This window comes from Pezoporus flaviventris, unplaced genomic scaffold (genome assembly GCF_033815535.1).
Source record: "Pezoporus flaviventris isolate CSIRO_AGI_PZ_B2104156 unplaced genomic scaffold, CSIRO_AGI_Pfla_v1 ptg000213l, whole genome shotgun sequence".
Taxonomy (NCBI): Eukaryota; Metazoa; Chordata; class Aves; order Psittaciformes; family Psittacidae; genus Pezoporus; species Pezoporus flaviventris.
In genome coordinates this window covers 5,540,594-5,784,749 of record NW_026892761.1, presented here as the reverse complement: position 1 = coordinate 5,784,749, position 244,156 = coordinate 5,540,594, and the positions used below count along the sequence as shown (strand labels likewise).

General features: G+C 40.7%; 3 protein-coding genes and 1 long non-coding RNA gene across 20 annotated transcripts; 1 reads left to right on the top strand and 3 right to left on the bottom strand.

The window, feature by feature from the left end:
* Positions 1-673: 673 nt before the first annotated feature.
* On the bottom strand, positions 674-12,152 carry LOC133262416 (translocating chain-associated membrane protein 1-like 1). The gene is made up of 11 exons (XM_061441578.1): positions 11,738-12,152; positions 7,040-7,158; positions 5,986-6,102; positions 5,842-5,900; positions 4,960-5,044; positions 4,420-4,490; positions 4,235-4,339; positions 3,973-4,116; positions 2,968-3,128; positions 1,320-1,499; positions 674-928 (listed from the first exon to the last, which is right to left on the bottom strand). Exons 1-10 carry the CDS (start codon positions 11,775-11,777, stop codon positions 1,426-1,428), a joined length of 975 nt encoding a protein of 324 aa, XP_061297562.1. The 5' UTR covers positions 11,778-12,152; the 3' UTR covers positions 674-928; positions 1,320-1,425.
* Positions 10,573-177,256, bottom strand: EYA2 (EYA transcriptional coactivator and phosphatase 2). Of its 8 annotated transcripts, XM_061441577.1 has the most exons (17): positions 175,858-176,009; positions 137,658-137,776; positions 135,719-135,763; positions 134,387-134,435; positions 133,640-133,782; positions 130,761-130,877; positions 119,572-119,639; positions 117,507-117,684; positions 115,765-115,892; positions 115,178-115,261; positions 102,490-102,579; positions 97,816-97,874; positions 95,448-95,608; positions 94,369-94,483; positions 92,707-92,828; positions 91,760-91,860; positions 88,169-88,497 (listed from the first exon to the last, which is right to left on the bottom strand). In XM_061441577.1, exons 1-17 carry the CDS (start codon positions 175,920-175,922, stop codon positions 88,417-88,419), a joined length of 1,725 nt encoding a protein of 574 aa, XP_061297561.1. In that variant the 5' UTR covers positions 175,923-176,009; the 3' UTR covers positions 88,169-88,416. The 8 variants fall into 8 exon arrangements, with proteins under 8 accessions (XP_061297560.1, XP_061297561.1, XP_061297559.1 ...); XM_061441575.1 differs by lacking the exons at positions 135,719-135,763; positions 175,858-176,009 and adding an exon at positions 177,236-177,256; XM_061441571.1 differs by lacking the exons at positions 135,719-135,763; positions 175,858-176,009 and adding an exon at positions 176,276-176,476.
* LOC133262419 (uncharacterized) lies at positions 26,871-31,307 on the bottom strand. The gene is made up of 3 exons (XR_009741300.1): positions 31,054-31,307; positions 28,155-28,253; positions 26,871-27,731 (listed from the first exon to the last, which is right to left on the bottom strand). It is a non-coding gene; the product is annotated as an uncharacterized LOC133262419 (long non-coding RNA).
* On the top strand, positions 31,966-83,079 carry ZMYND8 (zinc finger MYND-type containing 8). Of its 10 annotated transcripts, none has more exons than XM_061441550.1 (22): positions 31,967-32,176; positions 42,114-42,184; positions 52,959-53,107; positions 57,565-57,783; positions 58,515-58,628; positions 60,309-60,401; positions 61,557-61,644; positions 63,034-63,089; positions 63,565-63,642; positions 64,255-64,370; positions 65,439-65,920; positions 68,135-68,275; positions 69,048-69,200; positions 69,991-70,494; positions 71,222-71,593; positions 73,622-73,812; positions 74,846-74,926; positions 75,876-75,954; positions 76,494-76,733; positions 76,888-77,045; positions 78,442-78,531; positions 81,663-83,079. In XM_061441550.1, the coding sequence occupies exons 1-22, from the start codon at positions 32,163-32,165 to the stop codon at positions 81,762-81,764; spliced, it is 3,591 nt and encodes a 1,196-aa protein (XP_061297534.1). In that variant the 5' UTR covers positions 31,967-32,162; the 3' UTR covers positions 81,765-83,079. The 10 variants fall into 10 exon arrangements, 9 of the variants coding, with proteins under 9 accessions (XP_061297540.1, XP_061297534.1, XP_061297542.1 ...); XM_061441558.1 differs by having other exon boundaries at positions 31,968-32,176; positions 80,469-83,079; XR_009741298.1 differs by having other exon boundaries at positions 31,971-32,176; positions 77,327-78,531; positions 80,469-83,079.
* Positions 177,257-244,156: the final 66,900 nt, after the last annotated feature.

The window sequence follows — 244,156 nt, the reverse complement described above, 5'->3', positions numbered from 1 at the left end:
CCATATGAATACAGACTGAGAATATTTGGGCTGTTCAGCCTGGAGAAGAGAAGCTAATGTGGAGACCTCATAGCAGCCTTCCAGTATCTGAAGGGGGCCTACAAGGATGCTGGAGGGCGACTCTTCATCAGGGACTGTAGCAATAGGAGAAGGGGTGATGGGCTTAAACTTAAACAGCGAAAGTTCAGGTTACATATAAGGAAGAAGTTCTTTACTGTGAGGGTGGTAAGGCAATGGAACAGGTTGTCCAAAGAATCGATGAATGCTCCATTCCTGGCAGCAGCTCAAGGCCAGGCTGGACAGAGCCTTGGATGGCATGGTCTAGTGTGAGGTGTCCCTGACCATGGCAAGGGCATTGGAACGAGATGATCTTAAGGTCTTTCCAACCAAAATCATTTTGTGATTCTGTGAAAACCCTTGAGTCAGTCTAAAGGAAATAATTATCTACAGGTTTTTCTTTCTTAAGAAAGAAAAGGTTTTTCTTTCTTAAGAAAGAAAAAAGGTTATGCTTGGTGAAACATTCTTTCCAATATGGTTTGAGTACCTCCCTTGAACATCTTCTGAATAGACTCAGAAGTTTAAAACATTAATTATAAACTTAAGGGGCGGGGGGGGGGGGGGACGGGGGACAAGCAGTTGAGGAAAAAATTTCTGGCACATCTAACTACAAGCATGAAACTGGCTCTTTAGAAATAGTTAGAAGTTTTGGCTTTTATTTCAAAAGGACTAAGATTATATTATAAATTATTCAGCTACTTTCCTTCCCCCCATCCCTGGCGAATACAAGACAGTACAATCCAGTGCAAAAGCCAACAGGCAGTCTAGTATTTTTCCTAAGGCACATGGTTTGCATCTTTACTGAAGATTAGTCTCACCTTCATACTGAAAGATTAGTGATGTCCTGTCAGAATTTGTCCTCTTTCTAAACCTGCAATTTTTAAAGAGAAATCAGGTATAGAACATGTTTCCTTTTTTACCAGGCTACTTCAGATATAACTGTTATTCCATGTAAGATGAAGAAAGAAAAAATTATTGGGAAGAGAAGGGGAGACAGACAGGCACAGTAAAATCTTTTTGGTACAGCATTCTCATTTTCTAAAAACAAACAAATAGACTTAAAAAAATAAACTTAGATTTACACAGCCTTCTGCAGCATCTGTAATGCAAATATTACAGAAATGTAATAACTTCCGATCACTGAACCAGAAGTTCATGCCAATTCAGCTGTTGTGAATCTTGGAGATGCCTACCAAGGTACCTCAGAGATGACTGTGTCATAAATGTAGAGTTATCAACAAACTTATTTAAAAAAATATAACCTGATAGTGTCCATTAAAATAATAAGACATCCAAGTAACAGCTCTGTGGTGTCAATTTTTTATGTCAAGTCTTCCATCAAATGTTTTCTGATACTAGCTTATATCCTCATACTGTTTTTGATTTTCTTGTTCTTGGTGATGCTCCGTCTTCTGGCTTTGCTGCTCCGCTGGCAAAGTTCGCTGTAATTTAAAGTACAGTAAACAAACTCAATTTTGCTTCACATGAAAAGATAAAGAAACTAGACCAGGGAAATAAAATACATTAAACAAGTGTATAGACACATTATCTGAATTCTCATCTTAAGAACTGCAGGACAAGAGGTGTCTACCTTCAAGTAGACTACAGAAATAACTTGCAGCTTTGGCTGCAACCAAAGTAGAACCCAAGCTTCAGTGGAAGCCAAGCTCTACTTCAGAGTATCTCTACAAGTGTGAATACTTTTGCAATTACAAATAATTAACTGATAAACAATGTACAACATCTTTCCACATATGCTGCCAGAGCTGTAACACCTGTGCAATTCTTTGGTTTGCTCAATGAAATCAAAATACAGTAAAACTTCTGCTATTCCAAAGCATAAACTGTCTTGGGAGCTTAATTGCAATGAAGTTATTTATCTGCAAAGAAGAGAAGAATCTTAAAGATTCTTCTGGAGGAAGAAAAGAAAAAAGAAATTCTCTGCAGGTACAGTCAGAACAGAAAGGCTGCTCTGGAATGATAAAGAAAACCCATGTTATGAGCACCACTATGGCCTAGAATCTACCAACTGGTTTCAGCTAATGCTGACTCAGCTAGTAATCTCGGAATGCAAAGAGCTTCAAGGCCTCTTAGTAGAAACTATTATATAAAGATCAACTTCACAGAGAGCCAGCCTGTGGTAAAATTCTCAAGAAATCGCATTTTTCAAAGCTCTACCCAAACCTCAGAAGTTATTCCCAATTCTTCATACATAATGCTATCCAGAGCTTTATATATATATATATGCTAACAAGAATATGCAATTTCACTCTACCAAGTCTTCACAAGTCCCATTTAACTAATTTAATTGATATAACATTGGCATTCAGAAATTATACAACATCATTCAATTAAAAGCCTTTCTCCATTAGTTCTCCTTTGCCAGACATTATGATGTTCCTTTTCAGAGGTTTGATGTTCTTTACATGACGTGTCTTTATACAGAAGAACTAACTTTATTTTAATGGTCTGAAACATAATAGAAGTAGAATTTATAAAATACAGAAGTGATTTCAGGTACTTCCCCCCCCCCCCCCCCCCCCCCGTGTTAAATCCAAAAAAAAATATTAGTGGCATTGGAAAAAGCTGATTTAAAATGGAAAGAAAACCCTGGAATAATTTAGGCCAGTTTCATGAAATACTACTTGCATTTTGATTAACAGAGAGTTCAGTGAATAAACCTGAAAGGTACCCTGGCCTAACGCTTAATACAACTAGCACTGTGTGCTGTCCTCTTAGCAATAGGGAATTTGAGAAGATGTCCTAACATTTGAAGAGACTATAATATTACCTATATTATCTGCATGTCAAAAGACAGATATTTTCCTGTTTTATAGAATGGAAAGATGTGATACATTTGGTATAAAAACATTTGGCCTAGAAGCGATCTAAAAAATCTACACCACTGACCTTTGCCTGGTTCCTTTTTTGTTCGTTTCTTCTTTGGGTTATTTGTTTTTTTCTCTGGAATCTGGTCCTTAATACACTCCCTCCATTTCTTCAGCTGAAAATGTACAAATTTCTGCATCATCCAGGCCTGTGTTAGACAAACAGCACCCAGGCAGCCAATCCTAGTAAGATTCGAGATTTTGGAGACACTTAGATGAAAGTTTCAGTTAACCATTAACAGACTATGAGTCTGTACTTATTTTATTTTTTTCTCCAACAGGCTAATATAAAAACAATGAAAATCTTCATACCACAAGAAAACAGACCTATCAGAAGGTTTTGCCCAAGACAAGATGCAGCACACAAGAAGTGAATGGGAATTGTATGCAAGCATATTACTAGAAGCAATTGGGTTTGTCAAGGAGCTATAGCCATAGGTTTCATTGGCTGACAGGAAATTGTGGCATTGAGGCCCCTTCTGCCAAGCAATCTATGAATGAGAAATCACATAGATTCAAAATTCCTCCCACTCCTTTGATTACAGGCATTAAGTTATAAGAGAGAATGTTGAAGTGATGAGCTTATGCTGAAAATGTAATAAAATTTTTAAATTAACAAGCAAAAAGAAAATATGCACAAAAAAATTTTAGGAAGGCACCAAACAAATAACTAGTTAAAAAATTATGGGTATTAATATCACCAAATGATACTATGTCCAGTACAGACATTGGGATGGGAAGGTTGGGGGGGGGGGGGGAGTTTAAAGAGATTATTATCCCAGGAAGTTTATTTTTAATTGTTTTTCATTTCCCTCCCTCTCTCCCTCCCCCACAAAAATTCTGTTCTACTTCTTTTGTGAAAAGGAGATAGAAAAAGAGAACAAAATTCCCCATCCCTTAAATACTCAAGAGGAAAACATCACCCAGGGAAATTATTCCAACACATTATCCTCCTATATTGCTTTATGAAAAGATTCTTTGAAATCCGCCATTATACACACATGAATGTCTACTAGCCTTGGTATACCTCACAGGGAGTGTATTGAAGTTTCCATCTGCTATGGAAAAACCTGGATTCTCTGCTCTTGCCAGACCAAATCCAAATGTGAGGACAGATAAAGTTACGGTTAAAAGACGCACCATTATGAAAAGTAAAGCCCAAATGATAAATCTGAAACAAAACAATGAAATTAATGTGATTTCTCCATATAATTTACATACATGCAAATCCATTTGTACACAATTAGTAGCAAAGTTCTGAATTTAAATTAATCGTATGCAAGATTTACCCTTTTTGCATGTTTTCATCAGGGAAGTAGAAGAGACGCAAGGCATGAAAAATGAATTCCACAAAATAGTGAGGTACCACCAGAATTAGCCCCAAATGCTGCAAACTATAAAACAGAAAAGTTAGAAATTTCAATGAAATTATGAAAATAATAGATCTATTCATAATAAACATGCAAATACTTACTTTAATATATAGGCACCAGAGATATGAGTAATGTAAAGGCAAATATAACATAGCTGCCTTGGTATATCTTCCTAAAATTGGAGAAATTATAATAAATACTGTTACAGTTTAACTGTATTTTCCAAAGGAAAAAATCTATTTATTCATTAGTTTTGGTTATTTTTTTTCACAGTGCTATATAAACTTCTGGAAGAAGTATCTGAATCAAAAACTACAGACCCCCTAGACTAAATATACATAAGTAACTGAAAACACAAATCACAGAATGGTTTGGGTTGGAAGGGACCTTAAAGCTTATCTAGTTCCACACCCCTGCCATGGATATGGACACCTTCCGCTAGACCAGGTTGCTCCAAGCCCTGCCCAACCAGGCCTTAAACACTGCCAGGGATGGGGCAACTTCTGCCTGTACCTCAACACCCTTGCAGTAAAAATACAAATATGTGGACGTTTATATAGTTAATATAAACAAAAGTATTAATACAAATAATTGGAAAGAATCGATATTTAGTTAACTGTACTGACAACTTCTCTCCATACCTTTTGGACCTTTTGGAAGTATAGCTCTGGCAGTGCATGAAGCCAATAGGCTATCTGGCATATATAGAAGAATTTTTCCTGAAAACTAAGCAATAATTCAGGTTAAGAAAACACAAGCTTTCAACATGAGACACAAGATTTTATTTTATTATCTTAGATTAATTCAGTCTGACTCATTATAGTTTATGATTTCTAAATCACAGTAACCACAAATACAAAACAACTCTGGTGACAGTTTTTTGAATCAGCATCCATTAACCTTCTTGATAGCACATTCTGAATCACCTTTTGAGACAGTAGGAAGGAAAAAAAAAACACACCAAAACATCTAACACACAGAAACAGTTAATCAATTGAGGAGTGGAACTCCCTAAAAATGCATATTAGCCCCCTTCCCTCCATCAGACTAACTGGAGAAAAACAGAACTGGGGGGGCAGACAAACAACACCGTTTTGTAAGTCATGTTACATAAAAATAAATACACCCCCCCCCCCAGCTATAAATCCTCTCTAATTTGAAGATCCATTCTCCAACAAATACATTTCTTAGCGTGAAACATTTCAGCAGTCCTGTTATATATCCCATCTTGCAAACACCTTCACTTTAACTGAGCTACCATGGTTAAGTTAAAGAAAGTTGAGAACACATGTTAAGTATCTCTTGGATTGATGTGCAGTTCATTAAAAATTACCTGTGGATAAAACAGCAATTTTCAAGCAGAACAAAGTACTTTCACCAAGTTGTCATTCTTATGCCTTATGTCATAAGAATGACATAATATCAGTCACTGCCTTATTAGTGGTTCCCTAAAATTTGGGGTGGTTAAATATTCAGTAATTGGAATAACCACAGTTTTTTCAAATTTAAAATAGAACACTTACAGCATACGAGAAAAGGGATAATCTTTCCAGAACGAGGTTAGGTTCATTGCGAATTCTTCCTAAAGAAAAGGGTCATTGATTTAAAGACCTTCTTAATATTTTAAGCCTATTTTTTAAGTAAAATCAGCAAACAGAGCTACTTACTGCATTCAAAATACTTGCTCCCCATATAAATGAAAACAAGTAGAACAATGCAAGCTGTCCTGATTCATTGAATTTGGTCTTCTCCTGTTCTGACAGCTGCAGATACCTATTAATTTTCTAGAAACAAAACGCAGATCAATAAATGTAATTTCCAAACCACAAAAGGTATTTTGGAGTTAGTGTTCACTCCCGATTCCTCATTCTGATCTTCCATTCCTCAATCAAAATACATAGTTCCCACCATTTAAGACTTTGATCAAAACTTTGTATGACAATTAGCTTCAATAAGACTCACCACTGTGGTAAAGTTCACATGGAAAATAGTCAGATAATGTATTAAGACTAATTTTTTTCACCCATAATCAGTCATAGCGCTAAATTTTTGCAATCTCTTTGCACATTTAAAAACCAGCTGAGCTTCTGTGGTACAGATGATCTATTTGATAAGACTTTCTAAGACTATTCAATAATAGATGGTTTTCACAATGGCTTTAACAAATTCATTTTACTTCGCAACTGAGTTGGTGTGAAAGAGCACACATTGAAGCCTCAGCCCTCTCTTTGAGGCAAAGCTCAGCTGACAACCAGAAATCCATCACTTCAATAATTTTTGGTTTTAATTGTTCTAATATATCTTATGAATCTAATGCAGACCTCATTCACAGGTATCTTGAGCACACCATGAACATTTAATGTCTGGTTTTACAGAAAAATGTAAGTTATATTGACTGAAAGTAAAATTAAGTGGTTTATACCATCAATAAATAGAAGAAATATCAGTTTAAAAATATCACAGTATCATTTAGACTGGAAAAGACCCTTAAGATCGCTGAGTCCAGCCATTAACCTAACACTACCAAACCCAAGTCCACCACTAAACCAAGATCTAGTTGCATTTTTGTCAAATAACAAAAGGATTGATCGTAACAGGGCTTCTAAATGCTAAACCATTTGTGTACCATGGCTTACACTTAAACTTGCAGACAAACTCTTAGCAACTGATGGCTAAAAATAACATGATTATAAGTAAATGACAGCCCAGTAATAAACTTACATCTAATATGCACTCCTGGATTACAGCATGCACTTTAATAGCTACAAGCATGTAGAAGCTGATTGTGGCAATGTCTCTTCGACCATAGTCGTAAAAATCAAATTGCCCAGTGTTGTCATCTAAAAAAAAAACAAAAAACAGAGAAAAAAGAAAAAGTGTGCATTTTTACATTCTCCTGAAGGAGTATCCTGTGCAACCACAAAGGGCAGCAGTGACCAATGTTCTTGGAAGTTGTAACTAGTGCCCTGTATCCATTTAACGTAAGTTTTACATTTTTGAAAATTACTTCCTATGCCCGATTAGTTAACCTGGAACTTCTTTTCCTTCAATACAATGATACCATTATAAAAGCCTAGAACAAACTGAGAGCACTTTACACTGACCTGTTGCTTCAATCCATTTCTTCCATTCTGGGCCATTAAAAAAAAAAAGAAAACAACACACCAGTAGCCTGTCCTCTGTAATTTGGCAGAGACCAAATGAGATTCCATCTTAAGAAGTAAGACCATATGTAGGAAAAAAGAAACTATATGGTGAGGATAGTATCCCTAGTAGTTCAACACATTGATAAGTAATAACTTCCTGTCCTGGGTTCAGCAGTAGCAGTCATGTTTTTTCCTTTGTGTTAACTGGTGCAGTGCTGTGTTTTGACTTCTAGTTTGAGAACAGTGTTGGTGAAGCCGATGTTGTCGGTTGTTGCTAAGTGATGTTTACCCTGACCAAGGACTCTGTGAGGCTCATGCTCTGCCAGGGAGGAGGGGAAGCTGTGAGGAAGCAGAGACGGGGCGCCTGACCCGGGCTAGCCGGGGAGGTATTCCATAACACAGCACGTCATGCCCGGGGTGGGGGGTAACTGGGAGTTACCCGGAAGGACAGGAGCTTCCGGGTGGAACTCGTTTTCTTGGCCGGTGGTATCGTATTCTCTTCCCTTGTTATTTTCCCTTATCATTGTTTTAGCTGATAGTAGCGGTGGTGATTTGTTGCTGGACTGTTCTTGTCTCAACCCATAGGAGTTGCACTCTCTCGATCCTCCTCCCCGTTCCTCCGGGAGCGGGGAAGGGAGGCGGAAGGGAGGCGGAAGGGAGGCGGAAGGGAGGCGGAAGGGAGGCGGAAGGGAGGCGGAAGGGAGGCGGAAGGGAGGCGGAAGGGAGGCGGAAGGGAGGCGGAAGGGAGGCGGAAGGGAGGCGGAAGGGAGGCGGAAGGGAGGCGGAAGGGAGGCGGAAGGGAGGCGGAAGGGAGGCGGAAGGGAGGCGGAAGGGAGGCGGAAGGGAGGCGGAAGGGAGGCGGAAGGGAGGCGGAAGGGAGGCGGAAGGGAGGCGGAAGGGAGGCGGAAGGGAGGCGGAAGGGAGGCGGAAGGGAGGCGGAAGGGAGGCGGAAGGGAGGCGGAAGGGAGGCGGAAGGGAGGCGGAAGGGAGGCGGAAGGGAGGCGGAAGGGAGGCGGAAGGGAGGCGGAAGGGAGGCGGAAGGGAGGCGGAAGGGAGGCGGAAGGGAGGCGGAAGGGAGGCGGAAGGGAGGCGGAAGGGAGGCGGAAGGGAGGCGGAAGGGAGGCGGAAGGGAGGCGGAAGGGAGGCGGAAGGGAGGCGGAAGGGAGGCGGAAGGGAGGCGGAAGGGAGGCGGAAGGGAGGCGGAAGGGAGGCGGAAGGGAGGCGGAAGGGAGGCGGAAGGGAGGCGGAAGGGAGGCGGAAGGGAGGCGGAAGGGAGGCGGAAGGGAGGCGGAAGGGAGGCGGAAGGGAGGCGGAAGGGAGGCGGAAGGGAGGCGGAAGGGAGGCGGAAGGGAGGCGGAAGGGAGGCGGAAGGGAGGCGGAAGGGAGGCGGAAGGGAGGCGGAAGGGAGGCGGAAGGGAGGCGGAAGGGAGGCGGAAGGGAGGCGGAAGGGAGGCGGAAGGGAGGCGGAAGGGAGGCGGAAGGGAGGCGGAAGGGAGGCGGAAGGGAGGCGGAAGGGAGGCGGAAGGGAGGCGGAAGGGAGGCGGAAGGGAGGCGGAAGGGAGGCGGAAGGGAGGCGGAAGGGAGGCGGAAGGGAGGCGGAAGGGAGGCGGAAGGGAGGCGGAAGGGAGGCGGAAGGGAGGCGGAAGGGAGGCGGAAGGGAGGCGGAAGGGAGGCGGAAGGGAGGCGGAAGGGAGGCGGAAGGGAGGCGGAAGGGAGGCGGAAGGGAGGCGGAAGGGAGGCGGAAGGGAGGCGGAAGGGAGGCGGAAGGGAGGCGGAAGGGAGGCGGAAGGGAGGCGGAAGGGAGGCGGAAGGGAGGCGGAAGGGAGGCGGAAGGGAGGCGGAAGGGAGGCGGAAGGGAGGCGGAAGGGAGGCGGAAGGGAGGCGGAAGGGAGGCGGAAGGGAGGCGGAAGGGAGGCGGAAGGGAGGCGGAAGGGAGGCGGAAGGGAGGCGGAAGGGAGGCGGAAGGGAGGCGGAAGGGAGGCGGAAGGGAGGCGGAAGGGAGGCGGAAGGGAGGCGGAAGGGAGGCGGAAGGGAGGCGGAAGGGAGGCGGAAGGGAGGCGGAAGGGAGGCGGAAGGGAGGCGGAAGGGAGGCGGAAGGGAGGCGGAAGGGAGGCGGAAGGGAGGCGGAAGGGAGGCGGAAGGGAGGCGGAAGGGAGGCGGAAGGGAGGCGGAAGGGAGGCGGAAGGGAGGCGGAAGGGAGGCGGAAGGGAGGCGGAAGGGAGGCGGAAGGGAGGCGGAAGGGAGGCGGAAGGGAGGCGGAAGGGAGGCGGAAGGGAGGCGGAAGGGAGGCGGAAGGGAGGCGGAAGGGAGGCGGAAGGGAGGCGGAAGGGAGGCGGAAGGGAGGCGGAAGGGAGGCGGAAGGGAGGCGGAAGGGAGGCGGAAGGGAGGCGGAAGGGAGGCGGAAGGGAGGCGGAAGGGAGGCGGAAGGGAGGCGGAAGGGAGGCGGAAGGGAGGCGGAAGGGAGGCGGAAGGGAGGCGGAAGGGAGGCGGAAGGGAGGCGGAAGGGAGGCGGAAGGGAGGCGGAAGGGAGGCGGAAGGGAGGCGGAAGGGAGGCGGAAGGGAGGCGGAAGGGAGGCGGAAGGGAGGCAAATAACATTCACACGTGTTACAAAAATACTTGAGATGTTCCTATTTACTAAGAGCGGGAAAACATACCAGTGAAATTCAATTCAATTCAATTTAAAAAGCATGTACCAGGAGCAGTAGATCTAAGAAAGCCGTATTTTGTAGAGGTGTCTGTCTTTTGACCCACAGGGACTCATAGCCACCTCACTTTTCTTTATACACCTGAGACACTGCAGTTGAAAAGAAAGAACTTGGACTAAAACTAATCAAGAGCCATGCTCATCCTGAGTTACAGGCTTGTATGTCTAACATTTCCATCTTTCAGTTTTCCCTTGAGAGGGCATTAATTTCGATGTCTCTTATCTATACAGTCACTTTTCATAAACATCAAGGAATTTTGTTACCTTTACGACCTTTACCCTTGTGAAACTGTTTGCCTTGTCCAAAAGCCAAAGTAGAGAAATACAGACATCAAACAACTTTTTCTTTTTTCTTTAAAGGAAACTCAGTGAGTTGTCAAGGAAGCAATTGCTGCTTCCTGTATCGTGAATGATACATTAAGGTCCTGATGCACAGGACATTCATACATCTCTAAGTGTCACATATCCTACTTCTACATTTGAAAGCGGCTTGTGGTATAATCAATGAACAAGTAATTGCATAGCAAATGCTATTGCTGCCTGGTCCCTAGCACTCCTTTTCAAAGTGGATCTTTACTAGCAGTATATTCATTGTTTTCGGAGGGCCCACACTGACGCCTCAAAACTGCTTGTGCAGAACTCCACACCTCCTATTAAAACTAAAGGAGGTTATACATCGTTCATTCCATTGTAGATATATACATACACATATATACGCACATATGTATGCAACAATGTCGTGGTTTAAGCCACTTCTTCATAGAAATCACACTGCAGGCATCTTGATAACTGACACATGGATTTGACTTTTGTCTCTGCTATTTTATTTCTATTTGATGCTGCTCAGTAAAACTCACTCTGTCCATCTCAAGTTTTCAACACTAAATATCGTGGGAAATATTTGCAAAATATGATAGATATTCATTCCTGCAAGCAAAGTTGATCAATGAATTATTTTGAGCATACTGAATGCAGTCAGGGTACTACATTATTTGAAGGGGCCACAGCACAGACATCTCAAGTTTGGAAGTCAAGATTAGAACAAAAGTCATATATTTTACTAATTTTGGGGGGAAAAAAATAGCTAGAAATGTCTCCCTTTGTTATTTAAAAGTATGATTGAAGCAACAACATCAGTTACTTGAGAATAATAATGTGATATTTTTTAAATATAAACCACAAAATCCATTACTAATGACACAAGAAATCATGAATAAAGAACAAATATATAGAAGAGTACAAAACTATCGTTACTTGATAACTCTTGTTGATTTTATCAAAAAATGGAAAGAATGCATGGTTTTCATATTAAATTTATATTAAAATGCATGTCAGTAGCAGTGTTAGCCATGGGAAAAATAACCCACTTATTCACAAGCAACAGAATGTATCACAAACACTAGAATGTATCAGTGAATATAGTATTAGTAAATCCAAAATTAGTCAGACAAATATGAGAATAATACTATATTATAAAAGTAAATTGAAGCAATGAAAGGAAAAATAAAGTAATTTTTAATAGTTCAGCTCTTGCATTACAAGAATAAATAGACATGATTTAATCTCACCAATGGTATAGGTGACATTGTACTGCAGAGCAACAAACATAATGGCATTCTTGGGTGGGACCTGAAATTAAAAAGAGAAGCAGAGAAAAAGTATCAGTGTTTTCAACAAGCTAGACTATAAACATCTAAAACTAGAAGGTTATGCCATCAGCTCCATCAAAATGTTCTTCTACATGATTTAAATCAAAGAGGTCCCAAGAGTATTATTCATCTCCACAATATGGAGGCTCGTCTTGTTACAAAACCTTTACCATTTACTGCATAGGGTCAGACGTTGAATTATGTCCCTTTACCTGACAACTGATTCTTTTACTAAATAACATTCTAAAGTGTTTAGAAGTGTAAATGGCTTTAATCTTTTTAAAAAGTTAAAAAACTCTTAAATTAAATCAGATGGAAGGTTTCACCTAACTTTGCAAGATACTAAAAAAGCAATGCTCTGGCTAAGTGTCCCATGAGTAAATAGATAATTCAAAACATCAGAGTAGAATTACAAGGTTAATCAATTTCTTGAATGATAAATCAAGCATTTTCTAAAAAATAACATTACAATAAAAGTAACCAATGTTATACTTTCATGTTACTTTTTCTCCAATGGCAAAACTAGTAAAAAATTAAAAGCCACCAAAAAAAAAACCCCAAAACCAAATATAACACTTTCAGCCATCCCCACCTCTTCAAAATATTTTGCCATTCCTATGCTGCAGTATATTTAGCCCTCATCTGTAGCAATGGAACTGTACATAAAGTGGATTACTGTAAGAAGTAAATGTGTTTGCTTGGTTTAGTTAAAAATTACATTATCTGGTTAGCACAACTTTAAAAACAAACATTTGTGCTGATATAACTGAAAGAGTCATAAGCTCTTGCAGGATACAAGTGGAAAATAAAAACAATCAAACGAGAAAACCCACCCCTGGTTCCTTTGCTGCAAAAAAATAAATCAATAAATTAAAAATGCAATACATCCTACACTGTCAAGAACAAATGCATTTATTATGTTTGTAAGCACTCAGTTATCCAGATCATAAATCAGAGAAGTACAACAGGCATAATCTTAAAACTGGTGTAAAAAAAAAACATTGTTGAGAGGTTGGTTTTTTTTGCACTTTCACTTCAGCTGATCTTCATAGCTATGACTTAAAACAGAGAAATAGAAACTGAAACCAGAAAGCTACTTTCGTCAGATGTTACATCATCGGACAGTGTAATTAAGAACATTCATGAGTATATGAAACAAGCACTAATTTATCCAGCTACAAAGTAAGCAAGAGGCACAACAATGCAGAATAATATATGTAGCAAAAAAAGGGAGGAAAAGGCGAATTGCTTCAGTATACTAGGAGAACACCTGTGAAATTAAGCAGTAGAAGAGTCATAAGACTGAAAAGTTCTGTTAAGAAGGAGCCTTATTAAGGAAAACGAAAGTACCAATCTTCCTGGCATACAAAATTGACTTTCAGACACTGCAGTTCTATGAGCAATCTAACCTTTTGTAAAAGTCAGCACTACTATCAAAAGGCGCAATTCTGCCTTTCTCTTTACTGCCAGTTGCTCCTTGTCTCTGTCCCACATTTATGTGATCAAAAGTAGTGGCATGGTGAACTGGACAGCAAAGTTATACAAGTTAAAATTGACCTAGCAAAACAGGAGAGAGAAAAACCCCTATTAATATTAACACATACATTTCTTAATATGCTGCACGTAAGTTACATATAGTTATTGAGATAACCATAAGTAACTTGTGTTATGCTTTTAGTGTTCTTGTTTGAATACATACTATTATACTTCTTATTGTGCAATTTAAACAACTGCATATTCTTTTTGATGCAGAAATCATTTGTTTGATCGAGATACCTCTCTGTTATGGGAGGAACAGGGGTGCTATGTTACAGGTTAGACCTCTGTATTGCAGCTTTGCCTCATTCACTGCAGAAAAGCAGGTGTATAGGAAAGCTGGAGAGGGGCTTTTGGCAAGGGCATGTAGGGACAGGACAAAAGAGAATGGCTTTAAACTGACAGAGAATTCCTCCCCCCCCCCCCCCCCGTACCTCAATTATGAACCCCATCAGGATGAGCATCGCCAGGAAGGACGCAATATCCTCGAGGTTCTGAACGATGACCTCATGGTTTATCACGGCCGGAGTCCTGTATTTCCTGCGGAGCCTCATAGCAATGACAAACCGCACCTCAGCGACCACCACCTCACGCACAGTAAAACACCGCCAGCACAAAGAACCCGCCCCGCTTCCGGGTTCGGGCGAATCAACCTTAAAGCTGCTTAGGATTGGCAAGTTCTGGCAACAAATCGTGAAGAGCGGTTTCTAAAGGAGGCGGTGTTTCTGAGGCCGCCGGCTCCCTGCCAATCCCACATGGACTGGGTTGTGCTCCCCTGCAAGGCCGCAGCGGACCATAGTGGGCGGGGTTTGGCTTGTGGCGGGTTCTGAGCTGAGGGGGTCCCGCCTGCAGCGCCTCAGTGGGGTGAGCGCCTTTGCCTCTCTTCGGTTCAACCCGGTGTGGCCTTTCCGGAGGCCGGGCTCGCCGCAGCTCCGGTGGTGGCCAAGTAGCTCTGTGCTCCGAAAGCCCTGCGATGCACGTTGGTCGGACTGCTATCCTCACGAGTCCAAGGGCTGTGGTGGTGGGAAGCGGCCCCTCATCACCCACCTCTGGAGTTGTGCTGTGCTCCCTCACCTGCGACTAGACAAAGACGTTGAAAAACTCTATTGTCTCTCCATTAAAATGAGAGAAAGAAGATTCAGAGTGCTTTGTGGAATTTAGGGGGAAAAAAACACACCAAGTTATCAAAAAACTACTGAAGGGAAGAGTGAAGGCTACAGGGTGGCATAGCATCCAGAGAACAGGGTTGGAAGAGGGAATAAGAATTAGGTCCATCTGGCAGCCGGATGTCCCCCCCCTGCTGTGCTGACTGGCCTCAGCTGAGTATAAGGTCTGCCTATATCCACGCAACAAATAGGACCTGAATTCAGTTCAGCTGTGAAGCATATTTGCTTCCTATCGATTATTTAAATAGGTGATGCTCACTGAAGCTAGTTTTTAGCGTGCCTGAGTTGCTTTGTTACATGTCCTGCTTAGTTGTTAAGTTTTGCTATGTTCTTACTGCTTTTTCCAGCCTCTTTTTTGAGTTTCAGGCTAATATATTCGGAAACTGGACTTGACATTTGAAATGAGGAGTTGCTACAGAGCACAGGTGTTACTTGGAGCATTCATTTGGGAAGCAACTGCCATGCATGTTCTTTTTCTCAGCTGAAAAGAGGAATTAAAACCAAAATACTTGTAACAAGTTGTTTACAAATCATGGGGGGTTTTATTAAAAAGAAACAATATAATTGAAAGTATTTTGTAATTGTTGAGCATAATTGCTGCTTCCTTTTTTCTAAACCTACAAAAATAATAATGACTGAGAATTAACTGTGATTCAAACCAGTTTCATTTCTTCTTGGGACATATCAGAGACAGGAGCAAGGAATGCTGAGTAGGAATGGGAAACAAGAAACAGGAACTTGGAACTTAATTTTGGAACCCAGAACATACTAATTTCATAGAATCATAGAATAGTTAGGGTTGGAAAGGACCTTAAGATCATCACAAGTTCCAACCCCCCTGCCATGGGCAGGGACACCTCACACTAAACCATATCACCCAAGGCCTCGTCCAACCTGGTCTTGAACACTGCCAGGGATGGAGCATTCACAGCCTCTCTGGGCAACCCATTCCAGTGCCTCACCACCCTAACAGGAAAGAATTTCTTCCTTATATCCAATCTAAACTTCCCCTGTTTAAGTTTTAACCCGTTATCGCTTGTCCTATCGCTACATTCCCTAATGAAGAGTCCCTTCCCAGCATCCCTATAGGCCCCCTTCAGATACTGGAAGGCTGCTATGAGGTCTCCACACAGCCTTCTCTTCTCAAGGCTGAACAGCCCCAACTTTCTCAGCCTGTCTTCATATGGGAGGTGCTTTATGCTGTTCTTTTCACTATATTAGAGTAAGCAAGCTCGTCAAGATTTTTATTGCAATATTAAGATGCCTACTGTAAGGCCTTGAAAAATGTTATTTAAGCTCTAAGTCCCAGGTATAAAGACCCAGAGGGTTTTTTATCTCTTTGTTTCCAGTGTTTCTCTGTTATATGTGGGCCCGTTTCACTTACAGCCCACTGTGTTGTTTCCATTGCCCTATCCTCTTAACAAACAAACTTAGCAAACGCAGCTATTCATATTTTCATGATTGTTTTTTCTGGTAAAAAAAGTAAGCAAAACAAAAAATCCCATGGCCTTTAGTTAAAAAAAAAATATTTCCACTTTTCTATTGTCATTTTATTTATTTAGTCAAGGAATTAAACAGAAAATTAGAAAGTTATGTCCCACCAGCCACCTAGGTTGAAAATAACTGCAATTATTTTCTTTATATAACTGCTTTAATAGTTACTCTGCTGTTAATATTTAATAACTGTTACTAACTGCTTTAATAGTTACTGCTGTTAAGTTTTATTGATTTGCTGTTCTTCTATATAGAAAGCAAAATGAAATTAATGTCTTTTACAGAATTGTAGAAATCAATTGGAGATCTGCTTTACCACACGGAAGTAGCTAAGAATGGCTCCTTTACTTTGTACTTCAGTTAAACAAGAAGACCTAATTCAGAATTTGAGTGGATCCAGAGAAGAAAAAAGATCCAGTTATTGTCATGGCGTAAGTAAACCTAGTTTACAAATCACAAGGCAGATTGGCTATATGATTTCTTCTGTGTGTTAAAAGACTATCCAAGATTGGGATTTTTTATTTATTCTTTTTTTTTTAATTTTATTGGGCACTGCTTAAACACAAGATAGCATAGAGACTCTCTAATGGAATTTAGGATTAAGCAAACAAGATAAATTCACTGTGGGGAATAATGGTACCCTGTAAGCCATACAGTGGTATCAAAACACGTTCACAGTGTTCTTTTGGGACTTTGAGATGAGGGAGGAGAAATAACTTAGGAAAGATAAGATGGGAAAACAGAAGAGACGGGGGACCTGTGTAAATCATTGAAGAAGTCAGCCTGGGGTGAATAGCTAAGTGTTTTGCCTGTTCACAGTCTTCCTAAAGCTCACTGAGTTCTAGTTTATGGCACATAAAGGGTTCTACCTTAATTTAAGAAGGATAATGCCAGATATGAAGCAAAACACAGTGTAAGCTATATATATAGAGAGAAAGTGATTATTAGGGATTAAAATTACAAGAGCCTATTAAGCATTGTCCATTTGGGGAATAAAGGAATTTAAAAAATGAGCTAAGAAGAGAGGTTTTTTGTCACACTATAAGTTTTCATATGAAGAAATAGTTTTGGGCTTTCCTTTAAAGTATATTGTCTAGTCATTTTTGCAGACGGGACTGTAGATGACTGATTGATATGTTTCTGCATGGTATTTCTTGCTTCTCTTTCCTCTTCATAAACCACTACCGATAGGCTTCTATTTTGTAAGAATTAAAACTCTGGACTTAGTCTTTGGGTAAATGTGTTCCCAGTTTTACAAAAATGAAACTGTGCAGAAAGGGAATAACATTTGTAGCATCAACTCTACAATACTGAATTCTGAAGCTTCTGTGCTGCAGTTTGAGAACCATCTGCCTATTTCTTGATATACTACTATCTCTGAAAAAAAGAAAACTGTGTTAAGAATGTGCAGGGTAAGTCATATAATTGGGACAGGGAGGTAAAGCAAGTGTGGATTTTTGCCTGTGTCATATAATTAATATCAAAAAAACATTCACAATTAAACAGCAGTTGAAATAATTTTACTATAATATGTAATTGGATGATAACTGTAGAGCCTTAAGAAAGGCAGGAAAGGATCAGGTACTATATTTTAGGTAGTATGTAAGAGTGAAAAGCTGTCTTGCTGTTCTATAAAAAACAAAAGTAGAAATCCAGTTCAATGTCTGCATCTGGTAAGCAATTACTGGCTGTTATGTTGTGCATAATGTGTGCAATTTCTGTGGGGACTGATTGCAACTTTTATTTAGAATCCATTAAGAAAATAAATATTCTACTTACAGAGCAGGTGGAACATCTGCTGCATACGTTAAACCAGCAGTCCATTCTGAAGAGATCATACATTGAATACAAACCCCTGTATCCATATGGTTTTATGAAACCTTTCCTTTCCTTTCATTCTGAGACTGGTTCTTCCTCTCAGGCTGAAAATCTGGTATCGTTTTGTTGGTTTGAAGGGTGTCTATTGGGTGATGAAGTCTAGTTTGCAAGACTATATTTAATATATTTAATGTTATATTGTCATAGTAATATGTGCTTTTTCTACAGCTTGGATTATGATAATAAGTGACCTCTTTTCAGGCTCTTACGTTTTTAGCCATGTGTGGGGCAGATTTAATTTCAAACAAAACTGTTTTAGGGAAAATTTAAACTAAAATACCCTCTTAAAACATTTCCATAAAACATTTCACGTTTGCATTTTTATTTTGTAAAAGTATTTGTCATCATTGGTATGTGTCTACCCTCATAATAACCATTTCCTTTTCCTCCCTGATGGGTTAATATAGCAGTAAAACAAACAAAAAATTGCACTTTTTACTTGTTTTCCCAATTTTTTAATGTCTGACTAATAGTGGAAGAATGAGCATAATATCTTCAAATGCAATGTATACACCTGGACACAGAGCAGGTTGAGAGTCTGGAATATTACTGATATGATATATGGAGACTGCACAATGATCCAATAACTGGTATTAATTCATGAATAACTTTTTTTCCTCTACATGTTTCCCTCCCAGAGAAAGTGAATTCTTTATTGTATTACATTCTTGCTGAATAACTAAAAGTGCCACCAAAACATAAATAAGAATGAAAGCACAGGTTAGAACTATTATTTCACTTCATAACTAGAAAAACCCATGAATGTTCCAGGCTTACTTTACCTGAACTTTAAGATTGTATTAGTAGACAAACAAAAATATATGCTGTTTTGCAGATTACAGAAATGGTTAGGCTGAAAGGGGCCTTAGGGAATCTCTAGGCCAACCTTCTACTCAAATCATGATCCACTTATGAGGTTAGACTAGGTTGCTCATTACTTTATTGAGTCTTTGAAAAACTCCAATGGAATATGATCTAAAAAAAAAAAAAAAAAAGATGCTAAGGCAGGAATGATGTTCAGCCAGGCCTTTAGAAATCAACTATAACAAGGAGTCATGACCATTCATTACTAGTCACCTCTGTTTACTTTTTCCAGACTGAAGACATATATGTGTGTCACAAACAAGTACCATCCAACCTGGTTTGTGAAGTTATGTTGTTACAACTCACAGCCAAGCTGATAGGGTTCCCAGAATGATTTAGAGTGCTGAACTCCCTATTAGCTTTACTTCCAAAGAAAACCTTGTCCCATCTTGGTGCAGTATTATTTTTGTGGCTGCAGAGTGCATGCCTGTATGCTTCAGGGATAATAGCACTACACAGAAGCAACATACATTGCTTGTTACAGAATGGACTTGGAAGCTGAAGTTCTGTCCCAGATCCCTCTCAAGCCTGTCAAATTCTAATACCTGATATTGCCTACCTTCTTTCTTTTTGTGTGTTTGTTTTTATGATGGCTTGAAGGTAGTAAGCATATAGTTAAACTAAGGAGTGAAAAGACTTGGGTTTTAAGGTCTTGTCTTACATCTTACAATTCACCAAGGGATAATGAAAAATGAGACCAGCTGAAGAAATAGCGAGCCATTTCCAGAGGCTTTCAGATGTTTGCACTCAAAAGGAAGAGAGAATGCACATCCTTTTCTCCATCCCAGTGTTCCCTTCTGTTACATTCCAAGCTGATCACTAAGGCCATAACACTGAATTCACCTTGTCATATGCAGGGAGGGAAAGTAATTTATTCTCCTTTTCATGTTTTTGCCATTTATTAAATGGGTAGAGTAATGCTTGTACGAAGTGTTTTGCATGAAAAAAAGCAAAGTATTTTTAGTTGCAAATTATTAACAGTAATACACAAAAACAGACTAATGAGAAATAAATTATTAGACAGTTGGAAAAACTGTTCCAGTTCCTCTCAATTTTCTGTCAACATTTCTATTAACTGTTATTGTTCACAACTTACTCAATAGACACAAGAAGGGCTTAGATACATTAGTAATTTTTAATTTGCTTACGAGATATTTTATTGTCCTTGAAAGACGATAATTTCCATGCATTGAAAAAACAGATGAATGTCCTGGGTGAAACTCTGGACTCACTGGATATTACAGGGCCTGGATGTCACCCTAGGGTTTTATGTAATAAGCTATTAATGTGACATTTAAATGGATAACCCTGCAATGCAAAGACTAATATTTCATTCATGCATTAATATGCTAAGCAGTCTGTCAAGGAAAAAAAACCTAATGACTAGAAAAGATTGAACTGAAAATAAACCTTTTTTTTTTTTAATCTGATATTTCTTTATCTTTTATCTGGGTGGATAAACCCTATGGATTGTTCTACCTAAGTCTAGTGAGAGACATCACTGCCCATGGCAGGGGGGTTGGAACTAGATGAACTTAAGGTCCTTTCCAACTCAAACCATTCTATGATTCTGTATTATGCTTTCTTGAAAATTTCCTGAGCTAGTGTCTCTGTAGTTGTGTGTCAGTGTATTACTCTGCTATGGCTTAGCTGTGGTATGACCTAGAAGCAAGTCTTCTAAAATGGGATAAAACAATTTTAAAAAGATTTAATCCACTGTTGAACTTCTTCACTCCTAAAAATGCAATACACCACCAAACTTTAAAAGGGAATTGAGAGGAGAATTTTTATTTTATCCTGGATTTATATCCTGACTATATTCGTATTACAAATTGAAAGTTTATGTGTGAATATTTCAAACCATGAGGTTGATATCACACACATGCAATTTGTCAGTCAAGCCTGGGCAGTGCAGATAATAATAGCTAAGTGCAGATACACAAAAACCCTGATATCCTTCTCAGGATTTTTTTCCCCCTATTAGCTTTTATCTTGTAACAGAGAATATTCATCACAGCTGTTGACCAATAATATGTTCTGTAGAAGCAGTTGTTCTTATTCTCCACAAATAATAGCATCATCTCTCTTCTGTACAAAGGTTACACCAATTAAGCATTAAAGAAAAATTGAAAATTAGTAAGTAGAAACTACAGAGAATTAGTGGTCTTGTGAATATAAATTTTATAACCTAAACCCACAAAAGGAAATATGGAAAAAATACTGAAGAATCTGTTTTTCACTTTTCTGTCCAGAACCAGGTCTCTTGCTACTGTAACAATATGAGAAAGCAAGACTGAACAGTTTAAACTTAGCCTTATTTCTCTTTTCTTCCTTTCTTTTTTTTCTCCCCCAAAATCTGTTATCAAATCAGTTTCTCACAGCTAAAACCTTACTCTGCTAAACAGCCAGTGAGATATTAATGTTGAGAAGAAATGCTTCCTGATCATGTGTATATACAAACAGTGAAAGGTGTAGTCTGTATTTCAGTGGCTGGAATAATGTAAGGTGTACACTTAGGACCGTTAAAGGAGAAATTAATCTATGTAGTGCTATTTCACTTTATGCTTCTGTGATTTAGTTGTCTGTACATTTAAAATGTATTAATTAGTGGAGTATGGTACAAGGTGTGTTCATCATGGCTTCCGCTGTATGTATGTATGTTAGAATTTTGTAAGGAGTTTTATAATGGTTTTAGTCACAGAGAAATGCTCTTCATCTGCTTTATCTTTCTTTCTTCCTTTGCTTACAGATTTGTAAGATTAGTCTGTTCATAAGATTTCTTCCTTTACTTATAGTTCATAAGATTAGTGTGTGCTGAAAAATATTGTTCTTTCCTGTTACATGGTAACCACATAGATCTATTTTACTAGTGAGATTAATGAGGCACTGATGAAGGAATCTGCTTGTAAGATGTATCCGGTCATAATTTGTGATGAAATTAGAGGTGTGTTTTGAAGGCCCATATGCTTTCCTTTTCTCCAGAAAGTGTTGTCTGGGGTGTGTTGAGCTTTTTTGAATGTGTGTTCTTTGGAATTATGTGTGTGTCTTCTGGTCATGGTTGCCACATGCATTCTATAGAGGGGTTCCAGTTGCCTTATTTTTTTCTCTGCTGCTATTACCATACAAGAACCATTTTGCTTCTAGCCTTTGTCCTTTTATCCATGCTTACTAAGATTTGTTTACAGAATACTAGACATTTAACTGTAAATTACATGGCAAAAGCATGTCTGGACTGAGACTTAGGAAGGATTTTGCATTTGCCTGTTTGTCTTCCTTGAATTGCATTTACACTTGAGGCATTTGATGTGGCTAGAAGAAGATAATGCTGTAACGTAATGAGAGGTATGAGAGTTCTTCTTTTCCATTGAAGCGTAGGACAGATTGTTCCATGATTGCCTCACTAAGAAAGCATCAAACACTACCGGGTAGGGTTCTGTTAGAGGCCCAGAAGGGTGACTGCTGATACAAGAGCCACGCAGGTCAGTATAGGATGGCTCATCCATAGTCTTGGTGTTGACACTAACCAGTTTAAACACACTCTGATTGCTTCTCTACATGCTGCTATGATAGAGAGATAGCTGTGCCCCTTGAGGAAAACTTTACCCTCAGGATTTTTTAATGGTTCTCAGGCAAATCAGTGAAGTGTCTTTGCTAAAATCTTGATGTGAAAATGAGTATTGAATCCTATAGTGAAAACTGTTCTGAATAGCATTTGCTAGAGGTGGGTGATTATTTGCCGGCATTTTTTTTCCCAGTGTCCTAACCTACAAATGAACGCTAGGGGATGCCACACTTCTACCAAAGTTACGGGACTGGGGACAGGGCGGGGGAACCTGCCAGATCTGTGAAATTATTGCCATTCCTTTCCACACACACAAAAAAAAAAGTAAGGAAAACAGCTTTTGGTCATTTGATGTAATAAGGGTATTTTATTGGAACGTGTCTGAGTGAGAAGAAATACATAATATTTTAATTCTTTACTAAATGTCTGGGGGAAACATCCTTATTAGGTAAGTATAAAGAAGTTAATTTTTCAATATCTATCCTCTAGAAACATCTGAATAAAGATCAGGATACCATCTGAATAGGTTACATGCAAAAGTACGTGAAGAACAGTCCAGATACTGTATACAAAGCCACATAGCTGTTTAGTCCAGTTTAGAAACTTTGACACCCTTTGACAATAAATACAGAACAGCTTAGGGGTTTGAAATTTGTTACAGGACAAGCCTGGCTGTTCCACACTAGAACTTGTTTTTCCTTTAAATAATTTACATTGATTTCAAGTGCTTGTAGAAACTATACAAAATAGAAATATTTAAATGTTGGACAATTACATAAACTTTCATCATTTTACCACTAAGAACAAAATCGTGTAAACATGTATGTAGATGACTTTTTTAATTAAACAAAAAAACAAGTAACTAAGGAGGAATTACAACCTTACCTTTCAAAGAAATTGCCTCTTACACCATTTGCTTTACAAATCTTTGCAAATAGAAGCAATATTAAAGGGAATTTGTAATTATTATGCATTAGTTGCATTGGATCACTTTTTTTAATATATTTTACATTATTCAGACAGCTGCACTTTTTGCCCTGTACAGCCATGCAGCTCAGCCCTTAAAAAGAAGGCATAGTATTTGTTCAGAAAAACATCAGTATGGGGTTTTGGGTGCAATTTGAAATGCTGGTGGTACTCTATGCTGTCCATCCATCAATGTCTAAGTTTTCCTAAACAAATGCATACATAAATGCAAGTGTTTGCTGCAAATATATTGTGGGTTTTGTGGCTTATGGTTTTGTTTTGGCTTTAATGTAAACTCTCAAGAGAGAAAAAAAAGAACAGGCTAAGTGCTAAAAGGTTCATTTTGCTCACAGGAATGCAAGGAACTAATCTTTGTCAAAACACTGTAGATCAGTGAGAAGCACTTTGAAGTTAAAACACAGGAAGTCCAGGGAACTGGTCAATATTTGTATATAGTTTTCTTTTTGTAGTGGTGACTTTGGGAAAATGGGGACATACAGACAATTTGAACAGATCAAATTGCCCCTCACTGTTGAAAGGGGTAATCTCCCTCCTTCCCTCCACTGCTTGTGGCTGCAGAGTCTAACCCCACCATTGCATCTACTTTTCTGCTGATTAAGCAAACTGAACGGGCTCACTGCAGGGTTCTACAAATAATGGAAGAAGTGGGAATATGTGGCTGGGAATGGGATTGGTAATAATAGTACCCCTTTCAGTAGCAGTGAAGTCTTATATAAAACTTAACCATCATGTTTAAATTCTAAGGACTTATTTGGGAGCTGAACTTGAAACATATGTGCTGATAGTGTCCCTGGTCTGGTAAAATCACAGTTTAGAAAGTATATTCTTTGTCTTTCTACATCAGTCCTTATCTCTATGTCAGCTTTACAGGCTTTATTTAAGTAATGAAAATTATTTTGATCTGCAGCCTAAAGTTAGAACAGCTTTTCCTTTTTTAAGTATTTTTCTGCATTATATAAAAACAAAGAAAAATGTGCTGTAAAACAGAATTATAACAACCAGATTTTTTTTTTTTTTTTTTGCCTCTGAATCATGTTTTTCTGCTGTGTTGAAATGTTTGCACAGTGCTACTGTCCAGGCTTGGTTGTTTTCCTAATTCTCATCCCCTGAAAGAATAACGAAAGTAATGAGTGGTGTCCCTCAGGGATTGGTGTTCGGTCTGGTCTTGTTCAACATCTTTGTCACTGACATGGGCAGTGAGATTGAGTGCACCCTCAGCAAGTTTGCTGATGACACCAAGCTGTGTGGTTCGGTTGATACACTGGAGGGAAGGGATGCTATCCAGAGGGACCTCGACACACTTGTGAGGCGGGCTGATGCCAACCTCATGAAGTTTAACCATGCCAAGTGCAAGGTCCTACACCTGGGTTGGAGCAATCCCAGGCACAGCTACAGGTTGGGCAGAGAAAAGATTCAGAGCAACCCTGCGGAGAAGGACTTGGGGGTGTTGGTCGATGAGAAAATGAGAATGAGCTGGCAGTGTGTGCTCGCAGCCCACAAAGCCAATGGTATCCTGGGCTGCATCAAAAGGAGCATGACCAGCAGGTCCAGGGAGGTGATCCTGCCTCTCTACTCTGCTCTCGTGAGACCTCACTTGGAGCATTGTGTGCAGTTCTGGTGTCCTCAAGATAAAAAGGACATGGAACTGTTGGAACCAGTCCAGAGGAAGCCACAAGGATGATCAGGGGGCTGGAGCACCTCCCGTATGAAGACAGGCTGAGGAAGTTGGGGCTGTTCAGCCTGGAGAAGAGAAGGCTGCGTGGAGACCTCAGAGCAGCCTTCCAGTATCTGAAGGGGGCCTATAGGGATGCTGGGGAGCAACTCTTCATTAGGGACTGTAGTAATAGGACAAAGGGTAACGGGTTCAAACTTAAACAGGGGAAGTTTAGGTTGGATATAAGGAAGAAATTCTTTACTGTGAGGGTGGTGAGGCACTGGAATGGGTTGCCCAGGGAGGTTGTGAATGCTCCATCCCTGGTGGTGTTCAAGGCCAGGTTGGACAGAGCCTTGGGTGGCATGATTTAGTGTGAGGTGTCCCTGCCCATGGCAGGGGCTTGGAACTTGATGATCTTAAAGTCCTTTCCAACCCTAACTATTCTATGATTCCATGATTCTATAATAAGCAGTTATCTGAATGCACAGAAGGAATTGAAAATGTGTAGGACTGGAATCTGAATGATTTTAAGAGAAATACAGCTGAGAGATCAAGAGAAAGACGGTAAACCAGGGGTTGCAGTACAAACTTTATCTTCTGCCTGGCAATAGATGTTTTGTATAGCTGCCTAAGAAATATTTGCAGGATTATTTTTCCTCTTCCTTGGTATTTCCTGAATTACTAATGACACTCTGAAGTGCAGAGTAACATCGCAACTGGTTTTCAATATGCATTGTAGTGCTTGGAATGGTTTATTCCAACATATCTTTAAAAAACAGGGTTAAGCAAGACAGATAAGGCAGAGTAATGCTTTGTAAATGGGTAAATTGACATTTGTACTGGAGGTTTTTTTGGGTCTGTAGTATCTTCAACACAAAAAAAATTATATTCCCTATACTTTTGTTGTGTTGCTCCTGATGTAGTTGAGATGTTGCACACAACTTCACTTTGAATCCCCTACCCTCTGACATTGGTCCACTCTAATGCCACATGGGAATATGGTGGCTTTAAAAAAAAGTAACAGTTCATTTAATAAAAAAGCTTGGAGACCAGTCATAGAGTTGACTTATTTGTGTATCTAATTAACACACACTTGGACTTTATTATGTTACTGACAAGTACAATAAATACAACAGGATTTGTTCTGCCCTTTCAGTATTATGTTTTTTGATGTGGGTATTGATTTCTCTGCAGTAAGCTTCCCTTGTGGAAACAACTTGACAGTGGCATTAGCTCAGGAGTGTCCTCTTGTCTGTCACCTGATAAGGAGGGCTTAGTAAACATAGTCTATAAGTCCCACAGTGCATGAAAAATAATAATATGTAAAGGTGCTAAAATGAATTCAACAGTTTATACAGATGTTAGTTAATTATGGGCAAGTCTTTCACCTGGTTTCAGCAGACGAGGCCACAGCTGGGAAACGTGTTGTTTCTTTTCAGAGACGCGATTATATTTCAAAGGCTTGCTTTCTTCCTGCCCTTACATAAGGTTGAAGAGGCAAGAAAGGATCTACAGTGTAATTTGTACTTTAAGAAAACATAGTTAATAACACAAATCTGGTGAAAACATGGATGTAGTGCTTGGTCACATAGTTTCACAAGAATTTCTTTTACTGTTAGTGATTAAGTTATCTCAAGCTGCTCATTCCTGCTCTCTTAGTCATACCACTGCCATTGCTATTGCAGGAGTGTCATGAACTATTGTGAATTGTTGCCTTTCCTGGGTTAAAGTTAACCCAGTAAATACCTGATTCACTGATCCTCTTCTCTGTGTAACCATACAGAGAGTTGTGCTAGAAGTGGAACTGAGCTGGGTGCTGTGGCTGGAAGGAGTGGTGAGATGCTTAAGATGGTGTGTCTGATTTAAAAAAATGTGAACACCCCCCCTGCCCCCCCCCACCTCGTTAAAACTGTGAGTTAAGCCTTTGTGAATGTGATTGTACTGCACGTTTGTGGTGAAAAAAGAAAGAAGGACTTAATGCTGGTGAGAGGCAAACCACAAAAATCAGATGAATATAGCAATCGGAATAGCAGATAGGGAAGAGAAAGGTGTGACTATGCAGAGCCTTAAAGCTAAAGCAAAACTGTATATATAGTGTGTGAAGGGGCAGGAAAGAGATCAAAAGTGAAAGTGACATAACCTAAATCTGCAGTGGGTTGTGATAAGACATAAGCCTAGGAGAGGGAAAACCATTGTAATAGCAGCATGTTTGTAATTCCATCACTTCACATGTTTGATATGAGCTTCAGCAGGTGGAATCTTCTGTGAGATAATCAGCTTTTTTTGAAAAAGAACCCAAACCAGCCAAAAAGTCACTTATCACAGTACTGTTAACCAAGTGATTCCTGAAAGTGACAAAATCAGAAGAGAAACTGCAGTAGTAAGATTAGCTTTTAGTGCTTCCTAGACCTTGTCCTGAATAATTTTTCCCTTAACACTAGTGACTTTCTTCTTGGGAAGGACCGTCATGTCCAAGTAAGTGCTACAGGCAGGATGTCTCACACCTGGGCATTCGAATCCTTTGGTGAAACACAAACTTCTTTCAGTACTTTGGACCTTGTTCTTATGCAGGGTATAGACATTCCCATGGCCACAGACCTTGCACGTGCAGTGAGTTGGACCCATTGCCATGTTATCGCACAGCAGGCAGGATAAATCCACTTGCTTCACTGGTGCTGTTCAGCTGCACAGTGGGGTATGGTTTAGGTCCGACATGCAGTATATCCGCATACGCCTCACAGCTGCTTTTCGGGTAACTGAGAATGTATTGGGCTGCATATGAAATATGAAATAAATTATATCTGTTAGGTTTTTAATATAGAACATATAATTTAAATATATAGTAATGAAAGTCCTATTTTATACAGGATATCCAACAGCCCAGCTGTGTTAAACTGTGGAGAGACTGGTTCAAACTGGGGGTGATAGGCATGAAATACATGAGGCATATGTCCTAAGAGAACATAGGCTGTAGCACCTCTTAAAAAGCTACAGCTGCTAAAGCAAAGGGCTCAAGGTGGCCTTTTTTTTCCTCCCTCCCCAGGTATTTTTGGCAGATGATTGGACATGAATGGAGATTTCCTTTAGAAGGAAATGTACATGAGGTAGTTGCACAGAATACTAAAAATAGCTGTAGAGAAACTTTATAATGCACCAGATATCCAGTGTATATTACAAACAAAATCAGCTTTTTACCTGTAGACAGTGACCATTGTGATCCAGAACAAGTAATGTAAATGAGAAGTATTCAAAGATGTTGTTCATGCATGCATCTGGCCACAAAGCCTTTTGAACCTCTGGGCAAATCAGGTACTTACTTGGTATAAACACATTTTCCATTAGTTTCTGATAATTTGCAAAATGACCAGCCTTCTTAGATCACTGATTTTTGCATCCATTCTACATTTAAAAACTCTAGAACTGCCTTATAGACCTTTATTGCTGGATTCTGTATCAGATGGCAGCCTTATCTTCTGGTCTCTAAGTGATTACTGATACTTGGGCAGACATAGGATAAAGGGAAAAGGTGGAAAAATTCTTGAAGGGAAAGGTGCTGAATTACAGTGTTTCATGTTCTTATTCTAGAAATTAGGGTTGTCAGTCAATGACTTGGAAATCAAGGACCAAGTTACATGACCATAATGCAACTTCTTTCCCGTTTTTTTTTTTTTTGCTGTTGTTTTGTTTTTAAATTCAGTATTATCCTTTGAAAGGATTACATTTCCCCTTTCATTTCATGTATCACTTCAAAATGTTATTTTTAAACCTCCATCTTTTGTCTGTCACCTAGTGTTCCCTCTTTGTCAATGATGATTCACTCCCTATATAGGGGTACATATCAAACCCCCTGTTTCTGTCACACAAAATCTTCCTCATGGGTTTCTGATTAATTTTGAGGCTTTCAGTATATATTAAATAGTCTAGTCCCTCATAACACTGTGGTGCTTGATGTGTGTGCTTTATGGAGATTCTGCACAGCAGGCAGAGATCTTTGCAAAGAAGTCTAAATATAGTAGGTTGCACTTCTAGCAGTATTGTCTTTTAATTTCCTTCTGACTGAACTCGTGCTTTCCATCTTTCCTTTGGTTTCTCTGTTTAGCCTTTTTTTTTTTTCTTGCCTCGCAGCCCTGTTTTCCCTTAACATCTCCAAAGCATTGAAAAGGACAAATACAAGCTAATCTAATCTCTCCGCCCTCTCTTCTGCTTTAACAAAGCATTTAGCTTCCCTGTCTCTTGCCTTTGTTTTCTTTACCTTTCTTTCCCTTCCCCCTCCAAAAAAATTCACCACTCCTGTGTAAAAGAATTGGCCAAGCTGCAGTAGGACATGCAACCATTTTGACTTTAGCAGACAAAACCTTCTAAATTTTCCAGATGTACCTGTATGTCATTATACCAGACTTGTCCCTGCTGTTGCAAAATATGCGTATGGACAAGAAAACGAAGATAAGTCAAGTTTTCCTTACTGAATCCTGACAGAATGCTTTTGTCTATTCCAGCAGAGTAGCCTGGTGGCTGAATATAAATGCTGTATTCTGTTTGATATGCTTTCTGGCTTTTTGTTCTTGGTAATGACTGAAGGTTTGTAGTTTTTTCCTTTACATTTATGCCACCATTTCCTTGAAGAGGACAGAACCTTAGGCCTTTTCTGAGGCTGCTTCTGCTTCTATCTGCTGCATGCTGATTCTCTCTGATGGTCCAAGTGTGTCAGCTTGGCAGTGTTCCCAGTCACCATCAGCGTTACTGCATTCCCAGAGCCGGATCTGGGTTAGCACAAAGCATTGACAAATCCAGTGTAATTAGTTTTGCTCCCTTGCTGTACTTCATAGGGATTAGGATTTTTTATTATTATTTTTATTTTAGGTAGAATAATATTTGAGTAGAGAAGTCAAACAATGAGCACACGTGTGAATGTCTGACAGTCCTCACATTTACTGCATGGAGGAATCGAACTTTGGATGTTTGTGTGCTGGGGAGGTGATACCCCTGAGTGACATAGGCCTTTAGGTATGCAATTAAAGAGAAACCTGCCTTGAATGGTTTGAACAGTTAACACTGATGCAAGTATGCACTTGAATGTCATGCATTTCCAGTGTGTTCTTGCTGCTGCAGTGGGCTGTATGATTCCCTTTATAGCAGCACTCTCTCCAGTTTCTGCTACATTCCTAAAACAGAACAAACTGCCAGTGTAATCCACGAGCCTTCCTGCTCCCTGCCCTGAAAAACGTTGCCAAAGCTAAAAAGGGAAAATGCTTCCAGCAGGGACTCCAGAATTACTTATGAGATCAGAATTTATACTCTGGGCTGGTAATCCACTGTTGCAGCCTAAATCGCAAGAACACAAAAAATGTAAGCACAGTGATAGGGTGGTTTGGCAGTTTTCCTGGGACAGTGATATCTCAAGAAATAATCTAGATGCAGTGTGGGACAGTGCAGACTAGGATTATTAATTTTACCAAGAGCTGCATAGTTATGACTCATTCGTTCGTGTGGTAAAGTAGTATCATGAAAGGTGCTGGCTGGAACTAAGGGGGGGTATTAGTTTTATTTGTGGTGGTGGTTTCTGGGATCATTAGCACTTGGGCAGAGGTGGAATGAAGTGCATATTGTGTTTCCAACTGTCCTTCATTTATGGAAGGGGGGTTTCTAAGTTGGTTTTGCACAATCTTACTCTTGCATGCTGTATGGAAGAATGTTTATTTTGCTTTGGTTATTTTAGTGTATTATCTAATATTTGTTATTTCAGCATTAAACCTCCCCTTCTGCAACTCCATTTGGTTTTCTTCTTTTTCCCTTTTTGTTTTAATAATAAATGATCTTTTGATAACATGAACATGCTTCAGAATCACCTTTTCATCTATGGTTTCCACTGTAATTTATTGGTGGTTATGGAATGATAATGCTGAGCTACCTAATACCTAAAATTTTGAACAAAAATGTACAGGCCTTTCTAAAGATTTAACCTTTAAAATCTTCATCTAGAGTTAAGGCTTCCTGCAATAAATCCTCCCACTTTCACTGCATTAGGGAAGAGAGCTGAATCACAGTTTTGAATCAAATGCTCGGGAACTGGCCCAAGATCAAACTCGTTACTTACATGCCGCTTTCTCATTTTGTTTCAATTGCAGAATTTTACTATAAGATAAAAGGTAAAGCAAAAACATCCCAGAAGCTGTTTTGGTAGACCAGACGGATAACTTGCCACATAGACAAATGTACGTCTTTTTTAGGGCCTGTATTGTATCTTAAAAAGAACCAAGTCCTACAGGGTTAACAGACAGGAAACTGCAGCTGCAGCCGGCTAACACGGAAGTCAGATTTTTGTGTAACAGGCAGCCTGAGCAGGCCGAAAGGTGGGGGCCGGGAGGGGGGGCCGGGGGAGGACAGTGTCTGCTCTGATACTGGTGGCTTTGGTTATGCTCTGCAGCGTTTTTATAAACAGGGAGGGCACGCACTGAATGGCAGCACCCTCTGTGATAATGCAGTTTCAATTCTATCCTAGTTTTTGCGGAAATGAGACATTAAGTTTTTCTTGCTTATGGTTTATCATAGTACCTAAAGAACTCACAGTGCTGGTGTGTGGTTGCTATGCTAGGTGTCCCGGTGTCTGAATTCCAGAACAGGAGAATGCTCTGTATTTTCAGTCAGTAATTTCAGCCCCTCCTGTGCATGCTCACTTTCGGTACGTTGTGGTCTCTTTCGGTGGCCTTGCTTTCTCCGTGCAGAGCACCAGCAAAGTGAGTTTAACTTTTTGTTTAGAAAGAACAGCTTTTGTGACCTGGGTGAACTCTTCCTCCCTCAGGTTTAAAATATCCAAATACCTTCAGTAAATGGCACGTTGAGACACGTTTGCTCAGGCAGGCTGTTCGCGATCGCTTCCCTCTGCTTGAAAATCTGTGTAATTTGTCCGGGGAGGGCACATTTGGGGTTTCTTTTCAAGTTTCTTTTGCTGAAACGGGCCTAGTTTAGCCTGTCTTTACGCACAGGATGGCTCCTGCTTGCCAGAGCTGCACAAAGATAATCGCTCAGGAAGTGTTTCAGCCAATCCCCTGAAGCTTTACATTCAGATTTACCAAAGCAGCCAATCCGGGATTAGCTTTTATTAGGAAGACAGATCATCAAGCTTAAGTGCCAAGCCCTTTCTGCCTGAGTACTGAGAGCCTGTCCTCCATGTTTTATAAGTATTGACATAACACTGTGTTAACAATGCATCCACAGAGGTAAGCCTTACTTTTTACATTTTTTTTTCTCTAAGACCTATGAGTTGTGGGTTGAGAGTGTGATTCTCTGTGATTTGTTGTGCAAAACTCACACCACAGCACTTTATTAAGTTGGAACTGTTTAAATTTGCTTTCTTGGGTCACATGGTTAGTAGCCATTAGCCACAGCTTTATTTTGCAGACTGGCAAAACCTTGGCATACCTACTTCTTCACAGGAGGATGGTGTTTTTAGAGTTTATCAAGATCCTGGTATTCCAAAGAAGCTTTCTCTCTCTGAGCAGTTTGCCAGCACTATTGTCTGTTGTGTCACATGCCTGCTGAAGAGAAAATGGAAGCTAGGGAGCAGATGCATTTAACTGCCCTACAGGGAGTCAAGCAGGGATAATGGCAGACAGAAGAACAGGCAAGTTTACCTTTCTAAACAGTGAATGGAATAGCTAAGATAAGTTATCTCTGAAAAAATATGGGATTTTTAAAAACCTAGACATCAGCAAAAAATGCTAATGGCAGATTGTAGATATTGGGCCTAGGTGGTGGTGTGCTGTTGCATCATGTTTTTTATGCAGCTTATCTTAATTTAAAATGATTATTGAACCTTTTTTCTTGCAGGAGTAATTAATACAACGTGTTTCTCTTTCTGAAGGACAATGTATGGTTAATATTTTGTTCCTTTAAAAGGGAGTTTTTATGCTGCAGGTTTTGGAAATGGGTTGCTGCTCAATAAAATGCTGCAGTATATTTGTTTACAAATCTGATTCTTTATGAAAAATGTTTTTGAACTGTTAGCTTTCTTCTTTTACATAGTTCAAATAAACTAATGTACCTTTTATCTGTGCCTTTTTGTTTTACACTGTGTCAGCCACAGTTCTGTGTTGTAGAGTCCAGAGGATATAAAATCATGTGTGGTTCATGACAGTAGTACATGTTGTTCGTTCTTGTTTTTTTTTCCTTTTTTTTTTTTTTTTAACTTTTGGTTTAATGCTACGTAATTATTTCAAGAAAATCCTTTTTGATCAATTCCCAAATCTGCCAGCCTGTTGTATCTTCTTAACTGGAAAATTGAAGTGGGTGCTTGAACAGTTGGTAAGTAAGCAGCATGCTACTTTCTGACCATTTTTAATAGTTTTCCAAACATTTTGTTTTTCCTGGGTCAGTTAGACCACTAGATGAAGTAATGTTAGTCATGCAAAATACCAGATTTGCTTAGCGTCCATTTTAAGAGACTTGGACATGTAAACTGTTCCAGTTTGAATGCACTGTATCTTTGATAATTTGCCTGTAAATTTTGAAGCTTATACTTCCTGTTTATCTCAGGCCAGTGAAAAATGCTCTACTTGCTGTTTGTTCATAGATCATTAATTACCATGTTTGCAGGGCAAAGCGCATTTTCGTTGTTCCTTAGGCTTTTGAGGTGTGATGAAAGTGCTAGTACTCAGCAATGAAGTGACCTTATGAAGTAAAGTAGATAATGCTTAATGAGCATATGCTTCTGATACTATACAAAGTATAATCTCAGACAGATTTGCTTGATATATACCTAGTTTAGGACAGTTTGTGCCCTTTATTAAGATTTTATTTGTAGCACTTGCATGCTTGTTTTAACAAGCTGTTTTTCAGTGATCACCAGTATTGTTACAAAAGCAGAGGAGGGGATGCTCTTTCGTGTCTTTAATGCCATTTTTGCACTTGTTTTAGCAGTTCACACACATTCACAATTTTAGGAAAGAACTTGGAGCTAAGCTAGCTTTGCAAATAACTGCACAGAGATACAGTTACATGCTGACTCTTACAGAGGGTTGCCATGTATTTGATAACGTTCCATAAGGTAGCAATTTACCTCTAGTTACTTGTTTGCCAATATGAGTATCTTTGAATATCTCGCTTTGCTTAACAGCTCACATCCTTACCCCCCCCCCTTCCTCCCCCCCCCCCCCCCCCCATTAGATTATAAGAATGTCTAGTTCACTTTGCAACCTGAAGCACTTCTGGGTTTATGATTGAGTTTCATGTGATAGCATTTTTAAATGCAATTTTAATGCATTTTTTTCAGTATACAAAGAAGAGCTAACACAGCTAAGAAGTTATTCTGGTTTTTTGTTCTTCAGCTGCTAAAACAGAAATTACATTTGGCCATAATTTTCCTATCATCAGTTTATACACATTAGCAGTTTACTTTCAGTCTTAAATAGTGCACAACATAATATTTGTTTAATATGAGGAAGCAGGAGTAAGTGATCTGCAATCAGAAAGCCTGTATTAAAATGGCTCCCACAGGTTTTGTTAAACTAGGATCTGTTTCAAATCTGCACCTCCAGACACACTGCTGACAGTGAAGCATATTTGTATAAGCTGCCCTTGTGCATGTAATGAAACATAGCATCATGAGTCTGTTAAAGTTCACTATTTTTAATCACTCAAATATAATTCTTTTATAGTTCACAAAAAATAAATGTCTGCATTGCAGCAAGATGTCTGAGGCAAGGTAGAGACAGCAGTGTTGTTTTACAGATCAGCCCAATCGCACTGCTCCATGGAGTACTGGAGCCAATAGAAGCAGAGGGTAGGTTAAAGATTGACAATTGCAGTGGCAAGACTGAGAAAGGCCTTCTGGAAATTTCTACCATCTTTGTTCCATCTAAGTAAAGCAAATTCAGCCAAGCTGAAGAATTTCATATATTTTTGGTGCTTTGTCAAGGTATGATGTTATCACTCACTTTCATAGATTGCATAATAAGAAGCACTCTGTGCTGTTTTTTTTCTGCTGTTCAGGACAGATGGAATGTGGGGTTTTGTTTAAGTGATAGATGCGGGGAAAAAGCACGTATTCTTTCTACCCAAGATGTTACAGGACTGGATCTTGTTAATATCACAGTTAGTCAGGACATCTATGAAGCAATGTAGCTGAGGTTTATTCAGCTTGTAGCAAATGGCCATTATTCTAATGTAACTAGTAGTTAATCGTATAATTGCACTTTAAGTTTTCTGGCTGCTAAAGAGTAATTTGAATTGCCCAGGATGAATATGATTAGCCATTATTATTTAGTGCCAACATCCAGTTACTTTTGTAATTAGCTGGACAAAGAATGCAGTGGGGGGAAAACAAAGGAGTGCTCTGGATTATAAATTATGATGAAAACAGTAGCTTTTTAAAAGCTACATGCCTCTTTCATTCTTTGCAGGCAGACTGTTTTAGTTGGAAGCTAAATAGTGCTGGGGAAAAAACTGAGTGATTTCTTTAAACAAATAACACTACTTAACATACTGAGAATGAAAAAAATGCAGAGCATAAACCACTCCAAATGTGACATTTCCCTCCCTTGCATCAGGCAGGAGTATTGAAATGTTGCAGAAAACCTACATAGCTACTAAGGAAGCAGGTAATAAAAGAAACTTCGTCTCAAAAATCATGAATAAGGTAGATTGCATTGCAGACTTAGCCCTTTGTATCAGTGTCCTCAAACTTTGATTGGCTCGTTTTCCTGAGCTGTCCTCCATTTTGTGATATCACTTTTTCTTGGCTGTTGTTTTATCTTTTTCATTTGTCTTTTTTCCTTTTTGCTTTGTTTTCAAGTGTACTGGACATGTGGATTCAGTAGCTAAGAAGTTGGTCATGGTCAGTTTTCCATAGTAATGGTGCCACTCCAACATAATTGGTTAAAGGGTGATAAATCTCAGTAAAAGCTCTCCTCTCCTCTGTGTGGGATTCAGGGTATTAATTTGAATCTCCTAAATATCTTGGAATTTGAACGTTGAACGTAACCTTTGTCCACGTAGAATGGAACAGACAGCAATTTTCAAATTTTAGTTTTTGTAGATCCCTAATATTTTTCCCATAGGCATGTGAATCCCATTACAATGAATTTAAGACTGATCGACTAGGTTTGATTTACTTAGATATTGTCTGTAAACCCCTTAGTACACTCTCTTTGAGGGGTCTGCAAAGCAGAAACTGAAGACTGTTGTAGTAGGCCATCAGTTTGGCCCTTTAAATTGTATTTAGAAATGATTTTAAATATATTTATTAATACACATCTTGTATTCATGGGTTAAAGTTCCATTTAGAAACAGCTACATTGGAACAGAGTTTTACTTTTATTTATTTGGTGGAAGTTGTCTGTCATTTTTATGTTAACCCTTTATTGCCAGTTGTCATAGCATGCGTTTCATACTGTGAGATTGAAACCATTCTGTAGCAGGATGTGAACATTCTTAATCTAGCCGCTATAAACCTTTACTTTCAAACATGATTGTTCTCTGAAACCTATAGCTATTCTGGATGCCTTGCTTGGGCCTCAGCTCTGTAGTTTATGCTCTTAAGGAAGACTGTATGACACCAAGGATCTCCCTCACTCCTTCCCTTGATTTTTTTCTTTTGTAGAGTTATTTTGGATGCACACTGTATAAGGTTTTAAAAAGAACCTAAATGCTCTTTGCATTAAAAAAATACATGTTTACTTTGCCTGTTATGAAAGGTAACTATCTTAAACAATACAGTATGTAGATATCTGAACATGCATTTGTGTTAAGCAATGTTAATTGCTTAATATAAATTGAGCCTTTTGCAGGCAATTCTGCAAAAGGAAATGTAAAATATGAGGTGCTCCAACTGGAGAATGAATCTAAAATTAAGTGATTTCCTTAGTAACCTGTGACTTCACAAAACCCCCTGTCTTGTGCCTTTTTAGTTAAACATTTGGATGTCAGGTGTCCTTTTGTCACACTTTACCATTTCTGATGTTTGGATGCTTGCTTCAAATATAGCACTGCTGTTTAAACAAGAGATAACTGATATTGAATAAACTGCTACCATTTTAGCTACAGTACAGGAATGAGGCAGTGCAGTGCTGTCAGACGCCATTTTAAGAATCCTGCATAAATAGCATAGCTACCGATGAGTAAGAGACTGTTATAGGTGAGTGCTTATACAAAGCTGCTATTTATTCAGCAATGGCATGCAAATATTTTTCTTTTTTTTTTAATTTTTATTGAATGCAGTTTTTTGAAATAATTCCTTAGAATTGCTACTCACAAATGTGATATAGGAGAGGTAGGAATGAAGGATGAAATTCAGTTTTAGTGCTTGTAGTCTTAAATCAGTCGGGTTTTTTTTTTGTATTTCTATTAATTAAAAGGAAAAATGAATTCCATAAATATATATAGGTTTTTATTTTAAACTAATGTATTTGTTCCCTAATGTAGATCTAGATTGTGTGTGTGGGCATTAGCTGTTTCGAGTGGTTTTCCATATCTGTCAGTTTTTCCTTGGTTAAATGTCAAGGTGCAGTAGTTCATCTGCAACTTTTAATTGCTCTTTGTAGTTAATATAGTTTAGAACAGCTTTATATATTTTTGTATATGTAGGGTTTTTTTTTAGGGAAGTACTACTACTGGAACAGGGAGGATTTTCCTAAACAGAAAAGTCAGTATTTATTTACTGGTTTGATATTTGAAAAACTGAATTTAGAAAACCTCACCCTCTCCTCAGTCTAATAGAGAACATATTTAAAAGTTAGGCAGCTGAGTTCTTCTTGCATTTTTACTGAAGTCAATAAATTTTGTATGTTTGCAATCTTTTTTTTTGTTTCCCTTCTGTCCCCAAAGGGATAACCTCCACCCCTTCTCCCTTCATTCAGACATGTTAAACTAATTTGTATGAAACAAATCAGCTTTTAAGTTTTGTCAATATGAGCAGGGAAGTTTGAAATGATGAATTGGTGTTCTGGTCAATTGACGGTGAACCTGGCAAAGCTTAGATTTCAGTTGTGTTCTTAAAATATATTCCTCTGTGTTCATTCACCTTAATGAAGAAATAAGAGTGGCTTTCAGAGTGACATAAGGTATTTATTGTATTCATCTAGGTACTTAATTGAGTATATACCAATATCATTTCTGATCTGCAGCCCCAGAGCATCACATTCATAGTACACATGCATGATAGTAATGTATGCTATCTGAAATAACAGCTCTAAGCCCTGCAGAAACGAATTCTCAAAATACAACTCTCTAGAACAGTCTACTCGATCACAGTTAGTGTTTCCATAGAACTAGATGCTTGTTTATAGTTATTTGGCTGCTAGTTTTAATTTTCTCTTTATTTTGTTGTGGGTAATAGTAGGGTACCTGTAATTAAGGACCTGTTTTTCTTGAATTATTTAATTGGAAATCTTTTGGTAATGAAGTTTCTGCATTTGGAAGTCTGTGTTTTATAAAGAGTATTGCTTATATTGATGAAAGGTGCAAAGGTGAAAAGGTGTCAGCTTCAGAAAAGTTACTGTAAACTTGCTGTGAATTGCTAGCATGTATTTAAAAACTTAAGTCTTAAAGATTACCACTACAATCACGACGACCACCATTCAAACAATGCTGAGTTGTGCAAGTCATAATACATTACAGCAAATAAAACAATGGGAGATGCTTCTGGAGAGCTTCTGGAGAGCTATGAATTTCAAGTATTTTTTTATAGCTCTCTCTGTTACACTTATTTAACCGTTCCCCCCCCTTTAGATTTTTTCAAATATCAAGAACAATATCAGTGATTTTCTTGCATACTTGAATGCTTGTGCCCTGAAAAGATGGAACAAGGTTAATTATAACAGAGAATATGGACATGCAATCTGGTTCTCTAAAGCTCAGTTTTCATGGTATAGCAGATAATTGCTGAATTTTTATTTTAGCTGTGGGTGACGTGTAGTGTGCATGTGTGTGTATAGGATATGTGCACCTCCCTTACTTAGAAAAATGAATGCAAGTGAACGCAATTCTTTTAACTGGTCATTTAGACTTCAAATATTTGTTGAAGTTGTCTCCAGCTATCTCTTATGTGATCTGTGAGAGATGTGTCAAGTCAAGGCACTTTGTTCATCTTGGAACTGCATATGAAGAACGTTTTTCTTGTCTCTATAGATCTACTGAAAGAACACTCAAAGAAGTGGTAGAGGAAACTGGCTGAATTTCCTGAATTAAGCTCATTAGATGGGAAAAGACAGATTTAGAACTGAAGAAACCTCATCTACTGTAACCAATGTGTAGGAGTCCTGACCTTTGACACCAAACTAATAGGTTTGGGCCCACAAGTGCAAAGCATCTTTGGTCAGCTTTGCAACTTCCCCTGCTACTTTGGTCAGGATGTAGGAGCAGTTTCCCACTATGGTGTTGCTGTAGTGAGCTGTCACCCCCACTTCTTAGCCAGGTTTAATGCACAACACTGTCTTTTAATACTGACTTGTAGCTTCTAACGTATCTTTCTTGCTGTATCATGTTCCCCTGAGGCTTTGCTTTGAACAAAATGTACCTGGTCGTAGAACCATAGAATAGTCAGGGTTGGAAAGGACCTTAAGATCATCAAGTTTCAACCCCCCTGCCGTGGGCAGGGACACATCACACTAAACCATATCACCCTAGGCCTCATCCAACCTGGTCTTGAAAAAGACCAGTTGCTTTGTATGAGTCTGGAATGTTATGATTGCTTTAATGTAACTTAAACATGAGCTGCTGGTGAAAGGATATTACCCCTTTTACCCCTTGCCCACATGTGGTATATTCCCATTTCCTCTTTTCTGCACATCCAGCTGCACAGGAAGCTTTATCACAGAACTGATTCACTTAAAATGAACACGATTTCTGGAACATGAAGTTAGGGATTGGGGAAACCATTCCTTTTAGTCACAACCTGTGTAAAATGATCTTAAGACTTTAGCCTGAGTCTCATAAAGACTTGTATGTCATAGTCTGTAGCTGAAACTGGATCTATCTTTTAAAAGCAGGTAATGTATACTGTCAAACTACTTTACTCTTGACAGAATTAGTGGGTATTATTACATGTTTACCTCTATGCATTAATCATATATACATAATGTTTTAAAAAATATGCTTTTTTTGTTACGGTTTGGTGATATTAAAATAGGATTTTATAAGGGGAGAGGGGGAGAAAAAAATAATGCAACATTGGAAGAGAACAATGAACCCATCCTGTGAGCCAAACCCTTCCCATTGCTTAAGGAAAGAGAATGGGCAGCGGCAAGTGGTGCGTGAAATGTTTTGGTGTCTGGAGCGCACTGCCAGCTCCTCTTTGCTGGAGGCCCTCTGAGAAAGGGTGTAACAAATGTGCAGTATAATCGATCTGCCCATGCATAGTAAATTGGTGAGCATTGTAGTATGGTCAACTATGTTATGCATTTAATCTGCCTATGCAAAATAAACCTGAGAAGCATTGTGCTACAGTCAACTGTGCTACACATTTACCATAATTCTGGTCACATGGGTACCTTTCCTTGCTGCAGAAAGTAGCAGCATAGTCTTCTCTTCACTGTTTTATGACTTTAAAGTGCTTAATTTATAAATTATTGCCTTATACAAATGACAAGCAAAGTATGATAATTTCTGGAGTTCATGGATCTTCTCAGCTTTGGGTCTTCCATACATTGAGCTCAGTAAATTTGTATTTAAAATTTTTGCTGACATAACTGTACTGTTTAGGAGTGTGAAAATAATTGCAACCCGACCTGCTAGTAGCTGATAGTTGATTAAAGTAGTTTTGGCAAATACCAGACTCAAAAGTCCTTCTGCTGGTAGGTTTTACTTTATTTAGGAAGCTGTTTTCACTTATACCAGAAACAAAACTCCTAGTATAAACTGTTTGTCAGGCTGAAGAGTTTCTCTGATATAAGCATAGCCAAGTCCTCAGTGTTGTTTCTGAGCTCTGATTAGCTGTCTCGAGCAGGTTTAGCCACAGTGGCTAAAAGCAAAGGTCTCTAACTGGCCTTTTAGCCTCTGTGGTACATATAGCTGTCCCCAGCGCTGGGATGGCTGAACAGAATCTCCGTCCACTCCGTACCAGTGGTAATTCACAGTCTGCCATATCAATGTAACTTGGTATCAGCAGCAACTTACATTAACAGACTAGACAGTCAATTGTTATTACAGAGGAAAAGATCTACATCCCATGTGGCTGTTGTGTCTGGTGGTATTAATGGACAATGGTCATACCTGCTTTAGGCACTATAACCTCATTTGTCTGTCATTTTGAATTCGGACTTGCTTCAGCATCAAATGTTTTCTTTTATCTTTCATCTACAATAGTCAGGTCTCCAAAACTGGTGTGTAATTCAATATTCAGTTTAGTTCTTTTTTTCCCCTCCTTTCCACCTTCCTTCCCCAAACTGACTTAACTAGGCAAATTCATTGAGTTATTTTCTTGAATGGCATCACTGCAAGAAAGTAGAACATCAGGAAGTCAGGTATAGTTTGTCATCTGTGAAATCATTTAATCCTGGCTGGAGTAAATTACAACTGTCTATGTAAGTTTGAATTGTTGAATAATAGCAATAACTCTGTTCTGTTTATTCTTTATTATAGTTAATAACTGGTGGAATTATATTGCTAATAAATTACAGATATTCAGTTTTCTGTTACATAGTCTAGTTTCAAAATCACAGAATCAGAGAATGGCTTGGGTTCCTTGAAATTATTTAATAGTTTTTAAAATTGCAGTTTACCTTCTAATTTTGCTAGTTGTTTTGTGTCACTAAATCTGTTAGTTCAGCTAATCTGTTCACTGATGCTGATGAGGGTTTAGATGTTAGCAGGCGTCTGTCCACACAGTTTATAGAAGCCTTAGATTAGGAGCTACAAGGAACAGAATTCCTATTTGTCACGTATAATTTATACATCCAGTGACATAGTCTTCATTACCTGTTGCAAGACTGTCATTACTATGAAAACGTTACCTTTGTAATTGGCATCATGCAGCATACAATGTGCACCTGGGTTGTTTCTCTACACGTTTTGGTCAATGCGTACTCTTGCAAACAGCAGGCCTTTCGTTTCTTTAGAAATTTGTGATATAGTTGTGTTTGACAGTGTTAGTCTATCCCTGAAGTTAGACATGGGAATAATGTGGTCCATAACTATTCTAATTCACCTTTTTGAATCCTGCAGCTTGGCTGAAGAGGAAATAAAGGCAGAGCAGGAGGTGGTGGAGGGGATGGATATCTCCACTCGATCCAAAGGTGAGTAAGAAGGAATATTTCATCTGTGCTCTACAATATACAAATATTTGTAAACCAGGATAGTGAAACTGATCTACCATGAAGCTGCTCTTGAGTGAAGCCTCAAGGCTTGTTGTACTTTTATAACATACTGTTGTATGTATTGTATGTATTACTTGGTTTTCATTGTATTTCAAACCTCCTGCCTATGCATACTCTATTATTATTTCTGGTTTATGAATAACAGATTATGAAAGAGCATCAGTGTCTTGTATCATCTCAGTTATCATGGCTTCCTCGCCGCTTCCTTTGCAGTATAGGAGAAAACACTAGTGATAGTAGTAATAAGGTAGTAGTGCCTACAGTAATGAATCCTAATTTTCTTGAATAAAGGACGGTACCATCTCTGTTTCCACAAAAACTGGTCCTCTGAGTAGTGTGTATTTCATGGATATTTACATATCCATTCCTGACATGAATTAAAATTGTTGGTGGAATTGCAGGTGACTGATGATTTCTGTCCTCATTTCTGGAGTTTTCCCTGTGAGTGAGTTACTACAGGGAAATGATGTTATCTGTCAATATAAGGAAAGCCAAACGTAACAATCCATATCAGTGTAAATATTCCCACTGTTGTTTGGAGTGGGGGCACAGAAATGCCCTTCAATCAGAATACTTGCACGTAATTGTTTACCTCAGTTCGTTGTAACTGACTGCCAGCTGCCTGTCCATCTCCTTTTGTACTTGCAGCTGACTTTGCAGCTCAGTTTACTTGAAAGCCCTTTCTGTAAAATGGTTATTGCCATCCTTTTTAAATTCTGGCACATACTCACTGACTCTTCACATTTCTACTGCAGGGGTCAGAAGTCTAGTTAACTCTGAATGTGCAGATGTAATTGTCTTATCAGTGTGGCACACATCATCTGCATTCCTTTGGTTTTTAATGAGGTAGCTTGGGTAGCTGTTCTGACTGTAAGCCATTTTGCTATGTTGTATTTCCAATCTGATCTATGAATTGGTGGTAGAACTCTAAGAGTTGAATGTATAGTTTTGTATAGAAAGTCAAAGTATCATAAATGTCATCTGCTAAGAGCTGGCCATGTTAGAGGCTTGCCAAAATGAGTCTTTCTGGACTCCTGTTATGTGGATTGAGGCAGGTTTCTCAGCTCAGTGCAGTGCTTGCACAGTAGAGAAGTCACAGACCAGAATCTTGAAACTGTTCCGCTCTGTGTTAAGGCAGAAGTTTCTAAACTGGTGGGATATTGGTAACCATGTTTCCACTTGTAACATTAATCTTGCCTAGTGTGTTTTAGAAAGGATGTAGATGAGGAAGTCAAACTTACATAGACCCTTCAGGGAAGCATGCAGCTGTTCTTGGTCTGTTTGGTTTTTTTGATGGTCTGAGAAGCTTGTGCAGGAGATCAATCAGTGGTATTGTATGACTTCACACTCCGCCTGGAGAAGCTTATATGCTGCAACTTTGTAACCTGACTTGCTCTGCTACAATTTCTACAGCTGGTGTGAGGCCAGGTCTGGAGAAAGTTGTGGGAAGGTAAATTGCTGTAGAAAAAAATTGGCCTGGTACAGATCTCTTCATGATCACTCTTGTTTTGTTATAAGCAGTTTAAATTTAATTGCAATAAATCAATTCCAGTTGAGTTTAAGCTAAACTGAAACATGCGTTGTTTAATCTGTAACAAGGATGTTAACATAGCCTTTGAATTGATTGCAGTAAGGTGGTGGTTTCAAAGCAGCCTAAGCTGGTCCAACTGCTCGGTGCAGCAGTTTTATCCACTTCCTTCCATACCTAAGCTGGCAGGAAACTAACTGAACCATAAAACATTAATAGTTTTCTACTGGCTTAGGGTTCTGAAATGGCTAGGTAGTGTGCCAGAACTTTAAGAGAGAGGGCAGGAATATGCCAGTTGGGTGCAGGAAGTATAGAGCTTTGTTTGCAAGTGTTAGGCTGTTAGAGCTTAAAACTGAGCTGAGATTTCTTGCTTATGCTTTACATTGTGATACGTAAGAGTGAGCCAATAGCTGTGGTCAGAGTTGTGCAGCTCTACATGCTCGTCTTCAGCTGCATTTTTCTACCCTTCTCAGGCTGCCACTGATACTTATGCTGTTGCATAGTAAGCTAGATCAAGCAGCTGATCTGGCACAAAAGTAATCAGTTTTGTAATATTAGTTTTTGCTTGAATCATGAACTGATTAATCCTACTATTACATACAAGTTCCTGCCTGCAAAAAGTTGTGGGGATTAAATTCTGGTGAGGTGCAAAAAGAAGAGCAGTAGCATTACTGTAGCAGTTACAAGATCTGCTTATAAACTGTGCACGTGAAGCTTTACTAAAGATGAGATTTTAAAATATACTTCCCTCTTGATCAGAACAAGAAGGCATAAGGCATCTAAGAACTGGAAATGGGAAATGACAGCTTAAAGAGACTACAAAAAGGCATAAATTGAAATCAACAGAAGATTGCTGTTTAGCTGAGGAGAAAAGCCATGGATTAGATGATATTTTGTCCTTTGCATGAGATACACTAAACATCTTGTTACATTTTCTGTTCCAGCCCTATGGTCTGCTTTTTAACCTTGTTTATTAAACCTTTCAAGATGGGGCTTGCAAGGCTTTCTGGAGGATTTTCTGAATATTTCCAGGTTGTGGTTCCAGAGCAGCAGAACAAACCTACTTGTATGGTGCAGTTCTCTCTTTGCTTGCACTTGTTCTCTTTGGAGTACAGTGAACTCTCCACTGGTGTTTTCATTCTATTAACCTGGAATATCTTTTTAGTATTTTTTTTTTTAGTTTCTCATGGTTTTTTTGCTGGTTTATCTTACTTAGCTGCTGACAGTAGTTAGCTGTGGTGGTGGATGGGCTTCCATTTAGGTTTCATGTATTTCAGCTGGTACTGTAACCATTGGCTTTTTAGTGACTGCTCAGAAGGAACTCTCTTCTTCCCATTCTCAGTCATACATCCCTTTTATTGCCTTTACATCTATGCTGGCTCTCAGCCAAGTCCTCCTCTGAGTCAGTTCAGGACTTGGGTATAAAAGTAGTTTTCTACTGCTTATCTCCCTGAACCAGATTACTAGGGCGATAGATGTCATTTCTAGCAGCAGACTTGCCCTCATCAGTGGCAACTAGTCCTTAGATGGTATTAGTTTGTCACAAAATTGTATACTGAGACACTATTGTTTAATGGTGAGAATTCTGACTTTTACAGCTTTTAGATTGCTGCAGGTTTGTGTTGAAGGTTTTGTGCTTAGGGGCTTCTCTCAGTGGTAAAAAGTTTGGATATTATGAACATAAATGCAAAATGGAATTTCCAGAATACCTTGCATATTTTGTAACGGTTTTTTAAGAGTACATTGTGTATCGACTTTCTTTGCAGTGATACCAAGTTTGTAATCACATAGAGATGAGATCTCGCTCCAATGTGAAATGTAATTTGAGAACCTTCCAGTGAACAGTAGTGAAGCCCCAGGCTTTCATCTGCAGTGCAGAGCCCTTTTTACTTATAATCAACAGGGTGTCTTCAGAAGTGCCTTGGGGCAGCAAGTCCCCCTACAGCCAGACTCCAGCTTATAAACAGATTACATCTCTTATATTGTAAGATGATGGGAAGCGATTCTTTATCTTCTGAAGTCTTACAATGAAGATACAAGTAACAGTGTCTTTGTGTACTTCTATAAAATCCTAGTGTAGTAGGAGTTCATCAGGATTTACACAACCAGGGCTAACCCCTGTTATTTAGTACATTAAGTGTCTGGATTGGGTTAATTGCATCAGTTGAAGGTTCTGGAATGTAAATAGGGCTTTAGTGGTTGATTGCAGCTGCATCATGTTTCAGAATTCTGGCATAAGATTAAAATGCCTCAGAGTTGAGTATAAGTTCTAACAGATTTATCCATTATTTTGTTAAGTGTTTTGAAGATAATTAAACTTGCTATAGTATTAAAGGTAATGGATTTGAAAAATCATAAATCCATTAGCAACCACTCAGAGTAGTAAATATAACAGGGAGACTTCTCAGTTCTGGAATCCATATAAATTATAAATTGAAGCCTGTTCTGTCAAATTGGACTGTAATGATACAGACAATGGAATTACTGTTGCTGCTTTTTCTCTCAGAATTCTCCATTGACTTCCCTCAACACCATTTAAAGTACTTACATACAGAGCTTTTGAGGAAGAGGAAAGAAGAGAGAATTGAGAGTCTGGGTGGAAGTCAGTTTTCTGGTTGTGCTCCTGTTCCTTCTAGAGGCAAAGTTACACATTTCTATGGGGTAATGGTAGCTTAAGCAGCCTTCCATCACCTTTGACTTCTTCCACCTTCCCTCATGCTGCCTTCTTTTTTAAGCCAGCCTAGCTGTAGTAGTCTAGCAGAAGTAGCCTTGGGCTGGCTCTGGTTAAGTAACAAGAGTGTAACTTACAGAAAACAATTGATAGGTATCTAATTGGAAACATTACTCAGAATTTTGCATATCTGACCAACTTGCATTGAGATATCAAATCCGTACTCACATCACAGAAAAACCTTATAGGTGTGACTGTCTCAGTTTATTGATACCTAGTACTGTTCCTGGAAGACTAAAATAATGCTCTCACTGAAAAATGCATTGCTGTTTCTGGCTTCTGGAAAACAAAAATAACTGCTATTTTTACCACATTTACCATAACTCATGCTGAAAAGCTGTTTAAACAAACATGTTTCTGAATTTTCCTCTTCTAACTTTCTGAAAGATTCCAGAATAGAAAAGTTTTGTTCTACAAGGAATAGATATTATCACTTTATAACAGCTCATTTTTCATAGAACATGTGTTCAAAATACAAGAAAATTAGGTACAGAATTTGAATAAATAACATGCTTTAAGGAAGTAGAGAAAGTTGATGTACTTAAGCTAAAGATTTTTTTCTATTCTGTGCTTAATTTTGAAATACAAAACTTTTCTTCCCCTCAGTGCCAGCTCAAAAAAAAAAAAGGGTGTAATTCTTTGCTGCAGTAGAAAGCTTTTATCCTGCAATTTCCACACTTTTGAGGAAAGCTCTTGTTTGCCTCACCTTTTTGTGAAGTTGAATTTGCAAATCATGGCGCATAGGAAGACTGAATTCTTCAGGTTTTTCTTAGTTGGCTTGCTCTCCTCTGCACTGGGATGCAACACCAGGGCCGTATGTGCTGACCGAAGCCAGCCCTGCCAGCCACATTGCCAGCCTTTTCCTTTATACCGGCACTGTCACCTTTGGGATAGGTTGGTATACTGGTGCAGCTGAAATGGATTTTTGAGGGTTTTGTTGGTTTGTTTTGGCCACATCAGTTGTCTATTCCATCTTGCTTCCTGGGCGAACAAGTAACAGTGCGAGAGAAACGAAAAGGGAAGCAGTATTGGTGGAAGGATACTGTGAAGCCTTGACTTTGATGTGGGTTTCAGCTCTCATTAAGGCCTTATTGCTAGAGAAAATAATGCAAGTGTAATAGATGCTTAGAAATACATATATACATACCCTTTAATTTTGGGTTTAGTCTGGATACTTCGCTAGCATTTAGCTTAAACAAGGTTTTAAATTAAATAAAAATAGGTATATGGGAAGGAAGGTATAAGGGGGCGTTAAGATGACACTTGGCAAGTCCTTGTTACTGAGCAGTTTATTCTGTGTTCTTACAGTAAGGCGTGTTGATGTTACTTGTTTTCAGGGAGAATTACATTTGGGTATCATGGGAAAACCAAGGAAAACAACATTTTTCTTTTACATATTTTCTGAGTTGGCACCTGCTTCCATTGAGAAAAATGAGACTTCTCAGTTGTTACTGCATGCTTACAGTGCAGCACTTGGCAATGTATACATCATGAAAGATGTGGTCTATGCTCCATACGCTGCAGCAAGATAAGATTGTTGGTATACAGTGATAATGTACTTTTGATTGGTTTTATATTTTTTCTAAACTAAACTGTATTAAGTCACTATCACAGTTTGCTTAAAAACTGCATTACCATCACATAAAATTGGACTTCTGAAATAGACATAAAGTATGAAATTAAGTTGCTTTAGGGTTTAAGTGTGCTTTAGTCTGTCTCCTGGGAACAGTACTTACTAATCCTTTAGTCACGTGATGGCATACTGAAACAAAGGTTTTAAACTTTAGGTGAAGCTCAGGTTAGCTTGTTGCTCCCCAACAGATGGTTTGTGAGAGCACTCATAGGTGCATATGTCAAGCTTGGCAACGTTGCAGAGCAATTAATAATAACCTGCTGATGTAAACCCAGGTAATTTTTAATGAGAATTAAAAAAGTTATTTCAGGTGTCCATTTTTTCACTAGTGCTGGAAGCACAATGTTGGAATAATGCTAAGAAAGCAAAATCACACGTTCAAAAATGAAGAAATAAGTGGAATAAGGTTGCTTGACAAATTAATTAGTACAATTGGTTTATCAATGAAATGTTTATTATTTTACAGTAATGCCTGTCATTTAGTTCATGAACATTTCATTTCTAATTAACCTTCTTGCTGGGTGCTCCTGAGTGCAAGTGATCTCAGCCTTTTCAGTTAGAAAAGGTGGGTGTGCCAGTTGATGCTGATTTGAAAAGTTCGGGTTGGGTTGACTTGTTCAGTACACGGTAGGAGTAGGGAGATTGCAGGGATATGTGCCAGCTGGTGCCTATCTGACATGGTGAGATACTCTCCAAAGTGACACCATTCTTGCTCATTAAACACCTTTATAAAAATATTTGCTTGACAGAGAAGAAATCACACAAATTCTCACTGTTCCTTTTTGGAACAGAAACTGGACTCCACCTCCCAAGTAACTGTCCTAGTCACCAAATAATTGCATAGTTTAAATTTGGTCTTTTTTGTTCTTTCCTCTTGGGTTTGTTTCACTTTGTTCAAGTACTAAATGTTAAGTTAAATTACACTGGAGAAGGGATCCAGGTTAAAAATTCACTTTCCTCCTGACAGGTTATTTTAACAGGGATCAGTTTCTCGATCTGGTTCACAGCTTAGCTATGCAAACTCTGCTAACACAGCAGAAAGAGCCAAGGAGGAAGAAGAGACAGTGTGTGCTGAATGGAACACTGCTGATGAAAGAAATTCACACAAAATGCAATTTGAGCATTTTCTGTCTTAATTAGAATTGGAAACTGTAACTCAGGCAATTTAAGTAGGTGCTACCATTTTTACTTTACATGAACTAAATTAGAAGGTTGTTCATATTATTAAGTCCCTCTTGGTTGGTAAGTTGGCAACATTCAGTGATAAAGACATTAGCCTGTTCCACTAGCACAAGTAAATCTGAGAGAAGATGCCTTTGCATTGCTGTTTTCATGTTTAGTCCTTAATTTTTCCAGTTATATCTTACATTGTTTCAAGAACATCTCTGGCATTTTAATAAGCTGCCAGTTGAAGAAGCAAAAAAAGCTGTATTTCTGGTCAGTTTCTATATGCTGTCTATGAGTCACCACTAGTTATTTAAAAATCCCCAGTATGCTCAGGCTTGAATCACAGGAGAAAACTGCACTACTTTAAGTAGTTTGTGAAATCACTTAACTAAGCATATATGTGTGTGATCATCTGGTTTCATCAGTATTGAATCAGTACCCTTTCTGTTGAAATGCAGTTTGGATTTGTCGGTGACTGAATTGTAATTCTGGTTTAGCTAATAACAGTTTAACACTTTTTCTGACGCTGACTCAGTTGCTTTTGGAAAAAAACAGCTTTTAAAGTGAGAAGCACCATATTATGGGGGCAGGCCTATGATGAGGAACTTTGCAGCCGATTTTCTTTTTTCACACTTGGAGCCAAGGCACAATGTGCAGTATCACAGGCAGCTTCTTGTCAATCCACACAATCTGAGGTGAAAGAGCTGAAAAGAAACTGGTGTGCTCCACTGGTGGCTCTTTTGTGCCTGGTAGTGAGAAATGGAAGCCAAAGGGCAGAAACTTTCATGGTACTCTCCTGGTTTAAGCTGTGCCTGCATATGTACAGTCTGGAAATAAAAGCCAAAATCTATTCAGTGAGTTGTGGTGAAGGCGTTATTTGCAGGTACTTTGAGGATGTTGTTTGCTCAAATGGCTGTTTTGGGAGGGACAATTCTGCTTATCTCTGCATTGGGAAAACAAAAGATAGGGCATGGTCAGCCCTTAACAGTAACATTAGTTTACTTATGACTGCCTTTACAAATGTACAGAAAGTCTCTGTTGAGAAGTGTGAATTAGAATAAAGAAACAAAGACTTATATTGTACATGCTCTTCTGAGCCATCTGATGATGGACAGATGAGAAGAAGTGTGGTATGATGCTGGTTTTGCTGATCCCTCTGAATGCAAACAGATCCCATGTTGAATAAATCCGTTTTACTTCAATGAAAACAATAGAATTCAGAGCTTGTTCTGGTTTTCGGTTTGATCGCTTTGGTTATGTTGTGGGTTTTGGTTTAGCTGACACTGATGCTGCAGTGTTTCTTCCAGACAGCTGTATTAGCTCAGATCTCTTGGGATATGCAAAGCATATGCCAGCCAAAGGAGTTCTTCTGCCACCTTCTGTGCGTAATTATCTGAACTGGGGAAAAACCCAAGCTAGTCTGTCAGTGGAGCTGTACCTGTATTGGGATTTTTATTGTTGTAATTGCCTGAGGAGGCAAACAGGCATGTTTTTTCACATGTTTAGGTGCCATACCTTACGTGGCAATTCTTGGTGTTGTCAAATCCATCTGAATTTTGGCCTAAATGGAGTGGGAGGCAGATTTGCTTGAATTGAAACAAGTCAAGTAACAATAATGGTCTTGGACATATTGTATTGGTTTAATTCGGCCTAGGCATGTCAGAATAGAACTGGTCCAAAATGCTGCCTGCAAGTTATAAAAGGGATGGGGGGGGGGGGGGGGGTGGAAAGGAAAAAAAAAATCACACTTCTTGATGTGAAAGAAAACTGAAAACATAGGAAGTTTTTGTTAATTTATGTAAAGCAGCTTCACTACGTTTTGCCAAAATTTTTAACTTATGTCAACAGAGAAATTTCTCTGAGAGTTAACATTCCATTTCTGCTTAGCAGCACTGCTAAAAGAGCTGTGCCTATGGAACTCCAGTAGCAGAACTTTTCTGGGGGTTACTGAAATTGCATGTAGTGTTATTCTTCTGCAGCTATTCTGGATCAATAAAACTCAGGATGGGCAATTGCTGTTATATTTCTCTTCCCTCCTCCGGTTATATCTTATTCCATCTATCTCTTATTATCTATTTTTCATATTATTTATAGTTTTCTTAGTTGTTATCTTGACACGTTACCAGGCTTTTGGTCAGTCAGAAGTCACCATATAGCGCCACATTGTTTTTGTATGCAGCCACAAAGCATTTACATTAGCACGTGAGAATGGGATTGAAGATATGGGAATGACTTTGGGGAGGGTTCAGTTGTTTCTCTGTGATATTGATGACTTCTGATCCCTATGTTTTTATCTGTCATTTTGTTCTGTGGCATGCATTAAAAGCTTAAGGAAAAATTAAACGTGTTAAACCAACTCTGAATTTTCACTGGTATTTTGTCAAGGTTGTTTCACTGTTCTATGATTACATATTACAGCTGATTGCATACTTGATCTTTGTAATAGAGCTGCACAGTCCATATTCATTAGGAATCATTTAAACTTTGTTCTGAGAAAATGAAGTTGCAAATGCTCTTTTTTTTTTTACTTGGGTATTTCTGATGAGTTTGTCAGTGATTTATTTTTTTTTTTGAAGTGTATTAACTCTTATCAAGGCTGTAAATATTTCCTTCTGAATATTATAAGAACACAAACCAGTGACCAAGTAAGCAAACAAACAAACAAAAAAAGGAATTAAAAACCTTTGAAGAATTAAAATACTTGAGCATAGTTAGAGGAGCAAAGCAGACATGAATGATTGTTGTAGTAGATGTTAATTTGGTAGAACAGTCTTTCAATTTCCTTCTAATGTTTTAAAGAATTTTGTGCATGTTTCATAAAATGCAGTTCAGAGCCACTGGCGCTGCTGAAGTTGCTGGTGTGATGAATTTACACTAAGATGACAATACATGACTTAGAGCAGCTGAGACACAGGCACGTGCTCCCTTGTGCCAGCTTTGTTACTTGGGACAGTAACCAGTCATAGAAAGGAACTGTAACTTATGAAATTACTCCCATAATTTGCTTGCTTGAATGTGAGAGCTCTGTTAACTCTCTGTTGACCGTGCCTGTTGCTCTATCTTGCTGTCAGAAGGTTATTACTTGACTGGTAGTGTTGTCTTAATTTTATCTTTTTACAGTCCAGTTTAGCAGGTACTTGCAAATGACTAAGTATTTAAAGTGGCATATTTATTTTTGCACTATAGGACAATTTAATTTTTTTCTATTGATGTATTTTATCAACTTTATTTAAATATGAGAGGTTAATAATGAGGACTGACTTTACTCTTACCGTGTTTTAACTTCTGTTGCTTGTGTTCCTAAATTACTTAAGCAGAGTTGTTAAAGTGTATACAGCATAGCACTCTTCTAAGCTACTACTAACAAATTGTTATACTCGAAAGATACTAGAATTTGAGATGAATGGCCTGAAAAGAAAAATTATGTAATGTTAATCTAAATGACTATATTGAGAATTCACTTAACAGTGGCATTGCTCAGCAAGTCTGTGTTTCCGGTTTTGTCAGTGACTGGATGGAAGACAATGAGAATTTTTATTCTGTTCAGTGAAGGAGTGTGAATGACAAACCACAGCCTTGCTGGAATGTTTTTCATCAATATGAACTCTTCAACCATATTGTCTATCTGTTGTAGATCCTGGCTCTGCTGAACGCGCAGCACAGAAAAGGAAATTTCCCAGCCCTCCACATTCCTCTAATGGCCACTCACCACAAGATGCATCCACAAGTCCTATAAAAAAGAAAAAGAAACCTGGTCTATTGAACAGTAATAATAAAGAGCAGGTAAGAGAAGTCATGGTCTTGTTGTGCTAGAATATGACACAATAAAGGATGTAGATGAAAGCTGATCAGGAGCTCTCTCCTCTATTAGGAAGCTCCATTCTTGTATTCTAAGAGGTAGATTTTCATTTTTGAATGCAGTGGGTGTAGGATTTGGCATTATAGGCTGGATTTGCACGTTCTCTTATTATTGTTTTACGTCTGTATGAGAAAGACAAGTTGTGTCCTGGTTTCTGATTTTACAAAGCTAATAAGATGTGTAAGCAATAAAGGCAATTTTTAACAAAAGTATTATGAAGGTATGTAATAACAATAATAACAGCGATAGCTGTTATTAATGAAAACCATTGGAAGGAAATGTTCAGTGGCATGATATCCGAGATTAAAAACGGTCTCATATCAACAGAAGTCCCTCATCTGGTTTTAGTCCTGCTGCCAATTATTAACAAAGGTCTAGCGCATTCCTTGATACTCTGCAGATTCCCACCCCTTCCTTTACGCTGCTGAGCAATATACCCTCCTACCAAGCTAGTTAAATCAAAGGGTCACACTGACAGTACTTTTCAGTCTTCATGATTGAAACCTTATTTTTGGTGTCTTCTTGTAGTTCTTAGAACTTAACTCCAGAAGACTCTGACAATTTCTGATTCATTGTAGGATGCAAGTAAAAGAATTGTATGAAGTCTGTGGAATAGCAAGTATCTGCATCGTCTTGGACAAGATTAGATGAAGGCAGTCTTTAGCATTAATGAAATTTCTCATCTAATTTAAAAATGACATGTCTTTATTTTTCAAAGTGCTTTTCTGTGCCAGCGTTTTTTTTTTTTTTGCCAGGATTAAATTCTGAGGGTTTAAGGCACCTTTTTCTGATGTAAAAGCATCCACATTACATATTGTCCTTGTACAATTACACTGGTTAAAAAAGAAAGTGAAATTCCTAATCACTGCAGTTGTCCTGGAATGAAGACTGAATGAATCAGGCTGTGCTAGCGAAGAGGTTTACAGCATCAAGCATATTTTACTTAAGGATAATTGGGAGGTTTAGAATTAGCATATGTAGGCATGTTTGCATTAGTTTAATGTGGTCAGTTTGGCCTTACTGAGCTTCACTTCAGGCTGTATAAATTCCTCCATATCCTGGACATTTCCTGGGGAGATGCTTTCCCACTGAAGTCTGAACTTCAACCTGTGCAGTGTAGAGACAATTTTACAGTAGAACTGAATCTTAGGGTATTAATTTCCTCTTCTATTCATGCATTTAAAAATATAAATGAAAACACAGTTGCAGTTGTTGAACTTGATACATTCTCCTCAGTAAATCCTGTTCTATTTTCCAGGTATCTCAGACCTGAAATATTACAGGGTAGAATAAAGTTGTATATCTAATGAAGAAAAGCAATCGGACTTGCTTATTTTGCAAACATGTTTAGTTTTGTTTAGCTTTTCTAAGTTGCTTTTAATATTATATTGCATGTCAAATTTGATACGGGCATGCCTGAAGATTAAAGTAGGTGAAAAAACTGCTCTATATGGTAGCAGGAGTTGTTGAAAGATTCTTTCACTGCTGAACAGATGTGCGCTAAGCATACCGTTACTTATTTTGCTCTCAGGCCAAGTTTCAAGCATAAAGTAGCTAATAGCTACGGTTCTGATTGGCTGATAAATGCATTTGGAGGTGTGACAGCATCACTGGAACCCTCTAACTTAAGTTTCTATGTTACAAAGTGTTCATAATATTTGACTATTTCAAGATACTATTACTAAAGTTGCATGAAGTTTCCTATTACATGTTGTGGATGCAGTAACAGATCTACTGTTCTGGTGCCAACAGGTATTTACAGTGTTGAAATACAAGCAAAGAATTATGGAATTGTAGAATGTAGCTAAGACAGGTTAAAAATCAGGAACTTTTTGACACTTAACTGGTCACTTATAACGTAATTGGAGTTATCATCTTGTTTTACCACTAGCTTCAATATTAATTTAAACAGAATATAAATAGTGAACTTCTTCTCCCCAAAACAGCACTAAAATACTGTTGGTTTTTCTTCAGTTTTCTATGTCATTCTACAGGTCTTAGTAACTTTATGAAAGACTTTAAAACAAACTACCACATATCTGAGCTTGAATTAGCTAGCTGTGAAACAGTTGAGGAAACAAAGCTTTTCTTTAATAACTGTTAAAAGATACACTCTTGAAACATTTTGCTCTGGATATAACAAGTGAAAAGGTCCTTTGATACAGTTGTATCATTCATATTCAGTCCTTTAGTTTTGTTGTTTGTGTACCTTTTGAGTCTCACGACCTTTTTTGTGAGGGAGTGGGGTGTTTCTAAACGTGGCTTAGATAAAACAAGGTGATAAACATCTACAAGAAGTAAGCATCCTTGAACAGACAATAAGTTCTTGTCATGCTCTAACAAAGACATCAGTTTGGGTGTTATGAGCTGATCTCTGTGTAATAGTTTCATAGCCTTTGTATTTGTCTTAAAGCAGTATCTTTCATTCTTAGGAAGTTAGTGTGGATATACTGCTTATATCCACTTCAAAGTCAGGATATGTATTAAATTATTCTGGTAATTTCCTTTATCTGGTAATTTCCTTTATTCCTTTATTTATTCAGTTGAGGAAATGCCCCACAGCTGCAACTCCATGTATATACACCGTTGACATTTTGTTTGGTCTCGCAGCTGTGGTGCATATAGCTGCAAACAAAATATGTTTGTGCACTGTGAATTGCAACTTTCCCTTCTTCACTCTGGGTTGCCATAACTTCTGTGTCTGTTTAAATGATTGTAGTAGTAATACATTTGAAATGTAGTTAAAGACTTACGCTGTCCCTCTTGTTCCACAGGATCTGATAGAACCTTCCTTCTGAGAGTCTTGTTATGTTATATGCTTGTATATATATTTACACAGAGAAAGTATAGAAAAAAAACATTTTTCCCATTTCCATGGTGGGAATAAAGTATTTTTTAGAAGCTATATAATCTGAAGATTAGAAAATAAAAAACACCAAAGCTAATAGAAAATCGAGTGAAATTTTAGGTAGCAGAGCTTTGGGAATGTTTGTGGGTAACGTCCTCTGGCAGATGATATCTCTTCTCTTTGAGATACAACATCTCCAGCTGGGTTGTCACTTCTGTGTCTCCTAACCTTGAAGTTGCTTTATTCATGCAAATAATATCGTTTATAACTGTAGAAATCTGGAAATATCACAATCCAAGCTGGTGGTTTGTGGTGACATTAGTTTATGCCCTGTGTGACTGATTTTGTAGAGGATGCTGCAAAGGCATGGAGCATGCAGATGGTTGCACTGTTCTATGAGTCGCGTGGGCATGTGACAGCTCAAGCATCTAAGAACTTGCAGATGTGTAAAAGGTGCCCAATTACACAGATTACCTGAGAACCTAACAAAATGGTTCTGCAAACTACCAGCATTTGGATAGTTATAAGTAATGTCATGAGCAAATGGTTTTACATCAAGCAAAAAAATCACAGTAAATAAACTGCCTAAAACTCAAGATTGCTTCTCTCCATGTTCTCCTCAGCAAACTACCCCTATAAGTAATACCAAATAGAAAACTTAAGTTTACTTGTCATGGATCAATTGAATGTAGCTTTTCAGTAAATGTCAGCAGCTCTTCAAAGCTGATCTAACAAACTTCAGGTTTCTGGGGACCCATTTTATCCTAGGCTATTTGCTGCTTGTGTTTTGGCATCAGCTGTGTCATCTTTGAGCTGTCTGGGGCTCAAGTGGAAGACTAGTTCATGCAGTTTACAAAGTTAACACTGTTTTCTAGTGCAGGCAAACCAGTGGAGATCGTGAGTCTTAAATTCTGATATGCATTTAAATGGTGGATTAAATCTCTCCCCGTGTTCCTGCTCCTATAGCAGAGTGGCTGTTCAGGATGTGAATTTGCTCCTTTGTCATCTTACTCTACAGTTTGCCTTATTAATCAAAATCAGCACTGGCTTGCTTCATTGTACAAAGCTGTGAACTGCTGCAATTTAGGACAGATTTGCATGGTGATCAACTTCTTATTTCAGGACTAACTTCTTCAGCTGTCCCAGGTTTAGCCATGACTAAATATCTCAGTATTTAGCTTGCACAGCCCCATGGAATTCTGTGTTTAGAGGACCTAATAGCTTCTATGGCAGTATTTCTTTCTCAAAGATAAAAGTGTTCACTGACTTTGGTTGGATTGCATGTCTTGCATTTGATGCCCTTACTTGCCACAAAGATTTATTTTCAGTCTTGAGTGCAAACTGGCATTTGACATCTGAATAAGCAGTAAACTTCTTTATGAATGATTTTGTGCAATTAATAAGATACTGTGCTTGCATAAATGTTAATCAAACTCTGTAAACTGCTGTTTGCTTATATATTATGAATACTATTATTTGAAAAAATGCAAATTTGTTTTGAAACCAAACCTGTTTTTCTTGCCTACATTTCAGTCAGAACTAAGACATGGTCCGTTTTACTATATGAAGCAGCCACTCACCACAGACCCTGTTGATGTTGTACCACAGGATGGACGGAATGATTTCTATTGCTGGGTTTGTCATCGGGAAGGCCAAGTCCTCTGCTGTGAACTCTGTCCTCGGGTTTATCATGCTAAGTGTCTGAAACTGACAGCGGAACCAGAGGGGGATTGGTTTTGCCCAGAATGTGAGGTTAGTTGATATAAGGAGTGGATTTCTTTATTGTTTGTGAGATGTAAGCAGGTGGTTTTGTGTTCTGAAATGTTGCTGGTTTATTCCTGTATTGCCTCTTGGTAAAGGTACCAGAGAAATTTGTGCAGTTTGAAGAGTGGTTTCTTCATCAGACACCTCTTATTTTGAAAACATTCTGCGGTTTTGACTAGCTCAACTTGTGCTTTTTCTAATGAGCTGATCAGCTCTGCAGCAGTGCAGAAAAAAATTGTACTCTAGGGTCAAACAAGTGGAGATTTTATTATTAGTTTTTTCTGCAGGCCTGGGGAAGAACTTAATCATTCCTTAGCATTGATGTATCTTTAACAAAAGGAAATTGGTTTATCGCATATTTTTCTTTGGTCACTTACTGTTTTACAGAGCAGGTGGCCTTCCCACTGGTTCATATTGCTGTGAACACTCATTGTATGTGGGAATTTACATTCATGATGGTTATTTTTCTGGTCTTTTCCTTTCCCTCTCTCCCTTTTCTCTCTCTTCCCCGTCTCCCCGCTTTTATTTTTTCTGTTTAACATACACAGAACAATAATCAAGTAAAACAAGCATCCAGAGTACTTATACTGTGCCATCAGAAATGTTTTATTTCTTATAAGATATTTGTTGTCTTCTATTTGAATGTTAGAATGTTTCAGTGGAGAAGAATTTTCCTAGGAATGTTTCCTGACCAAATGTTTTTTAATCTTAACTTCTAGAAAATCACAGTTGCAGAATGCATAGAAACACAGAGTAAAGCAATGACAATGCTCACCATTGAACAGCTATCATATTTACTGAAGTTTGCACTACAGAAAATGAAACAGCCAGGGGTAAGAAGGACTTTATTTTTTTATTTTTCTTTTTAATGCTTGGATTGAATGCTTGTCATAATTCTGCATTTTTCTTCCTTTTGTAGATTATGAACCTGGTTTGTTTTATCAGATTCTGTGGGACAGCTTTTATGCCGTCTTCCACCTGTCTAGTACAGGCAGGTTAGTTTAGGCTGTAAGAACTATTTTGTACTGTGTTTAAAATGTAGTTTCTTCATGTAACTTTCTGGATGTAGTTTCAGTAGGTGTGAAAATACAGTGTGAGACAGGGTGGATTTTTACTCTTTTGATAATGTCTCTGAGATACAAGGGGCATGAGGAGACATGATCTCTCACCAATACAGTTACATGGGCAGGACCCTTAGGTACAGGCACTGTTGTATTATTGATTATACCTGTTGAAAACCCGGCTGCTTTCTGTTAGTAGAAATTACCCCAAAAGTTAGTTGTAGCATATACTTTTAAAACGCTGAAGGAATCTTCCTCAGTGTGGTGAAAACCTGTGCTGTTCATTGTTATGCAATACGAGGCTGCTGTTCTCTCAATTTTTATCATGAAGGTAAAATTGATTTTCCTCCAATTTGTACCTAACTTCATGTGTCTGCCTTCAGACTCGCTTCTCAAAAACACCATGTCTCAAAATTTCAGCTATTCCAGTCACTCATCCCTGCTTCTAAGTTTCAACAATTCTTGCTACTTGTTCTTCACCATGTAAGCTTTGCCTAGCTTTCATGTGAAGTTTTGACTTCATCAGAATTCTATGTGATGAATTACCAATAACCCCTTTTTTCTTCTTGTTCCTGTAAATAAGTTAGAGGAGTGGGGAGGGTGTCTCTGTACCTGCGGTGTTACAGTAAAATAAGTTGAGAAAACCATATGTGCTGAATCATGGGCTGTCTGCAACTCTGATGTCTCTGTGATGTTTTAGTAGAACAATAGTGGCAATTTCTGGGAAGGTTACTCTTAAGCACTGACAGATTTTGGTTCTTGGAGTCCTTTTACTCTGGAGTGGTAAATACTATCCTGTTAGATGGAGAAGCTTGAAGTGCTGCATTTCAGTAACAAGGTATCAGTGTTTGTTTATGTTGAGTTCACAAAAGGTTTTCAAAAGGTGGTTAGAAAGCTTAATGGATCCTATTGAAATATTTTGCCCTAATGTTGACACATTTTACTTATCACCTATTGTTTTGGTACCTGAGTTCTTTAATCCGTTGAGTTTCACAAATTGCAGTAACCTCCACATTAGCAGATGCTAATATGTCCCATTGATGAAAGTTTGAATGTGTGTGTGTTACCAAGCCACCTTGATTTTGAAAGTTAAGATTCTAACAAGTCTGAGAAAGAGGTATTTGTGAGTCTGGTGTCTTTTTTCTGCTATAAACTGTCTGTTGAGCTTCATCTGATACTTCCAACAAAAAAATCCCAGTGTAAATAGTGACAGTACATTTTACAAAGCTCCTGACTTCTGCAATTCATTACTTCCAGCATATGAAAACCAGTTAATTGAGACCTTCTAGTTCCTCTTGTTCTGACAATACTTTATTACTTCACAAAATTTTATAATTACTTTTAAAGAATTTTCTGTCACATCACAGTTGGAATTAGTACTGGAAAACGAATGAGGATTGTGTCCTTAATGAAACTGTTTGGTATTAATAAGCACTGATTTCTTCCTTACAGACAGAGCCATTTCAAAAGCCAGTTTCACTGGATCAACACCCAGATTATGCAGAATATATCTTTCATCCAATGGACCTTTGTACATTAGAGAAGGTTTGTATGAAGCTAAAGGAGGAAGGTTCCTTGAGTTTGATTGCTGTCAATGGTATTTCTGGAGTGTTTGATGGGAGGAGAGATAGGCTGCTTGAAATTATTTTAATGCTTTTTTGTTGTTGTTGTTACAGTTTAAAAACAATCACGTGCCAACTGAACAAATCCAGTATTTTGTCCGATCTAGTAACACGTAAATGGTCAGGAAGAACACTGTGAAAAAGACAGGCTTACACTGATTGCTTCCTTCTGTATGAATTCATCTAATTCCAGGAATGATACTGTGGGAGACTTCATTAATCAGAGTTTGCATGTGATCATCATGTTTGTAACCTATGAATAGATCACTGGTCCATTAATTTGGGACCATTAGATGTAGATGTAGGGGTCATTCCAGACTGATTTTAGTGATCATTCAACAAACGCTGTAATCTCCACTGCACCTGAGGTATAAAAGAGAAAAGAAACAGTCAAGAGGTGGATAATATAATTTTAATTCTTAGTTCAATAATAAATTTCACATCATGAGGAAGTTCTCCATATTCCATTGCTTAATGAAGAGTGCAGTATTGCAGAGTTTTGTTCTGCTAGGACCTAGTGAAGACACAGCAAATTGTCATTCTCCATGTCCTTAAGTGGAGGTTGATGTCTTAATAGTATAAAGGTGTAACAAAACCATGTGACCGATTTTGTCTAATGGAAGTACTTTACCTAGTGGGTAGATTGAAATATCACATGTACTGTCTTATGTTTTATGAGCAACATTTTTTTCCTAGAACTTGTAAAAATTAAAAAATAAAAATGCTTTGGAGTGATAACATCAGTAGAAGAAATGAAGAGTTTAGTGTTCTGCGGACATCAAATGAAATACTGTTTCAGGAAATTAACACTTTTTAAATGTTGAAGATGCTGATCCAAATAATTCATTATTTAGAGTTAGACAGTTCATACATTTTCAGGGCAGTCAAAAGGCGCCCTGAATTTGACAGATTCTTAAGTATTTAGAATCGTGAGTCTTGCAGCATGTAAGTAGTCATTTTTACTAATTGTATGCTTGATAGGAAACAATGTCCAGGAAGAAGCCATCACTTTTTACTCACTTCTGAAATTTCAGGAAATTTTCTATTTCCTAATACATTCTGAATTTTCTCTTTGCAGAATGTTAAAAAGAAAATGTACGGTTGCACTGAAGCATTTTTGGCTGATGCCAAATGGATTTTGCACAACTGCATTATTTACAATGGGGGTAAGATATTAATACATACTTATGTCCTTAATTATGAAACTTTGAAACAGTTTCAGAAAGTGACAGAGCAATTTGTAGGCTTCTAGTTGGCAAATGCTGAAAGTATCTTCCTGTCATCGAGCATAGTGCCTAAACACAACAGATTTTTTTTTTAACTGGCATACATGAAACTGTAGGACCAAATACAGCCGGTGTTGTCACTTGCTCATTCCACCTTGAAAAAATTTCAAGTGAATTGGAATCATGGAATGGTTTGGGTTGGAAGAGACCTTAATGATAAGCTGGTTCCAACTCCCAAGTTGCTTTGTTTTGTATTATGCAGCACTTTATAAGAGGCCTAATTGAACTCAGACATCACGTCACAGAATCCCAAGGGTTGGAAGGGACCTCAAAAGATCATCTAGTCCAACCCCCCTGCAAGAGCAGGGTAACCTAGAGTACATCACACAGGAACTTGTCCAGGCGGGCCTTGAATATCTCCAACGTAGGAGACTCCACAACCCCCCTGGGCAACCTGTTCCAGTGCTCTCTCACTCTCACAGTAAAGAAATTTTCCTGATGTTCACATGGAACCTCCTATGCTCCAGTTTACACCCATTGCCCCTTGTCCTATCACTGGACATCACTGAAAAACACCTAGCTCCATCATCCTGACACTCACCCTTTACACATTTGTAAACATTGATGAGGTCACCCCTCAGTCTCCTCTTCTCCAAGCTAAAGAGACCCAGCTCCCTCAGCCTCCCCTCATAAGGGAGATGTTCCACTCCCTCAATCATCTTTGTGGCTCTGCGCTGGACTCTTCCAAGCAATTCCCTTCCTTCTTGAACTGAGGGGCCCAGAACTGGACACAATATTCCAGACGCGGCCTCATCAAGGTAGAGTACAGGGGGAGGAGAACCTCTCTTGACCTACTAACCACACCCTTTCTAATGCACCCTAGGATGCCATTGGCCTTCTTGGCCACAAGAGCACATTGCTGGCTCATGGTCATCCTCCTCTCCACCAGGACCCCCAGGTCCCTTTCCCCTTCACTACTGTCCAGCAGGTCAGCCCGCAACCTGTACTGGTACATGGGGTTGTTCTTCCCCATATGCAAGACTCTACACTTGCCCTTGTTGAATTTCATCATGGAAAGAGTGTAGCAGTGGTGGGCAGGCTGCAAGAGGTCTCAAAAAGGAACATTTAAAGATTGTTATGATGTTACGTGGGGAAGAAAAGCCTACCTACTTCTTTTGAAGCATGTAGTTGATACATACGTGTTTTACATCATCTCTTTAGATGTTCTCTTTTATCTTTAATGTGAACTTTAAAGTCTAAAACCTGTTGATTTTATCATAATTCTAGCATTACAATTTTCTTGGTTAAAGCATTTTATTGTTTCCTCAGGAAATCACAAATTGACACAAACAGCAAAAGTCATCATCAAGATCTGTGAGCATGAGGTATGAGTGCCCCAATCAACTTAATTTTTATGTAGGTTTTAAAGTGTTTCATGTATTTGTAAATGAAATAATAGTGTTTTCTAGTGTATGTGTTGCATAACTGTAATTTTTGCAGGCTTTCTTCTGTTTAGATATGCACATCCTTCAGGCCCTTCACCCACTTTGTTGCTGTTATTTGGGCATGCTCCAGCCCCTCAATGTCTCTCTTGTAGTGAGGGGCCCAGAACTGAACACAGTATGTGAGGTGCATCCTCACCCGTGCTAGGTACGAGGGAGTGATCACTGCCCTCATCTTGCTGGCCACACTGTTCCTGATATAGGCCAGGATGCTGTTGGCCACCTGGGAAACGTTGATTTATGACAGCAAATTTGTGGGAAAACGATGCTGGCAAACTAGACAGGCTAACATAATAACACTGATTACGCTTTGGACTCTGTTTAAGCTCTCAGATAACTGTTTGCTTTTTCTTTTCAGATGAATGAAATTGAAGTATGTCCGGAATGTTATTTAGCTGCTTGCCAAAAACGAGAAAATTGGTTTTGTGAGCCTTGTGTAAGTTAAGGATTATGGTAGTCTAGCTAATACACTAACCTGGTAATTCTCATTTGACTGTTATTTGTTATCTGTGCCCACACAGTTTTAAATGTGTGGTGGTTACTGACTCAAGGAAAGCTGCTGTAGTTTACCAGATAGTTTGTCGTTGCACATCATGCTTTTTCTGGAGTCAGACTATCTCAAGGTGTCAGCAAGCAGTTCATGAGGTTCTCTATCTTTAAATATAAGAGATCCCCTCCTGGGTTATCTGTGCTTGCATGTGGTGCTTGCACTCAGGACAAGATTTCTGAAATGTGAATGTCTCTCTTTTTGTAAGCGTGAATCTTGGAATTTACACTTGTTTTTCTTTCGTGACTAATTAATAAATTGTCTGTTTTCTGTTTTTGTTTAATACTGCACCAAACTTGGGAAAACTCCTTAAGACTATTAAGTATGGAACAGATCATTCTCTCTTGGGCCCAAGTGAAAATTAGAGAATTTGCAAGATTTGCCCTAACATATGCTACATATTTGGAGGGGACTAAAATAAATTAATAAAAAAGTGCAATTATTATGTGTTTAACTGAGATACTTGTGTTTCCTTACTGTGTATTTTGCCTCTTCCTCTAGAGCAATCCCCACCCATTGGTCTGGGCTAAACTCAAAGGTTTTCCATTCTGGCCTGCTAAAGCACTGAGGGATAAAGATGGGCAAGTTGATGCCCGTTTCTTCGGCCAACACGACAGGTGGGAATTCAACCAAACTATGTCTTTGACTGTACTTACAAAATTCTTGTTGTAACTTTGTGCTCTTGGATTCTGTCTTTTGAACCTTGATGCTAATAACTGATATAATACTGTAGTGTATTCAGTTTAGTTTCTTGCATGATGTCAATAGAATGCAAGTCACACATTCTTAAGTTTAATACATATATAATCTCAGTGAGTAGGCAAGTTAGTTTCTGTCTCTGGTTTTGTGCTGCAAAGAACTGTAGTTCTTAGAGGTGGAAGAGGGCAATCAAGTTGTTTGTTGTCTGTGGGAATAAACACACAATTTTAGATTTAAAAAATATAGAGAATATAATGTGTTGAAAATGCTGGTTTTGCTCTGAAAGGAGTTAAGTTTTCTGTACTTGTGAACTCTCTGCTTAGATGGAGAAAGCCACGATGAATATGAATTGATTTGTCATGAATTGAAAATAAAATCTATTCAGTTATAAAAACAGGTACTGTAAACACACCAACTGTATAGGGCCATGAAATAAGTAAGTAAAATTTCCTGGTATTTAAGAGTCTTGGAAGGCACAGTTTTCGAGTCTGCTTCATTTAATGATAAACAATACCTGTCCAATACTTGTTGATAGAACTTTTCCAGGCACTGAGGAGTTGGATCAATCTGACATGGGGTATAAAATGTTTTAAAAAATGTGGTTGTGAAGTCTTTTTTTTGTCTCTTTTTTTCCCTGATATGCTTTTTATGGTTTTCTGATAACTGTGACAGATGGAAAGACTGCTTAGCAATGGTCATCTTACAGTTACATAGGCTATTTTAATCAGGAATATTTTGTCATGCCTGACCAGTGTTTATTGATGTTTTATGTGTTATTAGGTAGAGTAAATGAGCTAGTGATAATTCAAGACATGCAATTCGCTTACCAAAACTAAGCTAACTGAACTATTAAAAGAAGAAGGTAGAGGTGGTCTGCTGAAATGATCTGTGTGCATAACTGTATGATTAGGCTAAAATAAAGTGGTATGTGCATGTCAATCCACAGTATGACATGTGGTTATATTATCTTTGTCTGTTTTATATAGGGCCTGGGTTCCTATAAATAATTGCTACCTCATGTCTAAAGAAATTCCTTTTTCTGTGAAAAAGACTAAAAGCATCTTCAATAGTGCAATGCAAGAAATGGAGGTTTATGTTGATAACATTCGTAGAAAATTTGGAGTATTTAATTATGCACCTTTCCGGACACCATATACCCCCAACAATCAATACCAAATGTTACTGGACCCTGCAAACCCAACTGCTGGAACTGCAAAGACAGACAAACAAGAGAAAATCAAACTGAACTTTGATATGACAGCATCGCCTAAGATTCTAATGAGCAAGTCTATGCTGAGCAGTAGTACTGGTCGTAGGATTTCACTGACAGATATGCCACGGTCACCAATGAGTACAAACTCATCAGTTCACACTGGATCTGATGTTGAGCAGGATGCGGAGAAAAAAGCAACTTCCAGTCATTTTAGTGCCAGTGAAGAATCCATGGACTTTATTGAGAAAAATACAGGTAAAAAAAGGGGGGACTAGAAGGGGGGACACAGGACTTTGCCTTTGGTTCGTGCTCTAGTTTTGTTCCATGTACTTTTCATAGACAGACTGTATTATGACTTATTTTATGCAGAAATTTTAGAAAAAGAGATGTATTTAACTTTCAGTATCACAGATAAGAAATAGCAGTCCTTTCTGTCACATTGGGAGGAATAAATCATCCCCAAAAGTGATCAAACCCCTTCAGTTTAAATATCAGGAAATAGTTGTAACTATCAGAATGAATGGGGAGTAGAAGTAAATACAGAAAGAGTTAGAATTGTCAGGATTAGGAGGTATTCTGTTTAAAATTTTGTAGCTCTTTTTCAAGGCAATGAGCTTAATTTATATTGTTCCCGAGAGAGCAGCTAAAATATGTTAAACTTACAGTTCCATTGGCAGAGTGGATAAAGAGAAAAAGGAGTGTAGAATACAGAATTTAGACTTCTCAGACTTCTGTGTAGTCAGATGTTAGCTAATTTTGTGTCACTCAGGCAAACTAATTTATCTTAATGTTTTTCATCCATAAGAGAAAGTTCATTGCTGTCTGAAAACAGTGATTAAGCAGTATATTAATGTGAGTGCTTTAAAACTTTAGTTTTGGTGAAAAGATGTCTTTGTGTAGAAAACTCAGTCAGTGTGTTCCATGCAATTTTTAGATAAAATGCTGTCTATTCATTTTTTAAATTATTAATTATAATGTTATTTCTAGCCAGTAAAGGATAGGCTGTGAAACTGTCTTTGAATACCAAGTGTCTTGTGATACGATCCTGTCTATCTTAAGAAGGTGATGACAAAGTGACTGTATGAATTTAAATGTATGAAAATACTTGGATTTTTTAGTAGGGTAATATGTCAGTTGTCAATATGTCAAGAGGTAAAATTAATTTTATACATAAATTATGTATATATATGTGTATAGCTTTTATATATAAGGTGCAGCTAACAGATATGCAGAGCTTTTAGTATACTATGTTATTATTTCTTTGTTGTAGCGGAGGTAATCGTGGAAAGCTATTTTGTGAATTAAAGATAACAGAAGATGACAGCTGTTATCCCATTACTCTGGATTCGTCATTATTAGCAATTCTGGCAAATTTTTCTAACTTCTCCTCAGGCCTTATTCTCCTGCATAGAAATATTGGATTGGACTTAACAGCAGTTAAACTAAAACATTCGGTTTCCTAGCTGGCATTTCTACCTTTATATATTGTTACAAATGCTAACTTTGTGATATCTACTTTATGTGTAAACTTAGCTGTCCTATTACTGGGATCTGTATGTTTCAATTAAAATGTAAAACATAATTCAAGTAATATGACTGCACTATCCTTGAACAAGAACATTTTTATTTGGGTACCCCGGCTGTGTATTTTGAGTGATGTGTAGAAGATAACTTGGAAACAGTTACTGAAACAGCAAATATTGCTACCATTTAAGAAGCTGAAAATGTATAGACAATCCCGGGTGTACCAAGGAAAAAAAAGTGACCACTACTGAGTTTAGGTTGACGCTTTCAGAGCATGAAATAGAGATTTAACAGACAGAAAGTGGTCCCCTGCTGATAAGAATTAATCATGTTTTTAGGTAATGGCCTGCAGATGCTTCCCTTTCTGGACTGGCTGTTTCCAGAAGTTTGGTTTTAAAGCATTATTTCATGGAGATCTTAAAGGCCCAGAGAACAGAATTTTGCTTAAATTAGAATATTCTTTTACCTTATCATAGACATTTGGTCAGTGTTTTCCCATTCGTTAAACTTATACTGATTTATAATGTTAATGTTAATTATCTCTGTTATTGTAGCTAGAAAATGTAGTAGGTTGGGGTTTCTATGTGTACTTGCATGCGTGAATTAAGATAGATAGTGATTCAGAGTGTCAGAAAGTAACATTTAAAATAACCAGGTCTTGAAAGGTAGAAGCTTTTTGTCACTGCAGAGTAGTTTTGAGATTAAACACGCATTTGGCCCAATTATATAGCTGCACTAAAATTATTTTCCTTAAAATCCATCTTTATTAAACTAAAATAAAAGGGATAGTTTTAACTTGCAAAGGAGGTATAACACCGTGTTGAGAACAGTAAACAAAAATCCTTTCCCTGCTTGTGTAGGTTTAAAAGCTGCTCTGTCCCCATGAATGTGGCTTTATTGTGATTATTTTAAAATCTGGTTTTATTAATTTTGTACTTTTCCCAGCTTCTCCAGCACCAACAAGAACGGGTCAAGCAGGGAGCTTGTCAGGCAGCCCCAAACCTTTCTCTCCTCAAGCATCAACACCAATTTCTGCTAAGCAAGAAAGAACTTCCACTCCAGGAAGCATTCTGAATCTGAATCTTGGTTAGTCTTGACCTTTGAAAACTTGATACTGTTATAACTGAATTAATTGTATGGTGTCAGTGCAAAATAATATGAACAAACTTTCTTGTATGTGGCTTTAAATGAACAAAGGGCTTTAAAATAAAGACTTTAGGGATGAGTACTTAAAATTCCTCCACAATGAGCTTGTCTTTTTACTAATACTTTGACATTAATGGGAGGGTGGAAATCCAGGTCAGGGACACCTCCCTGTAGATTAGATAGAGAAATTTGGATTGCAGGACTTTTCATATGTCTGAGTATGTAGGGTTCCTTGGAGAGGTATTACAGTGTCTTGTCTTCATCTTCCTCCATTCTCCATTTTTTCTTCTGTTTATATCCTTCCATGTAGTAAACTAAGGCTATGAAGGCCTTGAAACAAATGCTGTATTAAGGGTGATATAACTATTATGGCTATGGAATTAGTGTGGATTGGGTGGGGTGATACAGCCCAGGAAGATAAAACCTAATGTAGCAAACATTTTCAGCACAAGGAACACATTTTCCAAAAGTACTGACAGAGAAAATATCCACATAATTGATGCATGCACTTTGCCTGTGAAATATGTAGTATCAGAGAGGAAGAATCCATTGTTTGTTGTAAAGTCAGTTTGGAATTATTATTTAGCCTGTAATTCTAAAGGAAATGAAATGTGTTTCAGACCATCTGCATTGTTACTTGGTCAGATTTGTTTTATCTATATCTCTCTTCTTTTTGTAAAATATTTTTCTTTATTCCTTTTTCTTTTTCCAGATCGTAGCAAAGCTGAGATGGATCTGAAAGAGCTGAGTGAATCAGTCCAACAGCAGACCACTCCTGTGCAACTCATTTCACCCAAACGACAGATACGTAGTAGGTTCCAGCTTAATCTTGACAAGACAATAGAGAGTTGTAAAGCACAACTTGGTAAGTGTATCTCCAGGATACAGTGGACAGCTGAAGGATACACTTGAGGAAATGTTGAAGTTCAAAAGAATTTCTCATATAGTAAAACCTTAACTATTGTTTGCATTATAATAAGAGGATATTTGTATTCTTTGAGGCAAGTAGAATGCACTGGACTGTTGAAAAACAGTGAGACCTGATGTTTCAAATCTTTGGCAAAAGCTTTAATTTTTAATCTGTTTTTGTACCATTCTGATGTAGATAGAATGACAGAATTACATATTCTTACTATTTGCTTTTTAAACTGAAAAATTAGTACATCCGGTCACACAGGAGCTGAATTCTCTTAGAAACATTAGTGTTGTCTAGCACTTAAAGATGTTCTAGACACTAAAAAAATTAGAGATACTCCTCATAAACCTTACATAGTCTAAAACTGATTCTGCAAACGTGCATGTAAGTGACTTTAAGCAGGGGAAGTGTTACTGAATTTAAGGTGGCTTCTTGTGGATAAAAAGAATTCCTCTTTGTATTTGCCAGCATAGGGTCCTGAGATGAACAAAACAGCTTGCAGGTAGTGGAAAAAAACAGTGAAAGGAGGGCCACTGAATGAAATAAATATGGATTAGAATATGTGGAAGGTAATTCTTGCACATGCTGGCATTGAGATAATAGGGCACTATTATAGCGTAAGGACTGGCAGTTAAGATAATGGTATGTATATACTTTGTTCCAGTACATAGAGTATTTGTTTTGGTAATGTCAGTCAGTCTGATGTCAGCATGGAATGTACTTTCCTCCCCACAATTAGGAATAAATGAAATATCTGAAGCTGTTTATACTGCAGTAGAACACAGTGACTCTGAAGACTCTGAAAAATCCGACACCAGTGACAGTGAATATAGTGATGAGGATCAGAAATCAAAGAATGATCAAGAAGATGGAGAGGACAAGGAAGGTACAAGAAGTGACAAAGAATCATTGAGCTTGAAAAAAAAAACTAAGCCCCCAGCACAGAATGAAGACAAGGAGGAACTTAAAAGCACAAGTCCAGAAGTGGAGAAAACAGATGACCTGGTCAAAGAAAAGGCAATTTCAGACACTGAAAAAGAATTTTCTGAAAAGGGAAAAAGTTTACAGCATCCTGCAAAAGAAAAACTGAAAGGTAAAGATGAAATAGATTCCCCAACTGTGCATCTAGGACTGGACTCTGATTCAGAGAGTGAACTTGTCATCGATCTAGGAGATGATCATTGTGGCCGTGAAGGAAGGAAAACCAAGAAAGACCCTAAAGAAACTCCTCCTAAACAAGATGGTAGGCCAAAATTCTTTCCTTCCTCCTCTTCTCTAGAGCTGCTATCAAAGTCAGAGTTACCACCTTTATTTTTGCATTGACATAAAAATACATGTACCAAACCAATTTTTATGAATGATTTTTAAATCTTTATGACTATGAAAGAAGTTTTCAGTCCCCATTATAGTTTCTGCTTTAAATAAAACACATTTCTTTGAGTTTCCTTTCAGCTTACAACTATGAATATCGGTGACAGTTGTTCTGTGGCAAATGTAGAATTTATGTTGCAGTTTTTATGACTTTCAATTGAATCTTTAATTTCCATAGATGTCCCAAAATTACAGGTGTAGAAGTTGGAACTTATAAAACAAAGAAATCGCATACAGTCCCACTGAAGTCAGTGTCAGTGCTATTAGTAATAATGTTTTTCTTCTGAAAGAAACTGGGATGACAGGTAACCCAGAACCATCCTAACAAACACTAACCTCTCCTGTACTCCTATACCTTCTTCAGGAGATCAGGCTGTGTTTTGAACTTCTTTGTTTTGCTTAATGACTGGTGCTTCTGAATTGCCACCAACTTCAACTACACCAAAATGAGTTTACCTGTAGAATATCAATTACCTTATGAGGAAAATAATGTAAAGTAGGCCAGAAGGTTGCATGTCTGACTCCTGCAAAAATTAAATAGAAAACGATGAGTCCAATGTGTTGGTGAAAGGCTGGCATTACATTTTATGTTTGTTTAGTTGTAGGTAAAACTCCACCTTCCTCCAGTGCAAGCAGCCAGTCTCTACCAGAAACTCCAGTACTTACCCGCTCTGCAGCCCAGACTCCACCAGCTGGTGTGACAGCCACTACTAGTGCTTCTTCTACTGTTAACGCTCCATCTGCAGCCACTGGAAGCCCTGTGAAGAAGCAGAGGCCTCTGCTGCCGAAGGAAACAGCCCCTGCTGTGCAGCGTGTGGTGTGGAATTCTTCGAATAAATTTCAGACATCTTCTCAGAAATGGCACATGCAGAAGGTGCAGAGACAGCAGCAGCAGCAGAGCCAGCAGTCTCAATCACAGCAACCTCAGTCCTCTCAAGGGACAAGATATCAGACAAGACAAGCAGTTAAAGGTATACACTTTGTAACTCAATGTGCCTGTGATGCCATAATTCCCCAGTAGTGATCTCAGTGCTCCAAGGCTGCCCACCCAGGAATTCTTCTATATAAACAAAATCTCAAAGTGTGGTTCTACTCTGATAAGTGACTTTAAAATACAACAACTTACTCACCATACCTGCTCTTTCTGGTGTGTATTTAGAGTCATATCTCCTTATTTTAATGACAAAAAGTTTGTGTGTGTATCTGTATAAATATTTTTGCCATTCTTAGCCATCACAGATTTGGGAGAATGAACTGGTTTATTTTCTGGATTATATGATGAAACCATTAACTATTCCACTTGCATGATTACCATTATCACCTCCATATCCGCAAATTGGATCCACTTTTATCTGACACAGACAAAGAAGCTGAGCTGTTCAGTTTTTCACAGAGTATAATTTGACAACAATGAAATAACCCAGGCTACATTTGTCTTTGAAACCCCTGTTGCTTAACTCTTAACAATACTTTGATGCTATTTACTGAGCGAACAGTAACATTAGAATGTTTACACAACTGCTTTCTTACCATTCTGTTGCTGGAGGTTTCACTATTAGTAGGCACATGGTAGTATAAACCCATGCCTCTATTGCTTCACTTCACAAAACAGCAATTTAAATAAATCTAGCTTCATTTGTAATTCCAAGTTAATAAACAGTACTCTTTACTGGTGTGCCTGATGAATAGATGTTCTCTAGTCTGCTAACACTGCTGGCAAGCCAGTACTTTCAGACAGAACAAGGTGTAGGTAATGGGTCACATACAAACCTTTACCAGGGATACGTTCCTCTGGTCCCAAACCACTTTTGTGACTGTCATTTAAGAAGTGTTGAAGAAGTGTTATCTTTGTACAGGTAGACTGCCCAGATTTAATACAGAAAGAGTCAGTGAGAAAAATAAATGTGAAACCTGTGAAGCTGTTTTTTTAACAGACTCGTACATCAGTATAAAAGCTTGATAATATTGGCTGAAATTTTAACATTCAGCCTATGAATTTGTTTTAGCAATATATTTACTAATGAGCACATCATAGCAATGTTCCATCCTAAACATCATATTCTAGAAATATATCAAATGAAAATAGAAATTGTGGGGATTTCTTACATACTGAATTGGCATAAACAAAAACATGGTACGTAGGTATAAATGTAAATAACTTCCATTTCAGTAATTCCTGTTTTGAAGATATTGGTAATGAAGACGTCTTTTATAATATGAATCATTAAAAATAGATTGAAAAGTGTTGTCTGAAAAGGTATTTTTAAAAAATATTAAATTATGCACTGTTTATTTGAACTGTTGACCAGAGATGAGAAAATTTTTCTTATCCAATTTGAGTTAAATCTATGAATAACTTCTTTGCTTTAATGGGTTAATCTAAGCTGGCATTCCTTACTCTTTGGCCAAGCAAGGGCTAATGTTGATCTGGATATGTGTATACTAAACATGTTGCAACACTAATAATAATTAGTAGCATTAATAACAAAAGAATGGGAATAATGACAGGAAGTATTGTATTACTAAAGTAGGCTTTTTTTTTCAGCAGGGGCCTACTAAATCTTTTTTTCAAAGGAAAAAGAAAAGAAATTCAATAGTATGTTTCTAAAGGATGCCAGAAGAAAATGTCAATGTCTAACTTATACTCATACGTTCTAACTTATGCTCATGCGTATATTAGTTGGGAGTTCTCCAAATTGAGAGGTTGGGAAGTGGGATGGAAATGTCCCAAAATGGGAGGAATACAGATCTGTGGGAGACTTTTGTATTGGTCAGTCTAAAATAGTAAGTTTCAAAGATGTATTTCCTTCATTACCATTAAACCTTAAAATTATATATATGTTCAGTGGCTGGGCACTGTAAAATTGATTGATTAAATGTCACCATTCTATAGATAATGTCTTTCAACTGGTTAGGTGCACACATTAAAGTTAGAAGTTTGCCTATTGATTTTTAGAATTGTTTATGTTATTTATCTGCTGTATGTTCTCTTTTCTTAGCTGTGCAGCAAAAAGAGATCACCCAGAGCACTTCCACATCCACTATAACCTTGGTTACAAGTACTCAACCTATTTCTATGGTTACCAGTTCTGGATCTGCAAGTACACTTTCTTCCTCAGTTAATACAGACTTGCCAATTGCAACAGCTTCAGCTGATGTGGCTGCAGATATTGCTAAATACACTAGCAAAGTAAGTTCTTGAGCAAGGTTTTCATTGAAATTTTATTTTGAAGTGAACTGTCACATTTTTGACATTTCAGATTCTGAAATAATTATTCTCAGGTTGTCATATGTTGCAAGTTCATTCCACTAGATAGGAACAGCTAGATTTCAACACGAGTGCTGAACCATCTTTTTAGAGTTGGCTGAATGCTGCCCTTCCAAGCCAGAGCGTGTATAAGATAGGCTTCAACTGCTCAGACACTTCAGACCCTCTCCTTCTCACATTCTGCCACTGCTGCTGCTTATTTACATTGTATTGTGTTTTGGACAGGTACAGATACCTCCTCAGCATCATCTTCACAGTAAATGTTAATTTTTCCATTTGTGTCCAGTAATACATATACAAAAATGTACTTAAAACACTTGTTTTAAAACACTTCATCAGATGGTAACTTGTCATAAGTGTGTATTCATGTATTAAGAAGCTAAGTTGTTAAAGAGAAGATGTGGTGTAATACTTGTGTCATAATAGTGACAGGGAGGGATGGGACATTAGCTTTTCATATACTCTCTTAGATCTTTAAAAAATCAACATGAATGCTATATAAGGAAATAAAGTTGAGTAGCCGGGCATTAAAATCACCAGAATTAATCGTAACTGTCAACTTTCAGTATTCTCACTCAACCATATGGTGTTGGTGGGATTGTCAGTGGTCAGTAAATGCCTTTAATATTATTATTATTATTATTATTATTATAGTTTCCAAAACTCATGGTTGTATCTTTTTCTGTTTCTAAATTGCATCAATGCCAATTTCTTGCAAAAGAAGGTGGTGAAGCAGCTCACCAGTTGAGGACACTTAAAGATCAGAGTCCTGATCAAAAGTGTTGTGTTCCACCTTCTAAATATTTCTCTAAAAGTAGACCCAGATAAACAGCTATAGACATGGGGCATTGTTGATAGCAATATAAGCTCACATTAGAGTAGGAGAAAGGAAGTGAAAGTGGGTATCTATTTTAATAGATATATCAAAGAATTTATTTTTCATTTTGTCTTTCAGATGATGGATGCCATCAAAGGAACAATGACTGAAATATATAATGATCTGTCAAAAAATACTACTGGAAGTACAATAGCTGAGGTTAGTGTAAGACTGAAAACCAGTATTGCTTGTATGGTAACTTTAAAAGTTACAAAAAGTATTTTTCTATGTAAAAGTACCATATAACTGTACCTACAAAGCGTTAGATATTGGGACTGTGTAGAGATTCTGATTTCTATGCTGTTTCAGAAGTAACGATGGGCTCTGTCAGACAAGCAGGAAACCATTGGGCCCAGTTCCTTAAAGCCTCTGTTGAAGATTTGATTTTGTGTCACCTTGTTTAAAGTCAGAAATGAAGCAGGTTTTTGCAAGTATCGTTTCTTTAAACCATGTGTTTGTCTGCCAGAGGAAGATTTGAATTTGCTGCTAGTTCAGGCGCGTATTCCAGTGATGTGATTATGAGTACAGTATTTAATACTTTTTGGATTTTTAATGCAGTGTTATCCATTGCATTTAGTTCTCTCCAAAGGTATAACTTAATATCTTTTAAGTGTGTTCAGAGTTAAAAGTGTGACGATTTGTTTGCTTGCTATAATCAAAATCACAGTGTTGAGCAATGATATTTGTATTCCCAATCCACAGTGAATGAAAAACCTGCTTTCCTAAGCCTCATATAGTTAAAAAGAAAACTAATAATATTTATACTAATAAATGCAAACAAAATGGAGGAAGGAATAGGTTTCTGATTCCCGTCAGAGAAATTTGAGACTTAACTAATTTTAGAGCAAGTTTAACACAAGTGCTTTTTTGTTTTCCAACAATTCTGTACTGTGTATGGTAAGCAAATCACGCAAACAAATATTTTGAATGCTTTAGACTCTAGTTTGGGGTATGCTATGAATGGTTTTGTCCTCATGTTGATATGAAAGGGCCTTGATGTAAGTGATGATCAGGCTCTTTGCTTGGGGCATCTCTTTCTGTATAATGACTACTTACTATACACCGCACCCTGTCTGTTATTGCTAACTATTAATACTTTAATATTTAGATACGGCGTTTGAGGATTGAGATAGAAAAACTTCAATGGCTACATCAACAGGAGCTCTCAGAAATGAAGCATAATCTAGGTATGAAAATGGCAGCCCAAAATAGTGTGTCAGGTGTTGTCCTAAATAGAAGAAAATCCAAATGCTTGTAATATGTATTCATCATATGATACCTGCAAATTGTCCCAGGGAAGGACAGAAAACCTCACATAGTGTACTGTGCTGATGGTAGAGGACACCTTCTGAGTATGTAAACAAAGTTACCTTAGTTTCCATGTCTTTACCAAAGTATTTTAGCAGCAGCTGCATACATCCTTCTTGTGTTTATGTTGCACCTAGTACACCTGGATTGTGATCCATTGTGGGTCATCTAGAACTAAAGTGTTAAACAAATGGAAGATAAGGGTAAAAACCATGGTGCTGGAGTAAGAAAAGAAGATGGAAGACTTACATTTGTTGAGTCTCTGTTTTTATGAGAACAGGGAGATGCCCGAACTCAGGGAATAATTTGATTTAATTTCATTTTGTCTTTAAACTCATGAAAATTATTGTTTTGCGCCTTGCTCCTTGGGGTGGAAAATACTAAACTCCTCTTTCCTCTTTCTTTGCATTTTGAGTAGAACTGACAATGGCTGAAATGCGTCAGAGTCTAGAACAAGAACGGGATCGTTTGATCGCTGAAGTGAAGAAGCAGCTGGAATTGGAAAAACAGCAAGCAGTGGATGAAACTAAAAAGAAGCAGTGGTGCGCTAACTGCAAGAAAGAGGCCATTTTTTATTGCTGTTGGAATACTAGCTACTGTGACTATCCCTGCCAACAAGCTCACTGGCCTGAGCACATGAAATCTTGCACACAGTCAGGTAATCTTGCTCTGGGTTGCCTGTTCCACAGCGAAGGGTTAGGGTGGGTGCAACACATCGTGACTCAACATTCTTGACTTGCATGGATGCAACGTGGCTGTAGACTGGTACATGGGAGCTGTGGCTACTTTCTCTTTTTTTCCTTTATTTTTAGCTACTGCAACACAGCAAGAAACAGATACTGAAATTAGCACAGAAACATTAAATAAATCATCCCAGCCCAGTTCAAGTGCGCAGCCTACACCCACAGAAACAGCCAGCACCCCTAAGGAAAAAGAAGGTTCAGCTGATAAAAGCAAAGAGAGTGTTACAGTGAGTATCATTGTGGTCGCTTCCTTCAAAAGCAGTATGTAAGATTCCTCTGAAACCTGCCCCTAAAAGCCTCCCTAGTTCATGAATTAATGATCATTTTGCATATTTCAAAGACTGATTTGGGGAGTGAGATAGGAATTTGTGGGTTTTTTCTTCATCTTGGCAAAAGAAATCTCCTTCTGTCCTCTTTCCCCTTCACTCATTCCTGATAAAACCTTGTGTTGCCTTGACTCATCCTTCCAGCCAAAGGGGACTGGACCTCTTTCTCTCTCTCTCTCCAGGACCCATCAGTGTAGCTTCTGGTCTGGATCTTTCGATACAAGTTGCCTTCTGATAAGCAATACTGACTGCAGCACTTCCAAGCCCTTCTTGCCTGGGGGTTCAGAGGCCAAGCTCAAGACCTGCATTCAAATCAACTTACTTTATCACAACAGACTGCCACTAGGGTACCACAATGTTCCATAACACTGATACAACAATTCACCTGGATCTACAGTTAACGGAGCAGTTACGAAATCCTCCGTAGCATCTACTCTGATAGTATTCAGTAGGCAAGGATGAGCAAATGCTCTAATAAAAGGGACTTAACATTGCATATATAGAAAATGTTTATAGAGAAGATTCTGCTTTATAGGTAGGGCTTGACTATTAGCAATTTCAGCATCGTTTTTCTTCTGCCCTTGCAAGGTTTGTTACATGAAAAATTTGGGGGGGGTGGTGTAATCCTTCAAACCCTTACACATGATCCCCCACATCAGTAGGAGCCTTGTTGTATTTTAAAATATTAAAAGCAAACTAATTTTGTAGTATTGTGATTCCAGCATGATGTCTCATTGAGATAGTCCTATAGAATTGGGAAGCATAGTAAACTAGAGAGCTGTGTTCATTTCTTGACACTTTTGCTACTGTCTGGTGTTAGATCTCTGGGCTTGACATGTCATCTTAAGGGAGTAACCTGGGAAACAGATTTGTAGAGGGAAAAAGGATGTGCTGTTCCACTTGGATGCTTTGGTTAAGTTAAGCTCTGGCTCAGTCAGTGTTCGTACACGTTGTTTTGTTTGTGGCAGCACAACCTTTGTATTACTGGGGAAATAGGGGATGGGAGAAAATCAATTACCTAAAACACTTGCCAGGGAATATTCCAGTTACACATATCTGGAATTGCTTTCACGTAGATGTTCTACCTGAAACATCATGCTGTATGCATTGATCATGTTCATAATTCGAATTTTGTTTTATTAACAAAAGCAGTAACCTGTGAATTCATTAAGATGCAAATTTTTAACACAAACAAAAACATCCCACATAAATTTCATATTCTAATAATAATAACAACTAGGTGGAATTTATGTAAAAGCTGAGACTTCTACTGAGGTTGCCTGTGCTGTCTCTGCAGATAGCAACAGGTGTGACAAGCAACCAGCCTATAAAACTGGTCCAGGTACCGCAGACCACCACCTATATTCCAACTACTCAACCCACAATTGTAAGTACAATATCATCATTTCAAGTCTGCAGTAGTAGTGTTCCTGGCATTAAAATTGCTCAGTATTTCTGGGGGGTTGTCTCCGTCTGCTGTTCTATCAAGAGATGAATTCACTGGTATAGTCTCAACTTGCAGTGCAAAATGTCTTATTTTGCTGTGCAACATTCCACCCTTTCATTTCATCATTCATTATTACAAGGATTCAGAAATTGTCATTAAGTATAGTGAAGGCATTGAGGGCAGTCAGACTTCCTCTTTACAACATTATTATGTTGGTTATCTCTCTGTTTCATGTATATACTTGGCCACAACATCAGTGTAAATATATAGAATACATTTTAAATATCTTTTAAATATCTTTTTGTCTGTTGTATCCTAAAGAGATTTAATTATTTCTGAGCTATGCTTGATATTCCTGTGACATCTCAGTAACTCTGAAAGGAAACGTGCATTCATCAGTATCTCCCATGCAGCCTTGCACATTAGTGTTATGAAATCATGAGAAATAGCCTTGGAATCAGACTGGTTTTTCCATCAAAGATGTAACCAAGGAGACATGAACTCCCTGGTGTCTCCCCCAGGAGATGGGACACAAGTGATTTCCATTTTTGTCTTTTATGCATCAGAATATCCCATAATTTCAACTGGTCATGTTCTTCAGAGCTCACCTTGGAGTCAGCGTGGCAACTGAGCTGATATCCTTCTTACTAAGAGGCACATGCTGATACTGCCCCAGTAGCTGAACAGTATGCTCTGCCTCAGGGCTGGCGTCAGCAGAGAAGCCCACATGTAACTTCAGTTCCCTTTCTGACTAAAGTAAGGTGATTTATATAGCAACTGTGAACCACTGGAACAGTGTACCTTAATCACACTGTGACCGTGAGGCCTGGTTTGCAATGGAAGTTACTCTGTCTCTCCTTGTGCACACCCCACAGCTCCCCCACCGGCAGGATACATGCCTCTGTGTGTGTATGTATGCATACACGCACATGCACACACACAGTATTTCATAGCCATTAGAGTCCACACAAATGTTACTGCTCTTCGTGGGGATCATGACTTTTCACATTCCTAAGAGCATTTTAACTCAACTCCTTTTGTCTCAGCTGAGAGCACTGTGCACCTTTGCAGCATTGGCCTGAAGTTGTTTGGACTGAATTACTGTAACAACAAGGTTTCCTGTGTGTTTTAAATGCAAACATCAAAGACATTAGGCTTTTTTTTGTGAGTAGCTGAGAGGTTGTAAGATCATAAGGTGGTTTTGTGTAATACCCAGAAAAATGGCAGTTCCCTTCATTGGTTTTCTGTAATACCCAAGTGTATTGAGTTCTGTACAGCATAACTGGAGTGTCTGAAAGGTTTCAGCCTTTATTTGTGCATGTTTAAATCTTTGTACACATTTTGCATTAGTCTTGCACAGCTACAGACACCTCTGTATTCTAATGCCTGCACGTGCAATTTAAGTAATTTTAAACCTTAGTGCATGTTTAATATGTATGCAAAATGTACATATGTGTAAAACTGGCAGAGGTGGAAAATTTACCTCTCAGGGAATGATCTTAACACACTTAAGGAGTCTCGCACATTCCATGTCCCGATCGCTGTAAGAATGGAAACATTTTCATTGTGTAGTTGTGTATTTAAAAGGTGACTGTGGCAACCTGAATTTCCCCACCTGTAGTACTAACAGTAGCTTACACAGTGGCTTCTTTAGGGTTCAATTTGCACTTTGTGTCCAACTAGGAACTTCCTCCTCTGAACAACTTCCCGTGTATCTTCTGGGTACCATTTCCATTGAACCCTCTGTACACATCTGAAATCATTGCAAAATGGCAGTAATCTTTAATTTATTTAGCAAATTGGTTCCATGTTTGTGTGTTATTATTTCTGCAGTTAAAATAATGTAAAAATACAAATTCATCATGTTTGCATTCCAGGGAATGGGATGAGTAGGCTTCTGGAAGGCACAGACTGTCACAAAGGAGCTGATACGCACTCTAGGCTGCAACCCATCTCAGTAGGGATACTCACAGTCCCTGCTGAATACCATCAAGACACTAACGTGGTTTCTTAAAACAGTGTGGGCAAACACTGGGCTTCAGTGAACTTGTATTTCTTCTTCCGTGTTCTCTTTGGAATGTCACACTACCATCAGGGGGAAGATCTGTGCATCCCTTTCAGATTCCTCAGGATCTCACTTCCTGTCTCTTCCAACAACGTATTGTGAACTGAAACGGATGCAGTTGCGCAGCACTGGGATTGTGTCGAAACATACTTGCAGTTTGTATGGTACAGACACTTCTAGACTTTCTCACATTTTTGGAGGAAGGTTATGACACAGACTTGAGATCCAATAAATCCTTTTCCAGATCTTCCAGAGTGACGTGACCTTGACCAGATTGTTTAACATTCTCGTGCCTTTGTCTCTGCATCTGTAGAACCAGTTGCCACCTATAGAGATGTGCTGAAATGTCATTTGTCGAGATGTATAAATCATGATCTGTATGATGGCAGTGAAAAGTTTATTCTATATTAATATTTTTACAGGGTGTGTAAGACAGTTCCCAGTGATGCTGATGTTTTTGCTATTGATTTGTGCAAAAGTTAAGTACTTTTTTGTTCAGATGGATGTTCTTTGTTCACTTCTGTGTAGACTGAATGCATGGGGGAGTTCCTTTTGGGGAAAAATCTTTAAGTAATGTGTAACAAGAATATACTTATAAACGAGGGTATTTTTGTACTCCAGTTTGATTTGTCAGAACTTTTTCAAATGACAAAGGATTTTCTTAGCCCTTTTTCCTCTTCCCATGCATTAGTTTTGGGAAAACACAGAACTGGATGTAACTATGAAAACCGAACTCTCCAAGCACAGACAAAGTGTGTACAGTACCCGTAGGACCACCTGTCCCTGTAGTTATGTAGTAGTAATCCTAATACAGAAAAACTCCTGGCTGCAGGAAAGTAACACACTACTTCCTACCCTGGAATGAGGTAATGCTGCAGTAATAAAGGTATTAATTCATGCACACAATTGGAGCTTGTTCTGGATTTCCCCTGGAAAAGAAATCTCTCTGTGGTCATGTTTGTGACCTGTAACATAACAATGTGTTTCTCTTGGTTTTAATCCACAGACCATTCCTGTAGCGGTAAGTCCTTCTGCTGGGACAGTGGCAATGCGAACTGGAGTTCAGTATGTTCAGACCACAATGCCAGTCCAAGTACGAAGAGTCTAACTGCTAACAAGAAGTCCATACAATTGTTGGAATAAATAGATCTAATAGAAATGTGAAAAATAAACACAGTTCTTTGGATTAACCTCAAAGGTTCAGACTTTAGCTTTGTATATGTGTACAAAGCACTAACTACACTACATTAATGTAAAGCATTAGCGCTGGCTTAGAAAAGCTGAGGACAGGTAAGATCCCTATTAAATCTATGCTTCTTTTGTAAATAATGTACAATTTGTGGATGTCATTAGAGTACCATCTCCTTTTTATATTTGTATTGACTTTAACTTATAAAGAGTGTTTGGAGTTGGAAAAGGAAGGTTTAAAACAGCCGTATGACAAGCTGACGCTGAAAACTGGTCTTGGGAAACTGCCGTTACGCATCAAATAATATGATCATGAGAGCTGAACAATTTGATTTGCATTTGGATTGAAAACAATTTCTGCACTTTGAAACTCTTGTAGAATTTCTTTAAGTAACCAAGTGATGAAAAGAGTCTTTTTTCGGTTACTTGTATTGGGCAGATTACAACATTTCTAATCTGTGGACCTGAAATACATAAAGATTTACATTGTTTTTTACAATGAGCAGTCCAGTAAGATTTGTATTGTTTACAGATTAAGTTGAAATCTCATTCAGTCTAGTATCAGAAAAGTTGGAAGGTGTGATGATGCCAGCTGGGTGTAACGCAGTGTCTGATCATCGATAGCAAAGATTGAAAACTTTGTTCCTATGCTTCATAGTTCAGTTTTCTTTTTGTACAAATCCTCCCAAAGGACTTTGGACAAGAACCAGGGGCGGAGAAAAACATGGATGGGGAAAGGCAGGCAAAGGACTTTTGATGCTGGGCCAGAGCATGTATTATTTATATGATGGGATTTATGTTTTTATGTAAGCATGAAGCAGTACAGTATGAGAGAAAGTAACCCATGAAAATGCCGTCTGTTACACTTATACTGTAGTACCATTTTGTATGTTGTGTAAAACGAAAGCATTGAACAAAGCAAAGGTGATGTATGTATATGAGAAAATTAATTGTATGATATCATTCCAGTACATTCTGTTGTACATTTTAGTCATGTTGATTTCTCCCATTGTTTATAAAAGAATGCGGTTTGTACAGTCTCCAGCTAGAACCCACATTATAGGGAAAAAATATTAGAAGAAAACAAGCGAGAACAGACTGTTGGTGACTTGCAGTTGTGTCAGAAATAGCCTAGCTGGCCTTATTTGTGAAGCATAATTGCTTTTAGCATATGGAAGTATTTTTTCACATTTTCTTTGTATAAAATTTGTATTAAACTTAAATATCTTTTTTGACAGTTGTGTTTCTTTGTGACTCGGGCAGGTGGCACACACAATGCCCGCTGGGTTCCTCCCGCTTTCCAAGAAACGTCACCATTCCTTTATTAAACTGCTTTAGAAAACTGGTTTGTGTTCCAGCTCCGTTCCAGTCCGAGTGAATGTTCAGTTCTGCAGCCTGCAGATCCTCCATAGCTTCACTTGTGTTGGCACCTTTGAGCCTAAGCTGCATTGGGCAGTCAGTAAACAGAAGCCATTGATGTACAAACCTCAGTGACATCCATGTTCTGTCAGTTTTAACAGCTGCAAAAGGCCGGTGCTTGCTGTGTCACATCTGTTCACTCTCTGGTTGGAGTTGCACCAACACACGTTGTCTTGTCGGGTGTATTTGTGGGTTAGAAATGGGGATTTCGGTGGTGGGTATGGTTGTAGCCCTCTAAGAGGGCATGAGCTGGGTGAAGCTGTTGTGTGTGTCTGAATCATCTGCTGGAAGAAACAGGGACATAAGGAAATTGCTGACTTTAGAATCCTACTGTGAATGTTGTCCTCAGTTTCTGCTCCTGTAGTTACCTTGTTACATGCTCTTGTAAACCAGCTAATGTTCCAACAAAGAAAAGCCCAAATCTTGAAAGCTTGGAATGATGTCTTGGCCTTCCCTATGTAAAGTGAATCCTGGTATCAGTGAAACAAGCTCTTCTGTCAGGAGGAAAAAGGAAAGAGATGGCCAAGTCACAAATTGTTATAGGAAACCTCATGGCTTTTGGGAGCCTGTTCCAACCGGTTGGTTGCTTGGTTTTATGGGCATTGGTTTTTCTATAAAGAGTTGTTTTCTTTCCTTGTGTAAAATAACAGGTGAGCAAATCCTAGTAAAGATTTATATAAATATATAGTTATAATTCCCAACAAGAGTTACCAGGTCAAGATCCAAGGTACCATCTTGAACCTTGGGTGGCATGGTTTAGTGTGAGGTGACCGTGCCCATGGCAGGGGGTTGGAACTGGATGATCTTAAGGTCCTTTCCAACCCTAACTATTGTATGAGTCTATGTTCTGGTGACTGTAGTTTTTGTGTATTTTTGCTAGTCATGGTACAAAGTTAACTGTGGTTTTGAGGATTGTTTTTGTGTTAAGTGAAGGAAGAATGCATCTCTGGCTTGGACATCATGGGAGGAGATGACAGTGATGTGAATTTAAAAGATTGGCTGCAACTTTATTTAATATATGATTGAACACTTTGACTATGCATAAGCTGCATCCATCATTTGTGTCTAGAGTCTCCCTCTTCCCTGCGGAGTGTGTCCCTTGTTTATTTTGGAACCAAGTTTGGCAAAATACCCTGTGCTGGGGCTGGAATTTTTACCTCTGATGGTGCAGGTTCCTCAGTTGGGATACCAGGCTCAGTCCTGGGCTGTGAGTGGATGGTCGTCCTTTTGTTGTCTGGCTGCATGGAGGGATGCGGTGATGGGGTATGGAGTTGATCGGGGCAGGGGTAGCTCACTGTCCACAATTAAAAGCCCCTTTGGCCACATCCCATCCTGGGGAGACTTGTTTCCCCCCTTCAGTTGCAGGCACAGGATGTCCTTTGGGTTTGTATCCTCTATTATAACCACCTGAAAGGCATGTGGGTTATCACTGCTGATTGCTCTGGTTTTGGAGGCAGAATTAACTTGGAGTTTGAGCACAGAAATCTCTGTATTATTATCTTCCATTGTCATTCGAGCCTTCAGGAAGGAGGGCAGGTGGGTGCCGGTGTTCCTCATCTGGGCCCGTCAACTCCAAAGTTTTGCCAAACGGTGGCAGCATTTTCCCAGCTTTAGGGTAACTTGGGCAGGCAGGAACCCTGCAGCACTGGGGTGCTGTGAGGCTTAGCGTTAGCATCGAACGGTTTGCTCTGGATGGAGTTCACCACAGCAGCCTGGCGCTGGTGGAGGAGTTTGAGGAGCCAGGCAGAGATGGTCAGACCAGTGCAGGCACACGCGCTGCGGAGCGGCTGCTGCGCTCAGGTGGGAGCGCTGTGGCTGGTCTCTGCATGCAGGGTGAGCTGTGCTCTCACCTCTTGTGCTCACTGAATCAGCTGCTCAGTGCTTGAACCACAGAAATGGAAGTGGTTAAGTCGTAGAGGAGCACGGAGCAGCCAAGAGGAATGCAGTCCATCCGGAGCCACAGACTCCAAGTTCCTCCTCGGTGCAGGTCTGTCAGGGCAGAGGGGTGACATGGGTTCTAATGTGTGTGTTCAGCTGTACCCGGAATGTAGCACTTGATCCATTACAGAGGTGGAAATATGGGACTCAAGTCCCTCAGAACAGTTACCCTTTCTCTAGGAATCTGGAGTCTAGTTCATAAAACAGTTGTGGAGCTGCACCTCAACTCAAAGAGCTTTAGAAACACGGAGATTTTTTGCTCTCTTCCCTTTTAAAAGATGCATTTTACACAAACCACCACTCGGCTAGTTGCCCAGTGTTAGCGCTGCTGTGCTCACCTTGGCTGTCAGTGGTGCACCTCATAGGATAATGGCCAAATGTGGAGAATCTGGGGTGGTTTGGTCAGAGGGCTGTGACTGCAGGGTTTTGAAGTGCACCTCATGAACTACAGCTGGCTGGGGCAGGAAGGAGGCACTTGGGGCAGGAATGGGACAGCTGTATTCCTGCTTTGTGCAGCTTACAGTAGCCCTGCAGCCTCTGGGAGGTCAGGCAGGGGAGCCAGAGGGAAGACTCCCTATAGGAAATGGGCAAACCAGTGAGCCTGTGACATGTTCTTCCACCCTCAGTGATGGGTGTATTTTTGCCAACTGTTTCTCTGCAGTTTCCCGGCTGTGTTCTGTTGTTGCATCTGAACTGTTCAAAGCTGGGCTAGGGCAAAGGGGGATTTTTGTACAAGCTCTTTCCAGACACAGCCTCAGATCCAGGTTCTGGTTTAACACAGCAAATAGAAATTTGAAGACCAGACCCAAGAAACGTGTCCCTTTTGGAGCGTGTCATCTCAATGGCTTCTGCGATTGGTAAGAGCTACGTTTACTTTGTGTTGCACTCCATGACTTCCCAGGCAGTTGACAGCAGATGGGTGCAGAGACCCCAAGGGCAAGGTTAAGGTGGGGTGGGGTGTTTTGTTTCAGCCCTTCACCTGAGGGGGATGCTGGGATGAGCGGGGGTACGGTGTGACTCGGCATCAGGCTTTGGCCAGAGGAGCGGTTGTGCAGGCGCAGGGTGGCTCCCAGGAGGTAGGTGCAGGAGCTGCTGCTCGCACCCGCTGAGCTGTGAGACCTGGCAGAGCTTTTCACCAGACCCAAGCACTGGCAGAAGGGGAATCTGGTAACGAGCATGAACACAGCGTTGCAGAGTAAAAGAAATCAGCTTTTTAAAACTACCGGTTACTGAAAAAAAACATTCAACACATTCAGGAAAAGCTTCAGGGAAAAAATAAATCGGTACTCGGATAACTGACTCAAGGCAGGTGTCAAAACTGGAATTCCAAGGAGCAGCAATGAGGTGACTGACAGGGTGCTAACCACTGAAGTTGTGCTTTCTTAGGAGTCTCCATCCCTGGCATTTGTTCCTCTTTCAAAGGTTTTATTTAGCTGAGTGCTTATCTTGCAAGCATCAGTCAGTTCTGCATTGAGTTTGGTTTCCTGGACTTGTGTTAAAACTTCCCATTTGTGACAGTCCTACAGCTGGAAAACCTTGAAGGAAAAATTCTGCTCCATGTGCTTCTCAGCAAGCAGCACCTCTGCTAGAAACACCCCATTTTGGTTGGTACTCGGCCTGGCAAGCAGCTCTTTGCCAATGCCGCCAGAGCAGGTATGAGAGGATGGTTTTGGTCATGCCTGCTCCTGGCAAGTGCAGCTGACAAGTTTTATGGCTGCTACCTTGAGCCAAAGACTGAGATCAGATTATTTTGATTTTCTATTTTAGTTTGGCAGAAAATCCCCTCTGAGTTCTAGCAATGAATCTGTTTCTTGAGGTGAATGTTCTTTGGACGTTCAGAGCATCACTTGGGCTGTGTAACGCTTGTGTCACACTCGTGACTTGTGCAACCCCCCTTGTTTGATCTTGATTCACACATGAGAGAGAAGGGATTGTACTACTTGCCTCATCTCTCTCCAACACCTTGCTTCAGTGGGACTCAGATCCTTCCCCATCAAGCAAGGATGAGCAGTTTTGAAAGCGAATGAGATTCATCCAGGCCCACAGAATCGCAATGTTCTGACAGCAGAAGGAACTGGTCAGCTGAGCAGAAATCCTAAAGCTGAAGCTTACTTGTAGATGCATTTATTTACATAAAAATAAATATGCACAGCTGCATTATTTGTTTGCCCTTTACCTTCCTTTGCAGGACAAGTCAGATTCACCAAGTGGCCCATTCTCTCCTGCAGGCACAGTCACCGGCTCTCTTCAGTCTTTGCCCCACCAACAGATGAGAGTTGCTGGCCACAGACTCCAGTTTGCCCCCGAGGGGCTCTGTTCAGAGCCTACCCTCACCTTGCAACAGGGAGGATGTATCCTCCATACACCTCTAGGTCCAGGAGCGGCTGGAGAGAAGGGAAGGCAGGTAAGCTAGTCCCCCAAAATGTAAACATGTTTTTATTTAATGCCTTTCACTCATCACAAGGTACTTTTTTTCCCCTACCCCCAGCTCCCCAAACCGAGATGGCAGCATAAGGCACCGTGTAGACACATGCACAGTCCACATACCATCTATGTAAGATTTAAAAACACAGCTATAGTTCTTACCAAGGACCATGTGTCCTTATTATTCATGTACACAATATGATTCTCCCCAGAGTACGCTCTGGAGAAATGAACTATTAATTTAGAATGGTAAGACTTTCCCCACCCACCCACCCCAAAAAGCCAAATGAAAACCACAGGTACAGAGCTGAATACCAGAGTAATGAGATTAGTTCATAAATTAAAAAAATACAAAAAAAAAAAAGAGAAATCAACCATTTCACTCTTTTCAGAAGGTCCCATTGATGGATGTCCTGTGCAGAGACTCCTTTCTTGTGTCCTCTTCCCCCTTCAAAAGCAAGAAGACTGACAAGTAGACCCAAGTCTCACAGCGTTTGGTGCTGATGGTAAAACGGCAGTCACAGCTCTATGCATCCATTAACCATTCAACTGCAGGTTTCCCCCAGTGAGTTATCTGAAGGCTTTTCCTCTGTCCAAAGAAGAAGGACTTGATACAATGTTCTTTGGCTGCAAGTTCTCAAAGGCTTCCACTGAAAGGGTTCTCCTTCAAAAACCAGAACAACTGCAGTTGCTGTGGGATTTTTGTACTAGGAAAGTTTCGAGGAATAGGTGGAACCGATGCCATAGTTTGAGTGAAGCCCTCACAGTTCTAAGATGTTGGGGGGGGTCTGCTACAAATATTCAAGTTCCAAGGCGTGCCGCAGAGCTTCCAGGTCCGCGTGACAAGAGATTCTCCAGAATGGCATGTTGTGCTAGAGTGAAACCAAAAGAGGGCATTTTTTGGTTTCTGTTTAATACTGAGATCAAAGCAACTTTCTTAGTTTGCACACTCAGGAACAAGCTTAGTACTTGGGCCAGCGGCTTGTCAGGAAGGCAGGCAGGGGGAAGTCTCTATTTGGTGACGTACTTTCTATGCAGAGAGGAAGACAGACCCTCCACAATTTAGGAGTGCCCTGCTTCAGGGATGCTGGAGGATGCAGGGACTTTGTGACAGTACTAGCTACTAAACTTTACTCTCCTGTGCTTTTTTAACATGGATTAATTAGGAATGTTTCTAGAATTGCAGTAGTTCTAGAGGTTCAGGTGAGCATCACCAGAGAAAGCTGTTGTCAGTGTTTCACAGACTCAATGAGAAATATCATAAAAGGAAGTTATTAAATTTATAAAAATGTAAACAAAAGAATAAAATCCCACACAGCCAAAATGCTTCCTAAGAATTCCCTGTGCAAGTTAACTGGAAGAGCAGGTCATATCCCCTTTCTTGTAAATGTAGGAACTGGCATCATTGCTCAGATCAATTATTCATTGCTCAGAGAAAGGTGTGATAGGCAGGGACCTGAGGTGGGAAGTGTAATCTGGCAAGGTATGAACAACTCTTTGAAAGCATGATAACAACACAATTCTGCAGTCATTAGCAATGGATTAAACCCCTGTAATAGCTTGCAAAGAGATAACATGAAAATAATTAGAACTTGCTTTATGATGTTACATAAGACTTCTCTTGCAGTGTTCTGGTGAGCCTGGAGTTTGAGCTGGATTTGTTTCTTCTCCAAAATAGTTAAAGCAGTTTTACTTTAGATCAAAGACACAGCTCATTTCTGCACTTAGATCTTCTAACAGCATTTGAGATTGGGATTTTCTCACCTTCCTCCCAAAATACGCATCTCTGTACAGTCCGTGATGTGTGTGCAGTAACAGATGTACAGAAAGCTTTAACTGACAGAGCTTACTGCCCTTCCAGCATGGCAATAAAACTTCTGAGTATTTCATCGCTGTAAAAAATTCCACTGTAGATGTGCTGCTTCTGGATAAATACTCTGGACAAAGAATTAGAGAATATATACTTCCTAGCAAGTGATTCTGCTGATGGGAGCTGTGCCTTTCCCGTGGGTGCCCCTTTTGCCTGTGTGAAAACCTCCAGTGCTTCCAGAAGTTTATTTTAGTGTCTATTTACACTCCTCTAATGTTTAAATACAACTCAAGCTTCCCTTTGCTATGCTGCCTATCAGTAAACAAATGTTTCCTTCAAGCTATTGATCCGTGTGTAGACAGCAAGCAAACACATCTGAAGTGACTGGACTCCATTACTTTGCAATTTCACTTTATGGGGAAAAGTTATTTCCTTCTCCCTCTGGCTGCTCTGGTTGTTATTAAACCCCTTCCATTGCATTATCTTTTTCTTTCTTAACCAAGAAGAAGACTTGGCCTTTCAGCCCCTCCCGTTGTTCAGCATTTACAGATTTATCACTCATCAGACAGGTGAAGAAAAGCAACCCACTAAAATGGAGATATTATCAGTGCTGTCGGCAAAACAGTGAAAGGCTCTGCCTGCCCCCCCTTTTTGTGTGTGTGTAAAGCTCAGGTGTGTAGAAGCCTTGACTAATGATTGTCATCAATCAAAGGAGGTGACAGCCCAGCAAAGAATGTGCTCTGCTAATGGGAGAGCTGCTTAGGCCAGGAGACACAAGCAAGAGGGCTCTTGAAATCCTGGCATAGAGGATTGTTGAACCTTGCCACTTCTTCATAGAGCCAGAGTGCCCTCGAAGCCTTTGATGCAGTCATGTTCACTGACCCACTGCCTTTGAAGTATGGCGCTGGGCTGTCAAAAGCAGCAGGCTATTATCACTTCATTCATGCATTCTGGACTCTTCTCTGACAAGTCCTTAACCCTTCATGAACTAGAGAACCAGCTGCAGATTTAGCTAGCTTTACAAGGTGGGTACAGGTATTGTTGCTTCCATTGTGCCTATTAAAAATTAACTAGTTTGCTGCAGGTAGGACTCATGCAGTCAGTTCTTGCACCTCAACTCATGTGCAATGCTCCTGAAGCAAATGCAGCTCAATCCCATTTCTGCAGGCACATCAGGAGCGCAAGACCTAGGATGCACAAAGACATCTTGCAAATAATGCTTGCCATTAACAAATTGTATTCCTGTCCCTGTAAAACCAAATAAATGGAGATTTCAGGCAGGTTTCTGCTGGAAACAAAAACTTTGGCTGTCCAGTTCTAATGTTGTACAACCCAGCTGATGTACCTGACTGTTTTCCTTCAGGCCTTTGATTGTTGCTCTCCATGTTTCCAAGGCTCCTACACTGATACTCTGCATGTATGGCAGAAGGTACTCCTTGCTCTATCTCTGGCTATGACCCCCCAGTTACTGTAAGCAGACTGCAAGCTTTGGTGTTCTCAAATTTTGCTTTTATCTTTTCCAGGCTCTGGGGTTCCAGCTTTTCTCCTCTTACAGTCTACACAAAGCAAAGAAGCTTCAACTGGTATCTAAAACTCCAGTTCTCATTTCCCAATGACGGGATATTAATGACTCGAAGACTCAACTGGAAGCACAGGTTAGACCTTTTAATTCTTTCTAAGGCTATGAATGCCAGCAGGCCACATCTCTGCAGTGAGCATGAAATACTACTGAGGGCTTGTTACTGCTGACCATGCTGCTTTTGTAGTTTCTGTTCTACTTTGTATTCAGTACATCTTCCCAATCTCACTGTGCCTGTGAAATTAATCACATTGATCCACAGATCACTGATAAAGGCAGCAATGCAGTACTAGTTCTTTTGTTCACTCTAAAGATGTTACACCCTATGATCTCCATGAGTCATAAATATAAACACATGCATGTTAGAATTAGTAATTGAAAACTAATTCCAATGATTCGGAACTTACAGAAGCAACATATGTAGATCAGAAATTCGCCTGCTTGCGGATCTGAGATCACATATTGGAGTTTTCCTTCTCATACGTTTAAAGCCATCTTTATTAAGTAAAGAATGATTCCATGAACATGTGACACAGCAACTACGTGAGAAACAGCATCAGCTGCCAAAGTGGGGAGGATTTACTGTATGAAATTTCTCCTAAGGTTTTGAGTATTTTGCATATTAAAAACTGAGACCAATTGCAAACTGTTTCAAACGGAGGGAGCTTCACTAAATGCTTAAGTAAAGAAAGGGTCATTGAAATGAAAACTTGGAAGAATCCAGCATGACATCCACAAACTGTACCTTTTTTGCTCCCTGCTCCTCTTCAACACCATCTCCTATTACAATGTACACGGCTTTCCTTCCAAACCTTTGCATTATTCTTTCAAAACAGCTCTCTTTCCCTAAGTAACAGAAGAGAAGACATTTTTTATCTAAGCACATACAGCAGGGCTGTATTCATACATTCAGGTGCTGGAACTGCAGCTGTGACTTAACTAAACTTGTTGCTATTTTCCTTGCTTTCTTTTGGAATTAGAACCTAACTGAATCTCCATCTGAGAGGGACTGTCTATATCTCAAGGCAGTTACTAGCATTTTCTTTATCAGCCAAGGACTTTCAGGTGCTGCCAATTTTCTGTAAGCTGTGAGATTTTGATGCATTGCTTAGACCTGCAGTTGTTTGACTGATGTGACACTCAAGAGCCCTCTTCTCTTCATTCTGGTTGCAGTCAAAATCTGAAAATGCAAACCTCAGAGGTTCTAACACTTATACCAGAAAGAACAGAACGCAACAAAAGCCCCAAGCCAACCCTGCCAGTATTTCTTACTCGCACAGCTTCAAGCTCACCCAGCACACTTGACCCCTCTGCAAGAGTAAGAGGATCCAAACGGTGTTCCTGTATGTAACAGGTCCAAGCAGACTTCCTTCCTCCTAGCTGGGTGCAGTTGAACATCCCACACCACCCAGGGTGGTGGGTATTTTTCAGGCTCATTCCCCCATGGAAACTCTTTGGAAGACTTTGATTTTTTTTTTCCTTTTTGTTCTTTCCCCCCAAGTCTGTACTGGCTGAACTGTGGGCAATCAGGATGTGAATTATAAGTATATATTTAGCTCCATATATAAACATGGAGCTAGAAAAAAACCTCGTACATTGTTTGTTGCAATAGCGTTGGATGGAAGTTCCTCACTTGACTTAGGACAAAACCTCGGTATATTTTTGGTGAGGCCTACGTTAGTTTGCTCTTACCTGTTTTTGTTGCACTGTAAATGTTTTCAATGGGGAAGACAGTGCCCAGTCCATAGAGAAGCACTTTAGCAAGAGCTGGTATAAGCTGAGTTGTTGTGACCAACACATTCACACAGTTAGGCCTGGAAAACAAAAGTTAGTAGAAGTAGTATCACAGTATCACAGTATGCTAGAGATTGGAAGGGACCTCAAAAGATCATCTAGTCCAATCCCCCTGCTGGAGCAGGAACACCTAGATAATGTTACACAGGAATGTCTCCAGGGAAGGAGACTCCACAACCTCCCTGGGCAGCCTGTTCCAGTGTTCTGTCACCCTCACTAAGAAGAAGTTTCTTCTCAAGTTCAAGTGGAACCTCTTGTGTTCCAGTTTGTACCCATTACCCCTTGTCCTATCATTGTTTGCCACTGTTTGCCTGGCTCCATCCTCGTGACACTCCCCCTTTATATATTTATAGACACTTATAAGGTCACCCCTCAGTCTCCTCTTCTCCAAACTATAGAGACCCAGCCCCCTCAGTCTTTCCTCATAAGGGAGATGCTCCACTCCCTTAATCATCTTCGTTGCCCTGCGCTGGACTCTCTCCAGCAGCTCCCTGTCCTTCTTGAACTGAGAGGCCCAGAACTGGACACAATATTCCAGATGGGGTCTCACCAGGGCAGAGTAGAGGGGAAGGAGGACCTCTCTCGACCTACTAACCACCCCCCTTCTAATACACCCCAGGATGCCACTGGCCTTCTTAGCCACAAGGGCACAGTGTTGGCTCATGGTCATCCTGTTGTCCACTAGGACCCCCAGGTCCCTCTCCCCTACACTGCTCTCTAACAGGTCGTTCCCCAACCTATACTGGAACCTGGGGTTGTTCCTGCCCAGATGTAGGACTCTACACTTTCCCTTGTTATATTTCATCAAGTTATTCCCTGCCCAACTCTCCAGCCTGTCCAGGTCTCACTGGATGGCAGCACAGCCTTCTGGCGTGTCAGCCACTCCTCCCAGCTTAGTGTCATCAGCAAACTTGCTGATAGTACACTCAATTCCCTCACCTAAATCGTTGATGAATATTAGTACTTCCAGTACTTCCAGTCTGTGTTTCTCTCTTTTACTCTAGTCTGAAAGATGGTTGGAAGAAAATCTGTCTTGCCACTGGAAGTTCCCAAGCCGCTGGGAGATTATGCAGCTAGAGGCAGATAATGTGAGTACTGGTAATGTCTCTGAGCAGCTTAGTAGAATGAAAAAACATAAAACAAAGTAGTAGCAGTGATGCAGCCTTACTGCATGCATGCCAGGAGCTGTTTTGTGGGAATTTAAACACTATGTAGTAGCGCATGTAGTAGTGTCTGTGCTTTGAGTGAACATGTTCAGGGATAGAAAGACCCTTTTCTCCCTTTCCTACTCTTTTGTAAATGCTCATATGAAAAGTGTGCCACAGATGAGGCAGCCAAGGAAAGGCAATAAAAGAACTACCTCTTTTGCTCAGGTCACCATCTCAAGCTCATCCCAACCCTTTGTTATTCAGGTTTGCCAAACATACGTAGACAAGGCTTCCACAGATTTGGCCAGCAAAGTCACTATAAATGTGTCTTGATTTGTTTAGAGGGGGGAATAAAGGGAACTAAAGGAGATCCTGGATCAAGCCTGTAGGCAATTCTTTAAGTTGTTCTTACCGGGAATGTATCAAATTCAGCGCCTTCAGAGCATGTGTGAGCCAGAGATCAGTCAGCGCTTCCAGTTCTGCTCTTAACTGCAGCCAGGTTTCCCTCTTAGGAGCGCCTATTAAACCTGTAAGCAGGGAAAGCATCTTTGCAGAAGCACAGAAAGGGAGCTGCATAGCTTTGTATGTAGAATGCCAAGGGGCTTCTGTCCGAGTTCTGAACCCTCACTCTCCCACTGTCCTTCTCTTATCTCTGGTGCAGGCTGATCCCTTTGCCCACTGCCACACCACTCCAAGGCTGCCCTGAGGGACACAAAGCCTGACTGCAGCTCAGCTTCCTTCCTCTCCAGCAGAATGGTATCAGTCACCCACAGGCTGCAGGGCCTCATTAGAACTTCCATGGGAAGTGAGCAAGGGATGCAAGAGCTGTGTGCAGTAGGTAGTGGCCTGAGCTGAGAGGCACCTGAAGCCAGGATGGTTTTGTTTCTCCTGAAAAGCTACACAGCACTTCCAGTACATGTGGGTAGGCTTCTCCAACCAAAACAAGCCCCTGGCTGTGGCGACAGAGACCTGAGTTTTGCGTCCTTCTCTTTCTAGTCAGAGGCCTGGCACTGATGTCCTAAAAGGTAAGCAGAGCAGCCTATTGAGAGAACTGTCTGGAGAGGAAGGAAGATATCTGGTGCTATTGTTTTGGGGGAGTTGAAAACAAGTAGTTATGATACAAGAATGCCTTCAGACAGAGATCACCCACATGTTCTCTGAAAACAAAAGGCATATTTGATTTTGAACTGTTTGCTTGCTTACTAAGCTTTCTGGAAAATTGGAGGTCACTTTCCTGCCTAAGAAATTACAAAATAAAGCCCCACACTTCAACTTAAGTCCCTCTTGAACCACTAAACCAGGTATTTTAGCACATCTCCTGCAAATCCTATGCAGAACCTTCTTTAAGGATGACTGCTGAAACAGTTGCTCAGCTCTGTTAAATACTCTTATCAGGATGCTTGCTACACCTCCTCCAGAGATGTCCCTAGCAGGGTCAGAAGTATTTGAGGAGTTGAAAGGCAAACTTGCTGCCTGGCCAGAGACACTTACCCCCTACATTGTTTTTGTAGGTGTTGTACATCTCTTTGACCCGACGGTAGCGGAATGCTAATTTCCTCATCCAGTCAACTCCCCCATGCACACCGGAGCCCAGACACAGATTTGTGCTGGCAGCAGAACTGTGAAAGCCATCCGCAGAGAAGTTATATGTGCTAGGAAAGGAAGGAGGGAAGGGGAAAGGTCAGTACATTGCAGTCTATACAGTGCCAGCAGGGAGTGGAAGCAGTTGAAATGTCAAGACAAGCGGCAGCAGCAGCATGCTCAGGACACACTGTGCAGAACTGGAGTTCATCTCTAGCATGGTTACTAGCACAGATTAAAAGGTGTTCTGACTGTAAACACAGTGCAAGTTACTCAGCACTCCCTGCCAGTTCTCTGGACTACAAAACATCTGCATGTCCTCAGGTCACTGAACTTCCTCACCTGCCTCTTGCCCAGGCTGCTGAAGGAACTGCAGAAATACATCCTAAAGGAGAAAATCCTGGTGTTCCCTTTTACTACTTGGCTATATGGCTACACAGGCTCTGAACACAAATTAGACCAAGAAAACAGATTAAGAAATTAACTAAAGGAGCCTTAACTGCCTGCAATGTGTGAAGTTTTTGTTTGCTTTTGTTTTAAAGCTGAGTTAATGCTTCAAAGCAACTCTAGAGTAATTACCACAATGAACTGGGGCAAGTGTCAGTTCCACAAACACCTTAAACAGACAGTTTCTCTGAAGAAAGCAATCCTGCCTTCTGCCAGGCATTTGCTCCTGTCTTCAGACCTCCTTGATGTCCCTTTCTCTGTACCAGCACAGGCTGGTACAAAGATTTCTTCAGCACTGAGATGAATCAGATCAGGGAACTGTTCCAGTTAAAAGATAACAGAATTAAAAAAAAAAAAAAAAAAAGAAGTTGCTTTTCATCTGGATTCCCTGGTTTGGGAGTCGGGGCATGGAAAGAGCCAGTATGAGCTCATGTCATCTTCAAATGTTTGCTGGATGACAGCATCAGGACCGGTTTCATGGTCTGAGCAGGTCTCAGACTGAGCTGCGATGGAAGAGGGCAGTTGCAGCTCATGGGGGACAGTTAGTCAGATCAGGTCACAGACCCAGTGGATCTGGACAAACTCAACTTGAACCAGAGCAAAGGAAGGGACAGAAAGGCTGAGGGGGACAGACCTATCCTTCTCAGGTGCAGCCTGAAGTTAGCTCAGCTTAAAGTGCTTCTGACACCTCACTGGGGGAGCAGCCAGTGCTTGTACATTCACATCCTGATTTACTGCACAGTAATTTCCCCATCTAGAGAGCCCTGATGCCACTGTATTTCTGCATTAAAGCATCCAGATAGGAGTTATTATGCTTAAGATACTGAAGTCAGCTCAGCTTCATTTCCCACACAGACAAACCAGGAGCAGCTGAGAAGTATTTCTGAAACAACAGAAACCACTCAGGGAGGGCTTTTCACAGAATTCAAGATGTGTTGTTAGCATACGAATTTTTTTATTCACTCAAGGTAAGTGCACTGATTGAGATAAACCCCAAAGTAATGTTTTAATCAATGTCTGAGCAAGTATCTAGCCTCACCTGCTTACAGGCCACTGGAGGCAAAGGACCTAAATAAATATGTGCCACTTCAGTGCACTGCAGAGCACAAACTAGCAGTTCAGTTACTGCAAGAGATCTTTCAAGTGTTCTCTGCAGAAGAAAAAGTCTCTTCCCTAAAACACTTAATAGTTTTCCATGCTGTTTCTGCACCCATTTCTCATAATCACCAGCCAGAAAAACATAAAATATAAAGCTCTATATGAGCTCTTCCCATTTAATTCTTGCGCCAATTATCATGACTCTGCAGCCAATGCTTTAGTAAAGGTGATGTAATTCCTCAGAAGTATTTTTTAGGTACATGATAATCTAACTTAGATAATAATGTTTGGAGCAATTTTGATATAAGTTTCTACCAGTAACAGAACTCTGGCATGGCAAGGTCCATAAATCTCACTGCTGAGCCCATGTGTTACAGGTTAGGCAGTGGGAAATCTTTCGATATGGTTTTGAAGCATTTTGGCCATACCTGCACTAAGTGGCTGGCCAAATCACATCAGAAACTAGTGTAGACGGACTGGAGTTTAAGCTAATTTTAAGTATATTTCCCAGAATGGTTCAAAGCTCAGTACAGTCAGGGCCTGACAGTAGGCACATGCATATTAATGTGAGAAAGGGGATTCTGTGCTTCTGTGTGCTTAATGCAGACAGCATAGAGCCAGGAAAGGGAGGGGGTGCATGACTGAGAATGTTATTTTACAACACTGACCAGCCCCCTCCTATTTTCAAACAGGTGGGGACTACCTGACCTGCAACTTCCAGGAGATACCGTACCTTAGATCCTGACCGTTATCATCTGATGATACATCATCTATGTGGATCTGGTCACAGTCCTGAGAAGCGTATGGAAAAAAAATATAGCAGTAAGCAAATGCTTTGGAAAAAAACCCTGAAATAACATAATGAAAAACTGCATTAAATGTAATATTAAGAAGATAAAATCTTAGTATTGTCTGGCATAGTCTAGCCAGTTAATTGTTAGGAACAAGCATCACATAGCACTTGTACAAAATATGACTAGACAGAGAGCGTGTATGTGAAATCTGCCATTATCTAAGGGCAAAACAGTTCTTGAATACTACAGTAAGTGGAACTCTCTCCTATGCAACAGGAGGGAGAGAGATGCTTGGGTTTTTGCCAGGAAAACTGTGGTTTTTAAACTTTGTATGCAAGATAAGGCAGAGATTTGGCAGCCTGTGCCCCTTTGAGAATACTGCTTTCGACAGGAGGTGTATGCCCACATAATTACACAGGGAGATCTGTCCCAAAGAACTTTCCAGAGATGCCTGTCCTGCCAGTGTTTTCACTGTTTGTTCTGAGGGGGCTGAGCTTCCTTTGATGTACAGGGAACCTGGACAGAAGCACTGAAGGCGGCAGCCTTTCATAGCCCCAGCCACAGACAGAGTGAAGGAAGAATGTGTGTCAGTAATGAGGAAATCTATGCACAGGAAGTTTAACCAGAGTATATACTTGGAGCTCAGCCTGCATGAAGCATGTACTCTAGATCTTATCTTCCAAAATTCTTCATTGTTTGAATGGTGGAGGCCCTGCCTCAAAAATTTGAGAAATGTTATTTCTTTGGTCTCTTTCCTAGTCTTAGCATTAAGATTAAAAAGAGTTAAAAACAGGAAGCTTCTCCCACCACCTTCAATCTCCTTTCTCTATGACCCTTGCAGGTTAGAACAAGACAGAAAGCCTTCATTCAAGCTGATGAACTCTTATCCTTTGCTCTGGTTGATTTTTCAATAGAAGAAAAAAGTGCTTGGTACAACAGGATTCCAAAGTCAGAAGAATTGCAACTAACCAAGGTACAGTTAGTTTTCACCTCTACACTATTCTGTAAACCACAGAATTTATCTTACCTTCTTTATACAATTAGGAGTTTATGAGATACTTTAAACTAGCCCCTTTCAAAAAAAGAAAAACATCCTCAAACAATTAACCAAATTTGTTATCAGTGGTGAAATGGCACAGGTAGCTCTTGTTCATGATCATGAGATTTTCTGCAGCATTTGAGATAATGCTCAAAGACACAATTTTATCTTGTTCCTGTCCTCTTATCAACCTATAACTGGGGTGTGTATTTCTGTACATAACTGGAGCCAAGAGGCTGAATAGCAGATCTCTGCTGGCATCTCTTTCTCTCTCTCCCCTCTAGCCCATCATTTTTAAGCTCCCCTGCCAATGGCTGTTGTGAGCCATGCTGGGAAAATATTGATGCAGCCCACTGCACTTCAGTTGTATGATGCAGGGCATTAAGTCAGGGGAAAGGTATTTGCAGAGAGATCTGTTTTTCTCATTTGTGAATGAATTGTTCTGTACACTGAAGTGTGACAACAGTAGCTATCACATTTCTAACTTAATAAAATACCATGACACTTGGTGAGACGCTACCTCATAGTGCACCGGCTGAGCCTATCGTGTTACTGGGTGAAACTCAGGGAAGCTGGTTAAAGCAGAACATGGACCATGTTTTACTGCTTGGTTACAAGACTAATTTTTCATTCTTGCAGAATTTCTTTGAAATTTTAGTGAGCAGGGAATCAAGGCAGGATATCTGGGCTGCTGCAAAGGAGGACCAGATTGTTGGCGTGGATGTCTGCAGTGGGAACACATCCCAGTTTTCACATCTGCTGACTTTTTAAAATGATGCTCTAGGATCTCTGAGGGATATGATGTGTGGCACATACAGCCTGTAACAGAGTCAAACCTGTTGAGACCTCAGCCAACCCTCACAGCTCTGGGAACTGAACTGTTTTTATTGTTGTGGTATCTCTAGGTCAGTCTGTGCCAAGCAACCTGCCTCCACGTGGGACCAGACCCCTGCACCCACATGTGAAGGAGCCTGAGCTAATGCAGACTTGAAATAGTACTGCAGGCTTGGAGAAAGCCTCTGCTGCCTCCTTGTGAAACACAAGCTGTTCCTGAGGATGTGTAGAGAAGCGCCTTCTGTTATCGCTTATGCTCGTTCTGAATGCCGTTGAGGTATGTCTTGTGCACATATGAAAACAACTGATGAATGCACAGCTTGTCACTGTTTGCATATCAGGACTGTGTGAGAGATTTTTAAACATCTTATGGATTCGTTTATCAGCCAAGCTTGCATCCCTCATTAGGTGGGGAGTTAACAGTTCCCAGAACACAAACCCTCCAGGGATGGCTCTGAAAGGCAGTAACTTGTAAACACACTAATCCCCTTGTTTGTTAATTCCTCACCCCCTTGTCAGTCCTCCTGTCCTTAATACCTGTTTTCCAGAGTGCTAGACAACAATATCTCCAGAGGGACTGGAGGTAGAAGGTATTATTCTTTAGCCAGCATTGCACTGTGAACAAAAGGCATCTGGGAGAAAAAGCTCAACCCTGGAAAGCTCAGAGTTTGTATTTTAACTTCACTGTGATCTGTAACCTTGAGCAACTTCTTTTCTCCCCAGTGTCCCAAAAGGGGAGCAGAAAGTGAGAATACTTCCTTTCAACTGAATATTTCCTGATATATGCTGCAGTGTGATCACTGCACACAAGTACACAACCTCTTGTGTGGCCTATACTTATGCTTATATGCCGTATGAGAGGACAAATTAGTGTGGCAAACACACGCTTGTATGATTTCAACATGGGGCTCAGAAAACAGAGGCCTTGCTTGCCTGGGTTATGTTGCAAATAACCTCCTGAACAGAGCAATGCTTGTGTCACTGCATGCTCTGGAAGTGCAACGCACAGCCTGCCCTTGTCAAGGTTTGGTGCCTTGATCCTTTGTCTTGGGGCAGCACATCTCTAGTGTGCCCCATCATCCAGACAGCTGGGCAGCTACCCTGCTGCTTCTCTCACGCCGCCCCAACACAGAAGATGCTCCGAAAAGGGTTTGAGTGTTTTTAGCTTATTTTGTCCTGTACAGACCAGTGTTATACCACATGATGGTGCTAATGTATATGGTAATGTTCGTGGGTCTAGAACCGAATCAGCTTCTGTGCTTGTTTTTTACCAATTTCTTCTTTCTGTTCTAAGAACATAATTCATCTTTTTTTGTTTTGGTCCAAACCTTGCGCTTGGTGATGTATGATCCTTAAGATGACTTTCTGACTTTTCTTTTATTTATCATCCTAAATGAAGGAGTAGGGTGGTTAATGAACAGAGACAGATGACTATTGCTGCAATTTCTTCCACTGAAATTTGCTTCTATTTTTTCAAGCAGTCACAAAATAGCACTACTTACACAAATGGTTTTAGTTATCATCTTTGTATGCCCTCCTGTGTCGTCCCTCTTAATCGTACTTCACTTCATGTTTTAGAGCAGTAAGTAAAGCAAGGAAAAAACTTATTTTAAAATGATTTGCCAGCTTATATTTTTGCAAGAGTCTAGATAGGGAGAGGTTTTCCAGAGGGTGACTTTGTGCAGTACATGGAGCTAAGATTTGATGAGTGGAAAGTGCTGGCTGCATATTAAATATTATCACTCTTTATATAGTACCCTGCACTTCCAAACAGCAGCTTCCCCTTCCCCCTCCCGAAGGAGGACTTTTTCAGTTTGTACTTCTCATAACCTCATCACCAACTCCCTCTTTGAAAAGAGCTGAAAGAGGAAATATCTGTCAGTTCAGGTGTTGGCCACTGCTTGTCTTCAAAAGGAAATGAAAATTCTCAGCAAGTGAAACCTCAGATTGTAAGGAGACAGGTGGCAGGAAAGGTTGTACCTCCTGTAATGCTAAGGACCACAGTGCAATTAAGCAGTGAAGGAACTAGAAGTTCACACTGAACTCATCAGGCACACAAAAAGTTATCTCATTTCATCCAGCACAGAAAAAAATTCCTCCTTTTTCAAGTGAAAAAAAGACTGTAAAAGTCTACCCAGGGATGTTAGATTTTTTTTTTTATCATCATCTGCTAGCACCGCTTTGCTTGAATTTTACTGTATTCAAATGGATTTCTGCTTTGTATAAGGCACAGTCAGACCTAACCAAGCCACAAACAGGAAGGATTCTTCCTGTTGGTCTTTAATGTTGAAACTCCCATAGTTTCCATCCTGCAGTGTGCCTCAGCTTGAGCAGACCTCCTGCTCTGTGTGTGGAAGCAGAATATCCTCAAGAACAGAGACCATTTTTAAATCCTCTGCAGTGGCTCACAACTAATTGCTACCTGCCCCATAGGATCTTTGCTAATTTAGCTTAATAAAATTATTAAATAGCAAATTTCAGGAGAAGCAGCAGCAATGTCCTCATTATTAGATTTAGTAAAACTGCCAAAAGCCATCATTGTTACTGTGTATTTAGAAAAAAAATTCCTTAACAGAATGAAGATGTCAAAGGGACACAGTGAAGTATGCTTCCAATAAGACATCTAAGGCCCATTTCTTTGGGGTCAAAAATGAAAGTTTCTTGGCCAGAAAAACAAGTTTGTAGACCAGATGCAAATGATTAGAGAGAGAGATGTTAAATAAAATAAGCAGCTACATACCTCCAGGTCATTAAAGAACAGATGTGTATCTGCAAGGTTGAAGATCATTTCTTCCATCATAAGACCTATCCGCACAGACGTTGTAGTGTCCTGTGAGGGGAAATACAACCAGGTTTTTATCCATTCACTTTGATCTTTTTTTCTGGGAGGGGGAGGTAGGAGATTAGAGCAAACATAGGATCTACACAGTCCTGTTTCTGAAGATAGGCTCATTAAAGTGATTTTATTTCCCAAGTGTATCTTAAAATGGTTTTCCTATCCTTTCTTCTGCTTTCATAGATAATTAAATTCTGTTCTTTGAAAGATGTCTATGGCTTGCCTTGATCAGTAATAGCCCACATGCTTCAGATGATATAACAAGAACCTTTGAACACCTGACACTATATAAGAATTGCTTCAGTAGTTTAGACCAAGAATTGATTTCCAATAGTGTCATTAGGGAATGGCTAGGAGAGCGTTACAAGCAACAGAGTACACAGAGGGTGATCCTTTCTTGACTTTGTCCTTTAAACCAGCCCTAGAAGGTCAGCATTATTCTCTTTTAATGTCAAACAGCAATCTGGTGAGCAAAATCTGAAAACAGAATCCATAAATGCAGTCTCTTTCTATAGAGGGTGCAATCCATGTGTCTCAGCACATTTGGCTTAGGTCTTTACTACCATAACTTAGATGATCAGCACAGAACCAGACAGAAAGGCAGATGTGTTGTTCCCACATCAGAGTCCAGCACGATAACAGCATCTACTGTCTTCAGCAACAGGCATGCCCCCAGACAGGAGATACAAGAGCAGCCACACTGCTGCATGCGCCGCTCCGGTCTGCATGGGCTGGCTGACTGTGAAGGTTTGCTCATTCTGCCATTTCCTTGTGCCAGCAGCTCCTCACCTACCCAAGTGTGGGTCTCACTTGGCCCTTCCCTGAGAGGGTCCCAAACTGCTTCCCAAAAGGGAAGGACATGATGCAGAAGCTCTGGCTGCCTGCAGCACTTTTAAAACACTTTTTTAACGATGAAGAGAATGTGAAAACACACATGCCAGCAGCTCTAAAACGGCTTCTACATGTTCTTAAGCATGTGTGAACTTTCTCACATCCAGATCCTGCTCCTACCAACATCAGTGGCAAAACCTTAATTAAATTCCTCTGGAGAAGAACTACACTACCTGCAGCTCTACTTTAGTGTGTTTAGTTGATTTGGTTTAGAAAATTAGTGTTTTTCCCTGCCTGTTGTTACCCATCTGAGACAAAACCACCTGTGAGACGGCTGCCACTTCATTTCCCCACCAACTCAGTAACTGCAAACTTAAATTGTGTCAGGCTGACAGGGCTGACTCTGCTTAGCTGAAGAAGCCACCCACAGACAATCCTACATGGCAAAAACGACTTTTGGCTGGGCTACTTTCTCATCCTTTGGCTTGGAAGGCTACTTTAACAGCTGACTACATGTGCACAGCAGATCTACTTGGTCCTCCAAGCTGCCGCCTGGATGGGGATGGTGGCTGCAGGGCTCCTACAGCTCTTGGCTCACTGTTTCAAAGCTGCCCACTGGGCACTGGACACAGCCTACACGAATCTGTTACTCTGAAACACCACCAAGTGACCTGCTGTACCCAGCCTCATGCACTGCAGTATTAAATGAATCTCAGTAACTGTTCCATGTGTCTTGAGCATAAAGTCAACCATCCCTCCTGCCCCCGAACAACTAACTTTGTTCCTAAACCCACAGCAAAAGCACAGAAACACACTGATGCAAACAAGGTCGCCAGCAGAACATTTCCTTATTCATTAAATACTTCAAAAACACAAGCAAAAACTAATCTGTGGCTAATTTGATAAACACTCACAGCTCAAAAGCATCGTGTCTGTTCAAACTAAACAACAACAGACAACTTGGAAAAAATAGAGTATTCCCACACAGCCCTTTTTTTTTGGTAATTCATCTTCATTAGGACGGAGATCTCTCATCTTTATGTTTATGTGGGTGGTTTTCCTTCACTGAAGTTACATGCTAAACCAGGGCAGATCTATACGTAGTCTTTGCTCTAATTTTCTGCAGATTTCTGTGGAGTCATGTTATTGTATGACAGGATGGTAATGAATTAGTTGAGGAGCTCTAACAGGGAGCACAATGTTTGGAGGATGAGTACATTTCAATCAACCTTTGTGGCAGATGCTGTTGACATGGATGGTGTATTACACACTAACCTAATTATTACGCATTCTTGGTGTAGTTCTCTTTAATTAGAGCAGAATGGCTGTGGTTTCAGCCATGTGTGTGACTCACAAGCATTGTGCCCATCTAAAGAAAAACTCTGTCACTCATGTTTAAACATGCTTGTTGCTGTCCCAGAAAGAAGGGCACTTTCTCCTCTGGGCAAAAAGTAAACTTCAACAGACTTGCCTTGAACATGTCTCTAATTTTAAGCCCCAAACCTCCTCTCCTGATGAGGCACAGGGACACAGGCATGATCAGGACATTTGACTGCGGCCCCATATGAGCAGCACTGAATCAAATTTTACTACCCAGGTGTAGTTACACAGGGGAACTGTTTTGCAGAAAATATGCTGCTAGGAAGAAATTATTTTGTAAAATAGTTTTTAATGAAGCAATTTATTTTTATACATTTCAAGGATCATTAGCCTTTAAACCTCTTTCAGGAAATCTCACTGGTTGGTATCTGTCATTTATCCTCTGAGTTTTGTCTTCAACTTCATTGGTATTAATCACTAATGGGGAGAAGGAAACATTTCCACACTGCATGAAGTTACCTTCTCTTTAGTTAAACTATACAGAAATGTAGATGAGAGGGGGAGAAAAAAAAAGTAAAATCTTTCTCTTGAGATAGCGAATATGATGGAATGAAAATAAAACAGAAAAATGCACTTTACCACCCAGAGGGGAAGTCGTTTGGGGAAATGATTTGGCATCACTGCCTTCACAGTATGGACATTTCCTCTACAGCAAGGCACACTTCCAAGTCTTAAAGAGGCTGATAAAGTTAAAAGGCAAATCAGCACTCCCACTATAGGTGTCTAGAGGCACTAGGCCAGGGTTTCACTGGCAGTTAATTTATTTGCATTACTGTAGCATCTAGAAGCACTAGACCCAGACTTGAACCCTGCTGTGCTAGAGGTTGTACCCACACAGAAGAAAGACACAGTCAACGCAGCTTTCAATTCAAGTATGAATAAACAGAAAAATCAGACTGATGAGAAAGCACCAAAATGAGATTAGGTTTATCAATCATGTTGTCCAAATTCTGTGTATAGTGTGTAAATTGAACAAGAACTATGAAATTTACCTGAAGATGATGATGAAGAGCTTTTCTGAGGAAGGGAAATCCTGTACCACTAAAGGGTATCTGTGCTGCAGGAGATGCCCTGTGGGCTGCTAATGCTTATGTTAGAGCAGTGTAAGTTTGACAGAGCAACACAAAGTTACCACATTCATACCAATGATTCCTGCTAACATGTCCTTCCACGAGAAAACTGCACCCTGCAGCCCTGCAAACAAGCTTCTGGGTAACAGATCTAGTTTTCTGATGCATACGAGCCCAAGGAAGAATGGATCGCAGACAGCTTGAAATCAAATCTCCTCCAGGAACCACTTTTTACAGAGAAAACAGATTAATCTAAAAACTGAACCCATGGTGCTTGTTTAGTAACTTTAGAAAAGCAAGGTCCTACCCCTCTGCTAATCTAGGAGTCATGCTTTCACAAACAAGGACAATGAGAGGCAGGGATACAAAACAGGCAATGAACTCCTTTTGTAAACAAAACCTCCAGCACCACAGCATATCCCTATGTGCCTCACCTCTGCCAAGCACCACTGTTGGAGCTTCCTTTAGGGTCGCAATTAAACAGCTCCACAAATTACTTTAGTGTTAACCTCTGGTGCTCACACATGACAGTCCAGGCACTCCTGACCCTCCAATGCACAGCTTTAACAGGCTTCTTCCCATCGGCTGGGGGAAATAGGCACCAGTGGAGCAGTGGTCATTGTGAAGTATTCATTCTCAAAGAGACTGATATTCCTCCTCAATGCACTCTTCACTCCCACTTTTAACAAAGAGAAGTAGTAGTTTCATAGAATCATAGAATCAACCAGGTTGGAAAAGACCTTTAAAATCATCAAGTCCAACTGTTCCCCAGCACTGCCAAGGCCACCATGAAACCATGTCACTGAGAGCATCGTCTACATGATTTTTGAACACTTCCAGGGACAGTGACTCCACCACTGCCCTGGGCAGCCTGTTCTACTGCCTGAGCACCCTCTTGGTGGAGAAACTGCCCCTAATCTCCAGTCTGAACCTCCCCCGGTGCAGCTTGAGGCTGTTACCTGTTGTCCTATCGCTTGTTACTTGGGAGAAGAGACCAGCACCCACCTCACTTCAACCTCCTTTCAGGTAGTTTTAGAGATAAGGTCCCCCCTGAGCCTTCTCTTCTGAGGCTTTTTAGAGATAAGGTCCCCCCTGAGCCTTCTCTTCTCCAGACTGAACTACTACTAAAGGTACTGGAATTACCAACACAAAAGCCCATGTGCATTGCAGCCACACTTCACATTGCACTGTCAGGATCCTCCCAAATGGATCTGTATTAAAACCGTATCACTGCTCTCCCAAATCACTGAGATTGATTTTTCATAACCTGCTTATATTTGTCTTACAGTATGCATTAGAGACATGTATTAGTTAACACCTGCAGCTACTGCTAATCCAGTTGGCTGGATGTCCATAGCCAACTCTCCCCTCTTGCACACTGTAATTTTAAAAGGAAGAGAGAAAAAGACTTATCTCTGGCAATCTCTCAAGTGCAAGTCACTCTCGCCTCCAATCTTGGCTCCAAAGCCCATTCCAAGCCTCTGCCTTACAGGTACCTTGTTCAGACTTGCAGGCCATTAGCAAAGGGGCAAAGCTGGCTCCTTTGAGATGGATAACAAATCAGCTTCTTGTCTGACTCTGCTTCTATTTAGCAATGTGCCAATTATCCCGACATTCAGAATGTTAGGACAAAGTCATTCTGAGCATGGATCTTGGATTCAGACCTCCCCTCCATTTAAAAAATACCCAACAAAATAAAGCCCTAGTATTTAAAACTAATCAGTCTCTTTAAATCCCTGCCAAATACCTGTTTATGCCATGAGCAAATAATTACTTTTCTACAAGGAAGAAAGTATTAATTAAGAGTATTCATCAGACTCCTATTCTCTAGGGTTTATCTGCCACAGGTGTCAGCCAGAGGTGAGAGACGGATTAGTATACAATCAAGGGCTTTCCAAGTTAAATCTCCTCCTTGTGGTTAGCTCTTAATAATGAAGTTGTCACCAAAAGAAAGAATTTAATAGTTTTAATTGGGTTTAATTACTTGGAAACTCCTGAAAAATGGACCAGCTTGGTTGTTATATAAAATTAAAAATAATAATAAAAAAAGCAAAGATCCAAATGCTGGGCTACATGTTTGAACAGAAAGAGTCTGTGAGAATGATAATTCCTGTACTGTAACACTTTATACCTCGATCAGAATGAGACATGAACAAGGGTTTCCCATCATAGGACATGTGCATCAGCTCCAGTTCAAGTAAGTCCATGTCTTCTTGAGGAAGAGAACACATTTATCTCTTTTACTACACTTCAGTAGCTTAGATTGCAATTTTATCTTTTTAATAGATGCAGGCTACAGCCAGACCCAGGCTCTCAGAGTTTCCAATTGAGAGAGCAGGTATTTGTGAAAAACATTGCTTTAAATAACCAAAGTAGCTCAGAATCAAAACCCATTTTCAGAAGTGACTGAAGTAACTGCACTTCAGACTTCTTAAATAAGTGATTCAAATAGAATCACTCAGCTTTTCAGGCTCTAAACCTTTTTTCCCCAAAACAAAGACATTGTTTTACCTGAACATTGATATATCCAGGTTTATTAGACAATCTCCCAAATTTAAATGAATAGCATCTACAGTCAGCACAGTGCAAGCTTGTGAAAGGTCCATGCTAGATGGACAGCAAATACCATTTAATCGTTTTTCTTCAGATAGCTTTTCACAGTCACCCTTACTGTGACTTGAGAGATACTTCCAAATTATTGCTTATTACTTACTGAAGGACTAGCTTTTTACTGGCATGTAGCTGTTCAGAAATGGTTCGGGACTACACCTTGGAAATAAGCAAATGGGCATGTCAGTCACTAAATCCTTACATTCAAGATCACATGGAGGTTGAAAAGGTTCTCCTGCCACTTTAAATGAACTATGCTCAGGGACAAGCAGTAATGACTACACTAATTTACGCAGTGTCTGAATCTATGAGTTCTTAAATGGATTTTGGTCCGGTGGGAATACTGTACTTAAATACAGGTGAAAAGCTGGGCCATGATGCTTGAGAACAAATGTAAATTACTTCAATTTAGTAATGCAAAAGATTAAAAAAATCTACAGATTTTTTTTTTACTATACAGGTCATAAGAGGGAGTGAAATTGAAACCAAATACACCTTCATTCCTTCTCCTCAGCACTGCAAAATCACTCTATTTCTCTATGCAAGCCCTTGATAACTGTGAAAAATACAGAACTCCTGGAAAGCTTGGTGGAAACACATCACTGTGTGCAGTCCTCTGCACAACTATGTATTTCACACATGCAACTTCCTAACACAAGTTATGTTGTTCTGTTTTTCAAACTATTCTTCCCTTAAAATCAAGTCACGATTCAGTGATACTGGAAAGTAGGGTCCCTTCGCTCACGCTTGTTTGACAATCCAGCATTGTTTCTGATACATATTTTATGTCAAAATTAATCCTTTAATACTTCCAAATACCACATGTGCACTTTGCTTAGAAAACCCTCTGCTCTCCTAAGCTCTAGTACAAGAGGTTACATCTACATGAGCTCAGAGCATCTCCCGTGCCCACCATCTAAGCTGTTGTGGATCTGGTTTTGCTGTTTCTACTGCTGCTTCTCATCAAGACTACAGATGATAAACACAGATGTTTGCTCCTGAAATACACATTTGAAATAATCAAATGGCTGGAATTATTTACTCCCTTCTCTCCAATAATGAACTAATAATTGATATAGCAGCATGTCTAAAGTAACAGACTTCTTTATTACCTGCAGTGACTGAATGCTTTTTTAATTTAACTTAAAAAGGCATTAAACACAAGGTTTAGCCTCCAGTGGGTAAAAAAATCTCCAACTTCCTCAGAAAATCCTTTCCAAATTGTATTCATCTTGACTTAATCCATGATCTACTGAGTGAATTAGGCACTATTTGTTTTGAAAATCTATTTTATGGAGTTCCAAAGACTGTGTTTTCCTTAGGAAGGGCTTATTCTGCCTTTCTGACCAGGATGCCTGCTAGCAGCCCTCAGCATAGGCCTCTGCAGGTTTTTAACGTCCCAAGGTGCCCCACACATATGACTAACAAAATGTAAATAAACACAGCTGAGCCAGTAAGAAATTGGAAGGTTTTCTCATTAAAGAAATAAAATAAACAGATGTCCTTAAGCACTTTGGCTCATGTTTGTCAAAGGAATGGAAAACTCTCAGATGTCTGAACAGCAGTCGTGATATAAGGCCACATCTCAAGCGAGAGAAGAAGGAAAAAGGCGATGCCATGGCACTTAGAATTAACTAATAGTTCTCAAGGGAGGGCGCTTTTGATTTGAACCTTAGCAACTTCTACAAATAGTTTTTAACAGCCGAGCAATAAAATGGGGTTTTATTCCTTCTCAGTTTGTAAAGTAGTAAAGGACAGATTCAGCCATTAGAAGCATGAATCACCATCAGATTTGATTAAATCCCTATGGTGTTTCAATCAGGTCCTGGCTTTAGGGTCCTGTGAGAGAACAAGAGGGAAAAAGCACAAACTGCTTGAAGCATTCAATAAGAACAGGAATAAAAGAAGAAAAAAAAAGTCAACCCTAGGGTTTTACAGGGATCTCGAGTAGATCCAAGCAGGAACTTTTCAATGACCTTTTTTTTTTCTTTTAATTGGAAATCCTAATTCACTTTAAGGAAAACTTTTTGTAGGAATATGTAACTGCTGGTGAAACTTTTGAGCAATGAAGTTTCTTAGACCCAAACCATCATTTCTGGTGAGAACAACATAGTCCAGTTCACAGACAGCCAACACACAGCAGCTTGAAATGCTAGAAAATCATCTTTACCTCAACTGGGTCAAGCAGCGACTTTAGCTGCTCTGTCTAAAAGGTCTCGAGGCCTGGCTGTTGTTGGAGGACACTCTCCTAGTCCTTCACATACCTGTGCCTCTGCCAGTTCCTCAGCAGAGAGGCAGAGCCCATGTTCGCACAGGCTGGGAACTTGAGTGCATGTCCTGCTTCTATCTCACTGATACCTGTCTGCTCACAGCTCATCTTAGGTTGCCACTGCTGAAATGCAAAAGCAATAAAAAAATATGGCCATCATATCTACATCAACCAAACCTCTGTACCAATCAAGTGACTACAAGACAAACTGCGAGTACCCAATGAAAGCAGCCGCAGTGGCCACTCCAGGCAAAACAACCTTACAGTACAGGCTCTGGGACATGGTGTAATACAGGCAATCTAAACACCTTTCAGCAAAGGTGAACTAAAATCTGTGACATAATGTGCTTTGTTATTTTTTGCAGTATGTTTTTTCTCAATTCAAGCCAATTGAAGATGCTGAACAATCTCAGAAACTGCTATGCATCTTACAGGGAATTTTATAGATTGTAACTCCCAGGTATCAGCAGACATGGTCAGAGTACTGATAAAGGTCCAACACAACTCAAGAATTTAGACTGTTCTATGTATTCAATTCTTTAAGTCAGTGCTAAAATAAATCCTTTCCATTTGGTTCCAGAATTTCAGAGTAACTTGCACATAAAGATCAATTTTAACTCCAGATTTTACTTTACTCACAATTAATTTTGACACTAAAATCCCAAGGAGTGTACCAACACAGAACAAGAATTCTCACTAAGGAAAGGTATTAGCTTCACATCTACCCCTCAGCTAGGGAAAACAACACACCCAGGGCCCCCTTTTTCTTTGATACTAGTCCTCTGAAAAGCATATGAATGAATCTGCAATATAATACTTAACATTTCTCAGGCTGAAAGAGATGTAGATTTCTTTTCTTTAATGCTCTGACAGCACAGATTATGGAACAAGCAAATCTTAGTCAGGGCAAGGGGAATAGACCCATGATTTTCTTTTTGGCAAGGGAGTACATGCAATCTCTTTTTATTGTGTCTGAATTAATACCACCAGAAAGTCTGTCTGTTCTTTGCTTAGCTGCTTCAAACAAATGCACAAAGCCCCTTGACTTTTACCGAACTCATGTGAAACGCCAGCATCACTGTTATAGATTTTGACTCTTTTTTCCCATTATGTTTTGTCAGTGATTTGGTGGGCAGATCCTTGCAGACACAGTAAAGACTACAGCCCACCTCCTGTTGATTGGGAGCTCTATTATACATGCCTGAAGGGATTAAAAGAACTGGGTGGACAGTACATTAAGCTATAATGATGGTCTACATCTGTTATGGTCTCTAGGCACACGGTAAATATTCCTACACCCATACAGTGATCACAAGCCTGCAAAACAGGTTTCTAAACTCTCCTGAACATAATATCCAGGGTTAACTGCCTATGGAACTTTTTTTTTACCTTTTCTTGTCAGAGGGCCTCCTGCTGAGAAACCAAAGGGTGGAGAGATTTCCTTGGGTTTGACAGCTTTGCTGCCCCAATCACTTAGACCGTGACTCCGTCTGTTTGTGCAAGTATGCATCCATTCAACCATGGGCAGAAAGCAGAGGGAGATGTGAAGCTGCAGGCCACTCTGACTGCCACTATAAAGGTTATACTGAAGTGACCGTCTGGGGAAAACATTAAGACCAAATGTCTGACGACTGTAATCCATGGGATAGAGTAAAGAGTTTGGGTAGAGGAGACAAAAAAGGAGTAACATAGGCTGGCCTATTCATTCATGCTTCCATTGGTGGTTTAACTTCTATCAGTGATGTAAGCAAATTATTTTCTGAACACCTGAGATGAACTGTCCATGCTCTGAGGAGCCCATACCTATGGCAAAGACCATAGAGATTCCTCTCAGAAACCAAACAAAGACATTTCCCATGAAATTATGTCAGAAAACGTACATTGAGGCATTAATGATTAATAATATGACTACAACTGATAATCTTTTTTGTGATTTCTTCACTTTTCCCCAAATCAAGAGGTTTCTGGACAGTTCCTTATTGCTGCCATCACCAAGGGGCATTAAACAGAACCATTTGAGATTTTGTAGCTAAAGAATATAGGAGTTTAGATCCAAATCTCTGAAGCTATGGTTGATGTTCCTCCTCCCCTACTCCCAGATAAATCATCCCAGAAAGAGGTGCTATTCTTCAGCTTTATTGACGTTATAGACTAATTCTTTGAGTGCCTGCACAGCAGCTCTACCAATGCAACAGACAGGATGATACTGTTGCATTAATGTTGGTCAGGGGAATGGTGAAGATCATATAAACTGACACTTTTGGAGGAAGACATACAGAACCAAGACCTCCATGTGTGAGATTTAATTCAAAGCATGTGCCTGTCCAGTTACAGGCATATGAACGTTTTATAATGAATTATGGACAAAGCCTGAGATTTTTAGTCTTGATACTTAATTTGAAATTAACACTTCCTACATTTCTCAAGTAAGAGATTCTGAAACTCTATCAACCTCTTGCTCACTGCTTCACTTGTACTCGATAGTTCAGCTCAATTAAACATTTTTGAATTGTGTTACTATTTAATGGTTCCCAGGACAGCCTGTCAGAGTGTGCTGTATTTCCCTCTTGGTTTAAGGTCTGTTTCAAAGCCCACCAAAGCCTCCGGTTGTCTTTGGATCAAGCTGTTAGCCTATAATACTTTTATAACACAACCATTTCCCTTATAGGAAAGCCCTGAGGAATTTAATGCTGATGAAACAAATGAAGAACTACCAAAAAAAAAAAATCCTTCTAGAGAAGTTTCTCAAAGAGCCTCTTGTAACTTCATAGAAAAGGTGATTAATTACTTAAAAAAAAAAATCCTGTTTGTATCATTCTTTACATTTGTATAAAGGAAATGGTTCTCATGGCTGACAGAAACAGCTTGTGGAGACTGCTTTTGATAAATCCTTTCTGGCTCCACTCCCTGACCCCACTTCATCCCCACGCCAGCTCCTCTAGGGATGGCAGCTCCTGCCTTTGTGGCAGCACATCAGTGAGCTCGCAGGTACTGCAGGGGCAAGTACACCTCCATGGGTCCATCACACGCTTGGTCCACCATCTCCTGTCCCCATGCAGCAGATCCCAACTGTGTACCCTCTAAACTTGTGCAGGAGGCAGCAGATGAAGGCATCTGCTTCGGAGGTTTTATGCTAGGACAAAGTCAGCCCATTAAGGGAATTCTCCATATGTATACTGCAGCCCCTATCCAATGCAAAGCGTGATCACATAGCAGATCTACACGGCATAAGTTTATGTTTCCTGATCCTGCCTAATTCTTTCTGTTTTTTGCAAGCAGAAGGTTTGAGCTTACACAAGTATACCTCCTTCATTACGTCCGGGAAAAAGTAACTGCTTCAATTACCTTGTACAACATGGGTCTGAATAAATCCCTGCTTGGAAACACGTGCTTGGTTTTCAGAGGGTGCTGTTAGAAGTGTTAGCAGCATTCCAAGTGCTGCAGTAGACTTCCACACCACAAACACCATTTTATATCCTTTACAACTGTGCACATCTAACAGCGAACAATAAATCTATCTTACTAATTACACATTCAGCTTGTTATAACAATCGTAAAACAAGTACAGCTGGTAAAGCCATGAAATGATGTCAAATCATATTTCTGCTTTCTAGAGAGATGCTGGGTTATTTTCCAGTCTCCTGATGAAGCTGACTGTTCAAAGCCATGTGTGGAAACAGCTGCCAACTAGGTCATCCACCTTTAATTAGGTAATGATATTGTCTTTTTTTCTACCCATTTAAAAGTGTTTGATATTCTGTAATTCAAAGTGACTTAAGTGTTTATCATAAAAAGCTGCCTTAAGAAGAAATTGAAGCACCTGGTACTAAATCCAAGAGCCAGCATTTTCTCCTTAGCAGCCAAGTTCAGTCTGTTCAGCCACAGTTACCTCAAAAAAAAAAAAAAAAAAAAAAAGGAATTGCCTGCATTTCAAAGGGGGTATCTAAAGAATTGATAGCTAAAGATAGGGTTCCTAAATCCCCTTAAAACTGTGAGCTTCAGTAAGGAAGCAGAGCCAGTATTCTTCATGGCAGACTAGACTGACAAACACAAAATCTCTCTTACAAAGTTGTCTGAAATTCATATGGTCTAATAAAAAATGTGTTACCTCATTCAAATGAGAGTTAATGTTGTCTGGCTGCTAGATAGACTCTTTCTTGCAGAAGACAGACATTGAAAGAACATCCTGATGTCCCACCTAGCAGCAGCTGAACAATACAAGCCTTTGAAAAACAAGGGGCTACTTGCAACATGAAAGGGAGGTAAATTAAATTTTCGCATGTTAGAAGGAAATACCACAGGACATATTTATACAAATATGTCTGAATAAAATCAGCAGCATCTGCTTGCAAAGCTGTCTCATTAGCTGCCCCCACAGTTCCCGACACAAGTTGGCTGGACAAGCAGTAATGCTAAAAGAATTAAATTTTACCTTCCCATATCTGGATGCAAAGGTTCCCGTGAGTAAGGAGTGAAAAATAATTATCGTCTCATCCAAATCCCACACAAACACACGCTGTGATGACAGATGGGGTGGAAAAAAGAAATATAGTTACATATTAAGCAACTGCAAGAATTCGTTCAGTCAGGAAATATGTCCTGTTGGAATAGAGCTTTTTAAGATCACAAACTTATTTGGAGCACTGACTGTAGATGCTTTGTGAAAGCAGGCAAAATGAAACATGGGGAATTTTGGAACTCTGTGTGCTGGTCATCCTGAGCGTCTGCTCTGCTAACAACTATTGAAATCCCCTGTTGCACATCAAGTCAGGGGAACAAATCAGCAGACTTCTAAAAAGCCTAAAGGAAAAAATCAAAGAACATCTGAAGAATAGCTTGAGATCCTGATAATATAGACACTGAAGAATTATTTTGACTTCCGATGTATGTAGGCTCCAGTTGTATTACTCATTTTATTCTGGTTCTCACTACTCACTAGTCTGATGGTGGGATTTGCTAATAGATGTGACTGATTATTTTTGCTGGCTTTACTAAGGGAATGTAAATTAAAGTTATTACCTCAATCTCACTGTCAGCAGTAGGGGAAGGATCGTTGCTTCTTTTTGACCGGGCTCGTACCTTGCCATCCGACCCTCTGTGATGTCTGTCTGTTTCTACATCTTTTGCTGGTGTTGTTGAATATTCCCCTATTATAAGAAAAAAAAAATATCCATTGTAAACTTAAATTCTGCACTGTATCATTATAATTAGAGCATGAAAACTCTTAATGGAGACCACCAGAAGCATTCTGAAAACACCAGAAAATCTTACTCATTTCACGTCAACAGCTGACATTTTTAGAGAAGTAACTTTTAACTCGTCAGATTTGCTAAAACAATTTCAAAAATCACCAAGACTGTATGAATAAAATTTTAAAATGGATGTGTCACTTCAAAAACCTTATCACATTTTTCATTGAAAAAAAATACCTTTTTGAATTTTATTCCCCCCCCGAATTAGAAAGCAATGGAAAAGGACACCAAAACCAACTCAACTTCTAAAAAAAAAATTGGTTTTAGTTTTAAATTTGATGAATGTTTATGATTAAAAATACACTTTCAACATGAATTTTTGTTTAAAAATACAGAACTAGTCTCTTTAGACATATTCCGTTTCACAGAGGATAGCACTTGAGAAAAGACAGTCAAAGGTGAACTTCCCTTGTATAAAGTATCTGTTTTGATTGGCTTGAGTTTCACAAACCTGTCCGGATTTCACTTACCTTACATTACAAATCCTTTTCCAACATATTTTTCTTTTCACCTTGCTAAGTTGTGGCCTCTCCAGCTTCCTGGAATAATCGTATTCTTCTTCAGAGAAGCTTAGATTGTGCCTAACAAGCCTTTCTGAAATCACCCTTTCTCAAAAAGGCTAAGATAAGATCTAGAACAGAAAATCCTTCAACTGCTTTTAGAGCAATCTGCGATCACTTCTTTTTAAAAAACAATATTAGTTTATTTTTCTTTTAGAGCAACCACAGATGTTCAGATTTGTTTCATAAGTCAGCAGACCTGCAATGGGCGTAGACTGTGATCATCCACAAATTATGTGGTGTTTTATATAAATGTTATTGCATGCCAATGAAAACTTTAGTAGGCAAGTGATATGCGAAGATTGTACTTGAACAGCACATTGAGTATCATAATCTGTCAGTAATTCCATAAACCATTTAAGCTTTGAGAGTTTAAAAATTAAGCACTCAAAGAGAAGCCACAAATTTTGAAACCTTTATGTGTGGAATTCATCTTGAACTTCCAACTCAGACAAACAATTTGTGCTGATTTTTAAAAGGGGGACTTTCTCTTGTACTTACTTATTTATGAAAGCATTTATTACATGTTGTTGTAAGAGGGGAATATAAACCACAACACTGACAAGGGCTAAAAAATCATCAGACAATCAGGAAACTCTTTTTTTTTTTCTGAGGACTGCTGTTGGCTTTGAATTCTGTGCTACCCTCATTAGCCCTCAGACGTGATCTGGGTTCTGTATGTAATAGTTTTATCTTTCTGTACTACCTTTAGAAGAGATCAAATCTCACAAACTCATGAAAATGACACAAGATGGTTTTACAGAGTGTGGATGTTCTAATCTTTCCAAAACCCTGTGTTGCACCATGTAAGCAGAACTCTTAAACGCTAGGAAATCCGATTTATCCATGTAAAAATATGCATTCTAGTACATTCTAATGACAAGGTTACAGTGTTTATGTCTACAGGTGACTGAGACTGACAAACTGAAAACAGAAGAGATGCACCTACCAGACAGCGATTCTGTGCTCTGACTGGTGATATTGTGGGAAGACTCCTGAAGAGAGTAAGTGGAGGTTGGGATGGCTGAGGGGCTGATGCTGTTTGCAGACACATATGGAGAGTTGTAGGAGGAGCTGTAATACTGTGAGTACTGGCTTTGAGGAAAGCTTGGATATGATGAATATTCCTTTGAGGAAAAAAGAAACATCTGACATCAGCGTATCTGGATTTATTTTATAAATGAGTAAGACACCACAGAGGCGGTGTTATCTATGCATGCAGCAGGAATATTTCCCTAAAGAACCATGTCTCATTAGATTTCTGCTTCTCCCAAATATACTGCTGGCTTATTATGGTCAACTAATCAACAACTAATCTGCTTTTTCTGTAGGATTTTAGTTATCAGTGCTGACACATTTTGTGTAAGAGTTCAACAATTTTATGCAAAAGTAAAGTAGGGCAGCTTTTTGGAAAGACCCATGATGGAATACACATGTTCCCTGTAAGTAACAGATTACCTAAGAAATCAGAAGAACAGAATGAATAACTGGGTAAGAGAAGGAGCAAAAATGTCTGCGTTTTCCTATGATCAGCAACATTTCTTGATCAGACATTAGAATAGGTTACAAAAATGAAGAAAAAAAAAGTTGCAACTGTTTTGCAGCAATGTTCACAGTTGAGATTGTCCAACTATCTCAGCAATAACGAAATGCCTGAATGGTCTTTTCTACCTAAAGAAAAATAACTAAAACTACAAGGTGGAAGTGACCTTGGGGAGCTGAGGTATCACAGATCCCTCTGGCTTTATTTTAAGCCTCTCAAACAAACTTTAGTCCATCCTCATATAGATTATTTTTTTTTTTTAATGAGAAAAATAGATTAGAAACTCACTGGACAATTAAAACATAAAAAGTTTTACTTGTTTGGTTTTAACTGCGACTCTTGCTCTTGTCCACCTATTTGCTTTTTCAGATAGAGAACTGTGTTCGTTCTCTAGGGACTGTCTTTCAGCAAAAGGTTTTTATTTCCTCAAAAATGCTAACTAGTCTCTGGTATTAAATAAAACTAAATAATAAATAGTCTTTAGAAAGACTAAAAGCACTTTCCTCCTTAACAGCTTACATCTTGTCAGTGACAGCTATTTCATTAACTTTCAGTCACCAGGGAGCTCTCAAGAATAAAGACTCAAGTTGTCATAAGAGTGATTAAACTGAAAAAGAAATGAGAGAATTTCATTGTTTTCTCTTAAGGAACATAACAAAACAATGAAAACAGCCCAATTATTTTTCCCCTTTTTAGGTAACCTCCATACTTCAATCACATGCACTTCTATCAGCAGATGCTGATGTTTTTAGCCAAAACTGAAGTAATAAAGATCTTGCCCACTGTTGTAATTAAAAATACAAGTCAACCATCACCTTCCAAAAAAGGAATTGAAATTACTGGCAACCAAAACACATTTTCTGGGACAGTGTACTCATTTGTTTGGTCCAATCAAAACCAGCCATTTGCTACTGAAAAACATCTGTCTTGTGTATATACGCACGCTGTTTATTTATACACACACATTTATCAAGGTATCTGAAGCATGAAGCCCATAGACAGGTGTATTCTCAAAGAAGGAAGCACACAGGCAGCTCAGATGGCTCAATATTCATCAGGGCCTGCCAACACTCTTTCAAATTGTTCATATGTATTACACAGTGCCAAGACAGCAGACAACAGGATCCTGGAAGCAAAGCTCTCTATAGAGGATGGAAAACATAGCTTAAAGTTGTAAGATGGCAGAGGAATGATGAAACTTTTGGCATTGCTACAGCAGCATGGCAGAGATTGCCAGGGCATCCTCCTCCTGCAAGGACTGAACTCTATGTATATACACGTCTTAAAATTAATTAAGATATCTAGAAGTCCTGGACAGGCCAGAGGAGTAGAGCAGAATGGTGTTCAGCAGAATGCAGGGCAATGCCTTCCTTAAATATATGTAAACACCAGAATAATCTTTGTGATCTACCAATATTCCAGGTGTTTAGAATAAGTGCCAAGGTTGCCAATACTAAATGCTGAACAATACCTGGTGCACAGCACTGAATCCTGCAGAATTTGTCAGGCCATTAGCTCCCTGGTAAATCCCTGTAGTGCCTAAGGGAAAGAAAATCATGGTCATAAAACACACCAGCAATCAAAATAACAGGATATATTAATACAAATAATTTCCAACAGGAAGTAAAGTACTGGCTCAGTAGAAGAAAGTATATCACAAATCTTAACAATTGCAGGCTGTAAAGACTTTTGGCTATTACTGGAGTCTGCTAACTGAAAGGCATTCAAAGACAACCATTATATATACTAAACCAAACACAAAACTAGGAAACAAAGCTGAAAAACAAGGATTCAACCCAAATTTAAAATTTATTTAGTTCTTTTTCCAGTAAGTAATGAGAGTATTTTTTATCATCTTCTGCAGGAAACTCCGTCAGAGTATGTATAGAACCATGCACACTCTGATTCCAGGTATGTCCTGGAATTTGTCCTTATGTCCTGGTGTTGATAGCCCAAATGTAAGAACAATATTGGTGGGACAGGAAGGAGAAAAACCATTGCTTCATCCTGGAACATCAGGAAGAGAAAGGATGGGCATGTGAGTTTTACATAGTTCAGTTCCAAACAAAGCAGGTTATGTCCAGCCTAGCCTCCTGAGCTGGATGACAGATTAACTAAAAAATTTTATGGGTGGAGAATTAAAGGTTCAGAGAAGATCTACAGGTACAGTCCTCCTTTACTTCCCATCAGGAAAGCGGTAGGAGAGCTGCAAGTTTCCCATCCCCTCGATACTGCACCCCTGGCAAGTTCTAGCCTTGATTTAACTTCAGTCTCTGCCACTTTCTATTTCAAAATTTTCCATTTCACATGGGTAGGGAACTTCCTCTGGAGTTCGTGTGGTTTGATGAGAATTTATACCAAAAGTCTTCTTCCAGTGTTTTGCAACAGTGCTTGCTCCAAAGGCTGGCTTGTTCATACGCAGGAGGCAGAAACTGGACTACGTCGTATTCTATCATAATGGAAAGCGACTCCAAAGAGCACTCAGCCCCACTACTTCTGCAGTGAAAGAGGTATGATTTTGGTGCTTCGTGGCCATCTGAGCTTCATTTTGTCACCTCGATGCACCTTAAGAACAAGATCTAATCAGGCACTCAGCTTTTTTTTTCTTATCTGGTTTCTTATCATATGAATGACTTTGAGCAGTGCTGCTTTAACCATATGACATTCTGCATGTTTTCATGCGGCAACCTTTCTCCCCAAATCCACTTGCTTGTTTTTATTTTAAGACGCCAGCTTAGCTAGGGAATGGACAGCTGAACAAACTCCACTCTGCCAAGTGCAGCTACAAAGCACATGCCCTGGGAAATAAATCTCAAGCCAAAAAGAAATAAGAGGGAGGACTCTGCCCTCCAGAACTAACTGGCTGCCACATGCGGTCCTTAAAAAGAAAAGGGCAGAGAGAGGGAAAAGAGGGCGCAGGTGACTGACAGGCACTTGGGGTCTCCCAAGTCCCCTGCACATGCTGGGCAGGCGGGTTCAGGTGATGTATCATCCTTTGGAGGCAGTTCTGGGTGGATCAGTATACAATCCCTCCTCCTCCCCACAACCCATATGGGGAGCCTGGCCAGAGCAGCATCCCAAAGACAGCCACGCATTCAGCTATTGGCACTTCCCCACCTCCCACCCATGCTAGGCTTTAATTTCTGCAGTTTTTCAAGATGTCATGAGTATGTGGCAGGATGAATATATTCCTGTGGTAACTAAGCACTTCTCACCACTGTGAAGGGAAGTAATAGAGCCCCTGTGCTTACAGGCGAAAACAACTTTCACAGAACACAGAACAGCTCTTTTACACCAGATCTCAAAAGAATACAAGGGGAATTTTTGATCTAACTGTCATTTAAACAATCCATCATCCTTTATTAAAGCTGTCAAGAGGGGGATGAGTTACCTCGAGGGACTCATGCTTTATGTGTAAACTGTGATGAGAACAAGTTTATTGCTGTGTTACCTGCACGATACCATAGCCTCCTGTTTTCCAAACAATCAGAGAGAAGTACAAAAAGGAGAGATCTGCACAACTGAAGTGAACTTAGCCATGAAGAGCAAATGTGTCCATGCACAAACAGGGCAGGAATGTGAGCAGGGAGGAGGGTAGAAACAGAAGGGTTGAGGTGATGGGGAACAACTCATGCTCCATAGCTTCCCACAGTCCACTGTGACTACACCTTAAGTAGTGGATTTTACACTGGTTTTAGAGAATATATTTTTACCATTTTAGCTGGGCTAAACTGAGATCAAACACAACTGCTCCTCATGAGCAGAGAAAGAGGTCAGCTTGTTACAGTTTCTTTGAGCAGTGAGCAGCCTTGTAGAATTCAGCAGTTCAAAACACATATCAGAACCTGCCCCAAATGCTTTTCCTCCCCAAGTTGTTGATAACAAATAAACATTTACTGTGAGGTGGTGAGGTGCTGGTACAGGGTGCCAAGAGAAGCTGTGGCTGCCCCATCCCTAGCAGTATTCAAGGGCAGGTTGGAGAGGGCTTGGAGCAGCCTGGTCTAGTTGCAGATGTCCCTGCCTGTGGCAGGGAACTAGATGAGCTTTAAGGTCCCTTCTAACCCAAGCCACCCGATGATTCTATGATTTCCACAATAGGAGTAATTCTGCCTAGTGCAATTTCAGTTTTGCATCAGTAAATCTGACACTTAAACACTATAAAATTATCAACAGACCCTGCATTCTGGCATTATCAATTTAGCCCTGTCCCCATGTAACCATTTTTTTTTAAGGGCTTTCCCTGGTCATAGAATAGTCAGGGATGGAAAGGACCTTAAGATCATCAAGTTCCAGCCCCCCTGCCATGGGCAGGGACACCTCACACTAAACCATGTCACCCAATGCTCTGTCCAACCTGGTCACAGCACTTCCTGTAATATTCAGAGATAGACTGAAATGACATTAGAAAGCACTACTTATGCAGAATGAGACACTCCTAGGAAACCTCTCGGTAAGGAATGTTCATGAATGCCTGGCCCCCTCCCGTTTCTGAGTGGATACTGCACACTTCTATAGGACTTTTGCTTTCATATATATTGGCTTTTTCCCCTGACCTCTGAGGACAGCACACTATCTCAAACTACAGCTGATTTTACATTTGCAATACTGTAGATCTGCAAGCAAGTGATTTGTTTCTATCTTGCTAGCTCAACATCAAGTAATTGCATTCAAACTTCTACTTCCAAATCAGAAACAAGCCGAGGATCTCTCCCTTTGGATCTTCTCCATCTGGAATATGGTTCACATCTGTATTCAATCAAACCAGTTGCTAAATGTCACAATGCCTTCATTCACAGGTAGCTTAAAGAACATTTAGCTGGTAATAAAACAATCTGGACTCTAGAGTAGAATAGCTCTTCAGATGTATGGTACTGTAAATGTTCCTGTAAAGTATGTATATCACAAACACACTTGCATGAAAAGATACCGCATAAAAGGCATGCATATGCTACACATATTCAGTGTCATGACTTTTCCTTGATAAGTAGATGTGGCCCTTCTCTGTATGGATGTCCAAGGGCAACACGTATAGAGAAACTCTTTGTGAGCTGATTGATGGTATGTTCCTGTTCTCACAGATGGATTTCATTTGCTATTTTCCCCTCATTCCCTTTTTAATTCAAGTATTTTAAAAATCTATGCCACAGTCAATGATGATTTCAATGCTGCGTGATCTGGACTGTGCTCCTGCAAAAACTTTCATGCCAGCCTTTCCTTCTTCTCAGTTTCTCCCTCTCTTTCAGTCACTGCAACAACAGGCTACATTTCTTCCCCCTCTTCCCAGCTAAGAGCACATTCAAAAACTAAGGAAATACTTACAGTTATGTTCAGTATCTTCAGAACCAAGCTCTGGCATTGCTAAAAAAAGGATATTGGTGTCTTAGGGAGTTATGATTACAGTGATGGGATGGGCCTGTGGTATAGTTCAAATCAGTATCAGAGGAAGCTTTGGAAACTTTGAAAATCAGGTTTGTGTCCTTGAAGTTCATGCAGCTAGGGGCCCCAACATCAGGGAGGAGTTCTCCAAGTCTCCTGTACTGCTCAAAAGAGGGTAAGTTGCTATATTTGGTTTGAACATCCAGTATTCACCAAAATACTCAACAATCAGAGGAGGAGATAGCCAGGTTTCACACAGGTGAAGAGCAGGGCATTTATCACAGCTCACAATTGCCAGCAGCAATTGTGAGTCCATGACCACTCCAAAGAGGGAACACTGGACTGAGATGAGGGCATTCAGGGGGTGGCTACCATGGGCACTTCTGAATAGGCTTGACGTAGAACAGTGAAGCTTAGATCCAAGCGTTTCCTCTAACTTGTAGATGAAACACATTCACAGTGGTTCCAGGGAAGAGTTCTCTCAAAGGATTATTTGATCACTTAGCACTAATAAAATAAATGCCTACAGGGTTCAGCTGAACTGCATGGTATTTTACAAGCTTGCATATAATGGCTTGTGTATTCTTACATTAGCAAGCTGTTTTCCTACAGAAAACAATGTTGACTGTGAGTGATGCAAGGAAAGGCCTTAGTTTAACTCCCAGAAGAGTGTGCATTACTCTACGCTATGAAGAACATCTGGCTGAAGACTTGCGTGTTGTTCAGAAAGGTTCTTTGCAGTGCTTTAGCTCTTTGACAAGCTAATGTTTCCTGCAGTAAATATTGCCTTCTCCAAGCTGCTACTTTTTTAGTGAGAGGTTAAGCACTCATCAAAATTACCTCCCACCAGCTATACTCCAGTGCCTTGTAAGGTTCTAAATCCTACAACATCTGCCTGCATTTACTGGGCAAGAAAACTCATAAAATGTTGCATGGCTGTCAGCTGTGCAGGTATTTCAGGACTATCTGACCTGTGAAAGGAGAAGAAAAACTCAACCCATATGTATTTTGCAGCATATTGCTCAACTGCTTGCCATTAGGCATAATGAACCCTTCCCCAAAACCAGTCTTGCATTTCTGTCTGGAAAGGCTCAGACACTGTAGGGAAGAGCGCACTGTATTAACCTAGGTGAAAAGTATGCTTCTACAATGTTACAGCACTTGACATCAGCAGTGTCTATTAAAAGACACTGCTCCCAGAAACATATGAACACCTTCTGCAGATAATACTCTCAGATATGCAGCCCATTTAACCAGTCATTATGTCCACTGGTCTCCCACTAGTGGGACCCCATTCAGCCCTGCTGGCCTGACCAGGTGTTTGCGGGCAGTGTGATATAAAACACATTTCATGGCACAGTTTTTCTGAGTCCAGGCTGTTCCCCTGCTGCCTGCTTCTGGGAGTACTCAACCGACAGAGCCTCAAAAGGCTTTAATAAGTGATGACCAGAGCAGTTTTAAGGGCCTGGCTTTTACCATCCTTTTGAGCCTGCTCACCTGAGCTGCTCAATCCAGCTCGGCAATGGTGTTGAAGGTGCTGGGATGGTTTATATTTATTCTCAGGATTTGAAACATGGGAAAGCAACTACATTTTATCGTATTTTTGAGAAAGTGTTTCTTTTAACCACTACTACGAAATGATGCTGCAGCTATAGAAAGAAATCACACTGGATTCTCTTCAAAAACCAATCACAAGGAATGTTTTGGACCTGAATGTGAACATCCTTATGACAGTGATGTACACTGTCTCCGTGCAATCCCTTGTTGAAAAAACAACCAGCAAACCTAACTTTATTTGGGTGACTCCACAGACATCAAAGATTAAAGGTTCCTTCAGCTGCAGTTTCATCCTGAACACAATCCTCCACTGACAGATCATAAGACATGATAAAGGAAAGCTGGATTTGCCACCTCCTGTGCTCTTTAGTGGCTAGAGGGTTCCAGTTCCCAGGTCAGCATTAAAATCTGAGTAGCCTTGTAACATCGACTATCACGCAATTGGAGATAAAAATATGGCCAGTGAGCACAGCTACATGTTTAGCAATTACCTTCCCCTTGATCAGGGTGAACTTCTAAATACTCTGATGAGCCCAGACAGAGCAGCCCATCTCTCTATCACAAAAACACATTTGCTCCCCCAACTTCAGGACCATCCACCCTGGTGCCTACTCCTTCCACTAGCATATCCTCTTCCCTTGTTTAACAATAACCAAAGAATGAGTTCTGACTGGAACCTCATAAAAGCAGTAAATGGCAGAAGGTAGAGCAGGGCTTTCCCTTGGGTTGCAGTAGCACTGATCCTTGCAGCATACAGTGCATCACTGTCAACACCTTTGCCTCTCCCCTTGACTTCCTCCTCCTGTAAGACAGCTCATTCTAAAACAATGTAAATGTAGCATGGTCAGCCCCTGGTGTTTAAAAAAATCTTTGAAAGGGAGACTGCCTGTTATTCTTATGAACCTTGTATTTACACTGTAAAAAGTGAGGTCTGACCCCTCCTGAAGAGAGGCCTTTCCCTGCTGAACTCGCCACAGAGTGGAGCACAGCTTTACTGCCATACTTTTAAAACTGCAACTAATGCAAACCAGCTGTAAAGCAAAGGCTTTAGAAAGAAACTACCCGTTTTCTACTGAGGTTTTAATTTTATGAATCTAAGGCATCTGAGTGACAGTTTGCTGAGGACATGCTCTCGCTGTCCTTTATCTTCTGGGACTTCAAATGGATTCACTATCTGGATGCCAAAGTGTGATCCATACTTCTCAAGTGTAGATTCTCACACGTTCCATCACTAGGTACTTAAAGAATTAAGCTTAAAATCAAACATGCCACTTCCTTTGCAAAATTCACGCATGCAGAGCTAACCATTCATGCCAAATAGATATGTATGGCCTCATATTAACTACGTAACACACAAACTGGCACACAATTGCCATCAAAATTCAGGCATCACTTGGAAGCAGTAATTGTCCAGATTATCTAGATATCAACAAGAACCAAAATGTTTCCAGCCTAAGAAAACATTTCAATTGATTAAATATTCAGATTTTGGTCTTAGACCAAGCGAACAATTCATAAACAATTAATTCCACAAATATAAGCAATACAATTAGCCCATTTCAAATCAGTGTTGCACCAAATAAATGCTTCTTTCTGTTCATTATTTGACAGCTGATCAGAATGGACTCTACAAAGAAAACAAATGCTCAGCAGTAGCAAAGAATTTCAGTGCGTAGGTCTTTGGCCCCAAATTTCTGTCTGTACTGAACTCAATACTGCTTTGCAATTCCTTGGCAAAGGAAAGTTATCCCAGTTACATAACTAAATTTTCCTTTGTAATGTAAAAAGTATTTTGTGGGTAGATAGATTTGGATATTAAAAAAATATAAATAAAAGTGGTCAAATCTTTCCCTGCCCAACGACAGTATCCACAGTGGTCTTTGGCCACAACTTTAACTGTTGTGCAACTTCATAGTTTCATACCAGCTGTCATTTTAGCAATAATAACTGAAGAGCAAGGCATTGTCTAGGAATTAATGACAAGCTGAGAAGAGATGGCCTGATGTGCAATAAAGGGGTAACACATGCTCATGCAACCACAGGAAATGCTCTATAAGCTGGCTGCTCTATTGCTCTCTCTGCATAGCTCATAGTTTTCTATGTTAGCTAACATGCTGGCAGGGTTTTCTCTTTGTATTTTACATAGCTCACTAAATGTTAAGTTTCTTATATTCCAAAGAATTCTCCCTGACCCTCAGCAACTACAGTATCCTTAACTGCCAGATTTCAGTCTATTTGAATGTTGCTCTGACAGTACACTATCATATCCACTGTTACATGGCAATTAAAATCACTAATTCAATCTACCATTGTGATATAGGTTTTTTTTTTATGAGCTATGGAACTCACCAATCTCATCTTTTGTATTTATATGTGTGTGTGACATATTGCACTAGATATTTGGCTTGTAAACCCTTCCACATTTTATTTATTCTCATGCTAGGGAAACATGAAAATAGATTTCCCCTTCTGGCTGACAGTAAAATATTTTTTTTTTCTTTACCACTTAATCACCAAAAGAATGTTTTATCCTCATTCTTGCTTTTTAGTGGATTCTGTTCTTGCTCAAGAACCGGGGTACAGTTGATAATTGGAGTTAAAGATGAAAAAGCTAAATGCTACCACATCACACCTGCCTCATCTGTGTTTGTATTGAAAATGAAATGACTTAAGAGAGAGCAGAATTTGTCTTCTGAAGTACCATTTTACTGACAACAGCCATCACAGAGGGGAGGCTACAGCCTGACACATGTATCCTAGCCACAGTTAGCATTGGTACCAAAGAAACATGGCACTTACTGAAGGAGAACATTTGTCCTAGAGCCCTGTAAGACTAAGTATTTGTCACTCAAGAGATCATTTATCCCTTGGTGAACAGTGTAACACACATATGATGGGTGCCTATTTGATGGTGGGACCATGTAACTCAGTTATGAGGAGGAATCACACAGGCTACACAACCTGCTCAGGAATCACAGGCTGGCCACTTGCCCACTTGCAGATGACTTCACTATGTTGCTCTGGGAGCTGGTTCTCAATGGAGGCAAACAAGTCCAAAGTTACTCCACTTATATAATTGAGCTATTACCATCTTACAATACTTGCAGAGATTACCTTAAGAAAATCATGTTTTCCTTATACTTTAAAACACAAAACTGAGCAGCACACACTCCTGGAGATACCTTTCCTTGCTGATTCCCTGCATGTCACCCTCTTCAAGATCGCTTTCAGTGTGATGCAAGAAACATTTTGTCCTTGAAGTGAGGGTTAAGAGCTTGACTCTTAAAGTCCCCTGAAATTTGGTTTTATAAAAGTATTATATAAAATATTGCCCTTTTCAGCTGCTTTAGCCCATTACCCAGAGTCCCTGCCTGGATCAGCAATGAGGTGACCTAAAGGACTGATGTGAACTTGGCAAAAGCCTCAATGGCCCTGGAGCTGGGTGGCACAGAGAGCTGCTTGCTTGTATTAGGGAGACAAGAGTGATCACCTTCCCACCCCCAAGTGCTGTGGCGTGGGAAAGCACTGAGCACACATTCCTCGGTAGCACTCAGCACAGGAAGGCTCCTGGCTTCTCACTTAAACCTTTCACTAGCACTCAGCAAGGTAAATAAACCGTACTGTCAGGGAGCTTCAGACTGCTCCTCTCATGAGCAAGAAGGGTGGAAATATTTGTTTACAACAGGAAGACACATTTGCTCCTGCTCCCTTTGCCTTGGAGTAAGCACCTGCCACTTGCAGAAACTTTTTCTCTATTTTCTTTTGCATTAAAGGCTTAGTGACAGGCTGAAATGATCTTTCTGGCATAAAAATCTGAAAAGAAGTTAGATTTCTCCTAATACCACAGCATTGCCCTAGGGAACACTATCTGAAAGCACTTGGGCACATTCATGCTCACACACATATGCATGCAGTTCCTCCCAGCCTGTTTTGGTACAACACACGATTGTGTCACTATTGTTTGCAAGTGTAACATTTTCAAGTGCACAAAATTTGCTTGTCTAAGCCTCTTGACTGGATGAAGGGGCCATCTTAAAAACTGCAGTCCCAACTAAGTCGAGAATTTGCCTTCTTAAACAGCTCAGATTCTTCTAAGCTAACACAAAGCACATGTTCTGGGGAAACAAAAAACAACAGAAACCCAGACAGGATACACCAATCTTTCAAGGCAGCAAAAGAAAATGCCAGCACTTTGTCAATAGTGGTGTTACAGCCAGACTCAAGACAAGTTTAAGGAGCAGAATAGAAGCCAAAAACTGAACAGGACAGGTGAAACTTCTAGGATTCAAGGTGATTAAAAAAAATGCCCAAACCAACCACAGGTTATATATATAGCTTGGGGATATATATATATATATAGCTTTTATATATAGCTTGGGGATTGTTTTTTGGTGCAACATTCAACCCAGATGTTGAATGCCAGCATGTTCCATGAGGCATTCAAGGTGGTTTTAACTTCAGATTACCCAGAGAATTTAGACTACACCCAAATTTTAGTGCTCCTCCTCCAATTCATGCTTAATGACTCAGCAAGTCCCAGGAATATAAATAAATATGTAAATAAAATTCAACATAATTCACAAAGGAAAAGTGCACATACTGGAGGAAAAAGTATATAGAACACCAGCTCAATAATGACAACGTGCCATATGCAGTTCAGGTTTCTCTCCAACAGCACTAAAATGCTCAAAGAAATCAAATAACATTCTAGAAATAAGTTAAACGGAAACAAAAATGAAATTCCACCATTTTCATTTACTTTACACTTCTCGGCAATTCAGATTTAAACCCTTTCATGACTTTCTTGAGTTGACAAGTCAACATTCCATTCCCTGAGAGCTGGTGTTTCAAACAGCTTCTCAAATGGAATGACTAGAGAACAACTTTTAAGTTTTATTTTTAGAAATAAAAGTATATTTTGGCCTTCCTGGTTGTACAACAAAACTAAGTGTTATAAAGCTACCACCAGTACAAGGCACTCTTCTAGAAGCCTTAAGGGAATCCAACTGAGTATTTTATAATCAATTATTATTCTGACAGACACAAAACAGTTATTCTAAACTTACTAAATCCTAGCTCAGTAACCTTGAGGAAAAAACAGCTGCTTTCAGCTCTGCTCTTCTTTCTTCAGTAGTATGTAGGTTATTAATGATATGGGTACTCAGGGAACTAAACCAGGCAGATGTATCTTTGCAGGTATCAGTTACATTGTAGCAGTATTAAAAAAAATACTTTTAGTATCAAAGTATCAGCTTTTTAAAATGAAAAATTAGTGGAGAGAATATACAGCAGTTTAACCACAGAGCAGTGTGTTCAGGACAGCATTAAGTGTAAAACCACCTTTGTTTTGTTCCCACTCAGAAGCCGGGAATTCACACTAACACAACAATCCCAGGCACACAGTCACAAATTAATTACCCGTCCCATCCCGTCCCCCCCCCCCCCCCCCCAAAAAAAAACCCCGCAGCTTCTGCAGGAAGGCAAAGCTTATATTGATCATATGTGACATTTTGCTATAGTATACTAATGCTAAATCCAGTACCTAAGCCAATAACTAATGCTCTGATGAGCAAAACAGATCTATGAAGACTTACCTCCTTCCCTATCCTGGTGCCCATACCTAAGTATTTCATTGTAATTGCAAAAGAAGAATTCGTCTCATGTGGGCGTACAGGATTCTGACCTCTCTTACAGGGCATCATTCTGCAAGGCACAAGCTGTACTCACCATGCATCTGGTACGTGTACGGTGCTTGTCCGGCTGTCGGGGTACCGAAGCTGGATCCGTAGCTAAGAAACCCACTCTGTCCTGGAGAATGGCTCAGGCTGTCCTCTGTTTTAATGCCTTTGGGGCATACCGTAACAACCAAGAGCAGAACATGAGTGTTTGTCATACAAATGCGTGAAGAAGAAAGTTTAGGAATTAATTTTTCAGATATATTTTAACCTAAGAAACTCCTTTTTCCTACACTTTCATTTTTAATTACCTGCATTACCCAAGAAGATCTCTTCAATAAGTCACATAGAGTCATTACAAATAATATTTGAGTCACTACATCCTGTATGAACCCAAATGAACTTTTGCTAAGATGGGTAAACAACCATGAAAAATATTGTTTTCAAAAACAATTTCTGAACAAATAGTTTTGTTTTAGAATTAAGCAGACTCATTGACTCATGAGCTTTCTGAACAGCTACCAGAAGCAAGCAATGACTAACAAAGCAAAAGGACCTTCAGCGAATTAACCTCAAGACTTCTATTCTCAACAGAGTTATCTTTTACTTGCATTGTATTTTCAGCTTTGATAGTAAAATATTTATTGGCAAGTTATAGAGGAGGGTTATCATCTATTCAACTAGGTACAATACACAGTTCAGGAACAACAGGTAAGCCCTGAAGCCACAAAAATCTTTTCATTACTAAAATCAGGCAATTAAACTGACAATTTATAGGGGGAACAGCAACAGCTGAATTAAACATTGCAAGATGAAACCTTTGCTGGTAGTGAAAGGGGTTGATATTTTATTCTGAGATGCTGCTGAGATTGTACAGCTGTATTAATAAAATAAACAGCTGAAAGGTGTGTTTTATTATGAACCCTTTGGGTTGGGCGTGATCCTTCCCTCCCGTATGTACCTATTTTCACAAAACAAAAAATGGCCATTGGGCACACCCCGAGTGCTGGGACTAAACAAAGACCCTCTTGATGTCCTGGATTTACACACTTCCCAGGCTGCTGTCATCTTTTAACACTTGTAGGCAAACCTGCCAAAAGACAAGTAGAATTCATGTGCTTTTCACCAAAGATGCTGTTTTTTAGCTTAATGAATCTTAAAAGCAAAGTCTGCATTTGCACAGAATAAGCTCTCCCAGAGAATGTTTTCTCTAATAAAAATCACTTTTAGCTTTAGGTGTGAATAGGTGCAATGCAATTTGAGTACAAGTTAGCAACAAGATGACAATGCTGCATTGTGAAATGCAGGAAGTTTATTTGAACAGTGAATGAACAAGTGATGGTGCAAGCATTCGGTTCCATTACTGCTGGGGAAGGGAAGGTATTTGCAAGTGTGTGCAGAGAAGCTGCCTTTCATAACATCCCATGCTTTTCAATGACATCAGCACTCTGCTTGTGAGCATTCAACCTACCCCAGCTACAATTAATCTTCAACGAATGGGTCTTTTTGGAAGTCTAAAAATTGTTGTCAGACAGCGAAATAACTTAGCACCAAATTAATTTCCACACAATGTTCTGTTTTGTCTAGAAACTGGCCGAGTTTTATTTTTGTGCCTAAAAACAATACTGCTTCATTGTTCTTGGTTGTCAGCCAGGTGGAGTTTTTCATACGCTGTGTTGAGTATCTTAGAGAGGGTATATGGGCTGGGGGAGGGAAATCACTGCTCAAGGATGCTAAGAGGTCATCCACAGGATTTATAAGCAGCATATGGGCCTGACACATGTATGCCCTAAAGACTCTAGGCAGTAGCAAATGGATCTACTTTCACCTGCTCTAACAGGACAACTGTTCAGAGTTTGCCTTGGAAATCAGCCAGCTGATGCAAACACATACGTAGCTCCAGGAAAGAGTCTCAAAACATTCTCTCATCATCCTGGTAGAGCTTCGGCTCTGCCAAGTCCATTTCCCTGGCTTCCAGAGCATTGCATTGAATTTCCTTTCAGTAAAGGCCTTGTCAATGGTGTATAAAAACTTCTTGTTGGGAAAAGATACTGTATTTGCCAAGCAAACAAAAGGTGTTTAACAGCACAGGAGAAAACAGGAGTGGAAACAGAACTATGAAGCCATCTTAATGCTACAAGACTCAACACTCACAGGATGAGCCCAAAGCTTTCTGTTAAAGAGCTGTACCCAAGCAGGAGCAGTATCTCCTTGGTCTTTAGGAGTGGTAAGTACTTCCCAGCTCCCTCAAGGACTTTCTATTTCTATGCAGAGCTTGAGTACACTCTTACCACTTGGTTTACCAGGCATTCCATTGTCAGGAGTGCTGGTTTAATTAGGCCCCTGCCTGAACCCCCCAGCTGCTCCTGCCCAGCACTGTCTCCTCGCAGCTGCTGGCAAGGCTCTGCGCAGGAAAGCAGGGAACAAGGCTGACTGGGATTAGGAATGGTTACTGCACCTATAGCTAACAAGCAGCCCTCACATAGGAACCACCTTCCACAACTGAAGTACTCTGTACCATTTCACCCATGCCTGTGTCTTGGCTCTTCTGTAATAATATACAAAAAGTTTCTCTTAAAGTAGCTTTTATCATTGAAACTCCTGGAACAATCAAGGAAGGTAAAGTGTACTTTACCTAAATATCACATTTACTGCAAAAGACTTTGTCTTGGCAGTGAGTCATGGAACACTCACCAGCTACTACTCCTAAATGGTACATCCCATTGAACCTGACTTTCTCCTGCTGCCTCATATCCTACTACAGACTGGTCCAAACTTACCTAGCTTGTAAGATCAAAACCCAAGATACCAAGGGCTGATAGTTCAAAATAATCTTAACATTTTTAATCAAGTCAGATAAGACTTCAAATACGTTTTTTTAAGAGCCAGAGGACAATGTCCTCAAAGGTAACATGACATCAGAGCACTCACTGTAGGAGGGTATGCCATAGGGCTGCCCTGGAGGAGGATAGGCAGTGTAGGCAGCAGCCTGCTGGATTCCTGTGCTGTACTGAGTCTGTCCGTACGTTGCCATTGTTGGGAAAGATGGGACTGTCACTATATGGGGATAATGTCTATTCAGAACAAGAAAATAGAAAGTTTAAGGCAATAGTTCCTGTACATGATCTTCTACAACACACGTAGAACACTTCTAGATATTTTCATAAAATAACATTCAAATTACAACAGTGAATATTTTAGGACTCAGAACTGACTAAACTGGGGCGAAAGTTAGTTTCAGTATACAGCTCCTGATATGAGCTAGTAGATTAAGCTAGCTAAATGCACAGGGACTTCAAGACAGTGCAAAATATGTGCTAGTAAAAAAAAAGTAAGTAAAATCAATGCTCATTTTTCATGTTTCATTTTGATTTTGCCAAACAAGCAAGTGCCTGACATTTCAACATATTCCTCTGTGGTCACTCATAAACACAAGAATATTTAAACTGATAAGGTTTGGATTCCCGGGGTATGGAAGTACCCCTGCACAATACCTCAAACCTTCTTTCACTCTATCTAACAAGATTAAGAGGCAGTTACTTCATTGGGCCAGAGACATGCAGGGGAACAGGTGGATGGGCTTAAGGCAAATGCTTTTTAAGGTGACAGAAGTCTGCACAAAATGGCTGTTCAGCAAAACACATTTTTGAAGTTTGAGCGCTTGGTATGAGCACTCACTTTGTCGAGTACAGATGGAGCGGACACTGCGGTGCTGCTTTGCTGCTGCCTGGAAAACAAAATTAAAGGGTCTTAGTTTTTCAGCATGTTTTGTTCTGTGGCCAAGCCAACACCACTGTTTTTACCACTGCTGGTTTAAGAAAAATATACAGGAATTAGAAGACTTTGGTTTTAGTGAATCTCCATAAACTGAAGTAGGTAACAAAGTTATTCTCCACTTAACAGCAAATATAGATTTAGTTTTTAACTTAGGGTGATACTGACTGATTGAACTACCAGTTTCTTCTCATGGGACTGATATCAATCACGAAGCTAGGCTTTGGTGGGATGACTCATATGCTAAAGGCTACAAAAGCAACTATTATGATTACCGAAGTGATTTAAGCTTACTGCACTTTTTGCCCTTTTAGGGTTTTTTTGTACTCTCCTAGACCATGACTCACTTTCTTTAAGGTTATTAAAATATATCAAATCAAAATAAATATTAAAAACACAACAGTGTAATTCTTTTTACTCTATCACCTACCTTAACCTGCCAGCAGTCAAAATACTGAACCAGTAGGAAATGTATTGCACCAATTACACGTACAGGATGCTTTCCAATGTACCGAACAGTTGTGTCCTAGAACACTACTGAAGAAAAATGTGCCACCACCTTTATTTAGAGATCAATTTAGGCTTAATTGACTAAAATAAAAATATCTGAATTCAAAACTGCAAGCACTTGCAAGTGCTTTCCTGTGCCATATTCCACTCTTTGTACCCTCCTCCACAACAAATTCAATCCTTGTGCCCTTTCTGATCCCACCTCTGCTAAGCTGTCCCCCAGTTCTGCCAGAGCTCTTCCTTTGGCTGTGTACAACCCAAAACACCACAGAAGGGCAAATATCACATCTATGATCCTCTTCTGTTTTCCTCCAGGGTCCCCCAGCATATACTTACCTGATGTCTGCACAAATCCCTTTGCAAAGGATAGCTCAGGTAGGACAGTGTGCCAGGGGAGGGACAATGAAACCTGCACAGCCCTTATCACTATCAGAATCACCCTAAGCACTGATAGAAACAGAACCATAAGGACTCACTCCTTCTTCACACTCTTACAACCCTGAAAGAGCTTGGAAAAATAAAACCTACCACCAACCCTGCCTTAGTTCCTCTCCCCATGAAATGTGGGTAACAGTAACCTATTTCCCAAGCAATGGGCAGGCAGGCTTATTTTAAAAAAAGATAAAAAATAAAATCTGAAAAAAGATAGTGTTATACAAACGTACATATTCTTTTACACACAGATATAGAGGAAAAGACTGTTTTTAAATCCAAAGCTGCACTTACCTGACTCCCCTTCAAAGTCACTATGAAAAATTCGCTTTGACTTACCTGAAAGAGAACAGTTATGGAAAATTAGATTTTTAGATTGAGAAAAGAAAACCTATACCATTCTGTTACTGATCCTCATTACCAAACAGAAATATAATGAAAACATATACTTTTTTAGTTTCATTCATGCCTTTTACATTTGAAAGGAGGCAGAAAAGACAGGTTGAGCATAAGTTTCGTTTCTCTTTAGAAACTTTTTATTTTGAAATTTAAAAAAATCTTCAAACTTTTTTATTTTGAAAGAGTAAATACGTTTGCCAAGAATGCCAAGTGGGAATTTACTGCATGGAATATGCAATATGGTACTGCCATTGCCAGAAAAAGGCAAGTTGAACTGACACGTGCACCCAAAACACCCAAAACAACCAAAAGTGTAGGACTACAGGCAGAATGTGCACTTGACAATTATATTGAGATAACTGTATATCTCATGATAAGCAGCCATAAAATGAGCAGGCCACACATCTACATAAATAAGTATTGCTACCAGACTCAGTAAAATTAAAATTATATGTGCAATAAAGAGCATACACTTGTGTGCATTTATTGCATTAAAAGCTCTGTCAGTCTAAGACTTGATAAACATGCAAGTATTTTCCTGTTCTTCAAATTAACAAGAAGTATTTTCAAGGGAAAGAGCTTAATCTTGGAAGCACAAGGGATCATCCTGCAGAAAAATAACCTTAATACTTCTGTAAGAAACACATCAGCCTGAGCTGCCACTAGCAAACTGGTGTCTAACAGTACAACTCTTATGTTAGCTCTTAGGTTAACTGTCTATATTAGCTCTTATTTATATTGTATAATAATAATGAATAGTTCCTGCACCAAGAAGTTTACAAAATGCTGAATTCAAAAATCATTTCTAGCTCTAATCTTTTCTCCAAACATGAAGATTTAAAAGGATGTTTCCTTTAGATTGTTATCCCTTTGACTGCTTTTGTAAATAGGCAGCTCACGATGTACGTGATTTAATCACGCAGTTTCTAATGCCTCAGCAAACATGCAAGCAAACACCTCCTTGGCTTCTAAGAGCCTAGAAATGAAGGGTTAAACATACTACTAAAACATAATAGCCAGTGCCTTTTCCTAACTCCCCTCTAACAGGAAGGCTGACAGATCCTGACCGCAGCAAACAATAGCTGGGATTGTACTAGCAAGAACTAGTTCAGCTGCATCACTTGCCAATAATTTTTTTAGCAGATTTAACATTCTTCTGTTTCCTTCACTTGAACAGTATGATGGAGTTGGGGGATGTGGGGGGAGGAGGAGAAGAGCAGATAAATTTCCATCAGAGCCTCAGCCACTGAAAGAATTTGTCCTTGGTACCTGCCAAATGTGAAACTTCAGAGCAGACGCCAGCAGGGCTGACCGTTTGGAGATGATAGCAATGATCTCAGAACAATGCAAACTGGGGCACAGAGATGCTTTGGCAAAAGGTTTCCTGGCTTTACAATACAATGTTGGGCCTGGGAGTCCCCCCACCTCAACAGCAGCAACACAGCCACACAAGCCCAGGGCTCACGTTTACACTATTACTGGGGCTCAAGGGGTCCGAAAAACGCCCTACACAAAGTATGTTTTATATCTGCAATTATTCCAGTGGAACAAACATATACATGCATGTGTACATATACATATACACCTACTATGCACAGATAATTATCTACATATAAGATATTCCAATTCCCTTTGAATTCAAACCATCGCCGTAATAAAGGATTCAGCCACAACTGGAGTGTCTACAAAAAAATTACTCCAAAATCTCAGCTGCTCACTATGCTGTAGAACTAACTGTCAGAAGCAGAGGCCTTGCATGTAGCCACTTCCCTTGGGTTACATACACATACATGTTTTGTTAAAGCCAGTAAAGTCAGTGGAAGAGGCAGCCTACCTTCTATGTCATCTGGAGCCGTGGCATAAATGTTGGAAAGGTTAAGCTTCAGTCTGTCAGGGCACTCTCTATTTACAGTCAGGCTGGGTGATATCACTAGATCTAGCATTTCCTTATACCTGAAGGAAAACAAAGGAAAAATATAATTTATTCATTAATTATGCATGCTTACTAATGATTCTCCTTTTTTTTTTTCCCTAAGAGTATAAATATTAAAGCTGATTACCTAAACCCAAGCTTCATATGAATTCCACGTAATAACATTCACTAAAGTTTTCATCAAAGGGAAATGCTGAATTAAAATGCAGCACTCGTTCCCTTGGAGATTACACTCATCTGATTAATGATTTCTCCTTCTTCCTGGATTTTGCTGTACAAAAACTGAATTTCCTGATCTCTCATATGCTATTAGAGTGAGAACATACACACCAGTGTCCAGTGAGCTTCCAGAACAGACTACTACAGGCTGAAAATGAAGCTGAGGGCAGTTAACAGCATTATCTAGTCTTACAATGTTAGGACTGCTGATAGATCAGTCGAGGGGACACCTAAACCAGGCACTTATCTACAATGTCCTGATCATTAGGTGGCAGCGATACAAGGACAGTCCCTTTCACATAAATAACCTCATCTAATTTAACCAAATATTTCAAATGAACAATATATAGGACTTGAATCTCCAAAGAAAAAATATAACTGTGTGTGCACAACCTATGCTATAATGAAAGCTTACGACCTCTGCATTGCAGAAACAGCTCAGGAAAGAGAATGACTAAATCCTTATTTCATACCCTATGTGTAACATGGACAGGTTCATTCATTCAAATACCTTGATTTTCAATACATGTGTAACTCCAGCTATACATCTTTCAGAAGTGAGTTCCAAAGAAACGGAGCTGCTTGCTTTCCACAGAAGTACTGGATGGATATAAAATTTGGCATTAAGTGCATAGATATGTGCTTCTTTGCTGTCTGCAGACACACAGAGTATGTCCTTACTTCAATTCCCTGGATGCTACTGGGGCTAATCCGGGCTATTACGAAAAAGCGTAACTGTGCTCTTGGACAGCAGTGCCTGGGCAAGAGCAGATCGGAGGTGAGATCGGAGCAGATCGGTGGTGAGTGGATCCAAAGCACGTTCCTGCAGCCTACACGGGCTCCCCTTTCTGCTGAACGCTCTACCTGTGGAGGCATCTGGTACACACTGTTTGTGGACTGGGACCTATCTGAGCTGGACTACAAAGGTAGCAATCCATAGCACTCCTAAAACATCATGAAGTTAAAGACAACAACACATAAACCTGAAATCTTGACACTGGGCTTCTCAAATACTGATCTCTGGGCTTCTGGGAGAAGCAAAGATGTTCGTTTTGATTTTCTGTTTAAATACCACTGTATGACTTTATCAGCTTTAGGAAGCAGAGAACAATAAATCACATGCTCCAAGCTGGTACCTGCAGGCACCATTGAAGCATATGTGCACCCGCTTCACCGGCAATCTTGGGCACAGGGTAGGCAGGCTGATGCCTCAGAGCCACAGGCTGTCAGGCAGTGAGGGATCATCACGGCCCTTCTGCACACTTTGCTTATGCCAGAGGAAAAACAGATTTTTTTTCCTGAAATGGCTAATCTCACTCTTTCACTGGCTCAGCTAGGCTGCCACGGATCATGAAGACAAGCAACTATAGCTCCTAAGATTCTCTTCAAAGCAGCAGGTTGAGCAGGGTCTCTTTTCCCAGAGGAAATACTTTATTTGAATCCAGTGGCACCCAATTACATTCTGTCTGCCTGGCTGGGAAGGCAGGGTTCACTTTTATAGTGGGGTTTCCTTTTTACTGTAAGCAATATCTGATTTTTTTCCCCTTTATTTCCTTAATGCTATACCTGAATTGAGGAAGAGCAGTCCTGTCCCAGAACCTGTGAAGCTGGGGATGCTCTACACTGTTTCTCAGATAACACATGCCCTTCAGCATAATCCAAAACCCCATCATTCATGACACTAGCCAGACTGTTGCCAAGTGAATGGGAGCAGATGTTTAAAGGGAAATGATCTTTTATAATGATTAATGTACTTTAATTACATCATCATTCAGAGATTTCATTAGCTACTCTCTGACTGATGATTTTCCTACTGGTTTTGTTCTGTTCACTTTGTCACATCACACTTCCCTGTATTTGTTCTATAACATTTTCCTGGCTTTTTTTTTTTCCAGCTTCCATTTTTCTTTAAGGTACATATTAACTGCAGGTACAAACAGGTAACTTCTCACAGAAATGCCTGTCTAGTGCATGTCATGTATGTGCTTGTGGTGTTAGTGGCTTTGCCTGTTTTGCATGCACCATTTACTGATTTGTTTGTGTGCATTTCTTGCTCTGTACTTCTTCACAGGAGTTTCTGAAAGCCCAGTTTTAACAATGGAAATCTACAGAAAATCTCCAGTAAAATAACAGAACTGGGATGGTATTTAACACCGTAAATGACATGCTGGAGTGCAAATGATGAAAATATCAGGTCTGTTTGCTTTCTTTTCAGAGCAAAAACATTTTCTGGCTTAAGTAATGTACAGTAAATCAGTAATAAAAAGTTTGCTGAATATGAGCTTTTATTAAAACCAGTGATGGCAGCATCTAGCATGTTGGGCTGACAGACATCTGGAAGAGCTTTTGGCTTCTGTAATTAAGAAGAGCCTTGTGTGAATTTGGTACTCAGCTTTTCCATTAGAATCCCTACTCAAAACCCAATATTTTGCCCTGAAAGTTGGTCCACAAAAATCTCTGCCAAGAACAGAAACTTTTCTCTTGACTAATGCTTAGGAAGGAAAAAAAAGAAAAAACTACTTTTCAGTCATTCTGAAGCTAGGAATGCCAAATTCAACAAATTAAAGGTGTTGGGGTAACCTGCAAATCACATTTTCTTTTACAATGATGTTCTGAAGGCAGTGATTCCAGACCCCAATTTGAAACTCTCAAAGGTATGCTGAACATCAATCTACTTAACAATTGCATTTCTCTCCAGCAAAATGCTCAAAGATGGATGTAAGTGCAATGCCAAAGCAGGATGCAGCGGGCCGACTGAGACAATAAGGTGCTCTGGATACCAATGGTGATGAGAACTTCAGGGACAGTATTTTGAAAGGATGAAGCAGGAAACCACCATGGCATCGTGGGCAGATGCAACCACACTACAGCTCTGCTCAGCACAGCCAGAAGGCATCAGCAAGAGAGGAAGGAGACTCCTTCCAAAGCCTGGACCTCTGCTACCCGGGCATAATTTAAAGCATCTCTCAGCCTGCTTTAACCTGTTTTAAACATCCTCTCCACAACACACTAAAGGCATCATCTCAGGACCACAGGCATTTCCATCCTCACTGTGGAAGCAGCAGGCTTGTTCCTGGGAGCCTGAATATTTCACTCATTCCTGGGGTAAGAAGACAGCATTCTGGCTTCAATACATTCAACTACATGAAGCAGAACAAACATTCAAAGGAGAACTTCCAGGACACTTTCAGTAAATAAGACACCGGGGTAGTAAGTAGTACCAGGGTAAACTCAATTGCCAAGTGATGAAGAGGTTTCAGGGAGAATGTGCACGGAAGAGCAGAGCATTTGCCCTGCAATGACAGCAGCCTGCAGGAGTGGTTGAGTAACAGCATGTTGATGGTAGAGTTCAGAAAGGACATACCAGAAGCAGAAGACAGTATAGAGTGGGGGGGGGAAAGATGGCATACTTGTGGAAAATAAACAGGATGAGCACTGTATCTGCCATCAGTGGAGGAACCGATTAGTTAGGAGCTCTGCAGAATGAAGCAGGTGAGAAACTGAAGATAGGACTCCTGCCCTTGAGAAAAGCCTGCCAGATCCTACAATGGGAAAGACAAAACACTTTCAGGGAGTAAGAAATTGCAAAGAGGGACTGCATTCCCATGAAGGAAGAGGCAAATCTAGAAATTACTCTCCCTGCAACAACTCCATGTGATGATCTTCTCAAGAATTTTTACTCTTATCTGGCTAGAGGCCAAGCACAAAGCTTAAACCACTAGATCTTTCTAAACACATGCATATGCCAACACAGAGCCCTAGGCAGGAGGGGTACAAGCCAAGTCTGCTGCTGGCTTTGCTGGGAAGGGGAGGAGCAGAGACAGAAACTGCAGCCTAAATGAACTGCAGCCTAATTGCAAGAGTAACATTTTTGTCTTGCTTCCATGACTTTATCTGTTTTTAGTTACTTGATCAACTACTTTCACATTTATTCTTCTCAAAAAAATAGTGCAGATTAGTATGTAGAGATCTGCAGCTTTATGATTCCAGTGCTACTCATCCTAAGAAAGAAGAAAATCTGATTTCCCACTTAGTTTCAGCAGTGAACTACTGAACAGTAACGGCAAAAAAGCGGTAAGACAGGTTTTTCAGTCTCTGATACAAAGAAAACAAACACCCAATCCTAAAAATTTTGTCTTTCCTTCATTCCTAGGAAACACAAGATTTAGCGTAATTTTTTTCCACATGGGTAAAGTTTTCAAAAGCACCTGCTCTGTCTCATTAATTTTCATTTGGAATTAAGCCTTCAACTGTTTTAACTCCTTGGGAAGCATGGCAGCTTTGCCAGAACTAGCTGGTTGCAAAATTATACTCCACATTTCACTCTGCTCCTGCACAAAAAAGTACTTCATTCATAAGCAGAAAAAATGACCTTGTCTTGTGGCCACCTTCCAGGTGGTATAATAATAGTGTATCTCCCATACTGAAGATTTTGGCTACTTTTATCCACACATTTCAAAGGCAGAGGAAAGCAATTTCATTTCCTCTGTCAGTACATTCCTCCCCACACTGTTAGGATGTTTTCTCTCCATCTATAATAGATCCTTTGTTCTTTCCATTTCAAGAACTCAAAAATGCTTCAGCAGGTGAAAACCACAATGCTGTTTTCTCTTTTATGAAGAATCTTGGCTCATCCAAAAGTACATCTGATAGATGTAAGCAGGAAAGGCCTGAACAGGCATAAAGTTAAACCTGAGCTGGCATAAATGCTCATGTACAAGACTGACAGTACAGCCACGATGACAAGATATCCTTCCAAGGTGACCTGCAGGGCGGCAAGCCTCAGGCTGTTTATATTCCTGAGAGCTGCCTTTTGCTGACGTAGTGCGACGATAGAAGCTGCAGTACTTGTCTGGATTTATCATTGCCCAGCCTGTTCCAGACACAAAAGTAAGAGGACTCATAGTAGTACGGCTTGTACAGCACCTCGGGGTGGAGGTACACAGTTGCGTTACTCTTCACCACATAGTATCTCAGGCTAATGATTAAACCAAGAGGAACAAGAGAAAAGTTATGTGACAGACAGACAAGGGACAAAGCACATCAGATTGAAACTAGAAATTAAACTGAGGTGGTAGTGAGGCTGCTCCAGATGACAGACACAGAGTTAAGCTTTCCTGCGACTGCTGATAAGATTCAGGCAAGTACTAGAGAGGAGAAAAAATAAGTAGGCAAGAGAAAGGAGCTGGGTGGTGCACTGCCTAAACTCAGCCCACAGCGGGATGAAAATAATCTTCATTTCAACTGAAGCAGAATGCCACTTGTTTCTGAAAGAGCTGGGGAGAAAGCCCCATCTGAGCAGTGCCTTTGTGTGGCTGAAAGAAAGCTGGGCAGAGGCAGTGCATGGAGCATGCAGGAACATCCAAGCCCTCCCTGGCCAGAAGACAGCGGTCTTGAGCTCAGTTCCCTGTGTACATACTGTCCCAGAGATTTTACATCTTATTGTGGGTCTTCTGAAACATTCATCTTTTTTTTTAGTCCAGCACTGGAAAAACTACAACGCTAACAAAGTAAAATAGACATACACATAGTGCTTCAGTTTAAACAAAAGAACTCCAACAAAAAAGCAACCATCCCCAAAACTTGAAATAAGAGCACAAGCACTTAAGACATAGATCACAAATAGGTTCGTTAAGTCAAGTAGTCAAATGGAAAGCTTGTCACAAAGCAAAACAGCCCTTACATTTTCATATTGAGTCTGTATATCTAAAATAACCCAATTCACATAAAAAAAAAAAAACTGGGTTTACTAAGATTTTCAAATTCCTTTTTTCTTTTTAAAATGTGTTAATTCTAAACAAGTTTAAGAAAAATAACTGAGAAAATAATGAAATAGACCATTTCTGTCACACTTCAGAAACCACTATTGTTTAAAAATACCCAAAGTATTTCAACAGCTCTAAAACCCTTCCCCACATGGATTTTATTTTGTTTTCTTTTAAATGAGACAGTCTTTCTGATCAAAATTCTACTTTCACTGGAAATTTTCTGTCTTGCTCTAACCCATAGACCAGACAGTAAAAAACAGATGAAAAACCCTGTCTCATGCATTTTTTTGAGTCAACTCCATGTATTTTGTCTTTTTTGAGGAAAACCTGCCTTCAGATTTCTGAGCGCTTGGGGCTGGCAAAACAATAATTGCATGTCTTGTTTCCAGAATCCTGAATTTCCAGAAGCATTGGCTTGCTTCACCAGGCTCCATCACCTGCTATTCTAGACTGCTTGTCAATGATTTTTAAATTTTTTTTTTAAACACACAGTTTCTTTCTTGTCCCAGAGCTGTTGATTTAAAAGAGCAGGCTGTCTTCATACAAGTGAATGTTCTTCCTACTCCTCCTAGCAAGGCTTCATTACTCACTTCTCCAGGTGCTCCTTCCTTTACCCCCATGCTGCAGACAGAGCAATACTAAGAAAGAGGGAGGCTGGCCTGGGCTCTGATTCATCCCCCTGCAATTAACAGGGGAAGAGATTGAAGGAAGATAGACTAAGGGAAGCAGTGGCGTTTTCTGCTTGAGCAGCCCAAGGTAAAGGGGATTCAGTACACATAAAAACAAACAAGCCAAGCTACCTTCACTGTTTGTTATGAAGGCACAGGCTGAAAAGGTAGCTTTGAAAATTCAAAGGAAGCTCATGATAGGGTTCACACACTCTTTCAATCTGGCAGCCTAACCAGGAAATACAGTATATAATTTGAGTCCCTGTTTTTTGAAATTCAACACTGAGATTTCACTTAGAATAAGTCAAAATAAGAAATGCTACATAGAGCAACATTTGCAGAAGACCTTATTATTTGCCAAAGAATAGAATTATTGAGCTGTCTTACTGTGGACAATCAGTACAAAGTAAGTAGGTAAAGAAACACTACAAGCTTATAGCCTACAGTCATTTGAAAGCTAAATTTGTATGTGTATAGATATACATGCATACACACAGATGTACATGTATCTCTTTCAGTTTCTATATTTCTCTTTGAAATTCATAAGCTTTTTAATTCCCTTACACCTCTTCCCATTCATATTCCTCAAGCACACCAGGGCTACATGTAACTGCAGAAAACCACTCTGGCAGTTCCAGCTGCAGAATCATGGCCCAAAACACAGAACAACTGCCTACAGAGGCTTCCCTAACCGGGTCCTGTAGCGTCAGGCCCATGAGACTTCTTTGTCACTACCCAGGTATCTCCAGTCTGAAGAATTATGTTTTTTATCCCTTCTCTTCAGAATCACAAAGGCTAAAAACTCACTGTAATGTCAATCACAAAAATATGGTTTAAGAAAAACAATCAGATTTGGAATGAGGAAGTAGCAGCTTATAACTTAGATACTCGTGCTGAAATCACCTGGGTTCTGTACAGGAGTGTGCAAGAATGTGTTTTGTCTTCTAGCATGTTCCTCTTATGTAAAGTCAGTGATTTCATCTAGCTTTGAAATTTATAGAAAAAGAAGCTCTGAGAAACTAAGTAATTTACTATTCTTGAATAATAACCTCCATGAAGAAGAAAACCTAAAGAAAACAAATAAAGTAACTCCTTCCACAGTGAAAGTTGGCCATTAGCTGAAACAAGTGCCAAAGTGAAATATTTTCCAGGAAGTATAGTGCAGGATGGCTTTACCTTGTGGAGAGGAGCAACTGTCTTTCTCGACAGATGGATGGCTCCACATTGTTGTAGATTTAAATGTGCATGGTTGCCCATAAACATTTATACCAACCAGATCCTAAAGAACAACTCCCTATTCAAAGGGTAGCAATGCATCACGCATGAACTTCCTACAGAAAAATGAATGTGCTAGAAAATACTCGCCCACAATGTTTGAGAGATAATGCTCGTAAAACGCACAGGTAATTGTGTGCAGGAAAGAGTGGTGCTCACATGGGAACAGTCCCCACACAGGACATTGCTAGAACAAATCAGTTCTGCCCAGACAAAAAGAAGAACAAGCCTAGGTCTGAGGCTCAGACCTGGAGTTTTCTTCCCACCATGCCCCTGGTAGCTCAGCTGATCCTCTGGCAAGTCCTCTGTGCCTCCACTGTGCTTTGTGATCTTTGTGCTCCTTCCTTACAGAGACTACAGGATAAGTGTTCCTCTTCTGTTTATGTGAAGAATCAACTGGTACAATAGATTAATTTTCCCTATGACTGCAGTTTACGTTGAAGTAAAACAAAGCAGCTTCTACCAAGTTCTTTAATGTGGAAAGCACTTAGTTTCATCCCCTGTGACTGGACCATGTCAGACAGCACTGCTACCAACACTGCATCAACAGCAGGAGATTTTAGAAAAACGCGCTTGTACGCCTTAAGCACATTTGCATCCAAATTGTCCACAGGGAAGATGATGCCAAACACTGTCCCACAAAAGCATCATTTCATGGACAGTTAGGAGACATGGAGTGTGCTAAACAGGGTATGAGCCAAGCATGCATTAACCCACAGTTTGTACTGGCCTGGATATCTTTGCCAGTCATATTTACTTTCACAGCTACATCATGTGTAGGTGCTGAAGGAGACAACTGAGGATTGCAGCTCCAGTTTTGCTCCCAAGCTCTGTCACCAACTGATTAGGCAAGTTTCTCAGGACTACATTAAGGCCTCTATAAAATGGGACAGTCTAACCTGCCAATTAAGCTGGTTTTAGGGGCTGGAAAGTGCTCTGAAATCCTTAGGTGAAGTCTGTTACACCATTACAGTATCAATACCCATGCCGCTGAATAACGACAATCCAGAACATGAGACAGCCAAGAAGGTTGTGAGGCACGAGCGCTGTCCTTCAGGGCATGTTCTCTCACTCATTTTTGGTCCAAAAGCTCTCCATTCCCAGACTATGAGAATTTCTTCACCCTTTTGATTTACTTCTTAAAAATCTCAGAGCCCTGCAATGACTGCAACAACCCAGTGAGAAAGGTAAGCCTGCCCCTTTATAACAGGCCTGTGTCAGCGCCTCTATTCTCAGCCTGTAAAGGAGCAGCATTCAGGGAGTAATAATTCAAAAAGAGCTATGGGAAAAGAACTATGAAATATACGTTAGTAAAAGGACCTTGGATGTGAGGGAAATATCTAGCATAACTGTACAGGTGAGGCTGGAGTGAGAATGACGTACCCTTTCCTTGGTTAAATCCCTCAAGTCAGACTTTCTCTGACCAGAGAAGACAGAAAAGAGGAAGGTCTGTTGTACATGTAGATGGTTGAAAGCATCTTTCTTTGACTGGGACTCTCTTCTTCTCCCCTTCCACCCCTCATCTGTCTGCAGGAATAAGCCAAAGATCATTCTCAAGGATCCAGAAGCAACAAATGTCATCTCTTTAGTACAGTTTCCTCTATTTGTAAAGTGTCTTCATGAGGGAAAACACAAATGCTGGGTTTGTTGTCTTACATGCAACTGATGCCCAACCTACCAGGAGGAAATGTGACAGTTTGTGGTCTCTCTAAAACTGAAGACACTTCCTTAAGAAACAGGAAGTATAATATAATATAATGTAACAATGTGTCTGAAAACCCTGTACTGCTTTGACTTGATCTTAGTCTGGAATTCAAGCAAAGTCCCAACCAGGTCATTATGGTAGTCCATCACTACAAATGAGGAAAACAAAAACTATAATACCCCCACCAAAGTTGGCTTCCCCAGTTGCTTCTCCTTGCTTGACAGATTTTTGGGTTAGGGCTTTTTAATTTCGGATTTTCCTTGCTGTGGTCTTAATTAAAGCATCACTAAATCAGAACTTGTGATTCCCAAGTAACTGCTGATTAAGCACGTCTGTGGCAGCAGTGGGACCCAAGTTGCTCTGCCTGGTCCAAAGGCAGTTTGCTGCTAGGATGATGGATTCACTGAGGCTCAATACCATGGGTGGGAAGGACTCTCTTGTCCTGCTTCTGCAAAACTGGGACAGCATGTTTAATACCAAAGTCAAGAGGCCCGTGTGCTCCCACTAGGAAAAGCCATCCCTCAACCTTTCTGCCTTGCTCTCCTTATCGATAAAACAGGAATGACGGGGACATATACTTATGGGACTTCCGAATAAAATTGCTTCATTGGTGCTAAGGTTTATGGAAATACCATTTCACAAAGTTTAGACTATTTGTGATCAACAGTGGATTTCTGTCTGGATAATCTTCATACTAGTTAAACCTAATAATGTGGGAAGAGCTGTTCCTCTCATTTTGATCCTGCGTTATATACTCTTCTTCATAAATACTGTAGGCAAAGCTTGTACAACACTACTGCAATTGCTATGAAGAGTACTATGAATACAAGTGCTTGTTCATTACCACTGCTTTCTGAGTGCATGGCTTGAATGTAGAGCTGATTTGTTCCTGGATTAGGAAGCCCAACTGTACTCCAATACACTTTCCCTGTTTTGATTTGAAGTAGGTTAGGTTACCAGTCTGGATTTAGTATATATTGTGGTTAAATAAACCAGATTTATAAACTTCTAACATTCACTTAGTCACAATCCTTTCTCATTGTTTGAAGAGAGCAGAGGGTGGTCTTGGAAGAGAGGCTATCACTCACCTGAACTTCAAGTTATCCTGCCCTCCTCTTGTTCACTCACATAATTAAAGCCATCTTTACCCCCCCCACTTCTAACTCTAAATAAAATAAAAATCAAGTGTGGTCATTAATAATGATTATTGATCTCAAATAATTTATCTGAAGAAGGAAATGCTTTCTAGAGGCTACAGTCAGGAAGTCAAAGGTTTTCACTTCCAGCTCCAATAGTAATTCATTTGCTATATACAGCACATCTCCCTTGCCCATTCCCTATTACAGAGCTGTTAAAGGTTTAGTTAACTTCAGAGCGAGCAGTTCTGAACAGCAGCAGTTCTTGACTACTGGAACTTCAGTACCTCCATGTGCAAGTGGTAGTTTTTTATCTACCCATACAAACGCAGAAAGGTTTGTGCTGCCATTACTGGCAACTACATATGCATACCACATACGCATTTTTACAGCACTGAGCTCATCCTATGCTTTTAAAAACACATGAAAAAGTCACTGTTTAGGTTAAGGTCTTCAAGAATCTGTGTGAACTGAGTAGGAGTTACTCTGCTGGTAAGTATTATTTCTGTAGTGAGAGTTGATTATTTCATCATCAGGAACAAAAGGTTGGAATTTTTTTTGTTCCTTTATCACTAACTGAAAGATTAAAAAGGGATATTCTGAACTAAGGCTGATGATGGTAGATAAAAGTTAAGTGAAGTGGAGCAGGCTTCTAATTTTAAAGAGCTACAGTACAACAGTGGTGAACAAAGTAACAATCTAATTGCTGCATATCTTGGGAATGTTAGGAGGAAAAAAGACAACTAATGAAAAGCAGTGCTTGAGAAGTAACTGCATGCTGATTTGTCACTCATGCCAATTCATAGTGCAGAAACAGCCACTGGGAGAAAGAGTTTACTCAGAGCAAATGTTCACATGATGTTTCCTAGGGTTTTATTCCATTAATGATTTGTTTCTGTGGATATTTGTAAATGAGGCTAAAATAGCAGCATAGAAATAACAAATGGGACAGACTGATTCACTTCGTAGGTTCAGGTTGGTTGAGTTCTGATTTCCTAAGAGTTTTGGTATCACAATAGGCTGATGCTTTCTCTTTAAGCCCAGGTGTAAGCTAACATGGACCCAAGATCCCAAAGCTGCTACCATCAGGTTTATTTTCAAGACAGAAGGAAGGGATTTTTACTGGGGTGACCAGATGATATTATCAAAGAAGGAAGGGTTATATGGAGCACCTTGGAAGAGATCCTGCCATTTGGTCACTGCTACAGGGCAGCATAGAAGTGAAAATACCAGATGACAAATGCACCAGCATAGTATTATTCACACAAGTGTCCTTATTTTACTTTGCAAAGTCTGACCTGATAAAGAAAAACACTTCCTTAAAGTGTAATTTTTATGATACTAAACAGGCCTCCAATGACGTACCAAAGTAGAGAGGGACACTGACATTTGAACTGCAGGAGTTTTGTTTTCCATCTTGTTTCCTCTGCTCCTGTGATTACTGCATTTGAACAACTGGAATTTTTAAAATCCCTTTTCCTCCTTCCATCATGATGTAATGCAACTGTTGCACAAGACTTACAATGTAGTGCTACCGCTGCTGGAGCCAAGTTTGGCACCAAGAGAGATTAGGGTTGGCACCAAACACCAGGATCTTTACAATAAATTTGGCAGACAGACCCAAAAAGGTTTGCAATGGCTGCCATGAGCAGCACACAGAACAGTAAAAGTGCTGAAACAGACCATGGTTTTGTTCCTGGAACAAAGCTGCTGATTAGCCAACCACTTAATCTAGCACCTACTTATGTATGAAAACGGAAGAGTTTTACTAAGTCAAAATTAAGGGCAGTAGCAGGGACCAAAGTGTAACATAACAGTGCCTTTCAAATGTCCATCATTCCAGACTGAGCCTACAAAACCCACCAGCCACCTACCCATTAGCCACGAGAATCTCTGTGCACAACTGCAAGTTCCACTGGATTATTCAAAGAAAAATGCTTGATCCATTCAAGAACACATCTGTCTCAACACATTTCTCTTTCCAGTACTTTTCAATTATGCTTTCCCAAGAGGGAATTTGTTTCTACTCAGTGATGCTGGAGCAGTGCTCTGGAAAGAAATAGTATTTTTCTTTTTTAAATACAGATGGAACAGAGACGAGAAATGCAAATTTTCCTCACTGTGTCCCTCTCTCTCAGCTGGAACTGAAAAAGTGGGGGGTGATTTTCTCTGCTCTATATAAGGGTCTGATGATTTGTGATATGTACATCTCCCTGCAACTGGACAGATGCCACCAGCTTATTTCACACAGACAACTAGACAGCCATGTAATAGCAGCATTTTTCAATTGCTATTGATTTGGTGTTTTAAACTCATTATCTAGCAGAAAAACTCCAAACTCCACCCCAAATTTCCCAAAATTTTAAAATTCTGTAAGCACCAACTCTCAAACAAGAAACCACCTTCACCAAGCAGCTAAAAGTCAGAAGTCTGTGCGCTGCCATAAGATTTTGCCAATCGGATTACTACTAAAACATGTAAGAACATTCAAAGCAGATTTCAAGCAACTTATCTGACCCTCAATTCCATAATTAGTACCAACAAGCACTCCTAATGGGATATCCGACATGGTATTTGTGTGTGGACGCATACAGAAGTTACAGCCTCCTGTTGCAACTTGTTTAGACACAGGCAAAAAGCAAGAATTGGTTTAAAGATGAAAATCTGACTTTCTGCCCCACTCCCACCACCACCACCCCCCCAGAAAAAAAAAAAAAAAAAAAAATCAAACAAACTGAAAAAAAATACGGTCTGATTACTCTGACCTAACTTTTTCCCTGGTGGCTTCAAATTCTTTAAATAAAACTGTCAAATCTGGAACCAGAGGAAACCTTTAAATGACCACAAACCATAGCATCTTTTACTGGAAGCTTCAATGACCAAATTAGCATCTTAAAGCCCACTTTGTTTCACTGAAGAGCAGTTTTCTCCAATCACGTTATATACCACTTGCCCTTGGGATCACCAGTCCAACTCTCAAAAAGCTACTCTGCAATGCAGCTCATCACCTCTGAGGCTGCCTGTCAACAGTGATTGCTCAAGCACAATGCCAGATCAGGGGACTGCTCTAAACACAAGAGTGCTGTAATCCAAGACAGCAACAGAGGTGACTACTTCATTGACTGGACTGCAAGGCAGCTCAGGAAAATTTCTTGTAGGTACAGAAAATGGCAGCTATCTAGAGTTCATTCAAATAATCTAAGAATTTTATCATCAATACAGATTAGGAAATCCAGCTGCAAGTAAAAGCCAACTTCAACTTCTTGGATATTTGAGTTACAAGCACACATGTGCCATTAAGGAGGTAACTGCCTTAACCTTCAAACTCAGATCTGATCTGCAATATCCCTAGCTTAGAGGAAAATTTCTCTCACACGTGTGGGACTTCAAAGGCCCTCACCATTTCAGAACCCACAGAGTAGCCCAACAGCCTGCTCCAACAGCTGATGTGTTTCCTGACATTGGATTAACTTCAGCTCACCGCCTTCATCACAGTTTATTTCTGACACTTTTATGGACTAACTTCTACAACAGACAAAAGAATCAAAATAATGTCCTTCCTCCAGCTACTACAGGATGGCACAGATAGATCCAGTTCACTCATAAGCAGCCTACAGAGATGGGCTTGCCGAGCCCCACTGTTTGCAGCAGTAAGCTACCAACAAGAAAAATCAACCGTGCAAACTATATGAATGCAGTACTTGGCTTCCAAAGGAAATGCAGCAGCTCACCTCTCTTCTCTCTTCCCCAGAAAAGCAGTGCTGGTAAGTAGAGTGAAAAACAAGGAGAAAGGAGACCATGCCTAATTCCAAGGGGCTTTCACTACCACATGTACAGGAATAAAACAAAATATGGAGTAAAGGGGTTAAACCTCAGATAAATTACATTATCACAGTAGTACATGATTTCCCTGAATTACTAGAAAGGCACCTATAAAACCAATAAAACTGCACTTAGGAAAAAAGAAATTACTTTTTTCTCAAGTGGAATTGTCAGAAATGGCAAATCTGATGACACAGTCCAGTGGCTAAGGCTCTTATTAAGGAGACTTGGATTCAGTTCTGTATCAGCCACAAGTTTCCTGTTACTGGAGTATTTTACAAAGCCAACTCATATTTAATATGCTTGCCTCTATTTCCCTTCTCTGTAAAGTGGGGATTACTGCATTTTTCCACTTCTGAGCATGCTGAGCTCAGAAGTTAATGTGTTGCACTCAGGTAAGTCAGCATAAGGGCATGACAGACAAAACTAAACAAATGCCAAAGAAAGGAAAGCAACCTTCCACCTACTAAAAATGCCATCAAACCACCGTATTTCTGACTCCCTTACTACTTCACAACCTTTCTCTGCTTTTCTGCCAATGCAGAGAATAAACACTGCCTGCAGTTGTCAATACAGAAGCGTAAGTCTCACATTCCTATTTTCTCCTAGCCCACATAATCTCTCCTCCTTCCTACACCCAAGTTTTGCACGGCTAAATTCTCCCTTTAATTCACATGTGGCTGTTTAACTCTTCTATCCCAGTCATTCTGCTCCAGCTGGTCTGTTTCTACCCTCAAGCAATAGGTGCTAGGTATGTTGTGCATCTTCTGTTAGCACACGTCCCGCCATGGTTCACATGAAGCATAACCAATCTGCTAACCCCTGGACAGCTGCTGGTTTTACAGGCTGTCATCACAAAGACTGCCTGTGTGCCTCCTTGTAGGATTTCCATTCTTTAGGAGCCCAGCAACTGAATTAGCTCAGTTCAGCTGCAAATTTAAGCATGGAATTGAAATGCCACAATTAAGAGAACCAGCTTTGCTTAGTTCAGCTCCTCTTCACAAACTAGCATTGAGGTCTGTCTGATGTCTCAAAATCCTGCATTTTTTACTTCTAACATAGTTACTGAAGGTTAACAGGGTACATTGTCAGAAATAGATACTGCAGAGTAAATGGGTGCAACAAAGATGCCAAACTACAAGAGGACAGCCTGTACCAGAACCTCTCCCTCTAAAACCGGTCTACTTCCTTAGAGCGCATGTGTCAATAGAGTGGAAGCTGAGACACAGATCAGTGAGAAAGTCACACAAGCTTAGAAGAATCTGTGACATACAAGTTAAAAAAGCTCCTGGGACATGGGCCTGAGAAAAGCCTTTGGAAATGATATGGAGCACTAGTGAAAAACAATCCCTGCTCCTTTCTGTGCACTGGATTGAAAAAAATCCCCAGCCAAACACAACAAAACCCCAAAACCAAAAACCACCAAGGAAAACAAACCACAAAAACTTTCAGTGCAATTTATAAACAAACAAAACAACTTTCTGCTAGAATTACATTCCATCTCTTTCCCTCCATCACAGGACTGTCCACAAGAACTGAAGTTTCTGGCTTGTTGAGGAAAAGGTTAACATCTAATTGCAAAAGGCAACTTTTTCCTTGTCCTGTCACAAACTGCTTTGCCAGTAAATACATAGGACAAATACTTTGAAAAGCACATACAAATACCTTAAGCAAAAATTCAAAGTTTTAAAATCAACAGCCTGATACTGACAGCTGTAAGAGTTAAGATTTTTCTCAATGCAAAGCATACATTTTTCCATACAAGCAGCTGAATCACGGATATCTTAAAGAGCAGTTTATTAGGTACAATATAGCATATCTCCTACCCAGCTCTATAAAATGTGCCCAGTGCTATACAAAGCATTAAAAAGCATTTAAATTTGGAACTTGCTGGCACCCACTGGCACAGCATAATTGAGAGAATTAATCTAACAGGTGCCTTGAAACACAGCAGATTTATACTGTGTGTTGAGTCACTAACATTTTGTTTTAAACCAGAACACAAATGAGTAGTGGTGGTCTCTGGAATAATGTGATGTACTGTAATATGCAAAGTATTCTCTTGATTCCAGGTTGCTGAAGTTAGTTGCATTCCTTCTTAGTGGAAGTATTCAGTTTTGGTTAGTACAAAAGTACAGTCAAAGAAAAAAAAGCCAAATAAAGGCTATATACAAGTTTATCAAATATCTACATGCAGAATGATTCTGTTGGGTCTTTAGCATTGCTACAGCACTGAATGTGCAGGCAACACCCAACAACTGAGAACTGGCATGATTTAATAGTCCAACACATCTTTTTTTCCCCCTGGTGTATGTTTATTTTTTAAAGGGAAGAGGAGATAACATCAGTGGTATAAACATTATCCTTAGCTGTGTGGAAACTTAGATATAAGTATGCATTCAGGAGTGCAATGCATGGGAAATACTGCTAATTGGTTTTAGAATTCAAAACTGAAGCTTGGTGAATTCAAGGGAAAAAAAAACCAAACAGTTACAATAATACCACATGAATCTATGAATAACTGTAAGCGATATTGTAGAAAGGCTGTCAAAATTACTTGCAGTTACACTAAACCTTTCTGTTCACGCCAATTAAAACTCTATGGTTTTCAAGAAGAGTACTCAGGTGGGGAGAACTTCAGGTTTAGTTCTCACTCCAAAATGGGGTTTTCCTGTGGCCTATAAAAATACTGCACCCCCTACCATCTCTACTCTTCCTTACACGAGAACAGCCTTATGATCATTTCCACTCCAGGGCTGGAGGATGGCAGAGATGTTACAGGCTTGGAAGGCAACTGAGCAAACTTCTGTGGATGCTTCCTCTGAAGATGGAAACTAAGGCTGTCAGAACCAGAAAACATTCCTTCCTCATATTCTGCCAATAGCATCCATCAGTCAAGCTGCTAGGAAGATTTTCACTGTGACTTTGTTTAAACATTTTAAAAGACTTATCAAGGACAACACTGAGGTAATATGAAAGCTAAGCCTGGTTTCTCTGCCTCCCATCCCCCAGGCCCCTCTCTCTGTACTTTATTTGGCAGAAAGGCATTGCACAGCATCTCATCCAACACTGCTACAGGAGTGTTCCTGAACATGATTAATTTGCTAGTGATATGAATCTCCAAACAGCATGTTAGTACTGCTGCTGATTTATGAAATGCCAGAGATTATTCTCTCACCAGTGATAAGCTCTTTCAAGCTGGTGGTTTTGTGTGCAACTTCGTCCAACTGCTGAGACCACTCTCATCTCTGCATTGCTCCCAGACACTGCAGAGGCAGCAAGGATTTCTTTAATGAATTGCAGGTTATGTACACACAGAGATAATACAGAAGGTCAGATTATGAATTCTTGCATACTTGCATAAGCAAAAAGCCAAGAGTGTGCTTTGGAACAGAAACAAGCATCACTGGGCAAAAACCCCGCTTGGTCTGTTCTCCTCCCAAGATGCAAGTGCACACCAGCAACTGCAAATCTAGAGAACATGTTTCCTTTCCTCAACTGCTCATGATACTGTCCTTGGCACTGTAATGGCCCAAAATACATGAGTAGAGATTCCAAAAATAGCCTCAGAAACTTCAGTAATCTTTCACATTTCTTGGGCAAATATTCCCTATCCTATACATTGCACCTGAAACCTGTATGACCCCCACAAATTACCCCAGTCCCAGCATCCTCTTGACCAGAAAACACTAAGTGATACCAAAGTACCCTCAGCTATGATTTGATTACTCTTATCAATGACATACAGGTTATACTTTTCTTCTTCAAGCAGCATTTGCAGTCAGCTTGTGGTTTCCTTATGTTTATTCAAATTTATGCAGACTATCAGTTATTTTTACTTATGTGGAACAATCACAGATAGCTGAAAATATTTAGAATGCGAGATCTTCACTACGACCAGCCAAGAATCCTATGGCTGCTTTTTCTGTTCTGACAAGTGAGCCCTTGCTTAACAAAAATACTTCAAAATTGGAATAGCAGCGATTTATAGGACAGTTTTGGAGGTTTTTCTGAATTATATAGACTGGCATTAGCAACTACTTCCTATAAAAGTAGGTTACTGCAAGATCTATTTGCTGAATGCCATTTGAGCTTGTTTTTGAGTTGCTCCCTTCCCACAAGTGTGCAGTGTTTCCAAAAGGGTGCAGTTAGCTCCTTCCCTCATGCATTTACTTGTCTCCAATATGGGTGTACTGAGACATAGTTGGAGCTCTATCCAGTTTCACTGTCTATAAAACAAGGCATTAATTTGTAGGCATTAATAAACATGCCATCTATCAGGGTGTGCATACCCAAGGTTAGCCAGGGGGATTTTCTACTAGCAGTGCCTCCAAAGTCAGACATTTGAACTACCTTGTACGCCACAAACACAGGGTCACTCTGGGCCTGACCTGCATGCTTTCCTGGCTCAGGAACAAGTCAATCTGGTCAGACTTCTACAGGTAAACATGCGATTTCTATATTGTTAAAAGCCTTCTTAATTCTATCACTATTCCTCTATGCATTCCAATTGTACATTCATTTCATTGTAATATTTCAAAGAATCCCATTCAGTAATGCCATGTATTTCTCTACACTGTTACAAGCATGGCACCTTCTCTAAGGTTCTCCAGATTATGACACTGCATTGAGACCATCTCAAATCACCTCCAAGTTACTGCTCCAAGCCAGCAAGAAGTATAAAACCTGAATGAGAACCTGAATACAAAGAGAAGTAACAGGCAGGAGGACACAAGATGTGGGAACTCAGTAAGAAAATCAGTCTTCCATTCCTATCATAACTAAAAATAACAATCCAGAACTGAATTACATACATACTGTCTAATAACTTGGCATGGTTTTTTTACTTTAGCATTACTGATTAATGTGTAAGCATTTAACACTTGGGCACTGTCAGTTATAAAACAAGAGTTACGTTTGACAGAACAGCAATTTTAAACCTGCAGTTTGCTTTGTAAATCAATGTAATTCTGGTTGCATTTAACAAGCAGCATAATGAGAGAGAACTTCATATATACTAGTTTAAATGTACTTCTGTGCTCAGATAAACCTCAGAGATTTGGTTGTTTCAACTCTACAGTTCTGAGCACAAGCTGGTAAAGCCATTATTGCCACAGAACCTCACAGGAGCAATATAGGAAAAAAAACAACAACCTAAACCTGAAACAACCTGTCTTCATCTGCATGCAGTCTTAACTGAAATATCTGCATGCACTCAGGCTGCAATCAGCTCCTAACACTAACAGCAATCTACTATGCCAGAGATCACCTGCAAGTTAGGCAGTGCATTAGGCTTTTAAAACTAAGTATTTAAGTCCGAATGGGCTGCACCTTGGTATTCTGCTTCCAACCTCAGATGAATTGTAACATCAGTCACAGAGTACGGCTCTAGAACCCACCACTGCACTCCTGGAAGCAGAAATGTTTGAGCAAAGGTGATGAGGTCAGACAAGGGCAAAGTCCAAAGTAATTTTAAGTGGTTCAGCTAAGTAGAGAAGGCTAATGGAAAAACATTTTAATTTGTTACAGTCATCCCTAGTGAATGGGAGGACAATGTTTTTCTTCAGCAGCTTGATTACAAAGCAGTAAATCCCTCTGCATATATAAAAGACCTATGAACAGTATAGATCAAATGTCAAAACCAGGTTTGCACTGTATGTTGGATGCAGGAGAACTATTACACTTGGGAAGTTTTAGATATTCAATCATTCTAATTTTTAAGTATTTCCAACATACATTCTCTATCTAGGAACAGGCACATGGACATAATTCAGCCAATTCCCATCTACAAAAACACAGAGTAGTGGTGTTTTTGCAAAAGATGTTTTTGGACCTTTCCATAAAAACCCCTAAGAAACATGCTCTTGAACACAGAAACATGTCATCTTTCTCTCCCCACAATGCTTTCTGACTCCTCTGCTTCAAGTACTGGCTGCAATCTCTACTTTAGAGACCCTAGGTAGCAATAAACAAGCAAACAAAGCTCCAGGTGACAACATACTTTAACAGCATAAATATGCTGAAGTAAGAATTATGCCAGAAAAGGATTCTCCCCAGTTGCTGACAGGGGTTTTGTTCAGTGTATCGATTTCTTTTTCCCTGAACAACTGCCAGTTCTGATAGACCCTCCAACCTTCATACAACCAACAACTATTTCATTACCCTGGTCTAAGATGGGATCGAAAGACATTGAAAACAGTGAAAGTTGCAGCTACTCAGCTACAGGTTCTTCTTTTAAAAAGCTTTTAAAGTCAGAAGTAGGATTTCTAGGCTTAAGAAATAGTGTTCAGCCATTAGGAATTACTGAGCTTTCCCTAAGCTGTGTAATTCAGAGGCAAAACTCAAATATTTGGTTTACTTCCTAACAAAATAATGACCTGGTCATGGCAATTTGTATCTTGTGTCCATGCTGGTTTTCCACATATTTTTCACTGGCCATGAGAAATAAATACTCTGAGGCAAGAAGTACTTTAGTTGTGCCTACCTACAGAGTGGGGCTGGGACCTCTATTTGCTGCTGTAATACAATTGCCACCAAATATTGTCTGAACCATAAACCACCTTTCTGGAAAGTAATTTCAGCACTGCTTGCTAAATGGTTTTGTCAACTCAAGTTTTCAGAAACCTTCTTGTATTAGATTGGTCTTTTGATGAGGAACATCAACCAGCCCTACAACTAGGGATTTATACCTTGAGGGTTTCCAAACAGCCCCCATGGACTACTTACTACTTATGTTACATGATGTCTTAGCATGTGCTTGCCATAGGACAAGGGGCCTTTACCAAGGTTTGGTGACATGATCACATTACCAACAGCTTGGCAGTAATGCTCCTTTTGAGCATTATTCACCTTTTCCTAACCGAAGGATAAAATGCTTCTGCTTCTGGCACTTCTACAGACTAATGAGTACCTGCTTCATCAGACACTCATATCAACACTTCTCAGCTTCATTGTCCGGAACTAACACTGTTGCATTCTAAATCAGGTTTTGGAAAGATCAGCGCTGTCTCAAATATTTCTATACAACAGCAGAGATGTTGAATTTCTAAGCTTTCAATCCATTTATCATCAGTACAGAACTTTACAGCAGTTTAGACAGGTTGATACAGACTTGGTCAAAGCAGGCTCTAGTGTTTGTGTTCTGTCTGCCCACAACACTTCCTGTCATTTCTACTGGCTAAAATGTTCTTTTCTGTGGTTTTGTGAAGTGTCCCTCCCTGCTGTGGACTATACAACAACAGTTGGGTTTCATCTCATATATGGCTCTTTTGAGCTCATGTGGAGCAAGGCGAAGGAGCGAGAACAACAGGGAATGGGACCCAAAACTAAATAAATCAATGTTTCTTTGATCCTTTTGGATCAGGATGCTGTAAAAACACATGGTTATTAGAACTGTGAATTTATTGGTAAAGGAGTTGGTTACTGGCACTGTATTTCAGTGTGAGCTAACATTATGGTACTAAGTACAAAGCATTCATTCTGTTTGTGGCTATGAGAACTAATCTCTTCCATGTGCAGAGAGGCTGTGTGATAATTTAACTGAGATTCCCGTTGGTAGTCCGGGCAAGCCCTCATCAGCTGCAGGGCTTTCAACAATACACAAGCAACAGCTCCAAGAGCAACCTAACTAGCAACTAATGTCCCTCTGAGCACTACTAAGCGGCATCAGAGCAGCCTGCTCATTTCAGGGGTCCTTTCCAAGTAAGTTGTCAAAAATCTGAAAACCTGAAACTAAAAGGTGAGTTTCTTCCAAAACACTTCAACTGCTTAGCTTTGGACAGGATTCAATATATAATGGACTTTGAATGAAATTCTATGTTTCTAATATCTTGCATTTGCCTCAATAATAAGAAAAGGTCTGATCCTGATTATTAAAAATGAAAAAGTAATTTGAAATGTTTATGTGGATGGCAGCTTTCTATGCAGGATAGAAATGCTCCAACTGCTTTTCAATCCAGCTGGAACGAAGTTTTCATTTTTCTTTTTTGGTGAAATTTCATTTATTATGAGTACTGTCTTAGTAAGGCAGCTGTTGGCAGCAAGCTGTGAAATTAAAGTTGAGCTGGTTAGTACTAAGAGCCAAGATATAATATGCTTTCGTCAGAGAGAAGTTTTTCTTGTATATATGTAACCCACATTCAGTAATTAAAATAGCTAATCAGTCAATCTTACCAACCCCTCTTGAAGGGAGAGTTAATGCTACTTTAACAGATAATTTTCAAATTGTAACCAAAATTTGGGATTAGTATAGCTCATTTCAGTAAGGTCTTTAAATAGTCAATGTACCGATGAATTCAGAAACCAAGAAATTAAGGATTCTTGATTCTCAACACTGTCCTACTAACTTGGTGTTAACATTTTGGGCAAGTCACTTCTGACAGAATTCCAGATAGGGATGAAATCAGGATCGCTGTGCTACTATTATCCACCTAGGATGTCACACACGGCTTGAACTTGGAGGAAATCATCATGGGCTTCCTATGACTGGGAGAAGTGCTTCATTCAATGCACAACCATGATTATTCTCCAGGTTCTCTGGCTGTCTTAAAAGAAAGTAGTAGAAAACTTGACATTTTACTCTGAAGCTCCTCTGGAATGTGCTTAAGATGCACATTTTAAAAATATCTACCTAAAAGTGCCCTTGGGAAACAGGTGAAGGCGCAGGACAGGACTTGGCACATACTGTTGGAAGTGCAAGCCAGATACGGGTACGAGTTTTATACATTAAGTGCACAAATAAAAGAGAACACGAAAAAATGCCTGAACTAAAGTATCGAGCTGATTAACCCTCAACAACTAAGTTAACTACACTTTGTAAACTGTTGCCTAGAAGTTCAGTTATTAAGGGTAATCCCACAACTGTATCATCATCTGTCTCAGGACCTGATTAGCTTCAAATGATTGTAATCAAAGACCTTAGTACTGACCAAAGATGCAACCCTGTCCTCTCCCCAGCCCAGCCACAAGCTCCTGCAAGAGGCAGTGGCACAAGTCTGTTTACAGTCAGACCAAGCAACTGATCTTTTTTCTGGTTTTCTTCTCAGCTGGATCAGCAAGATGACTGTAGCATGTCCAATAGCACCAACAGAGAGGAGAAGACAGGAACATGCAGTCAAGCTGAGGAAGCCACTTCTTTTAATGTTAACACAGCTCTCAGTCAGCTTAATCCAGTCTTGAAACCATACCTGCAATCTATCAACATGACTTCTGTGAGGAAGGTCCCACTGCTTGCAGGGTGACTGTAGTTCTAATGCCAAGTAAGACAATCTGCCCAAATTAACTCCACTGCTCAGGTGACAGCTACCAATACTTCCCTGTAAACACAGGATTACAATTAAGTACTCCAATACAGTTGAAGTTGGCACCACTTTTACTACTTTAATGTTAACTGACAAACAGGTTAATAACGTCTTTGAGCACCATGCCCACCCCACCTAATCCATAAACTACAGTCATGTGCAGACTTTGAGTCAGCAATTCTTATTTTGACATCTACTTTAGGTATTTGCAGCACTGTTCTATTTGCAGGGGTATCAAACTACTTTGGGGGTTTACTTCAAGTCACGCATATACCTTGGCAGTGTTTTTGGACCTTTCCATAAAAAAGCTTGGACCTTTCAAAAAAGCTCTACTACATAACTAGAAAGTTACAACCTAGGAAAAATATTTCTTTTAAATGCATGTCAGGATAACACAACTTCCTTCCAAGGACTGATTATTTCAGGCCTTCCTAACTGAAGTGAAAAATGCTTAAGACTGAACACAAGCTTTGGTTGACAGCACTTAAGTGAGCCTGGAAATCTTCAAATTTACAGTGTCAGGAACTGCTTCGCAACTTCTAGGCTAAAACTTCAGGGCAAAGCATACCTATATTCAGTCAACTTGCAAGTTAAAGTAGTCAGATTTTGGCAACTAAGCTTCAACTTCCCTTTTGCATAAGTAATATTCCAACTCTAAGCACTTCACTGTTCATTGTCGGGGACCATCTGAAAATGCCTCCACAAGTCACATCCTAGCTATTTCTTCTTTGCTAACATCTGATTCGTGGATTACAATCCAAGCTGTACTTCCAAAGGTCGCAAGAATGCATCAATTGTTTGAAGCACTACAAAAAAAAAAACACGAAGCACTAAAAAAAACCAAACCCATGACACAACTCAGGGCTTGATTTTCAGTGACTCTGAAATAAGCACGGTATGCACTAACCTTTATATGCCAAGAATAATTTCAGGATTTTAAATTCCAGTGACCACAAGATTGCAGATTCCATACTACTTCTTTTGGTAATGCTATCTGCATCAACACAGCATCCACTTGAGGAAGGACAGCGAGCATCGTGTTGGCACAACAAAACCCCTTCATTAAGGAGACATCTGGGGTCATTAATTGTATGTCTGCTGGGGGAGGCAGCACCTCGGTAGATTGGGTTTCAAACCAAGTTCTGCATGAGGTGTTGAGCAAAAGAGAATTGGCTGCAAGCAGGACAACACAGGCCTGGTGGGTTTTGTTTACCATATAGTTAAAGGATCACTAAATGATTAATGAAAGACTTATAGTTTCTTTGTAGAGCAGCAGACAATATTTTGGGGCAAGACTTTGGCTTGTCAGCTTAAGCATAAAAAAAAAATACTTACATAGAGCTCTCTCCTGAGCTGACTGCTGTTCAAATGATTTTTCTAACTTGCTTCCCAGAAAAAAACTCATAAATTTAAGGCTCTCTTGAGAACACAAAAGAAGCTCAACAAAATGTTAGTTTGCCAACAGAGCATCTGGTGCATTACTATGTGTGATAACACTAGCACGGTGCAGTCATCTTTACTTACCACCTTGTTAGCAGCCACAAGTGGCAAGATCCCTCTCAAAGTAAACCTAAAACCACAGAGAACTGCAGAACCCTTTGCCCTCCTCAGACAACCTCTTCCCTGTGCACTCCAGGCTCTTCCTTGGCACAGAGCCTCCATCAACCATAAGGAATGGCTCATAAGGAACTGAACACATACCTTCCTTTGTAGCATAAATCAGGTAGGAGAATGATGCCATGCAAGCTTCAGGTTAATGGCTTTAAAAGCCCTGAAGCCCAACCTCTGAAGAAAATGTTAAATGTTATTTAAGCCTTGGGCACATGATTAAGATCAGATGATGGCCACCATTCGATGGCCACCTGTTTCTATACTCTTGATATGAATATTAATAGAACACATGCAAAAAATCCAACATGTTTAAAAAGGCTCTGCCTCTGGAGAGGCAGGGAGCACAGGTCCTCTACAATAGCCTTTCCCACCTTCAGAGCAGTTACAAGATTACAAGCAACTTAAAATCACAACACTCTCAAAAAAAAATTATATCTAGCAAATACAAGACCCTCAACATGGAAAAAAAAGGTGTCCCTAGTTCAGGTAGTCATTTAAAAATGACACCACATTTCAACAGCCAGCACGTTACAAGCGCATTTAGATTGCTTTCTAAAAAAATATCAATCCTTAAAACACCAGTAAAGCACAACTTCAGCATTCTGTGCAGGATCATCATTGCCCACAAGATGCCCCAATAGCCTTTCTGCATCAACTCTGAGACTTTTGAAAAGGTGGATCCCATTTTAGGTTTTACCAGCCAGAACTGCTGCTTATTTACTTGCCTCTTACCTCAGGCGGGAGGCAGGATAAGCAAGGTCACACTTCCCTTTCCTTCCCTGTTGCAAGTCACTCCAAAACCGCCACCAATTCCCACCGGATGGGATGTGCAATTGCTCCAGATCCCAGTCCAATATGAATTAATAACGTGCTGATTTTGTCATCCTGTACTGGGTGTCTGTGCCCAGACACTGCCAGGGGAGGCTGCAGGGGCCTTTTGTGAGGGGCTGCCCTGTGCCGGTTCCAGCCGGCTCCGCCACAGACCCACAGCAGGACCTGGCTGAGCCCGCTGGAGAAGCCAGTGGTGCCTCCGTGACAGGGCAAATTTGGCACAGTGATAAGAAAAACCGTGAGGGAAACAGCCCTGCGAGGCCCATCAAGGCCTCAGGGGAAGGCGGGAAGGGGGCGCTGCAGGCGCCGCAGCTCCTGAGGAGACCAGGCTGCAGCCGGCTCTGACAGGAACCCGAAGGGAGCGGGGGAAAAGTGTGAGGAGGAGGAAGAACTGGTAGAAAGGGGACGTTACACAATGGCTGCAGTCCCCTGTTCCTCACGCTGCTCCGAGGGAGGTACAGGAACTGCGAATGAAGGAGCAAAGCTGAACCTGAGAGAAGAGGGCCGGCAGAGTGCTTTTTAGTTCTTCCCTTTGTTTCTCAACATCCAACACTATTTTAGTTGGCAATAAATTAATCTTCCCCAAGTCTGTTTTGCTTGTGATGGTAACTGGCAAGCAATCTTCCCTGTCTTTATCTTGACCCATGAGGTTTTTCATCTTATCTTCTCCCCGCAACCTGCTCATGAAGGGAGTGGGGAAGGAACCAGGTGGATGTCAGGCTGCCATCACAAGTCAACCCACCACACATACAAAAATGTTCATTATTCACCTCAGTGCTCTCAAGAATACACTGAAACTGAAAGAAAGAGCAAAACCAATAATTTTCCTTTCCAATAATAATGTTCTGACAGAACATAAAATCTTCCTTTTCTCCAACTAACTGTAGAATGGCTGAGACTAAATCTTACTTTCTAGCAAGAAACAGAACTGTGTTAACATGGCCTGGAGTCTGCAGGACATGCTTTCTAAACAAACACTTTTACCACAGTGTTGTCAGGCAGCTCGTTTCTAACATGTACATTGTTCGGTGCAGGACTGGCTACTTCTTCCCAAACCTCTAACATCACTGCAGTCCTAACACTGAATCATTACTTCTGTCACAGACATACACTGCTAACGCGTGACATTTTGGGCTGTACTAAAAAGTAGGTGAAGAGTAAACCAGAAAGCCCTCAAGAAGCTAGACTGCTGGAGAGGTACAGGCTGGCGATACCTGCTCCATCCGAATGCATCCACTCCTCCGCTGGAAACTAGACCCGTTGCTGTGATTCTTGCACCCATAAAGTGAACAACAGAGGCTGCTTGCAGATATTCTGCTACCACAGGCTGACACTTTGCTGCTATTGCCAATCACCTATTTCAAACTCTGAAGCTGGTCATAAGCAGATATCCTCTATCCAGTATTCATGCTCACATTTTACTGTGCCTACTCAAATGTGACATGAGTGCAGAACTGGTTTTTAAGGAATGGAGACCAAAATTCTCTCTCCAGACACTGCGACAGCTGGTGGTCCCCCTCCGCATACTGAGCTGTTGGAAATCACAGTACTGGAAGGACATAAGCTGAGTCAAAATCTTGTTATTGCAGAAAATGCAAAGTGATGACACTATGCAAGTGTCTGGACATCCTCCGCTGGGAAAAACGACTTGTCAAGACACTGATGTGGAAGGGACACTATGATCTTTGGTGTTGGCTTTGAGCTGTCAGTAGCTACAGGTGTTCTCTAGCAGCATTTTAATCTGTACAGTAAGTCTTGGACCAGATTCATTTAACATTGTGATAAAGTAAAAAAGCCAGCAGTAAGCAGGATGTGACTGCTTTTAACAAACAGTTCCTACTCAAACAATTACCATGATGCAGTACGTGCAGCTTGGAGAAGAACTGAACATCAGCCTGGGTATTACTGCATGTCAGAGCTCCTCCTCTGGAGTTGTATCAAGTGACTTTCCTCCTCAAACATGTCCTAATAAATTCCACTGAAGCCTGCAGGTAAAATCCTTCTTCAACCATTTTGCCCTGATTGATAGCTTTAGAGCCTTCCTTCACACCACTTCGGCTGCTTTCCAGACCTTTATTTTTCTCCTTTTGGTAAGTGTCTGCAACAGGAAGTTGCACTGGGTTTTTTCACTGTACGTTTCTCTTAAAACTGACATCTTTGCATTGTAATGAAGGAACCCCTGGGTATTAGTGACAAATTAGTCACCGGCTAAAGAATATTTTCTTTTCATTTCTATACCAGGTGGAAGATATTAAAATCTCTAGAGGAATTTCCCCTACTCTGCTACAATAAATCATCACACAATTTTCTTTTAAAATGACTTAATTTTACTACCTTGAAAACTTCACCACAAATAAGAATGCCACAACTGTGTTAATGTAAAATTAAGTAGTCTTGTTAACTTAATCAGGGAAACATTATCATAAAGAACACATATTTACTTTTACTTTGAAAATTAATGTATTTTTACTTTGAAACTTTAAACTATATTTTTAAAATAAGGAATTATTTTCTGAGAACAAAAATAAAAAGCCCATGTACGTGCCATAGGTAGAAGTATCACCTTCAGTAAGTTAGCAAAAACTCTTCTCCCCTCAGTAATTACCTAACTTAATAGGGAACAGTATTTAAAAAAAATCTACAGAAGATGCTGCAGTCTGCAAAGAAGATGAAGTCTTGCACTGACTATTTTCTGTTGAAGAACTTGTAAAGTAGCAGCCAAAATAGAGGAAAAAAACCCAAACCAAACAGAAAAACGCAGGTAGTTTGCCAAAGTTACAGGCCCCTGGAATACAGCAAAACATCCAGTGAAGGCACAGCTTTGCCTTTTTCCTTATTTTTTTCTAGAAAGTGGTCAGTGATATTTTAACACTCATATGTTATGAAAAAGTTGATACTCAAAATGGTAACTTCACAACTGTGCAGACTTTGTGACATTTCAGTGGGTTTTTCCACTTAAGAAAGCAGATAAACTACTACAGTTTATAATAAATACTACACAAGTGGCTTACGGCTTCTGATTAAATGGCTTCACATACAATTGTGCTCTTAATCACCAATTAAGTCAATTTTCCATGTTGTAATAGGTCCATAATATATATAGGTAAACCAGGCAGTGAAAGAGTTCATTTTACAAGTGAAAGTAACACCAGGATCAAGACAGAAATTTAAGAGTCCTGCCTCACCAGCAAAGGAATGGCAGGAGGGTGTCTATCAGTAAATACAATACATGAAGTCTACATGCAATTGTGTTTTCCTCCATTTGCCAGGGTTTTCCCTGGCACTCCCTGAGGAGTGGAGGAAGATCAATTAAAAAGCAGAAATGTAAAACCAAAGTGTTAAACACTACTAGATATTTAAGATCCCACAGTGCTTCCTACAAGTACAGTGCATCACTCCCCCACTTTCCCGGGGGAGTTCCAGCTCTGATAATTATCTTCTGTCTGCTCACAAAGTTCAAGTTCAAAACAATAATCATTTTCCACTTCCTGCACTAAACCAGGGCACAATGCTTCTGTGCATCGTTAAGCAACCATCCTGCTCCACCACAGATATGGTTAAACCACTGTTGTGATTGAATAATCTTGATCTGTGGCAGGGGGGACTAGGGGAAGGAGAAGCACTGGGCTTTAATAAGTAAAACACCAGGCTCTAACATCAATGCATCTGACTTTTAGCAGCATCATCCTTTATTCCTTTCAATTCAAAATCAAGCATTTGTCCCCATACTTTGCAGGGGGGCATAAGTGTTGTTTCAAAACTAATCTAGCCCAGAAGTTTTGCTGCATCTCAAATATTTTACAGAAGATTCAGTCTTCTGTAAAATATTTGGCTTCCTTAGTCCCCCTCCCCATCCATTTCTCTTCCACAATTTACATTCACCCCCTGCAGTGAACAGGAAGGATGGTTGCCAAACAAACAAAATGAAGTCATATGTAATAAGCAGAATAGGCCTTCTTTTGAATCACAGCTTAAATTTTTCAGGTGCAGAGATACTGAAGAGGGCAATTTTAAGGAGAGAAAGCAAAAGTCTGTCAAAGTTTTAACACAGAAGACATCTTATATTGCCTTGTACAGGGTTACACACATTTACAGCATTGCTGAACGATTACATATTTCAGCTCAGAGACCTAAGCTTGCCTTTTATTCAGAGACAACTGAGTTTTATTAAAAGTAAGATTCCTCTAAAGTAGATATTTACACAATGGGCTACCAAGGTTAAAGAGAATGAGGATATCGATAATGTTATTTCAGTAACTGAAAAACAAATTGGTGCCTGCCTTATTTCCCTGCTACACACCTAACTCCACCAACACACTTAAGATTATTAGGTTAGAAGAGACGTATCAAGTACTAAGTTATATCATGACAAAGGTCTTCCTGTGCAGGAGGTTACAGCCACTGTTACCACGGGTTGCAGTACCTCTCTCTCAGGGACCTGTTCTGGCTTCACACCCCGTTTGTATTTGTTAGCTTTTGCTAACTGCTGCTGAAAACCTTTGCCGAGTTGCATATAAGACCTGTAAGTGTGGATAGCACAGAAAGACAGTGACTCCTGCTCCTGTTTTGCAAGGCTAAGGCACTGAAGCGGTCAGTTGGACTTGTACTGACAGCAGTTACAATGCGATTTTAAAAAATCTTGGGGTTTTTTATGCATTTGGGCAACAAGTACACAAGATTTAAAACTGCTCCCTCTCAGTAAGAGAGTGAACTGCAATGGCAGCAGGACTGAACCTAGTATACTTATCCCAGTTAAACACAAGCAAGGAGAAAATTTATCTACTTTCTATGAGCATGAAGGCTGACCTACTGCTAACTCTTATATTTCAGTGGAAAGCAGTAGCATCAACATAGCACTTACCAAAAGTAAGCTAGCAAAACCCATGCTTTTATAAATCCAAATAATGAAGTTAGCCTGCTAAAAAAAGGCAAAATTTGGACACAGCAATTATAACATTCAAATGTTTTACTTATAAAAGTGTCATGTTTCATAAAAAATTGTGCTTTTTAGTTTAAGGGTGAAGAAAACGATCTCTTTTTTAAAGAAGTATTGCTCAATTCTAAACAAGATTTTGAGTTGTTTCAGCCACAGAAATGGGAAAAAATAATAAATTTGCATAGTTTACAAAACTGAAGTACACATTGTCAACATTTACTGAAAGTATTTTGTAAATACATTTTGACTTGACTTGCAATCAAAGAATTGTCAGATAGTTACAATTCAACTCTAAAGTTGGTAATTGAGCACAGAAGAGCAGTTACAAGGGGAATCAAAACTGGTGATACAGATCTATATGCAAAACTGATCAAAGTTCTTTCACAGTAGCTGTAGGACAATTACGCAGCAAAAAGCTGAATCAAATGTGTCATCGATGGACACCATTTGCAACAGATGCAAAACTTGCCTTTAAGACAGCTGATGAGTCTCTGCGTGGTGCACAGCCTAAGTTGTAAATAACTTCGGCCCCAAATTGCTTTGCTTACTCAACCTATTTAAAAACAAAAAAGTTTCAGATGCCTGCCCCACTTTCCCCTCACAGTTTTTTGTGGGTGCCTGAGTAATCCTGGAGGCATTTCCAGTTTTGAAGGCATTTGCTGAGTTTAAGAAATTTTCCCCGCGTCTCCTTGTCTTTGTTTGGAAGTACCAGGCTTTCCTACCCTGGTTGAGTTTCTCTGTGAAGTCTGCCCAGAGAGAGGCACCAACCCTCTGTTGGTTAACTAGTTACTATCTAGGCTGACTGATATTAAATCCTTCTTTTTATTTAGGATTTTCTTTATTTATTTATCTGGGCTGTTTTCTTTCTCAAAAGCAGGGATGGCAAATGAGAATTTCTGCACCACAATACCAAACACCTAGAGTTAGGCACCACAAAGAAGAAAATTACCCATTTTCTTAAACCTTTCTGCACATCTAAGGACAATTAAATTTGGACCTTCTTTAATTACTGCCACCCAGAAAAGCAGAAGCCCATTGCCAGGAATGGGCAGCAGAGAGAAACCCTGCCTGCAGAGTGACTTGACTCTGACCAGGCTTATCGTCTGTAGCACTGGTTTATTTAAAGACATTCCCAAATAAGTCTACTATTGTTGAAATAATTCAAGACTTCCATTTCCCTGAATTATTACGTGATGTTGCAGCAAAGGCAAGTTGAGGTTCTAATGTGCATAAATTTCCTCTACAAAAAGCAGAGGGGAGATGAATGACATTTCATGTAGCACTCACGCAAAGACACAGACGTGAAGAAATCTCAGGTTTGTAACCAAACACTTTAAACCTTCATTTCCTTTAGAGGAAACTAGCTGGGAATAAATAAGTTAGAAATGGGCTATCATCAAGGAAGTTTCTAATATCTGAACAACAAACTTCAATCCATTTCTACTAGTCTCTGTCTACCAATAAGAAACCCTTCACCTGCTTTTCAGATTGCTAAGGCCCAACTCATATCCAGGCTTTCCTGGCCTCAATCCCATTTTCACTCTTTGTATTCAAACCTGGCAGCAACAGAAAAACCCCAGCACTCTTTCAAACAACAAAATCCCACACCTCAACGAAAAATGCATTCTGCTTCTACAAAAAAAAACGTCAGTCAACAAATAGGCACAAATTTCACAATGGCTGAGGTCATTCCCTTGAAGTCATTAGGGTTTGTGGGTGAGTTTTCCTGGTGGTTTTAACATTGGTTTCTGTGATTGCAGTTATGCTTATTTATGCATTTAAGGCGTATGATCTAATACACTTAAGGTTTAACTACTTCATTCTTTTGACATTCTTTCCAAATTATAAAAAGGATTCTTGGTGTTTTCACTGCCTTGGTAAAGAAACAAAATTGCTGTCCACATAATTCCTTAAAAATACAGAACAGAGTAAGTACTTGTTAAAAATAATTCAAAAGAAAAAAACCTACACCAGACATTCCCCCTAAGTGTAACACTTACTTCTGTCCTCGCTCTCCAACCTTCTGAGGGAGCCTATTTTTTTTTTTAGGAATAGCTGTTTTGCTGGCTTTTTCAAAACAATATCCAGGCCTTCAGTGTCCTTCAGTTACAACTTATAATCAACACAGGACTTTAGTACAGTTTTTTTAAATCCCTTCTATTTTTACTGTTACGCTTTTTAAAAAGTGCACATTTGTGGTATGCTTCATTCACATTGCAACTTCCACAGCCACTTTGATCTCTACAGTAATGCTCGATTTAGTCAATGCCTTTTGGTTATTATCTACTGGGGGTCTTTGCTTGAGAAAAACCATAGAAGTTAATTTTCTATTTCTTTTCTAGTAGAAATTTAAATTATCTTCTCCCTCCAAAGCAAAAAAAAAGCTGGAACAGCCCCCACCATCCAAATCAGGCTGGAGAAATTCACTGACTTTTTAGACACGTTCAGAAACATTTTCAAGAAGCTCAAATAAATAATGAAATTGTGTATGCCTGTGTACATGCATATCTCTCCCTCTACGCTGCATGCAGTGCATGGCTGCTAGCTTGTATACATAAATCATCTTAAAACATTTTAAGTAACCTTTTCAAATTGAGGCCATGGTTACTTCTCCACAAGGTATTTCCAGTGTCCCTGATATACCCAAGCACGTTTCTAATCAACGAGAGAAAGAGTGGACAGCAGCCCACAAGCTTGGTCAAGATGGCAGGGCCTGTTCCTGCTCCATCCCTGTGGATGGAGGTGCCATCTCTGCTCTTGAGCCTCAGTTCATCATCACCACCAGATACAGCTGTTTCAAGTCCAACAATGACCTAGCCACACCAACAAAACATTATTCACTGGCACACAAAATGCACTGAACTCCCCAAGCCGTCAGACCCCCAACTTCCTGATGCTGTAAAATACCACAATTTATAGCCACACATTTTGCGGGCACAACAACAACCTCTGGGCCTCCCCTCTCCCCTGCTGCTCCTCCCATTCCAAGCTGCTTTTTCTAATCGAACCCCAACTAAAACAATCCTCCACAAATTATAGCAAGCCTTCCTTAAAATTCCCCATAAACCTTACCGCAACCCTGCAGCAGACTTCTGGCTTTCCACAGAGCCTCTGTACATAAACACAAGGGAAAATACCTTAGCACGGCCCTAATGAAGTATTTCCCAGACACAGCAGAAGTGACAAACAGAATAAGACCAAAGCCAAGATGCCATCTCGACTTCAGGCAAACAACCTCCTCTGACCCCTGGCAGCTCCCACGCACTATTAAACAAAAAGTATTCTCTCCATGTTAATGAACCATGTACAATCTAACAGATAATGCTGATGTTAAACAAACATGTTTATATGTGACTCCTAATGCTAGGACTTAAGAAGCTTCAGACAAATAATTTTAAATGGGAAGGATTATGGCCATGTAATCTTTCTCCTCTCATTCTACACACCTTTGAAATAACTCAGATACGTAACTGAAGTCCAAGTAGAAAGAATGAGTGAAAAGACGTTTGACTATTTTTAATTAAATATTCTCTCTGTGACACACTCATTGGAACCATCTATGCAGTGACCACTATTTTGGATCCAACTTTCCTCTCACACCTCTTGCAGCTGTAAATCAAGAGCAACTGAAGAGCCTGTGAAGAAGGAAACTGGATCAGGTTTTGTATGCCGTGAGCAAAGAAATATTTTGCACAATGACTGCAGAGTCCTAAACCCTTATTCCCGCGTTCTCCTCCCTCCAGCTTCAACACTCTGGCAGCAACAAATCTACCTGCAAATGGCAACACCTCCAGGCCTCAAATGACCCAACTGAGATGAGCAATTATTTGCATCCTAATTGAGGGGCTTATCTTCACCTGATTAAAACAAGGTGTTTGTTAAACATCATTACTTGAGTTAAGATCTGCAAACAAAGATGAAGTATTGTTTTAAGAATTAGACTGCCATGAACAATTGTTTTCTGATGAGAGCTCTTAACAAACAACCCCAACCAGGATGGTCTTTCTGGCTTTTCAGTAGAAAAGGGAGGGAAAGAGATATGCCGAGTTGTCCCTGTTTATATCATAGTGAATATTATGCCAAGAGGTTTGGCTAGGGTTTTTTTGTTGCTTTTGTTTTTTAGAGATATACACTCAAAAAAAAATCTTGTACTTTCATTAAATGAAGCCATGAAAAGGAGGATATATGTAAAACCTGAATGGCTTCACTTTTGTATATGCCATTGTTTACAGCTCTGAATGTTTTTTGTTTTTTCTTGGTATAACCATTTTTCTGTCCCCTGGGTACAACGTGGAATTTGATGAAAAGAACCTCACTGTTACTCCAGGGGATGACACCAAATCAAGTGGCTATTGCTGTAAATGATACGCATGCATACAGTAACTATACATTGGAAACTTCAGTACAAGATTTCCCTACTTGATCTACTAAATGACCTTACGAGATATATTTAAAATCTTCGGATTAAAACTGCAGTGCTCCATGGGGTCTGAAAACGATCTGGATTTGCAACTTCATTTAACAGTTTGTCCCCAGTAAGAGTTACCCCAGCCAGGCAAAATTAATTAAAATGTATTTTCTTTCCATTCTAAGAAACTTCTGCTAGTTTTCCCAAAATTTTAAGAACATTTTTCACTGCACAGGTAATCTTAACAACCATTTCCACAGATTTAAATCTAACAACCTGTGAATTTACTGCAGAAGGAATTTACTGCAAGGAATAATTAGTCTTCAGCACTGTTCCTGCTTGTTCTCCAGCTGAAGACACCTTAAAACCATCTGGTCACTGCAAAATTTGGCACAGAAGAAACAAATCTTACTGAAGAGAATTATAGCTGATTTCAAAATAGCTGTTTTACTACTACACATCATAAATAACAGTTGAGAAGACAGCAGAAAATTACTGACTTCTTTAATTGCTTTCTTTGTCAGCAGTGTGTACATATACACACTGCCATCCAAATACAGCACCGCTGACTTCAGTACGATGCCTTACAGGCTTGAAGTTAAACATGCAACTGATTGTTGCAGGATTAATAGTTAAATTACTCAGTTTTCAGGAAAATCTAGCATACCAGCCAGCTAAGCACAACACCACAGCAACACACAAGATTCTTTAAGTGACGTTCTGAGATCAAGTTCTTCATATATATACCTGAGTGTAATTCCTTTGTATAATCAAGGCGTATCCGCATACATCGCAGAGCTGAATATGGGGCTTATGGAGAGGGAATAATCAATAACATTTTTATTTCTCCCTAATGAAGCTTTTCTAATGAAATTTAAGACTGCCAAGGCTGTGAGATATTTGAAACAGGAGCCCATTTCCAACATTTCAACCAAATAATGGTGATAAGATTAGCGAGTCAGGGGAATCAAGTCTCTACGTAGTATCTTGGAAGAAAATGAGCTGAGGAGAGCAGGCTAAACAAAGCAAAGCAAAACAAATCGATGAGTCTAAACCCAAAAGAGTATACCGCTTGCTATTTAGCCCAATGCTTTGACCTGTTGGTTGGAGGAGGAGAAAATGCATGAGAACTGCATGGACAATTTGACTCAATAACTCACAATTTAATTTTGCATCATGCTTTTTTTTTTTTTTAATTAAAATATCTAAGTTAGAGTAGTTATCAGCTGCTGTGGCATTTCAAGTTAATTTTCAAAACATGCTTAAAAAGTTTCTGGAATGTTTCCAAAGCTGCAAGTGCTGATTATTTTCAAGGCAGTCTTCCCTGCCTGCATGTGTAACTTCTGAGGCCACATGATGACTTGAGTTTCAAAGCAGAAGTAAAAATTCAGCCTTTTTTAAAGAATAGAAATGGTTTATTCATGTCAAAAAGGATGAGGAGAAAGAATTTATGCTGCATGTAGCAACAAGTAACACAAGACAAGGAACACTAAATATATGAAACGATCTAAGAAACATTCATTTATACACAGCACATCTAGTTTAAATATATGCCATCTTTTGAGGACCAGACCGCCCTAATAAACACAGATGTAGACATGCATAAGGAATTTAGACATGGTTTCTCGATATACTGGGGGGGAACCCTTCTATAAGGGGCATTGCAGGGATAAAAATCCTCAGTAAATCAATAAATTAGTAAAGTTCATGAGAAAGATTAAACAATAACCCCTCCTGCCATCGCCTTTACCGGCGCTGCGGGATGTGTGAATCCGATACCACGCTAAACAAAATCTGTTAATATTTGATGTAAACCAATAAATTGTTTATTGGTTAACCATATGTATTTAACAATTACCATTTTATACAACAGAATATATCATTATTCGAAACGTCTGAAAACCAGACACGAACAATTTCCTTCAGAGGCCATCCACTGGGCTCAGGCATAATTTAACACTCAAAAAAGTTTACTTAAACGGCATAAATCACAGTGCAGAGTTTTCGTCGTATAAGCAACCGCGAAAAAGAGCATTAACACATTTTATTTAAACCCACGCTTCGGCTTTTTAAATCATTACTAAACGAAGTTGGGCTTAAAGCAAAACCTAACGCTGCGCCGCGCTTCAATTCGCTACCTCTTCTTATTCTGGGTCGCAAGTCCGCACGCAGGACCCAAACACGCCTCCGCGCTCCGCGCCCGCGGAAAGCGGCTCCCTCACCGCCGCCGTCCCCGGACGGGCTGCGGGGCGAGCGATTCGCTTCGCTCCGCGCACCGCCCGGCGCGACACCCGCGGAAAGCGGCTTCACACTTCGGATTTGCCACGGGCACGCAACGCTCCGCTCAGAACCCGCTGCCTCCGGCTCCCTCCGCAGGCGCGGAAGAAGCTACTTCGCTACCGCACACCCCTGCCCATACTCACCGGAGGTGCAGCGCGGAGCCGCAGCGCTGCGGAGTGTGCGCGCCCGCTGCGGGCGCAGTGAGCATGTGCGAGGCGGGCGCGCATGCCCGCGGAAAGGAGCGGAGCGGGGCGGTGGCTCCGCACCCCGCGCTGCGCCCCAGGCGCGCCCACCCCCCGTCCACGCTGCGCCTCCCGCCGGAGCCCGCGGGGTGCGAAGCGCTGCGGTGCGCCCGGGCTGGTCCCGCCGGCACACGCAGCGCGAGGGACGGCGCGGGGATTTTTAATCGGTTCATCTGACCTGTTGCTTGCCCGGTAGCGAGCCCGGAACACGCGGCTCTTCCGCCCCCCGCTGCAGCCTGTCACCGGCACCGCCGGCCCCTCGCGGGCCTCCCCCCCGCTCTGCCCGCCGTCGGGGACGGCCGGTCCGCGCCGCACCTACCGCACGCGTGGGGCCGCGGCGTGTCCCAGCGCCGCACGGCCGCGCTCCCGCGGTGCGGGACTGGGGCGAGGAGAGGAGGAGCCTCCCGCGGGCCCCGCACGGCCCCTCCGCGGTTGTCCAGACCCTGCCGGACGCAGGGAGAGCGGTGGCGGCCGCTGCCCCGCATTCTCCAACAGCCGGCGGTCGGTGTTGTCGCTGGTAGCAGGTACTCCCAACGCGCTTTTCTGCCTTCGCAGTTACAGTCTTACCTTTGTCGGTGCCATCAGTGTACATTTAGCTGCAAGTTTTTACATTGATGGCATAAAATTTGGACACTTGGATACCACCGGAAAACACCTTATCTGCAGGCTCTGCTCCCGTGCAAACAGCCATTTCGCTACAGTCCTTGAGTTACTGATCTCTAGTGACAATTTTAAATAGCAATCTAAAAGGAAGAGCTCGTGTGGACATCTTTTTCTTACGCATACTGTGCCACAGAGCCATAGACCCTGCAAACCTGCAGAAATAGCTTCACTCACACAAGCCATCCCCCTGCCCTCGCACACATGGAGCATCACAGAGTTCCTGGCTCCCAGAGGGTCAAAAGGCCCCGGGGAGATCTTGCTTCTGGCTCTGATCTCCTCAAGGGGACCCGAATGGATTTGTGGCCATACAGACGCACTGCCCCTTATCCCATGCCAGCACAAAATCAGAGACAGCCTCACGTGTGCACCTTGAGGGGGACTTCTGCTCTTGTCTGGTGTGATGGGCTCCTCTAGAAGGTACATCATCAGCTTCTCCACCCACCCAAGAGAGGGGCAACAGGCACCTTTGGAGGCTCATGCTTGTGAGATGTGCTGGGGCCTCCCACCACCTTCCACACGTCTCTTGTGTTCTACGCCATGTGCACAGCTTCACGTGCTTGTCTTGTCCCTACACATAGCATCAGCACCATACAGCAGCCCCTTCCCACTGGCATACCTGCTCGCTGGGGACGCAGCCCGGGCACAGTGGCACTGAGGCGTTTCATTTCCTCACCTGCTCTTCCTCTTTATTCCCTGCTTCTCACCAGTCTGAGGCAGTCTGCAGCTCTCCAGTTCTGTCTCCAGCACTGGGGAGGCATCAGAGGAGACCTGCAAGTCCTCACCCCGACGGCTTTTATTATACCTAGCCCTTTCCTGAGGAAGGAGATATCCCATGAACCGCAGTGGAAAAGCCAAAGGAGCACAAAGGGTGTTGAGTTCAGGGTTTGAACAAGCTGCAGCCCACTCACGGGTTTAACTCAAAATTTTGACAATGGAACAAAAACATCATTGCAACGAGACAGCTGTTTTTACTATCAAAATCTCTCAGATCAGTTTGACTGCAAAGTGTGTTCTACAATCCAAAGGAGACAAAGCTCCCAGCATCAGCTCGGAGCTGGCCGGCTTCCTAGCATGAGCTACCTCCCGCCGGCCTAGAAAAACCAAAGCTCTTTCAGTTGTTATTCCCCATCAGTTCTCAGCACTAACCCCCCGATTTCCCCACAGATTATCTGCAGTTCTGCATTTATACCGCTCTCACATTAAACTCCGAGAGATTGCTGGTTTGGGGGACTTCCTTGCTGCTATTCATGCCTGTAACCGTGGTTCTGGTGAGGAGTCTCTGAAGTACAAGAAAGCCTTTAGCTCAGTTTTGAAAAACATAAAACAAAAATACTTTTCCTTCCCCCCACCCCCCCGCCCTGCCCCAAACCCCGATTGCCACATTAGCTCCTTTTGAAGCTGGTCTTGACAAGTAAGTTCATATACACTAATTGTCTAAAAATGCCTTGCTTGCAAAACACACTTGACCCCTGATTTCACAACATATTTGAATATATGCTTAGTTTTATGCATGTGAATAGTCCTGCAACAATCAATACAATTATTTACTTAAGTGCTTAAAGCCAGGCAGGTATTTAAGAACTAGTATTGTTTGTGGTAATGCCACTGCAAGCCAGTCAGAGACCAGGACCTCACTGTTTGCACAGCACCCTGCACACAAAAAGACACTCCTTGTCCCTTTCAGTATAAGTAATTTTTGTAAGTTGTGAATTGGTGCCAGAAACACCTTTCTTGAGCTGGTGGGTAAACATCATTTGTCTACTGTAATATCCCTTTTATTTACTGAAAACATTGTATGCAATATTTCAAAAAGTAGATAAGGGCACAGTGGGAAAAGGCTGCAAAAAGGAAGATAAAGGGTATTTTTCAATTAGGAATTATAAGGATTTTCATCATTGTTAGTATCCAACAAAATACCTGTAGATCTTAAAAGCCATTTAGAAAGGCAAGGGAACAAAATGGTTTCTGGCCCATAGATGAGACTGTGGGCTGGGGTGCACAGGTCAGACAGCTGCATAGAGTACCAGGCTGCAAGACAAGAGAGAGTAGGAGCAAGTTCTAGTAGTTGGCTTAATAAAAGTCTCCATTTTATCAAGCTGGGTCATCATCAGCGTTGCAATGCCAGGGATTTCTCAGTGGTGGAATTTTTCATTGTCAAAGACCAAGGCAGGTTTGGAGAGGGGGTTTGTCTGACTTGTTGCCTTCTGCTTATTCCCATGTACCATAAACTTAAAGAATAAAGGGAAACTGCATACCCACCAAACAGAAATGCTCTCAGTCTTCTGGCTGGGTGACAGTGTCCTGAACAGATTGAGGAGCTCATGGTCCTCCTTGGGCACCCCAGGAGACTGGAGCAGCCAGCCCATACCCTGTCCTTGGGGCACATGGGGAACCACCTTCTTTCAGAGCTTGGGATCCACAGAGCATGTGCCATAGTGTGGGAGAGCCTACAGCTACACCTCAACCTCTCCTCAGAGGAAGCAAGAAGCTGGATCCTGAAGTTTAGTCACTGTGGAAAATGTATTTCATTTGAGGATATATGTCCAGTTTCTGCTGTCCACCTCATTGTCAAAATGGACAGTTACATCAGTACAAACAACTGGTTCCATTTCTAAAACCAAGAAATGAGCCAGTATTTAACTTCAGTGTCCCCTCTGACCATTAAGACATGATTCTACCCTTTGGCGCAAACCAGGGTGAGAAGCCCTCAAAAAGGGTATAGAGGATTTATTGGGGTACTGACTATGGTTGACCCCAAGCACAGAAACACCCGGAGTCAGACCCTGAGTGTCATGAAATTGCTTTACAAAGTGTAAGATTTTAAAAGCAATGCAGTTTGGGCTCTTACTAATTGTTCTCCGGCCCTTGGGTTCATGTTTTCAATTTCTCTTTGCAACCACAATGCTGAGTAACTTACTTGTCTTCTAAAATTAAAACTGAGAATCTCACATTTTCATGTTTTCACATGATGCCAGAGCTCAGGCTTTGTGGGGAAAAGAAACACCACACCAAATCCAAAACACCCCAACCCTCACATTTTAGAAGACTTTAAACAAAATTGCGAAAGTTGGCAACCATAAAATTTCCTAACACATTATTTTGTGGACTGCAGTGAAGTTTCATTCTCCAGACTAATGGTGGCTTCCTCTCTGGTAAATGCCCAGAATTGCTGCTGCTGTTATTGTTAGAACATCATTAATTTATGCAGTGCTTTAAAAACAGGGGAGAGGTACTCTGTCCTCAAGCAATTAGAGGATAAATAACACAAGCCAGAAACTATTTTGAATTTCTTTGGTGTATGGCTCAACAGAATTACTTAAAAAGGAGCCATCTCATGCTCAATCCTGCAAGGTACTAAGGGTCTGATTCTGGAAAGACTTTAAAGACAGATTAATTTTAATACCGGCAGACTGACCTCAGTGTAATAAAGCACTTAATATGGTGCTATTTAACAGGAGTGTTATCTGAGGGGACTTAATTGTGCTATACTTGGTTGCACTTTTGATGCCAAAAGTTTCAGCACCTTGTAGGGTCGATTCTTCCAGTGATGACAAGAGCTACATCAGGATCCCAGCTCACACTCAGAACCAGAGCCATCCATTTTAAGATGATTCTTCTTATTTCTAAGAACAACTTGTTTGCAAAGTTGCAGGCCCCAACATTGAACAATTTTTTTAGTTGGGTCTTTAGTACTGATGATAAACCAATATATGTTGTTTAGCCTATTTCATCAAAACTCAGAACATTTGTAACTGATAAACAAAGTGCATGTTAGCTATTAAAGCTCAAAATTAGGCAGGCAGTAAAAAGTAATCTGAGAGGAGGGCTGTAGCTACTGATACTATTGAAGCTGGTCTTAAAACATATGGTTTCCAATCGTTGACACAATGCACAAAAATAAAACCCTGCAACCGAGGAGTGCCTGATCTTTTCACCACTAAATGATCAAATATGCCTGTTTGTTTTTTAGTTTTATGTCCCCTTCCTCTTTCTGGTTTTTAGAACTAGGAGCTTGCTATTTTATATTTAGTTAAGATTTGGCCCTTTGTACCAACTACAGACGGGCTTCATTAATCAATTTCCACCACTGGCTTGAAATGAAAAAAAAGAAACCAAATTTTTTTACTTTTTCTTTCCTTTCTTTTAAAATACCCTCCTGCTATTTTGCTTGGAAGTTCTCCTGTAGAAACAACAGATCCCTCTACTCCATCCTTCCTGTTTCATTGTACTTTAGCATTAGTACATTTCTACATTTCATTAGTAGATTTCTACTATGAAGACAATGAAATTTCACAAAAAGACATCCAATGACAAAAAAATGTATGATTTGTTGCAGGTGGGATGCTATCACTCTTCACTGCAGCCAGCCATCTCTAAATATAGGAATAAAACCAATTTCACCTGCGAGCACAACTGCATAACAGTTTGCATGGAAAGGTATTGAAATGGAAAGTAAGTTCTGTGTCCACTTTCTTTTTTTTTTTTCCCATGAGTTTTTCCTTAGAGCTCTTTTAATGACATAATGGGAGAGCAAAATTCTTGTGTCGTGCTTTTTAGCTTGGGATAGAGCTTTATATGCAAATACACACTTCCCGCTGACTCACTTTGGCACTTGGAATTCTGAGCCCTGTTCTGAATATGGGAAATGGCCATGGCTCTGCTGGTGGAAGGAGTGATGGTCTGTGGGAGAGATTTAAAAGCCTGACCTAAGACAGAACTAGAGCAATATTTTAAAGTTAAGGTTTGATATGTTATTTCAATTACCAGTAATAAAAAAAAATTACTAGGAAGAATTTGGACATTGATCCATTTGGAGAGGAGATGCACAATTGTGGGTTTTTTTTATACTAGAGCAGAACTAGGAAATGGCCAGTTTAAAATTCAAATCCATACATGCATTATAGGTCAGATTAAGAAAAAAAAATTAGTTTTTAATAAAAACATTCCATTTGAAAATAGATGTGTTTGTGGTCCAAAAGGAAGATACATTCCACTTATGCGGCTGTGAGGGAAAATGGAAGGTATTTTTGCAGTTGTTTCCTCATGGGTTATTAGCTTTTTTTCCCCAGTTCTCCTTTTCTTACACTTCAGGTGAAGCATTTTGTAGATATCAGCTTCCTCCTCAGGGAAGACTTATGAATTCCACAGACTGGCAAACCTACTCATAAATTATAACTTTTGGCTCTGTTTCTTTACAACTAGAGCAGCGTGCATGAGGCAAAACGTAATTCAGGGACATCACTGAAGTTGCTTCTGACCCATATAATGTTGCATCTGCCTCCAGGTAGTTGCTATTACAGTAAGCCAAAACCAGCTGAATTTTGGGTGGGCTCCAAATTAGGCACTGTTAACTTTTGATGCAAGAACATCAGAACCCCTCAGCAGTGGCTGCAACAGCAGCTCCGCAACACTGCTAGTACAGAATGGCTGACTAGTCTTGCAGAAACCTTCCATTTAATTTCTCGTAGAATTGGCAAGTATTTGGAAAGTTCATTCACACATGAATCAAAAGCTGTCCTTCTTCCAACTTTACATCAGATTTTGACTGCAAGGAGGAGTTTGATTTTAGGAATCTGAATGCGAGCCCTCTGGAAATTTTTGTAGCATACCAGTCCCTGTGGGAATAAAGTCTCATTATTATGCATCAATTAAAATTGATAATCAAAGACAAATGCCTCAGTGAGTTAGTTTAATCTTGGAGAATATTTACCTAAATTCTATCTACTTTCATTTAAGAAATCTCATCTGGTTTTCTAAACTGTACTTTATCTTTAGCGAACTGTTCTTTTAAGTCACATTATACTTGATGGAAAAACTAGGGACAAATTCAGTTGTACTTTGAATGTAATTTAACTGCACCATAGAAACAGGCTTTCAAACCTTTCATCAAACTGATTTACGAGCGGAACTAAGGTTTGCTTAGTACAACATTTTCACAGTAAGAGTTACATTCCCACAAAAGGGAATCCTGTCAGGTAGAATGACCATGAGTCAATTCTGCCAAACTAATTGCTCTGTTCAGATGAGTCAATCTGACTACCTCAAAGCTTTAATTAGAAATCTTGAGATATTTTATAATTGCTCCAAAACATGGCTGTTATTTTTAAACAATCTGAGAATACAATAGATGCATAAAATTATGTTGCTATTTTCCCAGCATTAGTAGTCATTGGACTTTTAAATTTGTGTTACAAACTAAGGAAAGGGCAGAATGTTATATACTGAAGGACAGGGAAGTACTAAAGGAGATAATGCTTCCAGAGTGAAACTGATACTACATTTAATGAATGCAAAGGAATAAATGCTCTTTCCTAACTGTTATACGAATACTGTGAAATTTAAGAAACTCTGATCTAGTCAGGTAGTCCTAGGTAATCACAAAGTGTATAATCATATTTTTTTTTTAATCAAGGTTGCAGTAATTCCCTTTCTGTTTATTATGACAGGGTGATCATTTGCATCTTTCTAATCCATTTACAGGCAGGAATAAGCCACATCTTCAATCTGGGAGGCTGAGGGCTCTGTGCACCCTTCTGATAACTCATTGGTCACTCTTTAGAAGTGTACAGCAAGTAAATCAATATGATTTATAGTTTTGGGAGCAATTCTCTGCAGATCAATTTACCTAGGATAATTCTTTTAAAAACTGACTATGGTAAAATGTTTCCTTTTCTTTCTGTGCTCAAGAAGATAATTAGACTAAAATGTTTCCTTATGCTCCAGAAATGTGACTTTGCATGATCTAGTTTTTACTTTGGTTTTGTTTAAGCCTACGTGCATCTTTCACTACTCTGCATTCTTGCAGTGAGTGCTCAAGCGGGAGGATGTGCTTCATGGCCTTCCTTAGCAGAGAGGAGGCTGTTAAGTATCTGCTCCATGCAACATAGTCCAGCACTGACCCAGGAGATGAGTGAATCTGTTACACTACAAACAGAATGACTTGAGGCTTTCAAAAACTAGTTATTCCAAATTGTGCGAGGTAGTATGATAAGATCTCCATCTGGCTTGCAGCAATTTGAGTACTTCTACTGCCTTGTTTATACCATTTGAAGTATCTAATCAATACAATGTGCTGTCCCCAAAATAATATTACATATAAGGCCTGCAAATTTAAAGTAAAAAAATTCAAAACCGAACATAGCACATTATCTCTTATGGATGTTAACTGAGTGTTCCTTACTATGTTTTCCCAAGCTTCATTACACCTGACAAGCAGAGGGGGAAGTACAGCTAGTAGGGATGCCAAAGCAGCAGTGGAAGTCCAATCCAGTAGTCAAACTTTCTTCTCTTCCTCTGTACTTTGTTGCTGTTTTTCCAGCCTCAACAGCTTTTCACTTAAAGTTTATGGTTTTCAAGGAGCAGCAAATGCCAATAGCTCCTAAAGAAAGGTGACCCAGGAAACAAGTGTCACCTCAGCACAGGTAGTGGTGGATGCTGGCAATGGGGCCTGTTGAGAGCCCCAGACATGGGGAGCAATGAGCCAGGTCTAGGGTCCATCCATCGAGCCCAGAAGTGAACCCCTTACAGCACAGGGGCGATGTCTATGCAGGAGTCAAAGCTGGAGATACAAATACCTCCAGCCCAGGCAGGGGCTAGGTGCTCTGTGGCTGAGCTTAAATTGAGCTCCTGCACCATGGGCAGGGACTGTGTGTGGAGGCCCCAGGTAGGGCTGGTCAGGGCAATTAAGGCTTCTTGTTACATTCATGGCACTGGCAATATCTGGTAATAGGTGAGGTCCAAATTCATGAGTTTATTTGCTTGAGTTTGGTACAGTGCATGAGCAAACAAGTCAGGATCAACAGGGAGCCAACTGACGACTTAGGCTTGAGTCCAGTTTTTCAGAAGAAGGTGGTTGTGCAACTGCAGCCTCTGTGAGAACAGATCTGGGGATCAGGCTTGCGGCAGTTAATGATGGCCTTGGTGCAAATCAAAGTGCTCCGTGGTGAGCTGTGCAGTTGTATGCTGCAGGTACCTTGTATCTGCTGGTCACCAGTGTTTTACTTACTCACTGGGTTTTAACATTAGGTTAATTTACCAACTCTTGACATAGATCAAACTGCCTCTAAGGGTTGTGCACCCAAAAGGGGCAGGAATATGGAAAGCCCAAGTGGAAGTGGAAGAAGTTGTTCCATGAATCTTTTGAGCCTCTTTCTGCTGCACACAGTCTCTGAGAAGACCCAACCCTCCCCTGTATCACCAAAACAAATTGAGGTCTCTTTATAGCAGTCTCTTGCACTGAATGAGATGGATCATTTTGCTGATAAAATATTGTGTGGTATTGCTCTCTTAGAATATATGTTTATAGAAAATGATATATATATTTAAATGTATTTGCAGTCACTTCTTTTTGCCTTTATGAACTGATGGAAAATAATTTCTTGGTTTTGGAGAAAATTATTTGGCCATCAGACTTCATAAGCCCCTCTCCATTAATTTCAAACATTGCCCCGTATGCCAGTACAATACAGATCAGAAATATTGAGTGCATTACAAGTAGCAGGTTACACTTCAAAACACTTGGTTCACAGTGTTCAAGACCATTAATCATTTTTATTATTCTAAAAGACTGAAAAGGCTTAGAAACTTTGCTTAGGAAGCAGTATAGATTCTGAACAGCTGCGCTACGATTCCTGCTCACATTAGGTTTTGGACAGACCATTGATTTTCAGTAAATGTTCTTGGCAGCCAGGAAGTGCTGAAACTGGCAAACTTTCTCTCACAAACTCCTTTTTTTTTTTTTTTTTTGCTTCTGAAATGAAAAACATGCTGGTTATTCTGATTTAGATCATCAGTATGGCCCTGATTTACCACTACATCACACCGTCATAAAACTGGGGTATCAGGGGAATTTAGTCACAGACCAGACAAAATCAAATTCACCGCAGGGAGTATATATACTATGTTTGCAAGGGTTTATTTTGAGTCTGTGTTAATAGGTATATGTAAACTTTTGGATGGTCTTTTTCTTTATGGTTATGACAGTTGTTAGTAAGAAAGATACTCATGGAATATTTGTGTACGTGAATTCAAGTTTTCAGGACAGGCTGAAAAATAGTGCACTTCAAGAAGTATGCCCACAAACTAACACAGAAGTGTCGTCATTACCCATGCAATTGTATGGATGCTAAAATGACATTTGCTGTCTGAGTATAATTTTGCATTCTTAGTTCTGCCAATGAATTTACTAGCCACTGTACGAAAAGATAACCAGATACTTTATCCTGGGTTTCCTTCCTGGAAGTTACATTTTATTGCTTGTAAACTGGAAAATACAGCCTGCACTGTTCCCAAACCTGTGGAACGGTTTAAGGAGAGATGAATATAGAACTGGGTTTCATTTTTAAGAGAAAATAGGACCATAGTTTGGAATTGAACTGAAATTGTTGGACTTAAATGCATAGAAAAATCTCAATTATATACAAAAAGCGAAGAATCCATACCTGAAAATGGCATGTAATTAAACAGTTCAAGAGAGACAGGAGGGTAAATAAGCACAATTTACTTTCCCCAGGCAGAGCAATACTACCCTTCTTTTATTTTTTTCTTTCTTTTCATGATCCTTACAAGCCACAGTGGTCTGTGTACAGAGAGAAAAAGTTCAGAAACTGGAAACCCTCCTGCCCTGCCAGCAGAGGTGGAAAACAAAAATGTTCAGTTGCCAAAACCTAAAATGGTGCTCTGAATGGGTGCAATATATAGCAGCAATATTTTGATATTTGCATTTGGACCACTTAAAATGGAAATAGAATTACAGAATATTTGGAAACATCTCTGGAAAACAGAAAAGCGCAGTCTTTGTAATTGGATTTTTCTTGAAAAAGGTTCTTATGAAGAGTACTTATACAACTATAAGTCGAAGTACTATAGGTTACTTAATGTGAAGTACTACAGTCAGAGAAATTGAAACATTTTCTGTATTTGACATTTGCAGTTATATATAGATCTTCATGTGGCAAAGCATGGGGAAAAGGAAATTCAAATGGAGCATTTGATGTGATTTGTCAAATACTCAATATCAGAAAGACCCTGATTTCCTAGCTCAATAAAAATAAATCTACTGTTTGTGGGGTTTTGGTTCTGAAGGCAGGCAATTACACAAAAATCTGCTTTCTTTTTCTTTCAGTCTTTCTTTCTTGCTTGCTTAATCTTGTGATAGAATAAGTCTTCAGTTTTCATTGCTTTTGTAGTCTCAAAACCCCTCATGCTGAATGAAATAAATGAGATCTCTCAAACCTTGTAACTTTTAAAATCTCGTGATTCTTAATACAATCATTTTGAATGTGGAGGCTCACACTGTGATGATTTAGTGCGCACATGGTTGGCACAGCTGCAGAAGGGTATCAGACAGCAAGCCCACTCTGTCTTATTTAGAGTCCTACACATTTTTCATCTCTCATTGGTATTTTTATTTCAGTAGCATTAGAGATTCCCGATTTCCTGCACTTTCACATAAGAAAATACTGCCTGTCCTGAAGAGCTGAGATTTTAACAGCAGACAGAGTGGGGACCTCTCCTGCTCTCCTGTCCTCTCTGCTCAGCTCCAGGTTCCCAGGAGGCAGTTTGAAATACAGAGTCTTGCTGATTTCAAACTGTTGTTTTTTTTTGTGTGTGTGTTTTTCTCTTAAGACAGTCATGCTTTGGGATTGCACAGAACAACAATTTGTTGCACAGTGCCGCTTAGAAAGTGAACTCGTGTCCTGACAATTTTCCGCTAAAGCTTGTCCAACTTCCCAAACTGCTTTCTTCTGTTGCTTTTGGGATGAACTTGACTTTCATTGCAGAGCGCCCTCTCCTTTGTTTTCAAAGGCTTTTCCTGCCAAGCAAAGTAACTCTGTTTCTCAAGCACAGTCCTCTAAATTCACTGAAGCATGTTGAATACAGAAGAGTCATTTGTTCCCTCAGGCTGTATATGTCTTGTATTAAAAATTACAAGATGTGAATCTACGGCTGTGCTGAGAGCACACACTGGATTTGTTGTATGGTGAGAAGAAAAAGAAAACAGGTTATGGCTAATCTCGTTCATTCCTTGCAGATAAGAGAGGTGCTGCCCTTTGTGCTTTTGTATTTTCTTGGGTTGGGATCAAATCCGCATCTGTCCATCAACGTGAACAATTGTGTCTGAGTCAAGAGTGCTTTGATTAAAAATGATACGGCTAGAAACACTCTCTTTGCTGAGAAGAAATGAATGAGGAAATGCCCCTTGTGTGAGCTTCTGGGGAGAGACTGTCTGCTCAGCTCGCAGGCCAGTCAAAATATGCTTTCCGGCAGGGAAATTAATAAACAGAACAGATCCAATAGATGGAGATTTAAGGGCAAGAGACTAATGTTGTTCTAAAATTCTTTTGGGTTGGAACTTAAATCCAATTTTAATGAGGTCATAGTTGAAAATTAATTTATTTTCTATCTTCCAAACAATATCTTCTTTGTGGAACAAGCAGATTGGACAGGGTTTTGTTTAATAATGATTTTTGGTATATGGTTAAAAATGTGTAAAAGCTCTGGCCCCTTTCATTTCCTGGAGACAATCATGTGATAACCTTAAGTGGACCACATAAATGTATTAATCTCATATCCCTAAGTGTTATGGAGAATGGAGAAACCTCCATCCTTTGGCTTTCCTTTGCATGGGATGTCAATAATGATATGAAAGGAGTGGTTTTGTAGTGAAAATACAAAACTGCTGAGTAACAGCAACATGAGTATGCAGGGACCTATTATGGAGTAGTCTCCAGTGCAAGTGGTGGAAACTCCATCATTCAAAACATCAAAGTCTTATGACTGTTGAGAGTCTCACAGTACCGGGTGTTTTTCTTAATTCTCCAGCTTCTGGAATTGATGAATTTGTCAGTGTTTCCATGTATCTTACATAAGCCAGCACACAGACGAGCTACTGGCTTTCCTATTTGTGGAGAGAAGCTTAGAAATGAGACTCTGAAAGATACAAAGAAGTAACAGTTCTTGATTCTACAGATCAGGCAGATCGTTGTATTTTGAACCATCAAGTTTGTGCCTACCTTAACACAGAAATGTCAGTGCTAAGAGGTGGTATGGGCACCTCGGGACACTGACATCCTTCGGACATTCCCCTCTCATCCTTTGCCTGTGGCTCTTTGAAAATGCATAGGTGTTCAGTCTGTGTTTTACAGAGCTGATTGTGAGGCAGTGAGGAGGTACAATGTCACTGCTTGATGAGTACATATCCACATCTGGGTCTTGGGTCTGTGATGGCCAGGGTATGAATGTCACTTCATCTCTTGATCACCATTTTTATGAATGCTTTCCATGTTCTGCTTCCCACATGGAGGGTGAAAGTCCTCCTCATCAAAACAAGTATTTATTTAACAACACCACACTTGGCAGTGTACCCTCAAATGAGCGGGTGACTCTCTGATGGCAGAGTCACCCAGGTCAAGAGCAAAGCTAACCGATGAAACAGGAGCCTCTGGAGGTGGTGCCTGGTGGTCTCTTCACTGTGTGTATGCAGGTAACGCTTTATCATGAGCAAGTGTCATCTGGATTTTGGAAGGAAATGAATTGATGGCAAGGCAGATACTTTAGAGTGACTTGATGCTAGAGATGGTATAGTAATGATTAAATTACTGTGGTCAGGAAACAGTCTCTCTGTTCATCAGTTCCAGATAAATCTGTTTGTCTCATTGCTGCAGACCCTATCAGTACTGAGCTTCCAGCAAAAGCAGAAGTGCAGCATAATGCAGCTTTGCTACTACAAGTGCTTTTCAAGTGGCTGCAGAGATGCCTGGAGCTTGTTTACATGCACCCTTCTGCAAAATCCACCCAGGATTTAGTGCCAGTAACCACATGCCCAGAGCACCATTAACTCTCTGGTGCCTGGGCAAAGCACCATGTTGGCACTGAAAGCGAAGGACAGACCCTGCCAGAGCATTTCATGCAAATTAAAATGCACTCACAAGTAGTTTCTTATAATTCCATCTCCCAGAGGAGCTGAGGTAGTCCTGCTGGGATATGAAGCAGTGATTCCCACCTGTGTTTCAAACCTGCTGCTCAGCTCCTTATGCCACCGCATGGAAACTGATGCCTGCACTAAATGGAAAAGCATATTCCTTACATGCAGATTCAGTTTAATGTCTTTGCCAAAGTTTTTTCAACTCCTCTGCTACCCTGAGCCATCACCTGCTAGTGCTTGTGGCGTGCAAATTGGAGAGTTTTCTTTATGAGTTGCACATAAAATCCACACCTCTGGTCATGCATGAGAAACTGCTGAAAGAGCCTGATGCAGCCCTGAACGCGTTCCATATTTTATGGACAAGACTTTAAGGTTGTTTGCTTTTCAGAACTGCACCATGTGTCATGCCTGACCCTGCTGGCACTCACAGATACTAAATGACACACTCTTGGCAGGGGACCCAGCTGGCTAATTTTGCATGCAGTTTACCTACACACTGGCTTTAAAAGGAGCCCAATTAAATGATCCAAGGGGTCAGAAGAAAAATGAAGGCATTGCTAGGGGAGTGAAACCTTTTCTACCTCCTGAGGCAAAACCAACTATTTTCATAGTGTTCAGAGAAAAAAACTAACAAAACAGAGCAGATGTTTTCTCTTTAAAAAGAAGCATACTTTGCACCTTATTGATGTTGATCGTCATCACCTTTGACATTCGTTTTTGTTATTATAAAATTAGGGATTCTCATGCTAGTTGAATATTATTTGAATGATACTATTCAATAGCTGCCAGCTTCCATAAGATAATTTTATAGAAATTCTAGTTTAGGTTAGCAAGGATGACAGAATCTGTCTCTTCTGTGCCTTGCTTGTTGATAGTGTTTGTAGTTGGGCTGGTACAACCCGGAAAAGAATGGGCTTCACAAATTAGGCTGTCTCCTACACAGACATTTCCAAATCAAAGTGATCTGTCTAACAAAAGAGCAAAACCTCTGAAAACACTTCTTACAACTTTCAGCAGCTATGGGGGACCTTCTGGAAGACCCACCAAGGGGCTTTGCAGTGCCCCACAATCTGCAAATGCCCAGGCACCAGCTGTGGTCCCAGCTCTGCAGACCAGCAGTTACCAGGCAGAACAGGAGCAGTGTAGAGATGTTTGCAACCTTAAAGCATTTGCCCTCTAAGTTTTGCTCCACAGCAGTGATGAGTCTTCTCCGGAGCCAGCCCTTTTGGGGACTTGAGACACAGACACAGACTTGGGACACAGACTTGAGTTTCCTTGATTAAATGTTGGGGCATGCACACTTCAAGAGTTGCCCAGCAAATGCCTTCAAGTACGAATCCAAGATAGCTCACACTGCTGCTGTCTGGGCAAACTTTTTCCTTCTGGTGCCTATAAAATAGCTGGAAAAACTTCTTGGGGGAGAAAAATTTCTGGAAACTCTAAAGTGAGCTGAATTCCCCAAGTCATTACGCTTGGTTAGTGTCTTTCACAACACTGCTAAGCTCTAGGTAATGGTATGCATAACCCCAAAAAGCAGAAACAGAAAGACAGGAAATTATGGCTGAACTGGTGTTTTTCTTAGGGCGTTTTTGCTCACTGTTGGAGCAGCCAGTGCCAGGTATTGTGAAACACAGCAAGAAGCCCCTTTTCAGCTAAGTTTCTGTTTAAATTTCAGACAGATTACAGTGAGATATGAAAATCTCCAGATGAGGTATCCTGTAAAGGCAGGAAGCTGCTTCCAGAAGTGTTGCTTGCCTCTCTGGGATCTGGGGTACACCCAGGTCATAATCCCTGTGAATCTGACAATGCCGCTAATCCCGGAGCCAGCATCTCAGGGAGGTTTCTTCACTGGGGTAAGAAAAGGTCAGTTGATGCTTAAAACAATCATGATGTGCTCTTTGAGCTTTCCAGGGTTTAGATTATCCTGCAATTTATAGGTTTAGATTTTTGGGGTTTAGATTATAACTCTGATTTTCAATATACTTCATATATCTCAAATTAAATCATATCATGTGTTGCTTTAAGAGGAACTTCACACACTGCAACACTTGGGCAAAGGCTCTGCGTATTCCAGTGGGTCCTTCTCTGGTTATCTCTGTCTTATGGGCCTCACTTAAAAAATGCTCAATGTGTGTGTCAGTTTACAAAATGATGAGTCTGCCAAGCCTTGTTACCAGGAGTATGCAACCGTCCTGTTTCAGGACAGATGATCTGATATGTCTCTTGTTCGTGCTAACACCTGATGCACACTATGCCTGAAGTCAGGCTAAGTCACCCACCATCAGTTTTCCTGAGGGATATAAAGCACAGTAGAGCAATATTTGCTGAAAGCCATGTTAAAGGCTTGATGAGTTACTGGTCTTCCACTCTTCCCCAGTGTGGTTTCTCCCCACAGCCTCCCCCCACCTGAAACTTTGCAGTCTGTGTGACTGGCCAGCCAAATCCCTGCTTTCTTCAGGTTATTCAGGGCAGGGAACAGCTATTGCTTTGAGTAACAAGAAGAGAAGGAGGAGCAGCAGGAGCAGCCTTTAAACCTTCACAAGGGGTAAAAGAATCAAATGCAGTTGTTGGGCAGCCACATGAAAGGAATAGAAGCACAGACAGCAAATTGCTCCCAAGTACATATTGACAAACATGAGCTTGCAGTCTCAAACACTCCTCAATTAAAAGAGGTTTGTTTCAAATTTTGACAGAGGAATGGAGGAGTCTTTTTGTACCATTTGGCTCCAATTGTTTTTTAAGGTCTTGATGTAGCAGCCAAATCTTTTTCTTACAAAACAGATGAGTCTTGCGTGGCCTAAGGAACTGTGCAGACAAATACCTGACATACAGTTTAGGGAGCGCCATAAGGAACAGATCAAGCCTTGCTCACGCGTGTTGTTCATTTACACCTTGCATCGCACACAGCCCGGTGCCTTCATCTCAGCTTTGTACTAAATCTAGACAATGAGCCTGATTCACCACTGCATTCCTTTATTTTTACCTCAGGATAATTCCATTTTAATCAGAGTACGGACTGGACTAACCCAGTGGGTTTTGTGCCAAAGAAATCAATGCTACAAGCCTTTGAGCTTCCTGACCTGCTGTTTTGCTTTAGCCTTCACTCTGGGGGTTTTTATCCTATGTGGGGATCTTGATGGGTTCATATTTGTTGGAGGCTCCTCTGTTGTCTCAAGAGAGCCAGTTAGGTGCTAGAATTAAATACCGAATGACAGATTTTTCATAGCATGGGAAGAGCAAAACAAAACAGCTGTCTGCATAAACCTGAAGGAGCAGGAACTAGGCTGCTCTTTAAAAATAAACTTGGCACTGGAGATGGTGACTGAGATAAAGTTATAGCCAGAAATGGTGAATACTTAGGATGCTCAAAAATATTCTTATGTTAGTGGTTTGCAAATGTGGGAACAATATATGCAAGCTTTATTTTCTTTAGCGTGTTCTTTGGCTTACAGTGAAGTTCAACATTCAAAATGACCATGTAATAATGGAACCATTTCAGTCTATCTGCTGTTTTTCTGTATTCAGTCAGATCTGCTGCCTCCAGTGCCAAAAATAAGTTTTTACTGATTTTTACTTCTATTTGCCTGAAAGAACCAAAACAATGGAGAATCAGCAATCTGAGGATTCAGTTATACACATCCAAGTTCACGGAATTCACCTGTTTAAACTCATTAAGGCAGTGAGGTACCATGAATATTGCTGAGATTCTAATCTGACCTACAGAATAATGGGTGATGAAGGTATAGGGTTGAAAGAACTCACACACACAAACCAGACTTTGGTCTTGGTAATGTAACTCTTATTAAACAATATTTACTTGTAATATACATATATTTTTTCATGGAAATCAAAGTGAGAAAGAGTAAATACTCCATGATGGACTTCTTACAAACATGCTGTTCAGAGCCAAACTGGACTTTTGCTTCCACTGCAGCACTGAAGGGTGCTCATTTGCACATCGCAAAGTAAGTGAAAATTAGGTAAAAATTTCATCTTCCCCATCAAAGTTCTTCAGCCCCGGCCCGGGCTGAGCTGCTGCGTATGTGAAAGCACCTTATATCCCCAGCAGTGTGTTTCTACTCAACTCTGCCACGGGATGGCAGGAGAACGGGCATTGCACCAGACTGATGCTTTTTCTGTCAGAGCTTGGAATGAATTACAAGAACATTTGCCTGTGCTGCTGTGTACACATCAGCAAATGATAACTTTGGTGTCACTCAGTACCTGCTGAGCTGCTCATGTGAAAGGGGCTGCATGGGGGTCAGTGGCCACCTTTATGTGTGCGTGGAGCAGGAAGAATGAGTGAGAATGAAATTTCTGCCACTGTGAGTTCATTTTTGCATCACCAGAGAGCAAAAGGCAGTGCCATTTCAACAGCTTATGGAGTCTGTTTGGAGGACCACATCCCAAAGCACAGTTTGACAGTCTTTGTACAGACACAGTTTTGACTGTGCATTGGGGATGTTAAGTCCATATTTGGGAAGATCTGGGAAGACTCAGTTTACAGCTCTGATATTTAATTTCCCAGGACCTTTCAAAACTGTTTCCCAGTTTTTATGTGTGAGTGTCTACTCAGCTGCAGAGTACAAGGCCCAAATCCAGAGGTTAAGCTTAGCTTAAACTGTCATAATCGACTCATCTGTGTGTTTAAACCATCTGTTCCTGCCTTTGCTCTGTTTTCAGAATGGGTCACAGGTACACAAATCTTTCAGCAGGGAGGTACTTGGTTTGGGGGCTATGATGGAATGTGAAACCAGATTAGTTTCATGTAATATCAAGTTTTCCTACTGGCATTTTATATGAGTGGGTTTATCAGGGAAGCTGTGAAAAGCTGGAAAGCTGCTTGACAGGAAACTTGAAGCAGTGCTGACGTCCAAGGTATTCCTCAATGCCATAGCTGCTACAAGAAGTGAATGCCTGTTTGTACTTCACGTGTGCCTCTACTTTCTCATAGTATAATGTAGCTCTGAGAAAAGTGTCAGGGATACTATATAGTGTCTAGTAATACCTACATGCACTTCCATTGAAATCATTAAGTTATACACAAAACATGTTTATATTACATGCACAAAATATGTTGAAATTTTTAATTCAAGCAATCAAAAACTAGGGTTGTCAAGAATTGATGCTGTAACTTTAATGCATCCCCTTTTTCTTTCCCATGCTTTGTTCAGTTAAATCATCGTTGCATCATACTGTGCATCTTCATCCACTCTATGCTCACTGGCTATTCAGGATTTTTATATCCCCTTTTAATATGCGGTCCCAGATGTCTTGTACTCCACATTATTCAAATGCTGCTGGAATATGAAAGTTAATTTGTGTACATTTCTGTGGTGGTATCACCATCATATCTGAATGCTTCCCAAAATCAATTACTTCACCCTTGCATCAATGCTGCAATAGTCAATCATATTACTAGCCCCCTTTTACAACTAAGTAGAGAAGATAGCTGCTTAGCTTCCATGAGACTTCAGTGAGTATTTGCAGACTAGCATTTCTGAACTGTATGGATTAGGCAGACACAGTCAAAGGTGTAGTCCCACTAGGGACTGCGAAAGTCCAGACACTGTGCTGACTCCCACAGCACCAAATGTCAAGCCTTTATTAAAAAGAAGAGAGGAAGCAAGAACTTCTCAGTGAAATGTGTGTGAGATTGTTGTTTTTACAGCACTTGTAAGCTTCAGAGACACCACCCAGGTGGGTCAGCATGTCAGGATCTAATGCAACACTTTGAGCTGCCTAATGTGATGAAAACCTTACACAGACCCTCTGCTTCTCCTCCTGTTTTACCTCTTTGTAGAGTAGGCTTGTGACCAGAAGAGCCTTAATTAGCTCTTGAACATGTCCTGAAACAGCAGGTGGAATTTATTCCCATCGTTCTTTTGTGTATTCCTTTTCCTTAAGCACAAAAGGAAACGTAGTGCTGTCTCAGAGGACCCCCATCTAGTATTACTTGTTGATGATGTCCCAGATCTTACTGTTGCTGATGAAAACATGCAGGTCAGTGCTGACAAATACAGCTTGTGCTCTGCTTTCTGCAGTCCTAGGGAGGAGCTGGTCTGATTTTCTGGTGAAATCTCTCTGCACTGCTCTGACTGGAGTGAGTATACTGCTGCTTGGGTGGCAGCCAGTTACGCAGCACATCTGTGAAATCTGGGGGCTGCCTGATTCGAAGCAATGTCACTATTATATTGTGTCCAAGCTATTTGTGAACAGGAACTGGTGGTTATACTTTCTACAGAGAAATACCTTTTCTGAAGCTACATGCAATAGCTAGGCTTGGAAATGCCTGGAGGCTATTTAAGAATTTCAGTATATATGTGACTTTTATATTTGCGTGAGTGTGAGAGACTTCTGAGTTTTCAAATAACGTTAATGCTCTACTTTAGCAGGCAAGTTGTGCATAGATCAACTGCAATAAATTACAAAAATTAAAATGTTAAGGTGCCCGTTACATCCCGTTCTCCTCCCAGTCTCTAAAAATTTCATGTAATACTTACTCCTCTACGATGGCTGACTACCATTCACGGGAGCATTAGTGCACTAATCAAGTATTAGCATTTGTCAAAAGATATTCAGTCCTACTCTGAACATGTTGAGATGACAAGGGAGCTGAGATGCTGGTGTATATATATATATATATATATATATGCACACATATATATATATACTTGTAAAAGCATCATTAATCATAGATCATTACACAGAAATGAGGCAGGAATTATAAGAACATGATTTTAAAACACGTGAAGTTTAGAAGGCCTGATCAAAACGGACTGTCAAACTGAGCTACCTCCCTCCCTTAAGCAATGGAGCTTCTGCTTTCTGGCACCTTAGATCACTTCCCCCCCCCCCCCCCCCAAAGATCGTTTTATATATCTGTTTCCACCCCTTTTCCCTTTGTGACCTGGCATGGATGATACAGATTTTAAGAGAGATTTGAGACTTGCTGAGATTGTGATGCTGGCAATGGAGGCAGTATTTTATCAGATTCCTTTACAAGCCCCAGACTTACACTCCTTACATCTTACAGATGTTTCTCAGGCATCTACAACTTGGCTGATAGAAAAGGGACTGTATTAGTTTTAACCAAGCTACTACGGATATAATAATGTCTGCAGTAAATTAAATGAGAAGGAAGGACACCTGTGTTATCCCCTTGTTCACTACAGGGCAGAATTTGGAGGTGAGCACAGGCATGGGGAAACATTTAAGGTACTGAAAGAAAGACACAGTTGACCCCTGACATCATTTAAAGCTACTTGATGCCAAGGACTTCCTCACTTTTTACGGATATTGAAACAAATAAGTCATGGAAATGATGACTGACCCCAGCCATATGGGAGCAGAGAGATTAGCTGCTAATATGGAAAGTTACCTGGCCAGCGCTGAGATCAGTCACGAGGGAAGGGGAGATCAGAGGGAGGGCTGCCGAAATCATGAGGTAATGTGGCTGCTGGTGAAGAGGAGCTGGAGCTCAGGATGATTGGGAGAGAAGAGGAAAAGGTTTTTTCTCTGCTGAAGCCAAAATTATGTCATAATGTGCCTGACTGACGGAACTGCCTTTTCTGGGATGTGCTTGATATTATGAGAGTAACAAGCATGAGGAAGTTACTGTGAAGTGCATGGGAAGAAAAGCAGTAATCAAGGACCAGCACAAGGCTGGAAAGCCTCTGGTCAGTTCTTAGCAAAATATAAGCAAGAACATGGAGCTGAAGAACAGGAAAAAGTCTGCAGGAGCTGGCTTGCAGGAGTGTTAGAAGAAATACAGAGCAACTGATAGAGGAACACCTCTGCTGACAGGGGATTCTCAGATGCTGTCTGGGAGAGACCAAGTTAAAGAACAGCACCCTGCCAACTATGAATGGAGAATATATAGATTGAAAAATAAGTTTTCCTTGTATCAACTTCAAGGTGGTAAGGCTGTGGCACAGGCTGCCCAAAGAAATGGTAAATGCTCAATCCCTGGCAGTGGTTAAGGCCAGGTTGGACAGAGCCTTTCATGACATGTATAGTATGAGAAGTCCCTGCTTATGTCAGAGGGTTGGAACTAGGTGATCTTAAGGTCCTTTCCAACCCTAACTATTCTATGATTCTATGATTCTATGAGATTTAAACCCCCTTTAAAACCACTTAAGCCGATTACAAAGCTGAGGTATGTAGAACTTAATAAACAAAAATGAGGACAAGATTTAACCCAAATTATGGATGTTTTATTGTAAAGAGAGTCCATATCTGAAATATTTAAACTTTGAACTAGCAAATGACCATTAATATGAACTGCCTTGAAAAGACTGATATAAAGTTGCTAGGACAATCAAAGTTTTAGAGGTCTGTAGAGCTGGAAAGGCAATTAATCATGAGAGGAAGTGAAAACAAGAAGTAAGGCTGAAGTAAAACCTTTACCTTCCACACTTGGGATAATCATGACGTACTCCTGCTGAACCTGATCTGAGAAGAATGTTCAGCTTGATGTTTCTTGCTGAAAGGGAAACGTGCACATATTGGTAAAGGTTTGTGGCACACAGACTCAAATCCAGGAGGTGAGGAATTAGCATGGAGCCATTCACATGGAAGATCAGAAATCATATTGTGTGGAATAATATACTACGAGAGGTCATTCCTACGCTTGTTACGAATTATTTTAAGACACAAAGAGACTGTGTCTACACTTCTGCCCATCTGTCTACCCATAGTGGAACTGCTGGTGAAATCAGATATCAGGGGTTTTATAGTCAGGTTAAATGGAAGTTGAATTTGCTCTCTGAAATACCATAAAAATGATTACTTTTGTTAGAATGAATCTTTGCCTTAGGATTGCTTGAAAGACACTGTGCAACCAACTATTTAGGTCCCATAAATTAGATCCATAGGGGAAAATGATAAAGGACAGAAGTGGAACTAAGACATTAAAGTTTTACCTCTCATTTTTTTGTTTGCTTGCTATTCAATCCTGGTAATTCACCGGGTTTTGGATAGTCTTCTTTCTGAACACTGACTTACACAAATGGTACACAATGTATGCATTATGTTAACATAAGCTTTTGGTAATTATTGAAATCTGTCATTCTTAGAGCTGCCTTCTGCTTCCATTCTTGTCTCTCACTTTGGTGGCTGAAATTTCTTTCAGTGTCATAAAATTTAGGGTTGTAAAATCCATATTGTAACTTTAACAGCCACATCTGTTTTAAACATTTAAAAGAACTCAATGTGAATTTAATGACAAGGCAATAAAAGTAAAAGTTGAAGGAAATTATCACAGATTTGTAAAGCCATAAGATATGTTTCTGTACTTCTGTGGGCCATCAAATTACAAAGAAACAACCCAATTCCTTTTATTGTAGCAATTCTGCTCTTAAAGAATTTCATATTTTAATCTATTAGTAAGAATTAACATTTCACTTACATCAGTATTAATAATGACAATTATACCCAGGTGTTAGGATATTGTCATTAGCATACAGGCACCTACTCCATGTTCAGAAAACATTGTGCTGCCATTGTGTTTGACAATAATGAATGATAGATTATCAACTTATTTTTTGTACCACCAAATCAATCTACAGAATCAGGAATACAACAAAAATCACTTTTGCCTTCAGTATCTTGCTACAGAGCCAACCTTTTGATGGTGTAAGTCAAGATGAGGTAACTGTTTATCACTACTTGGACTCCATCCATACAGTTCTGGGGGTGGAAGGGGTCCCTGGAGGTCATCTAGTGCTCAAAACAGTCAGCCAGAGCAAGATGCTCAAGGGCATGTCCAGTCAGGTTTTGAGTACCTGCATAACCTCTCTGGACAACCTGGCCAGTGTCTGACTACTCTTGCCATAAAAAAAAGTTTTTCATATGTTTAAATGGAATTTTTTATTTGACTTTGTGTCCACTGCCTCTTGTCCTGTCTCTGGATACTACTGAGCCATTTTCTCATCTGCCTCCCATCAGATACTTGTACATATTAATAAGGTCCCTCAGGAGGCTTCTCCAGGCTGAAGAATCCCAGCTTTAAGCCTCTCTTCATATGTCAGATGCTCAAGGCCCTTTGCTGGATTTGCTCCAGTCCATGTCTCTGTTGTACTGGGGAGCCCAGAAACCTTTAATAACAGAAATTATAAACTTGATCTGACATTTAGTATCTCTGACACTAGATCTCCTTGTCCTTCTCTACTTCTCCTTCTGGAACTTTTCTGTCTGATCTGTCTCTGCTGATAAATGGAGACCAAATGGAAAACTGTAAAAATCTGTCCTACAAATCCCTTAACGTTGCATGTAATGTTTATCAAATCAGAGTGATATAAACATTTATGTAAATCAATTAGAAATGAGCAGCCAGGATTCAGGATTGCTTGCAGTATCACTTTCATACCTAAAACCCTTCTAGGCAAACCTGGTTAACCCAGTCAATATGTTATAAGTGTCTCAGTGCCATCTTTTATATATGTTTGCAAAACTCATTATGGCAGAGGAAAAGAAGGGGTTTTAAAGAAGAAATTAAATTAATAGGTGTTCAGAGCTCCCCACCATTGCAATAGTTAAAAGTTTGTTGAAAACAGGTCCACTCAGGATACATTAAAAATTGCTTTGTACAGCAGATCAAAGATAAGAAAAATAGCAGCACTACAGGTTTAAAACATAATTTGATTCTTAGGGGGGCAACATCGAGCTCAGAGGAGTTTTTTGTTATGGCCCAAGTCATGCAGTAAGTTACCATAATACAGGTTTAACATGGTCAGAGCTGTGGTGGTCTTTTGCTCTATCATTCTGAGATTGCCATCTTCAATTCATAGGTATGCCATGGAGCAAATGCATAAGGAATGTATATTTCACCAGTTCTTTTGAATTTCTCAACATAACTTATGAATACACAGGAATGGCTTTCCATTGGCAGATGTTTGTGCAATTCGTCTGTTTTGTCTGCAAAATTCCACAGATGAAGTTAAAAGCATCTGCTGCAAATTTGATCCTGGTAGCCCCGCTTGGATATAGAGGTGCTAATAACTTGCCAAAATTTCTGGAGCTTAACACTGTCCTCTCTGACAGACTCTGGAGTCTTGAGCTGATAAAAAAGCTTTCAATTTTTATTTTCCTCATATTATATACTTCTGCATGATAATTTTTCTTATCTGTGAAAGCTCACTGATGGCACACAAAACAGGTAATTATATTTATTGCACGCAGTTTGGTGGCTGTGTGCACAGATCCTTATTTTGCTTGTGTGATAATAATTGAACATGTCACACAGGAAATTCACATACTCATAATTTACTTTCTCTGGTACTGTTTTAAGATCTGGATTGGTAGACGCTAAAAGAGCAAAACTTATAATAGAAAACATTATTGCAATCCAACAACTGCCTGAGTCTTGATTTTCTATGAAATCACAGGTCAAAATTTGCACAATAGTGGGTCAACTGAATTGCAGGAGAAAAATACAGGACAATCAACTAAATTTGTGCAAGATACTGGATCTACTCCATTTCTCAAGAAAAGTGTCCTGAGATCACAGTGGAGACAGTAATTTAGTTACACGACTTGTAGATCTATAATTTTGTCATTCATAATGCAGAAGTGTCATGTTTAATAAAACTGAAAGCACATTAAGTATTTTTGCCTAATTAATAAGTTATTCTTCAGTGTTCACCATGAACAAAACAAAGAATGTAGAGAAAACTGTCCCTTTGATTATTTTTAGTGCTATTTTCTATCCTCAGAAAGCCTGGGGTGATACCTGCTGCATTTTAGGATTGAGAAAGTGAAAACATGAATGCTGCTCTTTGATTTTAATGAAGTCTGGGGCATTGAAAATCATTGGTTTTGATTTATTTGGTTGTAAAAGAAATACCCCAAAGGCCACTCTCTCCTTCACTGGCACTCGTATTTACCTCCTGACTTTGATAGGTTTTATTACTGTTTGAAACTGAGGTTGAATGTTTTAAATTTAAAACAAAAAAAATCAGTCAGAAATTTGCAGAAAGAATAGAAAAACTTTGAGATTTGTTCCATTTTTACCAGTGGCAGTAGGTTCCATGCAGTATTAATGAGAAGAATTTGAATCCAAAAATGTAATTTGGTTTCTTATTTCTCTTTTCTGTCACTTCCACTGAAGAAACAGACTTACAATACGTCCTCGCTTGCTTAATGCTATTGCTAATTGCCCAGATGGGACTCTGGGAGACCGTTAAGTGTCTATTGATGGTTATCAGCTTGCCTATGACAGATGAAGTTGGCTCTGGTAGGTTTTTCTTTTTTGCTTTTTTTTGTCACCCTGTCTGGTGCTGTAAACTGAGGTCTTTATTCTCTTGCTGACCGTGACTTTCCTTCATTAACTGTCATGCCTTTTTCCATCTTTCCAGGTTACTTTTTGTTTTTCAGAGAGCCCAGAATCTTGGGTAGCAGATGGTGTCCTGTGTGGTGCATCTAACCCTGTGAGCATCTAACTCCTGAGCACCCATGCTGTATGCTTGCTTGTATTTGCTGTTGCTGGGGTTCAGCTATTGAGAAATTGGATGGGTTGAAAATACTGGCTTGTAGGAGTGATGACTGCCTGGTGCTGTACACTTCTGTGTACCCCCACACCACCATTACAGGATCCAGTGTTTGCTCCAGTGGTCACTTTTTCCTAGGTAAAATATGACATTTACTGTTTTATTCAAGATTATAAAAACATCCATTTTGTGGATGAAGCTGTGTCAGTCCAGTTTGGTTGTTAGCGAACATGAATTTGAAACCACTCAGCAAGTCATCCATGTTTAGCTTGAGAAACGTGTTGCTTTGTCACTCCCACCCAGGAAGGGTAAAAGGTCTGCTCAGCCTCCTTCTAGTTGGAAACCTAAATCTCTGGGCAGTGTTTAGTATGTTGTCCAACAGCTAAAGAAATCGCTGTGTTAAATATAAAAGCTGTCTACAAATAAAAAGGAGGAAGGAGCTGGGGAAATGTATGGTTTCAAGATCATAGAAGGTGGTAGGACTGAGTGGAAAAAGAAAAATGAGAAACACTGTGTAGGAAGACCAGATGCAGGGGGAAAATTGAAGAGAAAATTATCCCTTGGAAATGAAAACAAAGGCGGTAACAAAACTGTCAGAAAGAGAAAAGGAAGTCTAGAGTTATAAAATGAGTAAAAACAGGTGTGATAATGGAAGTGAGGAAAAAGGTAGTGTTTCCCAGTAGCTCTCGTGCCTCCTTTGGGCAGGCTGTGCAGGCTTTCTGCAGCTGCCACTGGCTGGGACGGGACTTTGTTCAAGTGAAGGGAAGGACTGGAGCCCAGTAGCACATGTGGAAACAAGGCTCCTTGGTCTGCAATGTGATCATTGTGGCATCTGCAGGAAATGCTGCTCTATAGTGACAGGTCAGTGAAATCACCATAACTGGCAAATGTGTCATGCGGATCACTCAGGCTCTGACCACTGTCTGGTGTTATGTTTTGTTACTTCCCCCTGTTCACAACTGTTCCTTTTCGGTTCGGCCTGTTCAAGTCCAAGTTTGATGATTCTGAACACGCCTCGTGTAAACCTCATCCTTTTCTGGCTATTTTCTCAGGAGAGACAACTGCTTTCCCTGCAGCCCCCTTGCTTTCAATGCATTGAAAAATTGTTCTAACACACTGAGCTCCAAGATCAGGTTTCATCCCAGTCTGGGGGCCTGCACGGGCTCTCGTGAGATGCCTCATTGATTCAAAGCACTTACAGTGACCTACTGGACTCTGTATAACATAAGGTCTGTCTGTGTTGAGGAAATGATCCACCTATGTGTGCGCCGTCCTGCAAATGGCTCGTCCGTGCCAAGGTCAACGTTGGCCTCTCAGCCTGCAAAGCTGTTGCTCATGGGTCTTCTTGTACGATGTTGTCTCTGGTGTTGGGCACAAATAGACATGTGTGGGTCACTGCTGAGAGCATGAAGCACATGTTCATCTCTAGCAGCCAAAGGGCAGGGAGAACTGGAGGCAGTTCAGCATTTTTACAGCTGAATGATAGGGATTTTGCTCTTAACTCAAGGACCATCCTTCTCTTCACAGTAGAATGAACTTAAACCTGAGTTTGGCCTGAGATGCTTAGTAACGAGAGTCCAGGATCTTCCTTCAACTGTTGGCTGGAAATACATTATACAAAAATAATGGCAAATGTTCAGCAAAAGTCTGGTGTGTCTGGATGAGCCCTGCTTTACTCATCAGTCAAGCCTGAGCCATGGGCCTGCTGAATCCTGAGGGAGGACACATTTCCCAGTGCCAGACACACAGAGAGTTCCCTTAGGCTGCTCAGGGACCCAGTGCAAGGTGTGGGCCCTGCCTCCTGCAGTGAGCTGCATCCACTAACCCCTCTCCTAAATGCATCTGCTGGGACACCCAGGTTTTGCTGCAAGCAGCAGCTCTGCACACTTCTCTACAATCCCCGGGAGGGAAGGAGCACATCCACCATCTGCACAGTGCAGGTGTGTGTCCCCGTGCAAGCACACTGCACAACCTGGCAACGCTTGCAGGCTGCCTCGATTGTTGTGCGGGCTCCCAGCTGCAGGGTGAGGCCATCTGCACAAGCGGAGCCATGTGGCAGGGAGCGGGCAGACCTCAGGCTTTAGCAGCCATTCAAGAGCTGCCACGAACTGATTTATGAGAAATTGCTTCTAGCAGGTGCTAACCTGTCCCAACCACGGATAACAGGATAGTTGCTATAGGGAATCAAACCAAAGAGCCATAAAACCTGAATATCATTACAGTTTGCTGGAGAGCACAGCTGTTGCACTGTCATCATTTCTCTCCATCGAAGACACACCAATTCCTGCTGAATTCTGGCCAACTAAATGCCAGGAATTAGACACACTCAACCACAGAGTAGCAATTGCCACTTCACTGTTACTCAATTCTATCTGTGTGTGTGTGTTTATCTGGCGGCCCCATTGCCACATGCTCTTGACACCTACTGCAAATCTCTGTTCTTGGCGAACCCCCTCACTTCTATTTCTCTGCTAGAGTTACACCAGAAAGTGAGTATTTTTCCCCTTCAGTCTCACCATATATGTCACTAATAAGACTTTTCAAAACTTTGTCAGTCACCTTCCATAACAGCCTGAGGAATACTGTAGGGACATCTCTAGTAGCTGGATACAGGATATTGTATTTCGTAGTTTGTCCAGTTGAGTAATTGCTTGGAGTAGCTTTGTGGACTTGCGCAACTGTTACTTGGAAGGAAGGGAAAAGCCAGTTGGGGAATCAAAATATTTTTAGGGTGACTTACTGAAGAATCAGGTTAAAATCAACAGGTCAGGGTTTGATATGAGATCATAAATTAGGTGCCTGGAGAGAACTGGTTGTGAGGAACAATGTTCAGCATATTGAAATAATTTGAAAAATCAAAACACTGTTTATTGATGTAGTATTTTTCACCATTAAAATAAAATGTTGCTCCTGCTTTTTGCATTTAGTGCATTTTAGCTGTAACATACTGCTGAAGGAAAGGATGAGAATCAAAACTATTAAGCTCTCCCCTTGTCGTCTCTTTTATCCTAGACAACACATTCCTGAAGGTGATAGTCTTTGATAGTACTATACGGCTGGATCAGGGAGCTCAGTTCTCACCCTGGAAATCATCTGTCTGCATCAGGTAGCAGCAGGCAGCTGAGCCTGGAGACGAGCTCATTTGGGCAGCAGCCTGCACAGTGAGCAGTGAGCAGTGAGCTCTGCTCGTCAGTCTGGCATCTTTCACTAACACCAAATTTGCTTTAAGGATAAAAAAAATGAAGCTAGAATGTGGTTGAGAGTGAGCATATGTTGAAGTTCAGCTTAGGTAATACAATAAGCTCTTCAAGAGTGGATTCTCTTTCTTCTCAGTGTAAATAAATACTCCTGATAGCCCCAGACATATTAATTTTCTTGCGATTCTCCCTCTTCCTTATCGGAGGTGGTGTCCTGTGCGTTACTGACGTGGGCTCATTTGTGAGACTCTGCTCTTGTCCATATGTGCAAGTCATTTAATAAGATGAGAAGCAATGTGTAAAAGAACAAGTGTGTTGATGTAAAGTTCTCAAATGGCCGGCATTGGGATTAATAGTTAATGGCCTATTGACACAGAATATTTATTGATGAGCAACACAGGGTTCCAGTGACATCAATACAGGGCTGTTTTGGAAGGCTGCAACCTTTTTTTTCCTTTAAGAAAAAAAGATGATCATTTAATTAGTAAAATGTGTTTTATTGATGTCTGTTACAGATTCGCTTGCTATGGCTGTGGGGAAGTGTTCACTTTGAAAGAAACAACTTGAGGTAAAGAAAGACCTTCTAAAATCCCAGTAGATTTTTGAAAGAGCCTGATGAGGCTGTTACTGGTAACAGCTCTTTTGGAAATGCTTGATAAGATCGTTAAAAAGAAAATCAAATTTTGTGCTTTGGGATATAAATTGATCAAAAAAAGATCTTTTGCCATGCACAGCTGTCTACTTAAGTATTCAAAATGCAAATGCATGTACATGTGAGTAAGTGTGATTTTCCCATCCTTGGAAATATTGGTAAGTGGGAGCTTCAGAGTGGGCCAACACCATCCCCACCCCATGTCACTAGGGATGGGAGCAGCCCTGATCTAACTCAGGCAGTTGTCAGATGGAGCAGCACTAAGCTGTGCTGAGGCTATGCTGGTTGTTCAGAGGAAGAGAAGGGATTGCCTCTCCCCTGTTTTTCTCCTGGTCAGTCTGAGTCTGATCAGTGGGAACATGTGGTGACCCAGAGGATGTGCTGTGGGTCTCTGTTTCTCTCTTGGAATATCTGGAAAGTGGTACAAAGTCAGGACTTGACTCTAGCGAAAGGAAACCAACACCATGGCTTCTCTGTTCTTTTCAAAAGTCAGGACTTGACTCTAGCGAGAGGAAACCAACACCATGGCTTCTCTGTTCTTTTCAAAAGTCAGGACTTGACTCTAGCGAAAGGAAACCAACACCATGACTTCTCTGTTCTTTTCAAAAGTCAGGACTTGACTCTAGCGAAAGGAAACCAACACCATGGCTTCTCTGTTCTTTTCAAACTGACTACTGTAACGAGTGTAATTTTAAAGCTAAAACAGCAGATCCTCTGCAGTTGGAGAATCCCTTACCAAAATTGCAGGAAACCTTAAAACATTGTGATAAATCAGTGGTGCTTCAGTGTGCTCAAATTTAGGTATGGACTAGGCATGGCTTTGCTCAAGAAAAGAAACCAAAGAACTCTTTACCTGTACAGGGCAGTGTCAGTTCAAAATCAAGATCTGCTCCTCTACTGCCAGTGCTACTGATCCCTGCTCCCAGTGTTGGTGTCAGCTCCCCCTTCCTGCATTACTCTATGGGTGATGGTCAGGACTGCAGCAATGTGTTCTTAGTTGTCCCATCCTGATCTCTTCAGAATGTGCAAACTCATTGTCTTTAGAGCTCATGTATAATATTACTGGACTGATTCGTCCAGGTTGTGTACTGTTGGTTTAAAGAGAACAAATATGAAAAAGATCTTGGAATAAGACAGACTTGTTCACTGCAATTTGAAGTGTGTGCTGGCACAATGGCCAGGAATGTCAGTATTGATATACACCTGCATGGATGTAATAAGCAAATATAACCTTATGGATGCAGCTGTGCAAGTGCTAACAGAAACACACCTTCACATGCACAGATTATGTAAATCTACAAACACCCCCCCCCCTATGTGACAATCTGTATAAATCTGTGACAAATGAACATTATTGCTCACAGCAGAAAGACAGGTACTCATGCTCTGGTTCATGTATGCACATGTATGTACACAGATATCCCATGTAATTTTAGACCAGCTAACACATGCACACACAGAGCTGTTGTTGAGTGCTGGACAAAGTAGGTATCAATGAACTGACCTCTGAGTCTGGGCAAGTGAATTGAAACCCAGAGGCAGCAAGGCTGGGGCTTTTAATGAAGTGAATGAGAAAAGAAAAAAGAGAGATTGAAAGTGCCTGGTGCTGTGATACATAATTGATGAGACTCCAAGCAGGGCTTCAGTGTCTCATAAATTATTAAAAACTGACTCATTAGGGAAAGATTTCATTATAGGATAATTTAATTAAACAACAGGCAAAAAGAGGAAAGAGCTTTAAGGGACTGAGTCCTTCTGTTTTTTTTTCTACTGTGACACTGATGATTTAAAGAGAGAGGAGCCAAGAAATAATCCTGGGGATGGAGAAGATGTTTACTGTGCATGAGAGGACTGATCCTCTGTTTCCTCCATGCTTATGTTTTCATTTGCCTGTTGCAAAGTAGATGTGAGCTTTTGTTGTTCTGCTTTAAAGACATTTTTCAGACACTTTTCCTTGGTGAAAAAGACTGTTCTCACTGCAGGGCACCTGAAAAGTGGCTCTAGCAATGCTTGAATACACAAAGAAGTGGTGAAATGAGATTATTGAAGAGTGCAGGGTTGGTGCTGTGGCCTAGCCTGGGCTTCACTGCCAGGGTCTTTAGTGAGGCCAGGAGTGGGATGACCTTGCTTCATCACTCATCAGCCCCTGCCAGCCACCTTGCCATCCAAGACAGGGCCAGGGTGTGCAGCCACAGCTCCATTGGGTTCCTGCATTGTCTGGCCTGTGCAGAGGGGAGAGCTCCCCAGAATCACCCAACAGACACTGAGAGGAGCAGGGGCAGGGAGAAGAGACTGAGTGCTTGGCATCTTCCTGTGGTTGGAAGGGAGATGTGTTTTCATTTGACATTTTCATCATCAGGACAGGAATTCGTACAAGGATTGACTCATTGACTCCTCTTTTCCTACGGGGTGTGTTTTTCACCCAGATGAGTTACTGTTCCACTTCAGATGGGTAAGGACATTGGAAGGGGCATCTGGGAGGAAGGAGGCAGGGTGGTCAGATCAAAGAGAGCCACGGGACAGCAGCTATAGTGAGCTGAGCCACCCAGAGGGGTTTCCTTCTGCATTGTGTTCTGGTGAAGGCTGGTGGACCTCACTAAGTTCTTTCACCCCTCTTTTTGCTAAAACAATGTCTGAAACAAACATATCTACAGACTTGTTGAGTTATTCGTTTGCTTTGCTCGAGGCTGTGAGTGGGACAGTTGCCCAGCTGCTGTCTCTGCACAAGGAGGTTTTCAAGACAGAACAGACAGGGTCAGGTGCATCCAAACTGATAAATAAAACAACACGAACTTGCAAGATGACAAGCATAGCAGAAGCAGAAAATCCTCATTTCCAAGCAGCTACATTCAGTATCTGTTTTACTTTGGAAAGGCTTGTGCAGCTGTCTAACATTTGCTCAAGCCCTCAATTTTGGGCCCCATTTCAATTCCTTGAGGCTTTCCTAGAACCAAAGAATATCTGCAAAGTAGGTTAAATTAAGACTGAAGTTTCTCAGAAACTGTGAGGTTATTGCAAAACCAATAGCACATCATATATCTGTATTATTGTTTCCACAATGCGAAGATAAAGAACAGATAGAAATTATCTTCAATTAAAGGAATCTGTTCATCTCCTTACAGGGAAAGAAAGAAGAGGGAACAACAAATACATAGCTGATGAAGGCACATGGGACTGTATTAATAAAAGCACAACCAGCAGGTTGGAGAAAATGGTGATTCCCCTCTGCTCCACTGTGTGACCCTTCCTGGAGTGAAATGATGGTTCAAGGCACGAGTGAACTGGAGGGAATCTAGTGAAGGGTCACTGAGATGGTCAGAGGATGGAGCAAGCAGCTGTGTGGGAGCTACGAAAGGCTAACAGGGATCTTAATTGTTTCTATTTGCCAAGCTCTTCATAGGGATTGTAGCAGGTAATTTTATATTTCCAAGGATATTTCTGGCTATCAGACTGTATTAAATGCTTAACTAGATGACATTCTTAAGTGTGTAGTAAGTAGGAAAAATACCTCTATCTTTTAGCATGAGAAGAGAGTTCTTCATAAATACAGAATTGTACTTAACTGCAGTAATTTCCCAGCAGACTACCCTCAGCTCTTCGCTATAAATGCTGATTTTTGGGGTGCTTGTTTACTAGTTGTGACAGGAAAACCAGGAAATGGCTGGGATTTTGTGCTGGTATGCAACCCTGTGGTGAGTGTGGTGAGAAATCTGGGAAGTCCCCTAGAAATGCCAACTTTTTAATTATTTTTCAGAGAAGAGAAAACTAAGGGGAACAAAAAAGCTTGTCAGACAAAGGAGGAATCTGAAAACATCTGTCTCTTTAAAATCACCTATAATTGCCTGAGAAAAAGGAAACCAGTCCAAAAAGTACTTACGCGCACTGCAAGAAAAGATTATTCTGTCTGAGACTGACTGTGTCAGCTTTGGTTCAGAGTCTCATTAGATCCTGGCACAAAGCTGTGAACACACATGAAAGAAAAAGACTTAGGAAAAGTCTGGTTTCTGGTTTCTGTAGAGAAAGCCAAACCCAGGCTATTTCATCTAAAAAAACCCTGCAAGAGATGATAGGAAGTATGAGACCTTGGCCATCTGGTTGAACCTTTTCAGGTTATCATGGAAGCTGCTGCACTGCTCAGCCAGGGAGGCTCTAGAAGACTTGTGGCAGCCAGAAAGTCCATGAAATATAATTGCTGACCAGGCAGGATAAATGAAGATGTGCAATCATATCAAGACCTATCTCACTGGTCAAAATTAAGGATCCAGCTTTGGTAAGACCCTTTAACTGGTGACCTGGGAGATGGAGCTGAGATACTTAAATTCACTGAAGAATAAAACACAATTAAGTAAAAAGACAGCGGAACAGATAAAGCAGATCACAAAATTAACAGCAATTAACACATTCCAAGTCGTACCCTTGAACTGTCTTGCAGAAGCCTGATGCACACTCATTGCTTCCTTAAGTTGTAGGTGTAGTTCATTTGTGAACCTACAGAGTCTGATGGTTGCCACCAGTCTCTTTAGTCTCTAAAGAGCTCAATATTCCACACTATATTTTCTGAAGTTCTTCCTAAATGAATTAAAAATTCCCTTGTGTAAATATTCTTTGACAGATCTTAGTGTGTGAAGCAGAGAAGCCTCTTCTCCTTCCTTTATAAAACCTTTCACTTTGAGCATTTCTTGCTGCTGCCCACCAAATATCTGTGATAAGAATGCAGATGGATGCTGTGGTCACATCTTGCTTCTTCTGGCTGACAGTGAGCATCAACTGTTAACATTTCAGAAAGAATAGCACATGCTCCCATTCCTATTGCTGTCAGAAGCATTACTTTTCTGATTACTCTTACTCTCAAGTACAATTTTGGAAAGAAGACAGCCAATGAAGCTGAAAAAAAACTGTCTTAAAACTGCAAATTACTAATTTTACATGACTGCCCAATTGCAGTGCTTGCTCTGCTCTAAGAATTCAGTAACAGCCATGAAGAGCTCCTTAAATCTCTGTTTTATGATGTGAGTTTTGAACTGACAAAGATTTAGAAGTTGCCTTGTTTTGCATAGATGATCAGAAGATGCTGGTCTCTTTGATCTGCAGGAGCAGATAATTTCTTAAGGAAAAGTGTTTCTGAGGAGAGTGTCAATGAAATTTGAAGCCATATGTGTATTGCCTGTCTGGTGATGGATCAGGATTTTCTTCCAGGATAAGGAAGAAAGGAGGTACAAAATGGTTAAAGGGGGAAAGAGGTATGGAGAAATACTTGCCTCCTGTTACTCAGGGTTTGCATACATTCACTTGTATCTATACATGCACAAGATCAAGATTTTTCTCTCATTTATCCCAGAATGAGTCTGGAGTGATTCTGCCAGTGTTCACAGACATCTTTCTGCCTCCAAACCAATCACTCTTTGCTTTTTCGACCTTCTCCTTATATGAGGCCATCCTTACAAGGCTTTGCAGCACAGCTCAAGTCTTTAGCCACCACTTCTGCAACTTTTACAGAAGAGCTAACATTCATGCCAGCACTCCTTCCTAGGGCTCACCATTCCAGCGATGTTGGCATCACAGTTTGCAGACTACATTTTTCCTGGCCATGCTGATGATGGGGGATTACTGCAGCAGAGCTGGATTTGGCACAAGCCTCGAGAGCCAGGCTGGCGGCAGCACTGTGGCTGCAGGCGGTACTGTCAAGGGAGGTGTTGAAGCTTTCAGGTCACTAACCCCTTCCACCCTGTCACTGAACCAGGACTTGCATGAAGAAGGTTGTTTGTGAAACCTGTTTCCTGATGAAACTTGTTTCAGGTAAAAATGTCCTTATCTACTTTCTGTTAGCTGGAGCATTAGGGTATTTTTCAGTCCTTAATGGGAAAGGAGAGGAAAAGAGACTTACCTAGTGGAACAGATCATTTGAAGAGCTTTAGTTAGCTATGCCTAGCTCTGGGCACTCCCAGGTTTTGTATGGTGATCTTTAAAAACCATTTAACCTTCTGCCTCAATTTCTTCAATTATAAAATGTAGAAGTCTCCCAGATGTGCTGTGAAACTTAAGTCTAAAACTTGCTTGGGAATGAAAAGGCTGTACTTCATATACATGGCATCTTTTGAGTCAAAGATCTCAGACCACTGTGCAGACATTACGTAGCCCCACAGCCTGGAAGTCAGGCAAACGGGATTGATTCAAATGGTGCGAGGGTGGGACAGGCAGACATTCATTTCAGCAGTGCCATCATCTGAACTACATATTCACTACTGGGGGCTTATTATTAATATTAGTGATGCCCTGGGGAGAGAAGGGTGGTGGGCTGCTGGGGCCTGTCTGTATACTCTGAGAACAGCACACAGCCTCATGCTCCAAGCTGGAGCAGTCTCTACTGGCAAAGCTCATCCAACTGCAGTGAGAAATGACCACATCAAGTCATGGAGGTGCTTGTTGTTGACGTTCTTCCCCAGGGCCAGCTGCCCTGCACTGAGGTCAGATAAATAGATTCTTGCAGAGCCTTCAGAAACTTTCTGGGTGGAAGCTGTGGCAGCAGAGTAGTCTTTAAAGTTATTCTTCTTCTTTGTTATCATAATGATTGTTTTGAAAGATTTGACTTGCTGTTTTTCAAAGAGATTTTCTACCTGATATGCAGAAAACCACCCTGAGGGAGAGGAAGAACCCTCTCCAGTGAAAGGCTCCCAGTTACAGCCCAGAGCAGAAACAAGCCCCTCTTTTATTTTGCCAGTCTACCTGCTTTACAGGCTGATGACTCAAAAGGATTTAAAACCTCTCTGTCTCTCTGTTTCAGAGGTGAAACATTGGGCTTGCTCTCTTGCTGTGGCCTCCAGGAAGTTAAGCACATTCCTTTAAGTAAGATTGACCCCAAGTTCCTTTTTCTGATGTTTTTGGATTAAGCCAGACTTGGCATTCACATGGGCTATGATACAGTCAGCATTCTCCAACTGTGATAGTTTGTCATGGGTCAGCACAAGTGAGAGTCTGTTCAGCAGAAGGTCACAGTGCTGCAGCATGGCTTCCTGCAGATTAGTACTGAAATGTGTGAAAGCAAAAGGAGGGGAGCATGTCTGAGTAGGTTGAAACCCTCTGGGTGCCACAGATTAGCCCCAGTGTACTGTGATACTCAAAACATACTCAGAAAGGGATCGAAACTGACATGGTTTAGTAGTAGACTTGGCAGTCATGGAGTGGTAACTGCTTGACTTGATGATCTTAAAGGTCTTTTCCAACTTAGCTGATTCTATGATTCTAAAAGCCGGTTTATGGACAAAGTATCTCATGGGTGCTTCAGGCTGCCTCACACACTGCACAACTCCCTGTTGTCCCACACTGAATTGTGCAGATTGTGTTTCTGTGACACAGGCTGATGCTTCCAGAGGTGTTGGGGCCACTTAGACACATCTTCCATTACTCATCTCATTTCTCAAAATGCCAACCATAGCTTCATTGGTGACTGAAACCAGACAGAATGGGAAGCCTGGGAATAAATGCAGCCTGGAGTACAGCAGGAGGCACTGCTGTTTCACTGAGGGAAGACCAGCGGTCTGAGATGCCATCTCTTTGCAGATGAACCAGATATATGGTCTGTGAGATCCCAAGGAATGTATTTGTGGCACTATACCAGAGAAAGATTCATGGCTCTTAAAGTTTTTAAAGTTTTTATATATATATATTTTTTTTTTATATATATATATGTATGTATATCTTGTTTAGATATGCATTTATCTAGTACAGCATTGATAACTTGATAGCATCCTGCACTCCAGCTGACACTATGAGTTCTACAGGTTATTGCTGAATGTGGTTGTATCTATGAATACTTTTTCTTTTCTCTTTTTACAGTTTATTAAGAAGGCTGAAAGAATACCCTGGATTTAATTTATTTTCCATCCATTGATAATTACTAAGTTAAGAAACACAAAGCAATTGCAGGAACAGGCCTTTAGAGCATGATGGTTAGACTTGGGAATAGATTATTTTTTTGTTTAGGATAGTTGGCATCTTTACATCTTATCTGAGCAGTGAGGAATGCTGGATTGTTAATAAAGCAATTCTTTCTTCATTCATCCCTGGAGTTGCTGCCCTTTTAAAAATACAAAATTTGAAAATCCTGAGTAAAAATCTAATTCATTATATAGTTTCTTCCCCCTTCAGGGTTGTCTTTTCTTCCTGAACCCTTCCAGCACCTCCTACTTCCGAAGCAGATATACTGGTGTTGGTGACCACTGAGTATGTAGATCTGCTGTGGTCAGCACTGGACTGCAGAACGTGAAGCACTCCAAGAGCTTATTTATTAAAGTGTTTCAAGTGTGGTTACCACAGATGGAAAATATTGAGTCTGTGGCACAGATACAGCAGCATCATCTTGTCCCTGAATAAAATCAAATGCTCTGAACAGTGACTAAGGAAATGAGAACTGAGCTACCTTTCTTACAGATTTACTGAGGCTGTTGTCAAGGTCTGACAGTAAGTGAAGCAGAAACTCTGTGTTGGATGGCTGGAAGAATTTGTGAATTTAAATGTAGGATTTGTGCATTTAAATGCACATTTAAGGAACCTTAAAGCACCCACTTGCTGTGATCAAAGTCTCTATCTGGTAGACTGTGCCCTTCCAGGAGTCCTTCCTTTGCAGTCATCACAGTGGCATCATCAGTAGCTTTCTTGCTGTGGCTCGCTCTGTCTTAACCATTGCAAAGTGCCTTTTATGAGCTTCCTTAGAGTTTTGATGTTTTAAAATAAATTTCCAGGATACACCATATTTCATACAAAAAACCAGCAAAAGGAGGTGTGGAAGCAGTGGAGTGGAGGGAAAAGAAAGCTCTAAAACTCCAGAGACTTTTAACTGTCTGAAGAGGCATTATACATAACTATCAGAAGCCAAGTTTTTCACCCTTCATTAGGTGTTCCAATCCAGATGTACCTATTGATGGTGATTCTCCAGCTGAGCAAAACTTCACTATTTGTAGTACTTGAGAAAGTCGGTGAGACTAAATGCAGAGCTGAGATTGATAGAGAGAATACAGACCATAGCTGAAAAAGCTGCATTTCTGGCTCCAAATAATAATTTCCAACCCCCTCCATAGTCAGAGACTTGCCAGGTCCTCATTTAACTTCTTAAATTATTGTGTGTAACACCTAAAATCAAACGTAGACATGACTTTGTCTTTAAAGAGGGAGTCAGGTTTAAAATTATGTCACCTAAGAGCCAAGGGAAATTTTCTAGGTGCTAAATTTGGCTCTGGAGCTGCCATTTCCCAGCACGGTAGAATAGTTCACCCCAATCCAGGAGGTCACTGTAAAGTATGAACGAAGGTGTTAATGTAAAGCCCCAAATCCACAGACTTCTTGATTTATGGAGCTGAGTTTTCTTTCTAGGAATGGAGAACAGGATTTGATAGAGACAAGGATGGAAAAATAGCTTTTGCATTTTTCATGTCACTCATGCTGGGTGCTTTATGTTACAGGATGGGAAGAAGTTGTAGCACTCCAAGGTCTCTGCTATTAAAACTGTTGTAGTCCCTACCACTGAAGGGCTTTAACTACTGAAAGGCTCTGCTGATCCTGAAATAAGACAGAGAAGTGGAAAAACACATGTAACAGCCTGCGTTTGAGTCATCGCAGAGTAAGTAAACAGGATATTTAAGCATACCTGCTATTGTGTGAAGGTGAGTACCCCTGCATCGCCCTGGATGTCTGTGTGATGTTTTGGAGCTGCTGTAACTGTGCAAACTCCTGAGGCTTTGACCTCAGCAACAATGATAAAAGCAGTAGAAAGTTTTCCTCTAATAGATCTTTCTCCGCCCTTGGTATCTGTAAGCTACAGTGGGTGACCGCAGTGTGAAGGTAAACCTTCCATTGACATGGAGAGTGATGAACAGTTTCTATCCTGAAATCCAATCTCTGAAATTGATTGCACCATCACAGTAAATCCATTACTAGAGCAACCCATTTTACCAATACCACATTTCAATAATTTATTTTAGAATAAAAGGCTTTTTAAAGTATCAGATGAAATTAAGACCAGTTCTTTGATATCTGTAAATACTGGAAGCCCTGCTTCAGATGGAAGTGTCATAGATACTTCCTGAAAGCAAAATTATATTTAATATGGATAACAGGCTACAGAAGGGGGAGGGCTAAGGGGAAGGGGAGGAATCTCATTAAATGTATGCACCTCCCTGTTTAGGGATGGCCAGTTCTATCATCTTTATGCAGCCAGAATTGCTCAATGGCTACTGTATTCTGAAAATCTGCAAGATAATAGTTAATAAATGTGGAGACCAACAGTTCTGTCACGTCTCTGCACCCATGTTCAGACAGGCCAACGTGCTTTTATTCGGAACTAATTAGGTGGCAGATGCAAACACCCAAAGCAGATCAGGCTGTAAGTCCATTTAGCCTTGCACCCTGTCTCTACTAAAGGCTGGCAATGGGTAAGGGTAAGAGAACAGAAGCAACCTCATGTGTCCCATCACAGCTAAGTTCTCCACGGTGAGCTAAGCTGCAGGGACTTGGTAGCCCTCGGTGGACTTCTTTATTGCTTTACATATAGTACTCTATGGAAGTCAGTGCATTAAGTACATGTTAAGTCACAAGGAAGACACACCTTTGACCATTTTCTGAGGTAATACTCTCTCCTAGTTAATGAAATGATGCTTTGTAGAACTTTGTGCATTTTCCTATAGGACTTATTTTGCTTGAGATAACAAAACAACCTGAAAGGAGCAGCAACACCTGTGCCCTGCCTGTGCATATGCCTTCTGTCTTTGGCTGCAAACACTGCTAGAAAAGACTCACAGCCTGCTCAAAATAGACTCTTGCTTTTGATGAGACCGTCCTTTTTTAACAATTGGTCTCTGGCTATGACATGACACATTAACCAAATGTGTTTGTAACCATGGCTATTCCCCCCCACTATGGCTGGACTCTGTATTGCATCCTCCTCCAGGCAAAGCAGCCCTGACCTGTTGTAAAGCAGCCAGTGCTGGTTCTAAGGCAATTGAAGGTTTTCATGCAGATGCTCTGCAGCTGTCAGGGCACTGAGTAATGGGATCAGGGTTTAGGAAGCTGAAAGAATCCCTACTTCTGCAAAGCAGGGGTATATCCCCATATTTAATAAACATGTAACATTTTATCCTCCATCTTTTGCCTGTTTACAGTACAAATAAAATGAACTGCCCTTGGTGTGACATTCCTTGCATTTTTACATCAGCTTAACTCTGGAAAAGCTTAATCCTGGTTTAATGGTCTTTTAATAGAAGTGGTCAGTAGTTTAGTAAATGTTTAAGTGACAGGTTGACAGACGTGGAGTTAACACTTTAATCCTGGCTGCAGGCCAAATGGCAACCTAGCTGGTTTTCCTTTAAACCTGAGAGTGGGGCATTTATTTCCAACTCAGCCTCAGGTTAGAAGTGGTGGCTTAGGCAGCAAAGTTTGCTTTGAATGTTTACAGGAGGAAAATGGCTGTTGCACTGGGTTATCAAGAGGTACCTTTGGGTGGTGTGAAGCATTTCTGTCCCAAACCTTTGACACAGAATTTCCTTTTCTGCTGCAGCGTGCAATAACATTATTACAGGTGGGTCTGAGTGCTCTGTAGAAAGATTGTCTTTCTGTTAAGTCCTATAGATTTTCTCTGTAAGTGATTGCTATAGTATAGAAGCATAGAATCATTTAGATTGGAAAACGTCCTTAAGATCATGGAGTCCAACCGTAAACCTAACACCGACAAGTTCACCACTAAACCATGTCCCTAAGCACCTATACTACCAAGAATTCCAGGAGCAAAGGAGGAAATTTCTCAGAATAAAAAAAGTACTTACAAATGTTGCAAATAACAACAGTGTCTCTGTGCATTGGGCATCTTGCATGTATTTCTCACAAAATCAAATATGGGTATAGAACTGAGCTTTGTGGCAAATCTGGACTGCAGAACTGATGCCCTTGTAATCCAGATGTGTTCACTTTCTCGGATCATGTTGTCTCCTGAGCCAACTCCTTCTCCAGCTCTGGCAGTGCAAGTCTGGTGCCTGTCTGTACACATCCCTCCCTGGAAAGGCACAGTACTGCTCAAGTAGCTAAGGACCAAAGCAAAGCAAGAGTTAAAGAGACTGATGCCTCAGACTACCTTTGAATACAGTGCAGTTCTCGGAAGAGTGAGCTGATAAGCTCGCTGCAGAGACACAGAGCAGCCCTTTCCTTCTGCCGCAGTGCCCAGACGCCCATGGGCTACTGCCCCGCAGCGATGCTGTTCCCAAAAGAAGAGGCAATTTTGGTGGAGTGGACACTGCGAAGGAAGAGCCACCACACTGCCTGAATGAGCTGGGACAAGCTTGCCTGCGCACCTCTCCATACCATTCCCTCACATGCACTACTCCTCCTGCAGCATGCTGGGTCCTCTAAGCCTCAGATATGCCATAATTTGATTTAATACATTTCTTATGTCAGTAGTTCTCTGAAAAGGACTGAAGTAATTCCTTTTATGTTCCAGACCATATGTTGCTTAGGTCAATCTGTTAAACAGTAAGTTTTAATTTTATGGGAGCAGTCTTTCTTCCCTTATGGAGGAGGGGTTTAACAGATTCATTACTTGCTACTAGTTTTACATGTGAAGCAGTGAGTTGGTATGAGCAGACAGCTTGAATATATTTCAACTAATAAAAGAAACTTTATATTTCTTGAATTTACACACCATGTTTTTAGCTATACTTTATTTTCCCCTTCATTTTGAAATTTACCCTGCTAAGATTTTTGTTACATGTTCAGTGTGCGTGTACGTTTGAATATATGTCATTATACAAAGTATATTCGGTTTGGAATGACCTACTCACAGAGGGATAGATTAGAAAAAAGTCTCAGCCAATGATTGACAGTTGCACTCAGACCGCGGGGATTATGGGGGATCAATGAGGATTATCTCATTTACTTTCATTAACCCTTGAGTTTACTTTGCCAGTTTTCTTCCATATGCCACTCAACTGAATGTTAACAGTTTCTTTTAACAGTCAACTTTGCTGCCAAAATTGAAGGCTGATTTTTAAAGACATGCTTTTGTGCAATAAAGCAGTTAGTGATAAAGAGAGATATTTAATGTTAAATGTCAGTAAGCAAAGATGCTCTGCACTTTGGTATAAAAAACCTGTTTCAGAATTTAACCATTTCATCTAATTAACTCAGCTCAAGCAAAGCACAAGTTGAACTCCTAGAAGCAATTTCTTCCTAACATCCCACAGTTCCTTTATAGGAACTTTTGAGATAAAATGGAAGAGAACATTGAATTCCTTTCCCCCATGGGGAGCAGTTCAATATCTGTCTCCTTAAATCTGGTACTTTTCTGCATTTCATGTTTTTAAAAATTCCTGATGGTGTTGAAGCTCCACATCTAATTCCTGCTGGAAAGAGATGCCAGCTTGAGACCTTCGAGAAGCCAGAAGTCAAAAACTGGAGGAGAGGACCCGGCTCTGTCTTGGCCTTTTTGTGAGGTTGCTCACAGGTACCGCTTTATACTGGGAAGGTGGTAGTTTTGTGTAAGTTGATACATATTCAGCATGCACAGGAGATAAATCATTGATTGTATCACCACTGCCAAAGCCAGGTCAACCTCTGGCAATTTTAAAAGCATGGAAGGAGAAGGCTGGTGAAGGAGAGGGTTTTATATTGAGTCCTGTTGGCAGGAAATAGTCCCTTGCTCAGACTTGATGGAGGAAGATTTATCAATTTTTTTCTGACCAAATGTTTAGTGTATGAATAACCTCCCTCTTCCTTTCCATCCCTTCTCTCCCGAAGCCGAGAGCAAAATAAAAATGATACTTGAAATATGTAACCTTCTGGTATCTTAGTAAAACTTAGTTTCTTTGCTGATGATTGTGCAGCACAGTTGTTTATGTGACTGCATATTACATGTGTAATATGAATAACGAGACATGGAGACAAAGCTACTTAATCCCACTTTTGCTCCCATGTGACTATTCTAGGGGAACATCCAGTTTTTGAATACGTGGAACTAAATACAGAATGGATATGTATACCCACGGAGGCTGAGCTCAGCCCAGAATCCCCTGGATTAAAGGCTGGATATAATTTTCATTGTTCATGCTTTGCACAATTGTCTACTGTATTTCAAATCCTGTGTTATTCACTTGCAGATCATGAGTGAAAGATATGGCTGGATGTGTCCAAACAGATGCCCCAGCACAGTAGAGTACAGTGCTCTACTGAAAAAATGGCTTTGTCACTTGGGGCTAAGTTTGTAGGCTTTCTTTATTTTCTTTCCCTAAGCACTAAAAAAATCATATAAGTGAGCAGAAGCTCAACATTAGATTTTTGGTGTGCAAATTTACATAGGTCTAAAATGCTCTCGTAAAGTATGAACAACATGTCAGTGATGCTAAAGGAAATGTGGTTTAGAAGTAATGTTAGCAAGTTACATGGTAAAATTAAAGATAAAATTAATTAAAGATAAAATTAATATTACTGACAAATCTGAACCAGTAAGGAATATGAACAGTAATTTTTTCTTACTAACTAATGAAATTAATCTTATTAACTAACGTTTTGCCTTTCACAGAACCTCCTTCTGTGTGCTCAGGATATGACTAGACCCCCATGAATGATTTACAAATAGCAGTTCTTGATGTTATGGAAGTTACCAAAGCCAATGAGATATTTTGGCTTGAAGTTAAACATCGTAAGTACATGTGTGCAGAATCATGGCACTGGAAAGTATTCTGGTAAAACAGAGAAGATATTTCCAGACACACACATTACTTTGTAGTATTACACAGAATTGTTTCTCAAATGTGAATATATAATACGATCCTGTCAATTATACCTTAAAAAAAAATCATTGGAAAATCCTTTGTGTGTCCCTTGCCAATACAGAGTTTCTCAGGCAGACGTGGAATTTCCAGGCTGTAGGAATTAGGGTGCACCAGACTAATCTTATTTTTAAAATCTACTTTCTATTTCCAAAGTCATCTCCAGTTTTCTGATTTTATTTTTTTTTAATTATATTTGAAAGCAACTACTTTCTTTGGTGTTTGCTTTGGTGTTTCAAACACTTCCAGCTAGAATTTGCAACTACCTTTATCTAAGAATTTAGCTGCAATCTGCTAGGGCATGTCCTTTGGTTAAACAAATAAACCCAGAAATGTTTGGGAATGAAGGAACATCAGATGTCAAAGGCAGCTTCGTGCTCTTGAGAAACTTTTTGTGAGGTGCCTTAAAGAGCCTCAAGTCAGACTGTGTTCTGCTATTGCGAAGATGTTAGCAAAGGTTCTAATGGATGCAGGTGCCTGTGACTCCTCTGTAGTTAGGAAATTAAGAAACACAACAAAACTAAACCATTTTCGGCCTTAGCAACTCATCCCAAGTGCAAGAAGTAGAGATTTCCTTCAGGTTACACAGTTACTTGCTCTCCAGTCAACCAATTAGTGCCAGACAAGGCAGTGACATCTGGATTTGGTTAGTAGAGCATTAGCTGTTCATTGGGATGTTTTGACTGGACTCTTCAATGGGATTTATTGTACTTTATAGTTGTTTATTTTCCAATCAGAGTCAGCCTTTAAGTCAAGATTGCTGCTTCAGCCTCTTCTGAGCAAAAAGAAACACAAAGAAAGAGACTCCTCTGACTCTTAGGTAGAGAGAGTTTCTCAGCAATTATACATAGGCTTAAAATACTGCAGGGCAGACAAAGTCAACAAGAGAGTGCTTACCGCACGCTGGTGAGCAGAGCAGAGGTGGCAAGAGGGTGAGGCATGGTGACAGCAGGGCAGATATGTTTGAAAATCCATCTGGCACTTCTTCTTGCTTTAAAAATAAAGGTTATTCATCTGAAGCTGGAAAAAATGCAGGAATGCGATTTCCTGCATTTTAGCCTTGTCTAGCAGAAGCAGGAGGAGTGAGTATTTGCTGCTGCTGTGCTCACACCTCACTGACCTGCACCATGCACCTCTGAGAGCTGGAGACAAGGATCTGCAAACTACCTATGTGTCATCTGCTGAGATGACTTCCAAGGAAGTGTGCCTTGCTGCTGAGATGATGTTTTCATCATGGGTTATCTCTTTGGTATTGAAATGAATTATGAAAGGACATTTGGCTTGTTAGGGCCAGTGACTGTCCAGCACCTGGAAACTGCATGTAGTGATTAAAACCACAGTCCAGATTCACATGATCTGAAGTAAAAAGGCTCGCTTTAACTTTTCGCCTCTGCCCAGTTATACACTGGGTGTTTGCGGTCGCAGTGTACAAAGCTGTTCTATGGAAATGAACCCAAAACTGACTGTGGAAGTACTGCTTAAAAGTACATGTGTAGAGAGCAGCCTGATTGTTCCTTATGTGTTGAAGCCTGAGTTTCACTGACAGCTTTAGCTACCTAACTTCAGAGCAGTTTGGGGAAAAAAGGTTATGCACAGGCTCTGAGACCATTTAGGAGGTGGGAAGAGATGGAAGTCTGCAGCTCCTAGCCCTGCGAGACAACTTCCATGCTGTCCTGGGTTCAGCAGTAACAGTCATGTTTCTCCTCCTTGGTAGCTGGTGCAGTGCAGTGTTTTGACTTTCGGCTCGGGAACAGAGCTGATAGAGATGTTTTGGTTTGGCCAAGGACTTTGTGAGCCTCATGCTCTGCCAGGGAGGAGGGGAAGCCGGGAGGAAGCAGAGACAGGACACCTGACCCAAACTGACCAAAGAAGTATTCCATACCACAGCACGTCATGCCCAGGATGTAACTGGGAGTTAGCCGGAAGGGCTGGGAGACTGCAGGGTTGGAGGAGGTATCGGTCGGAGCTTGGTCGGGCTTGGGGGCTGAGTTATCAGTCAGCTGGTGCTGAGGTGTTGTATTCTCTTCCCTTGTTATTTCCTTTATCATTATTATCATTGGTGGTAGCAGTAGTGATTTGTGTTATACCTTAGTTACTAAACTGTTCTTATCTCAACCCATGGGAGTTGCATTCTTTTTGATTCTCCTCTCCGTCCCTCCGAGAGCAGGGGGAGGGCAAGAAAGGGGGGGGAAGTGAGCGAACGAATTACCTGACTGGGTTTAAACCACGACACATGCTGAGACCTGATCTCCTCCTCCTCACTTGCTCCCTGCACCATCACACCGAAGCATGTTGTTGGTGTTTGGCTCAGTTGACTGGCTGGGTGAGCACTCCTGCTCTCCTGGGAACACCAGTGGCAAGCAAAGGGCCACCCAGCCAGCCAGGCTGAAGGCTCCATGTGCAGGAGGCTTTCCCAACATGGAAATCGGTTTCTCCAACACACACCTGGTTATTCCTCAGAATCCCAGGCGTACCTCACTGCCTGGCCATAAAACAGCTATGTGCAACCGAGGAGGGAGCTCACAGAGTCCTCCAGCCTACACAAACAGCCGTAACTCCGGTGCTCCCTGAGAAGACATCGGTGTGCAGGTGAGGTGTCCCGTGCTGCTAATGGATTGAACAGCAGGTCCTCCACACAGCTCCCACCCACTCGCCATGGCCAGCCTGCAGACCTCCACTGATGCTTCCCCTCTTTAAGCAAACCCCAGTGGCTGTGTCAGTCTCGTTCAGCACCGTTTGGCAGACCTTCAGCCTCATTCATTACACCTCCAGCCAAAAAACATGCAGTTGCAGACTCACCACGGCTACCTCTTTTATTACCCAGCTCTACATAATCTGTGACTTCTTTTATATTATCTGGACTGAAGTCCAGCAAAAGCGCATGTTTCTGTGCTGGCCACATTTCAGTTCCTAATCCTCACTGTACAGAAAGCTAGGATTGCTTTTTTTACCCCCTTTTTTTTTTTTTTTTTGGTCTTCACCAGTGTTTCCTTTGGGTTTGCATTGAGCTGCTTCAGTGATACTCAGTCAAGATTAAATATTTTGTACTTAACATCATTTCTCCTACGTTTTTTTCCTATTTATCCTAAGCAGAAGTGTAATTCACAGAGGAATAAATCCTCAAATTATACTGCAGCAGCAGCCTAGCTGGCCTTTTTCTACATCTGTTCTGAAAAGAAAATGACTTTGAGCTCACAAATGGAAAAACCCAACTCAGTTTGAGAGCAGGTATTAAGACTTGACACATTACCAAATATGTCAAAAAAATAACTGAGGACAGAGAGTCCTGGGGGCATCACATTGGCATTTGAAATTGGGTAATAGATAGGACGTTTGCTTTTCACTCACCACTTCGCTGGTAATTGTTGGTTTTATACCACAAATTTGATCTTATGGAGCACACAGAATTTGACCTCTCCTTCCCTTACCTCCAACCACTTGCACATGCTGTTCCAGCGCGTTGGCATTTGGGACTGATGCTAAGAGAGACCACATGGAGTGTTTCAGATTATAGGCAAGGGAGGTGATCTTAATTCATTCTGATGTGCTCGTGCTTTCTATGTGTGTCTGTAATGTCATCAAGAGCTTCTGAGGGAAACTGCTAACCTTGCAGCCTGTCGTTTTTAATGGAGGGAATAACAAGTAAAATCACCTAATTTGCTATGAATGTGAAGTGGCAAATTAAAAATGCCTGTGTCATCACATTTGTCTGGAAGTATTTCCTGACCAAACAAAGGCCCAACTAATAAGGTGTATTCCAGATTTTCACTAAATAATGTGGGTTATGACATAATAAAGTCTCCATGCTCCTGGCCCTGCTAGGATCCATGGGGAAACCTCTGCAGCTCAACTGTTTGGAGAGGCAGAAGTAACTGGGCTTATTAGACCTTCGTGCATGGAGGGGGTGTACATACAGTGCAAAGTTTATAGATTTGTCTTGGCCAGACTTTTGCCATTGCTGTGTTGTGCTCATGGCTGCCAAAGTTTGGAACCCAGCACAGTGCGTGATACAAGGAAAACTGTTGTCCCCTGGATTTCCATCCCTCCCCTCCCCAACCCTGTATACAAGCTGAAATTCTTTATATTTGAACTAAATATTTAAATGCTCTGTTATTCAGACAAATGAGAACATGATCTTGGGCCTGAGCTGTGGAATTAATGTCAATACACTGGAATATTTTAACTGACCTAATGTGTGTTCATTGGGATTATGCCAATCGTCAGGTATGTTTGCACATATGAGAAAATTTGCCTTCACCAGAGTGGCTTGGAAATCTGTTAGTAAGACTACTAGAGGCTTTAATTTTGAGCCTGTGGTGGGCAGGGGACCTGACATGGGGTTCATTCTTAGTTCGAGTTCAAAAAAGATGTGCGGGATTTCCTTTATCGTGTCTTCCATGCTGATAACAATCAGACTAAACTCCGTAAAGGTTATTGTGCTCAATGCTACATCAGCATGGTTTTTGGGTTTTACTTATTTTTACCTCTTATTTTCATTTCTATCAGCAGGAATTGACTGTCAGCAGTCAATTTCTATTGATATATTTAAGGGAAAAGATTTTGGTAAACACTAATGTGCCTGCATTTATTTTAGGTGAAGTAGCATATACATCAGCTGCAGACTTCAGGCATATGAACTTGGAGGTAACGTGAAGAACAAAGAGAGAAGCCAAACTGCCCCCATGGCAGAAAGGAGCCTGGATTATCACCTGGACCCTTTTGCAGCATGGCTTGGTAACTGCAAAAATCCTAGGAGAAAAGGATGTTAAGGAATTAGCATCTCAGTGCTTAGTGATGGGAACATGTGGGAAAATTTGCAGCTCCTATGGCGTTTTGAAGCTTCAGTTTGGAAGGAAGTTTCCCATGTAGACCCTGAAGGTGAAAGGCCTCCTTGCCTTGTTGCCAGGGTGCCACCATTCACTTGGACAGTGATGGCTGGCAGGAACAACTGTGTGAAACTGGTGTCTTTTAAGAGGAAAATTAGGAGGTTGGGGGGAAAAAAATGGGCAAAATGAGATTGTAAAATGGTAACATGGCAAAAGGCACTGAAGTTCTTAAAAGATGAGCTGCAATATCTCTGTGTATCACCAGGGACTCTGGGCCACAGGGAAGTTCATTTGAGGGCACCCTGCACAGTGTGAGAGCTATTGCTAATGGTGGCTTCACAGTTGCTGGAGTTTATCCATTGCCATCTGTCTTTATTTTGCGTATTCTACTCGGGGAGACGCTACAAATCAAACTGACTTGGTGCGTCATTCCCGCTCCTCCAGCCGGGCCGTGCGGTGTGTGTGGCTGGCAGCGCTGAGCAAACCGCTCGGAGACAGGCAGAGGGCAGGAGTGGGGGCTTCCCAAGGAGGATGGAGCCGTATTGTTTGCTCAGTATCAGCTCTACCGCTCTAAAGGTCACAGCGAATTGAGAATAGGAGCCCTAGTGAGTCGAGATAGTTAGACGTAATATCTGGCTGTTCTTGCCCTTTTCTGTTTTCTTCTGTGGTCTGGCATTGGGCTACGAGTTGTGAACTTCAGAAAGTTGTTGCAGGTGCGGTGCCAATGTCTCCTCTAAGCAGCTGATAAGGAAAGTCTCTCCCATCACTTGGTTGAAAACATTCCCTTTTAAATGAGTGATCTCTAGTGGCCAATGAGTGTGGCATAAATTTTTCCCTTTGAAAAATGACTTTTGTGCATAATGTTGCCAGCAGAAATCCTCGTAGTCAGCAGTTCTCCCTCTATGCATTAATGTTACTGTTCTGCAACATTGCTTTTGTTAAGAGAACAAAATGAAACAAGAGAAAGAAAACCAGTATAAGGAAGAGAGTAGATAGTAAGTAGGACAACCAGATGTAATAGTTAACATATGACATCTTCTCTGAATAGTTTGCTGATGCTTTATGGCTGTTTGTGGATTTTGGGGAGTTCTCACTCATCTCTCTTCCCTCAGCCACTCTTCACTGGCTGTATTAGGTTGATTTTATTGTAGCTGTATTTTCAATGAAGCTTTCCAATTTGTTGTAACATTCATCTGGGCAAGGGCCATAAGATTCATGTTTTACTAGCCAGGAGGACCAACTGGTGTGGTTGAGCTTTAATCCCTTGCTGATGAAGGTGGGGAAATGCTGAGAATGAGTTTACTAATGGTGAAATCCTAGCCATGAACACAACTGATGTACACACATCTATGCAAGCAGCAGCTCTACAGCCTCCTCAGGGTCTCAATTCACCAGCAGTGCTTTGTCTTTTCTCTGAAACATTCATTGCATGAAACATGTCTTGGGGCGCAAGCTCAGTTGCTGCATGCCAGCCCTTATCCACTGTTGCAAAATAACAAAAAGACCCCCCCAAAACTCAGAAGAATTCTTGTCCTGCTTCCTGGTTTCCTCTTTTATGGGCAGCTGGGCGGGAAAAAAAGTGCTCTTTCTTGTGTTGAAAACAACACGGAAAGAATAATCCACAGCCAGGTCCCAACAGGGAAGAGGGAACATGATGTTGAGCTCCTGGCTGCAGTGAAATGGCAAATTCCAGTGCAGAAGCTGGGAATGCCAGGCTGGACTGGAGGAAATGCCGAACCGTGAACAATTTGTGACCACAGAGCCAGCGCCCCCGTTACACAGGAGTTCTCTGCTGTCAGGAGAAGAGGCCACGTGCTGCTGGGAGCAGGGCCAGCCGCATGGCACCATGGGGAGCGAGCTGGTCCCTGGGCCACCCTGAGCACCAGCAAATGGTGTCTTGAATGATGCCTGTGCTGTGCCACTGCATGTGTCACAGCCCTTGATGTGATGGGGGGCTCATGAGCAGTGTCTCTAGATCTGTGTTTCAGTAACCATGTCTTTGTACATAGGAAAGTAAGAGATAAAGCAATCGCTTTAGCAAACCTGGAAACATGAGTGGCTTAATAAATATCTCTTTTACCTCACTCCCAGATGTCTACTAAGCCTTGTAAAACGGTTTCCTGAGTAGCCTGGGTAATAATTATGGAATTTAGCTTATCACAAATCTGACAATTGCTAGCTGGAGTTTCGGTTTTTCTTTTTTCCTTTTTAACTTGAGACTTCTCAGCTTCTTTCTTCCCAGGAGAGCTGAGTCTAGACAGTGAGCTGGGAACACCAGAGAAAGCAAGTACCTTCCTAGAACATCTGCTCTACCCCGTGGTCCAAGATTTGTACATGTGCTTTACTCTCAGCTATTCCTAATTAGTTGTCATAATCTGGGGCCTTGTACACTGAGAATCTAAGAGAGTCTGCTGCCTATATAGGAGCAAAAAAGTCACATTTGTCTTTGCAATCAGTGTTGCTTCATTTGAATGGGGCTGTTGGCAGGAGAAGAGAGGAGTCCCATGCAGAGCCAGGGAAACCTCCTGATCCTCACCTTTTCTTTCATCCTCAGGCTCTTATTTCTCTTACTCTCACATCTTACAGAAGCAGCAAGAGAGCACTTCTAACAGAACTCCCAAATATTCCACTTACAAGAAGCAAAAGACTCAGTAAACCACTCATACCATCTTGTGAGGATGGAACAGAGGTGTTTCCCAGGGTATACTTCCTGGATTAGTCCAAATGTGTACATACACCACTGAGACAAAGCAGAGATAACAATAAAACCTATGCATTGACTGTGTCCCGTTTCCTACACTTGAAAACTGTGTTCAGCTGGAGAAGAGCATCCAGCACTAATATAAGTGTGTGAGCATGACAGAATGGAGTAATTCTTCCCAACAGAAAGCTTGCAAACTTGGAGAAGTCATTACTGAAGTCAAAAGGTTTCTGAATATGCCTGGGCAGGGAACAGTACTGCAACACCAGCAAAACAGCCTCCAATTTGAATTGATACCAGTCAAACATGATGAAAGTAGAGCCAACTTTAAGCAATGTTTTAAACCCGGATTATATTGCACTCATCCTAGAAGCACACGGTGGGCTTCTTAAGCTGATGTCCCTGTGTCCTGAGGCTCTATAGCACATTGACCCATCTTTCTCTGGTCCTTGTGCACAGCCTAAAGCAGCTTTGGTGAAGGAGCTTTGGTCCAGCTTACTGGCCACATGAAACTCTACAGCAGTGGTGGTTTTGTAGTAAGGACCAGTACAAATTGGGAAATCAAAAAGATCAGAGAAAATGAAGAGCAGCAGTCAGCCAGGGGAATGCTTTCCGTCCCAAAACTTTCCATGTCTGAGTTGCAAGGACCTTTTTCTACTTGGATCAGTAACATGAAGGGACTTTGCAGAGGGAAGGAGTCTGTAAGGGTTTTCTCTCTCCATCTCCAGTTTCAGCATCTTGGGGATATTGCTAACCTCCAGCACTGGTCTCTCATAGCAGAAACACATGAACTCCGGAAGCTCTGCTCCAGGTCTCAGATAGGGAAGCTGAGTATCAAGTCAACACTTCAAATTTATTGATGTCTTGCACAAATATTTATGGGGCCATTTCCTCCCCCAGTGGCAGGCAGAGAGCCAGCAAAGCCGCTAATTTATGGCGTGGTATTTATTGACAGAAATGTATAATTGTTTTACATTTAAGAAGAAAACTGGGTGCTGGAGCATGGGGAAGGGATGTGTGAGCTGAGAGCTCAGTGAGACACCAGGAGCCTGAGGAGTTTTTGCACAATTTCTTAATACAGCAAAGCAGGGACACTGCAGGATGCGCCAGCGCCGGGACCTCTGGGAGCAGGGTAGTGTACCCAGGTCCCTTAGCACTGGTCTCTGCTGGTGTTCCTCTTCCTTGTCCTTCCTCCAGCAAACTTCACTCACTTTCAGAGAAGTCTGAAGGATGATTTCATCTGGTAAACCTGCAACCTCCAGCTGCATGGCATGGACACATGCAGCATCTCCTGGACCTGCTGTCCAGGTTATTTGACAGAAATAGCAATGTATCCTGACGGTTGCCCCATACTGAATCTCTCAGGTCTTGTATTCCCAGCCAAGATCTCTGTGCAGTGAAAACCGGTGGTGTCCATCTCTGGAAAGATATATATAAAAAACAGAGAGACTGCATTCTTGCAGGCTTCCAGCTCTGAAGTGGTGCCAGGGGTTATCTCCTGTTGCAGCCTGTGCATCTGTGACCGGGCTTCTTCCCAGTGCAGCCCAGTGCAGCATCAAGCCCAGGCTCAGCGTTAGCTGGAGCCTCACAGACCCAGTCCTTGGCCTCCCTAGGGGGCCATGAGGGAGTGAACAACAAAACATTGCTGGACCATTTCAAGCTCAGTATGTGTAAACTGGAGGAAGCAAGGAGGCTTTGCCAGACAGACAACACAAGCACTTTGAGGTTTCCTCCTCTCTTTGGCCCTGGGGTGAGAGGGTGGGTTTTTTAAGCACAACATGGCAGTGATTTCTCCTTGTCAAAGCTTCCTCTTGAGCCGTATCACTGCACAGGCTGGGAAATGGAGCAGGGCAGTGGGCATGCGAGGAAGCTGGCTTGCTGCAGGGCTCCAGCAACGCAAACCCCAGAAGCTTTGCACCATGGAGGTGCCAGTTCAGCATCCAGGCATGGATAGAAGGATGCAAAGGAGACCAAAAGCCACTTTCATCCATCCTCCCTTTTCCCTTCAGTGCCGGATCTCCCTGAAGCCCAGCACAGATTGTCGCCCTTTCACGTAAGCCAAATCACACGGAAGAGAAAAGTCACCAAAACTATATGTCCCATAATCCAATTATAAAAAAAATGCAATAAAGTAAAAGCATCCTCACAATGCGTTGTTGGAGTGGATTTTTAACCAGCTTTGCCACTGGCATGTAAAAATAAAGTAAAAAAGCACAGGCATTAATTTAAACCAGAAACAATATTACAGTAACGCTGTGTATAGCGAGAGTTTCAATTTTAATTCTAGTTCATTATCTTTTTCCTTATTAAGAAAAGTAAATCTGTTTTGTGTTTTCATTATTTCATTAGCTCAAGAAACCTCATCAGTAACCATGAAAGCTGCCAGCATAAATAGCACAATTTTCATATGCGAGATGGAATAATTTGCTTAACCACCTATTCAGCAGAGGCTGGAGCTAACAATTAGAGAAAGCAGCGTGATTCGAAAATAAGTTACAATTGATTGTGTTTCAGTGGAAATGAAGTTTGGAATGTGCTAATTGGATTTCACGTACACATCTGAGCCGCAGTAAGTTGACATGAGACTTGGGACACCTCGTGAAAGAAGACTCTTCTTAGGAAATGTACAAAAAATTGCTTAATACGATATTTAAAACACAATTAGAGCAACGTGCTAATGACACTCTCACTTCTCAGAACTGAGTGGTGACATCTTCTTCTAGGATTTACACCCAGATGGAACAATTAAGACATGCTCTGCACGATGAGACATTGTGTGCCCTGGAAGTGCTTCTGAACTGATTCACTTTGGAGCTAAAGTTTCAGAACATTCAGAATTTCAGCGGGTTTTTTTAGCCAAAATGCCCCATTCCAACAGTGATCCTTGTGGTCTGATTAATGATTAAAGCCAAGAGAGGTACAGTAATCTCTGATAGTGTAAACAGTGAACTCTACACCAAAATCAGTTCATTTTTACCAGTTAATTTTTACTCTTCAAAGAACTATGGAGGCAGGAAAGAAAGTTTCAGGGATCCATTGATCACTTCAGCTGAATTTCCGAAAGCCCTTTGAGAGGCAACATTTCTCTGTGGGAATGCAGAACAAAAAGACTTGGTCTTTCTTTGTCCTGTTTTCTCATCACTGGTGATCCCTCTTCACATACAGGAAAGTCCAGGCTATATCCAAGCATGCAGTGGTTTTGGGTGATGCTGTGCCCACTTGTCAGCCACATAGCTGAGAGCACACGTAGGTTAAAGCCTTATCCCTGTCTCCTGGCTCTCACTGGCAGGTGTGAGCCTTTATAGGCAGGCAGCTCCAGTTCCTCCAGCAGCTTCTCATCTGCTTGATTTTTTAAGCTTTTGCAAAATATCTTTCATTGTATTCTCTTTAATGTGTAATTATAGTCAGAAAATTGATAGGACACAGCCAGCTCCTGGACCTGGAAGTGATTGGCTCTTTATGCATTGGCCAGAGATGATCTATTCAAGCCAACACACTAAGAGCTATAAACCAGCAGCGCTTTCTCAGGGGATTAGCAGAGCTCCAGCACCGAACTCTTTGTTACCCTTTGCACTGCCTAGTGATTGTTTTTCTGGTGTAAACGTGTCTGTACAGCAGTAACAGCAGAGCTGGCAGTGTAATGTGGGCAGTTAACCGTACAGATGCTGGTAGTGGTCTAGGTAGCACAATATAGAGCTCCGTGGAGGCTAATTTATCCCGGGTTTCAGTTTATCTATCAGCCCATGCTGTGTGCAGTGCTGGTGATGGCCAGCCCATTGCTGAAACCTGAGCTTGCTCACTCGGAGGGAGCGGGTATCCCTGCAGGATCCGGCCATCTGGTGCATAGACACCGCCTTTGCGGGCTTTAGACCGTGTTAGCTAATCTCTCCTCAGAGTACACCTTTACATCTTAATTGCTCCCAAATCACTGCCTATTCCCAGGGTGTCTGCCAGAGGGATCAAGGGCAAAATAACTGATGGAAACAGACTACTGTGCTTCTGGTTGCAGTACCAGTTGTACATCTGCTCCCTCTGGCCAGGCTGCGTGCATCCCCTTAGCCTTTATTTCATTAGCACCCTGTTTTTCCTGTTTTGAAGGATGACGTTTTGTTCCTCCCACTCACAGGGCAGACTCTGGTCTCCTAACACCAAGTTTTTACTTTCTTCTATGGTTATATTTGCTGCTGGTGGGTATTCCTTCTCAGTCTGGGACAAGGATCACAGTGGCTTCCTTAAAACTGATGGTCTCCTGTGGCCATGGCCACAGGTCTTCCCTTATCCTTACCCTGTCACTTAACAGATCCCAAATGGTTGCTAAAAAGTGGCATATCCTGAGCCATAATTTACCTTTTAGCTTTTCCAACAGGCTGTATTAAACTCGATATATGTATACATCACTACTGATCCCAACAGCTAATTATGGTATTAAATCACTGGCCTGCTGCTGATAGTGATAACATTTGTGAGAAGGCTTTGAGTTAACACTTTGGTTAACAAAGTGGGTGAGTCAAACTTCAGATTCACTACAGGTGTGGGAACAAATGGATACATTGGGTACATGCCCTCAGGGTGTGATTCCAAGATGCACTTTCTGCAGGTGCAAATGTGGTTTAAAAGGGTTCTGAGTTGCCTGCTCCTGTTTTCCCTTTCTCCATCCCTCATGCTTATCTCCACCTCAGTGTGCTTTATGCAACTGCTCCTTGGGCCACACTCCAAATCAGACCAGCCTTGTTCAGGTTAAACCGGAACTGGGAAGTTTCAGGTGGTATTTCATGGCCTTTTTGAAAGAAACTCCAAGACTGAAGAGGTTCTGTGGTCAAAGCTGGTAAGTCAAGTAGGCAACATCTGACTGGTTGTGTGGTTATCTGTGTGTATCTAAGGAAAAGGAGTTTTAACTACTCTTTCCACCCTATTTATTCTGGTTTGGCTTCAATGGAAGACATACTGTTACGTGGGAGTGTGTGGGCTTTGTTTCTATTTATTTTACACCAATAAATTACTACAAGTAGCTCCATTTTGAGTGAAATTGCTATTAGACCCATCAGACCTGCCTAGGTAGGATTGTGCACTCTATGCAGCAAACAGATATGAACTGCTAAACTGCAGGCAGTGAATCCTCTGCGCACTAACTCCTCTTCCTATGTAGAGGCTACTGAGAGAGAGACAAGGAGGTGTTTTTTGCTAATAGCTATATGTGCACTGTAGAAACCCATCTGCTAAACAGAGGGCCACCCACAGATCATTGTTTTGGACACTTAAACTGTAATTTTCTTTTATACATGTCCTGCAGTACAGGCTCCACCAGGATTCTGGTCTCTGGCACATACATATGTATTGAGCACACTGACAGAAACCTAATGACTTACATGGCTCAGCCATTAAGAAAATAGTTCAGAGGTTTTTAAAGGAGAAGTCCTGAATTGTTTATGGAAACCTCCTTGGATCTCCTTTTCCAGGAATGCATTATTTATTGTGCTGGTACCACAAAGGGGTAGGGAAGGCATATACCCTGAGGAGGAGAGGCCGAGTCTCCCTGTTGTATTTACTGTCGTAACAAAGTGCAAGGGCCTGGTTCTGATCTCAGTCATGTCGATGTGAATCATGAGTGGTGTGGGCTGTGGACATGTGTTCTCTTGTTGCTTAAGTGATGCCAGCACAGAAGCTGGTTCTTTGCTGCTTTCTTCCTAAAGGTTCCCCATTTGCCAGCCACAGAGCATGGTCCCAGTGCTCTATTCCAGGCAATAAGATGGCCTGGCTGGATGCTGTGGACTGCTTTTTCCTTCTGCAGCCCCCCAGTGCCCACTTCCCTCTCAAGGTGCACAGAGAAGGAAGCCAGGAGCACCTACCTATGAAAAGCATTCATTTTGTCAGGTTAGGTGTGGAGGTTCACTTTTAATACAAGACTTGGGGCTCAAGCCTGCAAACCAGCTTTGAAAAATCTGTCTGTACTCAATAATATCCATAAAATAGGGATTCCTTTGGTGCGCTCATCCATGAATGATCCCACTGATGTTCCCATTGGTTTGTCCAGCCACTCCAGCCAGCTTTTCCTCCTGATTCCTTTTTGCTGTCCCCTGGTCCATGTCTTTGCTTGCTGGCAGAGTAGTTCTGGGCTCACTGGGTGTATTCACCTTGGGGAGGCAGCTTAGTCTCAGGAAGGGCAAGTAGTTGTAGGGCTAACTTCAAGGAGACGAGCCTTCTCTAGTCCATCCTTGACTTGCTTGAGTGACCTTAGAAATGTCTCAGACTGGACTGCAGGATCTCTGTGTTTGGGTGATCTGTGATTAAGGATCTTTACTGCATATGGGTGTGTTTTAACACCTCGTTATTATTGTTTATCCTTCCTAAGGTTTCTATGCAAGGTATTTGAGTGGTGTCTAGCACAAAGCGGGGCATCTGTGATCTGGATGCAAATTGAGAATGCTGAGTAATGGAAATATTCAATGATAAATACATGAAGGAAGGACAAACCTGTCCTTTTCTGTCTGAAACAATAGGCGTGCTTCCTATTGGACCAGGTGGACATTTAACCCTTAATGTCAAGGGCTTCTTTGGGACAGAGATGGCCATTTTGATCATAAACTCATGAGTATTACTGTTTTTTTAAAATGTAATATTGCAGAGTTCTTGAGCTACAGAGACTCGGGTGGGGACAGAGGGAACGTGGTGTCAAGTCGTGTGACAGGTGTGTCCCCAAAGGTGTAGAGTCCAGTGACAGGAGGGAGGGTGCCAAATTAAGCTGATGCTTGAGACTGAAACTTCAACAGTGTGGTACCCTGCTCTGTGGGTGACACCTCCCTGTATCCAATGGGTGACCATGTGTGCTGTCATTGGTGTCTCAGCAAAGGAGACAGCAGTGGCAGCACACCATGAATGTGCACAATGGGTTTGCTCAAGTGGATGAGGAAAAGGCCACAGCCAAGGGGAAGGGTTCTGTGCTCAGCAGGTCTGCGTGCCAGGATTAGAGCGGTGCAGAGCAGGAATGTGTGCAAGGTGGTATTGCTCTCCCAAAACCACCCTCTGGGGCAAGAAATTGAATTTCACTCTCAGAAGCACTGTTGAGGCTATAAACCAGCCGCTTGGTTCATTTCACTGCTTTCTGGCTGCCTGAGTTATAAATTGCCATTATTTCTGCATTAGATTCGTATTAAGGGAGCTTCAAGGAACTTCAGTCAAGGGGTCTAGCTCATTTCTTCTGCGTTTCTGATCCAGGGACAGGATTATAGCAGGACAGACAGAAACATTAGCAATGCTTTGCAGTTTATGGGGTGAATTTGAGCTTGTAGGAAATCCCATCATTCTTCTAGCATGTGCATTCATTAGAACTAAGGGCAGTTATACAGATGTTGAGATGGAGGAGTTCACCTCATAATGTCTATCACAGAGCATCCTTTTTCAGTGGGTGTAGCTCTAACTCTGCAGAAGGCCAAGGATTTAATTAGTGTGACACTGCAGAGTCATGGAGATTAAAGGGCATTTGACTTCATTTTTTTTACATGTATTTTGGTTTTAAAATGTCATTGTTCAGTACTTCAGGGCCCTGTTTCATTTTATTCTATGCTAGTGTCACCTCATTGATTTCTGGATGTACGGCTGGAGGGTTCAATGCACTATGGAAATTCTGAGGTTGGCTTTGAAATGAAATCTGGGATTCAGCTCATTTGTCATCTTGGGGAGTTTCCAGGCTGTGGTCGCACTGTGTGTGTTCGTGTATGCAGAGAATGAAAATTCTGCCAGTTTGAGGTTTCTTCCTGGACGAAGGACAAATATCACTGCTGAGCCAAGGGTCCCGTGGCTTGTCTCATGTCAGGTGCCTTCAGGATTAGTCAGGCCAGATGTGGGCTGTTAGGGAAGATAACTATTTTCATGAATATTACTTTAAAAATTGTTTTGTGAAAAAAAGCTGGGTTTGGCATCATCAGTAAAAAACACGTAAAGATATGAAAAATGATCTTGAAATCACAGTTTTAGTTCTGCCCTTGGTTGGGTTTGTATCCTTTCTTTCCTGCTATCTTGCTCCTCTTACTGTCTCATGGTTGTGCACTGAAGAGGTGAGGGAAGGCAGAGGAAAGGGTAGAGCACTCATTGCACTCTGAATAAAAGCTGCATGTTTTAATTCTGAAATCTGAGATCTATTTCTCTATCTATTTATCTATCTATTTTAAAGGAAAATTTAAGGTTACCTGAAAGAATATGAGGAAAACTGCTTTCTCAGAAAGAAAGGTTTATAAAGTTGCCAGCTAGATCAGCTTGAAATAAATGCTTGGAAAGCTGACAATACAACACCACTGGAGTAGGCTGAATTGACATTTCCAAATTACAATTAAATGTTGTGTAAGGAACCATATATCACAGAAAGTGGAGATTCCTCCTGCGGAGAAGCTTGGGCAGACAGGGATCATCCAGACATCATGAATGTGGCTTGCTGCTGATCCTTTACTTTGTCTGCATTCAGCCCAAAGAGCAGGGTACACTCAGCATCCTGGGATGTGCACAGTGCTTTCCAGGCTGGCACAGTGTTACTCTGCTCCTGGCTGCTTTAGCACTCACTGGCCTTCCTTCCAGCAGGAGGGTAAGTGATTGCATTGGTTTTATTCTTATGCACTGCAAAGACCTCCTGCAATTGAAATGAGGCAGGAAAGCAGATAAAGTTTATCATTGTTGTTACCCTCTGCTTTGTGATGTGCACAAAGAGCAGGCCATGAGGATCTCCCATTTAAATCCACATGGTGTTACTTAGTGGTCCAAATATCTTTGAGTAAGGGATGCTACAGCTGCTGCTGGGACATTTGCAGTTCCCAGGCCAGAACCAGCAAAGAGAAAAGGAAAGTAAACCAGTTAGTTTCCAATATGTACTTTGTGGGTAGGAACCACATGCATACCATATGTCCACGTGCTGCAACAGAATGCATATATTTGTATAACCCATGTGTTTGTGTTTAGTGTATCTCTGAGCACTTGTGCACAGGGTGTGAATGTGCAGGTGTTGTACACATGCTTCTGTCCTGGGCTTGAGCAGTTGTTCATGAGGTTATGGCTGTGTGTACTGTATGTACATGGTGTAAGTATATGGTTCTCTTTATGGCTATGGTGGATAGATGGGAATGTCCAATTTGTATGGCTGGAAGGACATAAATATTTGCAAACAATTCTGGTAATTCCTCAGTTCAGCCTTTATTCTGCCTTCAACTTCTCAGTTTGGTTTGGGAGATTATTTTTCATAGATGTCAAGAAGAAAAAGATGTAGAAGCTACTCCATATACGCCTCCAGATCTTAAGTGAAGGCCAAATGTTCCTCTGTCTCAGCAATCCCTGCTCTTGATTGGGCATTGTTTTAAAGAAGTAAAAGATTTGACATTTTGGTAAGTGATATTCTGACCTATCCCTGTGTTCTCTCTGGAGAGCCACTGGGAGGACCACCACTACAGGGACACTAGCAATATAAAGTCTGATCTGTAGCTTCTATGGGGCCAGACTGCTCTTCACAGCTTTAAAGCACATGAACAGTTTTACATATGTCCTGTGAAAAAACAATGCAAGCCGATGATCTGTGTTTGCCCACCCTACATAGCGTGAGCTGCTATCTGAAGCTGTCGAATACGAAGATTTAAGGTAAATGTTCTGAATTCAATTCAAAATGTCAATATGTAAGTTTGTAACAAATGAAACATTTTTCAATTACTGGTAATATGAAACAAAATAGTGGGAAATAGAAATGGCAATCTTTTTAGGGAACCTAAGGCCATTTCCAAGAGGCACTGTGCATTAACTAAGCAGTGAAAATTTTTACATCACTGTTTTCCCCTGTGTCCATAATAGCATAAAATAAAAAGATTTTAGATAAGATTTCATTCAGTGAATCAATTGCAAAACCACACAGAGCCTTAGTGGTCATTCAGTCCTCAATCTAATGGAAATTTTTACGAGGATGTCAATGCTAAGTTGATTCCTATAGCGGAAAGCACATACAAAGGATCCAATTACAGATGGAAACCTTTTGCTTTCTAAGAGACTTTATTAACCCCTAAAGCACTGAATAAGCAAGGGGTTAGTGAAGAGTTTGCTGATGAACTGGATGATGGTTTCTAGCTGACTGCTTCCCCCACCATCAGCTTATTTTCCGTTTTCCTTCTGTGAATAGAAAAGAATACGCTGCACTTATGGTAATTGACAGTCATAGTGAAGCATTCAGTGAATGTATTGGATCCTAGAGGAGACACAGGCTGGTTACATTAAGTGTAGGAACTATCTATCACTCATATTTTAACTTAAAATAAATCATCCCATGAAAATGGTCAGCAAAGAATAAAGTTCTTGTTAGGCCTTCTGCCTGGAAGTCCTCAGTGGTTTGGGAATTTCTACTGCAGGGATGGGACCAGCAGCAGCAAAAAGTCAAGGGGAGAAAGAAGGCTGATAGCATCACCTGCTGAAACCTGCACCAAAGCACCATTGGGCTCACTGGACTACCCGTGGTCCAGGAGGCAGTGTGTTGGTACTCTGAGCTCGCTGTTTTGCTGTGGTTTAGTGGCAGACTGGGGAGCATCCTCCAGTTCAGATTCTTCCCTTCAAGGTGCCTGAGCAGCAGAAAAGCTTTACAGTAGTTCCTAAAGCAAAATGCTTGGACAGGGGATGTGCAGGTTTGGAGTTCTGTTACAGGCCCATAGGAAGCTTTTCTCAATTTATGTTAAAATGCTGATTTCATTGACGGCACAGAAGCTCTTTGCCTGGTGACTCCTGCCTTGTCTGGGTGACAAGCAAAGCTCAGGAACTACACTTTTGGTGAGGAGCTCAAGAGTAAGAGCACCAAGGTGGATGTGTGCAGCGCTTGTAACAGGCAATGAAGACTGCAGCACGTGCTTGCTGCGCTGGTGCTGATCCTTTGACAGAAGAAGCAGAGGAATTTTTGTCCACTGCTGAGCACTTTCTGTTGTGCTGTGTCTTTGTCCTGCTAAACTTAACCACCTCCTATCAATGCATTACCATCCTTTATCCCAGGACTATATGCACCATGTACATATATACATATATATATATATGAGCCACTGTCCTTAACTGTGTATTATACCTAGAAATGAAAAAGTGAAAAGGTGTGGCTGGTTAGAAGAGTGGTCAGGTCTAACTTAATTTCATAGCACTAACTCCTGATTCATGGTGGAGTAGAGCAGAAAAAGGTCGTGGCAAAAGTGTTTATGAACTGAACTCCTAACTGAAACCCTAGAGATGGTGGTCCACCCACAAGCTTCAGATCTGAATCCAGGTTTCAAATGCCCCAAAGTTGCAGTGGGTTCGGATCTAGGCTTTTGTTCTGAGCCCATAAGGGCCTAGTGAGAAATCAGGCATGGTATTTGACAGCACTTATTCACTGCTCTGCTGACACTGCACAGATGAAAACAAGCACAGTGTGCCCTGGGCAAGCTGGCCAGGCTCCAGGTGGGAGTTTCATCCCCCTGGAAGAGATGCAAAGAAGGCCTGAGCCAGGGTGCTGGATGAGTGCATGTGTCTGCGAGTGTGCATGAGGGGCTTCTGGCTTCTTTCTTTCTTTCAAATGAAAAGCAAGATGAATATAGGGTCAAAGCTCTTTTAATCCCCACTGATTTTTGTTTGTGTTTAAGCTGTGGACATTGGAGACATGTGGGAATGTCAAAAATGCCTTGTGCAAGCCAAACTTCCTCATTTATCCCTTGCATATTTTCAAAGGCTTTTAATCTTTTTCGCTAAGTCCAGCCTTGGTCTCAGATGATGGGTAATGAAGTTGTTTAGTGTTTATCCTTGCAGGGTGAGCTCTGTAGATAACTCTTGGTACTAAGGGATAACTCCAGTTGTTAGTCAAAGATACGGATCCTCTAAGGACATTTGTTACTGTAGGAGAGAAAGGGAGCCACCAGGAAGGAATGTGCTGCTCAGACCCTGGTTACCCCAAGGCTGTGGGATGCTGGCAAACACCACTGGATTTTCCCTGAAGGCAGGTGGAGCAGTCTCCTGCTGTTGTGACTTCCCAAACCAATAGACGCCCTGAGAGTTTCTTATGAATAACGTTTTTGTGTCTAAAAATAGGACTAGCCAGAATGCAGCTCTAGGGCTGGTTTTGTCCCCACCATCCACTGCACTGAAGAAGGGAGGCTCATTTGGGAGCAGATTTACTTACATGGGGACTTGTTTAGATCTTATTTCCCAGCCCTGCATTTCTTTGCCTTGTTTGTCTGAATCATGTTCAGGTCAGCTTGTGCTTCGATGGTTGAAAGAGATCTGTGTTACACTGAAGATTGTTTTACATCGATGAATCTAATTTTTCCCATTCAAAATGACTTGAGATTTTGTCATTCGGCTTTATTTGGGCCAATTTATATGGCCCAACCTTGCAGTTTCAAGCTTAAACAATTCAAAGAGTGCTGTCTTGGGTACACCAGCAGCATCAACACTCAGTAAATAAAATAGCACACAGGCTGTGACTTCTAATGATAAATACTGCCAGTATACTGTGATATTCTCTTCTGGGGCAGTGATGAACTGTATTGCTGTTGTACACAAGGAGAACATCTTGCAACCAAGAGCAGCTATATTTAGCAGACAGACAACTGCAGCAGGCCATGGGGAGTGCTGAGGTGGCTGTAACTGATACCCCAAAATGGGGGTCAGTAATTTGACCTTTCTGCTTGGCAGCCAAGCAGCTGAGTCTTGTTGTTGTCTTTTTGGACAAATTACAAGAGCAGAAGAGTTGCTGCCTGTTTAGAAATTCTCTAATCTAATTGCTATAAATTGCTAAAAAGAGTATTTACAACAGATTTGGGAAGTTCATCGCATGCTAGGCATACTTCAGAGTCTCTGCTGAGGGAGCAGGCACAGCTGTATTTCCCCACAGCATGAAAATAACACAAACTTTGAAAAGACTTAATTGTGGGAAAACACTAAAAATAGACATTTCCAAGCAAATCTCGTCTTTTAAATGGTCTTTGAATGTTCTTTGTAATACCATGAAACAATCTATTTTAATCAAAACATGGTTTATGAAGTTAAACTGCTTTGATTTTTCTGCCTGCCTTTAAATTGAAAGATGGGGCAAGTTTGCTAGAATTACATTTTCACGCTAAATGGCACAAGTAGTTTTAGTAATAAAGATTAATAGTAGGGAAACATCCTTCTAACATGGCCCAGTCCCAAAAATTCTCCAAGTGACTGGAAAGTTCCTTGGGTCCACAACAGTCGGAGAGAGCAGTAACACATCCTTAGCAAGCCTCTTACTGAGGACAGCTTGCAGCTTCACAGCCCAGGGACTGCCAGAGCCACAGCTCATGCCAGCAATGCCAAAATGGGGGACAGTAATCACCCAGTGCTTGTGCCCAGTATGGTCCACTCATCACTGAGGTGGCATGGTCTTGTGTGCAGTGTGCTTGCAATGATCTATCTGAAATATTATTATTATTTAGGTTTTGTACGTATCTGGATAATTCCACTGCTGCGGTTTTCATCGTGTAATTTTGAGAATATAATAGCAGACCTGGTTTTGAGGACGAGGGGTCCTCATAGTTACCTGTTCCATCCGGCACCATTCCCTTTAACATGAAGCAGGTACATGCAGATGTTGGAGAAATCACTGCATAGTCAAGCCTTTTTAGAAAGAAGGGTGGCGGGCATGTGAGGAGCTTTCATAGGTTCTCAGAAGAAATATCTCCTTGCTTCCATTGCATGCCTGATATGTTGACTTTTCACTTACCCACTGCTGCTGGATTGGCTTTTATTGGCCTTGTCTCTCCTGTGCTTTGACCGAACTTCAGCTTTAATTTCTTACAGTGCTCCTTACGCTGCAGCTAATGCCACTTCCCTGTCATTAACTGCCTCGTTCATGAGCCCTACATGAGTGTCACTTTGTTGAGCTGCCAAGGTATGTAGGATATAATGCATCTCGCTTGTTTTCTTTTCCTACCCTCCTGGCCCTGAGCCAAAGAAATGCCATCACCTCATCACCTGCAGCTCTCCTGTCTGTATCTCTCATTTTAAATTAAATCTCACGTTTTATTTCTCTGGCATGGCAAGAATTTTACAGCAATAGCACTTTAAAGAGGTGGCTTTGACCGTGGTAGGCAAGGACATGTCTCTCCAGATGTCCACGGTCTTTGCTTCCTTTCTGCTGCATGTGCATAGGTGGGCAAGGCAATTCCCTATGGATTTTGTAGTGGCAAATACTACAATAGGGGAAACTATTTAGGGCACTAGGTTGAACTGGCTAACCCGACTAGTGTCTGGCTTTGGGTGAGAAACAAGTCAATTTGCTGTGCAGTTTCAGCATGTCTTCACTATGATCTGACAAAACACTACTTAAAAGAACTTCAGGATATTTTTCTATGATTCAAGCACTGCAGCGAACTGTGGATGGGCAGTTTTGGTGCCACAGCTCAGCATTTCTCTTGCATATGCTCACTGCCTGCTCTCTGGGCTTTTTATCTTCCTACTTGATAACCCAAGAAAAGATTTACAGTGAAATGAAGCATACGCTACTGGTGGCTGGGTTGCACTAAGTTGTTGATGCAGAGATTGAGAACTGGGCTAGATTGAACTTGGGTTTGGAAAGCTTTTCTGTACCACGCTGGGCAGATATATGTTTGGATTCTCTTCTTGTTTTTTTCTTGGCCCCTGTGACTGTGTCTGTATTGTGATTAAAAAGTATTTAATTAACATACAAAAATAAAATTAAAAAGTGTAATAGTTATTGTAAAAATAAAACTGTACCAAAGCTCTCAGGCAAACAGCGCCCTGGGGAGCTGGTAAGCTTGGAAAAGCTGGAAAAATACAACTACAACTGTAACAACTTCTCCCACGAGGGGTGCAAGAAGCTAGAAAAATAAAACCCACCATCTACTGCAGCCAACAACCACCCTGAGGGCACCAAGGCAAGGAAAACAAAATGTACACCCAAAGCTAAAGCAAGAAAAGAGCCTTTCCTCACACTTGCTCCCAACGAAGACCAGCTGGCAAAGCCAACCAGGCTTTTCCTGGGAGTGCAGTGTTAGGCGATGCAGAGATGGAGTTATGGCCCTTTAAGCTGCAAAGTGTGTGCCACTTGAGAGCCAGCTGCTTCTGCCAAGGTTGTGTTATACCCAGTTCAATGTCTTGGTATAAACCCCTCAGTTCTCAGTTGTCTCCAGGTACGGGGTAGCCATCCCCTCTGCTGTAACATCAAGGAGCACTGCTGTGGTATGACAGCCCCTGAAGGTATGTAGTGCCCCAAATTCTTGCAGTCTTCCAGCATATCTTTGTAACTGGGGAGGAGTGTCTGACACTGCTGTGAGAGATGTGTGACACTGGAAGGCAGCCCAAACAATCGTGATGTCGAATCCACACTGCAGAGAGGGGCAGCATCTCCCTCAGGTACTTGAAGGCAACATGGGGTGTCTGGGTCAGGGGCCCTGGGACCTTCCAAAACCACAGCTCTTCCACACCAGCAGCTCTTCCCTCCCTGCACTCTTGTATTTTTACTAGCTTTATTTCCAAACAGTAAATTCTTACTTTTCTGCCCTGGCAGTAGGTGGGATTAAAATGCTTGAACAGAATTAGCAAGTGAATATGAGAAGGGCTTAGAGTGGGAAACCTGGGTCAGGGAGATGGGCTTTGCAATTAGTCTTGCATGCTGTGAGGCTGGGGATTGCCATTATCTCTCAAAGACCCTGTCTTAAAGTGAGCCCTTTGAAACCACACTTCCTCCTCCCTGTCCTGGATGCTTCCATTGGTCAGAGGCTCCTGGGCATCCCAGGGGACCTCAGCCATGCTGGCTGAGGGACCTCCGCAGTGCTGAGAGAGGGTGGGAGATGCAAGGAGAGCTGTGGGCTGTGAGCACGGGTTATGAGGGTCCCTAACCAACGGTGTGTGGGGTGGAAGGGACAAGGAGGGAGCTGAGAGGATGCTTTGGATGTGAGGTGCCATAAACTGGAGTCTACCACAGCTGAGCTGGG

Excerpts from the sequence above, each read along its gene's own strand:
- LOC133262416 (XM_061441578.1), bottom strand. The coding sequence starts at position 11,777 with ATGTTTGTTGCTCTGCAGTACAATGTCACCTATACCATTG. Across the intron at positions 5,901-5,985 it reads GAGCAAGTATTTTGAATGCA|GAAGAATTCGCAATGAACCT; the intron begins GTAAGTAGCTCT and ends CCTTTTCTTTAG. Across the intron at positions 5,045-5,841 it reads TATCCCTTTTCTCGTATGCT|TTTTCAGGAAAAATTCTTCT; the intron begins GTAAGTGTTCTA and ends ATTATTGCTTAG.
- ZMYND8 (XM_061441549.1), top strand. Across the intron at positions 42,185-52,958 it reads TATCTCCACTCGATCCAAAG|ATCCTGGCTCTGCTGAACGC; the intron begins GTGAGTAAGAAG and ends TATCTGTTGTAG. Across the intron at positions 60,402-61,556 it reads ACCTTTGTACATTAGAGAAG|AATGTTAAAAAGAAAATGTA; the intron begins GTTTGTATGAAG and ends TTCTCTTTGCAG.
- EYA2 (XM_061441577.1), bottom strand. The coding sequence starts at position 175,922 with ATGCTCACTGCGCCCGCAGCGGGCGCGCACACTCCGCAGCGCTGCGGC. Across the intron at positions 134,436-135,718 it reads TGACTTTGAAGGGGAGTCAG|GCAGCAGCAAAGCAGCACCG; the intron begins GTAAGTGCAGCT and ends TTTGTTTTCCAG. Across the intron at positions 133,783-134,386 it reads CTCCATCTGTACTCGACAAA|ACATTATCCCCATATAGTGA; the intron begins GTGAGTGCTCAT and ends TGTTCTGAATAG.